Source organism: Cetorhinus maximus, chromosome 3, assembly GCF_964194155.1.
Source record: "Cetorhinus maximus chromosome 3, sCetMax3.hap1.1, whole genome shotgun sequence".
Classification (NCBI taxonomy): domain Eukaryota; kingdom Metazoa; phylum Chordata; class Chondrichthyes; order Lamniformes; family Cetorhinidae; genus Cetorhinus; species Cetorhinus maximus.
In genome coordinates this window covers 204,020,246-204,238,471 of record NC_135881.1, presented here as the reverse complement: position 1 = coordinate 204,238,471, position 218,226 = coordinate 204,020,246, and the positions used below count along the sequence as shown (strand labels likewise).

The window sequence follows — 218,226 nt, the reverse complement described above, 5'->3', positions numbered from 1 at the left end:
CTGTAGGGTTTCTCAAACCACTGGTTTAGCAAATTTGACACGCTAAACCTTAATCCAACTATATTGCTTTTCAAAGTATGTACTTTCCAGCACTCAGTCTGTGTACAAATGTGTATGCCAGAGATAGTGTATTATACTCGCTCCCTAATTTTACCTGGATTATTAAAACTTGAATCATTAAACTATTTAGTGACGTCTTTTAGATTTCAACATTCTAAAAGCAGAAAACACCATCAATATTTCTAATTCAACTAAATCACAAGCTGTTGGCAGCTGACTTGTGTACTTTAAATGTGTGATTCAAACAGAATAATATTGTGTTGTGGCAAATGGTGCCTCTTCAGATATGCAAGCAAGCCAACAATAAAGGCATTGATTTCTGGCTGCCTTTGAGGCTAAAAACAGTGACATGTGGGAGTTCAGTGCTCTGAGTACCTGAGCTAACCATGGAATGTAGGATAGCTTTGGGGTGCAAAGTTGGAGCTGCTTGTGAAGTAAGGCAAAAGCCAGCTGTATTCCAGTGATCAGTTTAGCAGCTATAGCTTTATCCCCTTCAATGTTCAAAGGTTGATGAAGATAAAGTACTGCCTCTCCATTTTTTTATGTACAAAAGCAGAATAAGTTACAATACAAAGAAGAAAAAGGAAGATTTGCGTTTCTATAATGCGTTGCATGACTGCTGGCTGTCTCAAAGTGCTTTACAGCCAATGAAGTATTTATTCTGAATGCAATGTAGGAAAAGCGGTGGCCAATTTGCACCCAGCAAGTTCCCACAAAGAGCAATGTGAGAATGACCAGATAAACCTGATGTTGATTGAGGGATAAATATTGGCCAGGACACCAGGGGTAATTCCCCTGCTGCCTATGAAATTATGCCATTGAATCTTTTACGTCTGCCTGAGAGGGCAGAGAGGGCCTCAGTTTAGTGTCTCATCTGAAAGCTAATAACTCACCCCCTCAGTTTTGCACTGGAAGTTGGCAGCCATATACTGCTGCCTACCAGTTCTTAAGTGGGACTTGAAACCACAACCATCTGACTCAAAGGCGAGATACCAACTGAACCATTCCATTACAGATAAATCTAAAGAATTCTTTCAAAGAACACTCTTAAAAAGAAATTAATCTACTGATTAAATACCGTATGTAAATGCCGTCTAAGGACAATTGAAGTTGTTTCTTCCAGAAAGAAAGACTTGCATTTATATACCATCTACAAGATGCACTGCAGCAACTCACCGATTCTCCTTTGGCAGCATCTTCTAAACCCTGGAAAGTGAGAGAAGAACTCCCAACCAAATCCAACTTCCAGTTCACCAATCGCCTGGAAATCTGAGTACAAGAAACCTCACAGCTTACTGAGAATCCTTCCTTTTACCAGACTTTCACTTCAACTTTAAAGCATGACCTCCATGTAAGAAACTACAGGCCTGCCACAGAAGAGACTGAGATAATTATAAGTTTTTCCCCTTTATCTGTATTTAATCTTTCTGAGTGTGTGTGTGTGTGTGTGGGGCGAACGAGTGGGACATTGCATTTTAAATTCCGGGGCAATTATGTGATAATAAATAACCTCATCTATTTTGAACTCACAAAAGATTGCTGCTGGAATTTATTTAATTGGGATTCTCACCCTGACAGTAAGAAAATACACCCTTCTTACACAAGGATTCAGATCATGGACAGTGAAAGAAAACACATAAATTCTGTCGGTGAGACAAAGTTGAATCTGGAAACACATTAGTAGCCCACATCTTGGGGAGTATTAATTTTATCCTGTATTATGAACTAGAAACTCATTCCTAGGCTGGGCGATCTAAATCTGCTCAAATTATCTGGTTCACTATTTTCGAACAGGACAATTCCACTGGCAAACTCTCTAGCATAATTTCTATATTTAAGGATGGTTGAAAGATTATGCTGTTGCTATTTTCTCATTGTCTTCCTGCAGCATTCTAGGATCCATACCATTAGGGTTTGGTAACGTTACCCTTTTTGAATTCCGGTTACCTTTTCAGTCCTAATGTCTTATCTAAATTCACTATTTTCATTGTCACTAAAGTCATGCTTGCATTCTACTGCTGTAATGGGGTCATCAATGAGTTTTTTCTTCCTCTATCTTTCCTGAATGCTTTACTAGCTTCAGCTTCAGTTCCACCTTGGCTTAAACACCCCTGTTAACAAGATTAAATCATTAGTCAGTCAGTAGTACAGAACCTGGATATTGCCTCAAAAAGAGACAGGCTGCCAAAGCTTTTCATCTTTCACTCATCAGGACAGATTGCAAGAATACCAAATCTCAAAGGGAACAAAAATTTGTACTGCCTGAGAATAGGATGTTGATTGCTTGGCAAGTGGATTCCGATTGATAGAGACATTGCCATGCCTGTCCTGATGTGTGCAAGACAAAAAGCTTTGACAACATGTCTCTTTTTCCAGCATCACTATTAAATAATTACTCCAGTTCCTGTGCCCTTATCTAGTCCCTGGACAATGGTCAGGAGCAGGAAACCTGGCTGATTTATCCTCTTCCTAATTCCATCTTATTCTGGACAGTATTGTAGCATTGTAGCCGTTGCCCTGGTTATTATCAGATCACTCAACTAGGATGTTCTTATCTCAATGTATTAGTGCTAAGCCCTGTGCTTTTACTCAGTGCGCAATGGGGTGGGGGTGGGGGGGTGGGGTGGGGAAGAGGGGGACATTTTAACTTGCTTTTCCATGGTGGTAACCAATGAAAGTTGGACGGTCAAGCTAAGATCATCGGGGGAAGTAATCTTCCAGAAAAGCAGAGCTGGAATTTCAATCCGAGACATTACAGAGTCTCCTACAAAGGTTGTGACACTGTGCACTGAAGTCAAAGGAATGGTGAACAAACTACGCCCCATCACCCTGGTTTCAGAAGACGGTTAAACTTTGAAGAGATTAATACTGTACCAGGACAAAAGTGAACCAAGAAGAAAAGAAGGAGAAAATTCTAGGGTTCAGTCTGTGACTCCCCCCCCCTCAAATAAAATCCTAATGTCCGATAAACAGGAAGTGGCTCTCATATCCCATATTCTGGAAGCTAAAACCCAAATGGTTGACCCTTTGGGGGTAAAATTCAAGTTCATTGAGGATGCGAAATGGGGTCAAGGTACTGGATCAGCCACCCATTATACATCCTGCCCAATTTTCTGTCCTATTTAGTACCACGTAATGGGTAGTGTACCCCTTATCTTACACCCCCCGAGGTTGAAGTTTACTCAGCTTTTACCTGACAAAACATGGAGAAGCATCACGACAAAACGCAAGGAGTTTTAATCCCAAATGTGGAACACAAGCAGAAGAATCGAATCATTATGCAGTCCATTGTACTTGCCTGAAACAGGAATAAAAGAGATTAGCAGGGCCACTCTGTCAGGAGAAACAGCACCGGTACAAAAAAAAAATTATGAACAACCCAGACCATGTTATAGAAGAAAAGCAGCACTGACAAGAGGAACGCCATGGGAATAGACTGCAGGTGAGCAATCTGCAGTACATCCTGAAAAAAGGCACTGGAGACAGATGCGGTGACCGCAAACAGTGATGAACATCAGATTACCTTTGATCAGTGTTTAATTCCTGCCACAGCCAATAAACATTGCTTTGCTACTTCAGTGATAGATACAATGAGAAAAAAATAAACCTATGTTTTCTTTTTCAAACCAGTATTTCAGAAAAATCACTTCACAGATAAAGGAATGCTTCTTTACAGAATTTCTTAACCACAAGCTTTCTGGCTCTTAGAGCAATCACATTTCCATCTTAAATTAGCAATCCATGAAACACTTCAAGAATATACTTACTGTACAAGTCATGTAAGGCGATTTAATTGAACGATATAAGGACAAAGCAGCACACTTCATTGGCACCCCCTCCACCACCATAAATAGTCACTCCCTTCACAGTGGTAGCAGTGTGTACCATCAGGAGATACACTTCTGCAACTCGCCAAGGCTCCTTCAACAGCACCTTCCAAACCCGTGACCTCTACCACCTAGAAGGACAAGGGCAGCGGGTGCATAGGAACTCCACCACCTGCAAATCCCTCTCCAAGCCACTTACCATCCTGATTTGGATATATATCACTGTTCCTTCACTGTCACTGGGTCAAAATCCTGGAACTCCCTCCCTAACAGCACTGTGGGTGTACGTACACCACAGGGACTGCAGCGGTTCAAGAAGGCAGCTCACCACGAACTTGGCAAGGACAATTAGGGATGGACAATAAATGCTGGTCTTGACAGTGACACACACATCCCATAAAGTCATTTTTAAAAACCCTAAAATCACACGAATCTGTTGTGATATGAAGATTCACAAGGACCTGTCCAAGGTGCTACAATTTGCAATAGTTGAGAACTGTGCACAGATGAAAAGGATATAGAGGCACCAGGGAAGAAACAGAAAAAAATCACAAGGGTGATGCCAGAATTTGAGAGGTTATAACTATCAAGAAAGAGTGAACAGGCTGGGGCTGTGCTCTAAAGAAAAGAGAAGGCTGCAGGGTAAGCGGATAAAGGTCTTTAAGATAATTAAAGCATTTGATAGGGTAGACAAATTAATGTTTCCACTCACATGGGAAACTCAAGGTCACAAACATATTATAGTCACTAATAAAGCCAATTGTTAATTCCAAAAAAGCTGCTTTACCCAGAGAGTGCTGAGAATGTTGACCTTGCCAACACATGGAGTGATTGAGGTGTTTAACATAGATGCATTTAGAAGAAAGCTAGATAAGCATAAGGGAGGAATAGAAGTCTATGCCGACAGGATGAAGTGAAGTAGGGTGGTAGTAGACTTATGTGAAGCATAAACACCAGCGTGGACCAGCTCGGCTGAATGGGCTGTTTGTGTGCTGCACAGTTGAAAATCTTAGCATTACTTGGTCACCAAGGAACTGATAAAAGAAACAAGGTGCTAAGGATCAGAATTCTTTGAAGGATGCCATTATACCCTTTGATTGGTGTGAGGAAGATGAGTTTGTCAGGGAGTCAGCAAATACAGATGCATGATACTGAAGTGTTAAAGTCTGGACCATTGATTAACCCGTGACCCATATTTGGAGACCCTAATGTTGCTGCCTGGATTTAGATCATTTCTGCGCTGGCATCCGGTGCGTGTGCACTGACAGAATAATGCAGTACATAAATTCCACACTTGCTTACTGGATAGATAATTGCCTTTTCTCTGCAGGTATGTTTAATTCATTGTATTTTGTGTGTTCAAATGAGTCACTTCCTCTACAACAATTTTCCCCAAGCAGTTTCGACATCACCTTGGAATACGCTGACAGGAATCGGTTGCATGAAATACTGGAAGGCACCAGCCTTATCCTTTGGGGATAGGAAATGGAGGTTTCACAATTGGATTTTTAGAAACAGGCTTTGACATAACAAGCTGGTCTTCTAGTCACTGGTTTCCTTCGAGTTATTTCTTGGCTGCAGTGTGGCCTGACTATTTAATTAGTGAGGTGTGACAAAACAGGCTGAACATGGCTATTTTTGAAAAATAATGAGAATGTATACATAGTATTAAAAACAACTTAGCCAAAAGCTTATCTTAATCACTTGACCCTGGTTTGTGAACAATCTTTTTAAACAATATAAAGGAGTGAGGTTGGCTTTGAGTGACTGTACGAAGTAGGCAATAGAAAATCACAGGCCTTATTGCAGCCCACCCAAATTCATTTTCCACTACTTAAGAACATAAGAATTCGGAGCAGGAGTAGGCCATTCAGCCCCTCGAGCCTGCGCCACCATTTGGTAAGACCACAGCTGATCTGATTGTCGCCTCTACTTTCCCCAGTGTCTCAAAACAAGCAAAAAGGCATAAACAGATGCAAAAGCTGTACTGATCACAAGGAAACTACTTCTAAGTAATTATTTCGTTAAAATGTTGGAAGTGGCAACAACTACCAGGAAAAATGGCACACAAAAGCCAAGAATGAAGTCTTCAAGGCACGGGCCAAGCTATAGGACATTAGATAGTGGCGTCATGGAATCATGTGATATAGCTGAGCATACCTTAAAAAGGGCTATAAAGTGTCTTGCTGGGAGTGTGGATTTGAGTCCTATGGCAGGAATTTTGTTCTGGGGTTGGGACCCCGATATCAGGATCATTTCCAGGTCCCGGCCCCACACGGGGTTTTTGTCGGATTGGCCAATTAATGGCTAGAGGTCCCCCTCACTGTGGTATTAAGGACAGTGGGAGGGCTACCAACACCAGAGAGCCAATAGGAGGCCAATGCAGGTAAGGGAGAGAGGGGAGCCCACTCAGCTTCTATAAAATCTTTGAAATTAAAAATGGCCGGAGCTGCCATCGTTAGGGCAACGGCCTCCAGAGAGACACCTGCCACTGCAGCAATGGACCTCAGCAGGGCAGGGAGGATGTTAATGCTACTCATGAGTGTTGGCCCCAGGATCTGCTGTTAGGAGGGCAACTCCTTCCGATAGCCGTATTTCAGCTACTGCAGGGGCCTGCCTGCTGACTGGAGACTTGCAGCTGGTGCAGGAGAGGCCTCTTAACAGGCCCTTCAATGGCTTCAATTGGCTACCTGCCACTTCGGGCAAGTTGGTGTCTCACTACCGAATTGGCCTCCATAAAAATAATCCAGAGTCAGGACTGTGCCAACAACCTGCCATACTGGCCGGTGGTGGGAAACTCCGGCCTGTTCACCTCCAGTGGTGTTCCAAAACTTTGCCCCTTGTTTTCTTCATTCTTTCAAGGGATGTGGGCGTCGCTGGCAAGACCAGCATTTGTCGCCCATCCCTAACTGCCCTTGAATTGAATGGCTTGCTAGGCCATTTCACAGGGAAGTTAAGAAGTTAAGTGCCTGTTGCTGTGGGTCGGGAGTCACACGTAGGCCAGACCAGGTAAGGGTGACAGGTTTCCTTCCCTGAAGGACATTAGTGAGCCAGGTGGGTTTTGACACCAATCGATGATAGTTTCATGGTCACCATTACCGAGATCAGGTTTCAATTTCAGATTTATTAATTCATTGAATTTAAATTCCACTGTTTGCTCTGGTGGGGTTTGAGCCCGTATCCTCAGAGCATTGGCCTGGAGTTCTGGATTACTAGTTCAGTGGTGTCAACATTATGCCGCCGTCTCAATAGTTTAGGAACAATATTTTAGAAAGTTAGACCATCAGATCACAGTGCTTGTGTATTAAATAAAATGTTGACAAGACAAGTATTACTACAATGACAATTTCCAAGCAAAAGAAACCTAACAGCAGTAATAAGACAATCCATGAGTTTTTACAGACACCTTAGAACAACAGTGAACATTGCCATGCATAAAGTGAGAACGTTTTCTTTCACTCCACTCCCTCCGCAGAGGTCAAGGATACACTCAAAGTAACAGCCACATAGTGGGAATCAGCGAATTGCAGCATTCGAGGAAGCAGTGTGCTGGAAACCCGAGTGACCTCGAAAATAAGTGTCATATATTTTGTCACTTTTAGCTCTTAACCAGAAGATATCGTTATTTCACAATGAAACACTTGACAAGGAAGACGCACTGGTACAAATTTGCTGTGATAAATCAGGACCAGCAAAGATCAGCATCGTACCGAATATCTTCTGCTTTATCTGAGAAGTAACGCTCGACAGATAAAGGAGTCAGTAAACACTTAGATAAGGTTTAATTAAGTGACTGGAGAGCAAGAATGCAGAGTTCATTTCAACAAATATTTAAAGGCACTGCAGCCATTACAACAAGACCACAATGTGGTATCACAGTTAGGTTGATTTTTGGCAGCACGCAGTATCACATTGCATACCAATACTATAAATGTATATTTATATTTACGTGCTAATTGTGTGGGCTTTGATAGCTGTTAGTGGAAACACAGTCAGAAAGGTCATTCATCAAAAGCACACCAGGAACAATTAGATTTTCAAATCACCAAAAACATGGGAGGAAAATTAAATATTAAGAACTAAACAACATTTCTGTGTATATTTTTTGTTTTGCAAAGTTCATGAAGGAAACGATTTAACTGCGGCAGCAATAAAATTGCTCAATATTTTCCTTTCCACTTAGCAAACCAATCATCCTGGGTGTTGGAGCAGAGGTCTCATAATGCTTAACGCTGATTGGATCAGTATCTTTAAGCTACAACTTTACCTTAAAGATAATGGAATATTTCAAAAAAAAAGGAAAATATAGATTACATACCTGGCATTATGCTCTTCATGAGTCTGTACACAGGAAAAAAAAATCTAGTGGGCACTGGGGAAAAAAAACGTCTGGATAAGGCTGCTCACGATTCTGCCTTGCTATTTGAAAGATTCTCCATTATCTTCTGAACATGGAAATACATGACATCATAGTAAAACAGGGCACAGCAGTTAAAAAAAAACACAGGAAGGCAGGAATACATAGATATCCTTTCATACTTGAAGGAACATGACGGAGCTGGTTATGGAGTTAAGTCTTTAGAATGAAGAACCTGCTAGCTATGTAATGTTACGAATTTTCAGGAGCAAGAAAACATCATTGGTTTACTCTACTCGTTTCCCCATTTCAAGAATCAACCCCCAGCGACTTCACTTCCAACAACAAATTAAATTTAGCAATGCCGATGGAGAAAACATGCTTGCAAACAGCGTGGGTTAGATAGCACAACATTGTAGACCCAATGCTGCAACTCATATCCTCCGTCATTGATGGTTCCCTACTGTGAATATAAAATCGAACTTCATCCCATCTCTCTCTGGTAATGATTAGACTTGTTCATTTACACTGTATGCTTCAATAGTCCCCTGATAGCTTATTACTCTCCCAGAGTTCCCTGCTTGCTCCCACCTTCCGCATTTTTAAGTCTGTGTCCCACATCAGAGACCTGAGCACAAAATTTGGTTTGACGTTCCAGTGCATACAGAAGGAGTGCTGCTATGTTTTTTTTTAATTCATTCATGAGATGTGGGTGCCCTGGCTAGACCAGCATTTATTGCCTATCTCTAATTGCCCTTGAGAAGGTGGTGGTGATCTGCCTTCTTGAACCGCTGCAGTCTCTGTGGTGTAGGTACACCCATAGTGCTGTAAGGTAGGGAGTTCCAGGATTTTGACCCAGCGACTGTGAAGGAACGGCGATACATTTCCAAGTCAGGATGGTGAGTGGCTTGGATGGGAATTTCCAGGTGGCGGTGTTCCCATGTGTCTGCTGCCCTTGTCCTTCTAGATGGTAGCGGCCGTGGGTTTGGGAGGTGCTGCCTAAGGAGCCTTGGTGAGTTTTTGCAGTGCACCTTGTAGATGGTACACACTGCTGCTACTGTGCGTCAGTGGTTGAGGGAGTGAATGTTTGTCAGAGGGGTGACAATCAAGTGTGCTGTTTGGTCCTGGGTGGTGTCAAGCTTCTTGAATGTTGCGGGAGCTGCACCCATCCAGGCAAGTGGAAAGTATTCATTCACGCCCCTGACTTGTGCCTTGTAGATGGTGGACAGGCTTTGTGGGGTCAGGAGGTGAGTTACTCGCTGCAGGTTTCTAGCCTATGACCTGCTCTTGTAGCCACAGCATTTATATGGCTGGTCCAGTTCAGTTTCTGGTCAATGGTAACCACCAAGAAGTTGATAGTGGGGAATTCAGTGATGGTAATGCCATTAATATCAAGGGGTGATGGTTAGGTTCTCTCTTGTTGGAGATGGTCATTGCCTGGCACTTGTGTGGCACAAATGTTACTTGCCACTTGTCAGCCCAAGCCTGGATATTGCCCTGGTCTTGCTGCATTTGGACATGGGTTGCTTCAGTATCTGAGGAGTCACAAGTGGTGCTGAGCATTGTGCAATCATCTGCGAACATCTCCACTTCTGATCTTAGGATGGAAGGAAGGTCATTGATGAAGCAGCTGAAGATGGTTGGGCTGAGGACACTACCCTGAGGAACTCCTGCAGTGATGTCCTGGAGCTGAGAAGATTGACCTCCAACAACCACAACCATCTTCTTTTGCGTTAGGCATGACTCCAACCAGCAAAGAGTCTTCTCCCTGATTCCCATTGACTCCAGTTTTGCTAGGGCTCCTTGATGCCATACCCAGTCAAATGCTGCCTTGATGTCAAGGGCAGTCACTCTCACCTCACCTCACCTCTGGAGTTCAGCTCTTTTGTCCATGCTTGAACCAAGGCTGTAATGAGGTCATGAGATGAGTGGCCCTGGCGGAACCCAAACTGGGTGTCAATGAGCAGGTTATTGCTAAGCAAGTGCTGCTTGATAGCACTGTTGATGACCCCTTCCATCACTTTACTGATGATCGAGAGTAGATTGATGGGGTGGTAATTGGCCGGGTTGGATTTCTCCTGCTTTTTGTGTACAAGACAAACCTGGACAATTTTCTATATTGCCGGGTAGATGCCAGTGTTGTTGCTGTGCTGGAACAGCTTAGCTAGGGGCACAGCAAGTTCTGGAGGACAAGTCTTCAATACTATTACCGGAATATTATCAGGTCCCACGGCCTTTGCAGTATCCAGTGCCTTCAGCTGTTTCTTGATATCACGTGGTGTAAATCGAATTGGCCGACGACTGGCATCTGTGATGGGGACCTCCGGAGGAGACTGAGATGGATCATCCACTCGGCAATTCTGGCTGAAGATTGTAGCAAATGCTTCAGCCTTACCTTTTGCACTGATGTGCTGGTCTCCCCCATCATTGAGGATGGGGGTATTTATGGCGCCTCCTCCAGTGAGTTGTTTAATTGTCCACCATCATTCACGGCTGGATGTAGCAGGACTGCAGAGCTTAGACCTGATCCATTGGTTGTGGGATCATTAGCTCTGGCTATCATTTGCTGCTTTCGCTGTTTGGCATTCAAGTAGTCCTGTGTTGTGGCTTCATCAGGTTGACACCTCATTTTTAGGTATGCCTGGTGCTGCTCCTGGAATGCCCTCCTGCACTCTTCATTGAACCAGGGTTGATCCCTGGCTTGGTAGGAATGGCAGAATGAGGGATATGCCAGGTTATGAGGTTACAGATTGTGTTCGAGTATAATTCTGCTGTTGTTGATGGCCCACAGCGCCTCATGGCTCCCCAGTTTTGAGTTGCTAGATCTGTTCAAAATATATCCCATTTAGCGTGTTGGTAGTATCACAACATCCTGTGTATGGTACCTTCAATGTGAAGACAGGACATTGTCTCCACAAAGGCTGTGCGATGGTCACTGCTACCAATACTGTCATGGGCAGATGCATCTGCGACAGGCAGGTTGGTGAGGATAAAGTTAAGTATGTTTGTCCCTCTCGTTGGTTCCCACATCACCTGACACAGACCCAGTCTAGCAGCTATGTCCTTTAGGGCTTGTAGTGCCACCGAGCCACTCTTGGTGATCCCCCCACCGAGTGTACATTCTGCGCCCTTGCCACGCTCAGTGCTTCCTCCAAGGGGTGTTCAACATGGGGGAATACTGATTCATCAGCTGAGGGAGGGCGGTATGTGGCAATCAGCAGGAGGTTTCCTTGCCCATGTTTGTCCTGATGCCATGAGACATCATGGGGTCCGGAGTTGGTGTTGAGTCATCCCAGGGCAAATTTCTCCCGTCTGTATACCACTGTGCCGCCACCTCTGCTGGGTCTGTCCTGCTGGTGGGAGAGGACATACTCCGGGGCGGTGGTGATAGCGTCTGGGACACTATCTGTAAGATGTGATTCCGTGAGTATGACAATGTCAGGCTATTGCTTGACTAGTCTGTGAGACAGCTCTCCCAATTTTGGCACAAGCCGCCAGATGTTACTGAGGAAGATTTTGCAGGGTTGATAGGGCTGAGTTTGCCATTGTCGTTTCTGGTGCCTAGGTCAATACCAGGTGGTCCGTCCAGTTTCATTCCTTACTGACTTTTTTTTTAGCGACTTGATACAACTGAGTGGCCATTATAACAGTCATTGCTTTGGGTCTGGAGTCACATGTATGCCAGACCAGGCAGATTTCCTTCCCTAAAGGGCATTAGTGAACCAGGTGGGTTTTTATGACAATCGCCATGGTTTCATGGTCATCATTAGGCTCTTAAGTCCAGATACTTTAAAATTCAAATCCACCATCTACAGTGGCAGGATTCAAACCCGGGTCCCCAGAGCATTACCTGGGTTTCTGGATTAGTAGAACAGTGACAATACCACAATGCCATCACCTCCCCAAAGTGCCAGCGGTCTTCTGGATTAGACGTTAAACTGAAGCTCCCTTTGCCTTCTCAAGTGGATCTACAAGATCCCATGGCACTATTTCAAAAAAGAGCAGGGGAGGTGTCCTCACTGCCCTGGACAATATTTATACCTAAACCTACATTACTAATGCAGTATTATGCAGTTTGTGGGAGCTTGCTGTGCAGAAATTGGCTGCCGCTTTTCCTGTAACAATCGCTACGTTGCAAAAGCTCTTCATTGGCAGTAATTTTGGACATCCCGATTTAGTGAAATGTAGGCCTTCCTTTCTTTATAGAATCTGACAAGAGAGAAGAGGGCCATTTGGCCCATCATGCCTGTGCTAGCTCTTTGAAAGAGCTATCCAATGACCGTAGTTCCATATCCCTGCTCTTTCCTCAAAGCCCGCCACTGTTTCCTGGTGGTCGCCTTGGATTGTTCTTCTTTCATCATTTTCTCCAACTATGGTTCTGTCTGAATATTACCAGACCAAAGAAAGAAAGAGGTTGGGTCCTGTGTGCAATAACCATAAGGGGCTGGAATTTAATACGAAGGTGGTGTCCCTGGCCCCCGACCTAAAAGTTGGGGATGATCCAGCCCGTGCCTGGCTAGGTCACCCCACACCAATTTTACGGCCAGGATGAAATTTCCACTCCCTTCTGGCTGGTGGGGGGGGGGGGGGGGGGGGGGCCCTTCCGAGAACTGCCGGCCAATCCAATCGCAGGTAGCGCCCTAATCCCAGCAGCGCCACCAGAAACAGTGGCCACTGCTGGGACTTCAGGCAGTTCCTGAACAGGATCGTCACTGGAGGGCGGACACCACGTTAAATGGGTTTTGCTGGGACCAGGTTGGCGGACCCCAGCGAGCGGAGTCAATGCTGGCACCGGGAGGGCATGGGGGTGAACCCGCAGGATCAGGCAGCACCATGGAAGTGGGGGGTGGGGGTCCTCTGTTGGGCACAGGCTGTCTGAACACTGAGCCCATGGGCAGGACCCTAGGCAACTTTGCCATTTAACATTGGTTCCTCCATTTCAAAGGTTTTCTGGAAAGTTCCTCTAGCGAGAGGACAACCTGCCAAGTTAGAAGTTAGCCAAGTTAAATATTAAACCAACTGTTATATCTTGTGAGTCTCCTGTACAAATGAACATCTTAGAACAACACCTTCTTCACGCTGATCATCCCTACATGACTCCATTGGGTCAGGGAACTTGGGGAAATGCTGAGATTGTGAAAGGGTGCTTTCTAAATACAAATTCTTTCTTTCCAGATTCAACCTATTGGGATTACAATCTTCAGCCACAGGATTTTAGGGGAGAAGGTTTGAAGGAAGACGGTTGTAAGAAATGCTCAAGCATTCAAGCAAATGTCAACATTTCCCAAGACAGGTGAAAGTTCATGGCTTTGTGGAGGAGCCTGATCCCAGAGGATTCTCATCCTCACATTGAGGCTGATTCACTGTTGAAGCCCAGAGTCCATTGAATCTGCTAGCATACTACGATGGGGCTACTCATCTGTAAATATGCTTAGGTTACATATTTGTAACAATTCAATTAATGAGCATGTTGATTTTATGTACACAAGGCAAACATTGGCAATCCATTTTCCATTGTGGTTTTCATGAACCAGCTGACAGATGGACAGTCTACTTTATTTTTAGTTTTTCTAGGGATGTGGGCGTCGCTGGCTGGGCCAGCATTTATTGCCCATCACTAATTGCCCTCGCGAATGTGGTGGTGAGCTGCCTTCTTGAATCGCTGCAGTCCATGTGGTGTAGGTACACCCACAGTGCTGGTAATGAGAGAGTTCCAGGATTTTCACCCAGCAACAGTGAAAGAACAGTGATACATTTCCAAGTCAGGATGGTGAGTGGCTTGGAGGGGAGCTTCCAGGCAGTGGTGTTCCCAAGCACCTGCTGCCCCAGACCTTCTAGGTGGTAGAGATCATGGGTGTGGATGGTGCTGTCAAAGAAGGTTTGACAAGTTGCTGCAGTGCATCTTGTAGGTGGTACACACTGCTGCTACTGTGCGTCGGTGGTGGAGGAAGTGAATGTTTGTGGATATGGTGCCAATCAAGCGGGCTGCTTTGTTCTGGACAGTGTCAAGCTTTTTGAGTGTTGTTGGAGCTGCACTCATCCAGGCAAGTGGACAGTATTCCATAATACTCCTGACTTGTGCCTTGCAGATGGTGGACAGGCTTTGGAGAGCCAGGGGGTGAGTTACTCACTGCAGGATTTCAAGCCTCTGGCCTGCTCTTGTAGCCACAGTATTTATATGGAATCATTCTGTCAAAGTGAGGTGGAAAAACCATAATTGCTGCCACAAACCACTTGAAGAATTTAGTCTAAATCCAAAACAAAAAGATTCTTGGAAACCTGAAGGATTGGATAACCTTGCAGAAGAATTAATTTCTTTCAAACAAGTTCGACTTGTAAACAATTATCATGGCCATCACTTTTTTCAAAAATAATGGAAGATCCTTGAATTTTTCTTGCATTTGGGTTAACTCAATGTTGAGCAGAGCCTATCTGGCACTGTAGATCTTGCGTGGCATTCCATGTGTGACAGGCAATCTCTTCAGTGAGGTAGGAATGCAGGCTCTGTGGTGGAGAGCTACATGACTTTCCATAGTTGTGTTTTCATCAGGCACAACAGTAATTTCTCAACACTGGGAGACAATCCCCTTAATCCTAGATCACTCAGGCAGACAGAAAAAAAAGATTCTGTGCATCCAGTCACACGGTCAAAACTGTAAGTTTGACTGAACACCTCTTAACTCTTCATATCAGATATTCCAAGCTAATGTGTGGCAGTAAAAAACTGTACAGATGGTATAGTGACAAGTCAGACAGATTTTCCAGCACCTTGATATTAAACTGCTGTTAGATCGTGTGAGTCTCCAGGCATATTAGATTTATGATCTATCCTTCTTTTAAGAGCACTACTTTAATCTGCTTCTATAAGCAGCATTGGAAAGGTTGTGTTGTTCTGAATATAACAGATGGACTGGGTGTACCCGCTGGTCATTAACATTTCAGAAAAGAACATACAGCCTACATTTTAATCTTACAAGAACTGGGAGGTATGTGATATGCCAAGTCACCCTACAATTAGGAAATTAACTTAGTCATGTTCAAGGTTCACTTCACAGAGACAGAAAGAGCTGGGGGTGGGGGGGGCGGCGGGGGCGATGGGGTTGAGGACTGTGGTACATCTTGTGTGATAAGTGTACACTGGGTGTCGAATGGGCTTCCCCATCCCACATCGCTCCCATTTTCAGTTGCATTGTTGCAATCAATAGAAACAACATAGGGGAGAGAGGTAAAGTGAGCTCCCAATTCGTCAGCGTTGCATTACTGCACAGAGGGAAAATTAACCCCCTCCCAGAGAGATTCCAAATTCTCCAAAGCAAAGCAGGGGATAGGAATGGGATCTGCAAAAGCAAAAAGCGCTGCACAATTTCTTGGGAAATTAGACTCAATGTTAAGATTAACCTATTGTGCTCATTGATTCCGCAATAGCTATTTAGGAATACACAAGAGGTAAATGTTTGAATCTCCACCTGGACAGTGTACAGTCCGCTTGCCGTAGAAACACTGATTTATGGCGGTAAAAACTGAGTGGGTTCCATAAAGGCCTGTGATCCACTCCATCAGATGACCGCCCAGATGATAAAGATGCAAATCTGCCCCACTGGTTCCAAGTCAGGTTGTTAAATGGCAGGGCCATCAGTGTGCCAACACGGTCAGTTTCTGAAGGGAACGGCATAGTTTCTCCATTAGCAGCCCGTCTCCTCACTGGGGTGATATTGGGTTTCTCACCGTCACGGGTGCGGAGGTGACGCTAAAGCGGGGGCGGGGGAAGCTGCTTATCCGGCGAATAGCTTTAGGAAAATGACGGCTTGTTCAGGGGAAGCAAAATATTGCAGGCGCTGGAAATGCTCAGCGGGTCAGGGGGTGTCCGTGGGGAGAGGAACAGGGTTTCAGGCCGATGGCCTTTCGTCCGAACTGGGGAAAAGTTTGAGATGTAATAGGTTTCGAGCAAGAGAAAGAGGGAAGGGTGAGAGAAAAAAGAAAAGAAAAAAAAAACAAAGGAAGGTCGGCAATAGGGTGGAAGACAGGAGAGATTGAATGATAAGAGTTGGTGCGCAAGGCCAAAGGGGAGTGGCAGTGGGACAAGTACAAAAGATGTGTTTAAATGAAACAAATTTTGAAGGGGGAATAGCTTCTTCACCTTCAAGACAAAAAGGCCCCCTTTTGTTCAGCCTTGCCTTCCATTTCAAATCATCAGTCCTAACTAAATCACTGTGGCACAGAACATTGTAATCTTAAGAGTATTGCAGCAGTTTAATGGTATCATGCACAGTAGGGAATATACAGCGACATGTACATCTGACAAATTGATTTAACATACAGCAAATAACATGCAACAAAATTGTTGCGAAAACACAGGCAACAATGACTTTCAAAGGAAGCTGGTTTCACCTAGATTGGGCTGGTTAACGTTCAAATCTTGTTTGCCTGAAAATGTCAGGTATGTCAAAATGTTTAACAGGCGTCCTGAAACCCGCCCCGCAGTTTTACACTGAAGTAAAAAATCGTGCCAGATGTCCGTTAATATGCACAGCTAATTGTCAAATTACCATACTCGGGCCACCAGGAGGTCACAAAGGGTCACAGGGAGCACTTATCAGAATTCTGATTCGAAATTTCCCCTTCTCCTCCTCCACTTGCTGCCATGAATCAAAAAGATCAAACCTTTCTCCATGGAAAGAAAGATATCAGTAAAAAAAAAAATTCTCTGAATCATAAAACTGCAAATAAGCTTATTTTCTTCTTAAATTCCAACTTCCATCTTCTTTAAGGCTCAGCTCTTTGGCAGAGCGAATTACCACCCCCCCTGCTCCAAGGGCATTTGACAAGAATTCAGGAAACTCAACAAACGCTATTAAGGTGTTAACGTTTTGACAAGTTATTTGTAAAAAAAATACATAATCTGACTGAGTGAGTAGTAGACTTCTCACAGGAAACCTTATTTAAAAAACAGCTTGTGTGAAAATAATTGTGTTTGGAGGCAGGATCATTGCTTTGTGTGAAATCCTTTGAGAATAAAGTCAGTGCAGAATCCTAAACAAACTTGCGGGTTTGTCTTGCAGACTTGTTACAACAGAATCTGAACAAATGAAGTAAAAAGACAATGCCTAGCTGAAGCAAACTCAAATTTTGCAAAGACATAGTAACTCTGGGTGTTCCAGTTGATCTTACAGGCATTGATTTAATCATATTGATGAGCACACCAGTGTAACGAACCACTTCCTAGTTAGGATACATTTAACTCCAGGGTAAATGTGTAAAGAGTAAACAATACTAAATCCTGATTTAAACATAGAATGTTCTCTGTGCATTTAATAAGCTCAACTCAATAGTTAGATTCCAATTATAGGTAGCAGCACATCTTAAAATTATTACCTATGCCAAACATTTTCTGCTGTATGTATTTATACCAAGTGATGCAATCGAATGACTCAATAGGGCATGGTACAAAGATTTCCACTCATTGTACCAACTAGAGGAAACCTGATCAAAAGCACAATTTTTCTTTGCGAGCTGCTTGCTTTCCATCTGGGCTCAGTGGTGGTCCCATAAAGAGCTGCTTTTTCAGTTAGTGAAAAGGAGGTATTTTATTGATCTATCATAAGTAAGGTGTTACAGTGTTCAAATCGCACAAGTGATACTTCAAAAACCTTCTTGCATAAAATAAAAACAACAGGCTTGGAAAGAAATTCGGCTGCTTTGAAAACCAAAGCTACAAATGTACAAGAGCGGAACCAAATAATTAGAACTAAAATAAAATGCATTTAAATATACATTTAAATAGCTTGAGACAAATCACCCCACCATTGCAATGCTTTCTCTGCCGGGCTATGAGCTTCATACCTCATTACTAGGAATGGAACATCATCTCTTGATCTTGCTGCACACATTTCATGGCTCTTCATTCACTTTCACATTAGAAATAGGTTATGTCCCCAAAGGCAGACGTGGCTGGAATTGCAGTTGTTTAAGAAGGTAAATATGCCACGGTTTTCATGTACTCGTTTATTTTCTGCTCTCCTCGGTCTCACTGGGATCCTTCTCCTGTCGCTCTCTTTCCCGCCTCATTTCTCTCAACTCCTGTCTGTATTTCCGCTCAATGAAGCGCTTCTGATGGGCCATCTGGGGAAAGTTATCTGGTGCAAGGAGGAAATATTTTATTAATGAACTATACCCTGTAGTGCTTCAAGAATGTTACACTGAAATTGCAACAAGAAAGAATCCACTCAAAATATATATAAAAAGGACCACTGAAAATAAATCTAGGGCAATTTGTTTGCAGCTGAAGGCATTTGTGAAACAGGTCAATACTGGTCAAACGGCGAGGCCACAGGTCACTGAGAAAAAGCAGATGGGGGAGGGCATGCAGTGACAAGGAAAAACTACTTCTGGAATAAGCTCCCACCACCCTTGGTCACAAAGAGGGGGAGACAACGGTGTAGTGGTATTGTCACTGCACTAGTAATACAGGGACCCAGGGTAAGGCTCTGCAGACCAGGGTTCGAATCCCACCACCGCGGATGGTGAAATTCGAATTCACTAAAGTCTAAACGACAAAGCTATCGTTGATTGTTGTGAAACCCGTTTCCTTAAAGGAAGGAAATCTGCCATCCTGGACCACCACCACCAGCAGCAGAGTTGTACTTGAACACAATCTGTAACCTCATGGCCTGGCGTATCTCCCACTCTACCATTACCATCAAGCTAGGTGGTCAACCCAGGCTCAATGAATGCAGGGGGTGCATGCCAGGAGCAGCACCAGGCACACCTAAAAATGAGGTGTGAAGCTATAACACAGGACTACTTGCATGCCAAACAGCATAAGCAGCAAGTGATAGACAGGCTAAGCAAATCTGCACCCGACGGATCTAGATCTAAGCTCTGCAGTCCTGCTACATCCAGTTGTCAATGGTGGTGGACAACTAAACAACGCACTGGAGGAGGCAGCTCCTCAATGATGGGGGAGCCCAGCAAAAAATAAGGCAGAAGCATTTGCAACAATCTTCTGCCAGAAGCATAAAATGGATGATCCATCTCGGCCTCCTTCAGAGGTCCCCAGCATCACAGATGCCAGCCTTTAGCCAATTCGATTCACTCCGTGATATCAAGAAATAGCTGAAGGCACTGGATACTGCAAAGGCTATGGGCCCTGACAATATTCTGGCAATAGTACTGAAGACTTGTGTTCCAGAACTTGCTGCGCCCCTAGCCAAGCTGTTCGAGTACAGCTACATCACTGGCATCTACCCAGCAATGTGGAAAATTACCCAGGTATGTCCTATGCATAGAAAACAGGACAAATCCAACCCGGCCAATTACCACCCCATCAGTCTACTCTCCATTATCAGTAAAGTGATAGAAGGAGTCATCAACAGAGCTATTAAGCAGCACTTGGTTAACGATAATCTGCTCACTGATGCCCAGTTTGGGTTCCGCCAGGGCCACTCAGCTCCTGACCTCATCACAGCTTTGGTTCAAACATGGACAAAACAGCTAAACTCCCGAGGTGAGGTGAGGCGACTGTGCTTGCCATCAAGGGAGCATTTGACTGAGCTGAGGGTGTGGCATCAATGAGCCCTAGCAAAACTGAAGTCAATGGGAATCAGGGGGAAAACTCTCCACTGGTAGGAGTCATACCTAGCACAAAGGAAGATGGTTGCAGTTGTTGGAGGTCAGTCATCTCAATTCCAGGACATCACTGCAGGAGTTCCTCAGGGTAGTGTCCTAGGCCCAACCATCTTCAGTTGTTTCATCAGTGACTTTACTTACATCTTAAGGTCAGAAGTGGGGATGTTTGCAGATTATTGTGCAATGTACAGCACCATTTGTGACTCTTCAGATACTGAAGCCATCCTTATCCAAATGCAGCAAGACCTGGACAATATCCAGGCTTGGGCTGACAAGTGTCAAGTAACATTCGCATCACACAAGTGCCGGGCAATAACAATCTCTAACAAGAGAGAATCTAAACATCGTCCCTTGACATTCAATGGCATTAGCATCACTGAATCCCCCACTATCAACAACCTGCCGGTGGGGAGGGGAGGTGTGGTGGTGTTACCACTGACCAGAAACTGAACTGGACTAGCCATATAAACACAGTCACTACAAGAGCAGATCAGAGGCTAGGAACCCTGCTGTGAGTAACTCACCTCCAGACTCCCCAAAGTCTGTGTACCATCTACAAGGCACAAGTCAGGAGTGTTTGAATACTCTCCACTTGCTTGGATGAGTGCAGCTCCCACAACACTCAAGAAGCTTGACACCATCCAGGACAAAGCAGCCCGCTTGACTGGCACCCCATCCACAAACATTCACTCCCTCCACCACTGATACACACTGGCAGCAGCGTGTACCACCTACAAGATGCACTGCAGGAATTCACCAAGCCCCCTTAAACACTACCTTCCAAACCCATGACTGCTACCATCTAGAAGGACAAGGGCAACAGACACATGGGAACACCACCACCTGGAAGTTCCCCTCCAAGCCACTCACCATCCTGACTCGGAAATATATCGCCGTACCTTCACTGTCCCTGGGTCAAAATCCTGGAACTCCCCCCACTAACGGCACTGTGGGTGTACCTACACCACATGGACTGCAGCGGTTCAAGAAGGCAGCTCACCACCACCTTCTCAAGGGCAATGGGAGATAAGCAATAAATGCTGGCCTTACCAGTGAAGCCCACATGCCGTGATGAATAAAAAAACTGAGGAAGGCAGTGGCGTAGCAGTAATGCCACTGGACTAGTAATCCAAAGGCCCAGGCTATTGCTCTGGGAACACGGGTTCAAATCCCACTAAGGTGGAATTTAAAGTCAAGTAATAAAGCAGTCGTGGTGACCACGAAACTCGTACTGATTGTCACAAAACCCATCTGCTTCACTAATGCCCTTTAGGGAAGGAAATCTGCCATCTTTACCTGGTCTGGCCTACAGTGAGTCCAGGTCCGCAGCAATGTGGTTGACCCCTAATTGCCCTCTGAAATGGCCTGGCAAGTCAATCAAATCGAGGGCAGTTAGGAATCAGCAAAAAAGATGGCCTTGCCTGTGACACTCACATCCCATGAAATAAAACCTTCCCTCCAATTTATTATTTTTTTGGAGCGTGCAGGAGATTTATTTAAAGGGGCAACCTGTGTGCACGGGATACTTGCGTTGCTTTGAGGCTGTGCAGCTGAGCGGGTACATAACTCTCAGCAATCCACACAAAGGCATAAAAACAGGAGCTTCGTTGAGTGACCCAAGGGCATGTTGCAATGACATTCCTACAACTTTCACTGGGCAGGTTGTTAACAGATGAGGAAGACTGCCTCTTCGCTGAATGCATTACTTGATACTCTGCCTCATATATTTGCTGTGGTGAACTGTTACACCGCCAGCAACAGTAGTTAAGAAACACAACTGTGGAATAAGTTCTAATAAGGCAGATGCAAATGACCTTCGAATGTTCTCAAGAATCTGAAAAGATCTACAGGTTTAAGGTTAAGCACTCTTATTCATATCTGGTGGTTGCAGAGCTACAGTGATAGGTATGTGTGTGTGTGTGAAGTAAGGGGGTTTGGCAGGGTGGATGCTGAAAGGATGTTTCCCCTTGTGAGAGAGAATAGCACAGTTTAAAAATAGGGGGTCTCCCATTTAAGATGGAGATGAGTTTTCTCCTTCTCTCAGAGGGTTTGAGTCTCTGGAACTCTCTTCCCCAGAGGGCAGTAAACGCAGGGTCATTGAATATTTTTAAGGGGGATCGATCCTTGACTAACAAGGGAGTCAAACAGTATCGGGGGTGGGCAGGATAATGGCGCTGAGGCCACAATCAGATCAGCCATTATCTTACTGAATGGTGGAGTTGGCACGAGGGGCCGAATGGCCTAGTACTGCTTCTAATTCGCACGTCGTATCCATGTTACTGGTTTACCAATCTGATTCTATAAACCAAATTTCTTTCTCTCTCTCTAAATATATGTAAGTATATCCATCTGGCATAAGGCACGCAATTCCTGCCCAAAACCCTTACTTTCTGTTGACATGCACTTGTGACATTGTAATTTTCTCCAGCGACATTTTCAATTGAATTTTGCCATGTCAACAGTCATGGTGTAATTGACTCTTCCCACTAGATGGCACTGTTTGAAATTTCTCCATACTCGTTCACTATCTTGTACCTTGGATGAGCAGAACTTTTTTTCAACTAAATACTGAACACCAAAACCATTGTCTTTGTCCACATGCCACTGCCCCCACCACAAATTCTGTTCCCTGGCTAGAAGGTTTAAGTCCCACTCCAGAGACTTGAGCCTAAAAATCTAGGCTGACACTTGAGTGCTGTACTGAGGGACCGCTTCAGATGAGACATTAAACCAAGGTCGTGTCTGCACTCTCTGTGGAATAAAAGATCCCATTGCAGTATTTTGAAAAAGAGAAGGGGAGGTTATCCCCGGTATAAGACCATAAGACATAGGAACAGAAATTAGGTCATTCGGCCCATCGAGTCTGCTCCGCCATTCAATCATGGCTGATAAGTTTCTCAACCCCATTCTCCTGTCTTCTCCCCGTAACCTTTGATCCCCTTACCAATCAAGAACCTATCTATCTCGGTCTTAAATACACTCAATGACCTGGCCTCCACAGCCTTCTGCGGCAATGAATTCCATAGATTCACCACTCTCTGGCTAAAGAAATTTCTCCTCATCTCTGTTCTAAAAGGTCATCCCTTTACTCTGAGGCTGTGCCCTCGGGTCCTAGTCTCTCCTACTAATGGAAACATCTTCCCCACGTCCACTCTATCCAGGCCTTTCAGTATTCTGTAAGTTTCAATCAGATCCCCCTCATCCTTCTAAACTCCATCGAGTATAGACCCAGAGTCCTCAAACGTTCCTCATATGTTAAGCCTTTCATTCCTGGGATCATTCTCGTGAACCTCCTCTGGACCCTCTCCAGGGCCAGCACATCCTTCCTGAGATACAGGGCCCAAAATTGCTCACAATATTCTAAATGTGGTCTGACCAGAGCCTTATTAAAGCCTCAGCAGCACATCCCTGCTTTTATACTATAGTCCTCTCAAAATAAATGCCAACATTGCATTTGCCTTCCTAACTACTGACTCAACCTGCAAGTTAACCTTAAGAGAATCCTGGACTAGGACTCCCAAGTCCCTTTGCACTCCAGATTTCTGAATTCTCTCCCCATTTAGAATATAGTCTATGCCTCTATTCTTCCTACCAAAGTGCATGACCTCACACTTCCCCGCATTGTATTCCATCTGCCACTTCTTTGCCCATTCTCCTAACCTGTCTAAATCGTTCTGCAGCCTCCCCGCCTCCTCAATACTACCTGTCCCTCCACCTATCTTTGTATCATCTGCAAACTTAGCCAGAGTGCCCTCAGTTCCTTCATCTAGATCATTAATGTATAAAGTGAAAAGTTGTGGTCCCAACACTGACCCTTGCGGAACTCCACTAGTCACCGGCCGCCATCCTGAGAAGGACCCTCTTATCCCCACTCTCTGCCTCCTGCCAGGCAGCCAATCTTCTATCCATGCTAGTACCTTGCCTCTAACACCATGGGCTCTTATCCTGGCTGATTTTGAAATGCAGTCTTTGACATGATCAACAGCACCATCTTTCTCTAACATGCATCTTCTGTCATCCAGTTCAGTGGGATTTCACCTCGTTTGGTTCCATTTTTGCATAACCCATTGGAGCTAAAACATTTCTAGTCATGGTTTCGCTTTATGACCGTGCAGCGGTCCATTTAGGAGTCAATTCTTGTCTGATCTCTGTAAAGCACCTTGGGGTGTCTTATGCTTTAAAAGGTGCTATGTAAATGCAAGCTGTGGTTTTTATTGTTGTCATGAAGGAATTTGCTGAGGTCATATCCAATCCCCAATTTAACCCAATCCAATGGTAGGCACATTTTCTTTCTTCTAAAAGACTTTGAAGTAAGACTTTCATTTGTCCTGCACCTTTCACAATCTGAAGACTTTGCAAAGCATTTCGTAGCTAACAGTGTTTCTGATGTCCAGTCACTGTCGTAGGAAACACAAGGGCCAATTGGCACAACGCAAGCTCCCACAAACGGCAATATGATAACGGCCAGACAACCTGTTTCACTGATGTTGATTGAGGGATGCAAACTGGCCAGGACACAGGGGGTAGCTCCCCTGCTCTTTTTCGAAACAGAGCCATGGGATCTTTTATTGAACCAGAGAGAGCAGCCAGGGCCTCAGTTTAATGTCCTATCTGAAAGATGGCACCTCTGGCAGTGCAGCATGCCCTCAGTACCACACTGGAGTGCCAGCCTAGATTTATGCTCTCTGGATTTGGATTTCAACCCACAATCTTCTGACTCGGAGGGTATTGCCAGCTGAGTCAGTGTTAACATAGATAGAGTTCCTGATATTGCATCCTCCCTGGCTTTAGTATTAGTCACATGCCCGCACCCTGCACCCCCGGTCTGGCCAGCTCCATTGCAGGGATGGGCACGTCCTTGTTCCTTTGCATTTTCCATGAAGTCAGGCCGCATTGTCACTGAGCCATGGTTCAGGGCACCTCAGAGATGGCGTGAGCCACAGTCTGCATGAGGGGACCTTTTAAAAGGTACGGTCAAACAATCCTCCTCATGGCCCACATGCCAAGTTATGTCTCCCACCCATCCCCTAATGACCAGTCAAGCCCCATGCCAAGCTATGTCCCCCACTCACCCACAATAGCCCCTCATTCCCCCCATGTCAAGGTATGTCCCCTACCCACCTCTTATGGCTCCTCTTGCCAAGCAATGGCATTTCCATGCCCGTTCTGACATTATACATTGTTTAGAACCAATGAACCCTATAGTGACAATAGCATGTGCAAAAAAAGGCTTTAAAAAGTCATTCATCGATAACTTTCCACTTTCTTTAAAGAAAAACTCCTTTTTAAATACAGGCCAATAAAAGTCTAAATAAAACTCTAATGGGTTTCTGGGCTCTCAGTCAAGATTGCATAAGAGGCTTGATTGAGAGGCCAGATATCCATTAGATTATTGAAACATCTGAGCCTCAGGGGAAACACTGTTTGATTGACAGCTCCAGATCAATTGCTGCCAATTGCACAATGTTTATTTACACCAGATAAAGAGGTTTCAAGTGCTTACAGTTTCTGGTATTGACACTTTAAAGGGTCTGGGTGATTGACACTCTTTTTGGCCTGTAGTAAAAAGGAGTTTTTTTTAAAAAAAGCGGAAAGTTACGAATGAATGAATGACTTTTTTTTACAAATCCTATGGTTACTATAGAGTTTGTTGGTTCTATACTGTGTACAGTGGGTGAAAGCACATGGAAGTGCCATAGGTTTGCATGGAGGGCATGCGGGGCCATAGGGGGTGAGTAGAGGCCATATCTTGGCATGGGGGTACAAGTGTCCATAGAAGGTGAGCAGGAGGGCAGGAGGTGGCATGGATGGGGCATGGGAAGTGTGAGGGGTGAGGGCTAGAGAACCTGACCATTTTCATTAAAACTGAGACGAAGTCCCAAGCACAGAGGCGGGCCTTTCAAACAGCCTGCCTTGGCAACCAGCAGTCCCCACGGCTACCTCCAAACTCTTTCCCGGGGGCGGCTGGCTTGACTCCAGCTTGCACCAGCTCCCCACCGAACCCCCAACCCCCAACCCCACCACCAACGAAACTCCCATCTTTCCCAGCACATCCTCCTGAGGTGGCGGACCGAGCCGGGAACTGTTCCGACTTGGGGGTGGGGTGGGTGAAAGTCCAGTCCCACATTCCAGTGTGGACAAGTCCCCAGTTCCTGCAAACAGATACAAGTCTAGAGCTGGAACAAGCGCTTGCTGTTTAACAGCACTGGCAAACAAGTTCTAGCGTCGGGTGAAAGCTACAGGCAAATAGATTTAGACTGACACTAAAGGCAAATAGATTTAGACTGAGAGTATGGAAACTGCTTGGAAAGACAGCATACTAAAGTATGAAACATCAAGTGTTAAAACATCTTATTAAGGACACAAAATCCAGGCAGGGTCACAAGTGCTTACAAGCGACGACAGAGATTGTATCGGAGAAATGACCAAAACCTGCTAAATATGGAGAAGCTTCTCTTTGGAAATTTGGAGCTCCGACTCTGTAATTCAAATTCACACAAGACAAATGGTAAAGTTTAGCTCGGTGGGGGTTCTTTGCTATTAGGTTCCTCCTAAATAAATTAACATTTGTCAAGGCGGTGGAAATGTTATTCAGTTCCACACACATTGCAAAATAAGCCTCTTATAGGCACTAGTGTTCAGGAGACAGAAAGGGCAGCAACGCACAGTCTGGATGCGTGGGAAGACTGATTGGTTTTTTTGCCTATTAAGCTGCGTAAGTGAGGTCGGGGGAGAATTTAACCAGGAGAGCTGGGAGGTCGCTGAAGAGTTTCCAGCACCTGCATTGTTTTTTTGCTTTCTGACTGATTCACTGCCACCTCTTTCCAGGGTCGGCGACCTGGGAGAAGTTCCGCTCTTCTCTCCCATGTTTGTTTGTCCCTCTCACCCTGTCCACCTGTATCTCCGTGTTGAAAGTTCCCCAGCCTGACACGTTAACCCGATCTTCCCCCTTCCACTGCTGCTGCCGGACGTGCTGGGTGTTGCCGTCAGTCTCTGGTTTTGTTTCCGATCTCTCAGCCTCTGCAGAACTTTAGGTGTTTTAGGTGAAGTTGCAGATTCCAGCATGGGGTGGAGGTGCAACTGGTCGTTTTTTAAAATCTTGTTGCATAAGTGACGAAGAAGTGAGAACTGAAAGTTATATTTGGTTGGGCGATAACACACTTCATTTCCTTAAATCTGTTGTAGAAAACTGTGCCAGGATTTCAAAGGGGCCAGCGGGAGAGGCTGTTCAAACTAAAGCACAAGTGCTGAAACTTTTACAATAGTTAACTTCCCTCTACTGCCAATAACTTCAAATGCTTTTTTCAACCACACACTCGTGCTCTCACACATGCACCCACCCTCACTCTCACACACACACACACACGCGCACTCTCTCGCGCACCGGCACGCGCACTCTCTCGCGCACCGGCACGCGCACTCTCTCGCGCACCGGCACGCGCACTCTCTCGCGCACCGGCACGCGCACTCTCTCGCGCACAGGCACGCGCACTCTCTCGCGCACCGGCACGCGCATTCTCTCGCGCACCGGCACGCGCAATCTCTCGCGCACAGGCACGCGCACTCTCTCGCGCACTCTCTCGTGCACAGGCACGCGCACTCTCTCGTGCACACAGGCACAAGTTTGCAGGAACAGCAGATAAATTCAGAAACCACGAGCTGAGAAACTTCAAACAAGGATCCTTTCTTTAAAAAAAAACAAATTGTTTTGCTAAAAATATAAAACAATATTATATAAAGGTAATATTTGTCATATATAGCGAGCATTGTGTTGCAGTTTTCTTGATATCTGTTTTAACAATTTTTAAGCCTTTTTAAATTCGCAGTGAGTTACGTGGAATTCAAAAACATCTGCTGAGGACAGAATTGGGGTCAAGTTGATTCCCGCACTGTCAGAGAGCCAAATAACATTCAACGGCTCACACACGAAGAATAGGGGCTTGGGCAAGGATGGTGTCAGTGGGGTTATAGCTTCTCCTGAATTCCCTACTGGATTTATTGGTGGCGATGAGCGGAATCGTCCCAGATTTGCAAAAAGAGCGATAGTGGGCGGAAAAGATTTTAACCCACTGGCCGCAGTAGTGGGTTTTTGCACCATAATCGCCCCATTCCCGCCTCATTAATTATGCAGACGCGGGAAACACGCTGTCTCACTGGCGAGCGGCCTCCGATTTGCCTGCACGTCGTTACCTCGCTGCTTCCTCACGCAGGGCGCCATATTTAAACTGCAGCCGCGTGCACATTTCTCGATGCCTGTAGCCCAGGAGGGCACCGGTGAAGACATGGCCCTGAAAGCCAAGGAGAGTGCGATCCTCCAATTTAGTGGCGCATCCCTGGGGACGCCTTCCGGACACCGTGCAGGCTGCCGCAATGTCCCCTACCCCTGCTCTGGCCGCAGGAGGCCCATCAGCCTCACCACTCCGGCATGGGAGGTGATGGCAGAGGCGGTCAGAGCTAGTGCTGCCCGCAAGAGGTCAGCCATCCAGTGTAGTAAACAGACAATTTATCTCAACCATGCCGCCAGGGTAAGGCAACCTTCCCATCACTCTAAACTCTCACACTCACAAACACATTCACTGGCATCTCACTCACTGCCAGCTCACGGGACAACACCCCTCACTCTCTCCCACACACACCCTCACATCTCCATCTGACCTCAACTCCTCTGGAGACTGCCTCCTCAGCCCTCACCCTCTTGAGGCCACTTCCACAGATCAACATGGTGGGCATAGCTGGCTAGGCCAGCATTTGTTGCCCATCCATAACTGCCCTTGTTCAGAGGGCATTTAAGAGTCAACCACATCGCTGTGGGTCTGGAGTCACAAGTAGGCCAGACCAGGTAAGGACGGCAGATTTCCTTCCCTAAAGGACATTAGCGAATCAGATGGGTTTGTACAACAATCGACAATGGTTTCATGGTCATCATTAGAGATAATTCCAGATTTTTTTTTTATTGAATTCAAATTCCGGTAATAATTTATGCTGCATGAGAAAAGGGTACTGATTGGTTGGCAAGTGGACTCTGATTGGTAGAGGCGTTGCCATGGAGAATGCACCAGAGAACAGTAACCATTTGTTTGAATTCAAACTAGGCAAGTCGCCTCTCATTGGTCAAAGCATTGCCATGAGGAATGACCCAGGGAACAGCTATTAATAGAATTTAAATGCAGGGAAATTCCATTTCTATGGTAACAAACCCCAGTACTTGGTTTGCTTTTTCAAAATAATTGCCTAATCAAGCAGCGAAACAACTTTGTAATCCATGTATCAATACTCCAAGATCCCTTTGTCCCACTAACCCTTCCGGAAACTTATTTTCCAAGGAGCATGTCGCCCACCTATTCTTGCCGAATGAGATCCAGTTTAGCGCAATTCCCCCTTCCCAAAACGTTTTTAAATTTAGCTCAATCAGCACTCATCGAAACAAGAGCATGGACACTTTCCAGCATGTTTATTCTCCTAAAGGATTTTAATGAGAAAGATTAATCCAGTTTCTTTAATATTCTGAAAAAAAAATGGATAATTTGGAACCAAGGTAGCTGGAATTCAGATTCAGATCAACAATGGTCTCATTGAAGGGCAACAGGACAGGCTAGAGGGGCTGCATGGTCTCCTTCTGTTCCTATGATACAGATGCTGATACATTCAACACTAAAGTGCATCCAACACTAAAGACCATGTTAAAAAAAAACTAACAAAGTCCCAATCGAGGACCAAAACTGAAGAACTTTTAACCTCACATTTGGCTTTGGATAGGTGTTGGGACTTCTAGTAAAAAGAGTTAACATTACTTAACATATTTAAGAAAGGTAAACTTATTGGGAACATGACTGCAGGTTATGAAGGTAAACAGAAAGAATCCAACAAGCCCTGAACGGCTTGAATCTTGAGAAGTGCCATTCTGAGCAAGGCAACTGTTCATGGATGCATAATGTAGATTCAAATTCTGACAATTTGGTCTTGTATTCAAGGTGTGTGTGTGTGTGTTTGTGTGTGTGTGTGCGCGCGTCTGCGTGTGTCTGTCGTGTGTGTGTGTGTTTGTGCGTAAGTAAACCATAGATAAGCAGTGCATAGACACTTCTTCAGAATCTGAGTGAGGTGAACACTGTCTATGAGAAAAGCTAGTTTACAAATGTGGTTTGTTATTGGAGATGATGACATCTTTTATCTCAAATTTATGCCTCTTTCTATTCACTGAAAAGCACTTTTGATAGCAACACACTCTAGGTGCAAAGGGATTTACTCAACATTTATTTTGATTTAATTAGCTGTCTTAATTTGTTTTTTGTATTGCAAAATAGCTTTGATAAAAGTCATCATTGAACTGAATCCACTCATGTATACAGTATTCACAATACCCCACAATTAGAAAATTGCATTCATTTGAATCTAATTTTTCTAATATAATAGTTGATTTGACTGAAGGGCTGTGTTTTTCTTCCATTTATTTCCCTTTTGTTTAAAACTCCCTATCGTTGGCATCAGATCCTCATTAATATTTAACGATTGAGGTTTGATTATCTGTGTGCTCATTTTCCACCTATTGTCATTCAACTTTTCTAAACTCCCAGAATATGTTTGCGCATGTACCATCTTCTTATCATGACAGTCAGATCACCATATTCAGTCCCACACTCAATGGGCCACACAATTAAAACCTTCACAAAATCTCTGCAGCAATCGCTGAACAATGAGCAACTAATTTACCCAATTGATTTTACTGCAAAGTGGTGCAGATGCTGTAGAGATGGGAAATGGGGAGATGGGAGTGCTGGATACTATGTGGGAGTGAAGCATATTGTTTATTTCAGTTTGTCAGATACATACACAGACACACACACACACACAAATATCTAAAGGCTCTGAAGACAACAATATTTACCAAGTAACAGAACCCATGGGTAGAAAAGTCAAGAGGGTTGGTTTACGAGTCATAGAACATAAGAACATAAGGAATAGGAGCAGGAGTAGACCATTCAGCCCCTCGAGACTGCTCCGTCATTCAATAAAATCATGGCTGATCTTTTTGTGTTTCAATTTCCACATTCCCGTCTAACCCCAATCACCTTTGTGCCCTTGCCTAACAAGAATTTGTCTTAAAAATATTCAATGACCCCGCCCCCACCACCTTCTAAGGAAGAGTGTTCCAAAGTCGCACAACCCTCAGAGAAAACATTTCTCCTCATCTCTGTCCTAAAAGGGCGACCCCTAATTTTAAAACAGTGCCCCCTAGTTCTGGATTCTCCCACAAGAGGAAACATCCTTTCGATGTCCACCTTGTCAAGGCCGTTCAGGATCTTGTATACCTCAATCAAATCACCCCTCACTCTTCTAAACTCCATGGAAAAAATCCCAGTCTGTCCAACCTTTCCTCATAAGACAACCCACTCATTCCAGGTATTAATCTAGTAAACCTCCTTTGAACCACCTACAATGCATTTACATCCTTCCTTAAGTAAGGAGACCAAAACCGCAGGCAGTATTCGAGGTGTGGTCTCACCAATGCCCTGTATAACTGAAGCATAACATCCTTACTTTTATGTTCAATCCCTCTCGTAATAAAAGATAGCATTCCATTAGCCTTCTTAATTACTTGCTGTACCTGCATACTAACTTTCTGTGACTCACATACTAGAACACCTGGATCCCTCTGCACCTTTGAATTATGCAGCCATTCTCCATTTAAGTAATACTCTGCTTTTTTGTTCTTCCTGCCAAAGTGAACAACTTCACCTTTTCCTACATTAAACTCCATTTGCCAGATCTTTGCCCACTCACTCAACCTCTCTATATCCATCTGCAGCCTCCTCATGTCCTTTTCACAACATACTTTCCTACCTATCTTTGTGTCATCTGCAAATTTAGCTACCATGTCTGCACTCCCCTCATCTAAGTCATTGATGTAAATCGTAAAAAGTTGAAGACCCAATACAGACCCCTGTGGGACTCAACTCGCCACATCCTGCCAATCAGAAAAAGACCCGTTTATGCATACTCTCTGCTTTCTGCCAGCCAGCCAATCATCCATGCTAATATGTTACCCACTACACCATGCGCTTTTATTTTCCATACTAATCTTTTGACGTGGCATCTTATCAAATGCCTTCTGGAAATCCAAGTACAGGTTCTACAGGCTCCCCTTTATCCACTGCGCATGTTACTCCTTTAAAAAACTCCAATAAATTGGTTAAACATGATTTTCCTTTCACAAAACCATGCTGACTCTTCCCGATTGCCTTGAGCTCTTCTAAGTGCCCAGCTATAACCTCCTTAATGATCGATTCTAATAACATCCCCATGACAGACGTCAAGCTAACTGGCCTATAGTTTCCTGTTTCTTGCCTCCCTCCCTTCTTGAATAGAGGGGTTATATTTGCTACTTTCCAATCTGATGGAACCTTTCCAGAAGCTAGTGAATTTTGGAAAATTAACACCAGTACACTGACTATCTCATTAGCCACCTCTTTTAAGACTCTAGGATATAGTCCATCGGGACCCGGAGACTTGCCAGCCCACAGCTCCATCAATTTGCTCAGTACCATTTCCCCAGTGATTTCAATTTCACCAAATTCCTTTCTCCCGTTCACCTCCTCATTTGCAATTATTACTGGAATATTTTTTGTATCCTCCATAGTGAACACAGAAGCAAAATATTTGTTCATTCTTGCAACCATTTCCTTATTACCTATTAACTCCCCACTGTCACTCTCTCGAGAACCAACGCTCACTTTACTTACTCTTTTCCTTTTTAAATACCTGTTGCTAAACTCTTGCTGTCCGTTTTTACATTTCTAGCTAGCTTCCTCTCATTCTCTAATTTCTTTCTTCTGATTAACCTTTTAGCCATACTCTGCCGTTCTTTATATTCTGTCCAATCATCTGTCCTGCCACTCATCTTTGCGGAGTTATATGCTTTTTCCTTAAGTTTGATGCTTTCCTTAACTTCTTTAGTTAACCACAGATGGTGGGTCCCCCCCTTAGAATTTTTCTTTATAGTCGGAATGTACTTATTCTGAATACTCTGAAATATCCCCTTAAATGGCTAACACTGCTTTTCTATTGATGTATCCTCTAGACTAGTTTCCCAGTTCACTTCAGCTAGCTCAGCTTTCATCCCCACATAGTTGCCCTTATTTAAGTTTAAGATACTAGTCTTAGACCCGCTCTTCTCCCTTTCAAACTGGATGTAAAATTCAATCACATTGTGGTCGCTGCTACCTAGGGGTGCCTTTACTCTGAGGTCATTAATTAATCCTGTCATGTTACACAATACCAAGCCTAATATTACCTGCCCTCTGGTTGGTTCTAGAACATACTGCTCTAAGCAACTATCTCGAAAGCATTCTAAGAACTCATCATTCAGGCTACTACTGCCAATCTGATTTTTCCAGTTTGTGTGCAGATTAAAATCACCCATGATTATTGCTGTCCCTTTGTCACAAGCACACAATATTTTCTCTTGAATAGATTGGAATGTAAATGCCATTCAAAGCTGCCTTTGAGCGCATCACATTTCTACTTCTCTTTAGCTCTGAAGAAGAGTAATATGGACTTGAAACGTTAGCTCTGTTTCTGTCTCTACAGATGCTGCCAGACCTGCTGAGTTTTTCCAGCACTATCTGTTTATATTTCAGATTTCCAGCACCTCCAGTATTTAGCTTTGGTCTTAGTGACGGTGCGGATGTGCGGTTAGAAGTTCACTTCGAGGTCAAATACAACACCAAACTTGTGAACAGACTGGTTCAGCCTCAGACTATTGCCTGGAAACAGGATAGAGTCGATGGCTAGGGAACAGTGGCAGAGGTCGAAGGCAATGGCTTTGACCTTCCCAATATTTAGATGGAGGAAGTTCCTTCTCATCCAATAGGGCAGACAGAGGAGGTTTTCACACTTCTCAAAACTAAGTATCGTTAGCAGGTAATAAACACATCTTTGATATATGGGAAACAATCGAGCGCACACAACCTGAAGCCTGCCATACCTATCTCTTTGAATTTATAACACCCAGGTACCTTTTTGTAAACAAAAGCACAAAGTTCTCCATGGTGGTGAGATTCAGTGCGAGCAGCGGAACTCCTATGAGTGAGTTTTATAGAAGGGACAGCAAAGCAAGCGTTAAAATTTGTTGACAGATTCTAAGCTAAGAGGGCCTTTCCTACAAGAGAAGTAACAGCAAGAAACTGTCGAAAAAGACACAAGTGTCTACACCGGAGTCAGGTTTGCATTGCGAGCATGAGGAGGAGGGAGATCATGTGACTGTAGCAAGCTGATTAAACATCAGCATGCAAAGCTCTTAAAAGGTACAGTCACATTGTGATTTCCTCTCATTGAATTGTGCAGAATACCTGAAACAGAAAGAAGCATTAGATTTTACCAAGGAACACAGGATGCAACTAATACCAAAGCTCTTACTTTGTAGCTTCGCAGAACAAAGGAAAACCGGAATAGCTTAAATCTACATTTATTGACAGCACCATGATGGGGGGTGGGGTGGGGGGGTGCAGGGAGACAGTGGTTTAGCAGTAATGCCACTCGACTAGTAATCCAGGAACTCAGGCAAATGCTCTGGGGACATGGATTCAAATCTCACCATGGCAGCTGGTGGAATTTGAATTCAATTAAAAAGTCTGGGATATAAAGCTAGTATCAGTAAGGGCGACTATGACAACTATCATTGATTGTTGTAAAAACCCATTTGGTTCACTGATGTCCTTACCTAGACTGGCCTCCATGTGACTCGAGACCCACAGTGATGTAGTTGACTGTTAACTGCCCTCTGGAATGGCTGAGCAAGCCTCTCGGTTGAAAGGGAATTAGGAATGGGCAACAAATACCAAGCTCGCCAGTGACGCCCACATCCCATGGCAGAATTTTTTAAAAAGACAACATTTCTGGGTATACGGGTATGGTCCTCAGTTTTGGCATTTCAGAGAATTCACTTGTGACCTCTCAACGAAATGAAAGAATTTTTTTTCCCTAAGAATAAGACGGTAGGTCAGGTGATATCATATGGGATAAACATACAGAATAAAAGAAAAGAAGGACTTGCCTCTATATAGCACCTTTCAGGTGTCCCAAAGTGCGTTACAGTTTATGAAGTATTTTTAAAGGGCGGTTACTGTTGTAATATAGGAAACATGGCAGCCTATTTGCACACAGCAAGCTCCCAATAGCAAGGTGATAATGATCAGAGAGTCTGTTTGTGTCATAAAGTTATTTACAGCACAGAAAGCGGCCATTTGGCTCATCGGTGTTTACTGAGGCAGAACTGTTGATCAGGTTACCAGGGATAAGGCTCCTGTATGATCTTTTACAGTCCCCTAGAGGGCAGTCAGGACCTCGGTTTAATGCCTAGTCCAAAAGATGACACCTCCAACACTGCAGCACTCCCAAATGTCAACACTGACTTTTGTGCACAAGTCCTGGAGTGGGACTTGAACCCACAACCTTTTGACTGAGAGATGACAGTGCTGCCCACTGAACCATGGCTCACACACAAGAACATATAGACGCTTTTGTAAGGGTGACACCCGACACTGCTGACCGAACCAGCTTCATGCAAAGCCCCAAGTGGAAAATCTCAGGTACACTGCCTAGCATTTCCTAGCAGGTACTGCATTCATTACACAGCGTTCCACACACCCATTTTCAGAACAGTCTCATTGTCTGGGAGGAGGGTGCTGACTGAACTGGCTTAAATCTGATTTGCCCTCAATTTATTCATACGTTAAAACATTCTGGGTGCAGAGAGTCTGAAATAAGAATGGAAAACGTGGGGAATGCTCCACTCCACAGATGCTGACAAGCCTGCTGAGCGTTTCCAACATTTGCTCCTCTTATTATTTCAGGTTTCCAGCACGTGAGGAATTTTGCCTCTGCTTTGGCAGGCGCTGGTCAGGACGAGCGCATGGGGTAATGACAATGGCAATACCTGAAATGACCTTTGCGGAAAACAGGCAGAATCAGAACACAAGTTCTTCGCTTCAATGGAATAGAATAATAGAACCAATCGGTCTCGCTCTGAGGTCACACAAAACGTGGATAAACAACCTGACAAGATTCCAGCCTGATTATAGACTTCCTAACAAATCTATCCACTAACAATGAGGAGCATGATCATTATTTTGATTGAATTCCATCTACCCAAAATTCATCTGATATGTGGCCATGAACAGGGCAATTATTTCCCCTGATCCTACCCCCCACCTCAATTTAACATTGATATTCCTTAGGCAGCCCTATAATTACATGTTCTACTTTGGTACTTGATGCGTTGCATCAGGTCTTTCATCTTCAAGATTCAGGCACGAATCTCCAACAGGTTTGTTCCTTTCAAGACATCATTTGCTAACCCCAGGATTTAATGGTTAATAGTCTATAACCTGGTTTTCTTCTTCTAAACCACGTGCCAGGTGACAATGTTTCCGATCCCCTCCTATCATCAGGCCTACACACTTCAGCCAAAGGTGGTCACTTGATGGTCAATGGCCATAGCCTGACTCAACTGTACTCTTCATGCACAGATATCTCAACCACGATAGACAGAGGGCAGAATATTCCCCCCATCGGAGGGCGGGGGGGAAGGAAGTTGAAGAGCAAGTGCGCAAAGTCGCACCTCCGATCGGCCCTCCCCGATTGGGGGCGCGCCACCATTTTATGTGGGCGGGCCAATTAAGGCCCGCCCAGCGTGACATCTGCCCGGAAGCGCTGAGCGCCCCCTGTGCGGGCAGGGGGGTGGGGGGATTCCCTCAGCCGGGAGTGTGTTCTTCCGTGCATGTGTGTGAAAGATCGCACTGACCTCCCTGAGGCTAAGTGCTGCCTCAGGGAGATCGGCTCAGAATTAAAATTTTTAATACAAATGATAAAAATATTTACCTGACATGTCCCGTCATGTGACACTGCCACGAGTTGGGACGTGTCCATAACTTTTGTTGAAAGGTTTGATAAAAATTTAAATATCCTCATGAAACCTCATCCCGTCCGTGGATGAGTTTTCATACTTTTTCCGAAGCCCGCCAGGGCTCCCGGCCTGCCCGCCAACCTTAAGTTTGGACGAGCAGGTCCATTAATGGCCTTAATTGGTTTTTCAATGGCCTCAATTGGCCATTGACAGGTCAGCGGGTGCGCAGCTGACTTGACTCCACCCCCCACTGACCTGAAAATGGAAGTGACGTGGGGAAGACCTCGGGAGTTCCAACCGATGTCATCCTGCGTCATTTTACACGTCAGTGAGCGGGCCCCGCCCCCGCTCGCCAACCGGGAGATCCTGCTCATGGGGGAGAGAAAGGAATAGAAGGATAGGTTGATGGGGTGAGATGAAGAGGAGAAGGAGGTTCATGTGGAGCAAGAACACTGGCCTGGTCCAGCCAGCTTGCTTCTGTGCTGTAGACTGGATGTAACTAATGGGTCTTCCTCACATGAATCCAAGGACTGATTAATCACAGTGGCCACTCCCCTCAATGAAAACTCCAAGCTGGATGAACGCGGAAGTTCAGTGAACCTTGCGCGCTGTCGAACTGCTCCTCCAACATGAGCTTTCCCTGCAACAGTCATTCATATGAGTTGCCCAAAATGGTACAAAACTTCCTGGTTTTCAATTTTTTGTATCTGTCCTGGGAGAAGTGGCGGGAGGATTCACAGGCTGATTAAACCAGCTGACAGGCTGCAAAGGAATGCTGCGCTCAGGGTCACAGCCACCTCTACAGCAGCCAATAAAGGCGATGAGTTCTATATCGCAGGGGGAAGAGGAGATGGGGCACCAAGAGGACGCAATTCATACATAATCCACCCGATCAAGCATCCGGGGTGAACGTCAACCCAAATTCAAATCCACAGGGACTGCTGGGAATGGGCTTCAAACCCTGCGCACTTTCTGACTCTAGAGTTGTGAACGCTACCGAGCGGGTAAAGGTTCCTAGTTGCATTAATAAATGGGGCGACCTTGCTTTCAAGGATCAGAATGAAGATTCTGACGTGATCTGTCTAAAGCGCCTTTGATTTGACCGCGTTCTGGTCTGGACTTTTGTGTCGCATATCTTCTGAAATACCTGGGGTCATTTTCTTATTCGTCGGTTCCAATCCAGTTCACCCAAATGTACAATTTTAGCCACTCTGGTGAACCTTCTAAGGATTAAAAAGGGACATAGATATAGACATTGAAAAAAAAAAAAAATTCTCTTACATTTTTCCAATGCATCCATAGCAGCTCCCATTTCTGCTTGCTGAATGCTGTTTGAGAGAGAAAAAGAATAATTAGGATGGCAAACCGAAGCGCGGATCAGGAGCCAGATTGTGCAGTTTTTACGAAACAGGTTTCGCTAACAGAGCAGGCACTTCTTTGCCTTCCTCATAAGGGAAGTGTAGGCTGGGGAGTGGGTGAAGGGTGGCTGAGATTTCATCACTGTCTGGCTGCAGGGGGGGGCCAGCCAAAAAAACTTGATGTTTTTTTTTTTGTGTACAGCTACCACTCGGAGCCAACAATAAAAACGGCTGAAATGTATCTTTTCTCCAGCAGCGCCAAATGAAATAACCTGCAAGGGCTTCAATCAAGCTGCCAGCAGAACGCGACTGCTGCTGCCGATGTAATCATCTTGGTCTGAGTGTACAAGCTGCAATAATACAAAATGGGTGATGAATTATAAAGTTCGGACGCTGCATCACTCCCAGCCCCTAATATTAATCTTTAAAGATGGTACAAGAAACATCAGCTTCACTGCAGCATTTTTTTTTTTTTTTAAACAAAATGCTACTGGATCTCAACTACAAAATTAAAAAGCCTTTTTGAGTAACGACAACCACACCACCACCTTGCATTTGTATTGCGCCTTTAACATAGTAAAACTTCCCAAGGTGCTGCACAGGAACATTATAAAACAGGATTCATCACTGAGCCACTTTAGGAGGTATTAGGACAGGTGACCAAAAGCTTGGCTAAAGAGGCTTTCAGGAGCTTCTTACCGGACAGACAGGTGGGGGGATGGAGAGGTTAAGGAAGGGGATTCCAGAGTTTCGGACCAAGGCGATTGAAGCACAGAAAACAAATGGTGTTCAGTCAGTCTCAGTGGCTGATATCTCTGATTCAGCCTCCTCAGAATTTTGATTCCCAGGGTTGTCTGGAGGTCCAGTGCTTGACCAAACTCAGTTCTTTGGCCCTGAAATCCCACAGGGTCCTCCTCCGTTTCCTACTCCTACAGGACATCAGCCCAAAATACCATCAGTACACGTCCAGTTTATCTCATTTCTCCACGATTTCTGCTGCTATGCTGCCCAATGGAATCCCCTACAGATTCTCCATGCACTTAACATTAATTCAAATTTCAGTTTAAACAATTACTTTAACTTCGTCAAGCTTTCAGTCATAACCTTTAACTTGAGGTATCTCAACTTGCTTAACTTTTTAGTTTGGTATCTAACACCGGTCTTCACAATTCAAGACACCTTTGCGCAAAAGCAGAGCAGAGTTCCTCTAGGGGAGCCTATAGTTCCCCACTGCTTTCTCCATGGCAACACTTTGGCCAATCAGAGCTGACTTGCCAACTCTTTCCTCCTGTGGTATAAATTGTTGTCATCGTTTGAAATTTGGCATTCTTGGGTTTGTCCTGATGAGTGCAAGAAAAGAAGTTTCAGCAACATGTCTCTCTTTTCAGCAAGATTCAAGATCCTCTTATATCATCCAAGAGGGCACTTAACCCCAATCTCAGAAAATCAGTTCCTGATGCACAATTGTAAATCTTCCTACTTTATCCGAGTGTTAAATTATGGTGGACTTGATGCTGTGAACATAAATCTAGTAGGATTTCATTTTTGACTGATTGCCCTCTTGAACTCCACGTAGAAAGAGTGCACCTGACAGAAAGAGAATACTTTCATTCCAAGGCTGGATTGGTCAGAACTTTGACGAGACCACGCCTGGAATACTGTGTGCAGTTTGGTCTCCGTACCTAAAGGATATACCACTGGAAGTGGTACAGCAAAGGTTCGGAGGCTCGATCCAGAAATGAGGGGTGTTGCCCTAGGATGAGAGGCTGAGTAAATTGGGTCTATACTCTCTGGAGTTGAGAAGAATGAGAGGCGATCTCATTGAAACATGCCAGATTCTCACGGGGCTTGTCAGGGTAGACACCTGGGGAGTCATTCCCCCTGGCTGGGGAATCCAGAACATGGGTACAGTCTCAGAATAAGGGGTCGATCATTTAAGATTGAGATGAGAAGAAACTTCTGCACTCAGAGGGTTTTGAATCTTCGCTACCCCAAAGGATGCTCCACTGTCGAGTGGGATTGATAGGTTTTTGATCTCTCAGGGAATCGAGGGTTATGGGGAGCGGGCAGGAAAGTGGAGTTGAGGTAGAAGACCAGTCATGGTCGTATTGAACGGCCAAGTGGTCTACGCCTGCTCCTATTTCTTTTGCTCTTATGAATCAAACCTTGATCATAGAGATGAAAAGACAATGTTCTAGCTGACTGCACCATGCACAGTGCCCGTGTACAATAAGCAGAGTGAGTGCTGAGCTGTAGCTTTTCCCCACCACTATGCAGATTAAATCAGCAACTCTCGAGAAACACTAATCCCAGACCCCTGATCAATATCAATCGTAAATGTTTCCTATTTACAATACAAAGGAACAGCTTTTTAGTTGCAGAATTGGAACTGATACTTGGCACCAAAATGAACAGTGAGGAGATCATATTGAAGGTGCTCCTGTGAAGTACCTTAGGGCTTTCCACTATGTTAAAGGCGCTATGTAAATGCAAGTTGATGCTGTCCGTGCCTGGGAATACTGTTAGGGGGCTGGGAGTAGAAAAGTTTATGGAGTTCTACAAAGCTTGTACCCCGTCAGTCGTGGGAGACTGGAGCTATGGAGATGACAGTGCTGAGGAGATCTAGTTTGTGGTTCCTGGGCGGAATATTGCAGTCGGCCTGCAGGGGGCGGGCCTGACGCGCCGACGGGTAGAACGAGGCCGGGGCGTGCGTCCAGATGTCATCGCGCCTCATTTCGATATTTCGTTCAGTGGGCGCACGCTGGAGGTGGCTGCGCGCCCGCCGAACTGTCAACGGCTTATTAAGGCCATTGAAAAAGCGATTAAAAGTTGTTGACAACGCTGCCCGTCCAGCCTTGGGCAGGGGAAGAACCCAAGCGGCCTTTGCGTTTTTCAGGAAACCTCATCCACAGGCGGGATGAGGTTTCCTGAAGCTCGTATAAAATAAATAAATAAATGACGCTGTCACATGAGGGGGGCATGGTTTAAATAATTTTTTTTACTTTATTATTTAAGAACTTTTGTTATCTACTTAATCTCCCTGAGGCAGCTCCGTGCCTCGGGGAGGTTTCTGCGCTCCTTCGCTTGCACGCGCAAAAAAGCGCCAACTCTCCCCCTTCTCCCCTCCCACACTGGTAGAGCTGAGCGCTACAGAACGTGTATTAGGCAGGGCTGGCCTTAGCTGGGCCCGCCTGCCTAAAATGGCGGCACGCGGCCAATGGTGAGCGGCGATCGGCTCCGCGCCCGCCTGCTCCCGCCCAGCTCGCCTGACATCGGCAAGATTCAGCCCCGTGCGTTTTAGGATGCAACTTTTAGTTTGAGGGGTTAAAATTTTAACCGGAGAAGATGAGGTACTTGCTTGACAGGCTGATCAGCAATCCTGGGGTGAACGCGATTCAAACAAGCTTGGAGTCTATTACACTTAAAATGTTGGGGTCATGTCGACTTCAGAGGTTAACGGTTAGAAAGGTAAGATCATACAACAGAAACGAAGACCATGGGTGACCAATCTTTGGGCCTTTTGGTGGAGACGTGGCATCTGCAATTTTCGCAGTAGGGGTAGGCCGGAGAGGTGCTTTTGTTTTGGGGGTTAGGGCTAAATTAGTTTAAAAGCATTCAGTAAATGCTGAAGGGTCATAAAGCCCATTTACCTCATCAGATCAAAAAATAAATTGTAACATAAGGGATAATGAATCTGAATGTGAGGACATCCCAGAGAATGCCACGTTGTCATGGAGAAGGGTGGGACTTAGGGAAAGTCTCTGTTTTCAATTTACCCGGGTGTTTACTGAGTGAGTTTAGTTGCAGCCTGGATCTGACGTGTGCAGTTTGCAGCTCACTGAGAGAAGATAGCCAAAAGCAAATGACAGTTAGGCCTGCACTGCAAACAGATCAAAAAACTAACTTCATCAATCACTGCGTGGACTGCGGGTGAGGCTTAATCTCAGTTTGAATTTCATGAGGGAAAAGAAGCTGGAAGATTGTCCAGTTTGAAGCTATGTGGAAAAGTCTACAGTGATTCTCATGCAGTCTTGCGGCAAAGTAAAGCAACCGACAGGTTAGCTTGGAAGTATTGGGAAGGCAAACGTGACAAGGGACTGTCAAGAAGTATTAAATGAAAGCTTTACCTCTGAGAATAGCTGGAACTCAGGAGGAGTAAAGTAGTTTCCAGAGGCATACATACGGGTGGTCCCAACAGAGCCGAATAAATCTAAGGTATCAGGGAGTATAAGAGAATTCTTGGGGGAAGTAAGAAAAAAAACTGACTGCGTAGCATACAGTTATAAGCCATATTGTTTAGTTAATATTGCTTGTTTTGTTTAAGTGTTTTTATATTCAGTAAAGTTTGTTTTTGTTTAAAAACGTGAAATCTTGTGGTACAGTTCTATTGGGTTAAAACGAGGTGTTCAGATTTCTCTTTGCATGTTCATGGTCCCTAACAGGATGGTAACAGCAGACACTAACTCTCTCATGCTCATCGACTCAGAACTGCCCGAAACATAAGAAAGTTTAACTCAATACCAAGATTCTGTAATAAAGCAAAATACTGCAGATGCTGGAGATCTGAAATAAATACAGAAAATGCTGGAAATACTCACCAGGTCAGGCAGCATCTGTGGAGACAGAAACAGGATGAACGCTTCGGGTCTGTGATCTTTCATCCGGACCTTCACAGAAGGTCACAGACCTTGACGTCAACTCTGTTTGTCTCTCCACAGACGCTGCATGGCCTGTGGAGTATTTCCAACATTTTCCCTTTTAATTTGCATGCTGTACAACACTCTGGTGAGATGCAGGCAGGCTGTTTCAGTGGGATTATGACTGGAGCAGAGTTACGGTACAGTGCAGAGAATGGACAGTCAATACTGCGCCAGGAAACCCCGAGTGCGGGCGGACCTCAATTTCTGCTCCATTCAGTGCGGTCTGTACACCATATTAGCAACAAACTTTAGTCACCCACCCCACCTCCATCAGCCAAAAACTACCACTTGAAATGCTGCCCCTTGTAGGTGGAAATATAAACGTAGAATTAAGAAGAGTTTGCGGGGGTTCTGTGATCCACTCATTCTCCCCCTCTTACAATGTTAGTATGTAGTCTATTAAACCAAAAAATAATGCAGACTCATTTTCCCTTCCCTGAGGCAGGCAGTGATTATAATCAGGAACTGGCATGGCAGCAAACTCAAAAGATTTTGAGCTCTTTAATTATGTTCTTCACGGAATAAGCTAAACTACCAGATCTTAATTCACCTATGAAAATGAGCACCTACCATTAAGAGACAACCTTTATTGCTTTTCCTTGTACTACATTTCAATCACAGCTCCCACAGGGAAGGAGCGGAGACCACAAACTAATCTCTCAGTTAGCTCTACCTCCTCTGCAATTCCCCTCACCATTAATTTACCCTTTGAGCGAAATCTTACAGTATTGCAGCTAATTTTACTGTGGGTTGCTGAACCTCTGCGGCTGGGAGTATTAGCAAAATGAATTATTACTATAATTCAAATTCTGTTATTAACGTTTTCTGGCAATGGTTCTGCAGGAAGAGGTATCTGCAATAATACTTCATCAATTTCCTTGTATTGAATAAAATGTCACAGAAATTATGGGAAGGTTGCACAAACTAGCAAAATAAATTCTGGCTTTTTTTTTTATTTAAAAGCAAGAGGCACCCTGTATGAGGAGCTATGGCAAACTTAAATTTATTGTACAAAATCAGATTACTGCGGAGGCTTGAAACCTGATATACCTGCTCCCTTCTCACAGCTCAGGGACCCCCCTAACACTCCTTCCAAGAGAATTTACAATTCACTTGTACTTTTTTTCAATTTAGCGTACAGTATTCACTGCCCACTGGGGAGGCCAAGCACGGATTGAGTGACCGCTTTTGCTGAACACCTCCGCTCTGTCCGCCAGCATTGACCACGAGCTTCCAGTTGCCTGTGGTTTTAATTCTTCACAGTACTCCCACTCTGTCCTCGGCTTTCTGCAGTGTTCTAGTGAAGCCCACACGTAAGCCTGAGGGGCAACACCTCAATCTTTTGATAAGGTATTTTACAGCCTTCGGTTCAACAATTTCGTATCATAACCTCTCTGCCATCATTTTTTTTTCCCAGATGGCTACCTTTGGTGATGCTTCTGTCTTTTTCATTTACACCTTCCCTGGACCCATCTTTTGTTCCTTTACTCGTCTCATTGCCATCTCCTTCTGCCTTGCACCATCATGTCCTTTGCTATTTAATCTCTCCGGCCTTATACCCTATCACAAACCTTCCCTATCGTTCTTTCCTCCCCTCCCACCCCCTTTCCCTGCTTCTCTTCCTACATGCTTAAAACCTGAGATTTCTCTCACTTGTTCCAGTTAATGAGGAAAGGTCATTAACCTGAACTGTTAACTCGGTTCCTCTCTCCACCGATGCCACCTGACCTGCTGAGTGTGTCTGGCATTCTCAGGTTAAATAACAAGCATTCTCCTGGCCCTGTGCTGTCAGAATCAATGTGTCCTTCCAGAGTACATTCAAAGTCTGACCACATTCGTGACGGTGAATTTAGGAGAGAAATCTCCTCTCCGGGCTCCGCAAATAAAGGAAGATAATATCCTGCTGTTTAACATAGCAATGCTCCGAGAATCAAATAATTTGTGTCAAAGAAAAGGTTAAATCACACAAGAAATTGCATACACCCACAATGGTTAATTATTTTATGCTACTGCTGCACAATACCTCTGCATGATTCCTGCCACAGTGGTGATTACAGTCATTAGCTTTCAAATGGGTTATGATAAAGGGTAATTAAACATTCAAATGTTTCCATTTAAGATGTTCAATGTAGCTAATGCACTTTTTGTACTGTTCAAATCGGTATAAAACAAATTGGATATTTGTCAGGCTGTCTGGGCAGTTTAATATTAATAGTCGCTTAGTAGTACAGAACTTGAGTATTGCTGAAAAAAAGAGACATACTGTCAAAGATTTTCATCTTGCACTCGATCAGGGCAGATACAAAAATGGCAAATTTCAAAGGAAGCAACAATTTATACTACATGAGGAAAGGGGTGCTGATTGGTTGGCAATTTGGCTCTGATTGGTCGAGGCGTTGCCATGGCAAATGCACCAGGGAACTAGAGTCCACCATGCTTTTGTTTATTCCAAAAACGGCGCAATACCTGGACATATTCCTTCTGCCTGCAAAGGACAGGTCCCCGCATGTGAATATACGTAGCTTCTAGAAAGCATAAAATGAGTTACATTGTGAGCCCAGCTGATGATCTTGAATTGGTTGTTAGCATACTTGGGATTGTTCAGCAAGGGCAGAATTTTACATTCGGCGTCTGGGCGCGCACTCGACACGCCAGAACGTAAAGTGACACGCAATGATGTCGGGTGTGCGGCCCTACGTCATCGCGAACTGGGGCGATATTTCGTTCGGCGGGCGTGCGCCAGAGTGGGCTGCGCACCCGCTGATAATTATTAAGGACGTTAACTAGGTAATCAACCTGAATTTTACGCTGCCTGTCCAACCTTACGGTTGGCGGGCAGGCAAAAAGGCTAAGCGGCCTTTACATTTTTTTTAGGAAACCTCAACCAAGAGCAGGATGGGATTTCCTAAAGCTAACGCCGATGAAATAAAAACTCTTATTTTGAAAATAAAAACATGTCCCATCTCATGTGATGTGACACAATCACATGAGGGGACATGTTTCATTGAATTTTTATTGTACTTAATCTTTTTTTTCCCCAAAAAGCAATTAAATCTCCCTGAGGAAGCTCTGTGCCTCAGGGAGATTTGAAGTACTCTTCCGCGCTCATGCCAGGCCTGGCTCTCCCTCCTCCCCTCGCCCGCACCAGTAGAGCTCAGCGCTACCGCTCGCGGTCCACGCAGGGCAGGCCCTGATTTGTCACGGTGCGGAGCCCGATTGTGGGCGGAGGTCAGCTGTGCGATTGCCTCCCCCCCCCACTCCCGCCCAACAACTGGAAAATCCTGGCCCAAGTTTTCTAATGCCCCTTTGAAATTTGGCATTTTTGCATTTGTCCCAATGAGTGCAAGGCAAAAAAAAAACTTCGGCAGCGCGTCTCCTTTCTCAGTGAGGCTCAGTTTAATATTCTTAACGTCAGACTAATTTTTATGGATGCTGTTTTATTATGACTACCTGCGCAGGGCAAAGTGGGGCCAGCAGAGTAGATTCCTGTCAGGAAAATTAATGTTTACAAGGAACAGGGGGGGAGGAATCAATGCCACCACAGTAAAGAAGGTGAAAATGAAGTTTACAACATTCCCATCAAATCCAGCTATCCACTTGGGAACTTTGAAATTTGACAGCTAAGCTTGTTAAACCCAATCACCTGTATAAAGTTGCGGCTGTGCCAGACGACTTCCTTGAGGGGGTCTGGTAATTCCTGGCTAAATTTCATTTGGCAGAAATCATTCCGAATAATTGCAACACACAATTCACAAAAACCATTCGACATCAATGCGACACATGCACAAAAAAAACCAGCTCGTACGTGTGAAACGCTCTTTGAAGATTTTAACGCAGGTTCAATGCCAAATCTGTTACTGAGAGAATCTAGACCCAGGGCTCACTGTTTAAAAATAAAGGGTCGCTCATTTAAGACAGAGATGAGGATTTTTTTTTCTCTCAGAGGGTCTTTGGAACTCTCTTCCTCGAAAGGCAGTGGAAGCAGAGTCTTCGAATATCTTTAAGGCAGAGGTAGATAGATTCTTGATAAGCAAGGGGGGTGAAAGGTTATCGGGGGTAAGCAGGAATGCAGGGTTGAGGTTACAATCGGATCAGCCACGATCTTATTGAATGGCGGAGCAGGCTCGAGGGGTCGAGAGGTCTACCCCTGCTCCTAATGCGTCTGTACATATATATTCATACGTATGTACTGCAACTGTGCTTTTCTCCATCCTAGGTAAAGCTACAACAATCACCGTGGTTTTGGCTTCTTTGAATATAACAGGTGGTGCTCCCTTTTCGAAAACAAAAACAGAATTACCTGGAAAAACTCAGCAGGTCTGGCAGCATCGGTGGAGAAGAAAAGAGTCGACGTTTCGGGTCCACACGACCCTTCAGCAGAACACCCGAAACGTCGACTCTTTTCTTCTCCACCGACGCTGCCAGACCTGCTGAGTTTTTCCAGGTAATTCTGTTTTTGTTTCGGATTTCCAGCATCCGCAGTAGTTCTTTGTTTTTGTGCTCCCTTTTCGGTTTGCCGGGTCACACAGCGCGCCAGGAACAATCGCACAAATGGCTCTCAAGGTAATGCTGCAATGTTCAGAAATACAATCCTACCTTGGACCTGTACCGCAGCCAATCCTTTCTCCTTTGAAATACACGGCCACTGTGTACGTCCTGGCATGGGATGGTCCCACTGTCTGAAGGATCCTGATAGGAAAGAAGGCACAATCTCAATAGTTCCAGTCGGAAACACAGTCAACAAGTTGCATTCACGTAAAATCTTCGCTTCTGCCTAACAGTGCGATTGTTCTAAAATAACTGTTGATGTCTTCACTTCCCACAGCATTGGGAAAACTCGGGTTTTCCTTTCACCATAAGCAGAAGGGAATACGATTTCTCCTGTAATTAAGTCCTGTTGCACACGAATGTAACCTCAAAGAATTTTAAAGGGGGTGGTAATACTGTGCTTACATAATTGGGTTAGTAATCCAGAGACTTGGACTAATGATCCAGATCATAGAGTTCAAATCTCACGATGGCAGCTGGGGGAATTTAAATTCAATTAATTAAATAAGTCTGGAATAAAAAGGTAGTCTCAATAATGGCAAACCGTGAATCTACCAGATTGCCATATCAAGGGCAATTGGACATGGGCAACAAATGCTCACCTGGCCAGAGACATTCACATCCCATTGAAGAATAAAAAATAACAATCGGTGGACTTCAACACCAACTTGCATTCACATGGCGCCTTTGATATCATAAAAGTCTCTTCACATGAGCGTTATTAAACAAAATTTGACACAAAGCCACATCAGAAGATGTTAGGCAGATGACCAGAAACTTTATCAGAGGTGGGTTTTGAGGTGGGGAGGTTATAGAGAGGCGGAGGGGTCAGTGAGGTAATTCCAGAGTTTAGGGACTTTGCAGCTGAAGACACAGCTGCCATTGGTGGAGGGATTAAAATAAACAGGGATGCACAAGAAGCCAAGTGTGAGGAGGTGTAAACCCGAGAAGGTTGTGGCGCTGGAGGTTACCAGGGTAGGTAGCAACGAGGGCGCGGGTGAGTTTTTAAAATCGATGCGTTGGCCAGGCCAGAAGACGATACAGGTCAATGAACATGGACTAATGGGCGATCAGGGCTTGATGTGAGTCAGGACCAGGGCAGCAGAGTTTCTGATGACTGTGGAGGGTGGAAAACAGGAGGTTGGCCAGGAGGGGACACTGGAATAGATGCTTCAGAATTTCACAGCCAACAACCATTCATCTGTCAAACTCAAAACCTGTGACAGGGCCAGTTCTCTAGTCATGTACTGTAAAAATCTTTTATTTTGTTAACCTGTACAATGTCAAATTTAGCTCTGAGTAAAAACGTTCACATTTGGTCAGGCTCTACAGCTGTGCTGACACAGTATCGATTTCCCATGAATAACCCCAGAGCGGCTTCAATGTAGGAAAACAATCCATCCCATTTCCGCATTTCTCACTATTAATTCACCTTTAGAGGATTGGGATTCCAAAAACTGAATTAAATACAGGTCAATAGTGTACGAGTGCTTTCCACTGGCATTAGGAGGAGAAACTTTCTCACGCAGCGAGTGGTTGGGATCTGGAAAGCGCTGCCTGAGAGAGAGTGTGCTGGAGGCAGATTCAATCGAGGCATTCAAGAGGGAATCAGAATGCGCAGGGTGACGGGGAGAAGGTTGGCGGAGGTGGGGGTGGGGGAAGGAATGGCACTAGGCGAATTGCTCACTCGGAGAACCGGCGCTGACACGATGGGCTGAATGGCCTCATTCTGTGCTGTAACTATTCTGTGATCACAATACTTTCCACTTGCATCTTTTTTTCCCAGCAAAACTGACAGTGAGAGGAACATATGCCCCACGGAGGCTCCTTAGCCTAATATTACACACCAAAATGTCAAAGTTACATGACTGCACAAAGAGCTCCAGTTACAAATAACGGAATATAAATACAGGTACACGATCCTTTCGAACCCATTAAAGTATATTAGACTGGACAGGAATGGTAACATTTTCAACGTTCTACAATTGGTGCACAGAAAATATACCAGGAGTACCCTGCAACAGCAAAAAAATTCCATTCACACCACATATAAAACTCACTTGTACAAAGGGATGTCTGGCTCTTTCCCCTCTGTTCTAAGGGTCAGGCAACACTGCTGCAGCTGAGATTTGGGGTCATTCCAATCCTGGTTCAGGATAAACTCCTGCACCAACATAAAAGAGAGGTCATTAAAAATTAAAGCCTGTGCATGTTATTTGAGTTAACTATGGACTTGGTACATTTAATTACTTCAGTCTATTGTAACCTTTGTGCACTGAACATTTCAGCTTTTGTATTCCAACTGAGTTGCTGAAGACACAGGCAGTGTAGTACCTACAAATCAGTTTACCACTGACTTTATACAATGTCATATACTGCTGTCTGGGGATGTAGGCACAAAGCACACTACAGGAAAATATAAAGTACGGCTATATTTAGAAAAAAATTAAAGAAGAAAAGAAACTTGCACTTATATAGCACCTTTAACAGTCTAAAGGCATCCCAAATTGTTTGACAGCCAACGAAGTGCTTTAAAAGTATAGTCATTGTTGTAATGTAAGAAATGCAGCAAGCAATTCGCACACAATAAGCAGCAGATATCCTGTCATTTTGTGATATTGGTTGAGGGAAAAATATTGGCCAGGACACCGGGGAGAACTCTCCTGTTCCTCTTCAAAATAGTGTCTTTTACACCCACCTGAGACCTTGATGTAACGTCTCATCCGAAAGATAGCACCCCTAACAGCGCAGTTCTCTCCAGTACTGCACTGCAGTGTCAACCCAGATGTTCATACTCTAAGTCCTGGAGTGGGACTTGAACCCACAACCTTCTGACTCAGAGACAGAGGAGTGTGACTCACTGAGCCACGGCTGACATTTAACTCTCTGGCCGTATTCTCTTCGTTTAAAATAGTGTCCACTGATGTATAGCAGACAGAAGGCATCAGCGGTTAATACTAAAAGACTCAATAAAGCAAAATCCCTATGTTTACAAATGGCAAGAGAAGCATGAGTTTATTTAATTTAATTTAATAATAGCTTTGTTCAAATATGCATGGGCCTGAAAATGCTCCACGGTATTATCCGAGGAATAAACATTCCTACAGCTGGAAAAGGGACCACGATGCACGGAGCTTAAGGGTAGGAATTCCTGTTCGCAGCGTCGGGTTTCTCAGTAGAATTTGCCGGAAATCTGCCAAACCAGCGGAAAAGGTTGAGGAATTTGAATTGTAAATGATGTCGCCGCTGTGAACTTTTGTGCTGGTTTAAAAAGATTGTGGGAGAAGCTGGGACCTCCTCCCGCAAAACTGGCCACACCCTCAGGTCAACTTAATCACCACCGCGAGGGTCTGTTAACTGCATCAGTTTTGGGTCTTCAAGGGGGCTATTGGAATTAAACTATTTTTTTGTTAGGTGCTACAATACTTATGGGCACCTGTTCAAAGATTTTAAATGTTTAATTTACTCAGAAATTGATCACACCAGTGTAACTGGTAAAGGGTTCTGTATTTTTAAACTCATTTTCAGGTAAAAGCACAATACTGCGGATGCTGGAAATCGGAAATAAAAATTGAAAATGCTGGAAAATCTCAGCGGGTCTGGCAGTGTCTGTGGGGAGAGAAACAGAGTTAATTGTCATACGTTAATTCTGTTTCTCTCTCCACAGATGCTGTCAGAGCTGCTGAGTTTTTCCAGCATTTTCTGTTTTTATTTCAGTTATGCAAAACCAGGTTACCTACGAGAGGTGTCCGCGACGCTATGATTAACCATGTTTTTCTTTTTGGTGATGCAACCACTTTCAGTTGTATTAATCAAACTGCATCAAGTTGCCACCCTTAAACACATCAAGGAGTAATAATATAACTATTTGGAAAAAAAAAGTTGCACTCAAATATGTTGCTCCACTGCACTGGTTCATGAAAGATTTTATATTTGGCGATATGCAAATAAGTTTAGCAGAAATTTGAATTTAAAAAAATACTTCTAGAGCAATTCAGAGTGAAACTTGCACCCGGGTCGCTGATGGTAACCAAAGGGGAGGCAATTTGCTAAGAATTTTATACTAAAGTGAGGTTACATGCACTGACCTTTAATCGTGGGAAGAAACATACATTCATGAAGGTGCGGACATAGTCCAAATCCTGGTCGATATAAAGTGCAGCTATGAATGCTAAATAAAATAAAAACATGCACTTCAACAGTGATGCACTTTTAACATTTATTCTCTGGAGCACATATTAAATTTGATCTTACCCGTTCGGTGCATGGCATTTAATTTAAAAAAATTACACAGATCTGTTCAAAGGAAGTTTGGCCGAAGCAGGTGAGTTTGAGGATACCGTGTCTTTAAGATAATGTCACTGCTCAAGTGCAGTCTGCCATGTTGATGCCCATACTGAACAATGCCTCATTGACAACAGCAATGGCAATAGTTTTCACATCTCATGTTGACAGGAGGGCGACAGTTAAGTAACTTTTCACTGTGCTTGTAACTCCGTGGGCAGGATTTTTCGCTTGGCGTGCGGGTGCCTGCCTGACATGCCCAAGCATAAAATAGCGCGCGATGATGTTGGGCGAGTGTCCCCGATGTCATCGCGTGATATTTCGGTCAGCAGGCGCGGGTGAGAGTCGGGAGCGCGCCCACCGACAATGAAGGGGCCTATTAAGGCCATTAATGTATTAATGAACCTGGATTTTTCGCTGCCCGTCCAACCTTGCAGTTGGCGGCTGGGCAAATCGGCCAGGCGGCCTTTGGGTTTTTGAGGAAACCTCATCCATGGTTAAAAGGCGTGTGAAATAAATGAGAAAGAAACTTTGCCGCGGAATAAGTTAATTAAAAAAATGGTTTTACAGCATCAGAATGCGATGTTCACATTATTTGACACATTTGACACCAAAGGGAGCAATGCACTCACATTCTAAAAGGTCAGCGAGTGTCTTAGTGCGCAGTGTGACAGGTCTTTTGGTTTTGTCATTCGTGATCGCAAAGTCCTGCATGCCCAGTTCTTCTGCCACTTTGGCCTGAGTGCGGTTATTGACCAGGGAACTTCGCAACAGCTGCAAGGAAAACAAATCACAGCAGAACATGGTTATCAGTCCTCCTCTCCCACCGTTACTTCCATTCTGTGCAATTATTCTCCTTTACTTGCCCACAGGGTGTGAATGCCACTGGCTAGGGCAGCATTTATTGCCCACCCCTATTTTCCCTTGAGAAGGTGGTGGTGAGCTGCCTTCTTGAACCGCTGCAGTCCCAAGTGGTGTAAATGATAACTTTCCAAGCACAATACATCATTCTGGGTACCTGAGGGGAACAAATTTTGCAGGGCTATGTAGGGAAATGGGACTGACTGGATTGCTCTACAGGGAGCTAGCATAAGCCCGATGGGCTGAATGGGCTCCTTCGGTGCCGTGATGACTCTATGTAAGATTTTCTTAAAAATGAAATAAACAGAAAATTCTGGAAATACTCAGCAGGACAGGCAGCATCTGTGGAGAGGGTGAGACACAGTTCCACTCGTCCCGTGAAAGGGTAGGCATAGCGTAAGTTCTCACAGCAACACCTTTTATTTAGAGAAAATGAATGGAGCTAAAGGAGCTCTTGTTCAATGTGAGAACAAGTTCAGCCAGGCAGAGGAGTCTGGGGTCTTGGAGTATCTCCAGGATTCTCTATTCTTATTTCAGATTTCCAGCACCAGCAGTACTTTGGTTCTTGTAAAATATGGCTCTTATTAGGGACTCGGTGGTACTGTGATTACTGGATTAGTGATTCAGAGGCCAAGGCTAATGCCCTGGGGACATGGGTTCAAATCCCATCACAGTAATTAATTAATAAATCTGAAATTGAAAGGTAGTCTCAGTAACGTTGATCATGAAACTAACATTGATGGTCATAAAAACCCATCTGGTTCACTAATGTCCTTTAGGGGAGGAAATTTGCCATCCTTACCTGGTCTGGCCTACATGTGACTCCAGACCCACAGCAATGTGGTTGATTCTTAACTGCCCTTGGAAATGGCCTAGCAAGACACTCAGTTGTCCCAAACCGTTACAGAAAAGTTGATGGACTGTAGCAGTTCAAGAAGGCAGCTTACCGCTCTATTAAGGGCAGTTAGGGAGTGGGCAACATATGCTGACCTTGCCAGCAATGCCAACGCCCCATGAACAAATACAGAAAAAAACATTACTGAAGAATACTTACAAATCATTTCAATGCGATATCATCTCTAATTAATAAAAATTAAGTCTATTTTCGTGAGCCTATTAAAAAAATGTCCTTGCTCAGCTCTTAAATATTTATTTAACAGGCAATGAGCTGCGCGTGTCTCACCGTTAAATGGCCTTCGTGATGGTCAGGGAAGTGTATGAATAAATACTCAGTGGCTACCAGCTGCATTATAGAATCACCAAGAAATTCCATCCTTTGATTGTGACCCCTGCAAAAGAGATCAATTTTGTTAAAAAAATCAATGTGTGCCAAGCAAACGACAAATTAAATTGAAAAGCACTCATATTATGTTGGGTCCGTGTAATTACAAGAGAACCAAGCTCTTCACAGCCAAGATCAAAACTGCTTGTTGGGCAAAACCTTCACAACTATTGGAAGGCTGTTCTCGACATCCTCGATTATACCAGTACATGGAGCACAGCTTTGTACTGTACGGCCTTGTTCTGTAAAGAACCAATTTAACCTAACACTCCTCGCAAGTGGAGAGAACAGGCAAGTGCAGAGATTAATGTTACGACCTCAGTAGAGACCAGGAACGTTTTTTATTTTATTTTTTTCAGACTCCGAAAACCCAGTGCCGGAAGGTTCATGGTTTAAACAAAAGAACTTTACCACACAAATATAATTAGTCAGTTACGTTAAAGATGATAAAAATAAAACAAACACAATTCCTTATACCTCAAATCAAATGTATTGTCCCCACTTTCCTTATACACCCATCAGATTCTGCAAAGAACTACATATATTAATACACGGGACCCTGTTCTTTGCAGGCAGAAAGAACATGTACACACATTGCGCCTGTTTCAGCTGAACAAGTGACCACCATTTGCTGACTCATTCCTCAGGGCAATGCCTTGGCCAATCAGGGTGAAGCTGCCAGGTTTAAATTTCAAACAATGCTCGGCAGTTAGCTGTCTGTCACCATCACTGGTGCGCTCTCCATGGCAACGCCTCTACCAATCAGAGTCCACTTGCCAGCCAACCAGCACTATCTTCTTATACAGTATAAATTGTTGTTTTCCCCCTTATATTGGTATTCTTGACACTGATCCTGATCAGTGCAAGACAAAAAGCTTCGACATGTCTCTTTTTCAGCAATCTGATCTAAGGTATGGCTCAATATTGGTTCTTCTGTCGTGTAAGACATATGCATGAGAGCATCAATTCAATAATACAAAACACAGGCCACAAACAAAAGAAACTGAACGCACAAATTCCAGTGCAGAACCTTTCAACACAACTTGTACTTGTCGGGTAAGGCCATGTAAGACTATGATAGGGTCCCTGTTCGGGGCCAGAATAGATGTTACCAGTGTTTCACATCCCACACTACAAGCTACTTTTGGGTTTTGAAAGGTAAAGACACTGCCAGTTTTCCATTGGAGATCTACCTCGTTCCCTTGGTCACCGTGAACCTGCTTTTCAACCCCAAAAAGTCTCACCCCCACCACCCGCCCTCTTCTTTCAAAAGCAACTTTCAGACTCACCCCAACCGCCCCCCCAATCTTTCCACCATCGAGTGGGTTGACGGACCATTTCGCTGCACACATGTTGGACAAAACTAGTCTGCACTGTCTGGTGTGAGGTGTGCTTTTCGGGAAAACCAGATACCTTTCTCTAATGAGGCAGCTGCAACCTGTCACCTTGGCTGAGACCTAGAGAAAGTTACTGACGCTGGATGTGAGCCAAAGCTAGCAATCTAACTCAAGCTCTTCAAACAAGTAGATGGGCTCTTTTTTTTTCAATTCAGCATTTTCAATCCATCAAATCGTAATTCCCACAGAAACTTCCAGTAATGTGCTCAGTACAATACCTAACCTTTGCCACGTACAGAGATCAGCCACTTTCGGAATTCATTTTGATACTATTAAGGCTCGTTGACAGCAGAATAAACAAACATCTGTGTTATGTGCAGGAGCTCAGAATGATTTATTCCCATTTCAATAGAATTACTAAAATATGGAAAATATACTTTCTGATGGATCCAAACCACGAACTAAATCGATTTTTTTTTTTCCCCCAAATAAATATGCATAGAGCAGCTCTTGCATTTAGTTACTGCTTGATGCTTCTGGACTGAGGGTTACTGACAAGGCTGCAGTGGCCAAGGTCTGAATGCACAGTTCAAATCATAGCTGAGGGACGGGAGGGCCAACGAAGGGAAAGAATTTTCTTCTGCATCTGCTTAGTAAACGGTCACAAAATCTACAATTGCCACGGGTGTAGCAGACTGAAATCTGCTCGCAAAGGTTGCATTTTTGGGATTTTTTTTCTTTAAACAATAAATGCATCCCAGCTTTCCAAGGCTGGGGACCTTCATTCAGCCACTCCTTCCCCTGTGATGAAAATGGCTGAGCTTCCTTTCTTGATAAGCTTTAAGTTGCCCATGTTTCACAGCTGTACAGCAAGGCACGGAGGACACAGGCCTCATTAACCAGCGCCATGATCCTAAGAGTCAGTTTGATGTTTCGCCATGAACGGTGCAAGAGTTGGCCAAAGGTGATTGCTTCCCCCAATATTGTGTGGGCCTCCCCCTTGCTGAGGAGGTCGCCTCTTTATCTTGCAGGGCAGTTTGGACACGGGCAACTTTCCCCAAACAGCACCGGGGGACGAGAGCTGATGGTGAAACCCAGACACGACTGAAACATGGCTGTGCCTGGGTCAGGATCGGCCAATGCAATACTCTGGCCCAGAAATTCAATGACAGGTGTCAAACTCACCGTGTAAAAATAGAAGGATTTGCTCACGTCACCTCTAGTTCTTACACCAATCACCGAAATCTGTCTCCTCTGGTTACCGACCCTTCTGCCAAGCCAGACAGCTTCTCCTTATTTATTCTGTCCAAACCATTCATGATTTTGAACCCTTCTAGCAAATCTCATTTTAATCTGCTCTGCCTGAAGATGAACAATCCCAGCTTCTCCAATCTCTCTACGTTAACTGAAGTCCCTTAACGCTGGCACCTTTTTGGTAAATCTCCTCTACACAATGTTTAAATCACTGTTCACACATTGAGGGAAGGATGAATCTGAAGCCAGTCTTCTCCTTGATCCAGGTTTATTCACAAGATGACAAAGTAAAGGCACAGGCTCACTTGTTCCTCCCTTACACCCAGTGGGCAGAATTATTTTGCTCGGCACGTGGGCGGGCGTGTGTCCGACACGCCCGAGCGTCAAACAATGTGCGATGACCTTGGCGAGCGTCCCCACGTCATCGCGCACTCGTGCGATATTTCGGTCAGCAGGTTGCACACGGGAGAGTTGACAGCGCACCCGCTGACAATTAAGAGGCCTATTAAGTTCATTAATGTGTTAATTAACCTGGATTTTTTGCTGTCCAAGCAAACGTTACGATTTGGCGGGCGGGTTAATCGGCCATTGGGTTTTTGAGGAAACCTCATCCCGCCCTTGGGTGAGGTTTCCAATATTAAATTTTTAAAAAATTAATAAAAACGTGTGGGCAGAATTTTTACAATCTATATGTTTAGGTGAGTGAGTCCGATGTGTGGACATGTTTCTCTACATTTTAAAATCTTTATTTGATAATTTAAAATTCTTCAGCTCCCTGAGGCAGCTCTCCACCTTCAGGAAGCTCTCACTGCTCCCCCCCACTGCGCCCCACACTGACATCAGCGCTCGCCCTCCTCCTCCCGCCCCCACTCCGGCAACACTCAGTCTTTCAGCGCGTCTTTCACTGTTAACCAGCCAGCCAGTGTGAAATCGCGGTCGGGGGGTGATCGTGGGTGGTGGGCCGTTTCCTGACCGCACCCAGGCCCTCCTGCTGCACCCGCTGACCTCAAAATTCTGCCCCCTGTGAACTGGTTTTTTACACACTTGCCAAAATTCCCTAATCTTTACCCAATTGGTGTCAGCCGCTCTCAATTACAAACTTAAAGCATGCGCTCCACTGCAGCATGATTAACACCGAGGCCTCGCACTTCACTGCACCATGCGCTTCACTGCACCATGCGCTCCACCGCACCATGCGCTCCACTGCACCATGCGCTCCACCGCACCATGCGCTCCACCACACCATGCGCTCCACCGCACCATGCGCTTCACCGCACCATGCGCTCCACCGCACCATGCGCTCCACCGCACCATGCGCTCCACCGCACCATGCGCTCCACCGCACCATGCGCTCCACTGCAACATGATTAACACCCAGGCCTTCACCTCCTTTCTAAAGTGCGGAGCCCAGAACTGGACGCAATACTCCAGCTGAAGCCTAACTTAATGAAGAGTTGGGCGTGTGCAAAGAATAAAGTTGTTGAACAGGAGAATGACATTTAAACAGTCCCCTTGTTTCTTTTTCCTCACTAGGTGATAACAGTACAGAACGCACTCATTCATCCATCCATATTTCTGTTTTCTGTGGGGGGGATTTTTTTTAAAACAAGGGAAACGAATAGCGATTAAGATTTTCAAGGCTGTTTCCTATGACAGCAACCCAAGGGCTGTAAACACTCCTTGTGGGTGGATCAGTGATTCACACGCACTTCACTCAGTTTTGCACACGGTATTCGCTGCTCACAATGCCGCCTGCTCCGGATTGGGAAATTCGAACCTCGGTTGGAAGACCATTTCGTGGAACATCTCCGTTCAGTCCACAAGCACAACCCCGAGCTTCCAGGCACCTGTCATTTAAATTCTCCACCTCACTTCCACTGTGACCTCAGGGTCCTCAGTCCTACACTGTTCTGATGAAGCTCAATCGGAGTTCGAGGAACAGCACCCAATTTTTTCGATTTGGCACTTACACAGCCTTCTGGACTCAACATTGAGCTCAACAATTTCAGGTCATGTCCACTGCTTGCATTTTTTTTGGACAGCAACTATTGGTAATGGTCTTGATTTTGCCATTTTCAAGCCCTCGAGACCTATTTTAGGTTCTTCACCGGTCCCTTACCGTCTCCTTTTGTCTTGCACCATCATCCCTTTTAATTTAATTTAATCTATCCTGCCCTCCACCCTGTCATAGACTTTCGCTTTTGTTTTCTCCCACCTCCCCCTTTCCCGGTCTCTGTATTTGCTTAAAACCTGTTACATTTCAAACTTTTCCCAGTGCTGATGGAAGAGTATTGACCTGAAACATTAACTCTGCTTCTCTCTCCGTGGATGCTACTGATACCGACTGAGTATTTCCAGCAATTTCTTGTCTTTTCTTACAGTAACCTAGGGCTAATAACCTACATGGGATCAGAGAGAACAGACCTAGGGCTTGTGACATTTATGTTAAACATGGGATCTCTCTACAGGCCTAGGCCTTGTAACCTCACACACACCCACTCCTTCATGCACAAGAAGTGTCCATCCAATATCTGGAGTGGCCTCCGTCTACAGGAACTGGATTACTCTAGGAGGTGAACAGGGTCAGCTGACTAAAACTCTAAATGCTGAATATTTCCCAATCCATCTCTAGACCGATCGTGCTCTCATCCAGGTGAACAATGAGACAATGGAGAACATCCACGGAAAGAACGACTGAGTTAATTTGAGTCGATGTCACAGAATGTCACAGCACAGGAGGCCATTCGGTCCATCATGCCCATGCTGGCTCTGTGGTCGGGCTATCCAATTTGTCCCACTCCCCTGTTCTTTCCCCAGCTCTGCAAAACTTTTGTTTTTTCTTTTTAAAATCGGTGATTTCCGATAAGAGCAACATTGGTTCAGTTGCTGTGTCACATCAAGCAATACTGTTTGTTGCCAACATCCAGGTTTCTCAGGCGGAGTATGAAGATGTAAAAGGTATTTGTTTGGAAGTTGAATGCATTGTGAAATCAATAAGGCCATTCTAATTTAACATATGAACGTACGAGTTAGGAGCAGGATTAGGCCACTCGGCCCTTCAAGCCTGCTCCGCCATTCAATAAGATCATGGCTGATCTGACTGTAACCTCCCACCTACCCCCAATAACCCTTCACCCCCTTGTTTATCAAGAATCTATCCGCCTCTGCCTTGAAAATATTCAAAGACTTTCCTTCCGCTGCCTTTTGAAGAAGAGAGTTCCCAAGATTCACGACCCTCTGACAGAAAAAGTTTCTTCTCATCTTTGTCTTAAATGGGTGACCCTGTATTTTTAAACAGTGACCCCCACTAGATTCTCCCACAACAGGAAACATGCTCTCCACATTCAGCCTGTCAAGACCCCTCACGATCTTATAAGTTTCAATCAAGTCACCTCCTACTCTTCTAAACTCCAGCGGATACAAGCCTAACCTGTCCAACCTTTCCTCATAAGACAACACACCCATTCCCGGTATTACTTTAGTAAACCTCCTCTGAACTGCTTCTAATGCATTTACATCCTTCCTTAAATAAGACGACCAATACTGTACACAGTACTCCAGATGTGGTCTCACCACAGTCCTGTACAACTGAAACATAACCGCTCTACTTTTATATTCAATTCCTCTCACAATAAATGATAACGTTCTATTAGCTTTCCTAATTAATTACTGTGCCTGCAACCTAGCTTTTTGTGATTCATGCACTAGGACGCCCAGGTCCCTCTGCATCTCAGAGCTCTGCAATCTCTCATCATTCAGATAATATGCTTTTTTTTTACATTCTTCCAGCCAAAATGGACAATTTCACATTTTCCCAAATTATATTCCATTTACCAGATCTTTGCCCACTCGCTTAACCTATCTATGTCCCCTTATAGCCTCCTTACATCCTCTTCACAACTTACTTCCCTATCTATCTTTGTATCATCAGCAAATTTAGCAACCATACCTTCTGTCCCTTCATCCAAGTCATTCATATAAAATGTAAAAAGTTGAGGCCCCAGCACTGATCCCTGTGGTACACCACTCGTTACATCCTGCCAACCTGAAAAAGACCCATTTATGGCTACCCTCTGTTTCCTATTAGCTAGCCAATCTTCTATCCATGCCAATATGTTACCCCCTATACCATGAACTTTTATTTTCCATAATAATCTTTGACGTGGCACCTTATCAAATACCTTCTGGAAATTTAAGTGCAGTACATCCACTGGTTCCCCTTTATCCACAGCACGTGTTACTACTTCAAAGATCTCCAATAAACTGGTTAAACTTGATTTCCCTTTCACAAAACCATGTTGACTCTGCCTGATTACCTTGAATCTTTCCAAGTGCTCTGCTATAAAGTCTTTAATAATAGCTTCCAACATTTTCCCTATGACAGTTGTTAAGCTAACTGGCCTGTAGTTTCCTGCTTTCTGTCTCCTTCCCTTTTTGAATGAAGGAGTTACATTTGCTACTTTCCAATCTAATGGCACCTTTCCCAAATCCAGGGAATTTTGGAAAACTAAAACTGACCTACCGACTATTTCACTAGCCACTTCTTTCAAGGCCCTAGGATGAAGTCCATCAGGACCCGGGGACTTGTCAGCCCTCAGCTCCAACAATTTGCTAAGTTCCACTTCCTTGGGGATAGTCATTTTTCTGAATTTCTCCCTCCCTTCCATTTCCTGACTTACAGCTATTTCTGGGAAGTTACTTGTATCCTCTATAGTGAGGACCAATGCAAAATACCTGCTCAGTTCAGCTGCCATCTCTTTATTTTCCAATATTAATTCCCCAGACTCACTTTCTATGGGACCAACGCTCACTTTGTTAACTCTTTTATTATTTAAGTACCTAGAGAAACTCTTACTATCCGCCTTTATATTTCTAGCTCGCTTTCTCTGGTCCTCTAATGTTTCTCTCCTTAGTAATCTTTTTGTCATTCTTTACTGTTCTTTATAGTCTGACTAATCTTCTGGCCTGTCACCCACCTTTGCATAATTATACACTTTTTCTTTAAGTTTGATACTGTCTTTAACTTTTTTAGTTAACCACGGATGGTGGGTCCTCCCCTTGGAATTTTAACCTATTCTTCCTGCTCTTGCAGAGAGACCCGTGAATAGACAGTGAGAGAAGGAAAATAAGATGTAATCTATTTAGGATTAGGGCAAATTAACTGGTGTAGCTTTTTCTGAATGAGGAGTCAGGGACCAGACAAGTCATTGCTTCTTTATAGCATCAGAACTGCGTGCGCGTGTGTATGCACGTCTGCGTCTGTGTGTGCAACTATGCCTGTCTATGCATCTATGTGCGCATGTCTGTGCATTCGTGGGTGTGTGGGTGGGTGGGTGGGTGGGTGCGTGCGTAAGTTTCCAGAACCAGGCAAGTGTATGAAGGGTGTTTAAATGAAGAACAGGAATGCTGAGGGTTAATTTTTGGCAGTAAGCTGAGTCTCGACCAATCTCACTGGAAAGTACTTTGTTCACACTCAAAACAAAAACACATGATTAAAATAAAGAAGCATAAACTGAACTAAGGGACATTACTAAAAATACACGTAGCTAATGTGGAGACTGAACAGAATTCACTCAACTCACAGAGTTAGATGATTAAATCCAACAGTTCGCAAAGTGAAGGCTCGAGCCAGGAGACGTATGTGAATAAAATTCACTCCAATTGTTTCTTCAAAATCAGTCAGTTTCTTTAGGACAGGAGAGGTGGCAATGAGAGGCCGGTCTGTATTCGATTCCTGTAGCTGATACAAAAGGCAAAAATGTAGCTTTTTACTTGTCTCATAATCACACAGAACGGATTTGGTTCGCCAAATATTTATAACAGGTTCACATCCCACCTGAAAGGCAGCACCCCTGACAGTGCAGCACTCCCTCAGTGCTGCCCCGAGTATCAGTCTTGACTTTTGTGCTCAAGCCCTGGAGGGGACTCGAAACTGGAATTCTGTGATTTAGAGGCAAGAGTGCTACAAACTGAGTGATAGCTGACATGAACAGCCAGACCTTACTGCACTACATGCTTCACTTATTTTCAACCCCATTGTCGCATATTGAACATGGCCTCCTACCTGAAAAAGTGGGGTGCTCCAACATCCCCCACCTTTCGGAGGACCCTACCCAAGATGGCAGTGGCTGGGGCACTAGGCTCTCTCAGGGCACAAAATGGCCCATTTAAAACAGACAGGGATAGTTAAAATTGGCTCCAAAATCTCCACACACTTTAATATTTCCTCAGGTTAAGTTCACCAGAAGATCCAGAATGTGGACAGGTTTTCATTGTAAATTATATATCAATTGTGGTTAACCATATGCAGGTAGAGGGCATTGACTGGGTTGTTACTCGAGCACATATAAAGGGAAATTATTGATACTGTGAGGTGGTTGGGTTAGGAGGTATGTACTTATAACATTTCACTCTGAAGAAATTTAGACTTGAGTGAAGATTGGCACCAGTTTCATTCTTCACAAGCTGGCTATAAGCGGTACAACATTCCTGATGTTGCACAATGTCCAGCACCATTCACAACCACCCATATTGAAGCAGTCTTTGTTTTTATGCAGCGAGACCTGGACAACGTTCAGGCCAGGGCTGATAAGTTGCAAGTAACATTCAGGCTGAACAAGCACAAGGCAATTACAATCTCCAAAAAGAGAGAATCTAACCATCTCCTCTTGACATTCAATGGCATTACCATCAGCGAATCCCCCACTATCAACATCCTGGGGGTTGTCATTGACCAGAAATTGAAGTAAACTGGTTTAGCTGTATAAATACTGTGGCTACAAGAGCAGGTCAGAGGCTGGGAATTCTGCGGAGAGAACTCACCTCCTGACTCCCCAAAGCCTGTCCACCATCTACAAGGCACAAGTCAAGAGTGTGATGGAATACTCCCCACTTGCCTGGATGAGTGCAGCTCCCACAACACACAAGAAACTCAACAACATCCAGGAACAAAGCAGCCTCGCTTGATTGGCACCCCATCCACCACCTTCAACATCCACTCGCTCCACCACCAACGCACAGTGGCAGCAGTGTGTACCATCTACAAGATGCACTGCAGGAATTCACCGAGGCTCCTTTGATAGCACCTTCCTAACCCACAATCACTACTACCTAGAAGGACAAGGGCAGCAGACACATGGGAACACCACCACCTGGAACTTCCCCTCCAAGCCACTCACCATCCTGACTTGGAAATATATCACCATTCCTTCACTGTCGCTGGGTCAAAATCGTGGACTCCCTCCCTAACGGCGCTGTGGGTGTACCTACACCACAGGGACTGCAGCGGTTCAAGAAGGCAGCTCACCACCACCTTCTCAAAGGCAATTAGAGATGGGCAATAAATGCTGGCCCAGCCAGCGACGCTCACATCCCAGGAATGAATAAAAGATGTGCATAAGGCAACATGCACGCTGTTTCATTCACAGCGGTTGATACACTGGAAAGTTGTTCACATTCCAGGGAAGCAACAGATGCGTTTTCTGGACCAGCGTCAACTTTCATCAATCACCCTGTGACACGCCAAAAATGAGTTGGTTATTATCCACAGACTAGCTATTTTTCCAAATCTTCAAAGCCTTGGTTGTTCAAAATAGTCTTCGAAGAAAAGCAGCAGCAGTCCACACACACACACAATTAAAACAAGACAATGCACTGAGGTTATGCTTTGCACGTTCATTACTGTTCAGGAACCTCTATCTGTTTGATTGAAGCCTCAACCCTCTCTAAATGGACAACATAAATCAAACGCTCCACAGAACCGCGGCCGCTGTCCCCACTGAGAGCGGCATGTTAATTTGGCTATTTACAAAGTAATGAGTCTTAAACACTGCTCTGAAGATCACTGCAGCACATTAGGGTGAAGTTCATTACAGTGTCTCTCTGATGGGGACATGAGAGGGACAGCACTGTGAAAGGAAACTGAATTTCCAATTGCTCCTTGCCTTGGGGAAAACACAGCGACTGGCGAGACCGTTTCGTAAGCTGAGGAGAGAGAAATGAACAGCACATCAGCCAGCATGTAAACATTTCCCCAAATGGCAGAATTTAATCGGACAGCGACAGCATGTCTCGGTAATCATTCAGAACTGTATGATTATGTTCTGAGTTTGGAATGAGGTGCAGAGGTACTTGAAGTAGAAATTCAAAATGCAATATATATGCAAAGCTTATTCAGTAATAAAAATCAGCATAAGTATCTTTGCAAATTATTTATCATCTCCAGGACACGGGGAGATAGAGCCACTGTCCAGGCAATGATTCTCATCAACATGACAAACAGTAGAGTACAAGGACATGAAAATATAGGTTGCTACTTTTGAAGCAGGATTTGAGTCAAGAATCTCTGCACAAGAGTACAGTAAAACTTAGTCGTTATGGTCCCTTTCAAAAATTAAACAGTTAAAAAACGAATTCCAATTAACGCTGAAACCTTTTATTACATTTTCAGTCTAATTAGAATCGATTTTTCTCTTTGTTGTTTTGTCGATAAGGCTGGATAAGTCATTCGAAGGGTTACTGTGCAGAAGAGTGTGCGCGTGTGTCTGGGAGCTGAGTTAACATCTGTGAGGGTGGTCATTAACCCGAGATGTTTCGCTGATCTTGTCTTTCCGATTCTGCATTGTCAATATGGCTCAGGCCACACTCCTCAGCTCAGAAACTCCTCCCAGATACTGCAATGGAAATTCATGCGCTAAACAAGAGATTCCAGAGGGTCAGGTGATGTGATGGGACTAAAATATAAAATGGTAAAAGTGTAGGATATTTGACATTTTTTAAAAAAAAGAAACCAGAATTGGATCTGGTACTAATACCATTTAATCTGTCGTGGCCTGACCACAGGTTTTAAGCCCAGTGTGGAACAGGTGGGCAGAACATCTACACATTCCTGCTGGGAACAGGCATGGAGTGTCCTGAAGACCAGGCCACACTGCCATGAAGTTGATGAGCTATTACATCCTTTAGTGGTCTCAGCTGAGTAGAATGGGCCTATATTCCCTGGAGTTCAGAAGAATGAGACACAAACATAATAAGACCATGAGAAATAGAGGCAGGAGTAGACCATTCAGCCCATCAGATCCTGCTCCACCATTCAAGAAGATCGTGGCTGATCTGACTGTGGCCTTAACTCCACTTTCCTACCTGTGCTCCATAACCCTCGACTCCTTTGTAGGTCAAAAATCTGTCTAACTCAGCCTTGAATATATTCAATGACCCAGCCTCCACTGCTCTCTGGGGAAGAGAATTCCACTGACTAATGACCCTCAGAGGATAAATTTCTCCTCATCGCCATCTGAAATGCAATACACCTTGTTCTGAAATGTGCCTCCTAGTTCTAGATTGTTTCAAAAGGGGAAACACCCACACAGCTGTTAATCATATTGTGATATTGTTAAGAAACACAGGTGAGGAGCAATGGTTCAATTAAGTACTTTGAGCACATATCAATAGGGGACATGCCCCTTTAAGGGGCTGTTAATTTGCTCATTAGTTGTTTTGTTAATTAGTTTATTTTAGTGGTAATTAAAGGACCATATAAAGAGGGCACAGCTAGGACACTGGGTGTGTGGGGGAAGTGTTGTAAGACTGAACAAAGGCAATAAGCTCTCTGAACAAAGGAAAGCTGTGTGTCTTGGTTTCTGCTTCACCAATCGGCTTGGATCCACTTAGCATTAGTATCCATCCTGTCAAGCCCCTCGGAATCGTATACGTTTCAATAGGATGGCCTCTCATTATTCTAAACTCCAATGAGTATTGGCACAACCTGCTCAACCTTTCCTCCTAGTGTAACCCCTTCATCCCAGAAATCAGTCCAGCGAACCTTTTCTGAACTGCCTCCAATGCAAATGTTTCCCTCTATCAGTTAGGAGACCAGAACTGTACACAATACTTTAGGTGCGGTCTCACCAATGTCCTGTACAATTGTAGCAAGGCTACCTTACTTTTATACTTCATTCCCCTTGCAACAACGGCCAACATTCCATTTGCCTTCCTAATCACTTGCTGTACCTGCATGCAGACCTTTCCTGATTCATGCACAAGGACACCCAGACCCCTCGGTACTGCAGCATTCTGCAGCCTCTCTCCATCTGAATAATATTCTGCTTTTCCATTCTTCCTGGCAAATTGGACAACCTCACATTTTCCCACACTATATTCCAACTGCCAAATTTTAGGCCACTCACTTAACCTATCTATATTCCTTTGTGTCCTCTTGTTTCCCTACCTTATCTTTGCGTCATCGGTAAACTTGGCTGCAATACAGCCTGTCCCTTCAGCCAAGTCATTAGTATAGATTGTAAATAACTGAGTCCCCAGCACCGATTCCTGTGACAATCCACTAGTTACTGTTTGCCAACCTGAAAATGACCCATTCATTTATCCCGACTCTGTCCAGGCTAATGTATCAACCTCAACAGCATGAGGTGATCTCATTGAAATATATAAAATTCTTAAAGGGCTTGACAGGGTAGATGCTCAGAGGTTGTTTCCCCCTGACTGGAGAGCCTGGAACATGGGCACATCGCCTCAGGATAAGGGATTGGGCCATTTCAGACCAAGATGGGGAGAATTTTCTTCACCCAGAGGGCTGGGAATGCCTGGAATTCTCTCCTGCAGAGAGCTGTGGATGCTTAGTTGTTGAATATTACGGGAGGCAAGAGGGGGAATAGATTTTTTGACGCTAAGAGAATCAAGGGATATGGTGATGTGGCTGGAAGGTGGAGCTAAAATAGATCAGCCACGACCTTATCGAATGGCAGAGCAGGCTCGAGGGGCCGAATGGCCCACCCCTGCTCCTGTGTCTTTAATCGACATCTTGCTGCAGTTCACCAGCTCGGGGCTGCCTATGCAAACTGAGTGCGGGAAACGGTCCCTGTGACCCAAGGGGTACAGTGGAACAGGAGGAGGCCATTCAGCCCCTCGAGCCTGCTGTGCCATTCAGTGATGGGTGGCGCTGGTTGATCTGCATCCTAACCCCATCCACACATCTGGGCTCCATGCTCCTTTATACCCTTGCCTGGCAAAAGCCTATCATTTCAGATTTGGCATTATTAATGGAGTTAGCATCCACTGTTTCTTTTTGTGGGAGAGAGTTCCACACATCCAAGACCCTTTTGTGTAAGGAATTAGTCCCCGACTTCTCTCCCGAACGGCCCAGCTCTGATTTTGAGGCTATGTGCCTTTTTCCTGGATTCCTCACCAGTGTAAAATGTTTCTCTCTATCTATCCTATCAATTCCTTGCAAAATCCTAAAAGCCTCATGTCAAATCATCCCATACCATCTAATAGGTTAGGCTGATCCTGCTGGAGTTTGTGAGGAAACTTACAGGAGGCTGGTGGGGAGCCCTGTTGATATGTCTAGAAAATCTGGCTAGCTTTTAAAGGGGGTGGGGAGAGAGGGGGAACAGCTTAAATTTATTTATCAGCAACCCCCCTCCTCCCACCACAACTAGTCCACCAACACACATCTAGAGGCCAATATATCTCATCCCACTTGACATCCCGGCCTCCAGGCCAACACAGGACCTTGACTAAGCTAGAAAAGCCTCAGCTCTTGGTGCTACAAGTTCCCTCTCCCTCGTGGTCATCTTTCGGCAAAGCCTCAGGGGCAGGGCAGGCAGGTTCAACCCCATCCGACGCTGCTCAGGAAACCTCGGAAGAGGCAGCTACACAGCGCGGTCAGGGCCCTGCTGAATTCACAGAATTGTTACAGGGCAGAAGGAGGCCATTCAGCCCATCTTCTCTGCACCGGCTCTCCAAATGAGCTTCACGACTTAGTGCCATTCTCCTGCTTTTTCCTGCACCCTCTCGCCTTGTTTCCATTCAAATGATCACCTAACGCCCTCTTGAATGCCTCGATTGAACCTGCCTCCACCACACTTCCAGGCAGCGCGTTCCAGACCCGAACCACTCGTTGTGTGAAAAACATTTTTTCTCACGTCACGTTTGCTTCCTTCGCAAATCATTTTAGACCTGTGCCCTCTCATTCTCGATCCCTTGACAAGCGGGAACGATTTCTCCCTAGCTTACTCTGTCCAGCCCCCTCATGATTTTGAACACCTCCATCGAATCTCCTCCTGGCCCTCTCCTCTCCAAGGAGAACAGACCCAAACCTCTCCAATCTATCCTCGTAACTCAAGTTTCTCATCCCTGGAGCCATTCCGGTAAACCTCTTCTGCACCACTCTCTCCGACGCACTCTCGCCATAGGACACCTGCTGGATTTAAAGCAGGCATTAGGTGAGACCCCCGTGGGTCTTTTGGGGCCATTATTTCCTTGGAAACCGTGCGGCACTGTCAGGAGTAACGTCTAGAAATGGGAGCTTTTTAAAAAAATTCTGGAGCGACAGCATATAACGATCGGTCCGTTGAGAGTTCACAGCGGTCTCCAAAAGCTGAACAGATGCAAATTAAAGAAAAATAATAATCCTTATAGGCTCGGAAGGAACAGAAAATATATTCAAAAGCCCTTTTCTTTCTCAGTCTCCCCACCTGCGCGACAGAATTATAGATTCCACTCTTAATCCTACTCGCACAAACAGTGACTACAGGGTACACTTAAAATAGGGACCTAGATTGAGTAGTGTCAGGAGTCCTTTGTTGCCAAGGATCAAAAGAAACCCCATTAGTTCAAGAGCCCCCCCCTTTTTGCTGTCACCTGCAGGAAGCCCTCCTTTGAAGTTCAAGAGGACGGTACCTTCCATTATATCAGTGGATTATCCAGCAGTGACTAGCAGTGTGTGAAAAGAATTGATTGACAATGCATTTTCTTCAACAAGAACAGAAAAGGCTGGAAATGTTCAGCAGGTGAGGCCTCATCTGAATACAGAGAGTGAAAGGGACAGAGAGAGTTACCACTTTGGCTAGATGGACCTTTCCTGACAGAGAACAGAGGCTGCTGAGTCTTCCCAGCGTTATTCCCTTTTTGTTTCAGGTTTCCAGCATCTGCGGCGTTTTGCCGATGCGGTCTCCCTGCTGCGGCACGGCCACACTTTAGTTCCAATCCGGGGCGATACCGTCAAGGAGGTCCCTCTGTTTGTGATCAGCGACCGGCCACAATCAGAGTCATCCAGAAGTGAAAAGAGCCTGGAGAAAGGCAGACTCTGCATCGGTCAAAACCAGAGCGCAAAAGAAAGAACGAGAGATTTAAGAAGCAAGAGAGGAAATGGAACAGATAAAAGTGTCGAAAAAGGGACAGAGGATAAAACCAAAGCAAATTTAATGGAAAACTGAATACAAAATAGCAGGAAATAAAACAAATTTCACAAAATATGTCAGTAATGTTCTTCTAAAACTGTGAACTAAAAATGTACGGGACACAATCACCGTACGCTGACCCCAGTGTGGACACTGCAAACCTTCACTCGACAATGACATCATAAACCCCCTCCCCAACACCGTATACCCCTCCCCCACGCTGTAAACCCCCTCCCCCACACCGTAAACCCCCTCCCCCATGCTGTAAACCCCCTCCCCACACTGTAAACCCCCTCCCCCACACCGTATACCCCTCCCCCACGCCGTAAACCCCCTCCCCCACACTGTAAACCCCTCCCTCATGCCATAAACCCCCTCCCCCATGCCGTAAACCCCCTCCCTCATGCCATAAACCCCCTCCCTCATGCCATAAACCCCCTCCCCATGCCGTAAACCCCCTCCCCCACACTGTAAACCCCTCCCTCATGCCATAAACCCCCTCCCCCATGCTGTAAACCGCCTCCCCATGCCATAAACCCCCTCCCCATGCCGTAAACCCCCTCCCCCACACTGTAAACCCCCTCCCCCACGCCGTAAACCCCCTCCCCCACACTGTAAACCCCTCCCCCACGCTGTAAACCCCCTCCCCCATGCCGTAAACCCCCTCCCCCCCACCTCTCCTGCACACTGACCCTCTGCCAGCTCTTATTCAGGGTTCAACCAATTGTTGGGTTTTAGGGAAATTCACTCTAATTTACAGAATAGCAGGCACACTACAAGTCAGGTACACACACTACACGGCAGAACTTACAGCAAACATCAATGAGTCTCAAGGGATAAAGTCAAAACATTCAGCCTAATAAGCAGCCTGAAGTAGATCAGCCATGATCGTATTGGATGGTGGAGTAGGCTCGATTGGCCATGTGGCCCACTCCGGCTCCTATTACTATTGTTAAGATTAAAGAACAATCGGAACTGGCTCTTACTTGCAAAGGATGAAGTGGATAATTAAGCCACACGTCCCGAAGATCCTGTGGGAGAGAGGCAGATGAGGTTTGTTCAGTATTCTGGAGATGTGATACAAAAAGGTTACATTACTAAATTAAAACATCACCATGCAGAGAGTTACACCATCATTTTTAACTTCGACACTCCATTGAAAATTCAATAGTGCTAGAATAAAAGGCGACACGGAATGGGAAATAGAACCTGAACCAATTAACCTACAGGACATTTATTACCAGAGAACTCAATATGCCAGTTTAAAAATTAATGTAATGGAGGAAGCAACCCAACTGTGGCTCCAGGAGAAACGCTCGCAACTTGCCCAACAAAGTTGAGAGATTCCGTCGAATTTCGCAGAATCATTTAATAGCACAGCCCAGGAGGCAGCCATTCGGCCCATCGAGTCCGTGCCTGCCCCTTCGAAGAGCGACCCAGTAGGTCACGCTTCACCCCTGCTCTTTCCACACATCCCTGCCATGTTTTCTCCTTCAAGTGTTTTCCCAATTCCCTGTTGGAAGGCTGCAATCCAATCTTAATCCGCCACCCTATCAGGTAGGCGCATTCCAAATCCTAACCACTTGTCGCATAGAATAGTTTTTCCCCCCATCTCGTCCCTGGTTCTTTTGTCAATCACCTTAAATCAGTGCCCCCTGGTTACCAAACCTTCAGCCGCTAGGAAATGTTTGTTTTTACTGACTCCATCTAAATCCTTCATGTCTTTAAACGGATCTCTCAAATCTCCTGGTAGTCTTCTCTGCTTTAAGATCAGCCCCAGCTTCTCTAGTCCCTCAGCGGAACTCTAATCCCTCATCCCTGTTACAAACCTGGTAAATCTCTCTTGTGCCCACTCCAAAGCAATTGGTCCAATTGGTATCCACTGGTGTTTACACTCCACACAAGCATCCTTTCACTCAACTTTACCTCAACTTGTCAACATATCCTTCTATTCCTTTCTCCCTCGTGTATTTATCCAGCTTCCTCTGAAACGTATCTAAGCCTCAACTACTCTCCGTGGTAGCAAGTTCCACATTCTTTGGGTAAAGAAATGCCCTCTGAATCAGGGGGCACATTTCAGAATAAGGGGGTCTCCCATTTAAGACCGAGATGAGGAGGAATTTCTTCTCTCAGAGGGTTGTTAGTCTTTGGAAATCTCTTTCCCAGAGAGCAGTGGAGGTTTGGTCATTGAATATATTTAAGGCTAAGCTAGACAAATTCTTCATTGACAAGGAGAGTCAAGACTTATGGGGAGGGAGGGGGGCATAGGGTAGGAAAGAAAGCAGTTTTTGAGGGGAGGCAATGGCGTAGTGGTGTTGTCGCTGGACTAGTCATCCAGAGACCCAGAGTAATGCTCTGGGGACCCACATTTGAATCCCAATGGCGGAATTTGAATTAAATGAAAGAAAATCTGGAATTAAAAGTCTGATGATGTCCACAAAAACATTGGATTGTTGTAAAAATCCATCTGGTTCACTAATGTCCTTTAGGGAAGGAAATCTGCCATCCTTACCAGGTCTGGCCTACAAGTCACTCCAGGCCCACAGCAATGTGGTTGACTTCTAAATGCCCTCTGAACGAGGGCAATTAGGGATGGGTAATAAATGCTGGCCTAGCCAGCGATGCCCACACCCCATGAATGAATTAAAAGAAAGAGTTAAGGCCAGAATCAGATCAGCCATGATCTTACTGAATGGCAGAGCTGGCTCAAAGGGCTGAATGGCCTTTTCTGCTCCTAATATACTAGGTTCTTCCCCTGCCAGTCATTTTCATCTGTCCGGATGATAAATAAAAAGGGAGATTGTTTTGCCTCATCTGGAACCTGACTTTACTGGGGAGCTCAGCAAGTGAATATTCTGTATCATGGAGGGACCACAATGTAAATTTGACTCTCTGTTGAGCAAGAAAACCGTGAAGTAAAATGTTTGAACAATAGGTTCCATCACAATTAACAGATCTTGAAGGGTTTTGATGGAGTTCATGTGGAGAAACTGATTTGAGTGACAGAAACATTGGTAACAGAGGAGTCGGATTTACGGTAATTGGCAGAAGAACCGGTAGCGACATGAAGAAAATGACGAAGTGAGTTGTTGTGACCTGGAACGCACTGTCTGTCTGAAAGGGCGATAGAAGCAAGAACAACTTCCGAAAGAGAATTGGAGGGGAAGATTTTGCAGGGCTCTGGAGGAAAACAGGGGGAGTTGGGACTAATTGGATAGCTCTTTCAAAGAGCCTGCATAGGAGCGTTGGGCCGAATGGCCTCCTGTGCTGCATCATTCCATGAACTGGCACCACAGTGGGAGGAATAAATAGAAAGAAAGATGCAAAGATTAAGGAAAGTACAGAGTTGCAGCACAACCTCTTAAAACAGCCACGCATTGGACAAATTTTAATAAACCAAGGTATGTGGGAGACATTGCATGAACAAAGAAAACTAACTGACTTGCCAATTTTTTTATATCTCCAATAAACATGATGTATTATTGCATTCTTCAGAAAAGTTTCAAAATGCTTTATCACTAATGATAAACAATGAACAAGGACGTCTAACATCTACTCTTCCAATGTCTCATTCAGTTGCTCTAACATCTTTTCATCCATTACACAAAGAGCGTTGATTAAATGTAAAATTACACAGTAAGAACTCTTGATTAATGAACAGAATTAAAGATGACAAGCTCAGTCTACGCAACAGGGTCATGGCAACTCACCAAGGCTCCTTTGACAGCACCTTCTAAATCCATGGCCTCTACCGCCTAGAAGGGCCAGGGGAGCAGGCACATGGGAACACCACCACCTGCAAAGTTCCCCTCCAAGCCACACGCCATCCTGACTCGGAAGGATATCACCATTCCTTCACTGTCGCTGGATCGCAATCCTAGAACTTCCGCTCTAACAGCACAGTGGGGGTACCTACACCACATGGACACCAGCGGTTCAAGGTGGTGACTCACCACTACCTTCTCAAGGGCAATTAGGGATGGATAAAAATGCTGGCCCAGCCACTGACCCCTGCATCACACGAGCAAATGAATAAAGAAAAGGACAGAGTTAAACAGAGGGAACAGTCTGCAGATTTCAGCTGACTTCTGCCTTAGCCTTTTCCACAATCAGTGTAATCCACAGAACACCTCCGCCAACTCGAACACTGGATCGTTCTTTAACCTCATGCTCATGTAGGGGACTAAAAGAGGAGACCCACTGCAGCATCCCAGTCAGGGAAGTAATCATTAACTAAAAAGACTTTACTGCTTTAAAACACAACTTAAATGCACTTGTTAGTTCAGACAGTTGTGAAATGCCAAACTATAAGAGAAGGTAATTGGAAGAAACACTTCACCATGAACAGGAATGAACTCTCTAGGAAATAATCGTTAATTCCCCCTTGGAAAAGAAAAAAGCCCAAAGAAAAAGGGGGGAAAAAAACTATACCAATTAAATTGTATGCAAAAAAAAACCAACTTAATTCCAGGAAATTAGATAACAAAAGATAAGTGAGCATTGTGTGGATAAGGACATTGCGTATGTTACCGAGCCATTGAACAGGAGTCGACCAAACAAGTGCTTGCCTTCTTCGAGACCCCCCTCCAGGTAGACTGCACCTGCAAAGCAAGTACACATTTCAAAAGATTAAAAAGGACGCCCAAAAACTGCCAATCCCAAAGGGCAGACGATCACACCGCTTACAAACTGATTAAATACGACCAAACTGCTATAAGGCTGTAAATAATTAATGTGCTTAAAAGGGCAAGAGGTACAGTAACACAAATCAATCTTTTGCTTTGAGAAATTCATAATTTAATTTATTTACATTTTGAAAGGACAGGCAGCATAAGCTGCATTCTGCTGCACAAGGGGTCTGCCCAAGGAGGTAACTATTCCATGCTGTTTATTCGCTTGCCAAAAACGGTTTCCTGATATTTAGCTCAGTCTGCGTTTGCCAGCTAAGCTGACAGTCCGCACTGTCTGGTAATTGCGTAGTTATTTAAGTTATTTTTAACTCAAAATGGTGGAGGGAAAACTGAGGAGTGGTTTCAGAAACCATCTCCTGCCAAAGTCATCAACTTACGGTCAGGGAGCTGGTGCTAAAAAGCAAAGGGTTCAAGGAGAAATACAATTTCAAGGTCCCAACTCATGACATATTTATCCAGCCAACCTTCTGATTTTGGCAGGTCTTAACATCAAATTGTCGTTTGGTAGTACAAAACTTGTGCATTGTTGAAAAAAAAAAGCTTTTCCTCTTGCACTCATCAGGACAATCACAAGAATACCAATATGAGGGGAAAACAACAATTTATACTGTACGAGAGGAGCGAATGCTGATTGGTTGGCAAGTGGACTATGATTGGTAGAGGCGTTGCCATGGAGAATGCATCAGTGATGTTATAACCGTCAGTTAACTGCCAAGCATTGTTTGAAATTTAAACCAGGCAGCTCGACCCTGATTGGTCAAGGCATTGCCCTGAGGAATGAGTCAGCGAATGGCTGTCACATATTTAGTTTAACTGAAACAGGTGCAAAGTGTGTGCATGTTCTTTCTGTCTGCAAAGAACAGAGCCCTGTGTATTAATATATGTAGCTCCCAGTACATGCAAATGTGTCACACTGCGAGGCTGACTGACAATCTGAAATTAGTTGTCAGCCTAATTATTAGCACACTGAGGATTATTTAGCAAATGTTGTCCAGCATCAAGCTTGCATGGTGAGAAAATGGCTCGAGCAACCTTGTAAATAGGGCCCAAGCCATTTGTTCACCATGCAAGCTTGATGCTGAAATAGGACACAAAGGCATCCTGTGGTATAATGGTTACCCTGGTCAGATCACTTTACACTGTAGATCAGGCAAACTCATGAAGGGGCCTAAGGCCATCACTTTCGGCCATGATAAGTGTCCAGTCTACCTCCGATTACCCTGGAAGGGCAAGGTACCTCAAAAATTTGAGCAACAGGTGAAGCTAGCTGTTTCACACTGCTTCTATGCAGTAGCAACACGAGTGGTATTCACCACTAACAGGATGCTGCTGGCAAGCCAAAAAGACATTCTGCCTATCACACAAATGAGTAATGTGGTGTATGAGTTTCAGTGCCAGTGTCATGCTAGGTAAGCACAGATATCAAACAGCATGTCCCAGCCACGGGGAAGGTACAGACCGTACCCAACCAGCCTGTACTTGCAAAACTCAAAGCCGTGTCTAACATTAGATGTGATTCTGTGATTGGACAACATTTGCTAAATAATCCTCAGTGTGCTAAAAATTACACTGACAGCCAATTTAAGATTGTCATTCGGGCTGGCGGTGTGGTACTGGAAGATACATATATTAATACACAGGGCCCTGTACTTTACAGACAGAAAGAACATGTAAATACAATGTGCCTGTTTCATTTAAACTAAATAAATGACAGCCATTTGCTGACTCATTCCTCAGGGCAATGTGTTGACCAATTAGGGTCAGGCTGCCCGGTTTAAATTTCAAACAATGCTTGGCAGTGAAACGTCAGTCACCATCACTGGTGCAGTCTCCATGGCAACACCTCTACTAATCAGAGTCCACTTGCCAACCGATCAGCACTCTCTTCACACACAGTATAAATTGTTGTTTTCTCCTTATATAGGTATTCTCGCGAAGTGTCCTGATGAGTGCAAGACAAAAAAACTTCAAAAGCGTCTCTTTTTTCAGCAATACATCAAATATTCAATGAATAACATTTGTGACTACAATAATGTCTGCTGCAATGAAAATAAATGGCAGATTTGACAGAAAACTAGAACGTATCGATGATATTTATTGGGTGCTTTAATTGTGAGCAGTTTTGTTCACACTTACCTATTAAAAGAAAACATCCAGGCCAAAAACATCCAGGCCTAAATAATCAACTTTACACTCAGGAGATGCCATCCTCAGTTACCACCGAAGAGGGACCCAGTGACGAAGAAGTGGTTTAAATAAAACAAGGACGAGGTCACACTAAATGGGCACCGGGGAGGATCACAAGATAACTACGGATGTGGAGGGCAACATGATTCATAATTCCTCACACGCTCTTTAATGTGATGATTATAGCAGCTCACCAAGGGATGTCACAAATCAAAACTCCCTGAAGTCTTTGGATAGTCAAGATGGAAAAATTGACAGAAAAAAAAAAACTCCAGGAATATTTTTGACTAATAAACAATTTATTCCAAAGCCTGTCACGTGAAGTCTCTCAGGCGGTGACTTTCAAACCAGTGTTTCCATCGCCCACAACGACTGATGCTATAATTTTTGTAACTAAAGTAACAGTGTTGTTCTTACTTTCTTAAGAACAATTTACTCCCTGCAAGGAAGGAACTCCCTTTCTCCCCTCAAGACACTGGGCTGTATTTTATAGGGGGGGGGGGGGAGGTAGTGATGGATTGCTTGCACCTTCCTCCCCCACCCCACCCAGTAGGAATGTCGACCAGAAGCCGACACGCCCGGAAGAAGCCCACTCCATGGTCATATCACGCCGCAGCAGGGCTGATGTCGTTGGGAGTGGGACTCCTGTCCCTCAGCGGGAGGAAGCCCCCACCTTCAGGAGCTGCCTTGCAGTCTCAGTAGCGGCAGAGCTCAGTAGTGGGCGCTGACGGGACTGCAAGGAGGACGGAGATGATCATGGCTGCCCCAGAAAGGGGAGTCCTGGGGTTTTAGGACAGGAAAGGGGTCCTAGAGCCCAGAGTGGGTGAGGGTGGGGGGTGTGATATCTTGGGGTTGGAGGGGGGGCAATGCACAGAGGGCATCCTCCAAAAGAAGTGCCCCCTTCTTTACTTGCCTTTTTACAGGTAGGCCATAAAAACGGCCTGCCCATTCTCGCCCGTCTGCCCACTCCGGTATTATGGCCGTGTTATGCAGGTCAATAGGCTTGCTAAAAAGCCTAATAAGACTTACAGCTGTTTATTTACATGTGGTCGGTGCCCACTCACCTAGCATATTGTGGGGATGAGCTTGGGTTTGGGTGTGGGCGGGAAGACGGTGGGCTAGCCACCTGACCCATTTAACGTGCTCCCCCTCACTGAAAACACGCCCGGTGGGAGCACATAAAATCCAGCCCACTGTCTCTCTGCTGCCGTACAACTATACAACTTCCAACTCTGGCAAATGATTCCAAGGTTTCTACCTCTATTACTCCATTTTAAGATGAGGAGCAAAAAGCGCACCCAGAAACACACGGGGCGTGTTCAGAAATTCCTAACAGCGGTCCTAAAGTTGCTCTAAACCTGCTGTGAAGGTTTACACTGAAGCAGTGTTCGAGATTCACCTTTTCCACAGTGTTTACTGCTACATTTATCTTTGAGAAGCTCCCTTCATTAAGGTTACATCAAAATGAAACCCCACATGTGAGAGAGATTAAGAGAATGACATTTCACTTCCAGGTTCCTGCAAAGATTATAATGCTTGCAAATGAAGGCGATCTTTCTGCTTGCATTTACAAAGGATAAAAGGACACATCATGCAAATGGGTCAGAGGCTGCCCCCCTGACCTCCTCATCTCGAGACAGCGGGAGACAGGGAGGTCCCGAGTTCTGATGTCGGCGCAGAATGGCTCCAATCAACTGCACAGTCATTACAGTCTTGCATTGCACAATGAAGGTTAGCACAGTTCACCAAACAGAACAGCACTCTCTTTAATCTGATGATTTCGCCAGCTCACCAAAGGATGTCAGTAATCAAATCTCCCTTAAGTGTTCTGACACTCAGGAGAACAATATTGTTGGGAGCAGCCTCCTGGGCTACTTTAGCTGATCAGTTTTTAATCCCAAAGTCTGTCTCTATGGACATTCACACAGGCTGTGAATTTCAAACCATGTTCTGCAAAGAGTCTTCACAGTAAAGACAATCGCTAGCTATAATACAAATTCAAATATTGTTCTTGTTCACTTAAAAAAAAAAAGTTGAAAACCAATTCTGGCCTCTCCAACTTCTGCCCTGAAGGCATGATATCAGTGTAGAGCTCCACATAGAGTTTCCTTCTGGCTCTCCCCCTGCCCCTCTCCAAGTGGCCATTATAATGGATGAGCACAGAAATGACTATTAGCAAGCTATGTGGCCATGGGGTACATGATAGCCAAGTTCAATCTATTCCTTTGTCGAGGCAAGTTTGAGATTTCAGTTCACATTAGATAATGATCCGGAACAAGGATTGGAGCCAATTTCTCATGGTACTGCGAAACCAGGGGTGCACCTCTGTACTTCACTTCATTTTATGAGTCACTGCTCTGGGGGGTGTTCAAATCTTTCCAATAAATATCCAGAGAAAAGGGCTTAATTTATGGCAAGTGTGTCATTAGATTGATACTGTATAATTTTCATTGATTGCATCTTGCTTGAATCTTTAATTATACTACATGATCTAACTAACTACCTGTATAATGAATTTGTTACTTGGGGCCACATTTTCCATGTAAACTCACTCCAAGTACCTGCAGCACAGGTCACTCCGGTAATTGGTGCTGCGACAGGTATTTCAATGTTGTTACGATCTCCGTGGAGACCAATCATTTTTAAAGAAAAATCTGAACTTCCAGTTAACAGCTGAAAGAATAACACGTCAAGGGTTCACATTTTAAGACTTTTACTGTAACAAGTGACTAAAAACACAATTGGCTAAACGCTATTTTCTTTTGTAGGAAACTTATACTTTAAACCATAAAAATTAGCGGTTCGTTTTTACTTATTACACATCGCACTCTCCATGGAGTTACAGATCTTATAGCAAACAGTTCACAGTTACTCCAGCTTCCAATGGATTGCTTCCTTTTTACTTTCACAGCTAGGTAGCTTCTCATCCCAGGACTATCTCTCACTGTAGACGTCTTCCTCTAGCTTCAAGCTAGGCAAATCTTTCAGCCTTCTTTAACTTCTCATAAACTCAGTCTTCGAGCTGAGCATGAGCTCCCACTTGCATTCTACACGGTGATCGATAGAATCAGCATTTTCTCTGCTTAAGGTGCAGGCCTGGCTGCTTCTATCTTTTGCTCTCTCTCTCCTCTCAGATGGCTGAAGACCACACAAAGGCCCAACTAAAACAACTGTCTGTGTGATACGCCTGGGTTTATGGGGAAGCCTGTAACCTGGTCTCAAAATGGTTTCCTCTTCCCTCTTCAACCATGGTAATGGGGAACAAATTAGCTTTGTATTGAAGTAGAAATGTTAATTAAATGCCCCATATCCCAAGTCTCTTTCATCTTAGAAAGAAAGGGATAGTTTACAGCACAACTGTTTACAACTTAATATCAAGATCACTTTTCTGGAACTTTGGGAGACTCAGAGTCTTCTCATTGTAGACTTAGAAACTGCTGTCACTGTCTACAAGTGTAAATATCTTGCACCTCCCTCTCAATAAAACAATCTGAATCTCTTGTGATCTCTAACGATTAAATCACCCAGGCTTACTGCCAGGTAGATGCCAGCTCAGGTCACTTGACACCTTTCATCCACCCTACATTTAAAGCTACAGACCCAAAATATAGTAATCTTAAAAACCTAAAGATACAACCCTAAACCATAATATTCTTTATAAACCACTGTTAGACCCAGTAAATCATGTTATGTTATCATATGAACCATAGCACACTATTTCTAACATTCAAGATACGAACTTTATTCAATGTGCACTCTTTGAAATTTACTTCTCATAAAAACAGCCAATGTGACACAAAGATGGCCACCGAAAGTCAGATGACCTGGCCTGTGTATTCAAAAACTGCCTCAATGTCTAACAGAAACAAAATGATACACCCAGTCTAACAGGCGTCAATTACACCCATGCTGAGCCCCTCAGGAGACATCCCTGAACTGAACGGGTCTTTTTGAAACAGAAATGTTGATTGTCATAACCCCCACTCAGGATGAATGTCTTCAAGCGATAAACCACGATGTGGTTAACCAACCCAAGACACCACATTTGGAAAATGAACTGCCATTGTGAGGAGTCACATGGTAAGGCAGCCATGTTTGTCCCTTTGTAATCTTTACATGCTGGCTAGAAAGTAAGATACATGCGCAGCAGAAAGGACAATAACATTCTATGCATCAAAAGAACCAAAAGCTGTAACATCACAAAGTCTCCAAGCCTGTTCCTTTCCAGGTCCCACCAACACAGCAAACTGACCTCCCGGTAACAAGACTACAAGAAACTAACTTTGTGACCTGCAGAAAGTCCATCCCTTCAGGGGAATCCTCAGACCACTTCAGCCGCTGAATTCACCTCAACTACCTTTCCGGAGTGAAGGCATCTTCTTAAGTCAGGCCTGCAACACTTGCATTTCAGAGCAAGACAATCACATGAATTATGAACTATTCTTCTTGCTGTAAAAGTGCGCTATTCTCTTCAACTGTACTTTCCTCAAGTTGTTTTGTGTGTGTGACTGTGAGAGCGAGTGCCGCAGTGTTAGATTTTGGGGTGAGTGTGTAAATAAACAATCCTCTTGATTTAAACCCACATAAAAATTTGCTGCTGGTTATTCAAATTGTCTTCACGATCAGGCGATAAAAAGCAGACAAACATACAAATTCGGAGGAGTAGGCCACTCGGCCCTTCGAGGATGCTCTACCATTCAATAAGATCATGGCTGATCTGACCGTAACCTCAACCCCACATTCCCACCTACCCCCAATAGCCTTTCACCACCTTGCTTATCAAGAATCTATCTGGCTCTGCCTTAAAAATATTTCCTGGTTTACAGATATTTCTGGGATGTTACTTGTATCCTCTAGAGTGAAGACCAATGACAAATTGTTGATCAATTTATCCACCACCTCCTTATTCTCCATTACTAATTCCCCAGACTCACTTTCTATAGGCCCTCGCTCACTTTGTTAACTCCTTTTTTTAAAACATCTATATAAACTCTTAATATCTGTTTTTATATTTCTAGCAAGCTTTCTCTCATACTCTAATCTTTCTCTCCTTATTAATCTTTTAGTCATTCTTTGCTGTTTTTTATATTCTGTCCAATCTTCTGACCTGTCACATATCATTGCGCAATTGCTTTTTCTTATCTTTAACTTTTTTTTAGTTAATCATGGATTGACTTATCACCCCACCATCCTCCGCATTCAAAGGATCATCCTCTTCCTTCTTTCTTAACTGAGGTTTTCCACCCATGGTTGTTGACAGGGCCCTCAACCGTGTCCGGCCCATCTCCCGCGCATCCGCCTTCACACCTTCCTCTCCCTCCCAGAACCATGATAGGGTCCCCCTTGTCCTCACTTATCACCCACCAGCCTCCACATTCAAAGGATCATCCTCCGCCATTTCCGCCAACTCCAGCATGATGCCACCACCAAACACATCTTCCCTTCACCCCCCGCATTCCGCAGGGATCGTTCCCTCTGGGACACCCTGGTCCACTCCCCCATCACCCCCTACACCTCAACCCCCTCCCACAGCACTTTCCCATGCAACCGCAGAAGGTGCAACACCTGCCCTTTTACTTCCCCCCTCCTCACTGTCCAAGGGCCCAAACACTCCTTTCAAGTGAAGCAGCATTTCACTTGCACATCCCTCAATTTAGTCTACTGCATTCGTTGCTCCCAATGTGGTTTCGTCTACATTGGAGAGACCAAACACAGACTGGGTGACCGCTTTGCGGAACACCTTTGGTCTGTCTGCAAGCATGACCCAGACCTCCCTGTCGCTTGCCATTTCAACACACCACCCTGCTCTCATGCCCACATGTCCGTCCTTGGCCTGCTGCATTGTTCCAGTGAAGCTCAACGCAAACTGGAGGAACAGCAACTCATCTTCCGACTAGGCACTTTACAGCCTTCCGGACTGAATATTGAGTTCAACAATTTTAGATCATGAACTCTCCCCTCCATCCCCACCCCCTTTCCGATCCCTCTTTTTTTTTCTCAATAATTTATATAGATTTTTCTTTTCCCACCTATTTCCATTATTTTTAAATGTATTTCCATCCATTGTTTTATCTCTACCTTTTAGCCTTTTTCGATCCCTTCCCCCCACCCCATCCCCACTAGGGCTATCTGTACCTTGCTCGTCCTGCTTTCTACCCTTAATTAGCACATTCCTTAGATAATATCACCACCTTCAACACCTCTTTGTTCTTTTGTCTATGACATCTTTTGATTATCTCCACCTATCACTGGCCCTCTATCCAGCTCTACCTGTCCCCCCCGCCCACCCCCCCCACCTTTAAACCAGCTTATATTTCACCTCTTTTCTATTTTTACTTAGTTGTGTTGAAGAGTCATACGGACTCGAAACGTTAACTGTGTTCCTCTCCGCAGATGCTGCCAGACCTGCTGAGTTTTTAACTTTTGTTATGGACTGAGGGACCTCCTTTTGGATTTTTTTTCTTTCTCACTGGAATCCATCTATTCTGCGTATTCTGAAATATCCCTTTATTTGTGTGCCACTTTTTAAAAATTCATTCATTGGGATGTGGGCTTCGCTGGCTGGGTCAGCATTTATTGCCCATCCCTAAACAGCCCTTGAGAAGTTGGTGGTGAGCTGCCTTCTTGAACCGCTGCAGTCCATGTGGTGTAGGTACACCCACAGTGCTGTTAGGGAGGGAGTTCCAGGATTTTTGACCCAGCGACAGTGAAGGAACGGCGATATATTTCCAAGTCAGGATGGTGAGTGGTTTGGAGGGGAGCTTCCAGGTGATGGCGTTCCCATATATTTGCCGGCCTTGTACCTCTAAGGTCATAGCAGTCGTGGGTTTGGACGGTGCTGTCTGAGGAGCCTTGGCAAATTCCTGCAGTGCATCTTGTAGATGGTACACACTGCTGCCACTGTGTGTTGATGATGCAGGGAATGAATGATTGTGGATGGGGTGACAATCAAGTGGGCTGCTTTGTCCTGGATGGCGTTGAACTTCTTGAGTGTTGTTGGATCTGCACTCATCCAGGCAAATGGACAGTATTCCATCACACTCCTGATTTGTGCCTTGTAGATGGTGGCCAGGCTTTGGGGAGTCAGGAGGTGAGTTACTCACCGCTTGATTCCTAGCCCCTGACCTGCTCATGTAGCCACAGTATTTATATGGCTAGTTCAGTTCAGTTTCTGGTCAATGGTAACACCAGGATGTTGATAGTTAGGGATTCAGCGATGGTAATGCCATTGAATGTCAAGAGGCAATGGTTAGATTCACTCTTGTTGGAAATGGTCATTGCCCGGCACTTGTGTGGTACGCATGTTACTTGCCACTTGTCAGCCCAAGCTTGGATATAGTCCAGGTCTTGCTGCATTTCCACATGGACTGCTTCAGATGCCATCCACTGCATCTCTATCGACCTATCCTTCAAACTAGTTTGCCAGTTCACTTTAACTAGCTCTGCTTTCGTGCCCTCATACTTTCCCTCATTTAAGTTTGAAATACTAGTCTTGGGTCCACTTTTCTCTCCCTCAAACGGAATGTAAAATTCAATCAAATGATGATCGCCGCTACCTAGGATCACCTTCACTATGAGGTCATTAATTAATCCTGTCTCGTTGCACAATACCAGGCCTAGTATAGCCTGCTCTCTGGTTGGCTCCAGAATGTGCTGCTCTAAGAAACAATCCTGAAAACCTCTATGAACTCCTCATCCTGGCTATCTTTGCCCATCTGATTTCTCCAGTCTATATATAGATTAAAATCCTCCATGATTATCACCACATTTTTCTGACAAGCTCCCATTATCTCTTCCTTTGTACTCCATCCTACCATGTGGGTACTGTTAGGGGGCCTGTGCACCACTCCCATAAATGGCTTCTTGCCTTTATAATTTCTCATCCTTCTCTATTCTGCAAATTAACAGAGCTACCCTTTCACTTTATCCTAGCTTCCTGTCCTTCCTAAATGTCACGTACCCTTCAATCTTCAGGTTCCAATCTATGTCATCCGACAGCCATATCTCTTGTATTGTCTATCAGATCATGCTTATTTATTCCTACATTTCATACTTCTCCCTCTCAAAAGCTTACTGATTACGGACAGTTAGGAACGGACAGGGATTTCAGCAGTTCTCTCTCACCTGGTCTGTAACAACCTCACATTGTAACAATAGTAAAGATGTCACATTGACACACAGCAGTGGCTATTTCATGTCAAGAGTGCATTTCTCGTTGTATATTAATTGACTGTTCTGTTGTATTCAGGTGTTGAACAATAACTGGGGGTTCACTTGCGCTCCTATATATAGGGGAGCAGGTGGAAACTGTGGCTTTTGGATCTGTAATGTGTGTCTCTGTAAATAAAAGCTTATAACTGTGTAAAGATTAGGCTCCAGTTCTATCCCAGTTTCCCCTTCCCTACTACTGCTATATACGAGATAGCAATCATCTTGTCATAGTTCTGTGACAACACTTTGCATTCTAAATTCCAATTCCTCTTATAGTCATTTGGTATTGTTGGAAAAAAAAGACACATACTGTTGAAGCTTTTTGTCTTGCGCTCATCAAGACAGAATTGCAAGAATATCCAATCTCGAAGGGAACAACAATTTATACTGCATGAAAAGAGGACGCTGATTGATTGGAAAGTGTACTCTGATTAGTAGAGTTATTGCCATGGAGAATGCACCAGGGAACAGTTAACTCCAAGCTTTTGTTTAAATTCAAACCAGGCAAGTTGACTCTGGTTGGTCAAGGCATTACCATGGGGAATGAACCTGGGAATGGCTGTCCCCCAAGCTTTTGTTTGGTTGGAAAAGGCACAATGTGTGGACATGTCTTCCTATTTTCAAAGGGCAGGGCCCTGTGTGTGAATATGTGGAGCCTCCAGCACACGTAAGTGAGCCACACTGCGAGCACAACCGGTAATTTTAAATTGGTTTGCAAGTGTAATGTGTGGCACAATCGGGACTGTTTAGTAGGTGTTGCCCAATTGTGGAATCACATCTAATGTTGGACACTCTGTCCTGAGTTGTACAAGCACGGGCTAGTTGAGTACGGTCAATGCTTTGCCTATTGTGAACAGCCAAAGGGATGTGCTGTTTAATACGACCCACAAGTTGTTGGGACGCTTGCCAACCAATCAGCACCCTCTTCTCACGCAGTACAAATTGTTGTCCCCTTTGAGAGTTGGTTATTTTTGCGATTCTGCCCTGATGAGTTCAGGATGAAAAGCTTCGACAGCAATACTCAAAAGACACAGACCGGACACAGCGCAATTAAATCCTCCTCACTAATGTTGACACAATTACTGCCTCAGTTTTCTCCCTAACTAGGCTGGAAAATTCGGAACAAGCTCCTTTTCACTGGACTGGCAGAAGTGTTGAGGAAACCGCGTTTCTATGCCTTTCCAGCGAAGAAACGCCTGTGGGCCTGGAACTGGCTCCGAAAGATTTCCCAAACTCGCTTTCCCGCCTTCTTGCGTCTCTCCTCCGAACAGCCTCATGTTCTGCTTCTCAAATTTTCTGAAGTTTAAACTTAAAAATCAAACAATTGTCATGTAACAATGAGGACAGGATGCGCGAGCTTAAAGTGGGAATTGAGCTATCCCCTGACAAACTGCTCCAGTTATTGAGCTTGCTTCACAGCTACACACTGTTGTGTTCCCTGTGTACAGCACTACAGGAGATCAATTAGTAAACATTAATCATTGAAGCAAGTTTGTAAAAATCCATTAGTTGCTCCCGAACCCAAAGCAATGATAAAGACTTACCACAGACTGCAAACCACAGCACTTTCAGCGGTAGCAGGACATATATTAATTCTTGGGTATTTCTCCAGCTAAAAGATGTGCGCGCATTTAACAAGCAACATGTGCAACACACATCATTTGATTTATTTCAGTCAGGATAATTAGAGATGATTTATCTTGTGTGCTAATATATCATAGCCATGATAACTTAACAGTTTAAAACCCATCCTGACAATTGCCAAAATTTAGTTTAACTTCAAAAGAAGTATTGGCTATGCAGAATAATTCCACCAAATGTTTTTAACTGGAAAATGACTCATAATACTAAAATTGTGAAGGTGCTAAATAATATGTTTTCACAGCTGACTATCTATTTTTCTGGATGCGTAACATTATCATAGACTTTTAAGGTTAGTTTTATTCCCCCCCCCTGCCCTAACCAAAAGTCCTTGCCCATGGTCCACCATGCCTGGAAAATTTCAAATGCACTGCTAGCGATTTTTAGACTTACTGGGTATAGCATCATGGACGAAAATTAGTTTTTTGCACACATTCAAAATTAAATTCTTCAATACACAGCCCCTAGTGGGGAGTCACACTTGAAAGCAATATTGGTCAGAGGTAGGGCTATTTTCTCATGTTCCGCTGCTAGGTGGATCTCTGAAGGCGGAGGGGCATGTTCGTGGGGTGGTGAAAAAGACATGTGGGATGTTTGCCTTTATCAATCAAGGCATAGATTCCAAAAGTAGGGAGGTCATGTAGGAGTTGTATAGAACCTTGGTGAGACCACAGCTGGAGTACTGCGTGCAGTTCTGGTCGCCACATTATAGGAAGGATGTGATTGCACTGGAGGGGGTGCAGAGGAGATTCACCAGGATGTTGCCTGGGATGAAACATTTAAGTTATGAAGAGAGGTTAGATAGACTTGGGTTGTTTTCGTTGGAGTAGAGAAGTCTGAGGGGCGTCCTGATTGAGGTGTACAAGATTATGAGGGGCATGGACAGGGTGGATAGGGAGCAGCTGTTCCCCTTAGTTGAAGGGTCAGTCACAAGGGGACATAAGTTCAAGGTGAGGGGCAGGAGGTTTAGGGGGGATGTGAGGAAAAACTTTTTTACCCAGAGGGTGGACGGTCTGGAATGCACTGCCTGGGAGGGTGGTGGAGGCGGGTTGCCTCACATCCTTTAAAAAGTACCTGGATGACCACTTGGCATGTCATAACATACAAGGCTATGGGCCAAGTGCTGGTAAATGGGGTTAGGTAGGTAGGTCAGGTGTTTCTCACGTGTCGGTGCAGACTCGATGGGCCAAAGGGCCTCTCCTGCACTGTGTGATTCTGTGATAGGCCAGTGTTTTATTGCCTGCCCTGATTACCTTCAAGGAGGTGATGGTGAGCTGCCTTCTTGAACTGCTGCAGTCCATGTGGTGTAAGGACAACCACGGTGCTGTTAGGAAGGGAATTCCAGGATTTTGACCCAGCGACAGTGAAGGTACGGCGATACAGTTCCAAGTCAGGATGGTGTGTGGCTTGGCGGGGAACTTCCAGGTGGTGGTGTTCCCATGTGTCTGCTGGCTTTGTCCTTCTAGGTGGCAGAGATCACAGATTTGAAGGGTGCAGTCAAAGGTGCCTTGGTAAGCTGCTGCAATGCATCTCGTAGATGGTACACAATGCTGCCACTGTGAGTCAGTGATGGAAGGAGTGAATGTTGTGGATGGGGTGCCTATCAAGTGGGCTGCTTTGTTCTGGATGGTGTTGAGCTTCTTGAGTGTTGTTGGAGCTGCACTCATCCAGGAAAGTGTTCCATCATTCTGCTGACCTGTGCCTTGTAGATGGTGGACAGGCTTTGGGGAGTCAGGCCATGGGTTACTCGTCGCAGGATTCCTAGCCTCTGACCTGCTCTTGTAACCACAGTATTTATATGGCTGGTCCAGCTCAGTTTCTGATCAATGGTAACAACCCAGGATGTTGATAGTGGATATTCAGCAATGGTAATGCAATTGAATGTCAAGCAGGAGATGGTTAGATTTTCTCTTGTTGGAGATGGTAATTGCCTGGCACTTGTGTGGCATGAATGTTACTTGTCACTTGTCAGCCCAAGCCTGGATATTGTCCAGGTCTTGCTGAATATGAACATAGACTGCTTCAGTATCTGAGGAGACACGAATTGTGCTGAACATTGTGCAATCATCAGTGTAAATCCCCACTTCTGACCTTATGATGGAGGGCAGGTCATTGATGAAGCAGCTGAAGATGGTTGGGCCTAGGACACTAACCTGAGGAACTCCTGCAGCGATGTCCCAGGACTGAGATGAGAGGACTATGCTAGGTATGACTCCAACCTGTGGAGAGTTTTTCTCCCGATTCCCACTGACTTCAATTTTGCTAGGGCTCCTTAATGCCACACTCGGTCAAATGCTGCCTGGATGTCAAGGGCAGTCACTCTCACCTCACCTTGGGAGTTCAGCTCCTTTGTCCATGTTTGAATCAAGGCTATAATGAGGTCAGGAGCTGAGTGGCCCTGGTGGGAGCCAAACTGAGCATCAGTAAGCAGGTTATTGCTATGTAAGTGCCGCTTGATAGCACTGTCTAGGACACTTTCCATCGCTTTGCTGATGATCAAGAGTCGACTAATGGGGTGGTATTGGCTGGGTTGGATTTGTCTTGTTTTATGTGTACAGGACATACCTGAACAATTTTCCACATTGCCAAAATATAATATTATATTTCCTGACTAGTTCTTGGTTGGTGCATGGCTCATTATTGGGAGTGCAAATCTGGTAAACTTCACCTCTGTCTGTCTTCCCTCCGTCCTCATTCTGAGGGTTAGCTGCACTATGAACAATCTTTCTCCACTGATTTCTATTCTCAACTGCACTCACTGCCCATCCCATAAAGAGGCCAGTCCACATTCTGATATTATCCATCCCAGCCATCTTGGATCTTCCTTGCGCACGTTTTCCAGGTGTTCGGCCTTGCATTACCTCTTATTCCAAACATTCCCCTCCCGTTCCCATCACCTGCCCAAAACACAGGAGCTCGACATCACTGCCTCAAACAAGTTCCTCTTAACACCAGCTGTCTCGAGCACTCACTCGTTTGCCCGTTTTGCCCTCTACAGCATTTGAAACAGTCGTACAAAACTAAGCAAAGGCTTGTAGTGAGCATCTGAAACAAATAAGCCCGCAGATCTCCGAGTTTTTTGGTTTCTGACAAAAATGCCAATTGCACAGAAATCCTAGAAGCGACGCCTGTAAATTCCCTCATCCATCGCGCTGCCCACTCTATACAGCGCTCCTCCGAAGCCATAACTTTCACCGGTACAACCCGTATTTAATTACCTATCAGGGCTTCAAAGCAATTAGCCATAGCGTGACGTAGGTCAGATTCCCTACAGAGGTCAGGTCCATGGGCGTACAGCATGAAACGGTCCAATTCCAACTTCTGTGGGAAGAAATAAAAATCAAAATTGATACATATTTGCTCAGAAAGGAGCTCCATTAATGGGTGGAACAGTGTTTATGGCCAATCCAAGGCTTTGAGAGATCAAATCCAACCCAAGAAAGTAAAAAAAACTTGCATTTCTATAGCGCCTTTCACAACCTCAGGACATCCCAAAGTGCTTTGCAGCCAACTAAGTAGTTTTGAAGTTTAGTTACTGTTGCAATGTAGGAAACATCACAACCAATTTGCACCACAGCAAGCTCCCACAAACAGCAATAAGTTAGTAAGTAGATTTTTCCGTCGGTGTTAAATGAAGGATAAATATTGGCCAAAACGCCAGGAAGATCTCTCCTGCTCTTCTTCCAAATCGTGCCATTGGATCTTTTGCATCCGCCTGAGGGGGCAGGCGGGACCTCAGTTTAACGTCTCATCCAAAAGGCCGCACCTCAGACAGTGCTGCACTCCTCCAGTGCTTCATTGGGGTGTCAACATAGATTTTTGTGCTCAAATCTCTAGAGTGGGATTTGAACCCACAAGCCGGAGGTGAGGATGCTACCCACTGAGCCTCCATGGGTTTTAGCAAAAGGAAAAATGTCCTTACAGAGCAACTGACTGGAGTACAGTGAACAGATCTGGTCTCCTTAACTAAGGAGATGATCTACTTGCCTTTGAGGTGGTTCAACAGAGGTTCACTAGATTGATTCCTAGGATAAGAGGATTTCCCTATGAGGAGAGATTGAGAAGAATGGACCAATAGTTTTTAGAGTTTAGAAGAATGAGAGGCGATCTCACTGAAATATATGAAATTCTTAGAGGGTTTGACACAGTAGATGCTGAGAGAACATTCCCCCTGGCTGGAGAGTCTAGAACACAGGGGCATAGTCTCAGAATTAGGGGTTTGCCATGTAGGACTGAGATGAGGGGCAATTTCTTCATTCAAAGGGTTGGGAATATTTGGAATTCTCTAACCTAGAGAACTGTGGATGCTCAATCGCGGAGTGTATTCAAAACTGAGATTGTTAAAGACTTTGGCCATTAAGGGAATCAAGGGTTATGGAGATTGGGCGGGAAAGTAGAGTTGAGATGAAAGATCAGCCATGATCTTCCTGAATGACTGAAATGGAACATCTGGCTTGGAAAACTGCTTTAAATGAACTGAGGGTTTGACATTTGTATTATGATTTACAACACTAGCCAACAAGTCCAAGAGTCCCAGGGAGAGAGAACTGTGCACCAATACAATGGACCTTGTGTAACTCATAATACTGACCTTGGCGAGCATAGCAAGGTGCTGGTTCTGCACTATTGCTGTGCGGTAGGTCGCTAGCCCACCTTCCTCCAGATTTGGGAACAGAAAGTACAAGTGCACGCTGAAAGCAGAAAGAAGCAAATTCAACAGGGTGACACTGAGGCGACAATTAACACATCAATCATTCTTTGTAATGCTGCCTTCATCAGGTGATGACGTTACCATTTATGCTTAGAATCTATTGTACACAATCTGATAAAGTTATCATTCTCCCAAATTACTGCACTGATAACTGAAATTTTTTTATGCACGCTCAAGCATTTCCTACAGGACAAGACGTCATCTTTACATAACTATTATCACATCATTTTGAATATTTCTCATTAAAACAGAAAATGTACAACTCGCATTGAGATAGCACCCTTCGGGCAGTCAGGCATCTCAAAAGCACTTCACAAGAATGATATTCAGCAAAATTTGACACTGAACCACATAAGGAGATATTAGATTAGATGATCAACAGCTCGGTCAAAGTCTGAAAGTCAAGGTTTCGAAGAGTGTCTGGAAGGAGGAGAGAGAGAGGCGGAGAGGTTTAAAGCGGGAATTCCGATGCTTAGAGCCCAAGATGCTTAAGGCACGGCTGCCGCTAGTGGAGCGATTAAGGTCGGGCACGTGCCAGAATCCAGAATTAGGAACGCAGATATTTTGGAGGGTTGTCGGGCTGTAGGAGATTACAGAGACCATGGAGGGATTTGAAAACACAGAGGAGAATTTTGAAATTGGCTCCTGGTCCGACAACACCTCAGTGTAGGTTAAATAGAAAACGTATGTTACAAAGCTCAAACGTGAACAATTTAAAAATTTTGCACCTTCTTCCCCTCGTTTCTCCACATCCCAAACTGACCCTGGCTTAGGGGTCACACGTGCTTTTGGAACTCCCTGCTCATCCAGGAAGGTCTTTGGACTGACAACATCTTCCATTGAAGGTGTCCATTTTCCACTTCACACCTCCCGTTAACAATGTGACTGAGAGCAGCTATGCTGAGGGCAGGATCATGGGTATGGCAGCCTTTAGTCTATCATTCCACGACATTTTAGCCAAGTTTCTGACATGCTGTGCTTCAAACATTCTTAAAGCACACCTGTCTCCCTCTGAACTTGCTGTCCTCTGTTCTCAAACCTGCTGACAAGGGTGGGCTGTTGTTTTCTAGCGTACTGACCGCTACCTTGCAGAGGCTGAGTGCCAACTCTCAGACGCTTCTTCCCACCTCCCCTGGACCATGGCCCCGCTAACCAAGCATCAAGCCATTGTTTCCAGGACTGACACTGACCTCATCTGCTGTGGAGATCTTCCCTCCACAGCTTCCCACCAGCTTATAGTCTCCCCCAACTCCAAACAGACGACTTCTACCTCCTTCCCAAAAATCAATAAGCAGAACTCTCTTGGCAGACTCATCATTTAAGCCTGTTCTTGTCCCACTGAACTTGTTTTCTTCCTATCTTGACTCTGTTTTTTCTCCCTTTGCCCAGTCTCTTCCCACCTACATCTATGACTCTTCTGACAATCTACATCATTTCAAGAATTTCCAGTTCCCTGGCCCTAACCACCTCCTCTTCACTATTGTCATGAAGAGATTAATGTCAATAATATTATTGGAAGTGATTTTTTTTTTAATAGAGTTTAGTGATGTCTGTGTCTGTGTGTGTGTATGTGTGTGTGTCTTAATTGGATTAAAGCCAGCTAGCCTGGGTGCTTTGATGTGTAGTAGTTTTGAGATGTTAATTGGGGAAACAGTAAGGAAGTTAGAAGGTAAAGTGTACATTTGCATTTGTTGAATTAAACCATTCAAAAGGATGGGTGAAGTCTTGCACCTAGCTAGAAGATGCCAAGCAATGTGTTTATTTTTTTTCAGCTTACTAATAAAATTGGTGGAACGAAAGGATATTAGTGTTAGAAGATGTAACATTTAAAAACCTAGTAATACAATGTGAAATTTACTTTGAAAGGAAAAGCCAAGTATAAACAGAAATAAGTTTGTGTGTGCAAAGCAGGGGCATTTAAGGTCTAATCAGCCTGTACATCTGTAACTGTGTCTGCAAGGAACCTCATTTTGAATTTGTAAAGTCAAATGTGCTTTGCCTGGGGTCTTTTTAAATCTATAAGTTTTACTGTTGCCTTAACGGGGGTGTAACTGAGAGTCAGATTAATATGGGGATTTTTGTAGTTATTATAGTAGTAATGTTGTAGACGTATGTGTGTGCTTACAATTTTTCTTGAAGTAATAAATGTTTTAGTTTTATAAAAAACCTCTTGAGACTCGGTGGTCTTACTACTGCTGAATTCAAAGCCTGCATCTTGAAACATACAAATTGCAAAAATGGGTTATGACAGTTGTTTCAAGTTTCCCTCTGGGATTTGAGCAACTCAGCCTTTACCGTCAGCTGTGTCATAATACTTTGGATATCCAATCTCTCTACACCTCCATCCCCCACCAGGATGGTTGAAGGGCTCGCCGCTTCTTCCTTGAACAGAGGCCTGAACAATCCCCATCCATCACCACCCTCCTCTGCCTGGCTGAACTTGGTCTCTCACTGAACAGTTTCTCCTTCAACTTGTCTCACTTCCTTCAAATAAAAGGTGTTGCTATGGGAACCCGCATATCCGGAACTGGAAACTTCTTCAACTTTGCTTCCAATATACATCCTTCTCTCACCTTCACAAGGTCCATCTCCAGTACTTTCATTCCCTTCCTCAGCTTGTCTGTTTCCATTTCTGGAGGCAGGCCATCTACTGGTATTCTTTATAAGCGCACCGACCCCCACAGTTATTTCGACTATGTTTCCTCACACTCTGCCTCCTGTAAGGACGCCATTCGATTCTCCCAGTTTCTCTGTCTCCAACACATCTGTTCTGATGATGTAATCTACCACAACAGTGCAGCTGACATGCATTCCTTTCTTCTCAACCCCTCCACTATGACTGACAGTGACCACCTACTTCCCGCACTTATGCTCTCGCCCCTTCCCCTCCCTCCTGGAGCCGCAATAGGGTTCCCGCTGTACTCACGAACTACCCCACCATCATCCACATTCAAAGGATCATCTTCTGCCATTTCCGTCACCTCCAACACATCTTCCCTTCCCTTCCCCTCCCCTGTCAGCATTCTGAAGGGACCATTCCCTCCGTGACACCCTGGTCCTCAATCACCCCCAACACGTTACCCCTTCCCACAGCATCTCCCCTTCCAGTTGCAGGACATGTAATACCTGCCCTTTTACCTCCACTCACTGCCCAAGACCCAACCACTCCTTCCAGCTCAAGCAGTGATTTACTTAATCCTCTTTCAATTCAGTATACTGTACTTGCTGCTCCCAATGTGGTCTCCTCTACATTGGGGAGACCAAAGCCAGATTGGGTGATGGCTTCGCGGAACGCCTCCGCTCAGTCCGCAACTATGAACCCCAGCTTGGTATTTTAATCCAGCACCTTGCTCCAACGCTCACATTTCTGTCATCGGTCTGCTCCAGTGAAGCTCAAGGCAAGCTAGAGCAACAGAACCTCAGCTTCCGATTGGGCACTTCTGAACTCAACATTGAGTTCAACAATTTCAGGCATTGAGCTCCGTCTGATTCTGGTTTTTTTGGCCACGTGCTGGTCTGAATCTTGTTTTTCAAGTTTTTGCTTTCCGCTCTTTATTGTTCTGCCATTAGCACTCGCTCTAGACAAATGTTTTGTTTCTTTATTACAACCATTACCATTCCCTTTGCCATTTGCTCCATGACATCCTTGTAATCGCTCCCACTCTCTACCATTTCCCAGACCTTCCCTTTTGTTCTTCCTCCCCCTCCCCCCATTTCAACAGCGTAAAACCCCTCACGTTGCCGCCTTGCTTGGGTTCTGAAGAAGAGTGAAATTCTACTCGAAATGTTAATGCTGTTTCTCTCTCTCCAGAAATGCTGCAGGAGCTGCTGAGTTTATCCCAGTATTTTGTTTTTGTTTTACATTAAGAATACACACTGTAATGAAAATCATCGCTACAAATTAAAACTAAATGGATGAATGTCAAATTCCTACCTTGTTAAAAACTCAACCACTGCATCTCCCAAAAACTCCAGTCGTTCGTTATGGTTAATCCTTCACAAAGAAACAAAAAAAAGTGTAACTATTAATTTAAATCTTAACATAATCTGCAATTAACGAGTGAGATTCACATGTGTAGCATGTTATTTATTTTTTAAAAAAGTAAACACCAATCCTGATCTCAATTGCATATTACAGATAAACTGAAGGAATGAGTGGCCCCATTATGCAGCCTGTCCCACTGTCCATTCCACCAAAATCAACAGAAAGGCGATTGCTCAGAGCGTTTAGCAGCCGGCCAATCCACCATTGCCCATTCTCCTTTCCCAATAAGTGGAGATGGATTAGTAAGGCGAAGGCTAGGCCAGCGCCCAATACTTGATTTAAAAAAATTAGAAACAAACACATTTGTGTTATGATGTGGCAGATGATGTGTGCCTTTTTTCTGGGGAGACAATGGCATCATTGTAATATCACTGGGTGAGTAATCCAGAGGCCCAGGCGAATACTCTGGTAGAATTTAAATTCAATTAATTTTTAAAAACCTGGAATTGAAAGCTAGGCTCAGTAATGGGTGACCATGAAACTATCACCGATTGTTATAAAACCATCTGGTTCACTAATGCCCTTAGGGAAGGAAACCTCCAATCCTTACCCAATCTGGCCTACATGTGACTCCAGACCCACAGCAATGTGGTTGATTCTTAACTGTTCTCAAGGGGAAGGAAACAAATGCTGGTCTTGCCAGAGACACCCACATCCCATGAACCAATCATTAAAAAAAAATGAACAGTAGGGTGCGTTGTCTGAAGGCCTTCCCCCCACCCCCTGCAGATGGGCTTGTGGCCTATATATGTGAAAAGGAAAGCAGTCCGAACCAGAGATTTACACACCCATTAATTTGACTTTCTGCTGCAAACCTGTAGCTAGAAGGGATTATTAGAAAGAGACTTTACAACCATATTAACAGGGAGAAAGGGGGATTTGAGATACTTCACATGGCTTATGGAAAAGACGCTAAACCTGGCAGAAAGGAAGTTACAAAGTTGATTGCCGATTGACAATGTGTATCTCAATTTTCAAAATGGTACTGACGGTGCAACACAAGAGGTTGTGGAGTAAAGCTGAGCCCTGAGGGATTTGCAGGCAGGTTATGGGTTGGCGAAGGGACTTACAGGTTATTAATGCTTCTGGTGTTGCCTGGGGACCAGTCACTAGCCAAGTCCTGCACAGGTTAATGTTGGACTCATTGTTCCTCATCAGCTTTCTCAATGATCTGTATGAGGACAAGAGGGGAAGAGACCGCCTGCTTGCAGATGACAGAACAATAAGTGTATTTTCTGGTTTTATTTCAAGTCTTCCCCCCCAGCCCACAAGCCTGCCTCACCTTTACCATTTTCAGGTTTTTTTTAATATTCTTTATGTAAAAATTACAACATCTAAATAGCAGAAGTTGAAAGATTGGATTTGTCAACTGGATCATCAATCTGGTAACTATTAAATATGAATAGATGGACAATTGGGTTGTTGAAGAATTTTCATGGTGGCACGTGCTAAATTGCGATGATGACACGAATAAAACAAGCAATCATAATTCAGAACATAATTACAGAAAATTATTAAAATAAAAACAAGTATAAAATAATAAAAGGATTGCACAATGGTGAACATTACAGTATACAATATGTTGCAAGATGCAAGTCTCCTTAATTTACAGAATAACAATGCAAGGTCTACTGCGCAATGCATTTGGTATTAAAGTCCATAAATCATATGTTGTCAGGTTGAGTTCATCAAATTCTCAATCATTTACATACTATTTATGAGTTTTATAAAGTAGGGGACTGTGTTGTCACGTCAACAACTTGTTCTTTATCTTATTTTCAGTACAGTGTCTTTCCTAAACTAGACAAAACCTCAAAACCTATTACCAGCACTAACTTCTCCGGGACTGCCATATCTAAAAATGATGGAAGCAACGTCATTCTGATTGAAGGTTCGCCTTCCCAGCTATTTAAATAAAAGGTTTTAAATGGCAATGAGCTATGTGATGTCCTATGCCTACACGGACCTGACAATGTCCAAATGACCCATGTTCTGCGTCGCCAAGTCCTGTCCACAGCAACTCAATGCAAGTGGCGTCCGTGAATCGAGTCTTCTACGTTCTAGAAAGGGTTATTGTGACTGTATCGTGTCTAGGATGGGAGATTCCCAATTGAAAACACATCCATAAGTTGCTTTAATTACGGCGTCTCAGTGGACCGGACTCCCATGTGTACAACTTTGCACAGAACTGGCTTTCAGGACCAGCTCATGTTGCATAATGCCAATTCCACGCAGTTCTCCATTTCCACCGATCACAAAAACCCATGGAATACTGTACAGTGCGGATGCCATTTTCAGCTTCTGTGCTTCCTCTAGCTCAAGTTTCACTGTTCATTTTTAATGGGCAGAAAGCCATGCGTTAAGAAGCAAAGCAAAAGGCAGAAAATCACACGTCTATTAAGAATATGCAGAGCTCTCCAATTTTGAACAAAGGCAGATGGTGCGGAAATGCCAGCGCTTTATTTAAAGGGTTCGGTTCTGCATCAGTCCCATCTGCCTAAAAGCTTTTGTAAATGCTATCCCTTATGAGCAGATGTGGTGCAAGAACAAAACAGTTCAGACGAGAGAGGTGCCAGTCTGCACATGGAAGAGGAGCTGAAATTGGTTTGCAATTGGAAAATTTTTTTTGAAATACAGCAGATTTGATTGTTTCGCATTGCGAAGTAACTGATCAGTAACTGGTTTAATCTCGAGTAGCAGACTGCAAACTATCATACCGACAACTGCAAAAATCCCGCTCGCTTATGCACAAGTTCAAGAGTACTCTACACAACAAAGGTGGCAGCTTAAACAAACATTTAATGCTTTCCAATTACTGGGAAATGCCTACACACAAGAACTGAAGTAAACTATTAAAAGAAAGACATGCATTTTTATAAAAACAAAAAACTACTGTGGATGCTGGAAATCCAAAACAAAAACAGAATTACCTGGAAAAACTCAGCAGGTCTGGCAGCATCGGCGGAGAAGAAAAGAATTGACATTTCGAGTCCTCATGACCCTTCAGCAGAACTGAGTAAAGTTAGGAGAGGGGTGAAATATAAGCTGGTTTAAAGGGAGGGGGGGATGGGGGAGAGAAGTTGGGGTGGGGGGTGGTTGTAGGGACAAGCAAGCAGTGATAGGAGCAGATAATCAAAAGATGTCACAGACAAAAGGAACAAAGAGGTGTTAAAGGTGGTGATATTATCTAAGAAAATGTGCTAATTAAGAATGGATGGCAGGACACTCAAGGTACAGCTCTATGGGGGTGGGGTGGAAAGACTGACAGGGCATTACAGGTATAGATTTTTATACTCTTAACTGTATATTGTTTAACCTTTTTTTTATTGGGCTCTAACTTCCCTTATTTCTGATTGGGGCAACCAATTTGTGCACAGCAAGCTTCCACAACAGCAATGAGATAATGAGCAGACAATCCTGTTTTTTGTGGCACTGGTCGAGGGTTAAATATGGGCCTGGCTTTTCTTCAAAATTGTGCCATGACATCTTTTACATCCACCCACGAGACCTCGGTTTAACTCATACAAAAAGATGGCACATCCCGTAATGCAGAATACTACACCGGGAGTCACTTGAACCTTCCGACTCAGAGTAGGGAGGGACACCCACTGAGCCATGTGTGGCACATTATGCCTCCAGGAACTGTGAGCCTTCAATGTAGCACTTTTTCCCCCAATAATTAAATAGGGGTGGAAGGAAAGGTCAGTTGCACTTTCTCTAAAAAGAAAATCAAACACATACCTCGAGGGAGCTGGGTCGTCTTGACCAAGGCGTGACATAATGTTTATTAAGGTGTTTATGCCTGTTAAAGAGGAACACGGAAACAGAAAATGCACAGTGATTCACTGACAAAAGATAAGCTCCGAAATACTGGACAGAAGACGCAGTAACTACTGAGTATTGTGGGCCATACCTACAGATTCCCTAGCAATATATAAATGCTAAGATGCTGGAGCACACGGTGGTCTGAAATGTGTGATCCTGTCTCTGAAATTCATAAACCACGTGAATGTTTTGGCTTGCTTGTCCTGTCGAGCTTGCACTTTGAAAGCTTAACCTCACAGAATTGTGCGCTTCACCACAACAAGCAGGGCCAGGGTAAGGGGCCGATCATTTCGGACTGAGATGAGGAGAAATGACTTCGCTCTGAGGGTTGTGAATCTTTGGAATTCTCTAACCCCAGAGGGTCGTGGACGTTCAGTCATAAATTCATTGAAGGCTGTGACAGAGGGGTTCTCGGTCTCTCAGGGAAACAGCGATATGGGGACCGGGCGGGAAAGTGGGGCTGAGACAGAAGGTCAGCCGTGGTGGTTCTGAATGATGGAGCAAAAAAAAAAGGACTCACCAAATCTCACATGATGGATGCTAACTCACTGAGTTCTTTCAAGAGATTGGTCTTGTTACTGGCTGTGAGGCAGACATCGCCTCTTACAAAAACGTAGATACACCTGGGGCAGAATGACCCCCCCTGGGCTAGTTTAAAATCACACTGCCTGGCTTGGAGATGAGTTTCCCTAACATTTTTCCCCCAAATTGGGCTAGGCTTTTTATCAGTTTTGTCACCTCTCCCGGGAGATCACTTGGTTCCAGGTGCAGTGGAGAGTGTATATTTTGTGTGGGACTGACTGGATGGTCCAGAGGGTCTTCGGACCATCCAACTTGTCCCGTGCAAAACATACACCCTCCACTCCACCTGAAACCACATGGTCTCCTGGGAGAGATGAAAACCCAGATTGTATGATGGCTCATAAGCCTCTCCGACATGTTATAAAACCCAACTCCTGTCGCGGCCCAGAGTCCCATTTACCTTTCTTCCTCATGTACATGTGATGAACCTTCCTGTCTCCGTATTTGGGTTGACGGATGCCACAGTTTGACAGAGAGTTTCTCGCGTGATCTGGGTTCATTCCGAAATTTAGATGGTGGCTTGGGTGGGTCATTGCAAGCTAAAGGCAAGTCAGAGATAAGCAAGGACAGAGAGAATTAACCACTCATAAACAAGATCCAACAGAAAGCCCAGGATAAAATACTATCTCTTACCAGCAATTCATAACTCTACCGCTGATTTTCCCAAGATTACTTGTGCGAACTACTACTTGCTTCTAAGTTTAGCACGTCCCGAGTTATACAGAACAACACTTGTTTCAATTATCGCCGTGATAGGCAATCCAGGACTGGGCTAATAATCCAGAGAATGGGAGTTCAAATCCCACCATAGTATTTTAGAGAATTTGTACACTTTTTAAAAAAAAGAAAGGTCTGGAATTTAAAAAGCAGATATCAGTGGAAAATAAAATCACTATGGGCAGGATTTTTACCTCGCCGGGCCGGAGCAGGAGGTAGGCCTGGGATCGGGCCCCGACATCAATCTGGCGCTGGCCGGCCGATTAACAGCCAGCGTGAAACGTGTGCTACCACGCTGAGCGCTGCCGGGGGCAGGAGGAGGGCAAGCGCGGAGGTTTGCGCAAGTGCGCGCAAACAAAAGCTCCCTGGAGGCACAGAGCTGCCGCAGGGAGTTGCAGATCTTCTTAAAAAATCAGCGATTAAAAAAAAACTTACAACCATTTAAAACATGTCACATGAGCAGGGACACGTTACAAACGACATTCCAACATTTTGTATTTTTATTTTTAATTCCCGTTGAAAACAGGATGAGGTTTCGCAAAAATTCCAAAGACGGCCTGGCCGATTCACCTGCCTGGCGGCCGTGAGGTTGGACGGGCAGCGAAAGATCGAATTCAATCAATACTTTAATGGCCGTAGTCGGCCTTGTTAATGGTCGGCGGGCCCGCTACCGACTCCCGCGGGCGCCCGCCGACCGAAATATCTTGCGAGTGCACGATGAGGTCGGGACGATCGCCCGACACCATCAGGCGTCATTTTGCGCTCGAGCAGGTAGGGCGCACGCCCACTGGCTCAGTGAAAAATTCAGCCCCTCTGAATAAGACCATAAGTCGTAGGAGCAGAAATTAGGCCATTCGGCCCATCGAGTCTGCTCCGCCATTCAATCCTGGCTGATAAGTTTCTCAGCCCCATTCTCCCGCCTTCTCTGTCAGATCATCAAAAGGACACAACTGGTAGACTGATGCCCTTTAAGAAAGGAAACCTGCCATCCTTGCACGATCTGTTCAGCGACCCCAGGCCCAACCCAGCGAGGTTGACTCTTAAGTCACCTCTGCCCCGGCCTCACAAGCCAATCAGTTGCATCGAGACAGGGCAACTAGGGATGAGCAACCGATTGCCTACATTCCGAGGATGAATTTAAAATTACTCTCAACATAAAGTTAAATGCAATGTTGCGTTCAATACAATTAGTGAAATCCTGCTTCAAACTTGTACAAGGTCACATATATGCCACATTTAAAAACAAATTATAACCTTTTCACTACTTCACCGATTACGTTCAGAGCCACTCACCTTTCCTGCACTAGTTTGGGAAACATGGGTGCGAGAAGCAGGCCCCGCCCACAAAACTGGCCACACCCTCTCCACCCACCGCGCCCGCCCCCCCCCCACCTCCCCCACCCCCACCACCCCACCCCCCACCCCCCCAGATCGATGACTGAGAGTTTGGAATCCCAGGCCGGAATCTTATGTTGATCAGGCGGGCGCTCAGCCAACCCAAACGCACACAAAATTGCGCGAGACGATGTCGGGCGTGTGTCCGGACATCATCGCGCAGGCGAGCAATATTGAGGTCGGCGGGCGTGCGCGGGAGTCCGATTGCACCCGCCGACAATTAAAGGGCCAAATAAGGCCATTAAAAAGCCTGTTGTCCATGAGTTTACGTTGCCCGTGCGTTTTCACGCTCGTCGCACAGGCAAAACTGGCACGGTTTTAACGAAAGCTCATCCAAGGGCGGGATGAAATGTCTGGGGCGAAATATAGTTTAAAAAAAACACAGCTGGGGACTGACGTATGTTGAGTTCTGCTGTCGGGTGCTTGAATGTGCTGCACGGACACAGTTTGGTGCACGTTCTTCCCGGTCATTTAATCTGCCCAGGTCCGCAGCTCCCAGAGGCAGCTCCGCAGCAGCTGTCTGCCTTCAGGGAGCTCGCTAGAAGTGCCCGCCCGCCCGCAGCCTCGCTGTTGTCGGAGCCCGCCCTCTTCAGCAGCACTGAGGCTTTCTCAGTGCACGTTTCACTTTGGCTGGCCGCTAATTGGCCAGGCGGCACGAAACTGCGTTCAGGGGTCCGATCGCGGGCGGAAGCGCATTGCGTGTCTGTATCTGTGCCCGCCGACCTGGCACACAGGCCAAGTGTGAAATTCAGGCCACACAATAGTGCCGCAGAGGAGGGGAGTGGTGGAGGGGAGGCCATTCAGCCCATCTTTCAAAGAGCAATCTAGTAAGCCCCAGTCCCTGACTCTTTCTCCATGTTGCTTCCTCAAATATTTACCTAATTCTCTTTTGAAAACTATTACTGAATCTGTACCCACCACCCTATCAAGCAGTGCATTCCCAATCCTAACCACTCGTTGGGTAAAATGTTTATCCTCATGTCGCCACTAACAATCACCTGAGTTAATAAAATTAAGCATTTTTTTTTAGGCATAACAATATTAATAGGTGTGTTTTAAAAGCTTTTGAACATAATTGGTTTACAGTTTACAAATAAACTGACTATTTAATCCCAATCTAACTAGGAAATGGCTGTGTGTCGTTTTGAAAAGTCATTACCAGTTGTTTAAAATCGGGTCCCTGGCAGCTGGTGGGTGAGACAACCTGATTAAAAACATCTATTTATTGTGATGTTTTTCAACTCTTTTAATCAAACTGCACCAAATTGCTACTGGCAAATACATCAACACATTTTATTTTGAAACAAACTTTTATAAAATCTAGCTAAAACATTGCTGGTTGCACTGGTTGAAGGCAGGTTTGACTTGCCGACATGCAAATGAGTTTGAACAGGAACTGGAGAGAGAGACTTTTGAAAATGAGCAAAGCTCTGGGCACAATTTGCACCTGAAGCAGAAACTTGACCCCTGCCAATTTACATTGCGTTCAGTGCATCCAGAAAGATACGTTGCATATTTTGTTGGTGAGAAGTGATCTGGGAGAAGTAATTTTATTCGTTTCATTAAAACAATGAAGTGCTCTCTTCATCAACTCCCTTCCCCTTTTAAAGGTGTCAACTTGTGCTGAGTTATGATCCCGGGCTTGTGAGGACACCAGAGATAACTCCGCTTTGGAACAGTGCCCTGGGATTCCTAATGCCCGTCTGAGAGTTCGGACCTTGGTCTGACGGCTCATGACCAAAGGCAGCAGCTCCGGCGGTGCAGCGCTCCCTCGTACTGGAGCATCAAGCCTTGACGTTTGTCTCTGTCGTGGGTCTTGAACCTACAACCTTCTGGTTGAGGGACACGTGCACTGCCAACTGTTACATAGCTGACACTCCTCAATTTGTGCAACTGGAAGGGTCCAAATGGATAACTGACCCTTTGAAAAGAGCAACTGAATTCATCTAAATTGCTCAAAGGCTCTAACGCATAAAAGGGAGGATAACTTTACCATAATGAGCGTCTCAATCTTTCCACATTCAAGGGTCTCAAGAGTTAAAACTCAGCGAAAGGACAACTGAGAACAGGTTTTCTTTTTACTTGCAATCTCCATTTTCAGTGATCTCGTTAAAACAAAAATACTCAGGATTAAGAGTGAGGAAAAGACACTAGCACATGAAGGGATATCTCAACTGTCCCACCAAATTTCAGTGCAGAATACAAATCGTCAAGCATGGAAGGCCAGCTCCTGACTTAAAAGGTCAAACCTTTTGGAGTAATTGATAAGGATACAATATCACCAGATTTTTTTAAACATTAACAACCCACACTGGCGCGTGAGAAAATACATAGCTTCATAGTCACACTGAAACAAAGATTCTGAATGTCTTCGGTCTAGCCACAGAGGAAACAAGGGTCAGCAGATGAATAAAAGAGAAGCAGCGAGTTAAAATCCCTGCAGTTTTTCAATGGACATTTTGATTCTCTATTGAGTTACAAAGAAAAGGTCAACCTCCTACTTTTTCCAGTAATTGGAAAACTTTCAAATAGTTTTAAACTGTGTAGCTTCTTATGCCGCGTTCGAACTGAACTTTTAAGAGGCAAAGGCTGCTGCATCAGCATCATAGAATGGTTACAGCGCAGAAGGAGGCAATTAGGCCGGTCTGGTCTGTGCTGGCCCTCTGAAGGAGCAGCTCACCTTCTGGTGCCACTCCCCTGTCTTTTCCTGGTGGCCCTGCAAATATTTGCCTTCTCAGATTTTCCAAAGAAGTAAATGTCTGTGAAAGGCACATCAGGGCATTCTCTGCACAGCAAGATCCCACCATCAGCAATGGGATTTAAAACAAGGCTGCATTTAACGATGCCTCAACACTAGGGGGGAGTAATTCCCGCACATAGAGTCAGAGAATTGTTACAGCACAGGAGGCCATTCGGCCCATCGTGTGTGCACTGGCTCTCCAAATGAGCAATTCGCCTAATGTCACTCCCCCACTTTCTTCCCATAATGTGCACATTCTTCCTTTTCAGATAACAGTCTAATTCCCCTTTGAATGCTTCATTTGAACCTGCCTGCACCACACTCACAAGCAGCGTATTCCAGACTTTAACCATTCGCTGCGTGAAAATTTTTTTCTTTATGTCATTTTTGCTTCTTTCATTTTAATTACTTATACCAATTACTTTAAACCTGTGCCCTCCCGTTCTCGATCCTTTTGAAAGTGGGAACAGTTTCTCCTCATCTACTGTGCCCAGGCCCTTCGTGATTTTGAATAATTCTTTCAAATCTCCACTCAGCCGTCTCTTCTCCAAAGGAAAATAGTCCCAACTTATCCAATCCATCTTCATAACTGAAGTTCCTCATCCCTGAAACCATTCTCGTGAACATTTGCTGCACTTTCTCCAATACCCATCACATCTTTCCTAAATTGTGGACGCATTACTCGAGCTGAGGCTGGACTAGTGTCTTGTACAAGTTCAACATAACCTCCTTGCTCTTGTACTCTATGCCCTTAAAGTCTAGGATACTGTATGCCTTACTAACTGCTCTCTCAACCTGTCCTGCCACCTTCAATGATTTACGCACATGTACACCCAGGTCCCTCTGCTCCTGCACCCGCTTTGGAATTGTTTTATATTCTCTCTCCATGTTCTTCCTACCAAAATGAATCACTTCATCTATGACCTGCCCACCCACTCCACCAGCTTGTCTATGTCCTTTTGAAGTTCTACACTCTCCTCCTCACAGTTCACAATGCTTCCAAGTTTCATATCATCTGCAAACGTTTGAAATTGTGTCCTGTACACCAAGGTCTAAGTCATTAATACACATCAGGAAAAGCAAGTGTAGACGCAGTCAATGATACTATAGTCAGCAGCGGCCTACCTGGCTGGATTAAGGAACTGGTTCCCTAATCCTTTACAGAGAAAATGAAAAAACGTATGTGACACAATTGGGAGGAAAAAAGTGCAGTGGGATTACATTTAAAAATTAATAAAGACGTAGGAACTCAGTACAAATTGTGGAACCAATCCAAAGCGATCTCGGAGTTGGTTCTGGCAAAGAGGGATCCCAATCCCACTTCAGAATTCCTTTTCATAACCTTTTAGTGAGTTGGTAAACATCAATAAAAACATATACTGAGTATTTTGTTTTTAAAGAGATAAATCTATCGCCCAATGTGGGGCTTGAAACCACACCCAGGGATCTAGAGTCCCACTATCTACCAACTGAGCCAGCTGTGCTATGTGGAAGTTCCCTGCACATTGATTTTCCAACTTATTCACTGCCTTGATAAAGCGCCGCACGCTCCATGTTTGGGCAAATGAACTCTTTCTGTGCCAGGTTGGTGCTTGGAAAGCGGCGAAAGCAATTGGTCGTTCTGTCCCTCTCATCACCAAATACCGAACTCGGAGTTTCAGAGGTAATGCGGTCATGTAGCTATGTTGTTAAGAGTGGGGTGAACCATTCTGCAAGCAGAATTCCGGACCACTCAGGAGAAAGAGAAAGGAAGAAAAAAAAAAATCGCTTAAAACCTGACAGTTGACGTTCCATTTAATGGGGTTAAAATTGCAGCGTTAAACTGGCCCAGAACCAAAATGGCCTTGGCGGGAGAAACTGCGCATGTGCCAGCAGCCGCAGTGTGGGTCGGGTGCGTACGCACAATTGTTGCTGGCGCCTAGCTGGTGTGCATCAGGAGTTACGGTGCGGAGGAAGTCAAATTTGCGTCGTTGATTGAAGCAGGAATTTCGAACCGGATGCCGAAAGATAGCCCACCCACCCCAATCCCCCATTCTCCTCCTCCCCCCAAACAAAACAGGGTCCCCCACAAGAAACCAGCCTCCAGTCCCGCCACGTACACCCTCCACACACCCCGCCCCGTAACTTCCCAACCAAAACTAGGAACAAGGTGCGCGAATCATGGACTTGAGCAATGTGAACACAGGGTGGTTATTACATCGTTACAATTGAAAAAGACAAGTTAAGGAATATTTACCTGGAGGAGACAGCGCTCCTTAAACGTGTAGCCTAGCAGCTTGTCCAAGTGCATAAGACACTGATGGTATCGAATATGGTGGGTCAATACTGGCAACATCATGGCATGCTGGAAAACACATCATAAACAGGCTAAAAGAATTATTGGAACCTCTCCATATACACTAGAGAGTTGCTTTTACTAAATTGTGTTCACAAGCAGTGCTTCACACATCAGGGGTCCATATCGAAAACTCAGATTCGTCAATTTGAATAAATTCATGTTCCTGGTGAGAGCATCTCTGTCTGCTTTATGAGCAGAAATTTGTTCAAATCTACCACTGCACTCCTTCAGTCGGCTTCTCAACGCTTCCACAGTCCAGCAGTGTAACACACCGAGCCACAGGCTTCCTGACAGCCGCTTTTTGAAATCATAGAAACTTCCGGCGCAGGAGGCAGCCTTTTGGCCCGTCGTGTCCATACCGGCTCTTTAGAAAGTACAGCCGTGCTTAGTACCACGCACCCCTTTTTGTCTGCAACCCTTTAATTTTTTTCATCCTCAAGAACCTGTCCAACTTCCTTTTAAAATTATTCATGAAATCAGCTCCCACCACATTAACATTTCAGATTTGATTTCTCATTTAGTGAGAGAAATTTCTCCTCATCGCCACCCTAGACCTTTTGACAATGATTTTAAATCTATTATTATTGACTTGCCGGTGAGGATAATTTTCCTTGATCTACTTTTATCAAAATCTCTCAGCATCTTGAAAGTCTCTCAAGAGCTCACTTCTTAACCATCTCTGTTCTGAAGAGAACTTTTCTAGCCTCTCCTCATAACTGAAGTGCCTCATCCCTGGTAAGTTCCTGATAGATCTCCTTTGTGTCCCTTCTAAGGCCTTTACATCTTTCCTGAAGTGAAGTGGTCCAGGATTATCCACAATTCTCCAGCTCAGGTCTCACCAGTGATTCATAACGTTCCAACAATGATCTCTGCTTTTATACTTGATGCCCCCTCCTTATAAACCCAAGTAGCCCCCCCATGAATTAAATGCCAGGCATATTTTGGCTGGTCAGCCCTCCCCTCACAATCCAGCTCCAATAACTGGGGGCTGACAGAAATCCAATCCAAGCAATAGTCTCCAAACTGGAGTCCGGAGTCCTCCACCATTGGTAGCATCAGGCCACGTCAAATATCTATAACAAAAACAAAAAGTGCTGGAAAAACTCAGCAGGTCTGACAGCATCTGTACTCCCTAGACTCTGTCTTTCTCTCCACAGATGCTGTCAGACCTGCTGAGTTTTCCCAGCATTTTTTGTTTTTGTTTCAGATTGCCAGCATCTGCAATATTTTGCCTTTACCCACGTCAAATACCTGTTGACTTAGCTCCAGAAAAATACTTTCGATTGCCTTAAGAGTTATTGCAGAACCCTTAACAGATGCAAGGCTTCACCCAACTCAAGAACTTTCTTAGCCTTAAGTAAAAAATAATTTCTATCAAAGCCTCTTTGATTATTTAGTGGATTAACTGGATGTAGTGTGGCTGCAATACAGGAACGGAAGGAGGCCATTCAGCCCCTCAAGCTTGGTTCAATATAATCATGGCTAATTTGATTCTAACCCACATTGGCTCCATATCATTTTATACCCTTGTCCAGCAAAAAAAAATGACCAGCAAAAGCCCCAGGTTCAATTCCTGACATGCGCTGTTACTGTACTCTAGTAAGAGTCAAAGGCAAGAGGGGACACATGGAGGAAAATTGGACAAGGTGAATAATGGTGTACCTACACCACAAGGACTGCAGAGGTTCAAGAAGGCAGTTTACCACACCACCTTCTCAAGGGCAACTAGGGATGGGCAATGAATGCTGGCCCAGCCAGCGAAGCCCACATCCCGTGAACAAATATATATTTTAAAAAATTGCTTCCTCCAATTAGCTCGGTGGGTTAAAACCCCCACACGGAGAAAACAAGTCCTTGAAGGTTCCGCAGTCAGCTCATGCTGTGTGCTGTTAGCTGACTTCATCCAGGATGCTCTTGATAGATCAAGAACCATAATTAGCTCTCAGGCTAGGGAGTACAGAATTAGCTATGGCTCTTGAAAATCATTACACCCACAAATCCGGAATCCATCAGCAATAATGAACTGAAAACCCAGCGCAAATTGCATGTGTTGGGACAGTAATTACTAGCACTCAGCTTTTGTAGATGTCATAATAGGAAACCTTTGATCAAACCATTTAAAAGATGCACACCTTCCTGTGCTACATTACTTCAATAAAATTATATTGATTGACTTCTGACTAATTTCGCTGAAGCGAAAGCAGATGTTTAACTTCACATTGTAATTCAGACAGTTCCAAGTAGTTTTTATCAATACCTCATTAACGTTAAGTCTTTATATAATATTGTCTGTGCATACTTATCCTTATAACCTTCAAACTCCTCCATAACCAGGCTTAATTCAGCTCATTATCAAGAGATTTAAACTGATACAGTGGAAGGTTATTCTGCAAACCCACTATTCCCAGGTGAGGGAAAAAAACATCGAGCAACCTTCAAAGGCTTATTTCTGAGTTTTCTTTGTATTCACAAAAATCAGTGCAAAAGAATGGAACACCTTTACAATTAGACACCCAGCACTAAAGACAAAGTTTTGACAAATGTTTATGCTGTTTGAGTATCAGATTATAGGGCTGAAATGTGGACCTTGAGAAAAGCGGACATCCAAAGACCAGAAAGCACTCAAATGTTGTCCTGGAGAAAGATGGAGAGAACACGAGAGCAATGAAGAAGTTCTCGGGAGGGGGAAAGATCGTTAGTGAAGATCACAGAGAAAGGACATGCAAGGTTGGATTGGCCATACTCCAAGGCATGAGAAGTTGCTGAAGGAGATGATTGAAGGAAGGTTAGAGGGATGTAGACCAAGAGGGAGAACGAGAATGATGATATAAGGCAACCAGCAATTTTTTTTTATATTCAATCACGGGATGTGGGCGTCGCTGGCTGGGCCAGCATTTATTGCCCATCCCCAATTGCTCTTGAAAAGGTGGTGGTAAGCTGCCTTCTTGAACTGCTCCAGTCCATGTGGTGTAGGTACACCCACAGTGCTGTTAGGAAGGGAGTTCCAGGATTTTGACCCAGCGACAGTGAAGGAACAGCGATATATTTGCAAGTCAGGATGGTGAGTGGCTTGGATGGGAACTTCCAGGCGGTGGTGTTCCTATGTCATTGCTGCCCTTGTCCTTCTAGATGGTCGTGGGTTTGGAAGGTGCTGTCTAAGCAGCCTCGGTGAATTCCTGCAGTGCATCTTGTAGAAGGCAGACACTGCTGCCATTGTGAGTCGGTGATGGAGGGAATGAATGTTTGTGAATGAGGTGCCAATCAAGTGGGCTGCTTTGCCCACAATTGAAAATGGGAGACTCCAGTGAGCAACTGAAGAGGAAAGCACATGATCATGAGGCATGGAGAAATGAGCAGAGGACCTGGCCTGAGGAAGATCGCTAATAAATGGGTCCCAAGTCAGGTGGTGAAGTATGAAACAAGATGCAATTCCTTGTCTTGATAGTTTGTTTACTTACAGAATGCAGCAAGAGGAATGTCTGCTTCCTACCTACCAACTCAGTGTCCCAGCAGTCCCCCTTTATATGTACTCAAGATATTTAATCAATCAATACCCTCCACATTTATCCTTAACCTTAACAATACAATTAACATAACATTAACAATTACCACGACTGCTATGCTGTTGGGCTGTAATAACACCTGAATTCTGAGCGCTCTTCACTGTACCAGAGTAAGGTCTCCCATTGTTCATGCTCCCAGTTCTATGGATAGAATATGATTTCCAATTCAGCAGAACGCTGAGGTACTAGAGCAGAGAAGAGTGAGCATATTTAGTGGAGGTTTTGTGAAAAGATTGGATGAATTGGAATGACTATTTCCCCAAGTTAAAGAGTCATTGACAAGCAGCAATCAATTGAAAATTGGCACTAGGGATATGAGGAGGAGGTTAGGAGACATTTCTTTATGCAAAGAGTTTGTGGAACAGGAACAGCTTCGTCACAGTGAGTAGCTGAGGCATAAACCATTGCCTGTTTTAAAGGGAAAAATGGACAAGTATTCGAAGCAGAGAAAGGATACACGGTCATGGTGAGAGAGCAGAGCTGTCAAATTAAGATCGCTCTACGAGAGCGCCAGCATTATAATGATAAGTATAAGGCCTCTTTGTGTATGGCAAGCGTTGACTGTTCTTCTATTGATGAGGAATAATGTGCTGGGTTATGGGGAGAAGGTGGAGGAACGCCACTAGGTGACATTTGGAGAGCCAGCATGGACACGAAGGGCCAAGTGGCCTCCTTCTGTGATTCTGAGGAGGGTACACAAGAGTCCATTGAGTTTAAGGATCACACACAAGACAGTGTCCAGGACCTGAGCCGGGTGCCTGAGGATTAACACTTTATCACTTGACAGACTTACAACTGACGCCCAGTTAAGGAGTTGTATAGATGGGAACAGGGAAGCTACAAAGCAACATAGATGGACAAAGTGATTAATGCAAAATTCTGGCAGGTGGAGAGAAGTGTGAGGTGCAGTCAGAAAGACAAACTGGAATATTTTGTTAACGGTGAAACGGAGTTGTTGTGGAGGAACAAAGGGATTTTGGTTTTTTTGTACGCAGATCACTAGAAGCTGGTGCACAGGCACAACAGATTGTCAAAAAAGGTAAACGGAATATTGGCCTTTATCTAAAAAGGATTTAAATACAAGAGTGAGGAGGCGCAGCTGTGCGGAACCTCGATCAGACCCCGCCTGGAGCACCAAAACCTCAGGAAAAACACACTGACCTTGGAGAGGATACGGTGCAGATTCACCAGCAAAAATATAAGGGATTAAATCATTTCATCACCGTGAAGAGTGGCTGCACAGAGCTGGTTTATAGTCTCTTACATTTAGAAGACTGAGGGTTTATCTAATAAAGATCTATAAACCAATAAAGGGATTCAACCGGGTCAATAGAGAGAAACTGGTGCGGGGGGGATCCAGATCAACACGGCACCATGTTAAAGTCAGAGCCGGAAGGGAAATCAGGAAGCAGGTCTCACAGGAAAGGTGGGGGAAAGTTGGAGCCCACAGTCTCAAAAGGCTGAGAATCAACTGAAAATTTTAAGACTAAGATCAATAGATTTCTGTTCAGTAATGGTGTCAAGGGATACGGAGCAAAGGTGAGTCAATGGAATTGAAGGCTAAATCACCCAAGATCCAAAAGAACAGGCTTGAGGGGCTGAATGGCCTATTCACATACTATAATTTGTTGAAAGTTTTGAAGCTTTCTCATCGGGCTCTTCGTTATTTAAACGGAGGTGGATTTTCAGATACCTGTGTGAAGGGAGTACACTACCCTTCATGCTACCAAGAGGGCCCAATCCATTTGATACAACTGGGTCAACACATACCTGACAGACATCTGAGCGCACACCAGTCTTCCAGAAACCTTGGCTGCTCAGTTCCACTGTTACCTCACGTCGCATTGTATTCTTCTGTCGGATCTTCTGCAGAGCCTCCTGAAACGAATGCAAATATGGGATTCTTTGGTGCGCCATAATGGGATGTATCAATGCTAACACTCCTCAAAGTAATATACCTTGAACGTTTTCAGGACCTGCACTCACACTAACTTGTATCAAGTGCGGTTCACTCATTAACCCCGTGTTCACCTACATTGGGTCCCAGTTGAGGAGCTCATTGATTGTAAAATTGTCATCCTTGTTTTCAAATCCTTGGTCTCGCCCCCTCCCCATCTCTGTGATCCCCTCCAGCATTCGAAAATATCTGCACTTCTCCAATTCGGGCCTCTTGCACATTGCCAACTTCAATCGCTCCACCATTCGCAGTCATGCCTTCAGCTACCAACACCCTGAGCTTGAGAATTATCTCTCTTAAACCTCACTGACCCTCCGACCCCTCCTCTCCTCCTTATTAGGCCCAGGTTAAAACCTACCTCTTTGGCCAAGCTTTTGGTCATCTGCCCTAGTATCTCCTTAGATGGTTCGGTGGCAAATCTTGTTTGATAACACTCCTGTGAAGCGCCTTGGGACACTTCACTATGTTAAAGGTGCTATATAAATGCAAGCTGTTGTTGTTATGGCAAGAGGACCCTCGGTGCAAAAGGAGGATACACTTTGCAAATGTCGATGGTAATTGGCGGTCACAGGACACTTTTTAAACAGTGCCCTCTGCCCCCTCCCCCCACTCCGTCAGTGCTGCACAGCTGAGGCTGTAATAAGAAAGCAGATGTTGGAATCTTCAAAAAAATGCTCGGTGTTAGAGGTTGAAGGGAAATCTCTGGTCACACTGCTCTCCATTCTCCTCAGTTCAAAATGACCCAATCTTGGTCCTCATAAACAGCTGAAGCAATAAACTGTATGAGACTTCAAAAGGGCCTAAGCAGAAATTCGTTCAGCTAGTTAAATACACTCAAGTGCTGAGGCAGCCACAGCACTAAACTAATGACGGATGGAAAATGCCAGACAAAGCAAAATTGCATTTCAGCAGCATCATAAAGCATAGACTCCTAAACCGGCTTTTTTTTTTTCCCCGTAAGGTTAATGATTCTCTTTATAAATAATCCCAGCAGTAGCTGCAGCTCTCTCAGTATGGTTGAATTACAAGGCTAACAGATCTAAAATGACATGCTCCCGAAATAAACCTGTATGAAAAATCATTTGATTCATACTTTGCGAACTCCCCAGTGTCCAGCAGTGGTGTTTGGGCTGCGCGCGTTATTTTGCGCATGCGATTAGATGCAATTGCTTTGCTGTCATCTCCAACAAATGCAATTATAAGTTCAAACATAAAAACGCAGAGGGATCCCTTTTATTCTCTTGTTAGCAGCCTGCTTATCATTTCCTTTCTAATGAAGTTTATCATTTCCATGACAGATTTCCCATTGCTTTCTGAGGGTGTGTATGACAAAGTAGAATTAAATGAACAGGGGGTCATTGAATAGGACCAGGCATATTTCCATAATGCACACAAAGGGTTAATATATTAACTATTACGGTGTCTCAATCATTGACGAGGCCAAATCTCAGCGATTGCTCACATCCCTCAACACTTAGACCCACCTCCTCCCTCCAAACTCCATTTCATTCGGAGTCCGTTGTTGGTGAAAAGCACTCTCCCCAACACCAGTTATAATCAAACTTTCAAATTCCCAACTGACGAGTCATTCATCTTCCCTTCATGATAATTATAGAACTTTCCTTCTATTTAATTACTTTACCATGTCTGCCTTACTGTCCGTTACTCAGCAAAAAAAAAATGTTTTTTCTCTTTTTCATTCCCCTACATCTAACCTCAATCTTCATTCCTCCCCCCAGCCCAGGCTGCACAATCTGAATGTATCCGGTGCACAGTTAGTTTCGCCATCCATCGCTAGCTCTGACTAGACCACATTAAAGTAATGCCTTATTCCCTACACTACATGTCATCATACCCTTTGGACTACTTAATCGATAGTGTGAAAAAGCTCACTCAGCTCTACCAAAATCACTGCAGAACCAAGACATCCCCATCTTTTTTCGTTCACGAGCATCTCCCCAATCTAGCTCACCCCTTCCCGCTCTCATCAGCAACTAGCACTAGAACTCACGGACTTCTTTGGCATTAGGATTGAGACCATCTGTTCAGCTGCCTCTGTTGCTTCTCCACTTGCCCATCAGGCCAAACCTCTGCCCTGATCCTGAATCGCTCTCTAGTTTCTCCCCCATCGATTGACACTACTTCCACCAAGAGGCTGATCATCCAACCCCCCCCATTTTTCAGCTCCATTCTAGCTGATATTATAATGGCTCCCGCATTGTAGGTGCCATTCCCCTCCCTTTCAAAACTGCCATCACTCTTACCCCCTCAAAAAATGACACTCGGTTCCTATGACACGTTGTTGTCTCCCATATCTTTACCCATCTTCCCTGCAAAGCCCAATCAGATTTCATCCCTCCAAAATAACGGAATGACCCCTAACCAACCTCATAAATTACATCCTCCATGAGTGAGACACAATATCTTTCCTCAACCTCTGTATAGCCTTTGACCTGGTCAACTGCACCATCAATGCCTCTCCTCTGCTGTCCGTCTCATCAGTAGGGCTGCCCCTGCTTGATTCCATTCTTACCTATCCAACTGTAGCCAGAATATCTCCAGTAATGGTTTCTCTTTCCACCCCACGACGCCATGATTATTTATCCTAGGCCCATCTTTACTCTTCACCTACATGCTGACCTTTGACAACATCATCCAAAGACAATGGTCCTGATCCTGAGAGAGGGGCGAGTTGCGTGGGTGTAGGGATTTTTGGGCAAGAAACCTAGATGCCCCGGTTTCCCCATATGTTTCAAGGTTTTAATATCAGAGCGAGTGTATTTTTGTTGGCCGTGATCCTCGCCCTACCCCTCACACCCCCCCACCCCCAGAGGTGGGAGGAGTTTGATCCAAAGCAAGAGAATAAGTTTGTGGGGGCTGGGGGGTGGGGGAGCAGTCCTACTCCTCTTGGCCCACAAGCAGTGCTAAGAAGGCACTCACCATCTCCCCAAAGCTGTCTTCACCTCCCTTCAGCTGCCGGGTTTCCCAATTCCTGGGAATCCTGTCCAGCCGGGCTTGAATGCGATGTCACCGGCCTCATTATAATATTTAAATAGCCAACCTCCCACAGGGAAGAGATTAGCTGTCCTCCTCCCTTGTCCCGCCTCCTGGCTTTGTAATGTTTGAATTTATAATTGTATAGTGGGTTGGTTGGAGGTGGGTTCGAGATTTTTAAAGTTTTAACACTGCATCCAACCACAAACCACCATTTTTGGGGGGAGGTTAAAATTCACCCACTGAGTTAATGTAGATCTTCCAACCTTCATACATTTCAGCTCAATCAAAACTCCGTTGCTCAAACTCTAACACACACCAAATCCCACTCACGTGTTTAAATCCCACCATAGACTCAGCCCCCATCTCTGGAAGTGCCAACAGCCGTACAAACACCACACCACCGCTACCCACCCCCTGCCCACCAAAACACCCCCCTTGCAAACAACCCCAAACCCAGACACCTCTCGTCAGGCTCTGGCCTATAACACACCCCTCTCTCTTTCTGCCCCATTACTAGTGGCCGTGTTCAGCTGTCCAGAATCCCTCACTGAAACACTTCCTCCTCCTTTCAGAATCACCCTAAAACCGTTTGTTGGTAACATTTTTGATCACTTTTCCCAGTACCTCCTTCAGAGTCATCACAGCACAGAGGGAAGCTATTCGGTCCATCAAGTCTGTGCTGGCTCTCTGTAGAGTAATCCAGTCAGTCCCATTTCCCCACTCTCACCTTATCCCCGTGGGAGTTTATTTCCCTCAATTGTCCATCTTACTTCTTTCCGAAATCCTCTGTTTCTACCAACCTCATAGGAAAGTTGCAGGCCAGTACCATCCACTAGGTATAAAAAGATCCTTCTCACGTTTCCCTGCCCAAAGTTTTAAATGCGTCCCCTCATCCTCGTACGATCAGCTAATGGTTTTTGTCTACCCCATCTAAACCTGTCACAATCTTGTACATCTCTATCAAATCTCCCCTCAATCTCCTCTGATCCAGAGAGAACAACTCCAGCCTCTCCAACCCACCCTTAGCGCTAAAAATCCCTCATCGCCAGAACCATTCTGGTAAATCTCTTCTCACCCTCACATCCTTCCTAAAGTGTGGTGGCCAGAACTGGTGCAATGCCCTCATTGTGGTCTTCTTTTAAAAAAGTTTTTGATTACACTGCCCCAACAGGAAGGTTTTTCCACAGTGCTTTATGAATATTACTTGGTGTTTTATAAGTTAGGAAGTACTACAAAAAGGAACTCAAAATACAGAATGAATTGAAATTACAAGGGCACACGGATCTGACAAAGTGAATGTGGCGCAAACAAGTGATCGCTGAGGTTACACTGATAGATTTACTAGAGAAAATGATGCTGACAAGAGACACTATCCACAACGAAACGAAGGGTGTGGGAAACCTCCTGTTACAGTTACCGATCTCCCAAGCTCTGGTCTCCCCGATTGCACGTTACAGTGGTGGATTATTAAACCCTCAGCCAAAGGCATCTTCCATGACCTTTCCTCGTCGTTTACACTAACACATTAGCTCTGCACTCCACAGGCTTACTGTCCTGATGGTATCAGTGGGTGAAAGAGCTGTAGACTTCACTTATCCACACTTTAGACAGTAATGCAGACAAGTTACTCTATACAAGTTATGGAAGCTACACAAAGAATAGACAGAAGAATATCTAATGACCCCTGTGGTACCAGGCGCAGGACAGAACCTGCAAACCTTGGAGGGAAAACTTGATTGGATCTGTTTCAGCAGATATCAGGATCACAGATTTGTTACAGCGCAGAAGGAGGCCATTCGGCCCATCATGTCTGCACCTCTTTCCAAATGAGCAATTCGCCTAGTGCCATCCCCCCACCTCCTCCCTACAACCCTGCAAATTCATCCTTTTCAGATCATAATCCAATTCCCTCTTGAAAGCCTCAATTGAACCTGCCTCCACCACACTGTCAGGTAGTGCATTCCAGACCTTAATCACTTGCTCTGTGAAAAAGTTTTCTGTATGTCGCTTTTGCTTCTTTTACCGATTACTTTAAATCTGTGCCCTCTCATTCTCGATTCTTTCGCAAGCGGGGACAGTTTCCCTCTATCTACTCTCTCCAGACCCCACATGATTTTGAACACCTCTATCACATCTCCTCTCAGCATTCTCTTCTCCAAGGAAAACAGTCCTAACTTCTCCAATCTATCTTCATAACTGAAGTTCATATGAACGTACAACATAGGAGAAGTAGGCCATTTGGCCCCTCAAGCCTGCTCCGCCATTCAATAATATCATGGCTGATCTGTTTGTGTTTCAAATTCCACATTCCCATCCAACCCCGATAACCTTTGATTCCCTTGCCTAACGAAAATATATCTATCTCTGCCTTCAAAATATTCAATGACCCTGTATCCAATGACTCCTTTGTGACATCTAGCCTTGACTATTGATGTATTCGTGGGTTATACTTCTCTGCTCCTTTCTGCTATTTTATGACCCTCATTTCCCACATTATTATTATGGTCTCCTGTCTTGAATCTACCCCTTGATTTGCCACATCCGCCAAAGCTTGACCCCTGATCCCCACCACCACACCCCTCATTTAGTTTAAAACCCTCTCTACTTGCCTAGCTAGGCGATTCGCAAGAACACTCATCCCAGCACAGTTCAGGTGTAGACTGCCCCAACGGTACAGCCCACACTTTGCCCAGTGCTGATGCCAGTGCCCAACAAACCGGAACCCACTTCTCCCACACCAGTCTTTGAGTCACACATTCATCTCTCTAATCTTATTCACCCTAAGCCAATCTGCACCTGACTGAGCTAATAATCCAGAAATTATTACCTTAGAGGTTCTGCTTCTTAATTTGGTACCTAGTTTCTCATACTGACTTTACAGAACCTCCTTCCTTGTCCTGCCTATGTCACTGGTACCTACATGGACCACGACAACTGGATCCTCCCCCTCCCGCAGCAAGTTCCTCTACAGCCCTGAGCAGATGTCCCGAACCCTGGCACCGGGCAAACGACACAGCCTTCTGGACTCTCACTCTTTGCTGCAGAAAATAGTGTCAATCCCCCTCACTATACTGTCCCCTACTACCACTACTGTTTGCTCCTTCTGCTTGAACGGCTTCCTGTACCATGGTGCCATGGCCAGCCTGCTCGCCAACTTTGCAGACCTCACTTCCATCCATACAAGTTGTGAGCATGTCAAACCTGTTTGACAATTGCAAAGTCCAAAGCTCCTCCACTACAGTCTGCTTAGTCCCATTACCTGCATCACTCATGATCACATCCTTCTGCCCCTCACTGCTGACCAAAACAGACGACCCTATTCTAAGAGGCGTGACCGTCTTCTGGAAGGACGTGTCCCGGTATTTCTCCCCCTCCCTTATGTTGCGCAGAGTCTGCAGTTTGGCTTCCAGATCAATAACCCTGATCCAGGATTCCTCTAGCTGTTACACTTTCTGCAGACATGTTTGTCCTGGATCACCTTGGTGTCCAAAAGATCCCACATTCCACAGCTGCAACATAACACCTGTCCTGCCATTGTTACTTAGATTATTTAGTTAACTTAATTTAATTGCTCACTTAATTAACTCAGAATAATTCCTATTATGCCACACCTCTTTCCCCCACGTGCTGAATTCCCACGTGAACCTAATTAGCTACTCACTCAGTCTCTGTCTCACTCTGGCATAGTCTCCTGTCTCCTCGTGTGTCTGTTACTGACCGTGCAATTTGAAAAGCCTGTATAGGATCGGTATACCCTCCAGTTGGGAAATTTATGGAACATAATTTCAAACCCATGGACATGTTTTGACCTCATGATTGAACTATAAATTACAAATGATAAGCTGCAGTCAGCAATGGAGCACTAGGCAGCAAGGGGTTAATTCGGGTATTTAGCAAAAAAAAGTGACTCATCAAAAGGGTTTGGCCATTGACTGACTGCTACCAGGGAACAATGGTACCAGTGAAATGCCATTACCTGCCATCAACTAATGCTATCAAGAAGTCTGGTTACCCAATACAATGGCACAAAGGACAGATCATCAACACAATACCCTCAAGGAATTATGCATCTAAGGTCTGCATTAACTTTGGAGCCAGGTGCTGTTACTATGTCTCCTCAAACAGCAGGAGAATTGCTCACACAATGAGAAGTGATAATATTCATCTGGATACATCTTCCATGGAAAACCCTGTATTGTTTCAACCAGCAGGAGCTGATGACATTTGTCTGGAGTTTGCGTGGAATCAACTAAATGGACACTGGAACAACAGGAAATATGTTTTGACATGTCTGAGTTAAATTATTAAAAAACAAGAGCAGATATGAATATCTGGGCTGCAGCTGGAAGGAGGGTCAGGGCTGGTCACCTTGACCCAGGCCTACATTCTACACCGGACTGACCAGCCATGTTGGGGATTGTACGTTTCAACCAAATCGTGGTGATATTGGTCTGAGGGTTTTGTGAAGGTTTGGGGTGAAAACTTGGTGTGTTTTGCCAGTACCTTGTAACTTGTTTCAGCCATTCTTGGGTGATATTGGCCTGAGGGTTTTTTCTTAAGGTTTCAGGACAAGACGTGGTGTTTTGCCTGCGCTATTGTAAGTTTAAGCCCAAGTCGTGGGGACTTTGTGTCGGGTACTGGGAAACGGGTTGTTTTAAGTTTTGGGGTTTTGCACTGCTGGATTGTGGGTGATTCAATAAAGCAATTGTGAATTATCAGAGGAAACTTGTTGTGCTGGTCATTATGTTCAAGCCATACACTTGTGAATCTGGTGTCTCAAACTTGAGTGTGGGGAGGGTCTCTGAGGGAAAAGGGGAACACCTCTACGCCTGTCTCTTTTATAGACCCTCTGATGAGTCGCTGGCTAGTTTAGCTTCCTGCTACAGTCATTAATACCACCTGAACCAACTGAACCACTGCAGGCAGTACTCAGTTTAACAAGCTGGCCTAACTTACTTGAAGGTTAGTACTATGTCAGAACTTGATCCTGAATCTATAGTTAAAACCTGAAAAGGGCTTACCAGAACTTACCAGGTGAACCTAATCCGCTACTCACTCAGACTCCGTCTCACTCCAGCACAGCCACCTGTCTCCTCGCATGCCCCTTACTGATCCTCATCCCTGAGACCATTCTTGTGAATCTCTTCTGCACCCTCTCTAACGCCTTCACATCCTTCCTAAACTCTGCCCTTTGATTACACGATGGAATCTTCAGCACAAGCTGGATTCTTGGACGTATCCTCTCCTATTTGCATTCCTAACTCGCATCATTTATCCTCTACATTATTCCAAAGGCTTTTCAAGAAATCTAGCGTTAAATGAAAACATAACCAGCGTCAGAAGAATGGGAGTATACGGTAGCTTACCTCGCGCTGAGCTAATTTCTGCTTGTCCGCTTGTTTGACCTTTGGGCTGTTTGCTAGTAGATGACGCAGTTTGACATAACTCTTCCACAGTTTCTGATACCTTGAAAGAGAAGTATCAGCATGCTATCAATCATACAAATCATCTTCCCTCCGACAACACCACCAACTTCAATTTGAGTCAATAAAACGATACCTTGCGGCTCTCGCATTTGGTTCACATCAGATACACCAGCCTGGAAATCTGCTGACACTGCCCACATTTCTTTTTACAGGCACAAAGCAAGCGTCTGAAAATTCAAGATGGCATTAACACGTAATGTACAAACAAGGGAGGAAATTCCGAAAGGCTATTCCTTGTTGATATAACAGCCACTGACAAATTCTAAATAAAATTACTCAGCCGGCAACTGAGGTCAATGCCTGCCTTTTTGTTTATAGTTGCTCATTTTTAACCTTGCTTGAAGCTGAGCACTCTCGTTGTTTTACTGGGAGAAAAGCGTGCTTGTCCGAAGTGCGTAAGTGTGACTTTGTTTTTAAATGCGAGTTTTGGTGTTTTTATTTAAATTTCCCTGAACGTTTCTGTTGAGTTTATTTCTCTTTGTGAAGGTGAAGGATTTCATAGGTGGCGTCAAAGCACTTGTCCATATCGAGTACTCAGTGCACGCTGACTATGTGCAGGACATGTGTCGCACGCCAGTCTGGTAAAGTCAGAAAAAAGCGGCGTTTAGGGCCCAGGCTTGAACCCAGGCGTTAGGTCCTTTGCGAAGAGGGGGACCCCCACATCTGTTTGAGGTCCTTCTGCAAAACGGAGCTGCCCTGAACACAGCCCGCGACTGACTAACAAATTTCCGGAAAACATGGTCGACCTGTGGCCCAAACAACAGTCCACAAAGGGACTTCTACCAAGAAGATAAATAAAAGTTATACCCATCAGGGGAGGGTGAACAGGTGGGGTCTCTGTTCTCTCGAAAGCAGAAAGTTGAGTGGTGACCTAATAGAGGTCTTTAAAATAATGAAAGGCTTTGATTGAACGGATGCAGAGGGAATGCTTCCACTTGTGGGGGAAAAACAAAACCAGGGGCCAAATCAAATATGGAATTCAGAAGAAAAGTCCTTATCTGGAGAATAGTAAAAATAGCTGGAAAAACTCAGCAGGTCTGACAGCATCTGCGGAGAGGAACACAGTTAACGTTTCGAGTCCCGTATGACTCTTCATCAGAACCTCCCTGTCGCTTGCCATTTCAACACTCCACCCTGCTCTCATGCCCACATGTCCGTCCTTGGCCTGCTGCATTGTTCCAGTGAAGCTCAACACAAACTGGAGGAACAGCAACTCATCTTCCAACTAGGCACTTTACAGTCTTCCGGACTGAATATTGAGTGCAACAATTTCAGATCATGAACTCTCTCCTCCATCCCCACCCCTTTCCGATCCCCCTTTTTCCAATAATTTATAATTTTTTTAAATGTATTTTTCTTTTCCCACACCTGTTTCCATTATTTTTAAATTTATTTCCATCCATTGTTTGATCTCCACCTTTTAGCCTATCCCTTCCCCCCACCTGTCACATGCTCGTCCTACTTTCTACCCTTAATTAGCACATTCCTCAGCTAATATCACCACCATCAACACCCCTTTGTCCTTTTGTTTATGACATCTTTGGTAATCTCTTCTTTGCCTCCACCTATCACTGGCCCTCTATCCAGCTCTACCTGTCCCACCCCCCCTCAACCAGCTTATATTTCACCCCATTTCTCTATTCCCTTAGTTCTGATGAAAAGTCATACGGACTCGAAACGTTAACTGTGTTCCTCTCCGCAGATGCTGTCAAACCTGCTGAGTTTTTCCAGCTATTTTTGTTTTTGTTTCAGATTTCCAGCATCCGCAGTATTTTGCTTTTTATCTTATCTGGACAATGCTGGGGATGTGGAACTCACTGCCACACAGAGAGTAGTTGGGGCAAACAGAATAGAAGGATATAAGGGGAAGCTAAGCACGAGGGGAAAAGGAACGTTTGCCTGGCTCTGCCCCTGCCTCAGCTCAATGACTGCTGAAACGCTCAGCCATGTCTTTGTGTCATCTAGACCTGACCATTCCGATATACTGCTCGACAGCCTCCCATCTGCCACTCTCCATAAAGTTAAGGTATTATAAATTGGCCATAAAGATATTCTTGTGGATAATCACAGCCTGTGGGTAATGGAAACATATCCTTGAAATATTATAGGATTGACACAGGAATAACATATACTTATCCTGCAACAATTGCACAGCCCATTTTCACTTCTAGGGTTGAATTTTTAAACATCAAGACTGCTCCTTTAATATTACTGAATTTAATTTTCAATATTTATACAGTAAGTTATTAAATATCTTGCAGACATGGAGCTATTATAAATGAGTAATTTAGATTTCATTGCATAACACAGAATACAAGCACTGCTATCAGGGGGGTTGAAACTCCATTTGCTTACGCCCTTCGCCAATAGCATGTCTGTAAACTAGTAAAGACATCAAATTGAAGCATATCCAAACCCTGTGGGGTGGGGGAAGAAAACAATTTGCAACAGCCCAGCAATAATTTCATTGCAAGCACTCGGCAGAGGAAATGGATACATATCAGGAGTGCACTTTTTAAAATTACTTACAGAATGACTTGTACAAAATACTCAACAGAAAAGCTCCACTGACATAAATCAAAGGCTCCATAGGAGATCTCCTGCTGCTGTGTTAATGAAGCGAAACTACAGAATAGATTTCTCTGCATACGATTCTCTGACCTAGAAACTACTTAACGGAAACACTGAGTACTCGATATGGACAAGTGCTTTGATACCACCAGTGAAATCCTTCACCTTCACAAAGCGAAATAAACTCTCAGAAACGTTCAGGGAAATTTAAATAAAAACACTGAAACTCGCACTTAAAAACAAAGTTCAACACTTACGCACTTCGGACAAGCACGCTTTTCTTCCAGTAAAACAATGAGAGTGCTCAGCTTCAAGCAAGGTTAAAAATGAGCAACTCTAAACTAAAAGGCAGGCATCGACCTCAGTTGCCGGCTGAGTAATTTTATTTAAAATTTGTCAGTAGCTGTTATGTCAACAAGGAATAGCCTTTCGGAATTTCCTCCCTTGTTTGTACATTACGTGTTATGCCTTTCACAGCAAAGTTTCATGTCATTTCTAAAGCTCTAACTTAACTCCTCCAACTTCAAGTTATCCTTTCCACATACAACAGTGTTCTCAGTCAACCTGCTAGCAAGTTCCACAGAGCATCACTGAGACACATGTAGCCACTTCCGTGATAGCAGAGTGGACCTAGCAGGAATGCATTCACAGTAATATTATGCAGCTAGAATTAAACCGGATCTGGAGGAGAAAGAATTTGCCAGTCATTAAAGGCAACCATGGAAGAAAAAACCTACAGGGAATTTAACATGAGTTTACTTCGTAGGACATATCCAGCGGTAATTAGAGAGCACTCTGTGGATACATGAATTTGATCTTATTTCAGTGCTCAGGCCCGTGTATATATTAGGCAAGTAGCAACACGCAAACAAGCCAACACCTAAATCCACTCGTGTTTCATTGTGCTAAACAATTCCATATCGAAACCTAAAGAATCAGCCCAACTTTTAAATATATTGCACACCCCTGCACTTAAGAGTGAACACATAGGGTATACGACAGAAGCAGGCTATTCTGCCCATCCAGTTCATACTGGCACTTATGCATCACAAAGTTAGTCTTTATTGCATGGTGGGTTGGCGGGGGGAGGGAGGGGCGGTGTTGCTATATAAGAATAAGTAAGTTTTGCTGTAATTATATAGGGTTTTGGTGAGGCCATGGGTGGAATCTTGTGGAAGTGATGGGGGTCTTGGCCATCAGCTGGAGAGCCAGCAAGAGCCCCTGCATTGCCTCTTTTATTCTGGGGAGGCCCCCTACACCTTGCACCACCCAGGCACTTAACAGGTTAGCGGCAGGCCTTCCCCCAAGGGTCAAGGACCTGGTTGGGGGTGGGGTGGGGGGGAGGGATGGTGGATATTCGTCTGCGAGAGTTGCCAGCCAATCAGAGGCAGGCAGCGTTTCGGCACTCAGCAGTGCCATCGGGGAGGCGGTGGCTGCGGCCGGTACTACACCTACCTGAGACCTCAAATCGAGGGAGGGCCCAGGCACAGGTGAACCAGGTGGGGAGAAAGGGGTCATGGGATAGGGGTCGTGGGGGATGGAGGAATCGATAGCACGGGCAAGGGGAGTAGCTCTCAGCGCACCCCTCACCCCGCCTCCCAAAGCTGGATCCCTCAATCAGGCACTGATTGCCTTTGAATAAGGGGTCTCCACTGGGAGCTGACCAGCAGGCCCACACTGGTTTGCTTTTCCGACTTCCTTCATGGCAAGGCCCTTACCTATTGCTGGGTCAATGTCAGTGGCGACAGGATGAGGGCCTTGAGTGGGCATTAATTGTCTGCTTAAGGGCCTCAATTGGCAGTGGGATGTGAAGGCCATCCACAGGCCTTACTGCCAGGGACTTAATCGGGGCAGAGATATGAAGGTGGCAGGGTCCTTACCTGCCACCAGCCCAACTGATTAAATGCCCCCCCCACCCCCGCCACCACCAAATTCACCACGGGGAGGGCATTAAATTCCACCCCGCATCTAGAGTACTGCGTACAGTTTTGATTTCCGTACTGGGGAAGGTTATACCTGCCTTAGAGAAGGCGCAATGAAGGTTCATTGGATTGATTCCTGGGATGAGAGGACTATCCAATTAAGAAAGATCGAGTATAGAAAGGGCCTATTCTCTCTGGAGTTTAGAAGAATCAGAGGGGATCCCATTAAAATGTTTAAAATTCTTAAGCAAGCTTGACAAACTCAATGCCGAGAGGCTGTTTCACCTTGTTCATCCAGTCTAGAACGAGGGAGTCACAGTCTTAGGATAAGGGGTCAACCATTTAGGACTGAGATGAAGAGCAATTTCTTCACTCAGTGGGTTGAGAGTCTGGAATTCTCTACCTCAGAGAGCTGCGGATGCTCAGTTATTGAGCATATTCAAGCCTGAGGTTAATAGATCTTTGAGCACTGAGGGAATAAAGTGATAGGAGGATAGTGCGGGAAAGTGGAATTGAGGTGGAGCAGCCATGATCTTACTGAATGAGGGAGCAGGCTCGAGGGGCCGAATGGCCTACTCCAGTTCCTATTTCTTGTGTTCTTATGGTTTTGCAAGATGACTGAATAAACTGAACAGTGTTCTCCAACTCATTCTATTACAAGTAAAATGCATTGCGGTAGTTCGGATGCACAAGGATACTGGCATCGTCCAGAACCTTACTTCCTTAAATTAAGAGTTGTTGTAGGGGATGTGGGCAAATTAACTCCAGCCTCACTGTGTCTAGGAATAATGTTTCTTATGGTCCCAAGGAGTGAGTCTGCTTACATCTTCCAGAATCTGTGGCTAGCGCTCGATCAATCTGGCTGAAAAAAAAAAGTACCCTTTAGTTGCTTGCATTTTGCAAGAAAGATGATCGTGGTCATGGGGACCAATGCTCTGTTTACAGTTTGCTGACAGTGCCGGGAGTTAGAAAGGCACATTTAACATTTTAAGTGGCCCTTTGATAATCTGAACAAGTCAGGTCATTGCAGGTTAAACAGTTAGTGGGCAGCTGCACACATCGGCTATAGGATAGGGTAATAAAATGGATAAGTTGTACAATTAGTAATATCCAGCCCCCCTCTCCTCAAGTCCCACCTTCACAAGTTTGGCAAAAAATATCCTTCGGCAGGGTGGTTATAGTGAGAAGTTTGTGTGGAGCGCCCACTGGTAAGGCAGCAAAACTAACTCACTCATTTAATTAGCATTGATGGTAGGTCAGTGTTCGGTCAAAAACTAAGCTGCTCACTTTAAATCCTCAAATTTTATTTCCCAACATTCAGAAGTGATATTCTACAATATTATTACAGTCATTACGACACAGGGGGAGGCCATTCGGCCCATTGAGTCCATGCTGAATCTCTATAGAGCAACCTAGTCGGTCTCATTTGCCCCGCTCTATCCCTATAGCCCTGCAAGTTTATTTCCCTCAAGTGCCCATCCAGTTTCCTTTTGAAACCATTCATTGGCTCCGCTTCCATCACAGGCAGCGAGTTCCAAGTTACCATTCGCTGTGGGGAAAAAAAGTTCTTCCTCACTCTCCCCCACCCTCCTCCCCCCAGCCATCTCTTGCCCGAAACCTTAAGTCTGTGTCCCCCCCTAGTCTGTGTACCATCAGCTAATGAGGCATTGGCTCCTTTACCAGGTACCGTGTTTACTCACGGGAGTTTATTTATTTACACCGCACATTTTTATAGCAGTTCCAATAGAAGAACAAGGTATATCTGCAGCAACAGCACTGATAGGAGCTCATCAACTAGCAGACGGAGATAACTTGTGCACAAATCGGCTCGAGTGCCAGATTACCGAGGAATGCACTGACAAACTAGACATGGAACCACTGGGGTCTCAAAATCAAAGATTGCAAGGTATGCATCATTGGCAAGCAAAAAAAACTCGACAGCACAACTTAGCAATGTTGGTCAGGGTAGTCAGACAGCTGGGTAGAGCAGCAAGTTGAGCCTTTGATTAGCAACAGCAGAGGGAAGGGTAGCAGGGAACGAGCAGCTGGGTTTGCAATGATTAGTGGCAGCTTGTTGTGGGGCAGAGGGAGCAGGGAGAAGCCAGCAAGATCTGGCTGCAATCTGTGCACTGTGAGGGAGCCAGTGAGATGAGCACGGTTGTATCAAAAACAGATAAAAAGCTGCCTCTTGTGTGTGTGTGAGCTGGGTTGTGTAGGTTGCACACAATGGGAATTCCAGGTCCTTTCAAACACTAGACTTGTGCAGCTTGGAATACTACTTACGCAAGGTATTTCACATATCAGAATCTACCCTCAAATTGAGTCTACCCTCAAATTGAGTCTACCCTCAAATTGTAAACGCAGCATTCTCTGATATGCAATACCAAACAATTTAAAATGATGTCCACACACCCCCATCAGGTTGCCAATTTACACATCTTGCTAATTCTGAAGAAAAGTGCCTTTCAGTTTATTCTCTTTACCCCATTTTCATAGCATCCTAGAATGGTTACAGCACAGGAGGTGGCCATTTGGCCCATTACATCCGTGCCAGCTCTCTGCAAGCAGCTAGTCCCACTCCCCATAGCCCCGCAAGTTTTATCTCTTCAGATAATTATCTCATTCTCTTTACAAAGCCTTGATAGGGTCTGCCTCCACCAGACTCTCAGTGCATTCCACATCCTTACCACTCACTGCATAAAAAAAAGATTTTCCTCATGTTACCTTTGATTCTTTTGTCAATCGCCTTGAATCTGTGCTCTCGGGTTCTCGATCCTTCCCCCAATGGGAACAGTTTCTCCCAACCTACTCTGTCCAGGCCGCTCACGATTTTGAACACCATTATCAAATCTTCTCTCATTCAAGGAGAAACAGCCCCAGCTTCTTCAAACTATCTTCATCACTGAGACTCCTCATCCCTGGAACCATTCTCATGGATCTTTCCTCAGCCTGTTTAATGCCTTCACATCCTTCCTGAAGTGCAGCACCCAGAATTGGACACGATACTCCAGATGAGGCTGAATCAGTGTTTTATCCAGATTTATCACAACTCCCTTGTTTTTGTACTCTATGCCCCGATTTATAAAGCCGAGGATTCTTTTTTTCCTTTTGAACCTTCCTGTAGACTCTCACTTTATTCTGCTTCTTCTTTTCTCCAACACAGATTCGCAATTTGACGTGAGATTAAGTGTGTAGCTGGAAGCTTAAAAACTCAGGAATATGAATATGGTACTACTGATAACTCCAACACTTTGATGAGAAAGTCATATAAAAATCAGCGGTTGTCCATCAGAGTCATGAGGATATTTGTAATGGAAACCTCACAGGTAACGCAATATGTCTTAAAGTCCTGCAATGCCGCGATTTTGCAATTCTCACGCCTCTTTTCAAATCCCTCCATGGGGCCTCGCCCACCCCCACCCTCCAACTATATAACCTCCTGCAAGTCCCATAATGGTCCGAGATATCTGCTCTTCTCTAATTCCGGCTTCTTGAGCATCCCCAATTTTAATTGCTCCATCAGTTGCTTGGGCCCCAACTAAACTCTGAAATCCACTCCTAAACCTCTCCAACTCTCTACCTCTCGCTCCTTTATTAAGACGCTCCTTAAACCTACCTCTCTGACCTTGCTTTTGGTCAGATATCCAAATAACGCCTTGTACCTCGGTGCCTAACTCTGCTGTATAATGTGCCTGGGATATTTTGCTAGGTTCATGGTGCTATTTATATACACACAAGTGGTGGTAACATTAGTCATGCAACGTTCAGGGTAAATGGAATAAAGGTTTCAAACCAAGAGCTTACTGCTTCCAAAAAAAAAGAGGGCGCTAGATGATTATTTGAACAGAAACAATGTGCAAGGATACAGGGAAAAGGCAGGAGAATGGCACGAAGTCATGATGCTCAATTGGAGAGCCAGTGTAGACACGATGGGCCAAATGGCCTCCTCCCACGCCATAACAACTCTGCGATTCTCTGTGACTTTCATTAAACATGATAAAGCAGCTCAGTGTAAACTACACACAGTCGAAGAACTTTGCTAGTTTTACTGAAATTCAGGTAGTAGTGGAATTGATTCATTAGAGAGCGCCAACTACTAAAAAAATTGGAACAAACTACTTGTTCGTAATAGGAATTATGCGAACAACATTATTCGTGGTGGATGCTGGTGAAGGGAAATAGAGTTCAAGAAAATAATACAAGAAGTCGGGGAGGGGTGAAGTTTGAAGGGGGTGGGGGTGGGGCGGGAGTTCATAAAGTATCATAAATTCCCCCGATGAAGCCTATACAGTGTTCTGTCAAATTCACCTTTAACGCTGGGTTGCTGTCTGGAAATCATCACCGTTCACCCCAATATAAAAACGTTTCTTTGAGCTTCCTGTAACGCTACTGCCACCATTGGGTGATGTTGTGAACTGAAAGGCTGGATCGAATACAGGTTCTTTTGAAAGTGGATTACAAAGAAAGCTTGCCGCTCCCCGTACGTTAATGTATGTTCCAACCCTTTAACTTCCTCAAATTTGTTTTTTTTTTCTGTCTGTAAATTAATTTTCTACCCGTTTCTTAGGCCACAGCAGAATCTTAGCAATTAAGAATCATTTACTTCAGAGATTTGCAGTTTTGTTCCGCTGGCTGACATGGTTAACAGGGTTTAAAATGATATACGCATTGTCTCTACTCTATTCACGCCCTCCGCCAGCGGCGTGCAGTGGATCCTCCAGCAGCACCTTCCCAACCATGACCCTCTACCATCTAGAAGGACGAGGGCCAGCAGACGCACAAAAACACCGCCAGCTGCAAGACTCCCTCCAAACCACAGACCACCCTGACCTGGAACTGTATCATCGTACCAAAATCCGGGAACTCCCTCCCTAACAGCACGGAGGGTGTACCTACACCACGTGGGACTGAAGCGCTTCAAGTAGGGAACTCACCACCACCTTCTCAAGGGCAATTACACCTCTTTTGGAGTCAAACAATTAAACTAAATTAACAAAACAAGGGACAAGTTAAATGCAGCCCCTTTCAAGGGCAATTATAGATGGGCAGCAAGTGCTGACCTTGCCAAGAGCGCTCACGTCCCAGGAACGAATGAGAATAAAGGGCGACGAAATGCCTACAAAATCCAACGAGCAGTTAAAAATCGCAAGCAAATCATGTAAAAACAAAAAACCATTGCGGATGCTGGAAATCCAAAACAAAAACAGAATTACCTGGAAAAACTCAGCAGGTCTGGCAGCATCTTCTGAAGGGTCATGAGGACTCGAAACGTCAACTCTTTTCTTCTCCGCCGATGCTGCCAGACCCGCTGAGTTTTTCCAGGTAATTCTGTTTTTGTTTAGCAAATCGTGTAGCTGCTTGATTTGTTTATATTCATTTTGATACTTTTACTTAATATTAGAAGCTTTTTGCCGTTCCATCTTCTACAGCCGGAAGACTAACACCCGGTGCGTCACCACACGGAGCAGATGGCACTGCGGAGTGAACACCTGTAAGAGGAGGAGTTTCTACTGCGTGCACAGGGTCTGCACGGAGTGTTCATCGAGTCAGTACAGAGATGTGTGAAGAGTCTAAATAGGAAAAAAGGCCCAATGAATCAAAAAAAAAATATTAGTTTGAGAACCTTTCTTAGTTGAGGGCAATAAGTAGTGAGGCAGAGGAGGATAAGTTAATTGGCTATTTTTGTACACATTGTTAGTTGTCACACACGACAATTTGGATAATAATGGCAGCAAGACAAAGCCAATAATCTTAAAAATGAAAAATATTGAAAATTGGGGTAAAATAGCACATTCTGTTCCCTTCTGGACGCTACGTTTTAAAGGAGAACACGAAGGCTTTGGACAGAATGAAAAAAAGCTTGGAGAGTGATTCCAGGGTTGAGGGGCTTCTCTTACATGGATAGTTGGGAAGCTGGGGTTGTTTCCTTGGAGGAGAAGCAGTCGAGACAAGATTTAGTGGAGGTGTTCAAGATCACGAGAGGTCCAGGCAGAGGAGATAGAGAGAAACTGTTCCCATTGGTAGAAGGACCGGGGACCAGAGGACACTGGTTTGAGATGGTCGGCAGAAGAACCAGAGGCCAGGTGAGGAAAAACTTGTCACACAGCGAGTGGTTAGGATCTGGGATGCACTGCCTGGGAGTGTGGTGGAGGCAGATTTAGTGGATAAACGCCAGAAGGAAAAGAAATTTGCAGGGCTACACGGATCAGTGGGACTGGCTCTTGCAGAGAGCCAGCACAGACACAATGGGCCGAATAGCCTCCTTCTGCGCTGCTGCCATTCTAGATGCCATGATTCTAGTAGGTTCTCTTATCATTGCAGAACTTTGGCACGAAGGAACTCAAATGAAAGGTATATGAATGCAAAATGCATCAAATATGTTGCGAAATGTGGCTACAAGGGTGCATTGCTACAGATGGACAGGAATGTTGAACCAAAACAAAGAGGGTGCATTTTCCCAGGGTTTCTTCCAGTTTCTCACAACAACAACTTGCATTTATATAGCACCTTTATTGTAATAAAACATCCCAAGGTGCTTCACAGGGGCATTATCAGACAAGATTTGAATCCAAACTATGTAGGGAGACATTAGGATAGGGCAGGTAGGTTATAAGGTGTCTTCAGCTGTTTTAATCTGGTGCCAATCAAGCGGGCTGCTTTGTCCTGGATGGTGTTAAGCTTCTTGAGTGTTGTGGGAGCTGCACTCATCCAGGCAAGTGGGGGGTATTCCATCACACTCCTGACTTGTGCCCTGTAGATGGTGGACAGGCTTTGGGGAGTCAGGAGGTGAGTTACTCGCTGAGGGATTCCTAGCCTCTGACCTGCTCTTGTAGCCACAGTTTGGGTTGGGTTCCATGTGAAACATGTCTTCGACAGAATGACACATAACTTCCTACCCCTCGCATATTTCCAATATGTTGATGATGCATTTACTTTGTTTAAATCTGCAGCTGCATGTAATAATTTCCTTACATGTTTTAATGGACTCCATGCTGCGCTCAAATTCACCTATGAAATGGAGCAGTCAAATTAACTCCCCTTCCTTGACATACTAGTTGGGAAATCTGCCAGGAGGTTCTCTACCAAAGTCTACCGCAAGCCTGCCTTCACTGGTCAATATATGCAGTGGGATTCTTACAGTTCCACACGCTATAAGATTGGTCTTATTGGTAATCTCGTAAGTAGGGCCCAAGCCATTTTCTCACCATGCAGAAATGCTGAAATAGGGAGCAGCAAAGGCATCCTGTGGGATAATGGCTACCCTGATCAGATCATTTCATACTGTATATTGCACAAACTCATGAAGGGGCCTAAGGTCGTCAATTTCGACCATGAAAAGTGTCCAGTCTACCTCAGATTACCCTGGAAGGGCAAGGTATCTCAAGAATTTGAGCAACAGGTGAAGCTAGCTGTTTCACGCTGCTACTATGCAGTAGCAACACGAGTGGTGTTCACCACTAACAGGATGCTGCCGTCAAGCCAAAGAGACATTCTGCCCATCACACAAAGGAGTAATGTGGTATATGAATTTCAGTGCCAGTGTGATGCTAGATATGTAGGCTGCATGTGCCAAAGACTGGTGGATCATATCAAACAGCATGTCCAGCTGCTGTTCGCAACGGGCAAGGTACAGACTGTAGACAACCAGCCCGTGCTTGCAAAACTCAAAACACGGTGTCCAACATTAGATGTGATTCTGCGATTGGACAACATTTGCTAAATAATCCTCAGTGTGCTAAAAATTACACTGACAACCAATTTAAGATTGTCCGTTGGGCTCGCAGTGTGGTGCATTTGCGTGTAGTGGGAGCTGTATATATTCATACACAGGGCCCTGATCTTTGTGGGCAGAAAGAACACGCCTGTTTCAGTTAAACAAAATAAGTCACAGCCATTCGCTAACTCATTCCTCAGGGTAATGCCTTGACCAATCAGGGTCAAGCTGCCGGATTTAAATTTCAAACAATGCTTGGCAGTTAACTGTCAGTCACCCTCAATGGTGCATTCTCCATGGCAACGCCTCTGCCAGAGTCCATGTACGAACCAATCAGCACTCTCTTCACATTAGGTATAAATTTTTGTTTTCCCTTTCTATTTGGTATTCTTGTGAAGTGTCCTGATGAGTGCAAGACAAAAAACTTCGACATTTTTTTTCAGCAATACTTGAGTTCTGTGCTACCAAATAATTAAGTTAGAATGGTGCTTGCTGTAGGCTGAATGGCCTTCACCTGTGCTGCAAAATTCCGTAGTTCACTTTGATTCTCATTTGGAAACCCAACTCACAAGATAATCAATCGACAATGAAGGTGGCCATTCAGCCCATCTTAATCGCTTCATCCTCAAACATTCTAGCATCCTCACATTTCAGGCATTTCACCTACACTGCTCTTCCTTGGAGACTTGTTCCGTAAAATCATTAAAAGATTCATAGAGGAGGCCATTCAGCCCACGTTGCCTGTACTGGCTCTTTGAAAGAGCAGTCATACTTTAGTCCCACACTCCAGCTTTTTGTAAGTCCTTCATCCTCAAATTCTCATCTAACTCCATTTGAAAATTGTCAGTGGAATCAGGTCCACCACCTTTTCAGGTCAAGCGTTCCTGATCCTGGTGACTCTCTGAGTGAGAACATTTCCCTTCATCTCCCCTCTGGTTTTCTGGCCTATAATTTTAATCTTATGACCTCTGGTTACTGACCCACTCCCCAGAGAGAATAGTTTTACTCTAGCAAAACCGTTCACCATCCTGAAAGCTTCTAGGAGGTCACGTCTCAACCTTCTCTGTTCCAAAGAGAACAGCCTGAACTTTTCCAACTCTCCCCATCCCTGGGTACCTCGTCTGTGCCCTTTCCGAAGCCTTTATACTTTTCAAAGAGTTGACTTCTTTTTACTTGAAGCATTTTCTGGTGCCGGAAAGTTTACCTTTCACCAATTTGTACGTGTGTCTTTTCTGATAAAAAGCAAAAATGTTAGAATTACCTTATCCATAGTTACATCTGCATAATGCTAGAAGCATTCATGTAAAAAAAAAGTGAGGACAATTGACACAAAAGCTCATGAAAGCACAGGCACCAGCACAAAAAAACCCCCTACAAAAACACGCTGAAAATGGCCTGAATGATCGATGAAATCGCCCTCCTAAATTACATCCTGATTCAAAGGCCAGCGTCGAGGGCCCGTGCACACCAGATTTCCTTGGCATCAGGTTAGTCAGAGGCCAGGACAACAGAGAGAGACTGAGTGGGAGATTTCTAAACACCTCCAACGCCACGCCACCAATAAACACATCTTCCCCTAATTGCCCCTGGACTGAGTGGCTCGCTCGGCCATTTCAGAGGGCAGTTAAGAGTCAACCACATGGCTGTGGATCTGGAGTCACAGGTCGGACGGCAGATTTCCTTCCCTAAAGGACGTTAGTGAACCAGATGTGTTATTACAACAATCGATGATAGTTGTCATGGTCACCATCACTGACTAGCGTTCAATTCCAGATTTATTAATTAAAATTTAATTCCACCATCCTCCCCTCCCCTCCCATTCTGAAGGGACCATTCCTTCCAAGACACCCTGGTCACCCTCAATACCCCGTCCCCTTCCCAGAGCACCTTTCCATCTAAGTGCAGGAGATGCAACACCTGCCCTTTTACCTCCTCTCTCCTCAGCAAAGCCCTAAACCCATCCTTCCAGAGGAAACAGCAATTTACATGTACTTTGTATACTGTTTAGTGTACTGTATTTACTGCTCAAATACAGTCTGCTCTACCCTGGGGAGACAAAACACAGAGTGGGTGGCCGCTTTGTGGAACACCTCTGCTCAGTTCACAAACGGGACTCTGGGTACCTGTTACTTTAATTTTCCACCTTGCTCCCACTCTGACCTTCCAGTCCTGGGTCTGCCGCTGTGCTCCAGTGAAGCTCAGTGCAAGGTCAAGGAACAACACCTCACCTTTCGATTACGCCACTTTACAGCTTCCACTACTCAACACTCCACAATTTTAGATTGTAGCCCCTGCCCACATTTTGTTTTGTGCTTTTCTTTGTATCGTTTTTTTCTCGTTTTTGCTTTTAGGATGGTAGCTGTTCCATCATTCTGCCATCTGGATCACCAACTCTTTTGTCATTTAACCTCTCTTGCCTTCCACCCTATCAGGACCTTCCCTCTTGTCCATATTTGCACAGAGACTCTAAACCAGTTTCTTGACGACTATTAACAGTTCATTTCATTTCTCACCATGTTCTAAAGCACAGGATACAGGAGGAGGTGGTAGCGACCCTATTACAGATAGATGGAAGATAGTTTATGGGAAGCACAAGTAGTGATGACAGAGCGTTGGCAGAGGAGAGCAATGTGGGTTTGGGATATTGGCTGGGAGAAGTTATCTTGGGGTTTGTATGCAGAGGCAAGTGGTGGTTGTGGTAGGGCAGAGTAAATGAAGGTTTTGGAATAACTAGGGTAAGTGTTGTGGTCTGAGAGCAATGGAATGCTAGGAAGGGTGCTCTAGGCACATGGTCTGGGTATGGTAGAGGTGGAATGAAGGACTTGAGGTTTGGCAGCATGGCAGTAACATAGGCGGAATCATTCCCCCCCCACCCCCCCCGCCCCCGCAATCTCGCCACCACTGGCAGGAATTGTGGGGAGGTTGCGGGGGGGGGGGCGAGTGTGGACCATCCCACGAGAACTGTCGAATCGGTTTTCCTGACAGCAGGAATCGATGGCTGGGACTTGCCCAGATGCGAGAGTGAGGCGCGGGTCATCCTGCCCTCCCCGACGTGTAAAACCGTCGGAAACTCCCGGCTGCACGGTTCACCAGCCCAGCGATTTCCCGCTGGCCTCCACGACGGAAAACATTCCCGCTTCCCGTCCCCGCCATGGGACTGAGGCCTGGAGTGCAAAATCCCAGCTATCGCGTGGGCACACTGTGGAGCATGGCAGCACTGGGTGGGTATCTGAGGGAGCAATCTGAGAGTGGGGAGAATTGAATTTATTTTCTTAATTCTTTCATGGGGTGTGGGCATCGCTAACGAGGCCAGCGTTTGCTGCCCGTCCCTAATTGCCCCTGAACTGAGTGGCTCGCTCGGCCATTTCGGAGGGCAGTTAAGAGTCAACCACATTGCTGTGGGTCTGGAGTCACACAATGTCCCAAAGGAACATTAGTGAACCAGATGTGTTTTATAACAATTGGTGATAGCTTATAGTCATCATGACTGAGACTAGCTTTCAATTCCAGATTTATTAATTGAAGTTGAATTCCACTAGCTGCCGTGGTGGGATTTGAACCCAATGTCCCCAGAGCATTAGCCTGGGGCTCTGGGTCGCTAATCCAGTGACATTCCCACCACCTCCCCTGCCCCCTCACATTTGAACACGTGGGGCAGAATTTTGCCCTCGATGGGCGAGCGAGCCCCACCGTCTCGGTGGCGAGCGGGCAGCCGACCCCCGCCGCCAAAACGGGGCCCACCGCCATTTTGAGTGGGCGGGCCAATTAAGGCCCCCCCAGCGGCCTGCCCGACGGGAAGGGCTGTGCATTCCCTGTTCCGGGGGTGGGTGGGTGGATTCCCCATCTGTCAAAGAGCGCACTGCTCCCTGAGACAAAGTCCTGTCTTAGGGAGTTTAGTGAAAGGTAAATAAAGTCAAAAAACAGAGACATTTTAAAATTATTAACATGTCCCCCTCATGTGACAATGTCACACGAGATGGGACATGTTGATAACAAACTCATAAAATTTATTGAATTTTTCCAAAACGGATATGAAACTTCATCCCGCCAGTGGATGAAGTTTCATGAATGATCTACAGACCGCTGGGGCTCCTGGCCTGCCCGCCAGCCTTAAGTTTGGATGGGCAGGGCCTTTAATTATCTTAATTAGCCTGTCAATGGCCTCGATTGGTCATTGACAGGTCGGCGGGCGGACAGCTGATTTCGCTGTCCGCCGGCCTTCCTAAAAATTTAAAGGGCCCGGGATGACGTTGGGGATTCCTCCCGACATCATCCCGCGTCATTTTCCCCTCGGCGACCGGGCCCCGCCCCCAAATCGCCGAGGGGGAAATCCTGGCCATGATGTGGGGAGCAATTGAAATCATAGAATAGTACAACACAGGAGGATATTGTTCTGCCCATCGAGTCAGTGATAGCTCTTTTGAAGAACAATCCAGTTCGTCCCTCTCCCTCTTTCCCCATCTCCCTGCACTTTTTTTTTCTTCGTCAAGTATTTATCCATTTCTCTTTGACAACTACAAATGAATCTGTATCCACCATCCAGGCAGTAAATTCCAAATCTTAACCACTCGTTACATAAAAAAAATCAATTTTCTCGTGTTACCTCTGGTTCTTCTGCCAATTGCTTTGAATCTTTGTTCTCTTGTTACGGACCCTTCAGCTTTGAGAAAAAGTTTCCTTGGATTTACCCCCATCTGAACCCTTCATGGTTTTAAACACATCTATCAAATCTCCTCTTCGTCTTCTCTGCTCTAATGTAAACAACCCCAGCTTCTCGGAGTAACTGTAATCCCTCATCCCTGGAACCACTCCAGTAAATCTCCTCCATAACTCTCTTCAAAAGCCGTCACATCCTTCCTTGAAGTACAGTGCCCAGAATTGGACACAGTACTCCAGTTGGAGCAGAACTAATGTTTTATACAGAGTTTAGCACGACCTCCTGGCTTTTGTACTCTGAGGTTTTATTAGTAGTAAGGAAGGAGCAGATGGGATCATTTCCAGCATGTGCAATACTTTGCATCTGTGTGTTTGAGGTAGTGCGAAGAGTTCAACTTACTGTGGGTCCCCAGCGTAACTGAGTTGAGCAGGCCGAATGCCAAAATGAACGATAATTGGAAATGTAATGACCTCGGGGTTAAACTGTTCCCGGTCCAACTGGTCAATGCGAACAGAACTAGGCTTCTGGAAACGAATCAAAAGTTTCAAAATTATACAATGATCTGGTAAACAACAACACACTTATGTCATATCGGGAACTGTTCAAGTTAAGTGATCTTACAGGTGTCAAGACTCTAAGTGAGCAAATTCAAATAGCCTTTTCGATTTTTGAACAAATAGACTTAAATATTTGATAATCATGTATCTGCTTTACCCACAAACCTCTCAAATGAAAATATACATGAGTCTTTTGAAAGCAAAAAAAAAAGCATAAAATTGATTAAGGCGAAAAGCTAACTAGATAGAAAACCTGTTTTTAAAAGCACTGATTCAAAGCTCTACTTTTCCCATAAAAACATCTGTGTCGTGCTGTTCTTCGGTTTGCCACCCTTCCACCAATGGGAACAGTTTCTCCCTATACTCTCTGTCCTGATCCCTCTTGATCTTGAACATTTCTATCAAATCTCCTCTCATAATTCTCTCCTCCGTGGAGAAAATCCCCAGCTTCTTGAAACTATCCTGGTCACCGAAGTCCCTCATCCCGGATAAAAGCAAAATACTGCAGATGCTGGAAATCTGAAACATGCCGGAAATCTGAAACAAGCACAGGAAACGCTGGAAGGGAAAACCTCAGCAGGTCCGACAGCCTCTGCGGAGAGGGTAACATAATTGACATTTCGGGTCCATATGTCTGAAGAAGGGTCATCCGGACTCGGCACGTCAACTCTGTCTCTCTCTCCACAGATGCTGTCAGGCCTGCTGAGTTTTTCCAGCATTTTCTGTGTCTGTTTCCCTCATCCCTGGAACTATTCTTGTAAATCTTTCCTGCGCCCTCTCTAATGCTCTTCTTAAAGCGGAGATAATACTCCAGTTGAAGCCGACCCATTGTTTTATTGCTTTGCACTCTGTGTCTCTAATTATAAAGCCCATGGTCTCAACCTGTCCTGTCACCTCCAATGGCTTGTGTACATCTACGCCCCCTACCCTGGCCCTCTACTCCTTAACCCGCTTTAGGATTGTACCTTTTTTTAAATATATATATTGCCTCTCCAGATTTGAAGTAAGAAACCCACAGTCAACATTTCAAAGGCAAGTCCTTGCAAATAGATTTTCATTAATAAACAGATTTATTTTAAGATTAACTATTGTTACCCAATTGATTTGCGAATAAAATTACATTGCGTCTACAGCACAGGAACAGGCCATTCAGCCCAACAAATCCATGCCAGCACTTACACACCACATGAGTCTCCTCCTACCCATCTTTACCTAACCCCCATCAATACATCCTTCCATTCCTTTCCTCAACCAATTATCCAGCTTCCCCTTAAATGGACTGCCACTATCCACCGCAACTATTCCTTGTGATAGCGGGTTCCACATTCTAACCACCCTCTGGTTAAAGACGTTTCTCCTGAATTCCCCAATCAGAAATGTGTGCAACAAATTGTACTTCTAATGAGCTTGAGAGCTTGCAAGATATGGGATCTTTTCTGTCCAGGAGATTTCAGATTTTCTTTTAATTTAGAAGCTTTGTTGTTAAGTCCCATGAACAAATTTATCAAAATTTCTTACATACAAACAAACGAATTAGGAGCAGAAGGTCATTCGGCCCCTCAAGCCTGCTCCGCCATTCAATAAGATCTGATTGTGGCCTCAGCTTCACTATCCTGCCCACTCCCGATACCCTTTGATTCCCATGTTAGTCATGAATCTATCCCAAAAATATTCACTGATCCTGCCCCTACCACTCTCTGGGGCAGAGAGTTCCAGACTCACAACCCTCTAGGAGAAGAAAATTCTCCTCATCTCCGTTTTAAATGGGAAGCCCCTTATTTTTAAACGGCGTCCCCTAGTTCTAGTCTCTCCCACAAGGGGAAACATCCTTTCTGCACCCACGCTGTCAAGTAACCTCAGGATCTGGTATGTTTCAATAAGATCGCCTCTTATTCTTCTCAACTCCATTGGATACAGGCCCAGCCTGTCCAACCTTTCTTCGTAAGATAAGACCCTTATTCCAGGAATCAGTCGATTGAACCTTCTCTGAGCTGCTTCTAATGCGTCTGTATTCTTACTGGCCCACGAAGATAGTAATTGAAGCAGAAATAAGGGGCAGCGTACTTTGGCAGCAGTGTACATGGACCGATTTTCTCCAACAACTGGAATATTTGATGTCATTAGTCACATCAAAGGCGCAGACACAACGAAACGTGTAAGGCAAGAGACATCATGTGGCTCACATGCCGATTTGGGCTGCCTGACTGCAGGAGAACAACAGCTCGCTAAGAATTCTTATGTTAAAACTCCTGGCTGCAACAATCATGCGACAGCATCCACAAGCTACAGCATGTACCTCACCAGTCTGTCGCCTGCTCCAAGACCTTAGTTATTTAGGTCTTGCCACCAGATACGATAATGAAAGGCAAAATTAAACTGGCCACATTATACAGCACTGTCACACCTTTAAGCAATAAAATCTAGATACTTCATTGGGATATTCTCAAATCAAAACATTCAAAAGATATTCAGTGTTGCAGCTGTGCGCTTATATTGGCTCTCTGTTCCTCATAGTTGCTTTAATTAGGTCTCCAACCTGCTTCCTTGTCTTGTAATTTAATTAGCTTCTTGTCGAATTATTTTGAGTTTGTCAAATTACACAAGAATTTTGCAGCATAGAAACAAGCCATTCGGCCCAACAGGTCTCTGCTGGTGTTTAAGTTCCACAAGAGCCTCCTTCATCTCACCCTATCAATATACCCTTTGATTCCTTTCGCTCTCATGTTACATATCCAGCTTCACTCCACTAAACATTCTGGCTGCATGGTGGCAACTGACAGTCCACTCAGAGTCTGGGTTGCTGCGGTAACATGGCACTTTTACATGGAGTTATGGATAGAGATGGTCAAAGCTCCTATCACATGGCTTACCAAGAATCTCTCTGGCTCTTACCGCCTGCCATTTGCGAGGGTTGGAAGGATTTGCATGTTGGCCAGCTTCAATATTTTGCCTAAATTCCAGCTTTGTATTGTTCCAAGAGTCAATCTTTAACATTAGAACATAAGAAATAGCAGGAGGAGGCCATTCGGCCCCTCAAGCCCACTCCACCATTCAGTAAGGTGTTTCGAATTCCACATTCCCGTCTACCTCTGACAACCTTGGATTCTCTTCCCTAACAAGAGTCCACCTGCCTCTGCCTTAAAAATATACTGTGACCCCGCGTCCAGAGAGTTCCAAAGTCACACAATCCTGAAAGATTAAAATTCTCCTCATCTCTGTTCCAAAAGGGCGACCCCTAATTTTAAAACAGTGCCCTCTAGTTCTGGACTCACCCACAAGAGGAAACATCCTTTCCACGTCCACCTTGTCAAGACCGTTCAGGATCTTGTACACTTCAATCAAGTCATCACTCACTCTTCTAAACTCCAGTGGATACAAGCCCAGTCTGTCCAACCTACACTCATCAGACAACCCACTCAACCCAGATATCACTCTAGTAAACCTCCTTTGAACCACCTCCAATGCATTACAACCTTCCTTAAATATGGAGACCAAAACTGCACACAGTATTCGAGATGTGTTCTCAACAATGCGGTATATAAATGAAGCATAACATCCTTACTTATATGTTCAATTCCTCTCGTAATAAAGGATAGCATTCCATTAGCCTTCTTAATTACTTGCTGTACCTGCATACTAACTTTTTGTAAGATATGTACTAGAACACCTAGATCCCTCTGCACCTCAGAATTATGCAGCTGTTCTCTGTTTAAGTAATACTCTGCTTTTTTATTCTTCTTGCCAAAGTGAACAACTTCACATTTTCCCACATTATACTCCGTTTGCCAGATCTTTGCCCACTCACTCAACCTATCTATATCCATCTGCAACCTCATGTCCTCTTCACAACATACTTTCCTACCTATCTTTGTGTCGTCTGCAAATTTAGCTACCATGTCTTCACTCCCCTCACCTAAGTCATTGATATAAATTGTAAAAAGTTGAGGCCCCAGCACAGATTCCTGTGGGACTCCACTCTTCACATGCTGCCAATCCAAAAAAGACCCATGTATGCATACTCTCTGTTTTCTGCCAACCAGCCAATCTTTTATCCAGGCTAATATGTTATCCCCTACACCATGAACTTTTATTTTCTGCAATAACCTTTGATGTGGCACCTTGTCAAATACCTTCTGGAAATCCAAGTACAGTACGTCTACAGGTTCCCCTTTATCCACAGTGCATGTTACTCCTTCAAAAAACTCCAATAAATTGATTAAACATGATTTCCCTTTCACAAAACCACGCTGACTCTTCCCAATTACCTTGAGGTTCTCTAAGTGCCCCACTATAACCTCCTTAACGATCGATTCTAACACCTTCCCCACCACAGACATCAAGCTAACCGCCCTGTAGTTTCCTGTTTTCTGCCTCCCTCCCTTCTTGAATAGAGGGGTTATATTTGCTACTTTCCAGTCTAATGGAACCTTTCCAGAATCTAACGAATTTTGGAAAATTAACACAAATGCATTTACTACCTCATTAACCATCTCCTTTAAGACCCTCAGGTGAAGTCCATCAGGACCCGAAGACTTGTCAGTCCGCAGCTCCATCACTTTGCTCAGTACCGCTTCCCTAGTGATTGTAATTTCACCAAGTTTCTCTCTCCCTTCCACTTCCTGATTTACAGCTATTACCGGAATGTTTTTTATATCCTCCATAGTGAACACTGAAGCAAAATATTTGTTCATTTCACCTGCCATTTCCTTATTATCTACTGTTAACTCCCCACTGTCACTCTCTCGAGGACCAACACTCACTTTACTTACTCTTTTCCTTTTTAAATACCTGTTCGAGCTCTTGCTATCCGTTTTTGCATTTCTAGCTAGCTTCCTCTCACTCTCTAATTTCTTTTTCCTGATTAACCTTTTAGTCATCCTCTGCCATTCTTTACATTCTGACCAATCACCTGCCCTACCACTCATCCTCGCACAGTTATGAGCTTTTTCCTTCCATTTGATGCTTTCCCTAACTTCTTTAGTTGGCCACAGATGGTGGGTCTTCCCCTTAGAATCTTCCTTTAACACTTTGATCAGCTTTTAAGTCACGGTTTACTTTCGGTCCAGCATTCAACAACAACTTGGCTTTTTATACCGCCTCTAATGTAAAGCAATATCCCGAGACGCTTCCCAGAGACCAGAATCTGAAATGGCTGCCCAGTCACGGAAGGAGGTATGAGGAGGATACACCTCAAAAACGTACTCAACAAGGAGGGTTTTAGGGAATGTTTTCAAGGGAGAAGAGGGACAGATGTAGGGAGGGAATTCCACAGTACAGGATGGTTGAAGGCATAGCCACCAATGGCGTGGCAAGGGGGAGGGTGTAGACACACAAGAGGTCAGAGTCAGAGAAACTGAGAACTCTGGAGATGGGAAGAGAAAGGGAAGGGCGAAGCCATGAGCATTTTTAATTTGAATAAAACATTCTGAAACACCAGATATTACCATAATAAGCAACCCCTGGTCGATACGGAGTGGAACTTAATATGAGCACTCAGATATGGTTTTACAAGTTACATTTTTAAAAATCTTTTGTAGTATTATTATTCCATGGCTGTCTTCACTCTATACTCAGACTACACAAAGATGTACCAGTTAATGGGCTTTGAATTTATATTGCTACAGGTAACTTGCCAATAATTATGATGAAGGATGGTAATGGAAGATTAAAAATTCCTTCTTAATAAATCACCAAGAAGCAGTTCACTCTTTGCATATCTTGCGTAAATACCTTGCTCACACTCGAAGGAAGTCATGAATATCTAAATCACAGCAAATATTAGAAAACATTTCAGATGACTGATCATAAACATTCACTACGTCATTATCTTGTACTTGTTGGAAACGCAGCAGAAATTAATGCACAAAGCGGACAACTTGAACTACAATTTGACTTCAGTCAAATTCTGAGCCTCTTGTGCTTTCCTGATTTTAATGGCGACAACCATTGGCGACCGTGTTTTCAGTGGCTGAGACCCCCAAGCCCCAGAATTCCCTCCCTAAACCTCTCCAATCGTTACCTCTTTATCCTCCTGTAAGGCGCCTTAAAACCTACCTCTTGGACAAAAACGTTTAGCCTCGTATCACATGTGGCTCGGTGTCATTTTTTTGTTTTATGACACTCTTGTGAAACGCCTTGGGACATTTTACTGTGTTACACCGGCTGTATAAACGCAAGTTTCTTTTTTTTTTTTAAAAATTCGTTCTTGGGATGTGGGCTTCGCTGGCTATACCCACCATTTAACGTCCATCTCTAATGGCCCTCGGGAAGGTGGTGCTGAGCTGCCTTCTTAACAACCGAATGGCGTTCTAGGCCATTTCAGAGGGCAGTTAACAGTCAACCACATTGCTGTGGGTCTGGACTCACATGTAGGTCAGACCAAGTGAGGGTGGCAGATTTCCTTCCTTAAAGGACGTTAGTGCACCAGATGGGTTTTTAACGACAAGCCAATAGTTAGATAGAGTGGAATTTAATCCAGCCTCTCGTGGTGGGAAACGTGGTGGCCGGGCCCACTACATCGCAGGAAAGGCCGGGTTTCAGTCTACTGGCGTTGGGAAAGCTCCCGCGATTAAATCACAGGTGGGTAGGGGCCAATGTGAGAAACCTGCCTGGTTGGGGCGGGTTGCCAATTAATGAGCCAATTGACATTAATTATCCGAGCAGATCAGAATTTACTGGTGGCTCAGGGATTTAAGTGGGAGTGGCACAGCTTTCCAGTGCTTCTGGAAGGCCTCCCAGCGACCTCTGTTGAGTTTGCCAGTGGCCTACCAGGGGTGTCCCTTGTTGCCAGGCACTCTGTGCCCAAGTGAAGGGTTCAGCATCAGGAAGGCAGGGTGGATTCACTGAAGGCCCTTGCGTTCCGACAGCCTCTACCCCCTACCTTTCCCGCGGGCCCTTCCTCCACTAACCCTCGTTCACTTTTGTCCAGCGATCCAACGACGCTCCCCGGTGAAGTTCTTGGAGTGTTACCGGCAGCAGCCACCACTCCCGGCGACGCTACAGGAAATGAAGAGACTGACAGCTCTCTGAGGGAAGGATGTCCGCCCTGGGGTCCTAAATCCTGGGGGGAGGGGGGGGAAGGCCCGATGCTGACCAGTTAAGTGCCTGGTAGACACTTAATGTGGTCGTGCCTTCCCCATGCATGTGACATGGGGGGGTTACTACCCATTCTCCAACCAGTGGAGGAGACCCCATGTCCAACATCAATCCCAGCTCATGGTCTCCATCTGACACTAGAGATTCTTCCCCCGCCCCCCCCAACCCCCAAGTTTATTTAATTTATATCCTGAGCTGCCGTAGTGGGATTTGAATTCATGTCACAGGATCATCAGTCCAGGCCTCTGGATTACCATTATGCTACCATATCAGGAGAAGCAATCAGTTGTAAATCAATCACTTACCAGAACGAATAAACACTATTACTGCTTAAGTCATAGATCTACTCATTAGCAAACACTTTACCGTAATTTTACAGCTTCCTATCTGAGAACACATTAGATTCTACATAAAGGTCCACTTCTGTGTGAACACATACCATGCCAGGGTGGGTCACAATCATGCCCTTACATTCTTCAGCATATTTCTGCCATTCCAACTCCTCCCACTGCAGCATGTTAGCAATCTCCTCCTCAGGAACCAGAGGTTTACTGCTGCGTAATAGGTAAAGCAACACCTGATGCATTGAGAGGACTTCTTTTCCACTATCTGACAGCAAGGAAATAAAACAGAAAATGTGAGAGCAGGAAAAGGAACAGTGTCCAGAGTCCCAGTGGAACCATAATTAACCCTGCGAACGTGTGTTCGCGTGTTGGCACTTACGCCCCCAAACGATACTTGGCGTTAACAATGTTCGGTGATCGCCTGCTTCCAGTTACCACTTTCCAAATCATATTTCTCAACTGAGAGGGAGCAGCCTTTAGTTGGTTTGGCGCCAGGGAATATTTAGAGAGTGGTTAGCAAAGCTGTTCCCGCTCGTAAAGGATCGAGAACGAGCGGGCACAGATTTAAAGTAATTAGTAAAAGAAGCAAAAATGACGTGAGAAAAAACTTTTTCATGCAGCGCGTGGTTAAGGTCTGGAATGCGCTGCCCAAGAGTGTGGTGGTGGAGGCAGGTTCAATCGAGGTATTCAAAAGGGAATTAGATTGTTATCTGAAAAGGAAGAATGTGCAGGGTTACGGGGAGAAGGTGGGGGAATGGCACGAGGTGAGTTGCTCATTCGAAGGGCTGGTGCAGACAAGATGGGCCAAATGGCCTCCTTCTGCGATGCAACAATTCTGTAAGGGAGCTTGAGTTTCAGAAACAAGAGTTACTGAGTTGCCAAAGCAAGGAAGTTATGCCGAACCTTTATAAAGCTCTGGTTAGGTCACATCTAGAGTATTGTGTCCAGTTCTGATCACCACACTTTAGGAAGGATGGGAGGGTCCTTGAGAGAGTGCAGAGGAGATTTACCAGAACAATTCCAGGGATAAGGGATTTCAGCTACAAGGTTAGCTGTAGATACCGGTGTTGGACCACTGCCTCTGGAAGCATGCCTGAAATGGCAATGGAGGCTGGCAGATGCCAAGGCAGGCAGGTTAGAAAACCCATCTCTGTTCATTGGGACATCGCACAGTGCTGTACATAAATTTTAGGCACCTTAGATCTCACCCCTCACCAACCTCCCTGCCCCCTCACCAACCTCCCTGCCCCTCCATATTCCCCCCCATCCCTACTCATACAGAACCCACTATGGACAGAACTCATGAGCTCTATAGTAACATTGGGAAGTCTTTGAAATGTTCATGAAATTGTCAAAATAAACAAACAGCCCTTCAAACTCCACTTCAATAAAACATAACCTCTTAACAGCTGATAAAGAAATCGGTATAAACAAAGCTCACGATCCCCTTGACAGCAGTATCAACAACCCCCGCTGAACCGAATCCTTTAGTGGCTTTACAAGTTCAATCAAGCAATCATAATGGGATTCAATTGCACAACTGTGTCAACAAAACCTCCAGAGCTGGATACTTGTGCCTTTGAAGTAGTAGAACAGATGGCCAGCTGTTGCACTGCTTCTATGGCAAACAGATTACCAGTCTGTAAATCAATGCAAAGAACAAAGCACAGAGTCCGATTGACATATTAAGATATGAACCTCAATGCTATTTAATGGAGAAGAGCACTTTATCCACTGGATAAGGTACTCAAACGCATCTGAACACTTTCACAATGCTGGTCAATTTAATTGTTACTTATCTTTCAAGAACAAAGCCCTATCATCAATAACTGCATTGAAAACATGATTAAATGTTGTCTGATCATTTAAGAATGACATGTAAAGTTGGCAACATCTTTTAAACTTACTTTTCAAAAGGTTCCCGACTCCAGAACAGGCTTTCCCCCCATGGTTCACGACCCCCTCTGACCTGGTGTGCACCACATCACCTTCAGAAGCTGGGCCGACTCCAAAAAAAATTCCGGGGGGGGAGGTTATGAAATCACTGACCCCCCCCCACTAACCCCGCAATGGAGTCACTGGCATCAGGGCTGCTGAGTGCAGGACCACGACCTGTACCCTTATCCTGCACACTTGAAAACGGCAGAGGACGGGAAAATGGGGGCCAGGCCTGAAATCCGGTCCACCTGGCCTCCTCTGCACCCACCCGACCAGGGTCTGCCCCCCCCGTCGGGATGGCAAAGTCCAGAGCAGAGGCACAATAGGACAGTTTGCCCCAGAGTGTGAGTGACATCTTACTGAGATATTTCGGTAATCATCGAGTAAATGTGAGGTACAGGATATTCTCTTAAAAGTAGCATATCACCATTGTTTAGGCTGGTTTTTTTCTTTTGAAGAGACAGAATATCAACACTGCCATTTTCTAAGACATTAATTAGCACACACACTATGGGCGGGATCTAATGCAAGTGGTCAGATGGGCGAGGCCACGGAATCACATGGGAGTGTACAAGTCAGAATCCCGATGGCTAAAGCTGAGGACTGAATTAAACGGTCAGTGGGAAGGCAGTGATGCGGTAAAACCTGTGTGAATGCGGTGGGAACAGCTAGTTAAGATGGTTAAGAAGGCAGCTGAGAGGTACTTGCACGCTGCTGAGAGTTAGCAAACACACCTCTTGGGATTAAGTGAGTGGCGAGGGGGGGTTTTAGGGGCCTATCAGATCCCCGTCCAGTGAAAGCAGGCGGAGCTGGTGTGGGCTGTCTCTCTCCGCGGCGGACGGTCAGCCATTATAGAACTGCCTTCCACAGAAGGAATTCGGAAAATTACAGGCTGAGAGGCACAGATTAGAGGGGGAGGGGCAGATGGTGCAGACTGAGGGGCACAGATTGGGGAGGGGAGAGGAAGGGGCTGATGGTGCAGACTGAGGGGCCCAGATTGGGGAGGGAGGGGCTGATGGTGCAGACTAAGGGGCACAGACTGGCACCTTAAATCCAGAGGAGGTAGCAGGAAGTGAGAGGGCTAAAATAAGACCCATGGTGATTACACACCCAATATTGTTGGGCGCACAAGGGTTGGAGAAACAGCGCTAAGGGAGGCAGTTTGCAGGCACCATTATCAGAGGCCCAGGGGTAGAAAAGAGGCCACTATCAAGTAATTGGGGCCTTGCGTCTCACTTCCCCTAACAGGCCACGTGATTGTGGTCAGCTCGCACCTTCTGATCCATCCAGGAATCCCGCCAAGCTCCTGGTCCACCAGCAGGTCCCCACATCACCTGAATTAAGTTCCACCCTATATTTCTCCTAAATGCAAGTGAGAGATAGGACAGCAACTGGGCACGTGCTTTTCACAATCTTTTATTCATTGCTAACGGGATTGCTTTTTGAAAGAGACTCAGGGTGCCGAATGGTCTGCCTTGGTACTGTCCTGTTCTATTACTCATTACTCACCAGGGATCGATCTAACAAAGCGGGGCAAGAAATGAAATCTTGGGCAGGATGAAGCACCATTTTCAAATATTGGACCTAAGATAGAGCAAAATATATTTTCAGATACATATATAGATGCAGGAACGTGTGCGCGCATGTCAATCTTCTGTGGAACTATACACAGTGAAGCCAGAACAAGTTATAGCTTTAAAATGAGGTGGAGTTAGAGAGCCGGGGATAATTGGATTAGCAAACACGTGTTACTCAGACTTCCTTTGAAGGAATTACATTCTGTCCCTATTTTTCTGTTTCCATTCTAAATTCTGAAGACCACAATTATAGTGGAATTTTCCCATGTAAACATGTCACACTTGTCGTCACACCTTCCTGCCCTTAAAACCTGGCACTAACCCAGAAAAGTTCAAATCCTGAACGTAAAAAACAGCAAATTCCAACATTTGTTTCAATTTACTGCTTAGGACTTAACAAGCCTCACAGAACACAGAGAGTTTCAACAGAGATTTGTTCACTATAATCAAGCAATGGGGTTGTGTCTCCAGTACAAGTAACTCAGCTTTGTTGGAAAAGCAAAACGCTGCAGATGCTGGAGATCCGAAGTAAAAACGGAAAATGCTGGAAAGACTCAGCAGGCCTGGCAGCATCTGTGGAGAGAGAAACAGAGTTAACATTTCGAGTCCGTATGACTCTTCTTCAGAGCTCCTAAGAGTCATATGGACTCGAAACGGTTAGCTCTGTTTCTCTCAAAACAGATGCTGCCAGACCTGCTGAGTCTTTCCAGCACGTTCTGTTTTAACTCAGCTTTATATCATATTTAATAATAATTTCTCACGGTCTGATGTTTTATTTATTGATCTGATATTTCTGAAAAGTTTGGTAACATTCCATTAACCATGGCAACAGTGGGTCATGCTCCTTGCAAAACAAATCAGCCTAGTTTTTAGACAGGTCACTAATGATAATCCTGGCTGCAATCAATCCCTGGGAGCTTTCAGTTGTTTTTGAATATTGTACACAGATGTTAGTAACTGCATCTATGATATTTTCTCAAAATATCTGATGCGTGTGTGAAATTGGTCCTTCTATATTCCTTTCTCACTCACGCAGGTCCATGGGATTAGTGGAATAATATTTTGGCACAGACTAGAAGGACCGAATGGCCTGTTTTCTGTGCTGTAGTGTTCTGTGGTGCTATGTTTATTTAGTTTCCCCTAAAATGCATTTATACTACTCACCCCAACTATTCCCCGTGGCAGTGAGTTCCACATTCTAACCACTCTCTTCGTTAAAAGTAGTTTCTCCCGAATTCCCTATTGGATTTTATAAGTGACTATGTTACATTTATGGTCTAGTTCTGGTCTCATCCACAAGCGGAAACATCTCCTCTAAGCCGACCCTATCAAGAAAATAAGAACACAAGGAAGAGGAGGAGCAGGAGTAGGCCATTCTGCCCTCCAGCTTGCTCTACCATTCAATAAGATCATTGCTGATCTGACTATGGCCTCAACTCCTTCCTGTCCCTCATAATCCTTGTCTCCCTTGTAGATCAAAAAAATCGAACTGTTAAGCTGTTCCATAATCTTAAAGCGTTCCAATAAGTCATCCCTCAGCCATCTCTTTTCTAGAAATAAAGAGCTCAGCCTGTTCAGTCTTTCCTGATAAGTATAACCACTCAGTTCTGATATCATCCTTGCCTTCTTCTGTTGCATGTCAGTAAAATACATTGAAAATACCAAGTTCCTTTCAGAGCTGAAGATGTAACTGCTAGATATTCCCCATCTAAAATCAATCTCATTCAACTCGTTCACCGAGAAAATAGGAAAGATCGACTCTCAGTCAGACACAAGACAATTTTTGTAATTTATGTTAATTAATTGAATGAAAATGACTTTGAACACGGGCCAACACTAAACTCTGATTAAGCAGCATATAGGTTTCGTACTAACGAACATAAATCGGATTCATTAAAAAGGGAGTGTCCCATCAAGTTTTACTTTAAAATTTACATTTTGAGTTTCACGTTACCGTGAATATTCCAGTCGTAAAGCTCCAAAATATCCTTGAATAAGAACGAGGCAAACATTTCTAATCCTTTCACACAGAAATTCTGAAACCAAAACAAACACAAATACTCAGGCCTGTGAAAGGCAAATAGCAAATAAAAACATTACAAAGCAAGTGGTCTGCAATTTTTTTTTGCTCTATTCTGATCCTTCATTAAGTCCAACTCCATAAATCTCTAACTATTAAAAAGGCTAAAAAAATACATTGATTCTGTAAAACGTACAATGCATAAGCTCAGTTCCGGATTATTTTATCATAAGATGTGACGGAGGACGGGATCACTGACAAGGGCGCTGCTGCTCCTACAGATTTACATTACAGCAGAAGCAGGCCATTCAGTCCCTCATTTATGAGCAGGCCGAAACAGAGCTAATCCCACCTTCCAACTCTTGGTCCGTAGCCTCGTAAGTAACATGCATCTCTGAGTAATTTTCAGAATGTGAGCAAGGTTTCTGCCTCTGCCCCTTTAAACCAGTGAGCTCCAGACCCCTACACACACTAGGTAAAAAAAAAACCTTCTCAGCTCCCCTCTAATCCTTCCACCAATCACTTTAAATCTATGCCCATTGATTCTTGACCTCCCTGCTAAGGGAAACAGGCCCTTCTGATTGACTTTATCTAGACAGTTCACAGAGTTATACACCTCAATTAAATCTCCCTTCACCCTGGCCTGTTCTTATTGTTTTACATATAGTAACATGATATTTCAAATCACCACAAATTCCTGACTTTTAAAAACATGTGATGATCCATTCTTCACTGCTAATTTTTTTTTTCAAAAAAAGGATGATACTCAGTACTTGCCTCTGGCATCATTTCCTCGATGAAATGGATGGTGTAGTCTATATTAAAACGTATGACCCTACACAAAGGAATCTGCAAAAATAAAGAAACATTGTGTATGACCATTTCTATATATATATAGCAATAGACATTTAGTTAGGTAATGTCACTCTTATTTTGTAAACGCTATCGAATTAATACGTGATAGTCTAAAGATTCACAATGATGTATTTGGATATAAAGTAAGAAATTATTGTGCTTGTGAAGCTTCACCAGTTAATCACAAGAGGCCCATCATTTAAATACATCAAGACCTCAAGGTAATTAAGCAGGGTGAACCAATGAAAGCATATATTGCAGTACAATGCAAGCTAATGTTAAAAGTACCAAAGCGATAAGTAGAAAAAAAGAACTTGCATTTCTATAGCACCTTTCATGGCCTTAGAACACTCTACAGTCAATGAAGTGCTTCTGAAGTTTAGTCACTGCTGCAGCCAATCTGTGCACAGCAAGCCCCCACAAACAGCAGCATGATAATGACCAGATAATCTGCTTGCGGGATACTTATTGAGGGACAAAGGACATCAAGGATACCCCCTCTTCTTTGGAAATAGTGCCATGGGATTTTTATGTCCAACGATGAGGGGCCCAAGCACAGGTGAGCGATGGCGGGAAGGGGGTCGTAGGTCGGAGGTCGTAGCAAGAGCAGAGGGAGGGGTGCCTCTCAGTGCTCACTCCACCTTCCCCCATGCTGGCTTCCCCCCGCCCCAGTCAGACAACGAAGGACAGCCCTCCCCGTCCCCAGGGCCCACACGCCAGGGTTTACCTATCATTTTTCCCATACGACCAGCCCCTCTTCCCCAACCCACATGCCGCTGGGTAAATATCAGTGGCAGCGGGATCATGTCCCTGAGAGCTCTTTAGTCGACCTATCCAATTAATCCTACTCCCCCTGCCCTAACTCCGTGACCCTGCAATTTATTTTTCTCTTTTAAGTGTTTATGTAATTTCTCTTTTGAAAGCTTCTATTGAATCTGATTCCATCATCCTTTCAGCCAACGCATTCCAGACCACAACAACTCTCCATGTAAGCGAGAAATTGCACCAGAGTTACTTCGAATTAGCAGCTTATATATTATTTAAAACGACGGAGTATCACAATAACAGCGTGTCTGCGAGTTAGCATTTTTGATAGGATGTAAGATCCCTCTTATGAGAAGAGCCGAATGCACCTAATACATAATATAAAACATACGGCTGATGATTTACAATTGCGGTACTCACATTATTAAGCGGAGTGTGAGAAAACAGGGAAAATCCCTCAAAGATATATTCGTGGTCATCGTACTCGATCACAGTTGGTCTATCAGTCTAAAACAAAATGTAGCGTTTGGTTTGGAAATTAAATATAAATTCATCACTAGACATAAACTTAAAAGATTCATACTTTGTCCTTCCAGAGCTAACGACACAGCACTTACCAAAAAATTGGTAGGCGGAGAAACTGTAATCCTATAGTGGAATAATTTGCCTGCGTTATTAGTCATTGGACGACAAGCATCATTTGCCTAGAACAAAACAATTCAAAGCGTGTTATAGTTTGCAACTTCCTAACATTGTCACAATAGCTAGGTACCTAAAAACCTATCAGCCATTTTGTATCCACTCATGGAGCACGGTCATAATCAGAGCCTCGTCATCAAATAGCTTCATCAGAATGTTTTATGGTTACAGTTAACAATGAGGATATATCCATAAAATGAAGAACACAGCAGCACTGAGCTTCTCTTGATTCAAAGGGCTCCATGTAAGGCATCGAGGACCCAATTCAGCTCCTCCGCATGGGGTTCCTCCAGTCGCATGTTTGCATTGCGAAAAGAAGTTACTCCAAAATTCTGCAGGAATATGAAGTTTAAAGACCTGCATTCCAGGTTGTGCTGCGAGTTCCAGCAGCAGTGCACTGCCAAGCAAGGTAGCAGCGTTACACGTGGAAACCCCATAACTGCCAGGCTCACAGTGGAAGTGGGACGCTCGGGAGCACTGTGGGCTTCCTTGAAAGAGTTTCAGCTTCAGATGAGCTGAGACAGGGCTGGAGTCAGCCAATGTTACGGAGGTCGAAGTAGACAGTCTAAGTGGTGGAGCGGATATGTCGTCAGGAGCTCACCATGGGAAGTCAAACACAACATCAAGATTGTGAATTGTCTGACTCAGCTTCAGAGAGTTGCCAGGGAGAGGGATGAAAAATCGGTTTTCACTCAGGTTTTCTGGAACTACTTCCAGATATAGATCAAATCTTTAGAAATATGCAAGGTTCTCTTAAATCAAGCAAGATTCAAAAACATCTGGACAAAACAAAGTGCATTCCTACCTCTTCACCAGGGTAAATGCTGTGTCTGATTCCAGTTCGTTTTGCCTTGGCGCTACATTTACACAGTGGGCCATCATTCATCTAGGAGTAGGGGGTGAAAGTTAAGAGGAAGCAATAGCTTAAATACCGAGGAACGTCGCGCCCAATTACCAATAACGTCCAGAGTGCTTATTTACCTCATTCATAAGCGGCACTGATTTAATTAATATGGAATTAATAAATAACGACAACAGGTTGCTCAGTTTGAGGAAGCTGACACAATGAGGTTTTGAGCTTGCTATCTAATTCATTAGGCCTAATTCATGTCCCTCCTGTAAGGCAGTGACCAGAACTGTATGTAATACTCTAGTTTATGCCTAATTGGTGTTTTATACAGTTCTGGCATAAACTTCCTGCTCTTATATTATAGGCTGCAGCTAATAAAGGAAAGTACTTCTTCACGGCATCTTTCGCAGCTTTGTTTACCAGTGTGAAAGTCCTTGTACACAAGATTGCCCATTGGGGCCCCAAATCTCCACCTATCTGCAATTTAAGCAAATTAAAAACAAAGAACTTGTAGCAAGCCTGGGGGTGTGTGTGTGTGTGTGTGTGTTTTTGTGCATGTGTGTGTGCGCGCGTGTTTTTGTGCATGTGTATGCGCGTGTGTGTATGTGTGCGCGCACGTGTGGGTGTGTGCGCATGTGTGTGCACGTGTGTGCGTGTTTTTGTGCACGTGTGTGCGTGTTTTTGTGCGTGTGTGCGCGCGCATGTGTTTTTGTGCGTGTGTGTGCGCATGTGTCCGTGCATGTGACTTTGCTTTCTGCTTTCAGTTTTCTGCCATGAAAAATCAAACAAGAAAATAAATAAGGAGGAAGGGGAGGGGAGAACTGGATTGGAGAGAGAACCACGTGTGTAACGGTGAAAGGATCAGCTGGTGCCTTCAGTACAAGAAGGTCTCTCTGGGGGAGAGAAAAAGCCTGATTAACATCCAAATTCTGGGATGGCTGGAACCTATCTAATTCAGTCCCGTTATAAAGTACATCCACCATTTGCGATTTCATCCTTTGCGAGGATTTGCGGGAGCATAACCCCCACGACCAGTGGGGCTTTATTGTATTTTGTTTGCCTTGTTAACCATCTCATCTCAGTCCTGCTGCTTTCAGGGATCTGTGGACATGCGCTCAAAGGCCCCACTGCACTTCTCAGTATCCTATCATTTACTGTCTTTCCTTTGCCTTGTTTCTATTCCCCAAATGCATTGTCTCACAATTCTCCAGATTGAATTTCATTTGCCACTTCTCTGTCTATCTGACCAGTCCATTGATAAATTGCTACAGTCTACAGCTTTCTTCCTCATTATCATCCTCATGGCCAGTTTCTCTACCATCTACAAACTTCTTAATCATGCCCCCTGTATTGAAGTTTAAATCATTGACATATACCACAAACAGAAAGGGGCTCAGCACTGAGCCCTGCGGAAACAGCCTTCAGGTCACAAAATAAAAACGCTTTGCTTCCTGCCACCAAACCAATTTTGGATCCAACTTGCCACCTTCCCTTTGACCCCGTTATTTACTGATCAGTTTGCCACGTGGGACCTTGTTAAAACCTTGCAAAAATCCACATATACCACATCAATAATCCACGTACACCACATCAATAATCCACGTATAGCACATCAATTATCCACGTATACCACATCAACAATCCACGTACACCACATCAACAATCCACGTACACCACATCAACAATCCACGTACACCACATCAACAATCCACGTACACCACATCAACAATCCACATACACCACATCAACAATCCACGTCTACCACATCAACAATCCACGTCTACCACATCAACAATCCACGTCTACCACATCAACAATCCACGTCTACCACATCAACAATCCACGTCTACCACATCAACAATCCACGTCTACCACATCAACAATCCACGTCTACCACATCAACAATCCACGTATACCACATCAACTATCCACGTATACCACATCAATTATCCATGTATACCACATCAATTATCCACGTCTACCACATCAATTATCCACGTACACATCAACAATGCACGTATACCACATCAATTATCCACGTATACCACATCAATTATCCACGTACACATCAACAATGCACGTATACCACATCAATTATCCACGTACAGCACATCAACTATCCACGTATACCACATCAACTATCCACGTATACCACATCAACTATCCACGTATACCACATCAACTATCCACGTATACCACATCAACTATCCACGTATACCACATCAACAATCCACGTATACCACACCTAAAATCCATGTATATCACATTAACAATCCATGTATTCCGCATCTAATATCCATGCAGGTTTCTGAAGGATAGCACGAATACTACAAGACACAAAAGCTTCAATTATAACAACAAAACACGGTATTTGGTTCTTCTCTTTTCCACTTGTTATGAAATTATTGGCACTGGTACACTTACAGAAATAGATGATTGTATGTAGGCTAGGGGCTGCGTTTTACATACCCCCGCCGGGTTTGCTTTCGGGGGGGGGTGGGGGTGGGCACACAAAATAGGGCAGGTGCCCACTCACCACCTTCCCGCCCACCCTGAGCTCACCCCGATAATACGGGGGAGGGGGAAGGCGTCGGAACCAGCAGCCCTGGGCATCCATACTTAAATAAATCATCAAGGGTCAATCGGGCTCGTCACCAAGTCAACAATTGGCATAGGCAGTCAGGCGAGACTGAGCAACCCGATATTTTTAAAAGAAACTTTTCTAAGGGCGGGAGGGAAGTGGGTGGAAGGGGGAACACGGGTTCGATCTTCCCTCTAAATAATTTAAAACTTCTCTTGTTAGATAGAGAATAAATCTTTTATTGCACATTGTATAGGGAAATTACAGAGAAGGAAACAGACAGGGTTAGAGAAAGGGTAAAATAGGGCATTGCAGCACAATGACAATTTGGCAGAACTGTTCGATTTTTCCTTCAACAGCGCGAACACTTCTCAAAAAAAAAAGTTCCCATTGACAAAGAAACTCTTAAGAGTGTCACTGACTGTCCAGGCTGTCCTGTATCATTGTGATAGAAGGGCTGACACACCTGGCCTGGATCATTGTACCACAACTCCTCGTGCAATCGATCGGGATGTGCCTTTTTGCGTTTGATTTCTTCAATTACGTCAATAATTTCAGAGTCTGAGCTGCAGGTACTGCTCCCACTGCTGTTATCATCCGAGTCACAGCCCGAATCACTGGAGCTGGCGTCTGAGCAGAGGAAAAAAAAAAAAATCGCATTAAAATATTCATGAACATTAAACTACCAATCAACAGGGCAATGAAGAAATATTAAATGTTTCGAATGCTCTTGGGACAAAAGCAATCCGGCAATCTGTAACTAATTGGCAATCTTGCTGAAGAGAGAGTACAAGCTTTTCAACTCACACTCATCAAGACAAATGCAAGAATGCCAAATTTCAAACAATCACAACAACAATTTATACCAAAGGGGGAAAAGGTGCTGATTGGTTGGCAAGTCGACCCTGATTGGCCCATGAAGAAAGCAACAGGGAACTAATCAGCAATCTTGCTTTGTGTTAAACCAGGATTGAATTTACAATGGTACACTATTGTGAATATTAATTGTGACATATAGGTGGTGACAAAGAGTATTTTATTGACGATATTTCATTTACTGGATTCTTCTTTTCTGCTCCCAGCACCAACAGGGTTAAAGCTGATTAATACCAATGGTTTCTGCAAGCAGATTGTGAAGGATACGCATCCCAAACTACAGACTGCTCAAAATTGACTCTTAGACGATGGTCTCGTTCAGGAAGGTCTGGGTGTATCGCAGAATGGTTACAGCACAGAAGGCCATTCGGCCCATTGTGTCTATGCTGATTCCCTGCTACAGCAACTCAGCTAGTCCAATTACCTTGCCTTTTCCCCATAGCCCTGCACATTTTTTTTTTTCCTCCTCAGATAATTATCCAATTAAAAAGTGACAATCTGATGCAAGGTCAACCCCCTGATAGGTTTCTCTGTTTTTCTCTCTCTCCATAGACGCCGCCCGATCTGCTGAGCTTTTCCAGCATTTTCCGTCTTTATTTCAGATTTCCAGCATCTACAGTATTTTGCTCTTGGTTCCTGTGGGTTGCTTGCTGCCATTGTCTTCGAATAGGTCGACTGAAACGATGGAAACAGGTCGGCACATTGCCAGTCAGAAAAGGGCCGGAGTCCAGCTGGTTCAGCTACTACCAACCTGGGGCAGTGATCAACCACAGAGACCAGGCACGGAGACCAATCTCTATCAATTCGTCTACAATGGACCCAGACAAGAAGTGAAGAAAACTCAAGTAATGAAGAAGGTTGGGAACCACACGGGCGTCTATAGCTCACCTACTTACCCGATAATCTTGCTGATTCATCAGGGGAGTGCTTAGCTAAGCACTTCCCTGATGAATCAGCAGGATATATACGTATATATATTATATACATATTATATATATAATCTATACACAAATACACTTTTTTTTTAAATCCCAGTCTTTCATACCTGGTTCTTCATCCAGTTTGGTTTTCGGAGGCTCCCATGGTGGTCTAGCAGCTTTTGCCTTTGCCTGTCTCTGCCCAAGCTCCTCATCAAACTTCGCATAAAGCTGCCGCAGTTTACTTGTGCCAACAGCAGTGGAATCACCCTGAAATTTTCAAAGTCAGGTTTGGACGTGCGTTTACAAACGTTTTTGTTTCAGAACAGCGGTACAAGAGGGCCACTCGCAAACCTTTTAACTCTAGGTCAATCTTTAACGTCAGGAACATTGAGGGAACGCATCTCTTTCTTAGTCCGCTAATAGAAGATCAGAGAAATTATCAGAGGATCGTACATCACAAGGAGGAGGCCATTCGGCCTATCGTGTCTGTGCCAGCTTCTTGAACGAGCTACCAAATTTAGTCCCACCCACACCCCAGATTTCTCCCCATGACCCTGGAAATTAATGCTTTTGAAGTACAAATCCAATTGCCTTTTGAAATCTCCCGCAGAATCCAATTCGGGTAGTGCCTACCAGATCTCCTCTACCCCCTCCACGTGACCAAAAATTCTCATTTCCCCTCTAATTCGCTGCACGGAGAAAGGAATGAAACTTTTTGGAGGCTATAGGTTGGACAAGTAAGAATTTCAAGAGAAGAAAAAGCTACAGACATTGTCCAAATGTAGGCAAAATATGGCAAAAGCGTACATCACAACAGAAGAAATCCAGAAAAACAAATTGCCCCTTTTATGTTAGGTCCATTTTGGAAGGGGCAAGAAGGGCCCCACATACTCTCCGGAGAAGAAGAGTTATAATGGATTTGAGGGGCAGAGGGGTAGAGACACACAGGTCATAGGTACACATCATAAGAAAAAGGAGAAGTAGGCCACTCAGCCCCTCATGCCTGCTCCACCCTTCAGTAAGATCACGGCTGACCTGTTAGTGTTTCGAACTCCACATAATAAGACAACTAAAAAAAACAAAGCAAATAACGCACCGGGCTTTGTTTCCAGAGTGGAATTGAAAAGCAGAGATGTAATGTTAAAACAGAAAACAGCTGGAAAAAAACCTCAGCAGGTTTAGGCAGCATGTGTTGTAAGAAAGTGAAAAACAGAGTTAACATTTCAAGGCCGATGACCTTTATCTCTCTCTCGACGCAGATGTTGCCAGATCCGGCTGAGGTTCTAGCCAGCGGTTTCTGTTTCTTATTTCAGGTTTCCAGCATCCGCTAATGTTCTGCTTTTCGATTAGAAGTTACATTAAACTAGCACAGAAATTTGGTTGGGCCCTGCTTGGGAGTACTGAGCACGGCCCTGGTCTCCATATCATAAAAAAAAGACACAGAATACTGCAGAAGATGCCGGAAAGTTTTACTTGACCCACCAGGAAAGACCGAACAGGCTGGGTCTCTTTTCTTTAGACCCGGTGGAGGTGTTTGAGATTATGGAAGGGCGGACGTAGGGAGAAGATGTTTCCATTTGCAGAGAAAATCGCAAATTAAGGGCCTTGAATGTAATAGTCACTAATTAATCCAATAGGGAGTTCAGGAAGAAGCTCCTTTACAGAGAGTGATGAGAATGTGGAACTCACTACCAGATTGTTTTTTTTATTACTCGTTTGTAGGATGTGGGTGTCGTTGGCTAAGCCAGCACTTATTACCCATCCCTAGTTGCCCTAGTTCAGAGGGAATTTAAGAGTCAACCACATTGCTTTAGGTCTGGAGTCACATGTAGGCCAGACAAGGTAAGGACAACAGATTTCCTTCCATTCATGAACCAGATGGGTTTTTACAACAATCATCAATGCTTTCATGGTCATCATTAGACTTTTAATTCCAGATTTTTTATTGAATTCAAATTCCACCATCTACCCTGGCCAGATGCAAACCCAGAGCATTACCCTGGATCTCTGGATTACTAGTCCAGCGACAATACCGCTACGCCACTGCCTCCCCTTGGGGTGGTTGAGGTCAACATCATCGATGTGCAACGTTCCATTAAGGGGAAGCAGGATAAACACATGAGGGAAAAAGGAATAGATGGATATGGTGATGGGGTGAGATGAGGTTCATGTGGAGCATAACCACCAGGATGGGCATGTTTCAACGCTATTCATTCTACGTAATACTGTGCACATCTTTGGGAATTAAAAGCATGGGCAGGATTTGCTCTCTGCATTAATTATAAATTACAGCACCATGATGTACTATATCCCCAAGAAGCATAAATGGCTGAAAATCAGGGCTAGTTAAATTTGCAGCTCACCAAGCAGGTCTTTATGTAAAGTCCAATGTTCCATTAGTTTTCCGCAGCCCTTTGACAGGTCAATCTGCACTTAATTCAAACCGTGCAAAGATATACAAACGTAATAAACCTTGTCTAAAATTATAAAAGGGTTCGATAGGGTAGATGTAGGGCAGACAACTCCCATTTGAAAGGGGAAGGCGAACCAGGGGCATAAATGTGAGAGAGTCACTAACAAATCCAATAGGGAATTCAGGAGAAACTCCTCTACCCGGGGAGCAGTGAGAACGTAGAACTCACAGCCACAGGGAGTGCAAAGCCATTCACCAAGGGAAGCTGGATAGACGCATGAGGGAGAAAGGAATAGAAGGATATGCCGATGGGGTGAGACAAAGGGGGGTCGGGGGGGGGGGGTGGAAGGAGGCTCATGTGGAACATAAACACTGGCAGAGAGCAGATGGGCTGAATGGCCTGTTTCTGTGCTGTACACTCCATGGAATACGACCAGGCTGTACTTACCACCTGATCCATGGGGTCACTGGAATAGTAATTCTCAGAGTGAGTACAGCGAATCCACACTGGCTTTGTATTTAGCAGCTCTTCCTCCTCTTTCTCCTCCTCAATCTTTTCAGTGAAGGAGCTCTCCTCAGTCTCCTTGCTTCGGGTGGCAGAATGGGGCTTCTCCTTACTTGAACTGTGACCCGTTGACCTCCGATCTCTCTCATCCTCCCAGTGAGGGCGCTTCCTCTCTCTGCTGCTTGACCGGCTTCAAAGAAAAAGCACAGAAAGATTCCAGACACCCTCAGGCCTTTGTAAAGGAATAAAAACCCGCTCTTTTACCCATCGAATGTTTGCCGCACGCCGAACGAGGTAAGGGAAATAAAAGCGATTTTCAAACACACCGGCCAGAATTTGTACTAGCTGTAGCGATCGCTGTCCGATGAAAGTTAAATTTTGAGGACAGGTTGTGTAAATCTGCAAAATACTGCAGAGGCTGGAAATCCGAAATAAAAAACAGAAAATGCTGGAAAAACTCAGCAGGTCTGGCAGCGTCTGTGGAGAGAGAGAGAGAGAAACAGAGTTAACGTTTCGAGTCCATATGACTCTTCTTCAGAGCTAAAGAGAAGTAGAAATGTGATGGATTTTATACTGTTTAAGAGTGGGCGGAGCAGATGGAACAAGATATAAAGTCAATAATAGGTGGGAGCCAAGTAGAGATCAACAAAGATGCCATAGACACAAGCAAAGAGAGTGTTAATGGTCGAGGTAAAGACACTTCTACTTCTCTTTAGCTCTGAAGAAGAGTCATACGGACTCAAAACGTTAACCCTGTTTCTCTCTCCACAGATGCTGCCAGACCTGCTGAGTTTTTCCAGCATTTTCTGTTTTTACTGTGTAAATAAGGCTTGTATTATGTTAAGTAGAGGAGCTCGAGGGATGATCCAGTTGAGGTGTATAAAATGTTAAAAGGATTTGACAGGATAAGAGACACTTTTTCCCTCAGGTTTTAATAGGGTAGATAAAAATAGGCTGTTTCCATTAGCAGATGGGTACAAGGGTTGGGGGTGGGAGGGACACAGATTTAAGGTCTTGGGCAAGACATACTGGGGGAACGTGAGAAAGAACATTTTTCCCGCAGCGAGTGGTAATGATGCTGCCTATGAACCGGGTGGTGAAGGCAGAGACAATATTGTGGGGAAATACACTTGCAGAGCTATGGGGATTGCGCTGGGGAGGAACGAGACTGACTGGATTTCCCTGAAGAGAGCTGGCATGGATTCAATGGGCCGAATGGATGCCTCCTCCTCGATGTAAGGACTTTCTGATTTTACCCTGGGCAAAATCAAGAACAAGGGGGGCATGATCTTAAAATCAGAGCCGAGCCGGGCCGTTCAGGGAACAAAATCAGGAAGTATTTTTGCGGCATGCAGCGTGGTAGAAATCTGGAACTCTCTTCCCCAAAAGGCTCCGGACGATGCTGGGGATCCACTGGAGCTTTCAAGGCTGAGATCGCCAGGTATTTGTGAGGTCAGGGTACGAAGGGATACGGTGCAATCACAGGGTAAATGGAGTAGATCAGCCATAATCTAACTGATTGGCAGAGGGGGTTCGAGGGGCTGAATGGCCTCCTCCTGCTCCCATATCCGCACACATTGGAAAATTTTCATGCTCAAATTTTAAGCTTACTATGAGGTAAGCTCTAAATGATGGAAATAGTTCCGCGGATTTTGTCTTATTTTTCCATCACCGATTTCTTTAAACTACTTTAATCCGTGGGCGCTATTTTGAATTCAACACCGAGTTTGTTTTTTTCTGGCGGGCATGCTAATTAACTGGAACTTGGTACAGGCTGGAAGATGCTGGCCCAGGGGCATCAGCTTGAAGCACAACCACTCAACCACAGCTCTCAGCATCTTCTATACTTTAGCAAATACTCAACAAAGCTAAGAATAAAACTGAGGGAAACACAGGCAGGCTGAAAACGCGTAGCTTCCTGCTGAATTACCATACCTCATTCAAAGTTAACAAGTCTAAATATTTCAAGGAGAAACTTATGCTCAAGTCACTTCCTTCATGGTTACAGTGCATTCAAACACCCCTAAAACTCAACCACAGCACCAAGTTATTTGGACATTAAATTTAAGTGGTCCAAGTTCAACCCTCATTGGAAGGGTCTTGGGTGGCTGCAAGGGAGACTTGCCAAAATACTTCCAGGGGTGAGGGATTTTAGGTACAAGGTTAGGAGTTGGGGAAGTTGGGGTTGTTTTGCTTGGAGCAAAGGAGATTAAAGGGAGATCGGACAGAGGAGCACAGGTTTAAATATAGTAAACTAAAAATAAAAAACTGTTCACATTAGCTGATTATACAAGGACTAAGGACACAGGTTTATGGTTTTGGGTAAGAGATGCAGAAGGAGTTGTGAGGGAGATTTTATTTTTTTACACAGCGAGTGGTATTGGCTTGGAACTCGCTGCCTGCAAGGGTGCTAGAAGCGATCAACAATTTCAAAAGAAAATTGGATTTTTTATTTTATTCATTCCTGGGATGTGGGCTTCGCTGGCTGGGCCAGCGTTTATTGCCCATCCCTAATTGCCCTTGAGAAATTGGTGGTGAGCTGCCTTCTTGAACCGCTGCAGTCCATGTGGTGTAGGTACACCCACAGCGCTGTTAGGGAGGGAGTTCCAGGATTTTGACCCAGCGACAGTGAAGGAACTGCCGATATATTTCCAAGTCAGGATGGTGAGTGACTTGGAGGGGAACTTCCAGGTGGTGGTGTTCCCATGTATCTGCTACCCTTGTCCTTCTAGATGGTAGTGGTCATAGTTTTGGAGGGTGCTGTTGAAGGAGCCTTGGTGAGTTTCTGCAGTGCATTTTGTAGATGGTACACACAACTGCTACTGTTCATTGGTGGTGGAGGGAGTGAATGTTTGTGGACGGGTGCCAGTCAAGTGGGTTGCTTTGTCCTGGATGGTGTCGAGCTTCTTGAGTGTTGTGGGAGCTGCACTCATCCAGGCAAGTGGGGAGTATCCCATCACACTCCTGACTTGTGCCTTGTAAATGGTGGACAGGCTTTGGGGAGTCAGGAGGTGAGTTACTCGTCGCATTATTCCTAGCCTCTGACCTGTTCTTGCAGCCACAGTATTTATATGGCTAGTCCAGTTCAGTTTCTAGTCAATGGTAACTCACAGGATATTGATAGTGGGGGATTTGATAGGCTGAATGGCCTCCTTATGTGCTGTAATGACTCGAGCCTCACTGGAGAGATTCAGGCCAATCCCAGTGTTATTACCTCTGTCTACATCCTGAGATCTCTCAGCTTCTCACACAGTAACAGGCTGCTAACTGTAGATTCCCAACTGCGGACATCAAACCTTTGCACACAAGGCACATCACCAGCCTCGGCAGGCAAGTAACCAATGCTAGCTTTCCCAAAGCGTGTTTGGAATAACTAAACAAAATCCAAAAGCACTCCTGACTTTAGTGATTGAAGGATTGGAAAAGAAAAGGGCCCAGTAAATCTCACCTATGCGTCCTTTTCCGTTCACGTCTGTGCTGCCTTTCATATGACGGGGAGCAGTAGCTGTCACGATGCTTATGTCTGTCTCTGGGGAGTGAACAAAAGATTATGTGCATTCCAGAGTTAGAAGGGGTTAACATCGTGAAGGCGTCTATCCCCTTCATAACGCAGCGCGGTAGAGAGACAGAAAAACAGAATCAATTGTTTTCAGTTCCCTAAAAGTGACCGCTTTTCCCAGCAGGCAGGTTCTCGGGCTGTCCTGCAGTTAAAAGTCTGAATGTAGCTGGAGCACACGAAGCAGAAACGCCCCAAGTTCACTCACGGATCTGTACCGAGTTATCCGAGCTCCATTAAGACAGCACGAGCCACACTTTGATTTGCAGCGGCTCCAGTGACCCATCCCTGCTGAAAGTACAGACTTAAGGACTATCGGGTGACATAAGGGTGGCTATCGGCTGCAAGGTCCTCACAGTCATAGATCATTTTGCCGTTCATGTCCAGCACTGTTACAATTTGAGCACTTTGTACAGAATCTCAAACCGGTCACACAACTTCCACCGAAACCAAGACCCAGGCTTCCATCATGGCGGAGAACCTTGCTCCATCATGGCGGAGAACCTCTCTCCATCATGGCGGAGAACCTCTCTCCATCATGGCGGAGAACCTCTCTCCATCATGGCGGAGAACCTCTCTCCATCATGGCGGAGAACCTCTCTACCTTGGCGGAGAACCTCTCTCCATCATGGCGGAGAACCTCTCTCCATCATGGCAGAGAACCTCTCCATCATGGCGAAAATCCCTGAAATCCGAAGTCCCACCCCTAAACACTGCCTGTTCCATTTTCACAGGAACAGGAGTGGAGACAGACTGGGGATCGTGGAGTCAGCTGGCCATTTAAATCACCAGCCGCCTCCACTGATGTGGGATCTTGGTAGGCCAGGAGTGGGAAACCCAGAGAGTGCAGATTAGAACAGGGAAGAGGAGGTCTGATCTTGGTGGATTCATTTGGATAGCCAGGGTACGTATCCCTTTGGGGAGGTAAGGTATCCTTTTGGATATGGTCCTGGGACACCTTAGCAATAGGTAAGGCACCCTTTAGGATTGTTAAAAGTAAATATGATTGTGCGTAAAAAGTGCATGAACTCATTGGAACTGTTAAGCTGTCAAGAAACTGCCAAGCTGTCAAGGAACTGTCCAAGGATACTAGGTAAGTTGGCATGGAGGGGGGTAAGTGCAAAGGGTGGTTGGTGGGGGGGGCATAGGTTGGTATGAGTTAGTACTAAGTTTGCATTGGTGCTACAAGGTGCCTTGGGGATGTAGGGGATTAGAGGGTATGAGCAGCTATGATGGGTGGGTAGAGGGGTGTTGGTTGGCATGGGGGTTTGAGGAGCCATGGGGATGTGGGTTAGGGGCATGGAAGTGCATGAGGAGTGTGGGGAGGGTGGGTGTGGGGGTGGTTAAAGGGGGTGAGGGCCGGAGGGCTGTTTTTGTTTTAATCTTTCTTTTTGATTGAATTCAATCCAGTGCCGGAGCACAGAGGCAGGTCTTCCCCCCAGCCTGCCACTACACCCAGCAGCTTCCGCACTCGTTCCGGGAGCAACCCGGCTTCCGATCCGGCTCGTCCCCCGGAATGAAAATCCGACCCGCGGTGTGGCCATTTTTAAAGGCCGGCTTTGCGGAGCTGAGAATCCTCCCATCTCTGCGCCCCCCGGACCCAGGGGTGGAAACCTGGGCCCACGTGTTTGCTTAAAGTGTTTGCTGAACTATTTACACCCTAATCAGATTATAATACCAACTGCTCCATTGTCGTGGCTGTTTCCACTTTCACAATTCACACGCTTCACATGGACAAGCCAAGGACCCAGCAGTGAGCAACAACACAGACTGAAGCTCACTGGTCACAACCCAATGCCACAGCCTTCAACAGCCCATTAAAAGACCAAGATAATACATTTTAAGAAAGCATTTTTAAGAAACGTGTGTATAAAACGCTTTATAAAACGCTAGTTAGGCCACAGCTGGAGTACTGTGTGCAGTCCTGGTCACCACACTATAGGAAGGATGTGATTGCACCGGAGAGGGTGCAGAGGAGATTCACCAGGATGTTGCCTGGGCTGGAACGTTTCAGCTATAAGAGAGACTGGATAGGCTAGGGTTGTTTTCCTTAGAGCAGAGAAGATAGGGGGGACCGGATAGAGGTATACAAAATTATGAGGGGCATAGATGGGGTAGATAGGAAGAAACTTTTCTCCTTAGTGGAGGTGTCAATAACCAGGGGGCACAGATTTAACGTAAGGGGCAGGAGATTTGGAGGGGATTTGAGGAAAAGTTTTTTCACGCAGAAGGTGGTTGGAATCTGGAACACACTGCCTGAGGGGGTGGTAGAGGCAGGAACCCTCACAACATTTAAGAAGTATTTAGATGAGCACTTGAAATGCCGCAGCATACAGGGCTACGGGCCAAGTGCTGGAAAATGGGATTAGAATAGATAGGTGCTTGATGGCCAGCACGGAAATGATGGGCCAAAGGGCCTGTTTCTGTGCTGTATAACTCTATGATCATGAAAAGGGAACACCTTGTACAGAATGCACAACTCTGTAAATAAAGTCTTCACATTGCTGTAACATCTACTGTGTGACTCACCAAAACGTAACTTGAAGTTACCAGCTGTCAAGCCGCCTAACTGGCTGTTAGCAACCCTACCGTCTATCACCGTCTACCACCGTCTGTCACCCTCTACCACCGCCCGTCACCGTCTACCACCGTCCGTCACCGTCTACCACCGTCCGTCACCGTCCATAACCGTCCGTCACCGTCTACCACCGTCCGTCACCGTCCATCACCGTCTACCACCGTCCATCACTGTCCGTCACCGTCTACCACCGTCCATAACTGTCTATCACCGTCTATCACCGTCTATCACCGTCTATCACCGTCTATCACCGTCTATCACCGTCTATCACCGTCTACCACCATCTACCACCATCTACCACCGTCCACCACCGTCCACCACCGTCCACCACCGTCCATCACCGTCCATCACCGTCTACCACTGTCCATCACCGTCTACCACTGTCCATCACCGTCCATAACCATCTATCACCGTCTACCACCGTCCATCACCGCCTACCACTGTCCATCACCGTCCATCACTGTCCACCACTGTCCATCACCGTCCACCACCATCCATAACCGTCCATCACCATCCATCACCGTCTATCAACGTCTACCACCGTCCATCACCGTCCATAACCGTCCATCACCGTCCACCACCGTCTGTCACCGTCTACCACGGTCCGTCACCGTCTACCACCGTCCGTCACCGTCTACCACTGTCCGTCACCGTCCATAACTGTCTATCACCGTCTATCACCGTCTATCACCGTCTATCACCGTCTACCACTGTCCATCACTGTCCATCACCGTCTACCACTGTCCATCACCGTCCATCACCGTCTACCACCGTCTACCACCGTCCATCACCGTCCATCACCGTCTACCACCATCTACCACTGTCCATCACCGTCTACCACTGTCCATCACCGTCCATAACCATCTATCACCGTCTACCACCATCCATCACCGTCTACCACTGTCCATCACCGTCCATCACCGTCCATCACTGTCTACCACTGTCCATCACCGTCCATCACCGTCCACCACCGTCCATCACCGTCCACCACCATCCATCACCGTCTATCAACGTCTACCACCGTCCATCACCGTCCATCACCGTCCACCACCGTCTATCATCGTCTGTCACCGTCTACCACCATCTATCACCACGGGCCAGGACATCCCCAAGCCAAAAAAAAACTACCTGAAAGGATGAATCGATTTTGAAGATATTTTAAAACAATAATGCATCTCAGAAAAGGTTATTAAGCCTCTCATTACTTTAAAAATCCGCACAGGATGTCAATTATCTCACTTCCTCAAAGTACATTTCCTTGATATCAAAAAACAATGCGAGTGCCTGTGTTTTTTTTAAAATAATAAACCAGCCTTCAATAATCTTTTCTGAAACACTAGTTCGGTCACATTGTTTATTAAGTTCTGAGCACCACGCTTTAGCAAGGATATGAAGGCTCTGAAGAAGAGGTTTACTAGGATGGTCCCAGGGATGGGGGATTAGTTACACGGAGAGATTGAGGTTGTCCTTCCCAGAACACTCGAGACTAAATGGAGATCTGATGAAACCGTTTAACATCATTAAGTGCTTAGACCGAGAAAACAAAGAGAAACCGGTGTCCAACGGCTTTCGGGTCGATGGCCAGAAGGCAGAGGTTTCAGTGATTGGTGAAGAAGCAGAGGTGACATGAGGAAAAGCTTCTTCTTAATGCAACAAAGGGCTAGGATTCGGAATACGCGGCCTGGCTGTGTGGTGAATACAGGTATACTTGCTTTCAAAAAGGAATTGGGTGAATTCTGGGAGGAGCAAATATGGGGGGGAAAGAGTGAGGATTGTTCTTTGAAAGATATGTATCAACTTGATGGGCTGAACGGCCTCCTTCTTTGCTGTACTATCCTATGATTCTCTGTTTAGCAATTCCTCCTTCTTAAACTCTTTCCCCAGATTGATAGCAGTGCTGTTACAAAATACCAAAACTCAAAAGACTCTGCTGCAATATCGTGGCTGTAACATTAACCTCACTGACCCAGAAGCTGATGGACGTGCCGTGAGTTTCCGATATCGCCGCCGACCGCTCGAAGGTCCTCACCTGCTGTGATCGCGGTTCCGGTGTCGAGCCGGGGACCTCCCTCGGTCGTGGCTGCTCCCCCGGCGCCGGCCGCTCTCCGATCTCCTCCGCTCCGGACTCCTGCCTCTCTCCCTGCGCTCCGCCCGGGGCTCCAGCCGGTGGCGCTGGCTGTGGCTCCGGTAGCTGCGCTCTCTGTGGTGTTGGCGGCGGTCCCGCTCGGTCGAGCGCCGGCCGCCGGGGGGCTTCTCCGGCAGGTAATGCTGCTTGTCCCCGAAGCGCTCGGGCTGGTGGGAGCCGGAATTGGGCGGGTAGCCGCCGCCGCCGCCGATCGGCGGGTAGCCGCCCGATCCAGAGCCGGGCTGGAAGCCGCTGTTCAGGTGCTGAAGCGGGTACGGCTGCGAGTAGCCCAGTGAGTACGGGGGCTGGTAGTTGATCGTCTGGGGGGGCATCAGGGGCGGAGGGGGCTGGGGCTGGGGCGGGGCGGACGCCATCATGTGGTGGAACCCGGCCGGTCTGTCAGGGGCCCCGGGAAGGGTGGTCACAGCGTTGGGCACGGGTGGCGCCGGGGTAAAGCAAGGCAAGCCGGGAAAGCCCTGGCGCACGGGCGGAGCGGGAAACGGAGCCCGGGGGTGGACGGGGCATTGCTGCACGGCGCTCTGCATGAGGTCCATCTCCGCCCCCTGGGGCACGTGGGGCTGGTAGGGCACGAAGTTGGGAGGGGCGTAGCCCGCGCCCTGCGGGCTGGGGAACCGGGGAGGGGGCAGCATCGGGGGGGCAACCTGCTGCTCGTGGGGGAATAACGGCGGGGGCTGCTGGGGGTGAACGGGTCGAAAGCCCGGGGCTGGGAAGTTCTGCTGAGGCATTCGGCTTCCTGGGGCGCCCCGGCCCCGAGTGCCCCCCACTTTCGGGATAGCGTTATGGACAGCGTGTGCAGCTCCCCCTCGCCCCAGGTGAAATGACATGGCACCCTTTAAAAGAGAAAATCGTTAGAACGACTTAAATACGTCTGTGGTGCAGAAACAACAGATCCAAACACAACTGAATCCCATTGTACAGGGACAAGACGCGTTATTTCCAAACCTGTTTCACGTGAATTACTGACTAAAAAAACAAAAAGCGCTGACTGACGAAAGGACAGCAACTCGCAAAGGTTTCCATGGGGAAACGAAAGGACTTGCAGTTATATAGCGTCTTTCACAACCAACGGGTGCCCCAAAATGCTTTATATACCCTGAATGAAGGAAACCCAATTTGCACACAGCAAGCTCCCACAAACAGCAATGTGATAACGAATAGATGGTCTTTTTTGTTTGTGTTTGAGGTATAAGGATTGGCCAAGACAGTGGGGGTTGGGGAGGGGAGAGCTCCCCTGCCCTTCTTTGAAATGCTGCCGTAGGATTTTCACATCCACCTGAGAGGGCTGACGGAGCCTGGGTTTAGCTGACGCTCCAGCGCAGTACCGAGGGAGTGCTGCACTGTCAGAGGTGCCGCTTGGCAGATGCGATTTTATTCCAAGCAACCCATTATCGACCCATGGCAAAGTTGTCATACATGAAACTCTGAGAGAACATTGTGCGGAAAAACATTTCCTCGCTGAAGGGTTACTCAGTCTGTGGGTCAATAATCTTCCTGATAAGAATTCAAATTCACGTCCAGCCTGTCATTTTGATTTTCTTTTTGTCTAGCTAATTTGGAGCGTAAATAGAATTTATATTCTTAACTTCTTCCTCTGGCTAAGTATTCTGTGCTGCTCAGCACACAGGAGTGGGGCTAGATAGTGATAGCCCGCAGGATCTCCACAGAGCGAGGCCCGATCACACCAACGTATGAATTAGGAGCAGAAGTAAGGGCCACTCAGCCCCTCGATCCTGTCCGCCATTCAATAAGATCCCAACTAGGCAAATGGTCTTTGGTTGGGGGAGGGGGAATCATGAGTGGTTTTTTCTCCCCCCCTCATGTTTAGCCTGCGCACTGAGGCCAACAATCACATATTACCCCAGCTGAGGTTAACAGACTCAGCACAGGCCGGGGATCGAACATCGTTCTTTGCCGTTTTGTGCAGCTATTGTCAGACCGAGGAAAATCAACACAAAAAAAACCTTAGAAGGACTTGAAGAGCGTGTACTTTATCTCACGTCTTCTCATGACTCATCCTTTATTTAAAAATTGTATTTCTGAACACCATCCTGACTGCTAGACCACATGGGAAAAAAAAACATTCATCCTTGATTACTTAAAATAACCAAAATACAACCAAATGTTGTGAAGAATTTATTTCTTGCAATCTCAGCTTTAAATTAGAATGATCAGAATCGAATTCAGCCTGGGATGTGCAATCTGAACTAGGTTTTCAATATTAAATACTATTCTCCCATTTAAAATCGTCCCCAAGTATAAATAATTGCCACCAATACAGATTCAACACATTTGAATGCGTTCACCACTCAACGTCTTGAGGCATATAGCTGCACATTAATACGCCAGGAGATAAACAATTAATGCTTAAGAGCTGGGGAGGGTGCGGAAGAAAAAGATAAAATATTGCATTCCTATAGCACCTTACATGACGTACCAAAGCACTTTACAGCCTAGGCGCTTTTTGAAATCTAGTCACTGGTTGTAAAGCAGGAAATGCGGCAGCCAATTTGCACACAGCAAGTTCCCACAAACAGCAATGAGACAATTGCCAGATATTCTGTTTTACTGATGATTGAGGGATATTGATAAGATATTCCCTTTTCTCGTTATTTTACTGCCTAATTATTATTATTTTCTCACTATTTTACTGTCCCCTTTATCCACCTGTGATTGAAGCACACTGTCCCTCACCCCCATGCAGCAATTCCCTCCCTTTATTCGTCACACACCATTGTATTGGGCTGCATGGCGCTACCGAAATGGGGGGGGTAGCAGATAATAACTACGCCAAACGCTGCGAGTGCATTGTTCATTCAAAATAACTTGTTGCATTTCAGCAATTTGCTAAAGTACTTACAATTTAGGAGCGACTTGCTTCCGTCACAGGAAGTAGACACAGCAAGCATAGCTCAACCTCTCGGATGTCCCAGCCCCATGGACTGTCCTTATTGGCCTTTCGAAGCTGCAAGGCGGAGCTTGCATGGGAGAGAAAGTAACAGCAAATGTAATATGGGTATAATATGGAAACATGCATCATTTCGGTTTGGAAGCAAACCCTAGATGCTCAGCCAACAGTGGGGGACTTTGTATTATTTCTTCATGTTTGCATCACAAGCGGGAGTCTGAAGTTGAAAGTGATCTCCGCTGATATTGATCCCTGTCTTGCATTGAGAAATTTGCTGTTTCCCCGATCAGTGCAAACTGTGAAAACAAAAAGGGCAACAGCAATTGCTGCTTAAAGAGCAGGTCCTGCAGGAAATTCACTTCTGCGCAGACTTATTAAAGCAATAAGCAATATTTAAGCGCAATCTAGGAACGGTCGGCGTGTTTTGCATTTGCATCGCCCACCCCGGGACATTGATGGGACGGGACTCGCTCCCGTCCAATCAGATGCGAAGGAAAATATTTAATTATTTATTTTTTTTAAAAATAGGTCCGGTGCAGCATTTGCTTCCCCCCTCTCCAGACTGTACCCCGGGAGTCTGTCTGTGTGTATATATAGGGGGCATAGGGGGCCTGGTGTTTCACACGCAGCTGATTGCAAGCGGCCGCAGTGATGAGCGGTGCTGCCTCCAGCCTGCGCAGCTACAGGGAGCTCCCGGTCTGGGTAGTGGAGGATCATCACGATGTAAGTGCGGCCTCTCCTTCCTTCCCTGTCCAGCCTGCAAATGGAACACCGGTTGGAATGTTGGCCCGGGGATTGCAATTGTAACGTTTCCCTCGCCCGGGAATTGGAACGTTGGCCCGGGAATTGCAATTGTTACGTTTTCCTGGCCCGGGGAATTGGAACGTTGGCCCGGGAATTGCAATTGTTACGTTTTCCTGGCCCGGGGTTGGAACGTTGGCCCGGGGGATTGGAACGTTGGCCCGGGAACCCAGGGGTTGCCAACCCTCCAGGAATGGAAGATCAGTCTCCCGGACAGTGCTGTGTGCAATCCTGGAGAAAAATCATCAGGACATTAAAAAAAGATTGGGTTTTCTTTCTGTGATTTTCTTTGAACATTTCTCTTCACCAGATATAAAAATTGGGCGGGGGTGGTGGGGTGGGGGGAGAGGAAGATCCTTAGATAATATCACCACCTTCAACACCTCTTTGTCCTTTTGTCTGTGGCATCTTTTGGTTATCTCCACCTATCACTGGCCCTCTATCCAGCACTACCTCTCCCAGCCCCCCCTTAAACCAGCTTATATTTCACCTCTTCTATTTTTACTTAGTTATGTTGAAGAGTCATGCAGACTCGAAACGCAGATGTGTTCTTCTCCGCAGATGCTGCCAGACCTGAGTTTTTCCAGATATTTTTATTTTTGTTAGAAGAAGAGGCTGTTTGGCTGACTACCGAGCCTCGTCCAATTGGTTATTGTTTATTATTGTTGGAAGGCAGTGCGTCACAAGAGCGGATGTGTTAGCCAAGGAATGGCTGGAGCATGGGAGCAAGTCATGCGATGAAATCTCCAAGACATTAATCACAGTTGGCAACCCTAATTCAGTTCACTGACTTCCAGAAATGCAACACCTGGATTTTTTTCTGATGTGCTGCACATTGATGCAGCCTGAACAATGTTGGGGCAGTTTTCTGCTCCTGGCTCTTTCCCTACGTTTCCCTGCGCAATTGTCTCAGTAACTAACAAGACGGACATCATCCAGGGGCACGGTTTTGTGAAAGAATTTAATACAGCAACATGTGAGGTGATTGATGTTGGTAGGAAGAAAGAGAAAAGGCAATATAAAACAAATGGTTTGATTCTCGAGGGGTGCGGGAGCCAAGCTGACCAGCTGTCCAGGATACAATATTTTGTCTCCCTTTCAGGGGCTTAATAGGTCCCACATTTTTTAACTTGTTAAAATCTTTAATTCTGCAGGTGTATTGGTTGTCTGTGAGCGGGGCTGCCCTGTGGGGGTGGGGGCTTTGAGGTGGCTGTATCAGACTATCAGACTGCAGGCTTCATGGTGATAGTATTGTGCATGGTATGAGGAACGCCCCTCACCCCACTCTTACAGGTTCAGCCCCACCCCTGGTGTCCCTTATCTCCCCTCGCCCCCCCCCCCCCCAAGGGAATTGGTCATCCTGGCAAGAGCAGAGGGACCTGGGTGCATAAGTCATTGAAGGTGGCAGAACAGGTTAGAGAGCGGTTAATAAAGCCTACAGCATCCTGGGCTATGCCCTTTAGAGTACAAGGTCAAGGAGGTTATGTTGAAGTTGCTTAGACACTAGTTGGGCCTCAGCTGGAGTATTGCGTCCAGTGCTGGTCATCTGTTATGACCAATGCAGTTGGTAAAGCGGAGTTATTTAAAAATCCCAGAGGGAAACTTTTTAAACAACTGTCATAACCTATAATTTTAAGAGTTATGTTTGAGATGTGACTCTAAATTCAAGAGTCAGACCACCAGCTCTCGAGGTTTTACATTAAACTAAATGAAACATTTTATTAATTTACACAGGTTAAAATATATATGCACATAGCTTCAAATTACTACTATCATAACCTTTAGCAAATTCCCAAACTAATCTCCATTAAGGCAGCAGGAACCCTTAGACTTAACCAAACACCAGGCAAAGCATTTTCATCTTACGAATTCAAAATGAGATTCTTTTCACTTTGGTTCCTGTGGAGACGGTTGGAGGCTTGCAGCTGCCTTTGATCTTACGTTGCTACTGCCCTGCACACCCGAAAACTATTGAAGTTATACCTACCACCGCCCATTGAATGTAAATTCTCATTGTATCGCCAGCCCCTTTAAACTCCACCTCTTCTAGCAATAAAACCCCTTTCATGGTAACAATTTTATTAGTAATATAAACATATTGCTGGGTAGCTACTAGAAAGGCGTCAGTTTCCACCCCACTTCTTGAATTCTCTATTCAAAAAAAATGCAAATGCACACTATTTCTCTTACATATCAAAACTAGTACACACCAAAGCACCCAGATGAGTTGGCTTTAATCCAATTAAGACACACACCACAGACTAAACATTTATTTTAAAAGGAAAATAATTTTCCAATTATATACGTTAATAGCTTTATGACAGCACCGCACTTTAGGAAGGATGTGAAGATGTTAGAAAGGGTGCGAAACAGATTCACGAAGATGGTTTCAGGGATGAGGAACTTCAGTTACGTGGATAGATTGGAGAAGAGCAGGTTGAGAAGAGACTTGATAGAGGTATTCAAAATCTGGACAGAGTAATTGGGCGAAACTGTTCCCACTAACAAATGACTTGTTAGGATGTGACCCTTATTCTGGCTGGAATCTAATTGTATCTGCAGTATTTTTAAAATGTCATCTCCTCCCACCTTCTACCCTCTTTAAGCTTCCCTCAAGCCATCCTTTATGTTAATGTTTTGTAGGTGGTGCCATACATCTATCGAGCGATTGGCTCGAAGCATTTGCCAATGGAAAATATTGCACTGGTTCACCTGGATTCGCATCCGGACCTCTTAATCCCGATCGACATGTTGGCCGACAGTGTGTTTGATAAAGAGCTACTTTTCGGGTAATGCAAATTGACTATTTTTGCATTGAACTGTTTATATAATTTGTGTCTCTGTCATTGGTGAAATAACATAAAATCGCCTTGTTTTCGATAATTGCTTTGTGTTTGGTAGATATGGTTAATTATCAGTGAGGAAAAAAATTAATGGTCGCAGTTTACACACAGCAGAAAGTCACACACAGCCCAAGTCTCGTAAAGGGGTTCCCTGTACGTGGGCAATTTTGGCTGTGGTTTTGATTGCTGGAATTGTCACACGAGAAGCTTGGAGCAGCAGAGGGCCCCTCTCCAAGCAGGTTAAGGCTGTGGCCAGCCACAAACCATAGGCCGTAAGCTTGAAACTGATGGATTCTGGGAGGGAAGTAGTTTGATTGGAAGAGGTGGAGACCAGAATATGCTTTCATCGCGGCGTGAAGTTGATTGGGTGGGGTGGGGGGGGGTGAGGGAGGGAGGGAGTGGGGCGGTGGTTGTGAGAGTGAGGAACAGCTTGAAATGTCTCCAGGAAATCAGAAGGAGCAAGAGAGTTGACAGGTCCGTGTCGGTAATTGATGCAATTAGAGAGAGCGAGAGAGACCTTTTCATTGGATCGAGCATGGGACACTGTGTCAGAGGCGTTGGCTTTTGCAGAGTTGGAAGAGAAAAGATTAATTTGGTAGGAAGGCAGCTGATGAGTAGGAACAGGAAAAGGCCATTTCTGCTGAATGTGCTCTGCTTCCTCTCCAAGGCCAGTATCTCTTCCCTGAGTAAAAGCGGAATGCTGGAGATCGGAAGTAAAAACAGAAAGTGCTGGAAAAACACAGCCGGCCTGGTGGTCTCTGTGGAGAGAGAACGTTTCGAGTCCGATATGACTCTTCTCCGTAAGAATATTATCTCTTTCCTGAGGCTCGGTGTCCGGGATCGCACCCAGCGCTCCCGATGGGGTCTGACAAGGCTCCGTGTAAACACCCTTCCTCACTTTTGAATTCAGTCAGATAAAGGCTATCAAATTCAATGAGACAGCTTCAGCAATTGCAGGCGACTTGATCGGTGTCCAGGTGATTGGTTTAGGAATTTTGGGCCGGTCAGAGTTGACGTGATTGGGCCAGCAAGGTGGACGAGTTAATGTCACTCCCTGGTTTTCAGTCAAAGGGAGGTCCATGTCGCTGAAGCTCTTTCTAAAACTGACAGCAGTAAGGCCGCGATGGGAATGTTGGATACGCACAGTGCGTCACACAACTGACACCACTCACTTGTGCGATCTGAACAGTCACACGAGCACCACAGACTCTCTGCGTTGGAGGTGCTTTACACACAACAGCGCTGAACAAACTATCATCTCAACAACGTCAGTGGTCGGGGGAGTGGGGGGATCACAAAGTGAGCTTTGTTCTTAATTTATTCATTCACAGAATGTGGGCATCGTTGGCTGGGCCAGCATTTATTGCCCATCCCTAGTTGCCCTTGAGAAGGTGGTGGTGAGCTGCCTTCTTGAGCCGCTGCAGTCCCTGTGGTGTAGGTACACCCACAGTGCTGTTAGGGTGGGAGTTCCAGGATTTTGACCCAGCGACAGTGAAGGAATGGCCGATATATTTCCAAGCCAGGATGGTGAGTGGCTCGGAGGGGAACTTCCAGGTGGTGGTGTTCCCACCTATCTGCTGCCCTTGTCCTTCTAGATGGTAGTGGTCGTGGGTTTGGAAGGTGCTGTCGATGGAGGCTTGCCGAGTTCCTGGAGTGCATGCAGATTTGCTGACAGTCATGCCTGGGAATATTAATCCCCAAATCCAGGAAACTCCTGGACAATCCAGGAGGTTTGTCGCTTGTGGGGACTGGACTGTGAATCAGTGATAATAAAGTACTTTGAGACATCCTGAGGTCATGATCATATTCTATTTAAACCCAAGCTCTGCTCATATTTCTGGCTCTTTTCGATTTTGTGAACATATCATCTGGGAAAATAATGGGCCTTTCTTTACTCTCCATCTTTCCCTACATCTAGAGACCTGAATATTGAGAACTGGATCATGCCTGTTGTTTATGCCGGCCATTTTTCACACGTTTTTTGGCTTCACCCGTTCTGGGCCCAGCAGATCACCGATGGGAAACACCGCTTCTTTGTCGGCAGAGATTCTTCAACCAAAACAATCAGGTATTGCAGCCATTTGGATTCTAAACTGCTAAAATAGCAAGGCATAATTTAGCAATTGATGTCAGTTAGCTCGGAGAAGAGTGGTTTGGACAGGAGGAGGGTTTAATGTGAACGACCCTGATTTCTCCTCTTGCCACCCATCTGTAAACAAAAAGGTGTTCGGATTTGCTTCCCCCCTTTATAAGCGGTGGCGCATTTCCCAACCCCTCGGTTTTGGTGTGATCCAATTTCTATTAAAATACAGCAAATTCGCGATAGGATGAACTCGAAGGGCTAGTTTATTTCCACACACTCAAAATGCGGGCAGGGTCGCCATGTAGCCCCTTGTGCACTCATACAATAAAAGAGGGATAGAGAAAGGAAAAGTTTACAGGACAAGGACCACAGAGAAAAGTAATATTGTTTCATGTGAGTCTAGAGTCAAAGTCTAATGACACATTCCTTCACAGAGGTCAGCAAGCTGCAAACCTTTATGCTTCACTTTCCCAGTAGAGTTGACTTCCATGATGAGGGGAGATGAATCAGTCTTGTAGGCGATGGTACAGGAGTTCCAATGGAAACAGTGTAGAAGGGGCCGGGTATTCAAACCCGGTAAGAGTCCCTTTTCTGTGCTGCTGCTTGTAGATGGTAAAAATGGCAGACTGAGCTTTGCAGTTCCACAGGACAATATAACTGGTTCCAATACATGGAGGGTCATGTCAAATGACACCCACCTCTCCACTGTGGCTTTGACAAAGGGTTGCCTGGGTCCCTGAGATTGTTAACGTCCTGACATTAAGTCTTGAAAGGGAAGTTGCGGGGACCTTTGTCCTAGCGGACGAATAGCTTTGGTTGGCCAGGCCTGGCTTATGAAATGTAGATTGCCTTTGTATAGTTCCCTTTGAATTTGGTCTCTGCAGCCCACAGGCGGTGGTTAGGGTCTCTTCAGAGATAACGAGGTGTCATTTTCTGTGAAACTGCCATATTAGCCCCTATTATTCGAGGATCACAGACATATCTTCAGCCATTTTAAAAAGGTCTTTGACCAGTTTTTAAAATGTTAGAAATTAGCCATGAGGATATATATATTATTTTATCAAAATATAGAGTATAAGGTCTTAGCCCCCTGACAATAGTCAGAACCTTGAGCTGACAGATTGACCTCAATTGTCAAGTTTACTGTACCAATGAGACCATTGTTGTGATTTACTTCAATTGAGATTCACCCCCCACCCGCCCACTTTGTTTTATTAGTCCAGATAGAAGAGCTGGCACACGACTCCACTAAAACTGACTTCTCAGATTGATTTTTCGTTTTTCTTTGGGAACATGAGCAGGAGTAGGCCATTCGGCCCCTCGAGCCTGCTCCCCCATTCAATAAGTCCATTCCTGACCTTTTACAAAAACCGCACTTTCTCACCCGATCTCCCCCATATCTCTTGATTCCCCGTGTCCAAAAGTCCACCGATTTTTCCAGCCTTGAATATTCTCAAGGACTGAGTGTCTACAGCTGTCGGGGGCAGAGAATCCCAAAGTTTTGCACCCCTCTAAGTGAAGAAATTTCTCAGCCGTAAATGGCCGACCCCTTTCTACAGTCACCAGTCAGTGGAAACATCTTCCTAGCATCTACCCTGATGAGTATTCTCAACACTTCATGTTTCATTCTTTTCAACTCCAGAGAACATAGGCCCATTATACGCCAAACTGATTGGGAGAAAAATATATCTCAGCCTAGGATTAGAAAGCTCCAGAAATATCTGCCTGAGCTGCAGTGAGATTGTCTACCTGAATGACCTGCTGCCCAGGCCCAGATGTATGCAGTGTTTTCCACAATAACTAAGTGTTGCCAGCAGCACAAAACGATAAGTAGGTCAGGGACGCGCACCCTCAGTTCCCCACATTAGTGAATTCCCAATTTCGGGAGTGCGTTAGCGCCAAGTCACAGAGCAGCGGCAGGTAGTGACCCCAACCCCGAAAGGAAACTGCTGCACCACTCCACTTTCTGCCTTTGCCAGAGATTATAGGCGGTAGACTGAAACAGCAACGACTTGCATTTATATAGTGCCTTGAATGCAGTAAGATGCTCCAAGGCTTTGCAAGGAATGCCATCAACACAATTGGGCATCAAGCCACATGAGGTATTAAGACAAGCAGCCAAAAGCTTGGTCAAAGAAGTAGGTCTTAAGGAGCATCTTAAAGGAGGAAAGAGGGGGGGAGAGGTATAAGGAGGGAATCCTAGGGGAAGAGGTAAAATAAATCAGTTTTCAGCTGCTGGTTCCTAGTATGGTGTCATCTCCAAAATACGAACACTTCTGTCAGAATGAAGCTTGTATTTTTATTTCAATGCTTTTTTTTTTAAAGAGGTGTTTCTTACAGTTATTGAATTACCTTATCAGGGTTACAAGTACAGAGAGCTACTTCCTGAGCGATGGCCTCTACGTATCGGAGAAGCTGCTGGAGAACAAGAAGGAGCTAGGATTACAGGTGATCACAATAGACCCAGGGGAGGGGGGCCACGATGACCATGAAAAGGAAGTCAGAGCATCAGCCACCAAGAAACCAAAATTGGAACATTTCACCAACGGAGAGGGTTCGTCTGAGGCTGCGTGCACCGCGTCATCCAAAACCAACAGTCAGAGGTCCGAATGCCAACCTAGTGATGGCGACACATCCTCCAGTACGGAGAGACATGTGCAGAAAACCAGTCCCGCAGCAACAAGCCCTGAAAACGAACAGCAACAGCAGAAGGAAATTGTTAAGGATCTCCTTCATGTCTTTGACAAAAGAGATGCCTACGTCCTGGACATTGACTTGGATTTCTTTTCCGTTAAAAACCCGTTCAAAGAAATGTACACCAAGGTACGTTTTCTGAATTATGACTTTAAGGGGAAAGTTTTCAAAACTTCACCTGTACGTTTACTGATTGAGTTTAGTTAGTTTGTCTTGTGTATGTGTGCTGCCAGGGGCCCATGGAGGGAGAGGGGAGAGAAATGATTAGAATAGATTATTGACCTGAACGCTAATGGAAACAAATAGGCTGATGTCCTGACAGATGTTCTGAAGAAACACTCTGCTGGAAACGTTAACTCTGTTTCTCTTTCCACAGAATGCAGCCAGACCTGCTGAGTATCTCCAGCACTTGTTGTATTTATTAAAAGCAGATGTCCTGGCCTGAGAGGATCTTATTTTTCTGCCAAAGCAGGGTTCTAGCCTTCCTGATTTTTCCCTATTATAGCTTTATAGACCTTGTATTCTGGAGCTGATCAGAGAAGTCTTTAAGCTGAAAGATGTTTAACTGGAACCCGATCTGCGCTGTGAGAGATCACGTGGCATTATTTCAAAGAAGAGCAGGGGAGTTCTCCCCGGTGTTCTGGCCAGTATTTATTACTTGACCAACATCACTAAAACAGAGCATCTACTCGTTATCACATTGCTTGTTTGTGGGAGCTTGCTATGCACAAATCAGCTGCTGTGTTTCCTGCATTACAACAGTGATCACACTTCAGAAGTATTTCATTGGCTGTGAAGCACTTTGAGACGTCCAGTCATCGGGAAATGTGCTATAGAAAGTCTTTCTTTATGGATATGAACATAATGCATGGAAAGATGTATTTCACCCTGAATACTTCAGTAAAGACGTCGATTGAGAACCCTTGCTGGTGCATATTTCCATAATCACTTTTGTCTTGTCCCACAGGAGGAATACGAAATTCTCAAACAGCTGTACAGTTTTACCAAACCCGATTGGAAAGAGGAGGATGAGGTATGTGTACAACAAACACGGAGGCTGTTAACGCAATAGCAGATTGTGTTCATGTTTAAGAGATGGAAAGGGTTCATGCAAGTTCTTAAACTGTTTAGATTGCTATTGGTTACCAGTTGCTTGAGATTTACTCTTTCTCCAAAGTTAGGTGTTTAGTAGAAAATCACCATTGAACTTTGAAACTCCTCCCCAGCACATTAACAGTCACATACTTTGATTCTGTGTACTGGTATTCCTAAACGATGATAGTGAGCTGTAACTCTACACTTGAATCACTTTCTGTACCCTATTCCAAACTAATTCATTACAACTGTAGTTATTTTGTGATCAAGTGTGAAAACGTACAACTGTAGCCTAGTCATTTGGTAGTGCAGAACTTAAGTATTGCTGGAAAAAGACACTTGCTGTTGAAGCTCTTCGTATTGCACCCATCAGGACAGATTGTAAGAATACCAATGGCAAGCAAAGGGAACAACTATTTATACTGCATGGGAAGAGAGTGCTGATTGGTTGGCATGTGGTCTGTGATTTGTAAAGGCATTGCCATAGAGAATGAACCAGGGACCAGTTAACTGCCAGGTTTTTGTTTAAATTCAAACCAGGCAGGTTGACTCTGATCATCAAGGCATTGCACTGGGGAATGAACCAGGGAATGGCTGTCCCCCAAGCTTTTGTTTGGTTTAAAAAGGCGCGATGTGTAGACGTGCTCCTCTGCCTGCAAAGCACAGAGTCCTGTGTGTGAGTCCACTTGTCAACCAATCAGTACTCTCTTCACACTCAGTTAAGATTGTTGTTCCATTTACTATTGGTATCCTTGCGAATCTGTCCTGGTCAGTGCAAGACGAAAAGCTTGCATCTTTTTTTTTAGCAATTTAGCCGAGTCCTTCGTTATCTGAAGAGAGAGAAATTGCAGGGCTACGGGAAAGGGCGGAGTGGGACCAAGTGAGTTACTGCTCTTGCAAAGAGCCAGCACTGACACGATGGGCTGAATGGCTTCCTTCTGTACTGTAAACATTCTACGGAATTTAAATCTGACATGCCGTATGATCTTGGGGCCATCTTTTTATTATTTTATAGATTGTTTGTTGAGTTTTGTTACTACCTGTAGCTTGAGATGTATTAAAGAAATAACTTCCTTTTGTATAGGCTAAATTTAAGTTTAAAATCTTGCACATCAGTTCCCTTTTAATGTGTATCATTTCAGCAGATTCATAATTACATAGAAAATAGGAGCATGAGCTGTGGCCATTCAGGAAGATCATCGACCCCTTTGTCCTGCTCTATCTATCCCTTGGTTCCCTTAATCCCTGTCAGGACGCGGCAGATGATGTGTGTCAGGTGGATCAAATCCACGAGGGAAACTTGATCCTGCAGTCACAACAATTTTGCAATTTGTATTTTATTTCGAGATGCATACCCTGAATTCATGAGTAATCAGCCCACCAAGACTCCAGAAATTTTTTTACAAAACTAAATTAAACATGTATTAACAAAAGAAAAGATTTTGAGCACGTTCGTAGGTCTACAAATTACTACCATAGTAACTCCTAAAACCCCTAATTAATCTGGCTCCCACTTACACCCTTGTTAAGGCAACAGTTTTAAAAAAAAAAGAATAGATTTTAAACAGATCCATGCAAATCACCACAATTCCCTGGACAGTAGAATTCAAAGAGGCTTTTCCCAGCTTTGGTTCCTGTAGACAGCAGCTTAATGCACAACTACTGGAGGTTTTTCACACTTTTGGTAGACCTTGCAATGCCTTCCGCTCTGACACATTGCCTCTTCTCCTTTATGCATGTTTCTCCCCTTTAATGCAAATTCCACTGTTCCCCATATGCCTTTGGAAATTTATCTTTCTCACAATATAAATCTTTTCATGGGTGTTAATGTTGTCAGTAACCTTTGGGAAAAATAAACACACTGGCTTCTCTGGCTAGGTGTAATATCTCTTTGAAATTCAAACTACCCTGATTTATCTAAAAATGCAAATCCCCCTTCACCTTCTAAAACTTCAGCCCTGTTTACGTATTTAGCATTTCAAACTAGCATCTCTTTGATAACTCAAAAGCCTCCAGACCAGCTGTCTCCAATTAAATCACACACACACACACACACACACACACAGAGAAACTATCCAAACCCCACTGCTAACCTACTTTTACAATAATTCACAATAATATTATGAGAGTTATTATACTTTCATGACAATCCCCAAAAGTCTATCGCTCTCAGCCTTGACTTTCCTCAATGACTGAGCGCCCATGAACCCCCCTGGGGTTGAGAATGTGCACAACAACTGTCAGCTCTCTTTTTGTTCCTGTGTTCTTCTTTCCTTTCAATAAATTTGCTCTATCAGTGTGTTTCGTTTTAACTTGCAAGTCAACCATAGTTGTGAGGTTAATGAAGGACAGCGGTGGGTGTGTCACTGTGGTGCCTCTGAACGGCATCATGTCAATGCAGGTTGAAAAACACATCTGCGATACGCAAATCGGGCACGGTTTGTTGTCCGTTATACTCCGAGCTCATCAACGGGTAACCCTGCTGTACGAGGGTATTAACGTCCTGGATTTTGTGATGGTGGCGGTGGTGAAAACTATCACCGTTCACCATCATTACTCCCCTGAACCACAGCAACTTCTGGAGTTCGCACAACACGGAAACCCAGAAGTTGCTGCCTGTGATTCTACACTTCTCCCGGGGGGTGCACTGTTGAGGTCCCCCAGACTGCAATCAATCAAAAATCACTGATCTCACAAAAACTTGCCCTATTTACACTGTTAGCTTCACTGAAAAAGCCCTTAAGTTACACCTTGTTGAATGAGGTGTGACCGTATTTTTTAAACAGCGCACTAACTTGATGGTTACTGCTAAACCCCCACACTTGTCCTGAAAAGCTAATTTTATATTTGTGGAAAGTCTGAGTTTTATCCATTCTGATAAAAAAAAGATTCATGTATTTCATTTTTTTTTTAAAAGTTTGTGATATTTCTTCTTCTATCTTAACCCCATGTTGATGCCCCATTCATCTATTTCACTCTAAAGTGGAAAGAATTCAGTGCATTTTACTTTCTGGTTTGCTGTCTGTGAGAATACTTCGATGTGATTGGCTGATTACCCTGCTTGCTGACATCACTGTTGTTGAATGCCTGGAGTTCCCCTTGGCTTGGTGTTGAGAAAGGGAAAATTTGCACCACAGGTGTTGCTGGATCTTTGTCAGCAGCTTTTCTCAAGGTCAGCAGTGTCACTTCTCCACTGACTAGATTAAATAAAGGCCTGGATTTCGCAATGAGCCTTTGCTCATTTTACTTGACAGAAGACCAGAAGAAAGTGAAAAATGGTGAATTGTCAGGTCCCATATCAGACTTGAACAGATACTCTAGGGCTGTACGTGGTAAGCAGTGTCACAGGAAGTAAGTTAATTAATCTGGCTTCCCATGCAGTGTACCATGAGACGTAGGAGCAGTGACCCATCGAGTCTGCTCCGCCATTCACTGAGATCATGGCTGATCTGATAATCCTCAATTCCACTTTCCTGCCTTTTCCCCATAACTCCTTGATTCCCTTACTGATTAAAAATCTGTCTATCTCAGCCTTGAATATACTTAACGACCCAGCCTCTACAGCCCTCCGTGCTAAAGAATTCCACAGATTCACTACCCTCTGAGAGAAGAAATTCCTCCTCATATCTGTCTTAAACGGGCGACCCCTTTCTGATCCTACACCCTTCCACAAGGGGGAAACAACCCTGTCAAGCCCCCTAAGAATCTTTTCTGTTTCAATAAGGTATGTTCCAAGATTGGACACTTTCTAATAAATCAGACATATCTTACCTTTGTTTGTCATGACCTAACATTCAACTTATTTCCAACATCAGCAGTGCCATATAAGCCATATGTTATCATAAGTATCCTGAGTTCCACTCTAGGAGGCCAATTATTCAGCTGTTGACCCTTTGTCAGTATTAGTTGCAGTGATGAAGGAATAATGCTTATAATCTTCACAGTATTTCTGATCGTTCCTCTTTAAGCTCCTCAGCATGAATAATATACTTGACTTTTCATCTCTAGCCTGATGGGTGCATATGGATTAGGAGCAGGAGTAGGCCATTCGACCCTGTGAGCCTGCTCCACCATTCAATAAGATCATGGCTGATCTGATTGTGGCCTCAACCTCACATTCTGCCTAACCCCCAATAACCTTTGACCTCCTTGTTAGTCAAGAACCTATCTACCCCTGCCTTAAAAATATTCATTGACCCCCTCCTCCACTGTTCTCGGGGAAAGAGAGTTCCAAAGATTCATGACCCTCAGAGAGAAAATTTCTTCCCGTCTCCATCTTAAATGTGATTTAACAATACACCTGGGCTTCTTTGTAGAGCAAAGAACTGGACTAGCTGGCTGTTGAATAGGAATCGGTGTAACTTTTTTTTTAAGACAGGGGACAGGGACGAATCAAGGTTAACAGCCTTAAAAACTAATCTGCATATTTATTATGCTTAGGAGGCTTTGATCGATTGTGTGGAAGCTCGTACAAGACAACTAGAAGATATGGAAGCTGCATTTGCAGATTTGTGTGAAGATGACAGTGAGGAGAACGTACAGAAATGGGCGGCAATCCCTGGGTAAATGATGTAACTGCCAAGCTGTGTCATAAAGCAGCAATGTTTCTCTGGACAGGAAAATTGTTCAGTTGCATTTGATTCTATTGCTTTTTTCCTTGCTTCATTCTCTCCTGTACGTCCCTCTTCCCACACCCACACCGTCTCTCTGCTCACTGCCCCCTGACCAGCTCCCTGCGGCTTGTCGTTGAGCCGCTCGGACTCGTCCCCACCGTCCGGCTGCCCCCTAACCAGCAGACACACCCCCAGATGCGAGTGGTCTTCAGCCACAGTGTTCCGAGCGAGACAGCAGCCCATCCAAGTGAAGAGTAAATGTGCCCTCCTTTGGAGGTTTTTACATAGAATTGAAGACAAAATACAGCACTGAAACAGTCCAACTAGTCCATGCAGGTATATACGTTCCACAATAGTCTCCTCCCGTTCCATCAACCTCATCTTGGCCCTTTCAGCAGATCTTTCTATTCCCCTTTCTCTCATCTACTCGTCTAGTTTCCATTCGAAAACATCTAAGCCATTTGGCTTAACCACTCCCTGTGGCAGTGAGTTCCACCCTCTAGCCACACTCTGGTTAAAGACATTTCCCATTGGATTTATTAGTACCTACTTTAGATTTATGGCCCTGAGCTTTGGGCTGCCCCCACAAGTGGCAACATCGCCACATTGGAATTGATGCGTGAACAGGGCTGGTGCGAGTTGGGGTAACGGGCGGCAAGGTTTTGGATGAGCTCAAATTTATAGAGGTTTGCAGATGGGAGGCCGACCAGGAATGTGGCAGGATATATATCACACTCCACAGGTCTGGCAGCATCTGTGGAGGGAGAAACAGAGTTAGCGTTTCAGGTCTGTAGCCTTTAATCAGCTTCTGATGTAAGGTCATTGACCTGAAACGTTAACTCTGTTTCTCCCTCCACAGATGATGCCAGACCTGCTGAGTATTTCCAGCATTTTCTGTTTTTTATTTTGAATATGGGCAGTGTTTTGCTTTTCTGTATACTACACCTTGTGACATTACACGTTGGATCTTACTAAGATTCAGTTTAAAAGCCTGTTGATGCAGGAATCCTGCTTTTAACCGGTGAAAATTTTTAAGAAGTGAGTCCAGTCAAGCGGGTCCGATTCCACCAACTAACTAAATATTATGGCAGCGATTTCTTTTTCATTTTCTGGTGTCTTTTGCACATCCGTGCATAACTTATATCGTCATTAGAATCATTATGGCACAGCAGGAGGCCATTCGGCCCATCGAGCCTATGCCAGATCTCAAGACTTCACACTTTAATTGAATTCCAAAACATTCTTCTTTGTTATGGTCATCGCCTCCTTGGAATTTTGCATTTATTTGCAGCCTGGAAAGTCTTGCTCAGCTTGTGCGAAGCCTGAAGGACAGATTGACGACACCTGACTATGAAATGGTAGGTACAGCGGCATTTATCTGTTTTGTTTTGTTTTTCCAATTCTTTTACAGGATGCAGATGTCGCTGGCAAGGCCAGAATTTGTTGCCCCTCCCTAATTGCCCTTGAGAACAGTTAAGGGTTAGCCACTTTGCTGTGCGTCTGGAGTCACATGTAGGCCAGACTGGGTAAGGACGGCAGATTTCCTTCCCTAAAGGGCATTAGTGAACCAGGTGGGTTTTTACAGCAATCGATGGTCACCATTACTGAGACTAGATTTCACTTCCGTTTTTCTTTTTAATTGATTTGAGTTTAATTTCCACCAGCTACTGTGGTGGGATTTGAACCCGTGACCCCAGAGCATTAACCTGGGCCTCTAGATGCCATGGCATACAAGGCTATGGGCCTAGTGCTGGAAAATGGGATTAGAATAGTTAGCTGCTTGTTTGACCGGCGCAGACTCGATGGGCCGAAGGGTCTTTTTCTGTGCTGTAGACCTCTATGACTAGATGATTAGCCCAATGACATTACCACTACACCACTATCTTGCCCCTAAGTTATGCACAAGGCTGCTGAATTAGACTCGCAAGATTCCTACGCAGATTAAAATCGTCCTTGTTCAGTGAACCGTTGAAAAAAGAACCCGATTAATTTAAATTAACTGAACTCTTGATGGTAAAGGGGACAAGGCAGGCCGGTAAATCTGAAGTCATTCTGAGGCTGCTAAATGCTAGAAACTGTTTCATATCATTCTTCGGTGTGCTAGAGGTCGGGAGATCTTGAAATCATAGAATGATTCAGAACAGAAGGAGGCTATTCAGCCCTTTGTGCCTGGCCTGGCTTATGGTAGAGCGACCCAATTAGTCCCACTCCTCATTCCCCATGGCCCTGTTATTTTTTCTTCCCCCTTCCCCAATTATTTAATCCAATTCTCGTTTGAACATTAGGATTGAGTCGGCTTCCACCATCCTTTTAGGCAGAGCGTTCCTGATCACAGCTTGCTGAGTTTCCTCGTGTCTCCTCAGGTTCTTTTGTCAATTAACTGAAACCTGCGCCCCCTTGTTACCCACCCCTCTGCCAGTGGAAAGTTTCTTCTATTTACTCTATCAAAACCATAAATATTGTGGACTGGGATGCAGCAAACATACTGCCCTGCATGGCTGCCTTTTTTTCCTCCACCTAGATCCTGTCCAACTCTCCAGACTGTGCTATTGTTGGATTTGAGTTGCAATGAGGGTAATTAGCACAGCTGTCCCCAGTCGGGGAAGGATTAGGGAATCATTGTAAAAGTAAATAAACTGGTTCACTCGGAGTGCCTGGGAGGAACTGGGAGAGGCTGTGACTTTACTGCCTTGGAAATAGACCTGTTTTAAGGTACAGGTTAGCTCAGACTCTCTCTTCCTCAACATACGGCTATTGGAATTAACAGACTGGATTGTGATTTCAAGTGGCCCCTTCTAATATCTTCCCCAAATGATAATTCTTCATGCGTGAAGCTAAGCAGCGAAGGCCAGAGGGCTGGTTGACCATGGATAGCATCACAGCTGAGCCTGACCCTGTTCACAGCTGTGTTCACACACTAACCCCTCCTCCCAGGAGAGGTGAGGTGACTGTCTCTATGTCTTACAGGCGATTGTCGATTGTGTCTGCATTCAGCAATTTACTGAACCACCTGACCAGTGGTTGGGTGGGGTGCAGAATTGAGGGTGTCAGTTTGTAAGAGTTTCAATTTTAAACTAACTCTTGTACCTGTAAATGTATCAGTAGAAACGGAGTCATTAGCACTGCATCTGGGGTTAATAACCTGCTGGCTGGGTTTTTACTTGCAGGTTCACCAGGCTGGATTAACATGTGATTATTCTGAACTGCCACATCACATCAGCACTGAGGAAGAGATAGACAACCTCATGTCATCTATAAAACGGCTACTTAAAAATTTGCCCAGGCCGACTCTCATTACTGTAGCAAGGTATGAAATAGGTTGCAAAAGCAAAATACTGTGGATGCTTGCAATAAAGACTGGAAATGCTCAGCAGGTCTGGCAGCATCTGTGGAGGGAGAAACAAGAGTTAACGTTTCAGATCGATGACCTTTTCACCAGACCTTTGACAAAAGGTCACTGACCTGAAACGTTAGCTCTGGTTCTGCCTCCACAGATGCTGCCAGACCTGCATTTTCTGCTTTTATTTATGAAATAGGTTATGTCGGTACAGTGCGTGTGTGATCCTGTGCTTACCTTGATGCTAATGCATTCTGTGCTACAATTTTGTCTGTTCTCCTATCCGTGTCTTGTGTCATACGAACAGGAAGAGGCCATTCAGCCCTTCACACTCATTCTGCTACTCAATGAGATCATGGCAGATGTGTGACCTGATACCACACAACCCTTGCCCCTTACCTCTTGATACCATTGAATAACAAAAGTCTATCAATATCAATTTTAAATAACAATTGAAGTAGCATCAGTTACCATTTGTGGAAAAGAGTTCCGAACTCTTACCATCCTTTGTGTGAAATGCTTCCTCATTTCACTCCTGAAGGGTCTGGCACTAATTTTTTGACCATACCCCCTGGCCCTAGACACCCCAACCAGTGGAAATAGGGTTGATAGAGAGAAACTATCTGTTCCCCTCAATATCTGGAAAATTTTGACCGAATCACTCCCTTAACCTGCTAAATTCCAGCAAATACAGCCCTAGTTTACGCAATCTCTTCTTGTAATTTAACCCTTGGAGTCCAGGTATCACTCTGGTAAATCTGCACTGCACTCCCTCCCAGGTTGATATATCTTGTTATGATATGACAGGTGGTATTTGCCAGGCTGACCAAATCCACGGGAAACTCGGCCACGCTATCACAACGGTTTTGCAATTTGTATTTATTACTAGAAGGCTTGTGCGCTGAATTCAGAAGTAGAGTTCACTAACACCTTTAGATGTTAGAGATTTTAAAAATTAAATTTCAACATTTTATCAACAGAAGAAAAGAAATTAAAACACATACACAAGATTACTGTTATGCCGTTACTTAATATTATAACCAATCCAAAAAGTCCTAACTAACCTGACTCCCAACTACACAACCCCTTTATGGCAACAGTCTAAAATAGATTTTAAATGTAGAGAGGCATCCAGCAGGGTTACCACAGGCACTCACTCAACAATTCCCAGTGGAATTCCAAAGGCTTTCAACACAACACAGTTATCTTTTTGATCTTACATGGTCACCACCTCACAGCCTGCTATCCTTCTTTAAATATATTTCTCTCTCTGTAATCTGTAAATCCCATTGTTCCCATATGTCTTTGGAATTTACTTTTCCCCTAATATAAAAATCGTCCATATTGTCAATATGGCCTTTTCCTTTTGCAAAAAATAAACATAACAACCTTGCCCTATTTATCCTGTCAGTTGTAAAACTTTATCATGTTTCTTTGAAAACTAAACACCCCACCACTTATCTTAAAATGCAAATTTCACTCACACCCTGAGTGTGCAGAGGCTTTTGCCCCAGTTCACTCAGCAGCATTTCAAATACCCTTTTTTACACCTGACTCTTGATCATTTTAACCTTGCAGTCTATCTGACTCTAATTCAATTAAATCAGCCACACAGACAGAACCCCCCACACACACACACACATAAGCCTACTTTACAATACCCCACAATAATACTATGAAAAATATGGTGACGACCGTTCCTAAGCAGTGGTGTCCAGAACTGCCCACATTACTCCAAGTGTGTTTACTTTGTTGGGTAAACCACCAAAAAGGTCCTTTTCACCCAGACATGTTCACCAGTTCTTTTCTCTTCCTCCTGTCAACTGTGGGGGTGGCATGGGGTTAACATTCTCGGTTTTTTTTTCCATCTCTGGGAGATGAATTGATATCCAGCCTTGAGCATTAGAGTAAACATTGCCCTGACTAAGGTTTCTGCGTGAAATGTGTTTGAACTTTGTTAGCTCATCTGCTCACACCTGCTGGGAGCCATTGACATAACCAGGACTGGCTCCCAAGTTATGGTTTTCGTGGGTAGAACATGACTTATTCCCTCACACAGCCGAAACACTTGAAGTTTTGTTTGTTCTCCTGGTAGCACTCTCGCCCTCTGAGTCAGAAGGCCATGGGTTCCAGCCCCAGTCCTTGAGCACATAATCCAGGTAGACACTTGAGTGCAGTACTGAGGGAGTGCAGCACGGTCAAAGGAGCTGTCTTTTGGATGAGACTTTAAACCAAGACTCCATTTGCTGCTTCAGACGGAAGAATAAGATCCCAGGGCCAACATTCGAAGAAGAGCAGGTGAGATATCCCATGTGTCCTCGGATATCCTTCAGATAGTATCACTGAAACAGACTGTCTGATCATTAACGCAATGATGTCTGTGGGAGCTTGCTGTGATCAAATTGACTGCCGTGTTTCCTACATTGAAAGAGTGCACACGTGTCAAACTGACTTTGGGGTTCCTGAGGTGCTGAAGGATGCTATAAAAATATCAGTTCTATCCCTTTCCTTCCTCTGTGTAGACTACTAGTTTAGGTCTCCACACACATAGTATGAAGCAAATCGTAGTATCCACCAGTAGGCAACATAATGCTGCTCTGTAATGCCTCAATCAGGAGGCATCAAAGCCTCAACATGTTGTCTGTTACTTGTGCAAACTTGCATTTTTGTTATATTTGACATGAGCAGTAAACCAGTATTGTTGTTGTTTTCCCATATTCTTTATGACCGCTCGTCTGCAAATTACAATTTACTTGAAGCAGATTTTGTTTAATTTGTTTTAATTTTGTCAATTTATTTACAGATGCTGTGCAGAATTGCTTGCTGAGTAGGTATCTTAACACTGACTGCGCTCATGTTTCAGGTCCAGTTTGGACGATTACTGTCCTTCGGAGCAGGTGGACTCTATTCAGGAGAGGATGTTAAAAGTGCTGCGTTCCTGCTATGGCTCTTTAGACGTCCACTTAGAATACTGAACGTGTCAAACATCACCTCGTGCCGCCTTACTTGAGCCAGAAAGTATACACAAGATTATTGTTTCATTTTTGGAAGAGAACGCAAGAAATAGGAGCAGGAGCAGACCACACGGCCTGTTGAGCCTTCTCCACCATTCAGTATGATCATGACTGATCTTGGGCTTCAACTCTACTTTCTAAAGAGGATTTTATGTAATAAATAAATTATACTTTTAACGACAAGGTTATTTTTCTCAATTTTGATTTCAACAGTCTCGCTGTTCAAGTTAGCAAAGAAGTGTTGTTATGACATGGCAGATGATGTGTGCCAGGCAGACCAAGTCCACAAGAGAAACTTGGTCGCGCTATCACAATGGTTTTGCAATTTGTATTTATTATGAGAAGATGTGTGCACCGAATTCAGAAGTAATGAGTCCACTAAGACCTTTTAGAGATTTTAAAAATTAAAATATTTATTAACAAAATAAAAGATTTCAAGTACTGTCATGAAGAGATATTAATGTCTATAATGTTATTGGAAATGATTTTTAAAATGGAATCGTAGTAGGGTCTGTGTCTAAGTGTGTGGTTTAACTGGATTAAAGCCTGGGTGTTTTGATGTATAGAAAGAAGTAAGTTTGAAATGGTGATTAGATAAGCACAGAGAAGTTTAGAAACATGGGTGTCAAGGGGGAAATTTGCATTTTTAAATAAACCATTCAAAAGAATGGTTGAAATCTTGCACCTAGCTAATAAAATTAGCAGGATGAAAATGTTATTAGAAGATGTGAAGAAAAGCTTAGTGATACCATGGAAAATTTACATTCAAAGGAAAAGCTAGGTATAAACAGAAAGGGGTTTGTGTGTGTAAGTCAGAGGCATTTAAGATCTAACCAGCCTGTAAGCCTGTAGTCTTACTGTGTCTGCAAAGGAACCTCATTTTGAATTCATACGGTCAAATGTGCTTTGCCTGGTGTCTGTTTAAAGTCTATGGGTTACTGTTGCCTTGGTGAAGATTTACCTGGGAGTGATTAATTTGGGGATTTGTTTAAAAGTTGTTATGGTGGTAATTTGCAGACATGTGTATGTGTTTAATTTGTTAAATTAATAAATGTTTAATTTAGTTTTATATATATATATATATAAAAAACCTGAGGCTCGGTGGTCTTATTCCTGAATTCAGAGCTGCATCTCAAACATGCCAATTGAAAATATAGGCTATGACAGTTGTTCAAGTTTCCCTCTGGGGTTTAAACAACTCCCTTTACCAGCTGCTGTGTCATAACAAGCACATACATAAGACTACAATTACTTAATACTATAACAACTCCTCAAATTCCTAATTAACCTGACTCCTTATTACAGAGCCCCTTTAAGACAGCAGTTCAAAATAGATTTTAGTTTTAAGAACAAAACCAGCTTGTTAACACAGTACCCACTTGACAGTGGAATTCCAAATGGCTTTTCCAGCTTTAGTTACTGGACACAACAGACTTATGCACAAATGGCTGGAGGCTTCTTCAAGTCTGTTTTGCACGCTCCTGTTAGATCTTACATTGCCCCTAACATAGCCTTTCCTTCTTTATATATGTTTCTCTCATTAATATGTAAATTCCATTGTTCCATATGCCTTTGGAACTGTACCTTTTCCATAATATAAAAACTTTCATGTTGCCAATATTGTCAGTAACCTTTGAGAAAAATAAACACACTGCTCAGCCTTGCTTCTCTGGCTAGCTGTAAACAGACTTAACATCCCTTTGAAATCCAAACAATCCCTTCGCTTATCTAAAAATGCAGATTCCTTTCACACCTTACATGCTAAGCCAGCATCCATATTTACTCAGCATTTTAAACACATTTCTACACCTAGCTTCTTTTGATAATTTCAAACTTGCAGTCTACCTGACCCCAGGTGTAATTGAAACACACAGACAGAGCCATCTACGCTCACACCCATAAACCTACTTCACAACAAACCAGAAAAATGTTATGAAAATTATTATGCTTTCATAACAAGTGTGTACAGTAAATGATTTTTTTTTGGACTGGCATAGCAACTTATAGCACGGGAAGAGGCCATTCAGTCTGACATGCCTGGACCGGCCCCCTGGAAAGAATACTCCTGCTTAGTCCCAAGCCCTTGCTTTTTATCTGTGACCCTGTCAGTTCCTCACCCTCCAAAGCCCCAACCCCCAATTAAAATTATGGAATCAGCTCCCACCACCTTTTTAGGTTGAGCTTTTCAGATCACGACAACTCTCTTGAGTGGGGGAAAAAAACTTCTCATCTCCCCCTTTCGATCGTTTCCATGTGATATTGAATCCCGTGACATCTGGTTATTGAGCCACCCCTCTCCCCTCCCAAGAGGGAAAAATTTTTCTCTATCAGAACCTCCCATCATCTTGAAAACCTCCTAGGTCCCTTCTTAACCTTGTCTGTTCAAATGAGAACAGTCCAAACTTTTTCAAGCTCTCCTCATAACTGAAGCCCCTCATCCCTGCCAAATCTCCTCTGTGCCCGATCTAAATTTAGTAAAGTTGGTTAACAATATAATTGTATCTGAGCTTTGATGAGCACAGGGATATACTTGGGCCTATTCTTACTAGTTGGATCAGCACTTCAGCAGGAAGTGATACTTATAATAATTCCTGTGATACTTTTAATATAAAGATGCATTGAGCAAGTTTGCCTGCCAACTAGTGACTGATGTTCCTACTGGGCAAATGCCTTCAGTCCTGGCAAGTTTCGACTTGTGCCTGTAACAATATACGAACTCCCAAACAACTTTTAACTCTCAATGAGATTTCCTCGTCTCTGCTATACCCCAGGGCAGGTCAACACATACAGTCGAGGTGGGGATGGAGATACTTGCAACTCAGCTTTCACAATTTCCCAGTAGAGCTTTATAATTCTTGTCCTTATTTGAAATTTCCAGCTAGCTTATGTTATTCATGCAATTAACTGTAACTCAGAGATACATGGAGGAATGAGGGGGGGGCAAAAGGACTAAGCGTGTGATGACTGTCACTTTAAGACCAGTTCAACGGAGTAGAGGTCATGTGATTTGTTCAACCAATGCGTGGCTAGTGCAGCGGAATAAATTCTAGGGAGGGGGTAATTAGGAAAAAAAATGGCTGTATGAGGGGCTAGATTGATACAAGCAGCCGGGGAAGCTCTTGTGTAAATAAGGTTTGTTTTGTTTGACTAAGAAACCTCCCAGAGTGTGTTTCTACAAAGGGTTTGCTGCTAATATTGTCTTTTTTTTGGAACATAGAGTTTATAAATCTTAGCCCTTTCTCGACTCCTTTGATTGTGATTTCTCTTCTTTTGAAGATTATTACATTGGGCAGCACTTTCTTTTGAATAAATGATCATATCCTATTTTGCAGTACACAGGCAGGGCTTAAGCAGTAGGAATGATCATGTGAATCTCACAGGAGTATAATATGCGTGGAAAGGATGTTTCCACTTGTGGGTGAGCCCAGAATTAGAGGGAAGCACTGTTTTAAAATTAGGGGTGGCCCTTTTAGGACTGAGATGAGGAGAATTTTTTTTTCTGTGAGGGTTGTGTGACTTCGCAACTGTCTGCCTCAGAAGGAGAGGGGTGGGGGTCATTGAATATTTTTAATGCAGAGGTAGATAGATTCTTGTTAGGCAAGGAAACCAAAGGTTATCGGGGGTAGATGGGAATGTGCAATTCAAAACACAATCAGATAAGCCATGATCTTATTGAATGGTGTAGCAGGCTGGAGGGGTCAAATGGCCTACTCCTATTTTTTATAAAATTCCTCAAGTTTCTGCTGGGGTTTATTGTTTCTCCATATCCTGAAATATATGGAGGATAAACTGCATTCAGAAATTGAGGGAAACCTTTGCAGAGACACACAAACTATCTTCCAGTTAATTTTGGGGAGAAGGCAAATGTTCCTCGAATGAAAACCTTTCAAGTGAACCTTATTTTTCTGAATGTTTCTGTAAAGGTTAACTTTTCACTAGAGGGAGCTATGCTTTGTTTTATGACAGACTTAAAAATAAAAGCTCTTTTTGTGTCGAGCTCCTGTCTAATTGTTTATTGTTCATCACCAGTGTTTGACCAAGCTATATCTTGTTAGCAATGACATTATTGCTAATTAACTGTGTTGCTTTGGGACTTGTTAACATGATAGGCCAGTCTGTATTCCAGACCCACTGCCTGAGAAAGTCTTTATGTGCTGACTCTCAAGGTGTTGGCTAAATGAATGCTTATTGACTATCCAAGTTGCCCTTGAGATGGTGGGATGCCTTCTTGAATCTCTGAAGTCCGTGTGCTGAAGGTACTCCCAGAGGAACTGCAATGTATTTCCAAGACAAGATGGTGTGAGGGCAACTTGCAGGTGCTGGTGTTCCCATGTAATTGCTGTCCTTGCCCTTCTAAGGTGGTAGGGGTTGTGGGTTTGGAAGGTGCTGCAGTGCATCTTGTAGATGGTTCACACTGCTGCCACTGTGTGTCAGTGGTGGAGAGGGAGGATGTTTAAGGTAAGACCATAAGACATAGGAGCAGGAGTAGGCCATTTGGTCCATTGAGCCTGTTCCGCCATTCAATAAGATGATGGCTGATCTGATAACCCTCAACTCCACTTTCCTGCCTTTTCCCCATAACCCTTGATTCCCTTACTGATTAAAAATCTGTGTATCTCAGTCTTGAATATACTTAACGACCCAACCTCTACAGCCCTCTGTGGTAAAGAATTCCACAGATTCATGACCCTCTGAGAGGAGAAATTCCCCCTCATCTCTGTTTTAAATGGGCGCCCCCTTACTCTGAGATTATGCCCTCTGGTTCTAGACCCTCCCATAAGGGGAAACAATCTCTCAGCATCTACCCTGTCAAGCCCCCTAAGAACCTTGTTTTTCAACAAGTTCACCTCTCATTCTTCTAAACTCCAATGAGTACAGGCCCAACCTACTCAACCTCTCATAAGAAAATCCCTCCATACCCGTGATCAAGCTAGTGAACCTTCTCTGGACTGCCTCCAATACCAGTTTATCTTTCCTTAGATGAGGGGGACAAAATTGTTCACAGTATTCCAGGTGTGGTCTATCTAGTGCCTTGTATAGTTTGAGCAAGACTTCCCCATTTTTATACTCTATTCCCTTTGAAATAAAGGCCATCATTCCATTTGCCTTCCTTATTACTTATTGAACTTGTATGTTAGCTTTTTGGGATTTATGCACAAGGACACCCAAATCCCTTTGTGCTGTAGCCTTCTGCCGTATTTCTCCATTTAAATAATATTCAGCTCCTCTATTCTTCCTGCCAAAGTGCATAACCTCACATTTTCCCACATTATATTCCATCTGCCAAGTTTTTGCCCACTCACTTAACCTGTCTATATCACTCTGTAGACTCCTTGTGTCATCCTCACCACTTGCCTTCCCACCTATTTTCGTATCATCCGCAAACTTGGCGATAGTACATTCACTTCCCTCATTTAAGTCATTAATATATATTGTAAATAATTGAGGCCCCAGCACTGATCCCTGTGGCACTCCATTAGTTACAGGTTGCCATCCCGAAAATGCCCCCCTTACCCCAACTCTCTGTCTTCTGTTAGTTAGCCAATTCTCTATCCATGCTCATATGCTACCTCCAACACCATGGGCTCTTATCTTATTAAGTAGCCTGTTGTGCAGTACCTTATTGAGCGACTTTTGGATATCCAAATATATAACATGTACTAGTTCCCCTTTATCTATCCTGCTTGTTACCTCCTCAAAGAATTCTAATAAATTTGTTCGGCATGATTTCCCTTTCATGAAGCCATGCTGACCCTGCTTGATTAGATTATGTATTTCTAAATGCTCTGCTATTACATCCTTTATAATAGACTCCAACATTTTCCCAATGACAGATGTTAAGCTAACTGGCTTATAGTTACCTGTTTTTTGTCTCCCTTTTTGAATAGTGATGTTACATTAGCCGTATCCAATCCTCTGGGACTTTTCCAGAATCTAACAGTGCATCCACTATCTCTGTAGCTACCTCCTTTAATATCCTAAGATGCAACCCATCAGGTCCAGGGGACTTATCGGCCTTTAACCCCATTAGTTTCTCTAGTACTTTTTCTCTAGTGATAGTTATTGTATTTATTTCCTCCCGCACTTTTGCCCCTTGATTATTTAGTATTTTTGGAATGTTACTAGTATCTTCTACCGTGAAGACTGATGCAAAGTATTTATTCAACTCCTCTGCCATTTCCTGTTTTCCAGGAAGTTATTTCTCCAGCCTCATTCTCTAAGGGGTGATGTTCACTTTGGTCTCTCTCTTACCTTTTTATATATTTAAAGAAGCTCTTACTGTCCGTTTTTATGTTCCTTGCTAGTTTACCCTCAAAGTTTATTTTCTCCCTTTTTTTTTTTGGTCGTCTTTTGTTGGTTTTTATAACTTTCCCAACCCTCTGGCTTACCACTAATTTTTGCCACATTGTATGTGTTTTCTTTCAATGTGATACTATCCTTAACTTCCTTGGTTAACAATTTTTTTGATTTATCCCCTTCCTTGAAGCCCTCTTCCAAACTGGGATATATCTTTATTGAGAGCCATGAACTATTTTCTTAAATGTCTGCCTGCCATTGCTCATCAACTGTCTTTTCTGCTAAACTCCTTTTCCAGTCCACTCCAGCCCACTCTGCCCTTGTTCCATTGTAATTACTCTTATTTAAGTTTAGCACAGTTGCTTCCGACCCAAGTTTCTCACTCTCAAACTGAATGCTAAATTCTACCATGTTATGGTCATTTTCCTAGCGGATCCTTTACTCTTAAGATCGTTTATTAAACTTGCCTCATTACACATTACCAGATCCAAAGTAGCCTGATCGTTGGTTGGATTCACGACACATTGTTCTAAGAAACTGTCCCGAATACACTCTATGAATTCTTGCTCACGTCTACCTCTGCCAATTTGTTTTTCCCAATCTAGATTAAAGTCACCCTTGATTAATGTACTGCTTTCTTTGCATGCTCTCTTTATCTCCTGATTTATTCTCTGTCCTACAGTATAGCTACTGTTAGGGGGACTATAGGCTACTCTCACCAGTGTCTTCTTCCCCTTGTTATTTCTTACCTCCACCATATTGATTCTATCTATCCAATCCAAGATCATTTCTTGCTATCGTACTTATTCCATCTCACACTAGCAAAGCTACCCCACCACCCTTTCCTGCCTGTTCATTTGAAAAGTCACATACCAATGAATATTTAGTTCCCAGCTTTGATCTCCTTGTAACGACGTCTCCGTAATGGCTATAACATCATACCCATTAACTTCTATTTGTGCTGTTAATTCGTTTATTTTGTTCTGAATACTATGTGCATTTAAGTAAAGAGCCATTAATTTTGCCTTTTTACCATTTTTTTCCCTCTTTGACCCTATTTGCTGCAGTATTTTTATGTTTGTTGACTCTGTCCCTTCCTGTCACACTCTGGATATCGTTACCTAAATAGCTGCCCTGAAAGGCTGCCATATCCTTTTGCTTTGTAACCCAACGTATCCCCTTTCCAGAACCACCCCCCCAGCCCCTCTATTTAGTTTAAAGACCTCTCTACAGCTCTGGTGATTCAGTTCGCCAGGACACTGGTCCCAGCACGGTTCAAGTGAAGCCCATCCCACCAGAACAGCTCCCTTCTACCCCAGTAGTGGTGCCAGTGTCCCATGAACTAAAACCCATTCCTCCCACACCAATCTCCGAGCCATGAATTTATTTACCCGAAGCCAGCTTGCCCACGGTTCAGGTAGCAATCCCGAGATTATTATCTTGATGATGGATAGTGTGCCAATCAAACACTTGTGGAAAATTCCTAAGAGGCCTGAATTTCTGCAGGAGTCAAGCCAATCTCCTGTTATAGCCTGAGTGGGAAATGCACCCCAGAGAAAGAACTGTTTATCCATTCAGGCCATTTTCCCCAGATGCAAATTTCATACAAACGTAAGCAGTTGTATCTTAATATGGCGGAAAAATGGAGAAACCAATCTTTGGGTATATATCTATAATATATTAAGGTTGCTATGTGTCATGCTCTCCCAGTGTCAGTTTTGGATCTGTATACGGCCTCTAGATGGAGCTTTATCAGCACAGAACCTGCAGATTTCTCACAGCCATTCTCACACTGGCACTCGTTAATCTCAGCTCCACAATCCCATCAGCAATCCTAACCTGGCTAACAGTAAATTTGGAACAGCTAGTTCTTCTTCTGTTCTTCCTTTGTTTCAGTTTTAACAGGTTTTTTTCCCCCCTCTCTTCAGAGATTGGTTTCACAGTTCCCACCACCTGCCCTTACCCCTGGAGCTGCACACTTGAACCATCTATCTAAGCTCCTGAAGGTGTTGATCCCCACTCCACCCCGACACCTATACCGAGAGAATCCCTAACATCCTGAGGGAAAATCTCCTTATCCTAATCTCCTTATCCTCACTGTCTGCGGAAAACATCACAGGATGTCAACTGGGGGGAATTATGTATTTTTTTCAAGCAGAGGTAAATACAAATAAATTTCAACTACATAGACTGAAACTTTTTTTTAAAAAAAGCCATTAGTGCTTTAATTAAACAAGGTGAAGTTCTAAATGAGTCAACATGCAACTTGAAAAAAGCATTTATATTTGTATTGCATCGTTTATGACCTCAGTACATCCCAGAGTGTTATACAGCCAATGAAGTACTTTTGAAGTATAGTTACTGTTATAATATAGGAAACATGGCAGGCAATTTATACACAGCAAGCTCCCACAAACGGCAATGTGATAATGACCATATAATCTGTTTTTTAATAATGTTGCTTGAGGGATCAATATTGGCCAGGACACCAGGGATAATTCTCCTGCCCTTTGAAATATAGTCATGGGATCATTTATGCCCAGCTGAGAGAGCAGACAGGGCCTCATGTTAACGTCGCATCCAAAAACCAGCACCTCTGTCACTGCAGCACTCTCTCAGTCCTGCACTGATCATCGTGCTCAAGTCCCTGGAGTTGGTCTTGTACTGATAACCTTCTAAACCATCGACAAGATGCTACCAAGTGGGTCACAGACCAAATGCATCAAGCAGCAATAATTTATTACCCAGCAGGACATGAATGTAGGAATGTTACTGTATTTCTGGAATAAAGAGCCTATCAACATCCCACTGATAGACGGGTACAATATACTCGTAAATGAATCAGAAAGTGCTGGCAGTACTCAGCAGGTCAGGCAGCACCAGAGTTCGTATTTCAGGTCGTCACCTTTCATCGGAACTGGAAGGTGTTGGAGATGTGACAAGTTTTAAGTGAGTGCAGAAGGGAGAGAGGAAAAGGATGAAAGACAAAATCAGTGATAGGGTGGAAGGCAGGAGAGATTAAATGACAAATGGGATGATGGTGCAAGGTAAAAGAAGATGGCGCCAGGACAAGTAAAGCAACAAAAAGATGCGTCCAGATGAGGTGTGAATGGCAACAGGAAAATAGCAAAGGTGGAGGGAAGCATAGGAAACCTGGGAAAGGGGAGAAGGATCCCATGGCATAGGAATATGGTGGAGACTCCAGGGCTACATATCACCTTGATGGCCGTTTACCGATAGCGGAATTGACTCATTCTGTGGAGAGTTTAATGGCAAAAGATGTGTAAATGTGCCAATGATATGAAACTCAGGTTGAGGGTGAGATGTCATTATCGTGAAGCAGCCAGTGAAAACTATCTAGCAGCTTATGGCACTTTTCAAATCATGGGGATTCCCTTCACCACTAAATTTGCTGGTCCATTTGCACATTAAAAATTGTGATGCCTTCGCAAGATCCTCCAAATCTGGTGGCCAGAAAGGTGGTACAAGAGCAGCGTCCTCTCCCAAGCTGACTTGTCCAGCACCAAGGCGTTTATCACTCAACACCAATACCACTGGGCGGGACATGTCATTCTGCCTCACACCAGACTCCCTAAGCAACTGCGCTACTTGGAACTCAGTCGTAGCAGGAGACACCCAGGGGGACAGTGGAAATGCTTCAGCAATGTCCCCAGAGATCCCTAATTATGTCAAACTGTCAACTCATGGGAGTTCCTGGCCTATGACTGACCAAATTGGAAAGGGTCATTCAGGACGGCACCAAGTTAACACTTTGAGAGACTTTGTCTAGAACATGCAGAGTTGAAGTGTTTTTTTTAAATCCTTTCATGGGTTGTGGGCATCGCTGATGAGGCCAACATTTGTCGCCCATTCCTAATTGCCCTTGAGTGGCTTGCTAGGCCATTTCAGAGGGCAGTTAAGAGTCAGCCACATTGCTGTAGGCCTGGAGTCACATGTAGGCCAGACTGGGTGAGGATGGCAGATTTCCTTCCCCAAAGGGGCATTAGTGAACCAGATGGGTTTTTAATGACAATCAATAATAATTTCATGGTCACCATTTCTGAGACTTTTTATATTCCACATTTATTCATTGAATTCAATACCCACCAGCTGGTTGGATATGAACCCATGCCCCAAGAGCATTAGTAATCTCTGGATTACTAGTCCAGCGACATTACCACTATGCCACCATCTCCCCACCGTTGAACTATCGGAGAGAGCGCGCCAACCTCCCAACAACTCAATCTACCCGATCCTTCAAGCGCCACCTGCCCCCCTCCCCATGTGATAGAGTCTGCAGATCGCACATTGGACTTATCAGCCATCTCAGAACCCATCGCGCCAGAGCGGAAGTAAGTCACCCTCGTTCCCGAGAGTCTGTCTAAGAAGAAGAAGCAGAGTAACAGTGAGGATCGCACACACACACCATTATTTGTTCTGGGTATTTTGTGCAGCTGTTGCAGTTCTGGGTGTATTTTTTTCAATAACCACAAGGTGGAACTCGGGAGCAAGTTATTTTCATTTTCTCAAGAAAAAAACAATATTAAGGTATAAAATACTTCATTTCATACCATGAAAGTTCCACAGAAATCTTCAGAATACTGCAGGGTTTGAGGAAACCCTGGCCAACAAATATTTTATATGGGAAAACCATGAATTCTGGATATCTGAAGTCAGTCAGTGTCCGAAAGCAAAGGCTAGTTTTTAATTTTGGGTGGTATGTGGTGTCATTTATGGATACTGACTGGGATTGTATTTCCTTATGTTATTGGTTATCATTCCACGAGCAAAATCAATAGAAATTTTAGAATAGAATTTGTCAAACTGGCCCCATTGACTGGCAATTCCGCATTGAGGTGGTTGTGAGTCGTTGATTAGGAGAAAAGGCCGGTACATTTCCAGCTACAATTTTGTTGCAAGTGGGTTTCGTATGCAAGTCACAAAACTCTGCTGTCCATACTCTATTTTGCTCAAACATTATCTTTGTTCTCACTGAACAAGTTTGGCTCCCAATCTGCAAAACCTCCGATTTAAAGTTCTCACTCTCATGTTTAAATCCCTTCCCAGTCCTCGCCCCTCACTGTAATCTCCTCTGTCCCAGGCCTCTGCATCCATCCTCTGAGTTTTCACCACACTATTGGCAGAAAGCTGCCCTTTCAGCCACCTTTAGACCCCGAGTTCTGGGCCGGGAATTTCCTTGCCAGCGCCGGGCGTGTTCAGTGCCGTGAGCGGACAGTACGGCGTGATCAGCTTCACGAAGGCGTGAAACCAGTTTGCGATCGTCCCCTCAGCCCGCCGATGGGAACCTCATTGTAATAGGTCAGCATATCATTATCAAGGCACAGCCCACCAGCATCGTCCCCCCCCATCACCACTGGATCGTCCGTCCACGTCAGTGGGAAAGTGTCAGTGTGATAGCACGCCAACGTGTTTCACAACAACACATATGTGGCATGTACTTGGCGGGCTGCACTTAGAAGGGAGCTTGGAGGTGAGTGCACAGTAACGTTGTGCAGCACTGCCCAGGGTTGCCTGTTGGACTTTAAGCTTGAGGAGCATTGGGGGTTGTCAAGGGTATCTCTGCCATTGAGGCAACATGTTTGGGAGGGGGGCGGGCGGTCAAGGGCTGTCCTGCCGGTGAATATAGCGCACGAGCATCCAGGGTGGGGGGTAGGGTGGGCGAGGGAAGTGGCCACACATTAGGGAAATTTTATATAAAGTGACTGTTCCTCTGCAGCTGAGACAGTTCAGACGCAGCCACATTGATATGATTGGAGCCAGGCATCTCGCTTATCTGACCACTCAAGCAACGCAGAGGCATCAAAGCACCACCAAGTGCTCCAAAACTTTTCAACCCCCCTCCGCGCCCTCCTCCAGCACAGACTGCAAAGTTATGAGCGTTTTAGTGGACAGCAGAACAGTTGGCCGACTGCACACATTGTACAATCTCCTCGCTAAAGCTGACTATGGAGCAGTCACTGCTGGAGATGCTCACAGCCCCTTGCAATGTCACCATCCTGGTTTGGACCAGCCCCACCATGGTTCAAGCTAACAGCGCAGCCTTGCAGTGTGGGTTAGGAGAATGCCTGCGCCTGAGCTGCCAAAGAGCCACAGGGAGCCATCACTTGTCAGCGCCCAGCAACGCCCAGGGTCTATAGACGCCGCCTTTCATTCCTGCAGATGACCAAGAACCAGTGTCACTGAAGACTGCACATGACTAGGGAACTGGTTTGGCGCCACAGGGACATGGGGGGCATCCACTGTTAGTGGGAGTGAAAGTGACAGTGGCGCTCAATTTCTATACCAGTGGCTCCTTTCAGGGCTCCACAGGTGACCTCTGTGAAATCTCTCAAGCCTCCAACCACAAATACATCCATGAGGTCACGGATGCCATCTTCGCAAGGGCACACAACTTTGTACATTTCACCCGGGACCAGGACAGCCAGGATGCAAGATCGATTGAATTCACCCAGATCTCGGTTTCCCACAGGTGCAGAGTGTGATCAACTGCACTCACCTAGTGCTCAGATCTCCGTCACAACACTCGGTGAACTACATCAACCGCAAGGGGTTCCACTGAATGTGCAGCTGGTGTGCGACCACCTGAAACACATCCTGCAGGTATGCGCACGGTTTCCAGGGAGTGTGCACAACGCCTACATCCTGAGTCGGTCACAGATCCCTGGGGTCTTCCAGGATCCACAGGGGTTGCAGGATTGGCTCCTCAGGGACAAGGGCTACCTGCAGAGGTCGTGGCTGATGACACCAATGCGGCGCCTCAGACTGCAGCAGAGCGACGGTATAATGAGACAATTGCTGCAGCTCACAACTTGGTGGAGCAGACCATCGGGATGCTGAAGATGAGGTTCCAGTGCCTGGACCGGTCTGGTGGAGCCCTGCAATACAGTCCACAGAGGGTGTCAGGCATCGTCATCGTCTGTTGCGTCCTTTGTAACCCAGCGCTGCAACGGGGAGACGAGCTACCTGAGGAGGAGATGGATGAGCTGGAGGTCTCCTCCGATAAGGAGGATGCCAATGGAGATGAGGGTGAGGAGGTCCTCAAAGGCGACGGTGACAGGGATGAGGCCCTCGCACTGGCTAGACGAGGCAGGCGCGTTCGAGAGGCCCTCATAGCTGCTAGATTTGTGAAGGATGATGACGACATACAGTAAGGTGACCCCATAGATCCTCACATTGCACCTGTGAATGTTTGACTCCAGTCTAGCTTATAGCAGCGCGAATGCCCGCTGTGAGAACGCCCGGGGGGTGTGCACCTGCTGATCCTCCTCCTTATGGGTGCCCAAGGGCCCCTGGCTGACTCCTTGAGGAGCAGGGGTAGCTGGAGTGAGGTCAAGCTGCCCAGCACCCCTCTCGCGTACACAGTGTTGGAGGCCAAATATGGCGTCAGTGATGGAGTTGAGCCCGCGCATCAGTGCAGGACTAATGTCCTGGACCAAGGTCTCCAGGGCAGCCGCCATCCTACCAGTGTTGACCTCAGTGTGTTGGCATGCCAGCACTATTAGCTCAGAGTGAAGGCGGACGGATTCCTCCATTGTGCCTTGTAATCTGAGTAGATCAGTTGGGCATCCCTTCCTGATGTTCCCGAGCTTGCCTTTGCAGCTCCAGCAACTGTGACATGACCGAGTCCAGAGGCTCGTCACCTGACCTTGACTCAGCAAATTTCTGGCCTCCAGCAGTCCTCCGAGTGCCGGACATCTGGGAAGACCCTGCCGCTGCCTGCTGTGGATCAGACAGCGCGATGTGTTCACCAGATTGTGATCCCGAGGCTACTCTAAAGCTAAGTCCCGCCAAGGTGTGTGTCTCTGCATTGGTGGAGGGTGTGAGTGAGCGCTGTGATGGGACTTCACGGAGGGTGACTTCAGATTCCTCTTCAGAGGTTTCTTCAGGGCTTGATTGGAGGCCCTGGGTCATGGACTCTGTTCGCTGTTTCCCAGATGTGCCTGTAGAAGCGAGGGGAGATAATTAGTGCATGGCAGTGGCCTGTGAAACAGGACACATCACTCAGCATGGTTATCTGATGTATGTTGCGCTGCTGGATCCTCACTTGGTAGAGCACCGCCAACCTCACCATTAGCACAGGAACAGTCCAGATCCCCGCCGGCCAGCTGGATGGCTCTGTTTTCATTGTCCATGAGGACCTTGATTTCAGGCATTCCTCCACCGGTCTGCAACCTCTCCCTCTTGTTGTGTGCCAGCTTGTCCTGCATGGATAGAGATGGAGAAAGTGTAAGCAGGACATCTGCCAGGCCAGATGATAAATATGTGCAGCATGTGTGGGTGGTGAGTGGTCCCATGGACAGGATGAGGACAATGAAGGTGTGTGTGAGAGAGTGAATGGTGATGTCCCTTTAACTGGCAGTGAGTGAGGGGCCTGTGGATGTGTGATGGGTTTGTGAGTGAGTGAGTTGAGAGCGATGAGAAGAGTGACTCACCCTGGTGGAACAGAGGAGATCATTCATCCTCTTGTGGCACTGGGTGTCTGTCCTCTTCTGAAGGGCGATTGCACTGATCACCGCTGTCACCACCTGATTGGTCATGCCCACGCCGCTGCCCATCCTGCGGCCAGAGCGGAGATAGAGGACACCCCGGGGGACCTGCATGACATCCAAAAGGCACTTGAGGGATACGTGGCTGGACCTGGGGGCTCCAGTCTTTTTTGCCTTTCGTGAATATCTTCCCTGCAGTTAATCGTGGGCTGGAAGCGCTGAGAGCCGTGCACGCGGCTAGACTTTAAATATTGTGCCCGGCGTGATGGTGTGGCGAGGTGATGGAGCGGCAAGGTGTTGGAGCGGCGAGGTGATGGAGCGACGAGGTGTTGGAGCGGCGAGGTGATGGCGCGGCGAGGTGATGGAGCGGTGAGGTGATGGCGCGGCGAGGTGATGGAGCGGCGAGGTGATGGCGCGGTGAGGTGATGGCGCAGTGAGGTGATGGAGCGGCGAGGTGATGGAGTGGCGAGGTGATGGAGCGGTGAGGTGATGGTGCGGCGAGGTGATGGAGCGGCGAGGTGATGGAGCGGCGAGGTATTGGAGCGGCGAGGTGATGGAGCGGCGAGGTGATGGCGTGGCGAGGTGATGCCGTGGCGAGGTGATGGTGTGGCGAGGTGATAGTGTGGTTGGTCAATGAGACCCGCCCACCATGGGAATGCATAAATAACGTGGCGGGTTTGGGACGATACGACATGTAAACCTGCCATTGCGGCCGGCAGGTAAAATGTCATTTTATCCGCCCACTACCGCACTCAGTTTAAATCTGGGATGATTCCGCCCCTGGAATTTCATCCCTAAGCCCTTCCATCTTCCTGTTTTGTTTTTAACTCTAATCTCTGACCAACGTTTTGGTCAACTTTCCTAAAAATCTCCTCCTTCTTTGGCAGTGTCTTTGAATTCCATCTCTTTTGAAGCCCTCTGGGATAATTTCCAAATTTGAAATAATTTTTTTTCATTCATTGTTGGAATGTGCTAGGCCAGCATTTACTTCGTATTTCTAATTACCCTCGGGAAGGTGGTGTTGAGCTGCCTTCTTGAACCACTGCAGTCCCTGTGGTGTAGGTACACCCATAGTGCTGTTAGGGAGAGAGTTCCTGGATTTTGACTCAGCAACAGTGAAGGAACGGTGATATATTTCCAAGTCAGGATGGTGAGTGGCTTGGAGGGGAACTTCCAGGGGCTGGTGTTCCCATATGCTTTTTCTTTCAATTTGATACTCTCCTTAACTTGCTTGGTTAACCATGGTTGGTTTATCCCCTTCCTAAAATTCTTCTTCCTCACTATCTTTGTTGTGACTCATGAACTATTTTCTTAAACATCTGCTACTGTTCATCAACTGTCTTTTCTACTATACTCCTTTCCCTGTCCACCCCAGCCAACTTTGCCCTCATTCCTTTGTAATTTCCCTTATTTAAGTTTAGCACAGTTGTTTCCAACCCAAGTTTCTCACTCTCAAACTGAATGCTAAATTCTGTCACTGTTTCCTAGGGAATCTTTTACTCTTGGGGATCATTTATTAAACCTGCCTCATTACACATTACCAGATCCAAAATAGCCTGATCCTTGGTCAGATACACAACATATTGTTCTAGGAAACTGTCCCAAATACACTTTATGAATTCTTGCTATCTCTGCCAATTTGATTTTCCCAATCTACATGGAGATTAAAGTCACCCATGATTAATGTACTGCCTTTTTTACATGCCCTCATTATCTCCTGATTTATTCTCTGTCCTACAGTGCAGCTACTGTTAGGGGGCCTATAGACTACTTCCACCAGTGTCTTCTTCCCCTTGTTATTTCTTACCTCCACCCATATGGATTCTACATCTTCCGATCCAAGATCCTTTCTTGCTAAGGTATTTATTCCATCTCATACTAACAAAGCTACCCCACCACCCTTTCCTTCCTGCCTGTCCTTTCGAAAAGTCACATACCCCTCAATATTTAGTTCCCAGCTTTGTGATCTCCTTGTAACCATGTCTCCATAGTATATATTATTAACCATGTCTCCAGCTATAAGATCATACCCATTAATATCTACTTGTGCCGTTAATTCATTAATTTTGTTCCGAATATTTGTGCATTAAGTAAGGAGCCATTAATTTTGCCTTTTTACCATTTTTTCCCCCTTTGACCCTATTTGCTGCTTTTTTTAAATGTTTGCACATTCTGTCCCTTCCTGTCACACTCTGGATATCACTACCTAAATAGCTGCCCTGCAAGGCTGCCATATTCTTTTGCTTTGTAAGCCTACATATCCCTTCTCCAGAACCCTCCCCACTTCTATTTAGTTTAAAGCCCTCTCTGTAGCCCTAGTTATTCGATTCACCAGGACACTGGTCCCAGCATAAGTAGGGAAGTTATGCTTCAGTTGTGCAGGGAACTAGTGAGACCACATTTCTTCTTTACTGTGTACAGCATTGGTCACCTTATTTAAGGAAGGATGTAAATGCATTGGAAGCAGTTCAGAGAAGGTTTACCAGACTAATACCTGGAATGGGTGGGTTGTCTAATGAGGAAAGGTTGGACAGACTAGGCTTGTATCTGCTGGAGTTTAGAAGAGTAAGAGGCGGCTTGATTAAAACATATAGGATCCTGAGGGACTTGACAGGGTGGGTGTGGAGAGGATGTTTCTTCTTGTGGAAGAATCTAGAACCAGGGGTCACTGTTTGAAAATAAGGGGTCGCCCATTTAAAACTTAGATAAAGCGAAATTTTTTCACTTTGAGACTCTCTTCCTGAAAGGGCAGAAGCAAAGTCTTTGAATATTTTGAAGAGCTGGATAGATTCTTGGTAAGCAAAGGGGTGATAGGTTATCAGGAGTAGGTGGGATGCAGATTTCAGGTTACTATCAGATCAGCCATGATCTTATTAAATGGCGGAGCAGGCTCGAGGGGCTGAATGGCCTATTCCTGTTCTTTGTTCATATATATGTTCGTATGTCCCCTTAAATGCATCTATACTATTCCCTTCAACCACTCCCTGTGGTAGTGACATCCACATTCTAACCACCTCTGGGTTAAGGAAGCTTTGCCTGAATTCCCTATTGGATTTATCAATGAGTATCTTAGTTTTAAGATCCCTATAGTTTTGGACTCCAACACAAACAGAAACACCACTACATCTAGCCTATCAAATCCCTTCATAAATTTAAAGATCTCGAACAAGTCACATTCCAGTCTTCTCTAATCTGCAGATTTGGGAGAGTGTACGGGGTCTTTTTTTCAGCATAAGACACAAGACAGTACTTACGTCATACCTCTGTGTACCTGTACGTGTACACATCTGGCCTCTACTCAGCATCTTCCCCTTGCCGTTCAACATGTTAAATCCATTCATTTGATAAATGAAACACATGTGCAGCACACACTTGATATTTCTCATAGGGTTTCCTGGCAGATGAGGCTCTCTATTGGGACATTAACAATGAAACTCAGGGACTGGTGGATATGAACCTTGGCAAGTTCACGTTGCTTTGGATTTGAGGCACTGGTTACCATCTGTTTGGGACCAATTTTGGGGCAGTGAGCAGAAAAGAAGGCAAGCAGCATACGCCATCTTTGGCTTTATTAATAGGGGTATAGAGTACAAGAGCAAGGAGATTATTTTAAACCTGTGTAACACACTGGTTCGTCCACAACTGGATTATTGAGTCCGGTTCTGGATGCCACACTTTAGAAAGGGTGTGGAGACATTAGACAGAGTGCAGAAAAGATTCACTAGAATGGCTCCAGGGATGAGGAACTTCAGTTACGTAGATAGGTTGGAGAAGTTGGGACTATTTTCCTTGGAGAAGACAAAGCTGAGAGGAGATTTGATAGAGGTATGCAAAATCATTAGAGGTCTGGATGGAGAGGATAAGGAGAAACTGATCCCATTGGTGGAAGGGTCGAGGACATGAGGGCACAGATTTAAGGTGATTGGCGAGAAGCAATGGAGACATGAGGAGAAACTTTCACGCAGCGAGTGGTTAAGATCTGAAATGCGCTAGCTGAGAGTCATAAAGTTTTACAGCAGGGAAAGAGGCCCTTCGGCCCATCATGTCCACACTGGCCATCAAGCCCCTATCTACTCTAATCTCATTCCCAGCACTTGGCCTGTAGCCTTGTAAGCTATGGCATTTCAAGTGTCCATCTAAATATTTCTTAAATGTCATGAGAGTTCCCGCCTCTCCCACCCTTTCAGGCAGTGAATTCCAGATACCCAGAGTATGGGGAGGCAGGTCCAATCGAGGCATCCAAGCGGGAATCTGAATAGCAAAATAATGCAGGGTTACGGGGAGAGCCAGTGCAGACACGATGGGCCAAAGGGCCCCCTCCTGTGCTGTAACAATTCTGAGACTTTGAGAATCTGTGAAATCTTGAACACATCTCAAAAAACATTGCAATTTCCTTCCAGTGCATCCCCTTTACCACTTTTATGTCAATGAACTCAGGAGACGCCTCCTTCCCATCACATTCTATTCCTGAACCAAATACATTCCAAGTAATTGATGGCATGACACCTGTAATGGTGGAGACTGCAAGAACTATATCTGAGGTGGATGCAGTTGCTACTGACTTCCTGCCTGGGATGAGGCCTAGCTTATAGTTGAAATACCCCAGCCTGAAATTTCTTACAGCTGTCTTTCGCACTCGCCCTCCCCTGCCTGCCTGAAACCCTCTCGGGGGTTAAAATTCAGCCCAACCTTTCATTTCTGCTCTGCAAGGCATCCTGTTTTCGGAGACAAGTTGACATGTCATTGCTTGCTTCCATTTGTATCTGTAATGCACATCATGCTTTGCCCTTTATTACTTGAAATGCTTCAAGCCCTAAAGAAAACAAGTAAGTATAACCTTTCAGCTTTTACACCCTGTGGACTGCTCCACAGCTTTTGAAATCCAACTGATTAAGTTTTTTAGTCATCTATGAATCATCACTGGGGCAGGTAATGAGGACTTTGCAGTTCTAAAATGAGGCCTCCTGTCAGCAGTGATTCAGGAGTGGTCTTTATGCCTTTGCTTGGACTGCATTTAATTCACGACTACATGGAAATTGTTATCATAAAAAGAACACCAAACGCTATAGTGTAAACACATATATGCATTTCATCAAAAAGCATTAAACAAATGAATTCTGTGGGAGATAAAATCACATTGTGTTGAACCCCACAGGCTTAAACTCACGCACTCTCAACATTCCAGTGATCAATTAGGGTTCACTACATCTAATTCTGGCCAAGGTTAAAACAGACATGCTTATGGCCTTGAAAATGGTTATTTTAGAAATTCAGCCCAGGTTGTTTTAGAGTATAGCACAATGAAATGTCACAAATGGTGAGTTTCCCAGGGTGATAAAGAGTTCTGCTATCTTAGTTTTGCATCAGGTCGTGTCAAGCAACCTAATCCCCCATTTCGAGCAGGCGCCCATGTGTAATTGTGGATTCACGCCAAGCTTGCTGAGTCTCGGGTGGAATACCCAGCACTTATTTCCCTACGTCACAGCAGTGACTCCACGTCGAAAGTACCTCATTGGCTATAAAGACCTCTGGGTCATTCTGGCTCATGAAAGGCACTGTGTAGATGCAAGTATTTCCTACATTCTATTTTAACAATGTTGTGACAGCTTTTCAAAGGGTAAGCTGAATTTCTTTTGGCCAGTCTTGGTAAGGAAACTTTGTTTGAAGTTTGCAGACTGATAAGGCAGCCACCCAAGTTTCCAGATGTGGCTGGAATACAGCTGCAGCTTCAAGGAGTCAGTCAAAAGAAGGATGCTCTGTTTGACCAAGAAGGTTACTACTCGAGTACCATCATTTGATGGAGTCATGTTGAAATTCTCTTAAGGACCCTGAAAGAAGTCACGATGACTATGGCAGAGTTCACTAACTGCCTCCATACAATCATACAGGGAAGCTTCTCATTAGTTCAGTTCATTTTTTAAATTCTTTATTAATTGTAGTTAATTGTATGCAAGTGGTGGGCATTAATTGGGGTATTATTTATTACTTGACGAATAGGAAGAGACACTTGCGGCCTGACTGCCTGTCTCTCTTCCACAGCTCTGTCCCCACCCAGGTGTCCCTAGAGACGGAGCACGTAGTGTCTGCTTCAGGTCTTCGTGACAGGTGGGCACGGGGTTGGGGGCTGGGGTGTACTGGAGTGCATCATCAAGAATCCTGGTAATGTCACTAATCTGATTAACTAAGTTTCCTTTAAAGTTTTTTTTTTACGGTATATTAATGATGCCACTTTCCGAAAGGGCACTTACTTCCTCTTTATTGAGGACCTTCTGGTTGGATCAAAATAGACAGTTTTCAAAACTGTGGTGTGGTTGCATTCGGAGATGTATGCTTGTAATGTTTCAATCTGTAAATAAATGTAAGACTGAGTAAAGATTTGCTTCAGTGCTGCCCTTCAACAACTGGCTTTCCAGTTAAAAGAACATTGTGGAGTGTGTACCAACTTCAACCTGAACAGACTCTTGTGACTGGTTTGGACATACTATTAGATCAGATGGAGAAAGCCATAATTTATGGTTATCATTACTCCTCTGAGACAAGTTCGAATGCATATCATTGAGGGAGGTCTCAGCAGCAAGGGAATGCTTGGAGTTTGTAGAGATGAGGCTGCTGTCTCTCAGGTCAACACCATATCCAGACCATTTGATCCCAAACACCGGAAATAAAATGGCTGAACTTTATTTGAACCTTTTCAGATGCTGAATAAAGTAGCAGGCATTGTAAATATCACCTCCTTTGGCAGTTTAGTTCATGAAGAGCTCATGTCGGGGCTGGCCTTTTGGCCCACTGCAATATGCAAATACAGGCAGGTTTTTTTAATGCATTCACAGGATGTAAACATTATTGCAAGGCCAGCATTTATCCTTAATTCGCAATTGAGATGATGAGTCGCTTACAAAGATATGAACATACGAATTAAGAGCTGTAGTGGGCTATTCAGCCCCTTGAGCCTGCCCTGCATTCATTAGGGTCATAGCTGATCTGATTGTGACCTCAACTCCACTTTCCTTCCTACCCTCTATACCCTTTGACTCCCTTGTCAATCATGAATCTATCTAATTCAGCCTTAAAACAATTCGATGACTGTGTTTCCACCACTCTCTGAGTTCCACATACTCACAACCCTTAAAAAAGATCTCCTCTCCATCTTTTTGAACTTCTGCAGTCCATGTGGTGTGGGTGCACCCACCGCTGTTAGGGAGGGAGTTCCAGGATTTTGACCCAGCGACAGTGAAGGAACGGCAATATATTTCCAAGGCAATATGATAAGTGGCTTGGAGGGGAACTCGCAGGTGGTGGTGTTCCCATGCACCTTCTGCCCTTGTCCTTCCAGGTGGTAAAGGCCATGGGTTTGGAAGGTGCTGTTGAAGGAGCCTTGGTCCATATGTGAATGGTCCAGCTCGGTCACTTTGTTAAACATCATTTCTATGGCAATGTCCTCATGATAATGGTCAGTGTTTACTCTACTGCAAGTTGGAGATGGTGCTTCCCCTCCAATCCCTCCAAAGTTAGACATATTGTGATGTCTCATGGAAGAAACCTTTGGCTGAGGGTATAATAACCCACTATTGTAACGCGCAGTCTGGAAGACCAGAACTTGAGAGATAACATAAGGTCTCCTGCACCCTTCATTTCATTGTGTGTATAGTATCTATTGTCAACATCAATTTTTCTAATAAAGCTATCAGTGTAACCTCAAGCATGTTGGACACTTGTTCGTGACACATGGACTTTGCTTAATACATGTGTCCTTGTAAGTTGAATTCATTCTGCATTTTGAGTACCTTTTATTGTCATTCATAACTTTTAAAACAAGTAACATTCATATAGCCCACTACATGTGGAAAAGCCTCACCCGGAACAGTATAATCAAAAATTGTATGTTGAGCCAAAGAAGGCCACAACTAGAGTATTGCGATCAACTCTGGTCACCACACTGGATGTGAGGGTTCAGAGGAGATTTACCAGAATGGTTCCAGGGATGAGGGGTTTCAGTGACAAAGTTGGGTCGGAGAAGCCTGGATTGTTCTCCTTGGATCAATGGAGATGGGGGGGGAGGTCTGATAGAGGTAGGCAATATTATGACAGGTTTAGATAAGGTAGACAAAAACTGTTCACATTAGCTGATGGCACAGGACTAGGGCACACATCTGCCCTTTCACCTTCTCCCTTCTCACCGTCCAAAGCCCCAAACACCCCTTCCAGGTGAAACAGTGACTGACTTGTGAATTCTTTCAATCGCATATTCACCACGCACGATGTAGTCTCCACTACATCGGGGAGACCAAGTGGAGACTGGATAGCTGCTTTGCCAAACACCTGCGTTGAGGTCACAAGTGTGACCCCGAGCAGCCTCTCTCCTGTCATTTCAAGTCTCCACTTTGTTCCCACAATGACCTCTCTGTCCTCGGCCTTTTGTAATGTCCCAGTGAAGCTCACCTGAAGCCTGATAAACAGTGGGTGAGGTTTTCCAACCCTGGCCGCCTCTGGAATCGCCCAGTCAATAGACTTCTGGCTGGGCCACCGAACCTCCCGCGGCGGGTTGCACCATGACGCGGTTCAGAAAATCCCGGTGAGTACCTCATCCTTCAATGGGGGACTTCACAGCGTTCTGGATTCAACATTGCCCCAGATCCTAATCTGCGCTCAGAACATGTATTCTTTGACTTGATGAGCACAATCAAGAGTCAATGCTACTTAATGCTCAACACAACTATATTTTTTAAGTTAATGATGAGTAATGAAAGTTGTGCATTATAAAAGCTCTCTGTGGTTTTTTGAATTGCCCAGTCTGGCCATTAGACAACATTCTCACCAAAGTTGCTCAAAACCTGAAAATTCTTTTAATGCCCAATAGCTGAGAAAACTGAGATTTCAGTAACTGAAACTTTTAATATACAAAGTAAATAAAATAAAAAAACAACATATTTCACAAAAGCATTGTCAAATTCATCCGTTTATAAGTACTGTTTTCTAATGCTTCATTAAAATTTTTACTTGAGGGACTCAGTCTCTCCAATAGCCTTTTCTTTCAAGCAATTTCCATGGGGATTCTCTGATTCCTCTCCCCCCCATCCCCACCCACCCACCCACCCACCCAACCTTGTGATTTCATCAAAAGATCCATTGAAACCCTGGGGAGGGGGAGAGTAAGGAGGCAAGGTAGAATGAGGGGTAGGGCAAAGGAGAGGGGAGGGTTGGGGGATGTGAAGAGGGGGGAGAGTGAGGGGGAAGGGAGGGTGAGGAGACTGAGGGGCAAGGGGAAGGGAGGGTGAGGAGGACAGGTCCATCTTCCTGGGGGCCAGCAGAATAGGTCCTCAGTGGGAGAGTGAGTGCTGCAGGTATGCCCCCTGAATCCCTGCTCAAAGGTGCCCTTCCCTCTACCCAACACCGTAAACTTTAGCAGGGTCCATAGTAGGTGCAACCTTGGTGTAACTGATGTGATCACAGGTCCAAATCTTTTTAGGGCTTTTATTTTTAACCAGAAAACTGACTGATTTAGAATTCATGAACTTTGGGATTCTTATTGCCTGGTGTGATTGAAGCTAAACCATCATTAGTTGCTTGACATAATGTTTTGAATGTGAAGATCAAACATTAGCCATCTAAAATCAAGCTAGACGATGTAATTAGAGTGACCAGTATAGTGACACTGCTCTCACCTTCTCAAGAACTGCTAGTTTCCACAAACAGCAATGTGACACAGATCAGACTGTGCTTTCGACTGAGGGATAAACATTGACCAGGGACCTGGGGAGAACTCCCCAGCTCTACTTTGAAATACTGCCGCGATCTTTTATGTCCAACTGATAGGGCAGGCTGGCTTCAGTTCTGATGAGAGATCACAGACCTAAAACGTTAACTCTGTTTTTCTCTCCACAGATGCTGCCATAGACCTACTGATTATTTCCAGCACTTTCTGTTTTTACTTCGGTTTAATGTCTCATCCGAAAGATGGCTCCTCCAACAGTGCAGCATTTCCTCGAGTGCACTGGAGTGTCAGCCTGGATTTTTGTGTTCAAGTCCTGGGGTGGGACACACACTACAACCTTCTGACTTACAGCTGAAATAAAGCACTGAATGGATACAATTCCTCACTTTGTACATATTATCCATTTTCCAAACCGACTGTAAAGGCAGTGAAAGTATTGCCACATGCTGCCAATGTAGCAATGCAAGCTTCTGACTAAACTCTAGAATCGGTGGCAGCCATTGCTCAGTGG

The 218,226-nt window shown here is 44.8% G+C and overlaps 2 protein-coding genes across 4 annotated transcripts; one reads left to right on the top strand and one right to left on the bottom strand.

The window, feature by feature from the left end:
* Nucleotides 1-17,402: 17,402 nt before the first annotated feature.
* Nucleotides 17,403-172,766, bottom strand: drosha (drosha ribonuclease III). Its single transcript, XM_078539651.1, has 32 exons — nt 172,672-172,766; nt 169,698-170,644; nt 164,983-165,063; nt 161,478-161,724; nt 158,742-158,883; nt 157,287-157,450; nt 154,195-154,275; nt 153,308-153,394; nt 153,111-153,197; nt 151,848-151,919; nt 151,005-151,086; nt 148,983-149,057; nt 145,631-145,800; nt 137,939-138,063; nt 120,556-120,655; nt 112,006-112,113; nt 106,571-106,678; nt 99,883-100,021; nt 98,817-98,877; nt 94,965-95,024; nt 90,911-91,010; nt 89,538-89,640; nt 74,120-74,190; nt 70,576-70,620; nt 61,976-62,133; nt 53,704-53,809; nt 52,292-52,433; nt 51,464-51,546; nt 49,436-49,539; nt 47,424-47,516; nt 38,051-38,097; nt 17,403-18,377 (listed from the first exon to the last, which is right to left on the bottom strand). Exons 2-32 carry the CDS (start codon nt 170,636-170,638, stop codon nt 18,247-18,249), a joined length of 4,113 nt encoding a protein of 1,370 aa, XP_078395777.1. The 5' UTR covers nt 170,639-170,644; nt 172,672-172,766; the 3' UTR covers nt 17,403-18,246.
* Nucleotides 172,767-173,203: 437 nt separating this feature from the next.
* On the top strand, nt 173,204-193,376 carry c3h5orf22 (chromosome 3 C5orf22 homolog). Of its 3 annotated transcripts, none has more exons than XM_078539649.1 (9): nt 173,204-173,442; nt 176,164-176,309; nt 178,282-178,431; nt 180,807-181,269; nt 182,108-182,173; nt 186,676-186,797; nt 188,140-188,206; nt 190,016-190,155; nt 193,049-193,376. In XM_078539649.1, the coding sequence occupies exons 1-9, from the start codon at nt 173,371-173,373 to the stop codon at nt 193,158-193,160; spliced, it is 1,338 nt and encodes a 445-aa protein (XP_078395775.1). In that variant the 5' UTR covers nt 173,204-173,370; the 3' UTR covers nt 193,161-193,376. The 3 variants fall into 3 exon arrangements, with proteins under 3 accessions (XP_078395775.1, XP_078395774.1, XP_078395776.1); XM_078539648.1 differs by lacking the exon at nt 173,204-173,442 and adding an exon at nt 175,858-175,978; XM_078539650.1 differs by lacking the exon at nt 173,204-173,442 and adding an exon at nt 175,858-175,978 and having other exon boundaries at nt 192,989-193,079.
* Nucleotides 193,377-218,226: the final 24,850 nt, after the last annotated feature.

What these genes read in the sequence shown, in the direction of transcription:
- drosha (XM_078539651.1), bottom strand. Translation starts at nt 170,638, where the DNA reads ATGTCATTTCACCTGGGGCGAGGGGGAGCTGCACACGCTGTCCATAAC. An exon ending in CTTTGTTAGATCGATCCCTG is followed by an intron (nt 145,801 to 148,982) that starts GTGAGTAATGAG and finishes CCTTGCTGTCAG; the next exon opens with ATAGTGGAAAAGAAGTCCTC. An exon ending in GTTTCTTCCCACGATTAAAG is followed by an intron (nt 49,540 to 51,463) that starts GTCAGTGCATGT and finishes ATGTTGGTGCAG; the next exon opens with GAGTTTATCCTGAACCAGGA.
- c3h5orf22 (XM_078539648.1), top strand. Translation starts at nt 175,871, where the DNA reads ATGTTAGAAAGGGTGCGAAACAGATTCACGAAGATGGTTTCAGGGATG. An exon ending in AAATGGGCGGCAATCCCTGG is followed by an intron (nt 186,798 to 188,139) that starts GTAAATGATGTA and finishes ATTTATTTGCAG; the next exon opens with CCTGGAAAGTCTTGCTCAGC. An exon ending in ACTCTCATTACTGTAGCAAG is followed by an intron (nt 190,156 to 193,048) that starts GTATGAAATAGG and finishes CTCATGTTTCAG; the next exon opens with GTCCAGTTTGGACGATTACT.